This window comes from Canis lupus, chromosome 8 (genome assembly GCF_003254725.2).
Source record: "Canis lupus dingo isolate Sandy chromosome 8, ASM325472v2, whole genome shotgun sequence".
Classification (NCBI taxonomy): Eukaryota; Metazoa; Chordata; class Mammalia; order Carnivora; family Canidae; genus Canis; species Canis lupus.
This window is the reverse complement of record NC_064250.1, coordinates 44,629,483-44,917,840: the sequence shown is the minus strand read 5'-3', so window position 1 is coordinate 44,917,840 and position 288,358 is coordinate 44,629,483. Positions and strand designations below refer to the sequence as shown.

The window sequence follows — 288,358 nt, the reverse complement described above, 5'->3', positions numbered from 1 at the left end:
AACCGACAGCTGCACACAATCAGGCACTGACATGCAGGGAGCCATTTCCCTGTTTGCACAGGAAGCTCTGGCATGCTCCATCTTTCTCTAGAATCACACCACGGAGCCAGACAAGGTCTCAACTCTGGCCCCGACCCATGGCTGGCTTTTACTTTGCTTTCTGAGATCAGCCGACTTCCTGGGTCATGTCTCCCGTAAAGACAACACTGCCACGTGCAGGCCTGAGCTTGCCTTCTTGCCAGCCTTTAGCCAGGCATGCTCAAAGTCCCAGAATGTCCCATGACTGGCAGCGGCACTTGTGGGTTGATTGGTTTCCTCATGTCCCAGTCCTGTCCTTCCATCTCTATTCCACTTTCGAATGTGCTCCCACATGTTCACCCCTTCTTCTCTATTAGTAAACTCCTAAGTGTTTAAACATTTTTTTTTTCCTCTGGGAAGCCCTACTAACCACCCAGAATTCAGTACCCATATCTCTACACCTGGTCCACAGTGTCAGTCCCTGTGGATTGTAGTTAATTGCTTACTTGCCCTTCTCACTTACCAGATAGCAAATCCTTGGGAGGAGATGCCATAGCTTATCAACCCCTGAGCCTTACATAATTTGGGTATAATAAGTATTTTTCCTTATATCATTTGCAAATTTATTTTAAAAGTTATACTCTACAGGGGCATCTGGGAGGCTCAGTCGGTCAAGCATCCAACTCTTGATCTCAGCTCAGGTCTTGATCTCAGGGTTGTGAGTTCAAGCCCCATGTTGGGCTCCACACTGGGCGTGGAGCCTGCTTAATTAAAAAAAGGAAAAAGAGAGAGAGAGAGAGAGAGAGAGAGAGAGAGAAGTAAGCCATAAGTGACTCTTAATGACAGAGAACAAACTGAGAGTTGATGGAGGGATGTGGGTGGGGGATGGGCTAGATGGGTGATGGGCATTAAGAAGGACATTTGTTGTAATGAGCATGGCGTGTTGTATGTGGGTGATGAATCACTGGATTCTACTCCAGAAACCAATATTGCACTGTATGTTAACTAACAAAATTTAAATTGAAAAAGTCATACTGTATAGATGGGAAGCCCAAACTATAGCAATACCTGGTTTTCAAAAGAGATCACAAGCCATCCAAGTAAAAAGTTCTCATAAAGTTGCTTCTGGAAAGATAAATTTATTTTAAAAAATATGATAAAAAATATATAATTATCACTTTAAATAACCATTTTAGAGTATATAGTTTATTACCAGGTTTTTGTTTTGTTGAGATGGCATGTAACAAAGGGCAGGAGGCAAAATGCTCAGGCACTGGTCAGGTGGTGATGGTGCTGGTGATGGTGAAGGGAAGCATGTGGCCAAAGAGTGACAGTGAGGCCAGACCACTGACACGGGGTGAGAATTTTGGAGGAAAGAACAGATGTCCATTGAGGAATTTGATTACATGTCTGTCTCCTTACAAGATCTACAATAAACTCTGTATTGCTCACCAGAGGGTGGTGGAGTGTATTTATAAATGGGATCATCATGAATATACCAGAAGTGGAACATGGTTGCAGAAGAGCAAGACCAAACATTGAAACAGAAAGAGACATGGCTTATGTACTTACAGACATGGACATTTGGAAACTTAGGCTGATATTATGGTTCTTGAGCTTTTTCCTATGTAACTGAATAATCTTCTAGAACATTCTTTCTGGGCACGACTATGAACTAGTCACCAAAAATCCACTTTTTCTTCCTGGGCTCCTTTGCAGTTAGATGTGGCCATGTGACTGAATTTTAGGCAAAGGAGAGTAGAAATTATTTCTAAAATATTTTCTGGACCAAGGCTTTTTAATAAGCAGAGGTACCCCTTTCATCCTCTTTCCCCTTTTGCCAGCTTGATCAGGATGATGACAAAGCCCTAGGAGATGGGGGAGCCAAAAGGTGGAAGGAATCAGGTTTCCTGAAAAAATAGTGGAACCAAGTAGAAGAGAGCCAACTGCTGACCAGGAACCCTTGCTTCAGCTTGTCATGTGAGTAAAAAACACATTTCTATTTATAATGGCATAGCATAGTCTGTCCTACCTCATATACCATCAGTGGATGCAACTTAATTGCCCGATATGCTACTGTTAGATAATTGGAATGGATAGACTGCATTTTGATGTGTAGAAGTATGTTTTAGTTCAACTGCCCAGTCGTTGGGTGTAGTAGATAAAATGCTTTTGGCAGCAAGTAACAGAAAACTGAATGAAAACTCATAAACAAGGAGGAACTTATTGGTTAACTGGGAGCCCAGAGGTACAGTGAATGGCTCTGATGGCTACAAGGACATGAGGACTATTTCTTCCTACCTCCCCTCTCTTTCACACCCATTGTTGGTTGCCTTCTAGGGCTAGCTCCTTGGTGATTGTAGAAGGCCTGGCTGCAATGAGCTCCACATGCTGCCTTACTCCCATGAAACAGGAGATTGTTTTCCACAATCAACCAACAGCAGCTCAAAGCTTTGTGCTGATTGGCCCATCCCTGAACCAAACTCTGTGGCTACCACAATTGGACTGCCAGTGGTCTAGACACTTCAGGGCTACATGCTGGAGCTGACGGTAGGCTTGGGCTCAGCCACACCAAATAGCTGCCACCAATGGGGTTTATTTCTATATAGGGACAGAAAACCTCAATTGCCCAGATACAGAGAAGAAAGTCACCTGATTCTAGCTATCTCTGAAACAGACTAAAGCTCTTTTGGAGACCCTAAATAAAAGTCAGGTAATTTCCCCCTTGTATGCATTGAAATATGTCTTTGAAAAAATTACTTTTCTGCAAAAAAGACAAGAAGATTGAAACCATGAAAGAGGTAGATGATTTAAAGATAAGGACACAAAGTCGACAACCAGGAGAAAATTACATGACTTGGAAACAAAGTCCAGATATCTCAGAAAGAATATTTTATATGAGGCATTTTTATGGTGGGATGGTACAAAGTGGAATAAAAGAGGACACTAGTGTATCCAGTGTCATGTGCAGGATATTTAAGTTCAAACTTGTTTCTCAGTCTCCTCCCTCTCTGTTATTGCAATATTTTGCTCATTTATCATGGAAATTAAACATGACTATTAAGGACATGGTACCTATGCTAAGTTCAAGCTACATATGCCGATCTCAGCTCTTCCTCCATTCAGTATAAATTCATTTTCCTGGACATCATGCCATATTCTAGAAATAAAAGAGAGGTAGTTAGATGAATGCTTTTTGCCCTATGCTGTATTGCTTTTCCTCTAAGACAGGAATTAGAGATGTTTCACTTATTGGTTCAGAGAGGAATGGGGCCAAGTATTTTAATGCACACACAAAAATAATTCCTTTTAACATAGACCTGTTTGATTGACTTAAAACCCTTGCGTGTAAAATCTGAACAAACAAAAGAAATGTAAAGAGATCTGCTCTAATAAGTTCAAAAGGCAAAGCAGGTGTTGGATTTAAAATTAATTGGTAATGACAAAATAGTCTATTTTACCTTCTCAGTTGCTCTATAGAGAGAACAAAAGCAAGAGGGCCTCTCTGTTTTTCTGCTCTGCCTCCTTCCCAGTGCAATCCTTTCCAGTCTTTCCAATACAACCCTCAAAATCCAGCTAAATTTCCACTCCTTCCATGTCTTCCTAGACTACTCCAGCCCTTGTCTTCAGATTTCCTGGAATTCACTGAAATGGTACAAAAAAACAGGGGTTAAAAATCTCAGACTGTGATGTCAGACCTGCAATCAACCTAGATCCTCAGTCTGCTACAGACCTGGTGCTCCACGACTCTGAAAAATGACTGTGAGGATAAAATGAAGTCATGCTTGACTAGAAGCACTCAATAAATGCCAGCTATCGTTAATATTTTATAGAGTCTCCTCCCCCTGGCTTGAAGTAACACAACATTGGGCAGATACCTGCTCAGCCTATCCCTGTTGCATTGGACAGAAGGGAATTGAAAAATGTTTTCCAAAGTGGAGAATGGTTGTGGACCGGGTTGGATAGAAAGGCCAATGGCTATAGGTCAAGGGTCATGCCATACCAGAACGGGCCTGCAGTGAGTACTCCATGAATGTAGCATGAAACATCTACAAACTTCAACTCCAGTGACTGAAAGAAACCCCAGGACCACTGTTATCAGAGAGAGAAGTTAAACAGAGGCTGTGAATGTCAACATACTGTTCAAAAGAGCACAACTAGTCAGAACTTTCTGTTTGATGACTGGCCAAACAGAAATTTGGGTCTTGCTGGAATTTCAAAATGGGCCAAACTCACAAAAATTTTATTTGTTAGATTGTAATGGTTTTGGATAGGAGAGGCAACGCTTAACATTTTTAAGGGAGCAACAGATTTTCAATCACCTAAAAGTCAGTAAATGAGTCACTTACAAAGGATCTTTATGTATTTGTTAATTGAAACAAATCTGTTAGGCCCTGGAGTGAACAATACAAGCTCACCAGCACTTGGACTTGGCATGATGGAAGTTTCTTTCTTTCTCAGGCACAAATGTTGATTGTTTATTCATGGCCAGTGGTAAGAGTCTGAACCAGAAAATGATGTAAACCAGCCTCAAAGCTCTGACTCTGTTTTCTAATAGGCAAAGTCTTAGGAAAATTACATACTCTCTCCAGGTATCAGTTTCCTCATGTGAGAAATGGGAATCATTCTCCTTACCTCGAATGGTTGCCATTAAACAAGCCAATCCATGTAAAGAACTCAGCCCAGTATTTGCCATGTAACAACTGTTCAATAAATGCAAGCAATTAGGCAATAATTATCTCACAATTCAGATTTCTTACTCTATTTCTTCAGTGTTGTCCTTAAGTGCGATTTAACCACACCTTTGCAAGAAACTTGGAGACAGTACTTGGCTGCCTACTTTTAAATAATTTGCATTTTTTTAACCAATAAATCTTCTGAATAGTGCTCTGTGGATATCAAGAATGATAAGGACAAGTGTTGTCGATGACACTGTGTAGGAGACAGAATGAGACCCATAGGTGAGGGAAATTGATATAATTTACAATTACTTATTTGAGATATCAGTTCCTCTTCCAAATTGAGTTGTTTTCCTACCCTCAGCAAAACATACTTCAATTTCTTCTCTGACTTGAGAAAACTTCTATAAATCAAATAACTACCAAATTTTCTATGCCTCTGAACTGAATCTGGGAAACCGTGAGTTATGGTGTTATGCACTGAATACGACAAGAATAAGCTCAAAGTAAGTCTCCTTAGAGAGCTTTACAGAATAGGTGTGTTTTGTATGAATTTTCAGGTGATGTCATTGCCTCACTGTCATTGTGGAGCACCAGGAGCTGTGATAGGGCCCTGAGCAGTGACGGGTTGTGCCTCTCACCTGGATCCTTTGTGAACAAGGACCCTATTGTTAGGCCACTCTCCAGGCATTTTTGCTTGTAAAAGAAAGCACAGACACTTGACCTGCACGAGGACTCAAACCTCCACATCAGCCTTATCATAAGAAGGCTCTAACCCTGAAGGCTGAAAGCCACAGCCCCTGACCGGCCCTAGTGAGCCACTTGAGAATGCAGTGAGCAAGGAAGGCGTAGTGCTCACGGTCCAGTGGGAAGGACAGCAGCTCAATGATTGGGCAAATATAAATTAATTACAATTGTAGTGAGTCCCATGAAGTACAGAGCAGTACCAGATTTTATACTGGGACCTAATGGGAGGAGGGAAGGGAAGATTAAGCATGAAATTGAAAACACTTTTTTTTTTTTTGTATTGAAATAGGCTACATACATAATACATGACATGGAACACAAACTTTGCTTCAGTTTTAAAGATAAAGCTGGGGACAGCTGAGCAATATCACACTTGCCTGGGTGGGACTGGCTGTGTCTCCCCAGGGTTTGGGGATGAGGCTTCAGACAGCTTGGTGTGGCTGAGGGGAAGTTTGAGCGGCCTTGGCTTGGTCTCTGGGGGCAAAGCCCTCTGAAGAAATGAGGAGGATACTTGCAGGCCAGGGGCAGCCCATGGCCAGGAGACATGTGGCCCGGATTGGCAGCCACGAATGGGTTACAGCTTTCTCAAAATGATATGGAGAGAGAGAGAAAGAGAGGAAGAGAGAGGGGAGGGAGAAAGAGAGAGAGAGAGAGAATGGGGGAGGATAGAGGAGAAGAGGAAACACTTCCAGCTCAAGTCCCCTTTCCTTCTGTACTCTGTTTATCTCTCTCTTTGGTCAACTATCAACTCATCTGTTAGTTATCTGTTTTAAGTCCAACCCCCTGAACACAGTGGGCCCAACAACAGTGGCCAGATAATTCAGCCATCATCTGAACACTCCTGTATTCCTCTACCCCAACTCCAGCATCTTCAAAGTTCACTGACTAGATTTGCAGGTGGTATTTGGAGGGGTGGAGAAGGTGCACTCAGATTGCCATGGGATGAACAGTGATCGTTGGGGAGAGAAAGAGATGGAAACACCTGGAGAAGACTCAGAAGGACAGCTGTAGGAGAACCTCCAGGATCCAGAAATCTCACAGCCCAGTAGAACTTGAAGGTTTCCAGGGACTCACCCCAGAGTTATTGAATCCTTAAATTCTTGAACATCATCAGATTTATAAAGGTCCTAAGTAAAATGCATTAAAGGTGAACTGAAGAATTAAAATGACCCCTTAAAGGCCCCAAAAAACATGTGAAAAGCACCCAATGTCAAAAAAAAGGCTTTGAGTCAGATATCAATGATAAGCCACGTGACTGCACATATGCAAATATCTGTGAAAAGCCATATTCATTCGCCAGTTATCAAGGAAGCAACATTTTGTGCAACTGACATGCTGATGTGTTACAGATACTGACATTGTTCTGTGTTTTAGAAAGTCGGTTGGTAGTGATGAATTGATAGGAGAGGAACTGCTATGTTCATCAGTGTCTGGTTTTTAGGAAAATTCCTAATGGTAAATGAGAGATGCTTGTATTCATAACCAGGAGTACAGACATAGGATTAATATCAAGGAAATACACCAAATAGCTCATTCAAATGTAAAGGGAAAAACAACCACTAGAGGACAGGTAAAGAGTGGAAATGGACAATTCACAAAAACAAAAAAAGTGAAATTAGATAATAAATGCAAGTAATACTCAACCTCACTGATAAAGAAGGAGATGCATTAAATACAATAAAACAATGAACTACCACTTTCAAAATTTATCAGATCGGCAAAAGAGAAACAGTTTGATAATATGAAGAATTATTGAGGATTTAAGAAATCAGGTACTTTTACATTGCTGACGGCTGTGTGTGTTGATAAAAGTGTTTTTCAAGGCAAATTGGCAATATCAAAGTTACGCATACTTGCTCTACTTTAAGAATTTATTTCTAGAAAATTGTTACTCAGAAATATATATATGCACAAATACATGTATATGTATGAGGATAATTATCATGGCATTATCTACAATAGCAAATAATTTTGAAAATATCCAAAAGACCATCAACATTGCAAAGACTTTATGGCATGAAATGCTGTACAGTTCTTAGAAAGAGCAAGATAGACTTCTATGTACTGAAATGGAATGGTGTCTGAGACATATTAAGTGAACTGAGAAAGTTGCAGAACAATATGTATAATATTCCATGTTTATGTGTATGCTTCTCTCTATATAAATATAAATAAAGAAATGGAGAGACACACAAATACATAAGAAAAGGGACTGAACTGTTGAGAGCATCTACCTCTGTGAAAGAAGTCATCCTAGGAGGAGGTGGTGGAGATGTGTTTGTATTCACTAAACATTCCAGTGTCTTTCCTTTGTCATACTCCTGTCCGTAGGAGGATGTATTCCCATGCTGTTGACCTCAGGAATGGCTATTGCTTTAGTCAATGACTTGCTTTAGTCAAAGAAGTGATGTTGGTCACTTTTTGGCAGAGTTCTGGAAGTCAGGCCACCATTTTGCCTTGTCTTTTTCTGTCTGTCATAATATTGATAATGCTCTGGATAGTTAGGTTTTTCCATCAGCTTTGGTTCTGGAGCGAAGAGGGCAAAAAACACAGCTGTAGTAGACTCATAAAAAACATGCAGTGTGAACAAGAAATATGCACTTGTGGCTATAGACCACTGAGATTTGGGGGTGCTTGTTACTGTAGTATAGCATGACCTAGTCTGACTAATACAAAAAGAAGAAGACTTCTACATGTTTTTCTCTGTGTATTTCTCTTGTCTGAGCATTTTGCCATGTGTGTGTGTATACTTATGTATTACCTGCATTGTAAACTAATTTAAAAAATTTGACATCTTAGCAAAATGACTTACAAATAACTACGTATCAAGGACCTTCAGGATTGGTGACAAATAAAAATCGCAAAGTTCAATCCTGGGTTCCCAAGGGCAATGTTAAAGTGCCTGCCTGAGACTGGCAGGCCAATACACCATCGCTACAAGCGATAATGCTGTGAAAATGTAGATGTGCTGTTATGCCAGGGACCAAGAAATATGGTGGTTAATTGGACATGTGAGAATTCTTCTTGTGCACAGTAGTAGGGGAACTCAGGGCAGTAAACAGCTACCCACTCAATCACAGGGTTAAAGCATCCCAATAAATAGTGAGACCACAGAAAATGACTTTTTTTTTTTTTTTAAAGATTGATTTACGTGAAAGAGAGAGAGAGTGTGAACATGACTGGAGAGAGGGGCTGGGGGAGAGAGAGAAGCTCAAGCAGACTCTGGGCTGAGCACGGAGACCAATGTAGAGTTCGATCCTAGGAATTTGAGATCACAACCTGAGCCAAAATCAGGAGTTGGACACTTAGTCAACTAAGCCATCCAGGAGGCCCCCAGAGATTGCTTTTATAGCTATTGAAAGACGCTGTTCTTCAGTAGTAAAGAGTTACAATTATTATTGACTCATGGGTGTCTGAATATGTCTGTTTCTTTGGATGTGTCCTGGAACACAAACAATCTGAGAACCACTGGCCCAGAAAATAGAAGAAGTCATTGCATATAGACACTTATTGCCTAGTGGCTGCTGACCCTTGCTCACATTCCAGACTTTCCACACTTAGAGACTGAGCACCTCCTCTCTGGCAGGTACTGTAATTGCAGTCAGCAGCATAGATACCAAATTTGCTCTCAAACTCGCAGCCTAGCTAAGGAGGCAGATCCAGGAAAAATCTGTGCCCAGAGGCAGGGCTAACAGGAACAGTCAGAGTAACTCTTTCTCATGGGGTGGTAGTTTCTAAGCACGGTGCTGGGTATATCATTTCTAATTCTCAAAAGAGATCCTGCAAGCCAAATATAATTACCCCCACTTTCTCAGATGAGAAAATGGAAGTTGAGAGAAATTAAGGAACCCCCTTCAGTTCTGACAGGCAGTCTATTTGTCTACAGCAAGTCACCTCCTCTGCAAAGGGAGGAATAAATAATAGCACCAGAGGGGTGGTGGCTAAGCTTCGAATCAGAGCTTTAACCTTCAGAGTACTGTGCAGAGATCCAGCCTTTTGTTTCTGCCGTCCCCGGACGGTGAAGCAGAGCTCTGGTGAGTGGCCAGCCCAGCAATCTGACTTAGCTTAGTTATGGTTAGCATTTCTCGCATTTCTGCCTGCACCCCCCCTCCTTCTTCTAATGCTGGAAGTAAACATCTTGCTTGCTTGGGGCACAAGGGTGGGGGTGAGGGAAGTCTTCATATTAGGTCTGCTGTTGTGCAAAGGATTCTGGAAGAGGCAGATCTAGGTTGTGGCGACACAGGGGACCCCGAGGTCCAATCCCTCAGGTCCCTTCTGTGACTGAAATTGGGGAATTGGTCACAGCTCTTTGCTCTCAGCTCAGTACCCTGCTTAACATTCCTCCTGGTTAAGCGCTCAACACAGAGAAACGCCTTAAGAAATCTAACTCAGATCTGTTCTCAGTTACTTAAGGAAGTTTAACCTGAATGAGAATGTGGCAAGGCTCCCGGCCCCAAAACTGCTTTCACATGGGGCTCCTTTTCCTACTCAGCAGGAGAGGAGAGAACAGTGGAGAAGGAGAAGGTTTCACCAAAAGAGACTAAAAGACCCCGAACAAGGAGCCATGGGGATGGTCTCCTTTCCTGGGCTCTGCTCTGGGGCTGAGGTCGCTGGGTTCAGTCGGCCTTTGCGTCCAAGATACAACAAGACCTCCCAAGCACCCAGAATAGAGTTAGGAGCTTCTTAGCCAAATGAGAGAAATTTGAGACAACCTATTGGAGGGCAAATCTGATTCCGGTGAGCGGCTCAGCTCTATACGGTGGATGGAAGTAAGGGGAAAAGAGACCTGGCCCTGGGGTCAAACATGGTGCAAAAAAGAGAATAGGAGGTTGAGTATTGAATGAATAAAAGCACAAACAAATGAAGTGTACAGGGAAGGACATACTCATTGGAAAACTCTAGATACTGATGTTTTCAGTCTTTGGAGAGCTTACTTTCTACTGAGATAAATTAATGCAAACTTCAGTATTGCAGTTGTCTTAGTTCAGACTGCTATAAAAAATACCACAGACTGACATTTATTTCTCACAGTTCTGGAGCTAGGAAGTCTAAGGTCAAGGTGTGGGCTAGTCAGTTCCTCGTGAGAGCCCTCTTCCTGGCTTGAAAATGGCCTCCTTCTCCCTATGTCTTCACAGGTGCAGGTAGAGAGCTCTGGCCTCTCCACCTCTTCTTATAAGGAGGCCAGTCCCACTGTGGGAGCCTCACCCTTATGACCTAAAGTAAACCTAATCACCTCCCAAAAGACCTCTCTTCCAAATACCATCACAATTTGGATTAGCAATCCTACTGGGATGTAAACATTCATCCATAATAGTAGTGTATTAAGATTACATGTTTTGGGGCTCTGCTTTTGTACTAAAATTTGATTGCTGAGGTGGACCGAATTCAAAGGTAGCCCCCAAGATTCTTGCCCCTGCAGTGTGCAGGTCCTGTATGATCGCCTTCCTGGAGATGGGTGGGCCTGACCTAATCAGTTGAGCGCCTTAAAAGAGGGTTTAGAGGTCTGAGATGGAAGACGTCAGAGACAATGGGAGCACAAGAGAGATTTTGCTGAGGCCTTGAAAGAACTAACAGCTATGTTGTAAGAGAGCCTGTGTAAGGGGCCACATGGTGAGGAGATGTGGGAAGCTTCCAGTTGCTGAGGGCAGTGCCTAGTGTTAGCCAACCAGAAAATGAGAACCTCAGTCCTACAACCAAAGGCAACTAAATTCTGCCCAAAACTATGTGAACTCAGAAGAGGACCCCATGCTTCTGATGCGGCCCCTCCCAGCCGACACCTTGATTTCAACCTCCTGAGACCACGAGCAGAGAGCACAGCCACACTATGACTCACCTACAGACCCGTGTGATTGTAACTCTGTACTGTCTTAAGCCAATAAAGTATATGGTAATTTGCTACACAGCATAGAAAATGAATGCAATCTCCTTTCTGCAACATATGGGTGCATACCTCTGGGTCCCTTTGTCTTCTTAAAAACAGCTTCTATTTAGTTGTTGATTACACTTCCCCCTTATATGAATAAACCACCTCCTTTCCATTTTCTTTTTCTTTTCTACCGGTTCCTCCGGGAATTTACATAGTAATTAAGATCTGCTGTGCACACGCTGTTATTTTTAACACTATTTAACACAGAAAGCTCTATTACCTTCTTCCCAACCTCTACAAAGCCTTTCCAGGGCACGCATCCCTGTGAGGCTGCTGTTTTCCTCCTTCTCAACCAGTGTCGGGGGCTCCCAAAGCTTAACATTATGTTTATTACATAACAGCAAGACATAAGCCCAAACAACCTGCTGCTGAGCTTTTAAATATAGCAGCAGCAGAAATCTCTTCTGGGCTTGATGAAGAGCCACTTCAAATGTCTCCTAATTTCAGCAATTTTCTGTTCTATAGAATAAAAAATCTAAAAATGGCTCTGAACGTATTGAAGTGCACTCCCAGGAAAGCCACCCCTCTCCTGCCAGCTCCACTGACGCAAGGGGGTGGGCACAGAGAGGGAAACCAAGGGCCCTTGGGGCTGTTGGGATTGGCAGGCAGCCTCTCCAGGACCGCTGTTGCCCATGTGTGAGATGCTGTCAGGGGAGAAAATGGAAAAGGCACAGAAGTGCAACCCTTCCAAGTCAGTACCACGGTGACGTGACTCAGTGGCAGAGTCCAACCCCCTTTTGTTCCCTGTTCTAATTGGCAGGACCATTAGCAGTTGTATTCAGCCAGAGGACTTAGTGGCATTAAGAACTTACTCAATCTGGTTTGAGAGTAGGCAGTTTCTTGGCTTGGGCAATCAATTAAGCAAAGTTTGTGCGGCTTCCTTTGAGCACCCCAGGTTGGTTTCATTCTTAGGCACCAACTCCCCATTCAGTGCCCCTCACCTCCCCATTTCACCCCAAATCTCTGGGCTTAGCCCACGGGAAAAGGATGCCTCTTTTCTCTATACCAGCCACCTACCCTGGGCTGACTGATTGAGCTCCACTTAAATCAAGCCTCTGGCTAGGGAGATGGAACCCACCATTTGGCCAGAACAGGGGCTCAGGTCCACTTCTAGAACAAGGGGGATGAGGTCAGAAGCACCGAGAGTGGGGAAGAATGCATCCTCGGCAGAAAATCACGGTGCTATTACCCAGCGAGAGTGGACTGAATGCAGGGTGGGCAGAAAAACTGATGTCCTCTAGCCATCTGACCTATTCTAAAGTTGGGAACATTTCTGCCTGGAGAGGCAATCAGGAGCAACAGATCTCTCTCTACCTCAATGCTTCTGCTGAGCCACCCAGAATCCTATGTGTTCATCTGTATGTGTATATGCAGCTCAGCAGCTCACCCAGCTTACCAGCCTGCAAGTAGAATCAAGGTATACATTTACAGCACACTTTTTTCTCTACAGTAGGAATTTCTGTGCCCCTGTGCTACAGGCAAAAGAAAAGTACCAGTTTTGCTCAATTTTATTAATATTGGGGTCTATTTAAAAGCCACTTGTGTCTGTATATGTGTGTGTGTATACATACACATATATACAATAGAATATTATTCAGCTCTTAAAAAAGAATGAAATCTTGCCATTAGACACAACATGGATGGATCTAGAGAGTATAATGCTAAGTGAAATAAGCCAGAGAAAGACAAATACCATATGAGCTCACTCATATGTAGAATTTAAGAAACCAAACAAATGGACAAAGAAAAATGATACAAACCAAAAACACTCTTACCTATAGAGAACAGATAGTTATCAGAGGGGAGATGGGAGGGGGGATGGGTGATGGGTGAAACAGGTGAAGGACATTAAGAGTATCCTTATCATGATGAGCTCTGAGTAATAATGTACAGAACTTTTGAATCACTGTACTGTACACCTGAAACTAACATAACTATATATTAACCATGCTGGAAAACTTTTTAAATTAAAATTAAAGAGCAAAAACCCCCAAACTCCACTCTTAATACATAATAGTATACTTTAAGATGTATCCTAGTGGGATTATCTGATTCATGATACTTAAGTCATTAATTTTATATTTAACATAGGAATGTGAATTAATGACTCATTTGTGTATTAAACATGTATTTACTGAATATTGAGTAAGTATTGGGAGCCAAAGGAAACAAAGATATTCAACACTTTTCCTCCAAAAGTTTACAATCTAGTTGATGATGAACACATAGCACAAAAATAGTTAAACACGGTTTTATGTCAGAATCAATGTTTCTTTAAAAAGACAGCTGACTCTATGTTCACCTAACTCCTAGCTTGAGGGGTTTAACTGGAAATTAGGGAAGGTTTGGCACAGGTATCTGGTATAAATAGGGCCACTCAGCAGCTCTGAATTCCAGGATTCTGGAGGTTGTGGAGAGAGCTGTAGTGTTGAAAGGAGCCCTTTTGCTTCAAAATGAAGAACCTTTTGAGCACTCTGAAAGAAGCTGTGTGAAACCCAGTGAAGAAAATGACTAAATCTTTCTTGATCTTTTGGCTTTTAACAAGAGCAAGGCCTAAGTGAAAGAGCAGCACAGCAGATTATCAATGGCACATTAACCATTTGGAGAACCTGTTGGTCAATAGATTGTGCAAGAGAATCCATTAAAGAGCATTCATCATACGAAGTCGGAACGGAGAGTAAAAGTGAGGGAATATATACTGGGCATTGATAGGGTCTGCTGAAGTCACCATGGGTCCTGAGTTTAAACATCTCTAGAAAGGGCCCTGATCAGCCTATCTTTGGTCAGATGACCCCCTTGGACTCATTAATTGGTGCCAAGGGCCAAAGGTTATGTTGTACCCAAGAGTTGGTGAGTCTGTAGAAGCCATGCTTGGGTGGGGAAGGTGACTGTGTAGATGGTACACTATCCGGGGGTGGGGTGGGCTGGGGAGGAGCTGGGCAGACAAAATGATGGGTCTGGCATGCCAAGCTTTAGCTAGAGATATGTCAGTAGCTCGACTTTCATTTCCTGCCACTTAGCACGGAGTGCCCCTTGTTCCTTCTAGGACTCAGATATTAAGCCTCCCTCTAAAAACCAGGCTGTGGGTGAGGTCACAAATCCCCACCTGGACTGCTGTAGCTGGGTAATAATGTTCATAGCCCTGGACCACAGGAGTCCCCACTTTTGTAGCCTGCCCCAGTAACTCAGTTTAGAACTGGACCCCATAGGTACTGGGGTCCTTACCCTGCACCTGGCCTGTGTCCCAAGCTTCACCATGTGCTGGCAGGCTTCCCTGACACTTCCTGGATCATCAGCTGCCATGCTTGTAGCTCCACGGCTGCCCCTTCCTGCTGCGGTTCACAGAGGCCTGATGACTGCTCCACAAAGGCTGCCTTCAAGACAAAGCTCGGTGTGGAGGTTTTGCAGAGCACTGATGGGGGAGTGAAATCAGAGACTGAGGGAGTCACTGTTCCCGGAGGCAGTCAGCACTGAAATTGTCTGGGAGAGCTGGGCGACACCAAAAGACTGTCTGGGTGGGGGTTTTCCTTTTTTTTTTTTTTTTTTCCTGACTGCCTCTTCTCTCCATACTTCTGGCATAGGGAACTTGAGCTGGCTGGAGTGGCTGAGTGTGGTGAAAAAAAATCAAGTCAAGACTCGACAGCCTCAAACATCAGAATAACAAAATCTTAATGTGGATCTAGCTGTAGATATTTGGCTAGTTTATGAAAATGCTTGAAAGCCACATGCAATGTACAAATCGCATGGCAAGTAACAGTCAGCCCTCCAGCACTTCTCCTTTGCTGGATGTGACCCTTCAGAAACCTCCATGGGGGTCTTTGCCATCTCCTGCCCTTCCTAGGGGATTATAGGGCGCAAAGAGGCCATGAGCGATGCCTGCCAGTAGACCAGCAGTGCCAATCACTTCTTAGACCATTGAGCCCCCCCTCCCCCACAACCACCAAAGATGTGAAAAGACAGCCCAGCATCTGCGCAGTTTCCAGAATTCCCAGGGATGACCTCTGAGACAGAGACCACAGCTCATGTGTCAGACCAGAATGCTTAAGTGGGAGTGTCAGAAAGGTTTCTCCTACTCTCTAAGGGGTGGAGAAATGTTCAAAACATCCAGTTTTTTAAACTCCAGGAATATGAGGAGACACTGATCTCCAATACCTGATCTTTAGAAAAAAAAATCACTGGACTTTTTTTTTTCTTTAATGCTCTCAAAAGGAAAGGGTGGTAGAGAGAGTACTAAAGCCTTAGACATCTCTCTGTTCTTTTTGTTCTGAATGTAGACAGTCAACTGCTGAGTTTCGGTGGAGGCAGTATGGCACAGTAGGAAAGAGACAGATCTTGAAGGTAGACAACTGAGAGGGGTCCCAGCTGGGCAGTTTTTTAGCTGTGTGACCTTGGACAGTTTCTATAAACTTTTGAGCCTTACTTTCCTTATCTAGAAAATGGGCATACTAATGGAATCTCCCTGACGTGGAAAATTAAATGGAAGAATGCACATAAAGTCTCAGCTCATTGCTTGGCACACAGGAGAACCTGAGGAAGAGAAATGTTTTGGGAGAGGTAGAGAGTGGAACAGGGTGAAAGCAGGATCTTAGGAATGTATCATGATTGGGCCACACCCATGTCACAGAAAACTCCTTGGGGTTCCGCCTTTGTCCTGCGTCATCCAAGTGTTGGAATCTTCAACACCAAGCATGAGCCTCACGTAGAGTAGGCCCTCAGGAAATGTTTGGTAGCTGGGCCTGGGCCCTGGTCAGGGAGAGGTCTGCAGGAGGGGAGGACAGGCAGGTGGGAAAGGAAAGGATAGAGAAGCAAGACTGAGGCAATGGTGGGGATGAAGGACAATACAGTGACAAAGCCTGAATGGTGGAAAGTGCCCTGTCTTTAGAGCCCCCATAGAATTAATGGACTTGTGATGGAATCGTTTCCAAAGTGCTTTGGAAGCCAGATGGGAAGCTTATGTCATTGTTTTCATTGCAAGCTTAAGTGCAAATAATGAGCCCCATTCCTGCCTGCAGGGAAGGTTCTGGTTCGGCCATCGTCTACCTTTCTCCGTCTTGCCCTGCTGAGGTGGGGCCTTCTAGTCCTCTCTGCAGATGCCCTTGTGACTTGCTACCTGCTCTGTGAGGCTGTCTGGGCAATTGGCGTGGGGAGAGGGAAGTACTTTGAGGTGGAGAGGGGCAGGGAGGGCCCAACCAAACACATCCCCCCTCTCCTAGCAGATGGGTGTGAAACATCAAAAGTGAACCAAATTCTGAGGCTCCGCGGCTGGTGGGGGAGGGGGCCTTAGAAACCTTCCTGAGGAGCTATAGTTATACATGACAGCTGTTGGAGAACCAAACTGCTGCACAACTATGTGAGTTTCTGGTGTGGGGAGAAGAGAAACCACCAGATCCAGAGATATAGCTGGGTCCTCCCACCTGCTTTGCTACTCACCCTCTGTCAGGCCCATTAACCTGTTTGGCTTCCCTGATCCCACCTGTGGTTAAAATGAGCTTTTGCTTCTCTGTATTCCCAAGATCTATAGCCCAGATTTTTACCTGGCATGTATTTCACTTTATCTGGCATGAAATTTCTTTTTATACTTTAGTTAATTGTTTATACAGCTCTTGACACAGCATAGTCATAAGTTGTAAGCTCCTTGAGGGCAGGGATTGGTGGGAAACGTAGTTAATAATTATCCATTCTTTCTTTTTTTTCCTTTCTTTAAACGTTTTATTTATCTGTTCATGAGAGACACAGAGAGAGAGAGGCAGAGACACAGGCCGAGGGAGAAGCAGGCCCATGCAGGGAGCCCGATGCGGGACTTGAACCTGGGACTCTGGGATCACGCCCTGGGCCAAAGGCAGGCGCCAAACAACTGAGCCACTCAGGGATCCCAATAATTATCCATTCTTAATCATTCACTTCACAAGTGTTGGCCAAGCCCCCCTGGGTACTGTGCTCAACTCTAAAAATGGAACAGTGAGCCACTCAGATAAAAATCTCTGCTCTCAGAGTTTTCCTCCTGGTATGGAAGGCAGATAATAATAATAACAAAACATAACCTACCCAAAATAAAGAAAAATAAAGACAGGGCTCCTGCATCACACAACTCCAAGGGGCGCTATTCCTACCGAATACAATGTTAATGGTGCTCCCTGGATTGTGCAAGAGCAGCTGCCCTGGTGATACACTATCCCCAGGGTCTGGCCCAACGCCTGATATGTGGTAAGCATTCTGTCAAGATTTATTAGAGTAAGTAAATGAGCAAGCGAGTGTTCTTTTTCTAGGTAGTAACATCTTTTAATATCTGACTATATCTATTTTTCTCTCTTTTCTGCACATGATTCCTACATGCACCTCCTTGAGGTTAGGCAGGATCACATGACTAATTCTGTTCAGGGATGCAGGAGAAGTTCCAGGATTCACTTCTGGGTGGGTGCTTGACCCTCTCCAGCTTTTTCTTCTGCGGGCGCAGTGCCCAATGTAGGTACAAGATGTGGATTCTCTATCATCTGAGCTCCTGAGTGATTCTGTGGAGCAGAACAGAACTTCATAGGAATCATCTGCAGGCTAAGCCTTTGTTATGTTCTGGTAAGTCACTGAGACTTTGGGGTTGTTTGTTCCCTAGGCCCAGCCTAATCTATTTGGACTAATGCTCCCACCCTCCTGTAAGCTCTTTGAAGGTCAGGCTACTGGGCCATTTATTGGATGCAGTACAGAGGTGATCAGAAAATGCTGAAACAAAACAAAAACAAAAAACCCCTGATAGACAAGAGTAATGCACATTGACGAATAAGTATTATCAGTGCTTTTTCTTCAGCTGGACCCCCTCAGCTCTTTGGTAATGTACTCCAACCTGGCCACCATGGCTGGGTTGTTCATTTCTAACGGATGGGTTTCCTGCCACCCCCAAGGTCCTCTCTGTGGTGGGGGAGGTAATGCTGCCCTTTCCACACAGGGAAAAATGCACCAGCTTATTTCTGTGGGATGCAAACAATCTGGAGGAAGGACATGATTTAGGAAAACTCTAGGCCTTTCCCCCTCTGCCTGAGTTGGAGCAATTGAGGTCTTTGTGTACTCAAGCCCCACAGCGTGGCTCACACAAAACACAGAGACCTTTGCAGCTGTGCTCTGAGTACAGACGGTGGTATGGGCCAAAATGCTCCCTTCCTCACAGGGTCAGAAGAACTGCTGCATCAGATCCATTTCCTTAGACCGGGGGTATCAAACTTGGCATGTATCTGCTTCACCTGGACGGTTTGTGCACACAGATTATCAGCCCTCACCTCCACAGTTTGAGACGCAGTGCATCTGGGACAGGGTCTGAGAATTTAGGTTCCTAATAACTTCCCATGTGATACTGCCGCTGCTGATCCATCCCATAGGCTGATGCTCTGTCTCTCAAAGTCAAGGTTAAATATAATGCCTTGAGAGTCACACTATAACCTGCCATCGTCCATTAATGGTGCAGGATGCATGCATTCTTTCAGGTTTCCCAGATTGGGAAGAGGGAAAGGTGAGTTTCAGGGAGGGGAGGGCCTGGAAAAGAATCCAGAGGGAGGGAGGGCTGCTGCCCAGAGGGGAGGGCAGAGGTTTGTCAGAAAGGAAGGTCATGGGATGAGAGCCAGAAGGAGCCTGGGGCCAACCTGGGTGCAGAGCTGGCCATTGGGTAGTGAAAAGAGCACTGGACTTCGAGTCTGAAAACTTGCAGTTCTCTCCCATAGGGCCTTGAGGCTGCAGGCCACAGCCAAGGTGACCCAGTCCGGAGTCAGCGGGAGCGGACCTCTGACTGTCTCACCCTGGGGGGCGGCCTGGTGCACGCTCCGCAGCAGGCCTGAGACCCGGGGCGCGGGAGGCCCCCAGACAGTGCAAAGCCTTGTGCCGTCTTCTTGCTGACTTCTTATCCGCGCTCCTGGCAGGGTTGTGCTGTGCCAAGGGTTAGCGTGGGTGGCCGTGACTCACCCAGCCTCGTGGGGAAGCAGATGCCGCCAGCGCTGCCACGGAAACAGGCTAAATCAATCCCAGTCCCCGCAGGGGGCAGAGAACAAGCCGCCTGCAGCCCGAGTCGGGGCGCTCTGGTTCTGTTCTGGGTGCAGCCAGCTACCGGGGAGCACAGCCTGCGCTGGCCACGGCCCTGCCCCGGAGGCTGGCACGGGGGCAGCGGCACCAGGAGCTTGTGCGAGGCCTGGAGCACATGACGGGGGCAGACCGGGCGTGTCTGTGCTTATGGGGGGCGTGGGGACTTGCCTCTGCCCTGCACTTTTTGGAGGGGTCTAACTCCTCTGAAGCTGCTCCCCCACTAGGTGATGTGGAGCTGCCTGCCCTCCCTCCCAGCTGGCCAGAAATATATCGTGGCCCTGCACCCCCCCTCCCCAGAGAAGGGGAAACTGAGGCCAGAGGTTGCAGTGACCTAAGCCAAGTCCCACAGCCTTCAGAGGCAGAGTCAGGCTGGGCTCCTGATATCCCGAACACGATCCTCATCGTTTCCACGGGGCACTGCCTCCCTAGGAGACAACTTGCTGGCCTTGGGCAGTTTGCTTTGCCGTGAATATCTGCTCTTCCAGGCAGTGGGTCGTGCCATTAATAACATACTCCGCTTCTCCCAAGAACAGCAGTGAGTCTCCGGCCAGCTTTCCCCACCTTCATCAGCTAAGCCAGGCGAATGAGTTTCCACCCGCCCTCCCAACCGGCCAGTGGAAATCCCGAGTTTCCAGTTTGCCCAATATCCAGGTCATCACAGGGTTAGGATCAGAGCCAGAGCTGGGTGTCCTGGGTTTTCAGACCAGCTTCCCCCATCGCCTACACCGGGCTAGGGAAATGTCTCACCTGGTAACTCTTGGGCCATTTCCCCAAGTGTCCCCTTTCTATTCCCAGCTGAGGCTCATGACTGGGTGTGGTTGGTGGCATCCGCACATCTTGAGGCCGCGACATCCCACCCCAGCCACCTCCCCCACCCCCGACCCATCCCCTCGCTGCAGAGGGGGCTGGGAGCAAACTTCCCCTTCCAGTTGGTGGTGGAACAGAGACCACCTCTGTCCTGTCTGTCCCCTCCCGCATCCCATTCTCAGGAAAGCCCTTTCCCTGCCCTCGCCGTGTCTTTGATCCATCCATTATGTCCTTTCTCCTAACTGCTCAACCTCTGCCTTTCTGTGAGCTCCTCCTCAGTCTATAAACATGTTTCTCTCTCACATGTAAAAACAATGAAATGAAATCTGGTTGCTCTCTGGTTACTCTCCTTCCCTAGGGGAAGAGCTGCTTCTCCAAGTGGCCTGCACCGGTTCTCCTCCCTTTCCTACCTCCTGGGGCTCCCAGCAGCTCCCTGAGAAGCCCAGCTCTTCCTCCTCCAAGCTGGCTGCCCTCCCCTGACCATGCACCCCCCCCAGGTCATATCAACACCTGGGGGCAGTCTGTGATGTCCCCAGCCTGTCTGGATGCTGGGGCCCTTCCCCACCCAACCCCGCATCTTCTCTTGAGCCCAAAGCAGTTCTACTTGTGCTCTGCCTTCCTGACCTGGGCTCTCCACCAGTCTACAGGACCAGCTAAGAAAAGGGATGTCTGATATCCCCTTCATCTCTTCTGGCTTCTTTCCTACCAAAAATATTTTGTCCTCCCCACGTTAACAGAGACAATCTCCCCTGCGTGGTGGGGAGGAGAACAGGGGGTTCCTGCGGGAGCGCTGGTGGCAGGAGCCTGCAGCCAACAGTGCCCTTCTGCCCTTGGTCAATTCTTAGGGAATGGAGCAGAATCCTACCAAAGGGTGATCACCACAGAGGGAGGAGACTCATTCTCAGCCTTGGAGCTGAAAGGTAGGCTGTGAAAGAGGTGAGAGAAAATGTTTCCTTTGATCATCGTCTGAGAACCACTGGGAAGGCAGGGTGGGCTGGGTCAGGTTGCATGTGTGGGGGCAGCACGCCCCCCCCCCCCGGGCTTCCAGGAAAAACCAACACACTTACAGCCTCACAGATTCTTCTTGAAGCCCTGGTCCACAGCCATCAAAATGCAGACTGTCACATTTCAAAGGGGACAGTCCCGCTCGTGCAGGACTGCTGTCAGATTTCCAGCCTGTTGTGCTTGACGAGTTCCCAGAGCAAAGGCTCTTTGGATGATTAGGAGGAATCAGTAGAAGGGACTTTGGTAAATGGAAGTGTCTTCCTGATTTTTTTTAAAGATTTATTTATTATTATTATTATTATTATTATTATTATTATAGAGAGAGTCAGAGACACAGGAGGAAGGAGAAGCAGGCTCCATGCCAGGAGCCTGACATGGGACTCGATCCCAGGACCTAGGATCGTGCCCTGGGCCAAAGGCAGGAGCCAAACTGCTGAGCCACCCAGGGATCGCCGTCTTCCTGATTTTGATCTGAAATCTGCCTCCTTGTAACTTCGACCCAACTGATTCGGCCCTCTGGTCCTTGGAAGAAAATTTCTTGGTCAAGCATCTAATTGGTCTTACGGTAGCTGGAGGAGGCAAGGATGGGTTTGCCGCTTTTACAGAATGACTGGTGTCCAGGGAGGCCAAGGGGGTTGTGGGAAAAGCTACGGGGGAGCTGGAGAGAGAACCCAAGTGTCTCTGCTTCTCAGACCAGTCCTCCCTCCATTCATCTGCCTTTCTTAATCCTTGCCAATATTGCTGAGCACCTACTATGTGCACCCGGAATACTGAAGGCCTGGGACACCTTGCCCCTTCTAGAGTCATCCATTCCAGCTCAGGACACATGCACATGCGCACACACACACACACACACACACACACACACACACGATTCACAGCACACGCTCAGCCAGCAGCCCAGGTGGCTCATCTTCACCCAGGAAGGTCAGCCTGGAAAGCCGGCTTCCTTCCTTCCTTTCAGCTGCTGCGCCCAGCACAGGCCAACAGCCAGGCAAGGGAACCGTGGAGAAGCTGCTCTTCAGCGGAGAAGAGAAGGGTCTGAATTTGAAAGGAAGAAGAAAGGCGTGGAGAAGACTTGGGAAATGACAGCCGTCAGCACTGGGCTTGGAAAGACAGCGAGCTCGTGGGTGTGTGGGTGGGAGGGTGCTCACCGGTGCCAGAGCTGAGTCGTGTGGCAGCAGGGAAGGAGGGGAGCAGGGCCCTGAGCGGTGCCAGAACTGCAAACCAGGCCCTCAAGGCCTGGCCTCCACAAAGGCAGGTCCTAGCAAATTCCAAGCACTTGGAGAATAGGGTGAGCTCCACCCTTGAGATGTGCCCCCCCGCCGCCGCCCCAGTCCTTCTTAAAGGCAGGGCGCTCCAATTCCAGTATCCAGCCGGCAGTGTTAGTGCTCAGTACCCCAGGCTTTACTTTGTCTCCCTTCGGATGGCAATGTTTACTCGACCAAATCATTTTTGCACAGAGAGGCCCAGGCTCTATGTTCTGCAGCCTGTGGATGCAAAAGCTAACATCTTCTGTTATGAACCAGATGTGGCTCCCGCCCACCACCCCCGCCCCTCAAATACATATGTGTAAGCCCTACTCCTCAATGTGGCAGTACTGGAAGGTGGGCCCTTTGGGGGGTAATTAGGTTGAGATGAGGTCTTCAGGATGGAGACCCTATCATGGGATTAGTGTCCAAAGAAGTAGTGAGGCCAGAGCATTGTCTCGCCGAGGAGTGGGGACGAAGCCAGGCAGCCAGTCATCTGGAAGCCAGGAAATGGATCCTCAAGACCAGAAGCCAAATCTGCCAACATCTTGATCTTGGACTTCCCAGCCTCCAGATCTGAGATAAATGGCTGTAGTTTCTAAGACACCTAGTCTATGGCATTCTGTTACAGCAGCCTGAGCTAAGACAGGCTCTCAGATGCTCAGAAGGAGAACCTGCAGAAATTTGGTACCCCAAACAGTGCTACAGGGAAGGCCAGATTTGTCAAGCTTGGTTTCTTACAGTGGAAGGGGCAGGGAAAGAGAACTGTCACCTCTGCAAAGGCTACCTTTGGCTTTGATCTCTAGCCATCATCAAGCTGAAGGGCTAGCGTTGGAATCTAGGGCTCCTGGTAGGGACCTGACAAAAGACTGTTCCAAAAGAGATGAATATTGCTAAGTAATGGTGGGCTGCGGAATTCCAAACAGCTGAGACATGAAAGTCAGATCCAGGTACTAGTCGTGTCTCTGCCACTAATAGCTGTGCAGCCTTGGGAAATCACTGCACCTCTCTGAAGTTGGGTTATTTCATTTCCCACATGAGGCCAAAACCTGATCTGCTCTACCTTCTTCAAGGCTGGCTGTAACCTGACATATATGAAGGTACTCTGAAAAAATGTAAATAGAAGCATGAGTTTTTTTTTAGAGAGAGATCACTCAGCTCTGGAGAAGCCAAGGAAGCCTTCAGGGAGGAGGAACCAAGGAGAAGCCAAGTGGCCTGGACAGATGCCATTCATAGTGACAATTTCATTTAGGCCAAGGCAGAGAGTTGCTACCTGAGATCATGGGAGGAGGCAGGGACACTAGGCTGCTGAGTCAGAGGGGTGGATGAACAGAGGCGCACAGGACCACGGTGCTGCAGGACCACAGCCAGATCCCAAGCCTGGTGGGGCCAGGGTAAGAGGCTCAAGTCAGGGTCCCTGAGCCCAGAGCCCAGACCAGATAAGGGTAAAATCCACTTACAAATAGCTCCAGAGTAACTAAGCCTTCCAGATAAACCTTGGCCCCCTGGCCTAGAGCTTTTGCGTGGTTTCACAGACCATGGGATTTGGGGGCACAGGGGATGAGCCTACTCATCTCTTCACCAGGTGAAGTGCAGACAGTGGGGAGGACTTCAGGACATGGAGATCATGGGTGATGGGCGGGAAGGCAGTGGGCTCAAGTTCCAGCAACAGCATGGTGAGATGACAGGCCCGGGCTGGGAATGTAGAGTCTGGAAATGCTGCCAAGTCTGACGTGGGCGTATTTGGCAAGGGTGGGAGTCAAAATGAAAAGTGGGGATGGGAAGCCAGGTGAGGCCAGGGCTTGATGCCCACCAGGAAATTTAGCCTTTTTTTTTTTTTTTTTTCCAGGCAGTGAAGAACCATTGGCTGGTTTTGAGGGTATCTTGATATGGCTGGTTACCAGCAACAGTGTGGGAAACTCAAGGCAAAAACGACAATTTAGCAAGAGTAACAGAGAGAGTTACTAGAGCAGAGGTTGTAGAGAATAAAGGACAGCAGAGTGATTGGCTCCACAAACAGTGTGAAGTAGTGATACCTCTGAAAGGGCCTTTGCTGTTCTGCGAGTTTCTATCATTTCTGCCCCCTTCCTAACAGCACACAGGCTTCCTTTTGAGACATTAACTCCTCCCTGTTACAGTCTGACAGGGCCCATCCCCTAACTAAGCAGCAGGCCTGTGCCTCTGGCAGGGCCAATCTACAAGCCCTCCCTGGAGCTTAAAACAAAAAACACCAAGAGCAGGATTCCTGCATCCCATGCATTCTGTCCACCAGAAGGCCATTCTTGTCTATCCTGCTTCTTTGGCCTTGGAGTGGCCCGGGTTCCACCTACTTCCAAGCCTGGCTCTTCAGACTTCCATCAATTCTGCAAAAATCTGGTATCCTTCAAATAAATTCTCTCTGGCAAGAAAAACTAGGCTGCTTGCCACCCAGAAATCCTGACCAAGAGACCAGCCTTAGGGATATACTTCTAGTCTCTTTTCCTTCTATAGCCTGACTTCTTACCCCCTGGCACCTGGCCTGAGCAGCCCGAGATGAGAGATGGAAAACCCAAGGTTGAGGTCCTAATTGTGCCCATTGCTTAACAGTCCCTGAGGCGTAGAAGGTAAAATCGGGTACAGGCCAGCAGCCCTCGCTCCTTAGTTTAACAGAGTGGAGGAGGAAGCTCCCAAATATGGGCAGAAAAAGCAGTCCTCAAAGCCAGGCATCCTGTTACGGTGCAGACTGATTCTGTGGGTCTGGGGCTAGGCCTGGAATTCTGCATTTCTAACCTGCTGCCAGTTGAGGTCAATGCTGCTGGTGCCCGGCTCCTTGCATACTTCGCTGGCAGACTCTACATGGTGGACATCAGGTGGCAGGAGAGGCATTTGGGCAAGTTAGAAGATCTCTGGTAATCAAAACGGCTGTTTGAGTAGAGTCACTGGGGTGAAAGCCAGTTTTCTGTGAGCTGGAGGGGGAGGTGACAGAGGGCACGGAGCTCCTGGCCTGTGACGGTACCTGCCCACCCTCAGCATGTCGGAGGGACATGCTTCTCAGAGGAGTGCTCTGGACAAGCATATACCAATGTTCGTCAAGGGAGGGCAGAAACATGGAAGCCTGTCCATCTCCCACTCAGTCTGCCTCTTGTTCTCCCAGCGTCAGCTCTGCTGCACCCAGTGGGTCCCAGGCATGGTGGCCCCTCCTGTGTCCATTCAGTATTCCTGGCCTCTGAGGGGCTCTCCACACTTTTCCTTCCTTCTCCCTATCCTATCATTATTTCTTCTTCTTCATCACCTCTGAGAACACTTTCAGGTAAAATAGAGGATATGGACTGGGTCAGGTCATGCCGTTTTTCTGCTCAAAACCCTCCAGTGGCTCTCATGTAACTCAAGCCCAAATCCTTCCAATGCTTCCAATGCCTCATGTGACTTGGCTGCCCATTTCTCTCAGACCTTATCTCTTTCCATTCTCTGCTTCCCACAGCCCTCCCGGCTCTTCCTCACACACACCACACCGGTTATACCTTAGCACCCCTACATTTTTATGCATGGTTAATCTCCTCATCTCCTTCACATCTTTGCTTAAGTCACCTACTTCACACAAAAACTTGTACATGAATATTCATAGCAGCACTATTCACATTTGCCAAAAGGTGAAACCAATGCCAGCGTCTACCAGCAGATAAATGGATAAACAAAATGTGGGGTATCCATACAATGGAGTGCTCTTTGGCCATAAAGAGGAATGAAGCATTGATACATGGAACAATATGAATGAACCTCAAAAACATTAGGTGACATGAAAGAAGCCAGACACAATGGGTCACACATTGTGTGATTCCATTCATAGAAAATGTTGAGAATGGTCAAACTATACAGACAGAAAAGAGATTGGTTGCCTAGGCCTGGAGGGAGGGAGGAATGGGGAATGACAGCTGATGGGTACAACGTTTGTTTGTTTGTTTGTTTAAATGGGTTTTTTAAGATTTATTTATTGATTGATTTATGATAGACAGAGAATGAGAGAGAGAGAGAGAGGCAGAGACACAGGAGGAGGGAGAAGCAGGCTCCATGCCGGGAGCCCGACGCGGGACTCGATCCCAGGACCCCAAGATCAGGCCCTGGGACAAAGGCAGGCGCTAAACCGCTGAGCCACCCAGGGATCCCAAGGGTACAGCGTTTCTTTTTGGAATGATGAAATGTTCTAAGATTGATTGAAGTGGCTGGGTGCACAAGTCTACATGCAACTAGTTTTCAGTACATGGATTTTTAAATGGGTATATGATATGTGGATTATAGCTCAATAAAGTTGTTACCCAAAAAAATCACCCTCTCAGTGGGCCTGTCCTGTCCACTGGATTGCAAGCCCCTCCTCAACTAGCTTCTTCCATCCCTTGTGTCCTGCTCTACTTTTTTCCAAGGCTTAATACCTTCTATTGAACTATGCAATTTCCTTTTTTTAAAAAAACTAATTTTTTGTTTCTTGTCTGTCTCCATCACTGTAAACTGCATGAGGGAAGGGTTTTTTCTTTTCTCTTTCATTCCCTGATATATTGTGTCTAGAAGAGAGCTGGGACTTCAGTAGATACTCAATAAATACCTGAACAAATGTGAGAGTTCTAGGGCAGAAGCCTAGGGCTGAGGACGTAGCAGGTGCCCGATTCAGGCTTGTTGCTGGATCAGAACACAGAAGTCGGGAGGAAGTCAGAGGGCATGTTTTGGTTCACAGATTTCACACCCACCCTTCTCCCCTCTCTATTGTTTTCCACAGTTGCCGACGGTAGCAGCTCCATGCAGGAGGCCACGGAAGAGCTGTAGCCACGAACTCCCACATGGCTTGGGCCATGGGACAACAGTGAGCAGCTGCCACCTGGAGACCTGCCTGCGCCTGAAATGTGCAGCTCTGCACTTAAAAAAAAAAAAAAAAAAAAAAACTGTGGTAAAATATAGCATAAAATTTACCATTTTAAGCATTTTAAAGTGTAGTGGCATTTGAAGTTCAGTGGCATTAAGTACATTCACTGTTATGTAACCGTCACCACCATCCGCCTCCAGAACATTTTCATCATCCCGGACTAAGACTCTGTACCCGTTAAACATGAACTCCCCACTCCCTTCTCCCCGCCAGCCCCAGGCAACCAGCACTCTACTTTCTGTCTCTAGAAATCTGGCCACTCTACACACCCCATCTAAGTGGAATCCTATACGTGAAAGCAGCCCTTTGTATCTGGCTTATCTTACGGAGCATGATGTCTTCAAGCTTCATCCAGACACAACAGCACATATCAGAATTCCCTTCCTTTTTAAGGCTGAATAATATTCCATCGCGTGTAGACCACACTCGGTTTATCCACTCATCTGCTGATGGGCACCTGGCTTCTTTCACCTCGTGGCTATTTCACCACTGATGCTGCTGTGAACATGGGTCTACAGATATCTGTTCGAGGCCCTGCCTTCAGGCTCTATTCATCCAGGGCGTAGGTATTCTCATCTCTGCCTTACAAGCGAGAGGAGACCGAGGCCCTGGAGGCCGGGGCGCCAGCCCCATTGCGAAGTGAGCAGGGCAGCCGCGCTGGGACTTGAGCATACGTCTCTGACTCCAAGTCCCAGCTGCCACACCAGGGGAGCCTGGTGGCCTCCGTGGCTCTCATCTGGCCCCCGAGTGCATGCATCTGCTCATCAGGCCTTTCCAAAATAACAGTATATTAGCATCTGTGGGAAACGATGTTTTTCCCAATTATTCAGTGCTCCTGCCCACGAGGCGTGCACTCCTTGCTGTGGACCTTGGACCTGTCCTCGTGCTTCACTTTGGCCGGTCCAGGGGGAAGAAGTCACAGACGCTCATCGTCTCAGGCAGGAGGTTCGGTCCCGCTCCTTTCCCTCGCTGGGGGGACGATCTCCCAGGAGCGGCCGCCTCTACAGCCTGGGTCCCAGAGTGGAGCAGTGACGCGGACAGACGCTCCACTAACCGAGCAGGGAGCCAGCTGCCGCGGGTCTGCAGTCCACGTGGGACATGGACCACGCACGAGTGTGTGTTGTTGGGGGTCACTGAGAGTTTGGGGTTCTTCCTTATTCAGCATAAACCAGCAAAAGCTGCTTGGTACGGCTTCTGCTGTTTAGCACTTTGGAAAGTTCACCTGCAATTCCAAATATGTGGCTTCTTTTGAAAAATTAAGATTGCCTCCTCTGGGCTCACAGTGGCCACCAGCGGGCAGACCTGCGGAGTCCCAGCTGCTTTACAGGGAGCCTGTGTCTCCCCACGAGCCGCGGTCCTCAGCAATCTTCCCTGCCCCAGCCAGGATCTCTGGACGAGTCCCCAGGTTCTGCTAAGACGTGTTGGTGCCATTCCCTGGGGCTGACAGGAAGCCACCTGGCACCGGCCTGGGCCCCAGAGATGCAGGCTCTAATCAGTGGCCGTCTGGCTGTGTGATGTGGGACTGTCACTCTCCTCCCTGGGCCTGTTTTTTCATCCATGAATGAGAGGAGATTCAACCAGAAGATCTCAAGGGCACCTCCAAGGTACCACTGTGGCCAGAGAACCCCAGGCTTTCCTGCTGCAGAGACTGTGCTGGCAACTCTGGAGAGAGTGGCTGATGGCGATGTTAGCAGGCTCCCCGCCTCCACCTGGCCTCAGAGAGGGCCCCACGGGGAGCTCTGTGACAGGAACCTGGCCTTGCACTGAAGAATATGCCCTGGACACACGGAATGGGACCCCCAAGCTCCCTTCCCAGACCTAGAGCACCCCTGCTTACTTTCGATCTGACCGCAGGCAGCATGTGGAGCATTTCAGAGATATTCCTTAGGTTTTCAGGTGGGCAAACCTTCCTGCAAGTCACATTCACTCGTTCCTCGATGGAAACCTCCTGAGGCTGAGTACACTGTGCTCGGGCCTCAATCTCACAGGATGGAGGAGATGGAGAGGACTTTCTGAGGCCCTGACCACTGGCTGATGGACTCGCTGGCCCCAGAAGTTCAGCTCCAGGTTCCCAGAGCCATACAAGCCTAAGCTCTATGAAGCATACCCAAGCCAGGGACCCAAGAAGAACGACTGGCTGCTTTAGGAACCCATGAAGGGTTCATGGAGCTTTGTAGCCTTCTGAACCCACTGTCTCCATCCAGAGGAGGATATTAAATGTCCAGAGACATTTAATAAATGTCTCTGAGGGGAGGGAAAGTTTGTGCATCCACAAATCCTATATGTGCAGTCGGTGAATTTTCTCCAAATGAACATACTTCCGTAACTCAAATGGAGAAAGAGAATGCCATCATCACCACCCAAGACAAAACCCTTTCTTCATTCTTTTCCAGCCCACACCCCAAGAACGCCTGAGGCCCTGACTTCTAACAGCATGGGTGAGCCCTGCCTGGCTTTGAACTTTACACAAATGGAATCACATGGCATTACTTCTCTGTGTCTGGCTTCTGTGGATCATCATTGCTGTGTGAGATTTGCCCTCATTGCTCTTCAGTTCTACAGAAATGGGAGCAAGGGGTGAAAGGAAGGGGGAGTGGGTGAACAGAAGTGGGAGTGTGGGGTGGTGATCTAGCAGGGGACCCTCATGCTCCTGTGATTCCAAAGGAGCACTGGACCTTGATTTGGACATGAGCCTGACCCATGGAAGCGTCAGACATTGAGTGAGGGAGTCTCACCAGAATGTGATGGGAATGGAAGGGGGGACACATGGATTCTCTTTCCTAGCTCTACTTTCCAAAGCCTTCCTTTGAACATGTTAGACACTGGAGAAGGGAGGTGTTTGTAGAAGTGGTGAGAGGCTTCCTCGGGGGCCTCATCTGGAATGTTCACCCTGGGCAGCTGGGGGACTGGAGGAGAGGTGCAAGGGCTTCCTCGGGGGCCTCATCTGGAATGTTCACTCTGGGCAGCTGGGGGACTGGAGGAGAGGTGCAAGGGTGACAGGCCACCTGAGCAGTAAGAGCCAATTTAGATGCACCCTTGGCTATAAACAAGAGCTTGTCTGGAAAGAATGCCCATGAGTGGGAGACCCCAGCAGATTGTCCCAGGGAAACCTGGGTTCTAGCCATGAAACTGTGGTAAGTCACTCTACCATCTGGTCCCAAGTGGGCTAGATGATAGCTAAGGCCTTCTACACCTATTTTTTTGTGTTTTAAAAATTATGGTAAATTATACATAACATAAAATTTACCATTTTGACCAACTTTAAGTGTACAATTCAGCAACATTAAGTGCATTCACATTGTTGTGCAACTATCACCACCATCCATCTGCAGAACATTTTCACCTTTCCCAGCTGAAACTCTGTACCCATTAAACAACAACTTCCGGTTTTCTGAAAGCCTCAAGACAAGGAGTAAAAATATCTAATGGTGAAATTTCTGAAAGTTATTTTTGGGCAGAGAGGGCCCAGCATCTAAGACTGGTGTAAATTCTGGCCTTTGTGAAGAGGAAGTAGTCTTAAGTTTATCAGGCTGCTGCCCTGCCACCACCCTAAAGGCTGGGGCTGTGTTTTCCATGTCCTTGTTCCCTCTATTGGCCTTTGGGCTCTGTGTCCCTTTGGTCTTCGACTACCCACAGATAGTTCCTTGAACTATCTTAAACTATCTGGTTTTTAAACCCACCTTGGCTGCTGATTAGCGATCTGTTATCCAGGGCATGGACCAGGGTGGATGTTGGTAGACTAAGTGCCAGCTGATGCGAAACGGATGCTGGGAGAACCCCGCTGTGGCTCTTTCCCACACTCAGATACCAGAGACCTGGCCCTCTCAACCAGCTGAGCTTCTGTCCTTAATGGATAATCGAGAATCCCCGGCACAGGTCGAATGGAAGCCAGGCAAAGCCTGGAAGGAATTAGACGATGGAACATAGGGATCCTCTTGGAAAAGGAAACTTGTCAAAAGTCTACAAACTATATTCTTAGATCCTCCACCTAGAAGGAGATCTAGGACCCTAGAGATTATTTAGGGCTGCGCTGAAATGGTTAGCTCCACCAGACACACTTGCAAAGGCTCAGGTGAGCTCTCCAAGGACATAAAGGCCTGACCATCACATGCTGGAGACGTCTCAGAGGGGCCCTACACTAAACTGGAGCAGCTCTGGGTCCCTAGAGCACTGCTCGCCTCATCAGAGCCTTGTGTTCCCCAGTGGCCCCCCGGGGAGGGGATGGTGTCAGAGCTGAGGCCACCCCCACTTTGGGCAAGGCACAAGGGCAGCTCTCCCGCCCAGGGCACCCGTCTGAAGAGGGAGCCCAGCTTACCCTGGGGCTTGGAGCAGGCAAGGGAACAAGACCCCAGGCTCCCACCCTGCATTCAGACTTTTTAAAGTTAAGTATCTTTTAATGACAGGATCCTTTCTTTTCTATTACGTGAGGCTTTAACTTTTACATTTCAAAAACTTTAAACTTCTGTTTGCTTTATCAAAGAAAGTGCTGCTTGGTGATGAACATAGGCACACACTTTCCTAGGGAGCAAAATGAGCCCTTCTGGGTGTATTTGGGACCAGAGAATGTGTGGTGGGGCAGGGCGGGTGCATTAAGGCCGGCACCCAAGCCCATCCTCTGCTCTGCCGCCTTGCGCCCACTAATGTTTGCACCACTCTCACCTGCCCAGATTGTGAGGCGCTCCTACCTCACTGAATGGATCTTGAGTCTCCTTCCATCCTCAGTACCCCCAGCCAGGTTAAACCTCCCTGTTAGTGACCGGCCATTGCTGTCACACAACATTCGAGACTCACCCAGCTCCAACAACCAGCTACCACCCTGGGCAGGCTTTCTGTTCCCACAGTTCTCATGTTTCCTCACCTTATTCCAACCCCTTCCACCTGGAATGTCTTTCTGGGGCGTCCTCCAGGAAGCCCTTCAGAGCCCTGCAGCTGAAGAGATTTTATGATCCTTTCTGTTCTCGGAAATTCATTGGTGCCTTCCTCACAGCACTTTGCAACATCCTCCTGGCCGGAATCACTCTCATCCATGGGTTCTCCATGAGACTGTGTGTTCCTCAAGAGCAGGACATCCTTCATTCATCTCTGTAATCCCCACACCTGGCACACAGTAGGCACTCAGCAAGAATGCTTCAAGTGTTCTGACTCTGATCCTACTTCTGATCACCAGCCACTGATTCTGGCCACTGATTTCCAATGTGTGTGTGCACACACGTGTGAAGGGTTTTCCCTAAACACCTAAGCAAGACTCCAATACCATTTCGTGTCCTACAACTCAATAAATTCTGACACCATCTACCCAGGGACAGTGGAGGATCCCAGGTGAAGGGTTCAGCCTACAAGACTGCCCACCACTCCTACAAACACCAGTGCAGGTCCAGCCCGTGTTTCTGACCAACCACCTGTAAACTGAGAGTTCCCAGGCCCCCCTCCTGGGTTTCATTACTCTGCTAGAGTGGCTCACAAAACTCAGAGAAACATTTTACCTACTAGATTGCAGGTTTATAAACAGACATAACTCAGGAATAGCCAGACAGAGGAGATGCATGCATGGGGCTTCCATGCTCTCCGGGGCGTGACACTTACCCCAAATCTCCACGTGTTCACCAACGCCCATTCTTTTGGGATTTTGTGGAGGCTTCACCACTGAGGCATGATTGATTAAATCATTGGCTACTGGCGATTGAGTTGGCCTCTGGCCCCTCTCCACCACCCCTCCCCAGGTCCAGGGGGTAGCACTGAAAATTCCAACCTTTCAATCCCAGAAGTTGGTTCTCCACGCAACCAGCCCCCATCCCTGGGTGCAGTCCAAAAGTCACCTCATTAGCATAACAAGAGAAATCTGTATCACTCTCATTACAGGAAATTCCAAGGACTAGAAGCTCTGCCAGAAATGGAGACATAGACCAAATATAATGTTCTTATTGTCAATCACAGTATCACAGAATTAAATAAATGGGCTTCCTGTGTGTTGTCCAAGTCCTCTCCTGCTCGCATTCCACTTTGCAGGAAGGGCCGCTGGGGACCTATTTACTGACTTTGGAGCTAGCTATGACCCACAGTGGTCAGTGGTTCAAGGGAGAATGATTGGTTTGCTAGTGTCCAGGATGTTGCTGGCCAGCCTTAGTGCGGAGCAGTCTCCCCACATGCAGCTGCCCGCCCCTCCAAGGACACAGGTATGAATGGGCTCCCTTTGGCATCTGCCCACGTGACAGGGTGGTGACTGCAGAGGCAGCCTTGGGAGCTGCAGCTCTAAGTCACCCCAGCCCTATCCCAAACCCCAGCTCCCTACCCAGCCTGGAGAGAACAAGAACTTGCCCTCCTTCCCTCCCTCACTCTTTGCTTTCCTGCCTTCCAGTGTTTGGCAAAGCTGAGAGATACTAGTTCTATTTCTATTTCTCTAATAGAAATAGATACGTTACTAAATTTTAAGGAGATGGGGGGTGTCAAGAGGTCCCGCAGAACTCAGTCCACAGCCTCAAGCTGTGGTCAGGTGGCAGAAAGCCACATTTCAGCAGTTGCCCAGGGAAGTCCACCTGCCTCCTCAGGTGGGAGAGTTGCTGGAAGCCCCGCTTCCTTTCCAGACTCCAAATAGAGGGAGTAGGCTTTCCGAGGAGGTGAGGCTAAAAGCTGGAGCCAGAGTCACTTTTCCTTAAGCCTGGGGCTGCAGATGGGCTCTGTAGGGCTGATATATTCTGCCCCTTTGTCTCCCTTCCCAGTAAAGCCACATGATCTCCTTACCATACATAAGTGAGAGAAAGCAAGCAACCTACTTTCTACAATGATTAGCATCTAGTAGGTGCTCAAGAAATGGCAGTTTTATTCCTTTAGGGTTCTTGTGCACCTGCCCTTCGAGAAGAACTCTGATGGGCGTACTAATAACAGAAGACCCAACTCACAGGCTTGCCACACAGGACTCATAGTCTCATAGAACAAGAGCCTGGATATTCACGGTTCTAGGGTTACTTTAGTCACTCAACAACATAATGAAGTTCCCAGCTTTGTTCATTCTTTCCTCTCAATTATCCTTGACATGTGGCTTTTCATCCTCGTGCTGTGACCTAATATTACAGCTCCTGCTCTGATGTCTGTTTTCAAGGCAGGAAAAGTGAAGGAAAGGGTAGGACCAGCCATGTTTTTCCTTTTATCAGAAAAGAAAAAAAAGAAAACACAAAAGCAAAAAGAGAAAGAAAAGCAAAAGCTTTTGCAGAAGCTCCTCAGCAGAGTATCCCTTACGTGACTGTACTAGTTTCCTATTGCTACTGTGACAATTACCACAAACTTCCAGTTCTGCAAGTCAGAAGTCAGAAATGGGTCTCATTAGGAAAAAATCAAGGTGCCAGCAGGACTACCTTCCTTCTGGAGGCTAGGGGAGAGAATCCATTTCCTTGCCTTTTCCAGCTTCTAGAAGCTACCCCCCATTCCTTAGCTTGTAACCCTATCATATCCAAATCCAGCAACACTACTTTCCTAGTTCACATGTAAGGACGCTTCTGATTTCATTAGGTTCACCTGGATAACCCAGGCTACTCTCCCTATTGGTCAGCTGATTAGCAGCCTTAATTTCATCTACAACCTTAATTACCCTTTGCCACGTAACCTATTTCCAGGTTCCAAAAATTAGGATGTGGACAGCTTTGGGAGATCTTTATTCTGTCTACCACAGCGTCCTCGGCCAAACCAGGTCTCACTGGCCATCACCAGTTGCAAGGGGAGATTGATAAATCAACTAGCCTGTAGAAGGGAGTGTAGCCAGTCATGGCTGGCTTAGACTAATCATGCTTCATCATCCGAATCTGTTCACTTTGTTAAACCAAATCAGGGTTGTGTTAGCAGGGAAAGGAGGGGAAGGAGTGGATGTTGGGTTGGCTAACGCCCCACCACAACAAGGTGCAGCTGATTTTGTGCAGATTTCCCTAGTCACACATCATGTTTGCACTCCCTAATGAGATAGGGTGGAAATCATTAATGTGGATGCTCCCAAGGGGTGCCCAACCCTGCACATTCAAGTGGCCTCTACTGTCGGCCAGTTTTCTTTCCCTCTTCTTCTCCTGGCCCCCCACCCCCACCCTCCAAAGAAAGAAACTGCCCAGACAAGATTGTTTTCTCGGGCAAGGAAAACCATGTAACAGGCAAAGAGGAGTGAAATAAAGAGATGGGGAGAGGGAGGGAAAAATTTATTGGGAAAGTGTGTCAATGCACATCATAGAAGTCTGATAGGAGAGGTAAAAAAAAAAAATAGAAGTAGAATTAGGAGGGTCTGGAGGTAGTTGGGGAGTTCCCAAGGCTTTCAAAGAGAGAACATAGAAGCTAGGAGCCATAGTTTCTATTAGGTCAGAAAACTACAAGTAAATGAGTATTTTTAGAATTACATTGGGTTGCACAGTTGACTGTAACTCCATCCTGGAACTTCACCAAATGGTAGATTTAACATAAATTATTACACATTACTGCTCCATCTCATCTCTTTTCGAGATGGGTGCCAACTTGCTGGTTGGTAAGATAGTTACTACTGGCTTCTGAGGCTCATCTGTGAAATAGGTATTCTGACCGGGCATCTCTGAGTCCTCTTCCAACTCTGATAACTGATGATCTTATGATCATTATATGGAGTCCAAGTCAAGCTCCTTTCTGTACCCGCAGCTGCCTGGGGTGTTACTCTCTCACATTCGGAACAATGGGCTCAGAACACAACAAACGTAACTTGGAACACTACCTCTCATGAGACTGTTTCACTTCTCTTAGCTTCTGTTTTCTCAAATGCAATCCCTCAGTCATACCTAACTTGGGGTGTTGATGTGAGGATAAAAGATCACATATGTAAGGTGTATGACACATAGTAGGCACTCAAAGAAATTTTACTCCTAAAGAAAAGAAATATAAAATAAAATGATGGTCTCTGATCAAAGGGAAAAAATAGTTGCCTTTTGGATGCTGACAAAAAGAAAACCAAACAAACATCTTGAAATTTTTAGTTCCTGGTCTTAGGAGTATACTACTTTTTTCTTCCATTCCATACTTTCCACACTCAAACTCACTGGTCACCCCTACATCTGTGTTGGGGAAGGTTGTTGAAAGGACATGACCACCAGTTGACCTGTGGGCTGAACCCAGGCACTTCGAGGCTCCTCATCCCTCCCCATTGTCCATAGAATGCGGGTTCCACATGCCTTCTCTGATCCCAGCAGCTGCTCCAAGGACACGGCCTTGAGATGATGATGCATCGAGAACACCTGCATGGTCTACATGATTGCACCCACTGGCGGCCCCAATATGAACTTTTAAGGCTTGGTATGTGCAGGGATCACCTCACCTTGGTGCAGTCCAAGCCAAGCCTCATTATGTAATTCCTTTTGCTTATTAATACAGCCTTCGACTCACCTGGGGTGACTTTCCTCTTCTTTCCATCTCTCCCCGCCCTCTGAGTACAGGGGTCAGGTTCAGATTCCACCCAGAAAGCTTCTGAGGGGGTTGCAAAGGAACACTCTGATAACCAACAGCATTTACAGAACACCTCACCTATTGGCTGGAGAGGAGAATACTTGTTTGCTTGCCCCCTTTCAAAACACCCTATAAGATTTCCCTGCTCTATAGGACCGGGGTCCTAGAAATGTCACGTAAGATTTGAAGAATTGCTTTTATGCTCCCAAATTTGTGCAATTCTTTATTTTGATCCAAGATCCGCCAGCCTTGCACTCTCTGATACAGGAGCTACTAGCCACTTGGGGCCAATTAAATTTTAATGAATTGAAATTAAGTGAAATGAAAAATTCAGTTTCTCAGTCACCTTGGTCACATTTCAGGTGCTGAACAGCTACACGTGACGAGTGGCTGTCATGCTAAACAGACCAGATTACAGCATCATTACGGAAGTTCTATTGGACAGTGCTGCCCCAGACTGATTCATCTAGATTTTATTTTTTTATTTTTTTTTCATCTAGATTTTAACAAAAATAAATCTTAAAAAAAAAAAAACAAAAACCCAGCCTGACAGTTGAAGTATTAGCCCTGATAAAAATGTTGTCAGCAGCTCTGGCAAGGACCATTTTCCCACGAAGCCACTGTGTGGGAGCAGGGTCAGCCCGGTGACCTACAGGTGGCACAGATTTCATAAAGCTCATCTCCCTGGGCTTCCAAGGGCTTCTCCGGGGTTGCTTTTCAATCCCAGCTGGATGCTGGCAGCTTCATAACTGATTAGCCTAACTAGTCACTGTTCCCAAAGATGGATGTGATGAATCATCACACAGATCCAGGCTGCCAACGGGAGTCAGAGTGTCAAGAGGGCCCCTCAGGACCTTCCACTGGAGCAGTTAGGGTTGCTGGCTTTCCTCATACTCCTCCCAGGACACAGATAAGTGGACAGACATGTCCTTACCATCATTTCTGCCTGTCAAAATCTCTTAGCCGCCCCTGCCTCCACTTTCTCAAATGCCACCTTCTTCCAGGGCCTCCTTGACTCCGCATGACTCCCCTCTTAGCACTCTCTTTACAGATTTCCAAGAGCATCTATGCATTGTGCCTTCCACCACCCTCGGTGTTGGCCACGGCCAAGTCTTTGGAAGGCAAAGCTCGTGCTTCTCACCAAACTCGGTACCTACCTGCCTCCCCATGGGCGTAGGTCTCAGGATGCCAAGACCCCTCTGGACGTGGCCTGGCTCAACACTGGGTGAACTGGTGCCTGGGTACAGGCTGAGGACACTTGATAAATGGTGACTGGTTGGGATTGCTGTTCTTGGAAAAACTAGCTCCCTGGAAGCATGTTGGGCTGATCTCTGAGCAGGGCTTCCAGGGAGCTGGCCACCTCTGCCTTAAATGGTGTTTTCAGGAAGAAGGGGAAGGGTGTTAGGAAGTATAGGCATGAGCCTCTCCTAGGAGTGTGTCATTGGGAATAACAAAACAAAAAGTATAAGCCGATTCTAAAAGTTTTCACTAAAATGATATTTTGGGAAAGGAGTTTGAGACACATCAAAGCAAACCGTCAACAATCAGAAAGCAACAGTTTACAATGTTGGCAAGCTTGCCGTGTCGTGGGTATTTTCTTAATGATGGACTTCCAAAATGTGGAAAGAGAAATCGCGACACGTTATTGATGTCTTAGACATTTAGGTCCTTCATCCTGAGGTCTTTTGCCTTTTTTTTTTTTTTTTGGCAAACGACCCATCATGCTCATATAGGAATGCTTCCCTCATTGCAGCCACTAGAACATTCTATGACTACCAGCCTTACAGGGGCTGCATAGAGGAGAGGCTGAGCCTGAGTTTTATTAACCACTGAGAAGTCTTACCTCTGTACATGCCATGTGCAGCGATGAGCAAACACAAACACAGTCCCCTCTCTTGGCCCTTGTCATCAAATACCATCAAATCATTACGCTAAAGATTTAAAATTTAAAACTGATTATTTCCATGGAGGAGAGGAGTATGGTGCCATCTCTAAAATCATGTGACAACAGGAATGATAAGTTGCAAGCTTTGAGACACCTTCCCTGAGGAGATGACCAACGAGGGCTCCAGACAAGGATTTTTTTATGTCCCCAAATGCTTGTTCACTGGTGTGTTTATGTGTGAGCTTCCCCCTGCTAAGAAGACTCTCACTGGGCTCTGGTTCCACCTGCACTGCTGACTAGCTCTGGGAAGGCAGGTGAGCTGCTCTGTAATGTGAGGATGCTATATACTCAATGCCTCCCCCTAAAGGCCACTCCTACTCTGACATCTGAGGAACCTACATATCCCCCCCACTCCTAACCCACTCCTCATCTAGCTTAGATTTTGTGCCAGTCTCTGTCCCCAAGACACCTCTCACTGTCTCATCTGCATCCAAGTGGCATGCTGATACAGGACACCAGGAAGGTGGCAACTGGCACTACACAGTGCTCGAGAATAGAGCTGCATGGCTCTGTAATCCCCAGCCCCACAGATGCTGTCTTCTGGTGCAACGTAATAGGATGAGAGCTGGGGCGGGAGCAACAGGGACCACCATAGAGGCCAAACTCAAAGATGTGGAGGCCTATTCCAAGCACCCCTGGGAAGCACTCATTTTAGTCAGCCTCATTCCTGTGTAATTTGGAAAGGAAGAAGCATTCGCACCTAACTCTTAGCAAATGTTTGTCGAAGGAAGGCCTTAATGGCCTGCTCAGGCCTTCCTGGAGCCTTAGAAAGGATGGGGAGTGGGCAAAGGTGGGGCCCCGGCTGGATCCCTGTGCTGCTCGTGCCTCCCAGCCTCACACATGCAGGACAGGGTCCTGGGGCAGCCCTGGGTGGGCAGCAGAAACGGCAGCTGAGGAGGCGGCCGCATTTCCAAAGGGGAAGAGATGTGCTGCCAGCCAGAGGGCGGAGGCTGCCAAGCAGAGGGCCTGGCCCCTATCCCCACCCGGGGACATGTCCCTGCAGACCCTGCTGCACCCCACTGTGCCGCTAATTGGAGTTGGAGCCTCTTGCTTGGGGAGTGAGTGAACTACTCAGCATGCGCCTGCAGAGAGAGGCTGCCTCTGCTGCACACCACCAGCCCCTCCATCCCGGCCCTCCCAACTCCCTCCTCTTGCCCAAACTGCACGTGAAAACTAGTCTGACTCCCTTATGTGTGATGCATCCATACTGCTCTTTTTTGGGGTTTCTCCCTCAGTATGAAGGTAAAGATGGTACCGTTCTGCAGACAGTTTGAGGAACAGAGAAAGGACAAAATCCCCTATGGTGCCACCCACCCAATACCCCCTTGTCCACGGTGAGTTTGATCTCAGCAGCCAGGCCGGGGTCCTGGGCTCCAAATGTCTTCACAGGAGCCATCCCTGCCCACCCCACACAGGTCCTCTGCTGTGGTACCAAAAAACCCAGCACCTGTTCTAGGTGAAGAGCCTCAGTGTTCTGGCAATTTCCAATGTTAGTCCCACTTATGTCCCCAGCAGGGGTTTGCTGATGGCAGCCCAGGCCTGATGGCAGGTACGGCTGACCCACTCTTGCTCTGAGGCTGTGGGGACCTGGCAGAGACTCTCCGAGAACCTCCTGACTCAGCACTTGTGTGCGCCTTGGGCCTAGCTGGGGATGAACTAAAGAGGCTGGAAGAGTTCCCGTTTGAGTTGGCTGCTTGCTGCACATGGCATGTACCACACATAGAGACTTTCCTTTGGAAAAAAAAAAAAAAGAAAAAAGAAAAGAAATGAGGCAGCAATAACAGTAACCACAGCCCATCTGGGTGCAATGCTTGACAAGTTACAAGGAGCGGGAATCAGATGACGCCTTCTAATGAAATGAGCAGAGTTAGGAGTAAAGAAGCCACGCGACTCTGGGCAAATTATTTAATTTCTCCAAGCAGCAGCTTCCTTCTCTTGCTGAAAATGATAAAATGTTATCTAATTCATATTTTCCAATAAAAGGAACCAGGGATCCCAGGAGGAATAGTGGATTCTAGGGTTGGGGCAGGAAATACACCTGAAGCCTGGAGCACCTGGTAGTGCCAGGAAGGAAGGAAGTGCTGAAAAAGGCAAAACAGAGAACCAGCCAGCTCACGGTGACAGTGACGGTGACAGTGATGGGGTGGGGCCTGGGGCTGTCATAGGGACACAGGAGAGAACCAAAAGAACTCCCAGTGACCAAAGCTAGAACCATTTGAGCAACAAAATAAATAAGATAATATCAGATTATAACCCAAAGTACAAAATTTCCATTAGTCCATATTGATATAAAGAAATGATTAGATAAATAAATGGGTAAGAAGAGACAAGTTTTCCATGCAGAAGATTTCCAAATAATTTATATAGTTGCTCTGCCCTCAAGGAGGTGTGGGCTATGCATAGTGACTTCCTTCCGAAGAGGACTGTAATGGAAAGAGGGGAAAAGTGTAACTACAGGGGAGAAATCTGATAAGCCCTACCTGAAGCCAGGTGACCAAGAGTAACACCACCAGCAATCCATCATATTAACCCTTGAATACTATGAGAAGAGCACGTTACTTCCGTCTTCCTCCTGAAACACATCAAGGCTGGTCTAATCACAAGAAGAACATCAAATTCCAATGGAGAGACAATCTACAAAATTCCTGAACAGTACTCCTCAAAATTGTCAAGGTCATCAGAAACAAGGAAGCTATCGTAAGAAGCTATCATGGGCAACAGGAACCTAAGTGTAATGTGATACTCTAGACAGGATCCTTAAACAGAAAAAGGGCATTATATGAAAAGTGAGGGGGTGCCAGGATGGCTCAGTTAAGCATCCAATTCTTGGTTTCAGGTCAGGTCGTGATCTCAGGGTCATGAGATTGAGCCCAGAGTCCAGCTCCATGCTCTACAGGGAGTCTGCTTGAGATTCTCTCTGTCTCCCTCTGCCCCTCCTGCTCATGCTCTTTTTCTCTCTAAAATAAATAAATAAATCTTAAAAAAAAAAAACTGAACAAAATCTGAATAAGGTACCAACTTTAGTTACTAGTAAGTATCAATATTGAATTATTCATTGTGACCCATGTAGCATACCAGTGTAAAATGTTAATAATAGTGGACATGGGGCATGGCATAGACAAGAACTCTGAATTTTCTCTGTAATATTTCTGTAAATCTAGAACTGTTCTAAAATTAAAAATTTATTTAAAAAGTATTATCTACCTCAGAGGGTTGTGAAGATGAACTGTGGTAGCGCATGGAAAGTGCTTAGCACAGTGCCTGGCAGATGGCAAGTGCTCAACAAATGGCAGCTCGGTTATTATTAGGTACTAGGGAGGATGGAAACCAGGGGAAGAAACACACCGGAGAGTATATGAATATGTGAATTATGACTCTAATTCCCAGTTCTAGCCACAGCACCTTAGCAGCAACTCTGGAGAGCTGCCGACCTTCCAAAAAGGGCCATCCCGTTTTAGCACATTAGGGCCGCCTAATCTGCATTTCTGTAAAAACCTGTAGCTCAGTGGATGGGTGGGGGTAGCGGTGCCTGCTGATGCACAAATCACAGCCAGGACCAGGCCTGTTGATTTGCACCTAGTCGGAGTGAAGGTGTGAATATCAACACCCCCAGACAGAGGAGATCCCCCTACACCACTTCCAGAGCTGGATGGCACCGGCTCCCCCTGCAGGGTGCACACTGCCTCTTGATTAAAAATGGAGCCTGGGCAGAGGCTCTTGGTCTTGTGCTCTAATTTAATTCCTTACTGAGGATGAGATCCCTTATGCCAGCCCCCTCCCTGTGCCAGAAACCTGCATGCAGAGAGGTTGTCCATACCCGCTAGGTAGCATGGGTCACTCCAGGACATAAATCCCTGCAGTTCTGACTCCATCCTTGCCCCAAAGGGGTGCTATCACCCAGACATAGACCAGAAAGATTGGTGAAGATTCCAGTGGGCAGTCGATTGACACTGCAGAAATCTAGGTCATGGAGCAACAGACCCAGAGGGAAGAAACCCAATAGTCTGTGTGTGACCTTGCAAACTTGGGGTTGCAAGCCATGGAAATCTAACTCAGCTAGGTTAGGGGCACCAGGATAGGATGTGACATTTGGTAGAAAGAAATGAGCTCACACAGTCAGGCCCAGGAAAGCACAATCAGGGCCGCTCCACGGATCACCTGCTGGAACCAGGACTCCAGGGTTGCCGGGAGGCACTTTCCATGGATTTCTTGAATCTGTCACCACCCCTCCATCTCCTGCTTGCTGCCTGTCTTCTCAGGCCTGCTTTCTCCAGCCACAGGGAGCCCCCAGGCCTACCATCACTGCACTTCCCCAGAGAGAGGAGCCAAGCGCCTCTCACCTTCCTCCTCTAGGCTTCAGTTACAAAGATCACAGGGAAGACCGCTGACTAGCCTACCTAGACCAACATGCTGATCTCCAGATGGTAGGAACCAAGGAGGCAGGGCCCTCAGAAGTGTTTGCTCCCATTTAGACCACATGTTGGAATCATGGTGGTCAAGAGACAGAAGCCACAGCTGTCAGAAATGTCTATAAAGAACTTCTACTTCTGTGTAAAGTTGTTCACTGAGTAATTGGAAAGCTAAGAAGAGACTTCACCTGGATCACAGAGTTAGCTACTACCTGAAACAATTACTAACCCTGGGTCTGGAGACAGGGGGAAGACGCTGGAATTATTAAAACTCAGAAGTTTAAAGAAAGGACCCCATGGGTGCAGAGGCCCAGGGTTTTGGGGAAGGAGCACGCCAGCTGGTTGGCATCTCTGAGGGGAATGAAATAAGGTGGGCTGGAAAAGTGTTAACTGGATTTAGCTGCTCCTACCGGCATGCATGCTGATTGGTCAACAGAATGTGGTACGTCCACAGAATGGAGTACTATTTGATAATTAAAAGGGATGAAAGACACTGAATCAATCTTAGCAACATTTCACAGAGTGAAAGAAGCCAGCCACAAGGGGACAGATTGTGTGCTTCTGCTTTTATGAGACATCCAGAAAGGGCAGATATTATAGAAACGGAAAGGAGATTGGTGGTTGCTTTGGGTGGGGGTGGGGATGGGGAGTGACTGCTCTTGGGGTTTCTTTCTGGGCTGACCAACATGTTATAAGAGAAGATTGTAGTGATGGTTGCACGACTGCCAATATGCAACACTTAAGAGGGGGAGTTTTATGGTTTGTGAATTACATCCCAAGAAAAGCAAGTATGATGCAGGTGCTAGCCAACCCTCTGGTGCTCATCACTCTGCAACAATAAGTGTATCAAATCAGTGCAGACCTTAAGTTTATACACTATGTCTGTTGTATCTCAATAAAGCTGAGAGAAGGAGAAAGCAACTACTATAGCCAGAACACCGTAAGCAAGGGCACATTCCTCCACTCACTCCTGCCTCTGAGGGACCCTCCAAAGTCCCCTCTCTGCAGAGCCAAGTAAGGAAGTTTTGCAGGTAGCATAGTAGTGTCCGTGGCGTCCCAGCCCCAGCATCCCAGAGCAGGGGTTGAGCTGGAGGCAGAAAGACAATTAATGAGTGTTCTAGGGAGGTGACTGTTCCCTAAGGAGGGAGGTTTCTGGTTCCAGAAAGGGCTGGAGGCAATGAGAACAACAAATGTCCAGAGTTGAGGGCCCGGAGGCTGGGGAGATAGGACAGGCGCTCAGCTGCAAAAACACGGGGGGAGCTAGAGTAATAGGTGACACCAGGAATAAGGGCAGGCCAGGAGCTCCTGCTATTCCCCCTGCCTGGCGTCCAAGGTCGGTGCTGGCTGCAACGTTTCGGGCTCTGACAACTGGACTCACCAACAGGGAGCATCTCGTTCTAGGAGATGCCACGCCCCGATTCTCCAGGAACCCCGCAGTACCGCTCGGGGTGCGAGCTCCTGAGGGCCTCAGCATCTGAACATCCCCAGTAAGGCCTCATTCCTTTGAGGTCCTCCCCCTTCCTCTTACAAAATACAAATCCCCCAAAAATGGTAGCAAATTTGTTTTCATTCTAAAATACTTACTATATGCCTACTGTGTGTGTTTCTACATCATTCCTTGCCCCTGGCAGGGGAAAACAGCAGCCCAGGAGCCGTGGGAGGGTAACTGGGAGGGCTGGATCAGGAAAGTGCTGGAACTCCCCATTTTCTGGACACTTAGGAAAATAAGCTAGAGAGACAGGAGGTGGATTGGTGGCTGCCGGTGGGGTGGGACCGGGAACGGGGAGTGACTGCAAGGGGGCGCGAGGTTCCTTTTGGGGGTAATGGGAACATTCTGAAATTAGATTGTGGGGACGCGGCACCACTCTGTAAATATACTAACAATCATTGAATGGTGCACTTAAAATGGGTGGATTTTATGGTATGTAAATTATACCACAATAAAGCAGTTTAAAAAAATGAAAGCATCTCAAAGAAAGTGTTTATGGACATTTGAGCAGATAAGGACAAGATGTCCACCGGGGACTGCTGCAGGCACAGAGTCCGCCGTCGTTCATGGTCAGCTGGGCTGGGCTCTTGCGCCCCACACCCTCCGTCTGCGGGCGGGGAGCTCACCGAACCCCAGTCACCATCCTCGCGGCCCCACAGGCTCTGCCTCTGCCCCGGGTGGCCTGGAGGGCCCGCGGCCTACGGGGCAGCCCTGGCGGGCCCTGGCACCCAGCTCTGTCCTCAGCTTCATTGTGCTGGCAGCCTGGCAGCCTGACCCCCAGAGCGAGGAGTGGGGTAAGAGCCCCGGGCTTCAGCCTCCCACCCAGCCTCCACCCCCTCTACAAAGACATTACTGGGTTGTTACAGCTCAGCTATTAATAGAGCGGAGGTATTGATTCCTGCTCTGCACCTGTCACTCATGTGTGTAAAAAACAAGTCTGCATTTGAGCATTTCCGGTCTCTCACTGACCCCCAGTGACCCCTCCTTCGAGCACCCCTGGCTGAATTATCAGGGTGTCCGTTGCAGGTGCTCCGAGCTCAGACCCTGGGCCTGAGCAGTGCGGCTGATCTCGTGCGGAGGAGCCTGGATTAACTAGAGCGTTGCTCCTCTCCCACGCTGTGCATATGCACGGCTCAGGGCATCTCCCTAAATGCAGGTCCCGATGCAGAAGGTGCGGGGCGCGCCCTAGAGCCTGCGGCTCTCATGAGCTCAGGTGCTAGGCACGCTGCAGGCCCCGCACCACGCACCACACGTTGAGTGCCTTGCCCCTAGAGCTTCACTGCCTGAGCTGCAAAGCCCCAGATGCTTCCCCTGGAGCATCCGACAACCGCCAGGGACGGGGAGGCCTTTTCCTAGCAGGAGCTCCCGGGAGCCGCTGGGCTTTCTGGGCATAAGCCGAGGGGCGCTTGCCTCTGCATCAGGTCCGGCTCCACGGCCTGAGTGGGCTGCAGGCTAGGACAACAGCAAAGGCGGCAGCGGCCTCCCTCCTCCCCCAGTGGAGAAAGCGATGAGCTGCTGATGAAGCACGAGGGGACCTGCTGCAGTTATCAGCTGCTTGCCATGGACACCCTTAGTGTGGCAGAGGACAGGCGCCGTGTGTCTCCTGCTCGGCACCTCAGAGGCCGGAATCCTGCAGGTGATCGATGAGCCCTGGAACACTGCCAACAAGAATAAGAAAGAATTTGCTGCCAAAGCCAGAAACAGCCAGCCCTGACCTCACATGGCTATTCTCTGCGTCAGAGAACATTTGTTAGCATCACTAGGTGCAAAGTGCTGCTGCCGAACATCAAGGTGATTGAGACCTGGTCCCGACTCTGGAAGCCCACTACCCGGGCAGTGTAAAATGTGAATGACTTGTGACACACAGCTGGATGAGGGGCCCCAGTACAGAGAAAAGCTGCATGGGAAAGGGGGAATCATTGTGAGCAGGGAGACAAACTCCCCCGCTTGAAGGATGCGGCATCAGAATTGAGTCTCAAAGGCTGGGTAGGGTGAGGGTGAGCATAGAAGAGGGTCTGGCCTTGGGTCGGGGGAAGCCACAGAGAGTAGCTTGGAGCTGAACAAGTGGGGCCTGAGCTCTAAGACCTATGACCACATCTGATGAGGCACAGAGATAGGTGGCTAATTGTGTACATGAAGCATTTACTATGTGGTAGGTCACTGTAGATACTGTAGGGGCTGCAGGAAGCCACACACAAAAAAAGCAAATACTTTTCAAAAGCTAGCATATTTGGGCATTCTAAAATACACTCTGGGGCATTTTAGCAGTGACAGAGAGGGGCCCTGAGGAAAGTCCAGAGCAGTGTAGGGGTTCAGACAAGGAACATACTCATCCACACCCTGTCATCGGACGACTGTGATTGCACAGGACACAGATAGGCAGGCCGACTAGCCAGTTAATCAGGGCCTGATCTTTTGCTCAAAGCTCTGGAGCTTGTTGACAGAATGGGAAAATTTGGCCATTTCTCATTGGCATTCTACGTCCACTTTCAGCAACCTCTCCCTCCCCTGCCTGACAGAGAAGAATCTGTCCAGAGAACCATGGCCACCACGAAGCTGTGCCCTCGACCAGCTGCTTTGGCCATGAAGCTTACCTGACAAGTGTTCAGAAAAGCTATCTAGAGCCTGGAAACGAGGTCAAGAGGGTATCTGCGTGTCCTTTCAATGTCATGCTGAAATATTGCTGAACAGGTTTCCCCAAGGATTACTCACCTTCCCAGAGAATGTGTCCATTTGTTTGACTACACAATTGACTATTGGTTAAGGGCTCAGACTTTGTGAAATTAGCTGTTAGCTCGTAGAGCTGTGTGGATGCAAATGGTTCCTGTCTGGTAGAAAAGACAACCTCAAAGGTTAGGGTTCATTGTCCTGTAGGACACAAAGCACTTTTGTATCTAACCTATGTATCCAATATTCTTTGTTTTATAGGATTATGTAGCCCCCAATGCCGCCATTGCTCTTTGAACCAGCCTGTTTTACTGTTTGCCTCATTAATAGCTGAATTAAATAAAATTTTTGACTTGTGTTCATCCTATATTTGTAAGAAAGTCATGCTCTTGACTTTTGAACATCATTGCCCAGTTGGAAACCAAGGATTCTATGAATTATGAGAGACAAAAGAATGGAAATTGATACCACTAATGGTATTAGAACTTCCTGATAGATTAAGATGCTGCCTCCCCAGGTCCAATGTCAACAAAAGGAACCAGAGACCCCAAGGGGAGATGCCTCAGAAGGAAGAGCTTGCTGGAGAGTTCAGTCTGTGCCTCAGTGAGGTTGGTATTGTTTATCTCGGGAAGTGCAGCTTGGGCTAGAAACCCCCTCAGACTTGTAAACATTGCCATGATAGCCATGCTTAGGATATGGGCCAGATTGTCATTCCAGCGGGGCAGGGGCCAGGTCACATTGGGCCTTATGGGGCTAGTTTTCATTAAGATATCATGTGGTAGCAACAGAGGCAATGAAAATGGAGACCTTGGTACTGCTAGTGACATGCCACCCTGGCTTCTCTCTGCCTGACATTTGGAAGGAGGTGAGCCCTTTGGGCTGAGCCCTTTGTATAAAGGACAATTCAAGGCCTCAAGAGAAGGGTGTTGGACTTTCTGCAAGGAGGCATGTGAGTGATATATATGTATATATCAAATTGTACCACAAACTGGTAAACCAAGTCTCACCAATTATATACACATGAGGATACTTAAGAATTTTTCTTTAAAATAAAAATCCATAGCTGAAAAAGGAAAAATTTGGAAAAGTCTGTTCTGCAGGGAGGAAAGGCAAGCTTCAGAGAGCATGAGAGTGCTCCAGTGGCCTCTTGGATCAGCCTACAGAACAGAACTTGGAGGCCAGGATGGGACTATGTTTCACTTTGCCACATGACAAACTAGTTCACACTCACTGGCATAAAATAACAATCACTCATTATCCTGGATCTGTGGGTTGGCTGGACGCCTCTGGCTATCCAGGCTGAGCTCAGCTGGCATGACTCCACTCCACACTGCAGTTCTGTGGGCCACTCTGCCCCACCCTGTGTTCGGCCTGGGGCCTGGGCTAAAGGGGTGGCAGTTACCTATGCAAGAGGACAAGTAGAGGCATATGAAGCCTCTCAGGCTCAGAACTTCACATCACTAATTCAATCCACCTCCTTGGCCAAAGTCATTGCCAAGGGGCATGCTTTGCCTATGTTAAGGCTATGGCAAGGGTCTGGATGCAGGGGAGGGGTAAAGGATTGGGACTGATCATTAAGTCTGCCTAGGAAAAGGCTAATTGCCTTTGGAAGCCCACCTCCTATGTGTCTGCCTCTTTTTAGCATGCCAAGCAGATACACATCTTATTAGCAGATAAACATCGACCACCTTCATTTTGACTACTGCATAGTATTCCATGGAACAAATGTATTATCCTCTATTTAGTCAGCCTTGTACTTGTAAATGTCATTCAGATTGTTGCTAGGGGGTTTCCCATTATAAAGATGCTGCAGTGAATACCCTTACTCTGTGTGCAAGAGTGTTCTATTGGAGATTGCTCAATGGTCTCTGTTAACCAAAACCCTCTGATATAGAGTCTCTGAATTTTAGTAGACACATGGCTGCCCAGAATAGAGATGACATTTCCCGGCATGCCTGCATTTAGGTATAGACATATGACTAAGTCCTAGTCAACACGATATAGCAGCAGTGATGTGTGCAACTTTGGGATTGTTGCCCTAAAGGAAAAAGATGTGCCCCCTCATCCCTTTCCTGATTGGTCCTAGATGGAATGTGGCTATGGTAGGGAGCTAGCTGTCTTCCACCATGTGGGGAAGAGCAAAGAAACATGGAATCTAGTCCCCCAGTGCCATGGAATCATCCCCCTCAACACACACACACACACCACTCAGCCCTAGATTAATTAATCTGTGCTGTGATGTTCCAGAAAGAAATATATCTCTATTGTGTTCAAACCACTGTTACTTTGGGTACTATAGAAATCAATCCAATATCCTAATTAAAATTAATATATTCACAAGATAAATTCAGAACAGTGGAATTGCTATTTCAAAAATTATATGCATTTAAAAAATTGATCTTTAATGCCAAATCACCTTTCACAGCTATTATACTAATTCATACTCCCACCAACAATATGTGAAGTGCCTGCTTTCTCATACCCTTGCCAACAATGTCCATTATCAAACTTAAAATGTTTGCCCATGAGCTGAAAAATAACTCATAACTTTAAAATTTGCATTAATTTAATGACACTGGGAAGTCACAGTCTTTACCTGTCTTTATTATCCTTTTTTATACATTATCTTCAGTCTTTACCACAATTCTATGGCATGTTATCATTGTCTCCATTCAGTATACCTCTAAAATGTTGAGTCATTTGTCCGCCATGGCACAGCCGGTAAGTGATGGAGCCAACTTTGAATCCAGGTTGGACTCGCTCCAGACCAGGCACCAGAGCGACCCCTTTGACTTTGCCAGGGCTTCTACCTCCCCACTGACCAGCTGGATATTTACTGAACAAGGACCTGGGGCCCATACAGGCTAACTGGCCTCCAAAGCCAGGTCCAATGGGGCCCAAAGGAGAGCCCATAAATTGGTATTATCAGCTTCAACTTCCGATAGCGGGGACTCATGATCTCCTGCATAACACAAAGGTAGCTATGTGGTCTTTTCTTGCCTTTCCCAGGGAGCAGAAAGGTCCCACGCCTGACCATCTCCTAAGCACCTTCAAAAGTTTTTACCTTTGGTTTTGTTTCCTATAACTCATTAGAGTGGAGACTGTCTTTCCAAGCAAAGGCTGGGGAGCATCAAGAGCCTACATTCTAGGCAAAGAGAACAGCATCTTGACCAAAGGGAGAGGCGGCCTTTGAGCTCAATTTCTTTATCATTATTTCAAGAACAATTATAGCTTTTTATCACTGGTGTGTGTGTGTGTGAGAGAGAGAGAGAGAGAGAGAGAGGAGAGAGAAATAATAAATGTAAAGTGCTTTGCATATAGTAGAAACTGCAGAAACTGTACCCAGAGCCCATTATTAGGCTCCGCCCCATTTCATACACCCTAGCAGCTCACACACCTGGGAAGTATGCAGTAATATTCGTCCTCTATTTCCAGTCTCATTTACTTATTCATTCAGAAAATTGTTGCTCAGTTTTGACATCTTTGGGCATGACATGAGGCTAGCACGCTCTGTCCTTTCCTTGTACCGACTGAGTTACAACCAAAGCTCTAAGCCCGGGATCCGCACTGTACAGCCAGGGAGTCTGAATTCAGAGGTTCTAGTGAGCAGCACCCCCTCCACAGAGGTAGGACGCAGTGATGGTGATAATCCTGACAGTCTGGGTGGACCTCTTAGGCTCCTCTAGCCACGGCCGGCTTCTCTCTGTTCTCAGACTGCTCTTCCCAGGTGCTCCTCCCACAGAGAAGTCCCCGTTACCTTCCCTCCCAGGGCTGCTTCCAGCATCCCCTTCTCCTTGCTTCCCTCTGTCCTCCAGCTCTGTCTTCTCCATTCCTGGGTCTGTCTCCAAATTCACTAAGACCTGACAACCCTACCACCTGCGCTGTGAGCTCCCTGAAGGCAGGAATGTGTCTGATTCATCCGGGCATCTGGGCCTTGGTCTAGTCTAGTCGTCTAGTCCAGGACAAACCAAGACTGGGGATAGAAAGGCTGAAACTGGGGTGTGTGGGGGGTGCATAGTGCTCCGTTCATGCTCCCGGCATGAGCCCGCTGCAGAAGGAGCTCACGCTCCCAAGAGTAGGAGAGAGGAAGAAAGGGTTTTCGGGGGCCAGCCTGGGAGTCCATTGCACTGTAGGGTGGGCCTGAAGGTCTCTAGCCCAGGGCTTGGTGGAGCACTGGAGTGCTCAGGGAAGCAGAGGCTGACCCCGTGTGAGGGTGAAGGTGCAGGCAGGGGTGCAGCAGGGGCGATGGGGGCACAAGGGTGCAAGTTTCTCCCTGCTCTGGGAATAGGGTGATGAACTTCCAGGTCAAGAGGGCTAAAGATTTCTGCTATGATGTCTGGATTCTTTAGGTGGTGGCCCCAAAGATGGAACAGAAGGGCTGGTACCATAGCAACCAGGGAGCCGGGAAACCTCCTAGAAACAGGGAGGAGATCTGCCTTTCAGAAGCCTCCTGCATCAGAGGGAAGACCCCACTTTCCATCTGACTGCAAAGGCTGTGGGAGCAACCGCTCCCTGCAGCCCCTGGTGAAGACTGGGTGGAAGAGGAGGAAGGGGAGGAAGCGTGGGCTTGTAGGATGGGAAGAGACAGCATCTGGGCCCACTGTCTGGCCGCAAAACCCCAAAGGCGATAGGCAGCAAACGGATCCCTCAGCTATTTTCTCCAGGCCCAGCTAAGCTACCCCCACCTGCCCCGTTTTGCACTTCGTGTCCGGGGAGATGCTTCCCACAGATCATGTCCTGGGACCGGAGAAGCTGGGAATAGAGTTCCTGGGGCCTCATGACCGCAGGTGGCCCACGCGCCTACCGGGTGTATGTTCAGAACATCAACCAATTCAATACAAAAAAGGAAATGTCCAGGGAATTCCAGTCTGACGAAATCACTAAGTTGTGAGGTTTTTGCCTGATGTGAATCCAGGTAGATTTCCAGGTGGGCCCGGGGAAGAGGACAGGCCCGGAAGGGGAACTTGTTTCTGGGACTTTGGCCTCAACCTCCAGCCAACAGCATTGGACCGGGGATGCTTTGGGGACAGGCATGCAGTAGGACTCTTTTTTTGGATCCCTAGCCTTTTGTGCCATACATGACACACACTGGGCAGTTAATAAGTTTTTACTGAGCCTAGTTCAGAGCGCCTGGTGAGCTCTTAATCATGGGAGCACCGTGACGGCTGATATGACTGCTAACACAAGACACCATTTCGATGGATTTTAATTCCTTCTACTTTCTGTGTTATGTGAGAGATGGAACTTCCGCCCAGTACTGCTCTTGGCTGCTGAGCTCAGGTTCTCTGTCTTTGAGAAGGACAGACACCTGTCTTTGAAGGACAGAGCCCAGCAGGGTGAGTGGCTGGGGACGGCTGCCTCTGGAACGTGGTCAGCCCAGTGCAGCTGGACTGTGGGGCTGCGGACCCTGGAGGGACCTAGCAGGCAGCGAGGTCAGGCTTCAGAGCCCAGGACAATTCTGCCCAAGGACGCTCCGGATTCCCACCCTGCCCGCTCTACATGCACACACACACACACGCACATGACACACCACACCATACACACGTGCACTACACACTATACACACACGACACACACTACCTACACACTCCACACACCACTCCACACCCACCATATACCACACACACACACACTCACACACACACACACACACACACACACACACACACACACGCGCCATTAGACTGGGGCCTAATGGACCCTCTGGATTCCCACCCTGCCCCCTACACACACATCTCACACACATCTCACATACACACACACCTGGGCTGGGGCTCTCCATGAAGGTTCCTGTGGGATAGGTGCTCTCATTAAGCCCATGAGACTCCTTCACATGGTCATCTCCAGGGTCACAGGGTCACAACTCTTCCAGGTTGTCAGCAGCATCTGCCCCCAGCATGGACCCCTTTCTAGGCCTCTGCAGACCTCACTATGTGAAATAGGAGATTCAGGGTCAAATCATTCAGACGGATGGGAATTCAGGACTTTAAAGAATAAGAAAGAGGGAAAACCTCAAGTTACTGCCTTTAATTTCCAGTTAGGGAGGTAAAACAAGTGCAGCAGCAGAGCATTTTGTTGCTGAACGAACTAGGTCGATCTGGTCTGAGGACACCAAGAGGCTAAGTTAGCTGTGCCCAAAGTCATTGAGGGAGTTTGGAGCAGAGGCAGGACCAGAACCCAGGTCTCCTTCATGACTACACTACACTTTTTTTTTTTTTTTTTTAAGGTCTACTTTTTGTCACAATGGGATTATCACACTTTGTTCAGCCAGGAACTTTTAGGTTGGTGCTACTGGCATCTAGTGGGTAGAGATCAAGGATGTTGCTGAATGAGTTGCTGATGCATTATTAGAAGCCCCCACAACAAATATTTGTCATGCCCAAGATGTCAATTTGGTTGGCTGTCAGGGTGTGTAGGCAACAATCTAGGCTAATCACCCAAACCTCCAGGAAAAGTGGAATTGCAAGAGGGGAAAAACATGTAGCAGGAACAGACTGTAGTTTGAGGATTCCGCTATTTGGTGAGAAAACAGTATCTTTTTTTCTGACACCAGATCTGTGGAGTTCTTCCCACACCAACAACCAATTCTCTGACATCAACAGGGTGTGCAAAAATTCGGTTCAATTCTGACACCACCAAGCTGGAGTTAACACAGACACCACCGGTTAAGGGCTAAGTCCCACAGGAAGGAATCCATGAACAAAGGGAAGCGGTGATATCTGCTTAGAAATCTGATATTTGGAAACCTGCAGACCTGAAGAGTCTTCTTATGAAAACCTGATACACAAGTGCTATCCAGACAAAGAGCTGATTCATTAGGTGTGGTGGGCCTTTACTTAAAGCCCCAAATAACGAATGTTTCCCATCTGAATTTTGTAGACTTCATGAGATACATTTTTGTTAAGCGCTGTGTGAAACAATGGGATTTCTGGTTTCTTCTCCACCACACAGTGGTCACATACATCTTTTATAATATGCCTATGCCACGGGAATCAGCTTGCAAAGAAGAATTTATTAATGAGTCTATTTAGGGATTTTCGAATGGAAGACCTTATAAGAATGCAGAGTAGATGTTCTTAGTAGTATACACGGAAGTAGGTGAGCTCCTGTCCTCACCCCCAAACAGGCAACTGACTGAGGATGCTGTGGTTACTGGTGGGGGCAGAACAGAAATAGCGGGGCTTTCCTGTGAAGGACCCATCACTGAAGAAATCTGTCTACCTCCTCATTGGACCCAGGTTCTTCAGGGATAAAATAAGAGTCAAGGTTTGTTTGTTTGTTTAAGATTTTATTTATTCAGGAGAGAGAGAGAGAAAAAGAGAGAGAGAGAGAGAGAGAGGCAGAGACACAGGCAGAGGGAGAAGCAGGCTCCATGCAGGGAGCCCAATGTGGGACTCGATCCCGGGTCTCCAGGACCATGCCCTGGGCCGAAGGCAGATACTTAACTGCTGAGCCATCCAAGGATCCCCAAGAGTCAAGGTTTGATGGGGAAACAAAAAAAGTAATCATTTTCTAATTCCCAACATTTCTCCCCATCTCTCCACATTTTCAATCTGACTCAGCTCCCAGCAAAGCAGTAATGGGTTCTGAGTTGAACAGATGGCAAAGGAGGGGGTTCGCTTTCCTGGTGCCCGCCTGCATGCATTCAGAGGGGCTCCCGGTGGTCAACAGCACAATCCCTGAAACTGACTGCTCGGCTGGAATACCAGTTCTGCCGCTTACTAGCTGTGGGCCTCAGGGTTTGCCTCTCTCAAAGGGTTCTAAGGAGCAGCATTACTCACAAGAGCCAAAAGGTGAAAGCAGCCCCGGGGGCTACCAGTGGGTGCCTGGATAAACAGAATGTGGCATATCCATGCAGTGGGCTATCAGCCTTAAATGGGAAGAACCCCTGACGCATGCTACCACGTGGATGAACCCTGAAGATCTCACACTAAGTGCAAGGGCAAACACTGTATGATCCCATTCGCATGAGGGGCCTAGGGTAGTCACGTTCATAAAGACAAAGCAGAATGGTGGCTGCCAGGGGCTGGGGTCGGGTAATGCAGAGTTGGCCAATGGGTACAGAGGTTCAGTTTTGCAAGATGAAAAGAGTTCTAGACGTGGAAGGGGTGATGGCTGTACAACAGCAGGAATGCACTTCATGCCACTGAACTGTACATTTAAAAATGGGTAAGACAGTAAATTTTATGTTACGTGTATTTCACAATTTTTTTAAATAAAAAAAATATGGGGCCCTGGGTGGCTCCGTGGGTTAAGCGTCCGACTCTTGATTTTGGCTCAGGTCATGGTCTCGGGGTCATGAGATGGACCCCTGAGTCAGACTCTGAGCTGGACATGGAGCCTGCTTAAGATTTTCTTCCTCCCTCTCCCCCTATACCCACCTCTCTAAAAAAGAAAAGGAAAGAAAAAGAAAATATTCAATTAAAAAATAAATCAGGAAGCGTAACAGCCTAGGGTTGTGAGGATTGAATGAGTTATGTAGTGTAAATTAGTGGTTCTCTACCAGGGTGCCCCCCACCCCGATCCCCCAATAGTGATCTGTCAGGCCCAGAATGTCAACCGGTCAAGGAGCCCTGGTAAGAAAGCACCTGGCACAGAACAGCTCTCAGTAAACAGCAGCTGTGATTTTTATTTAGTTTACATGAAAGGACTTTACCATGTCCCTACAATCCAGAGGAGCCAGGTACTGACGCAGAAGCACCCGGGTGGTCCTCTGACAAAAAAAGGGCTTGAGGCTGAGGCCCAAGTGCCCAAGGGCACATGGCAATGTGGGTCATCAGTGCAACCAGAAGGGACTTTCTCTACAAACTCAGGTTGTTTATATTATTTTATTTTTTTGAAATATTTTATTTATTTATTTAAGATAGAGCATGACCGGTGCAGGGGTGGGGGTGGTGGTCAGAGGAAGAGGCTGACTCCCCACTGAGCAGGGAGCTCCAACCCAGGACCACGGGATCATGACCTGAGTTGAAGGCAGTCCCTTAACCGTCTAAGCTACCCAGATGCCCCTATATTGGTTCCTTTAAATCAAGTTGATTTGGACCATAAACCCTCAGCCCTCTGGGAAATTGGGGGCCCCTCCTCCCCCACACCCCCCCAAAGATGGGCACAGGCTCTGGGGTCTTCTATGGGGCCAGACTTCCAGGGAGCTCTGCTGGTCTGCAAGTTGCTGGAGCTAGCCCAGCAGTCCCTGGGAGGCGCAAGCACCACCCAGGAAGCTGTGATGAGGAGTTGCATGGTTGGGGGTTCAGTTCCCTCCTCCTCCTCTTCTCCCCCTCCTCCCCTCTCTCCCAGCATAATTCCTTTTCCAGCTGGGTGGCGACTCCACCCTTCAGCACAGGCCTTCCCTTGAAGCAGCTCAGGGCAGAGCTGCCAGGCCAGGGGCTGGTCTGTCCCCCCTCAGTGCCCAGGCCCCCTTCCATATTGCCCACGTGACCTTCCTCCTTTGGCAGCAGGGTGGACCCAAAGGGCTGAGGGAGCCTGGAAAGGAGCAGGAGGGGAGCCTGTCACACGACTCACCTGTCTGCCCGTTCCCAGCATGGGGGACATGCCCCTCAGGGGTACCTGCAGCTGTGCGCAGGGCCCTCCTCAGAGCTGGAGTCATAGCCCAGCCAGGCCCTTCTCCCCTGCAACTGAGAGCAACTTCTCCTCTCCCCTGAGAGCACTCACCTCTTTCCTTGGCTCCTGGTCCTGGGGCAGGAGCTCCTGCCGGAATCACCAGTACTGTTTCTTGGGGCCCTTTCTGCTCTATTTTCCCTCACCAGCCCCCTCATGGTTAACCCCTCAGATGACAGTCTACCCTGGGCTGCCCAGTGAGGTTTCTAGTGAGGTGGTGTGTGTGGAGGGGTCCCTGCCTGCATGTACTCCCCTCCAGCACCTGTGTAGATAGCACCCAAGTGCTGACTCTGGGGGTGTCATCCGAAAGTGCCCAGCACCAGGATGATGGGTTCAGAAGAATCGCAGACGCTTGGCTTCCTTCACTGCAGTACATTCAACTCAGTCACTGTTTGCGGTTTGTCCTCCAAAGGCTACCACTTGCTTTCTCCTGAGAGCAAAGGCTGGGCCTGCAGACGGTGTTCTCCTGGGTCCTGTGAAAAGCACTGGTGTTAGGCCTCCAAGGCAAGTGTCTTGTGAGGGGCAGTGGAACAGTGGAAGGAGAGGACTTTGCACAACCCCCCGACGGAAGGGGCAGTCAGGCTATTGAGGTTTGTGATGACAGGGCCCACATTAAATGTGGGCCAGAGGAAGGAACTCAAATGGGGCAAATGGAAATAGGTACAGGAGACAAGCAACACCTGGGAATCTTGAGCGGGCGGAAGTAGCGGCACAGCACATGGCCTGGGGAGCTACCAGTGTGTAAATGCCTGATTTAAATAGGTTCCTGCAAGCGCCTGGGTGGCCAGTCGTTTAAGCATCTGCCTTCAGCTCAGGTCATGATCCTGGGGTTCTGGGATTGAGCCCACATTGGTCTTCCTGCTCAGCGGGGAGCCTGCTTCTCCCTCTGCCTCTCCCCCCACTCATGCTTGCTCTCTCTCTTCCTCACTCTACCCCAAATAAATAAATAAATGGGTTCCAAGAGCCTAGTCATTCAGTTTTTTTGTTCCTCACACCTCTTCTGGAACGTGCGTATGTCAGGGGTACCAACTCCATCCCAATACCAACCCCCCGCTCCTGCTCCCTATGGACTGAGCTCCTGCTGCCATCTTGTGGCAGTTTTTATGAGGGACATCAGACAGGCAGAGCTACTGCTCCCCACTGCTATGCTTTTATTTGTAGACTGGGACCTTTCTGGACTCATGAGCAGACTCTTGACACCAATTGCACTTGTGAGGGTCTCACCTCTGATGGAGCACCCTGCTCCTGCCATGGGACTCTCAACAGTCCATAGTCCAGGTCTCCCGTCCTCCTGTGCTGCACAATTCAGTGAGATGGGACACACGTGGGGGGGGGGGGGGAAGGGGTGGCCGTATCCCTGTTGACTGAGCAGGTACCAGCAGGAATGGCACTAATACTAGCTCTGTACCTCAGGGTCCCTTAGGAAGATTTCTCCTTTTGAGTCAGAGATTTGAATGTCTCTTGAGGAAGGGAAAATATGAATCCCAAAGCTAAAAAAAAAGCCTCCACTATATCAAGAATTGTCTTCTCTTCTTAGTCACATCCTGTCCCCACCTCCCTCCACCTGGTTCATGTTGTATACACCTTGTTGCTGACATCTTGGTGCTGTCCTGACTCTTCTGTGGATGTATGGTTTCCAACTGTGAGCTCCTTGAGATCAAGGACTCTGTATTGCCTGTATCTAGCACAAAAAAGGTAGTAAATGTCCTTAAGTGAAAGAACTCTAGGCTATCTGGTCAGCATATCCTGTCAATTCTTCTTCCAGAAGTCATTCTCTTATCTTAGCCTTCTTTTTTCCCAAGGTCAAGGCAATACATGCTGTGTGCCACCCAGATGTCCCTTCATGATGAGACACTCCTTCCCCTTGACCACTCAAAGCTGTCTCTTCCCAGGGGTTACCCTCCTTCAAAAGGAAACTACTAACCCAAGGCCTAAGCCTCCTCTGGGCATACCCCACATCCAGTAACTGGTCAGTGCTGCCAGGAATAGCTCCAGCTATCCCCAAATTGAGATACCTATGAGGGACCACAGAAGCTCTAGAGCTGGGACGGTCTCTAGATGGGCTGAGGCCTTTGTTGTGGCTGCATTGCAGTTCACCATCTCTCCCTGCCCCAGTAGGCTTCCTCCACCCTTACAGGTGGAGGGCTATCAATGCACTGGGTAATGACAGCAACAGGCTGAGGACAATTACCTATTTAAGGCAAAGTGTCAAAGGGGCCAGCTTGGAAGCATAGAAAGAACCTCTCATTGTAATCAGAGGACAGAAGCAGCTGAGGCTTGGGCCGAGACATAATGCTAAGGGAGCAGAGCTCCAGAGAAGACTAAATTCTCAGGCAAGTCCGCCATGCCCAGGGCAGGTCCCCAGTGGGGAAGGACTGAGACTTGAAATGGCAGATCATGGCAGCTCTAGAGCTCTTGGAGAACTGGCCAATGCTTCTGTTATAACTGCACTGCAGTTCAACCCGATGCTTTTGAGAACCTTGGAACCCAGAGCAGATGTGACCCCCCTCCCTGCTGCCTGCAGACCACTTGAAGTCTGCTCATCCTCTTGAGTATGCTCCCACCTCCTCTCCTGGCTGCCTGGTCAATAACAGGTCAAGCCACACCGTCACCTGACCAGGGGAAGTGCTGGATCTGCTGGGAGGAAAGAGGCTTGTGTTGAAGGAGCTGTAAGACCCCATCAGTGCGTACTGGCAGAAGCAAGGAGAATAGATGTGGGACAGGATCTAGAGGATGCTGAGTTGACAGAAACAGAATATAAAGTTAGATAAGAGAGTTTATTGATATGAGGACACTCTGGTAGAAGGTTGACACCCCGGCAAAGACCCTAAAAATTATGCAACTATGCTGCTATGTTGTTTCCTATGAGCTTAGAAAAAGCAACAGTCCATACTAAGTACAACAGAAATGCCAGAATTGCCAAGGTAAGTGGTACAGAAAGGGATCCCAGGGCCAGAGAAGTAGATGTGTTAAAATGGGTATATTACCTACGATCAGAAAACCCACCAACTATGTTCCATGGGAGGGAGGGCCAGGAGGACACTTTGTTTAACAAAACAATAAGAAATGTGTTGGTGAGGGGGCACAAGCACTACTGAAGAAGCTCCCTGGTAGCTGTCCCCTGTGGGTGAGGGCTGAGACTAGGAGATGCTGCTATAGAACTAGCTTCCCTGACTACAATGGGATGATGCTCAAATTAAGAGAGGCTGAGAAGCATATGGCATCAGAAGCAAGGTGGATGTATTTATTGTAATAAGGAGCAAAGTCAGCATGGCAGCCAAGATAGCCTAACCCAGAGAGAACATAGAAATGGTTTGGGGCACCTGGTTGGCTAGTTGGTTAAGTGTATGACTCTTGACTTCAGCTCAGGTCATGGTCTCAGGGTTTTGAAATTGAGCCCTGCATCGAGCTCCATTCTCGGTGGGGAGTCAGCTTGTCCCTCTCCCTCTGCTCCTTCCTCCACTCTCTCTCTCAAATAAATAAACTATTTTTTAAAAAAGAACATAGAAATGGTTAATAGAACATGACATTCTGAAGGGCAAGTTAGACAGATGAGCAGCCAACAAGGGTATCACGCAATCTATACACAATCAAAAGAAATCAAGGAGGCTGAGGGGAAGTATCCTAATTAAAAAAAAATTATAACCTGTTGCCCAGTTTCTACCTAGAACTCAGTGACTTGAAGGTAAAGTTGGGCCCTCAAAAGGAAGTATCCTGCAATTCCACACAACATATATGGGATGGTTACCTTCTCTGTCCTTTTCCAAGAGATATATGGGCCAACGGGAAGATCCAGAGATTCAAAGGAGTAGTTGGACACGGAAACAGGATCTGAGCTGACATTGCTATTGAGCACCCAAAGTGTCATCATGACCTGTGTTAGAAAGTGAGTGGAGATATGTGTAGGTTTGACTTAGAATGGGCCCACTGGGTCCACAGACCTACCCATTGGTTATTTGCCTAGTCCCAGAATGTGTAATCAGAATGCATAGTTAGGTAAACCATCTGCTTAATCACATTGCAGAAGGCCAAGTGGAAATCTACGAAACTACCCTCCTGCCCCTACCAGCAAAGAAAGTAACTCATAAACAATACTATATCCTGTGAGTCCGAGAGGAGCTATCAAGGAGATTAAAAGAGATCTAGTTTTTTTTTTAATATAAAAGAGATACAAAGGTATAAAAGAGATGCAAAGGAAAAGATATAAAGGTGTTAGCCTGCTTATTCCCAACTGATTCACCAGTCAGGTCACTAAAAAACCAGACAGATGTGGTATCTTTGTCAGAAAAATGCTGCTTTAGGCACATGGTGATTCCTCATACATGGCCACCTTGGCAAATGTATCCTTATCCATCTCTACTGAGAGTAAGGGCCAGAAGCAGTTAACATTCACATAAGATTGAGAACACTATACATTCATGGTCTTGCCCCAGGGCTATATATTAATTCTTCTGCTGTCAAAATATAGTCTGAGGAAGCCTGACCTTGTAGACATGTAGGACATTACATTAGTCCAATACATTGATGGCCTTGTGTGAATCAAACTGGATGAGCACAAAGTACACGTATGATGGGAGATAAAGCCTATAAAGATTCAGGAAACTGCTGGGACATCTTCAAAATAAAGGGCTAATTTCTCATCACTATAAAGCGATCATATACTCCATAGGTCTGTATGGATTTTAAGGTTAGCAAAGTCCACTCACGGGAATCCTGCTCTAACCCATTTGCCAAGCCACGTGGAAAGCTTTAAATAGGGCTCAGAGCAGGAATGACTGCAGCCAGTCCAGCATGTGGTGTAAGCAACCTTGCCCCTTGGTCCATAAAACCTGGTAGATCTTATGATATTTAAGGCATATATGATGGGCAAAGATGCTGTATAGAGTATATAGTAAACCTAACTGGAGAATTACAATATATCCCTACTCCATAGGGCTCTGGAGTAAGGCATTTGCCACAAAGAACTATCGGTCATTTGAAGATAGCTCCTGGTTTGCTGCTGGACCTTGTAGAGTGCTTGCAGTGTGACTCAACAGATATTAAGTCATAAATCTGAGTAGTCCCAGCAGCAATCCATTCTAAGGCATGTGGTAGTTAGGGCATTGGATGTGACCAGGTGGCCCAGACTGCCTGCCATGCCATTCACTACTGCTGCACAGGTGCCTCTCCCTCACCTGCTCATACCTATGACCAAGAAGGTGGGCATGTGTCCCATATAACGAACTTATAGAAGAGAGGAAAAAAAGCCAAGTTTGGTTCACAGATAGATTGGTTTGGTATGTAGATGCAAAACAGAAATAAACTGCTGCTGCAAGATAGCTCCACTCAGGTGGCCCTTTAAGACAGTGGTGAAGGGAAATCCTTGCAAGGCAAAAATCAGGCTATCCATACACCCACTTTCTGTAGAAATAGAACAGGCCCGAGCCCAGGGGGAAAAAAAAACATCACAACTTATGAAAGTAGCAAATGGCTTGGCTGGTTGGCCAGGGGCCTAAAAGGAGAAAGTAGGTCACAGATAAGGGTAGAGGCACACGGATGGATGGAAGTGGGCATGGATTAAAAAGATCTTTGAATGTGTGTTAATAGCCACCAGAGGCATCCGCTACGGAAGAAGTACTACATCCAAACAGTCCAAATGATTTGGCTGGTTGATATCCGCCATCTTCTTCATTAGCCACTCCTGTGCTGGCAAAATGGGTGCATGAAAGGAGTGGCCACTGTGGCAGCAATGGAAGATATACAATAGGATTACATTTACTAGGACTGATGTAACTACAGATGCTACCAAACCTTTAACCTGAGTGCTACAGAGATCACTGCTGAGCCCTTGATATAATACCCATCCCTCAAGGAGAACAACCATCCACTTGATGGCAAGCTGTCTTGGGAGGGAAGGACCCTTGGAAGGACCTCTTCCACTCCAGATAGGGCATTTATCTTGACTAGAATTGACACATGTTATAAGTATGGGTCTTGCCTTCCCTGTTTGCAGAGCTTTAGCACTATGATCATATGAGGGCTTAATACTGGACCCATTGACACACTGAATCAGATTAAGGGACTTTATAGCAAAAAGGGTAGAATGGTGGGCATGTGGGGATGGGATCCACTGGTCATATGTACTGTAGAAGCTGCTGGCCTGATCCAACAATTGAATGGGCTTTCAAAGGTGCAGCTGAGGTACTAACTTGGAAATGATATCCTGTAAGGCTGGGGTACCATCTTTTAGGGTGCAGGATATATCTTCAATGGCCATTCTAGTGGTTCTGAGACCCCAATAGGTGGAATACACAAGACTGGGAACCAACAGGTAGAAATGGGAATGGCCCCACTTACCATCTTTATCAGTGACCCACTTGTGGAATTTGCACTTTAGGCTCTGTTTGTCTAAAGAACTTGATTTCCAAAGTGGGGTAACTTCTACCAGGGGCTACAGCAAGAGCCCCATTCAACTTTAGGCTTTGTCTATGACCTTGTCACTTTGGTTTCCTTGTGCTAACAGACCAGTGGGCAAAGAAAGAAGTTACCACCATGATGGAGGTAACTGACCCAGATCATCAGGAGGCAGGGCTGCTGTCACATTATGAGGGCAGGAAACACACCTGCCATCCAGGTGATACACTGTGGTGTCTCCTGGTAATCTCTTGCCCAGTTCAAGTGGAAAATAGTGAAGTACAGTAGTACTTCAGTACTGCTTCAGTAGGGCATGGTGACCAGGGGGTTAGAGTTCTCAAAGATGAGGGAGTCTGGGTCACCCCAACAGGTAAGCCTAGGGGTAATAGCAGGTAGGTGCCTGGACTAGGAGAGGTGCTAGTCAAGAGGAAATCTCAAAAGGGCAGCAGAAGAGGGAGATCTGGGGAAATGTAGTGGATGTTGTTGTGCTCTGCCCAAATTCCACTTCAGGATGGGCACCATCACTCCCCCAAGCTGCTGGGAGCACTGTCCTCCCCAGGAAGTGCCTGCAGCTTCTTGTTTTGATTCAGAGTATCTCAGAAGAGCCACCCAGCTCCAGATCCCCCCCCACAGACTTTGATGAAAACTGTTGCTCTAATTGCATCACAGTTCAATTTCTTCCTCTGCATCAATCAATCCAGCTTCTTGTGCTCCCTCATGCATATTGTTCCTAAGAATATGCATGGGAGAGCACTCCCCAGTCAACTTCTTGTGCAAAAATTTCAGACTCAGAGTCTGCTTCCACTGAAGCTAACTCACTAGAGTCAACAACTTGGTTCAGGCCAACTGCTTCAGGCAATAGTCTTCAATGACCTCCTCCAGGATTCCCTTGCAATTCAAACACCCTGTACGCCGCCAAGAGGAATTTGCCTCCATTTTATCTCCATCAATGTGTATTATCTCAGGTGAATTACTGAACATCAGGTAGAAAAAACTTGTATGTCAATGGAAAACTAGGGATGGTCTATAGCGTACCCTTTTGTCTTAGATTCTGATTCTGTGGGAGCTATTTTATACTTTTGTAGGTTGTAGGGAACTGCTAAAACCTATAAATTCTATCCCCTCTACTAGAGTCTACTAGACTCTCTGAAACAACAAAACATTTATCTTCAATTTACAATTCATTTCAGTATTCCTTTACTCCATGTAACTGTGCTTTTTCAGAAAACTTAAATTTGAACCCATCATAACATGTAGTCAGTCATCTGGATTAATGCATCAAATAAATTTCTGAACATGTGTACATTTTTATGTCTGAGTCATAATTTTACCTTTTCCCGAAAATTTCCTTTTACCCCTTAATTTCCAAATATGTAAGGGAACAGTAAAAACATCTGGCAGGTTTGTTGTACATTTATCCGGCATTACAGATCTTACTGCAGTCAACCCTTTTCGAAGAAAAGCATTACAGCATTCTAGACAGTCCTTTTGCCAGAACCTGCAATGGAAATAGAACCTATTTTCCAGAATCTTTAATCTGGCAAGAGTTACCATATACCAGCCCTTTGCCACAGACACGTCAGACTTTTATTTTCTTTTCACTAATAGATCCATTATCAAATCAGCCTGTCATTGTAACTTATCGTCTGTCCTCGAATATGGAATATTTCCAAGATCAATTTACTTACAACAATCTTTTTCAGGCTAAACAGATAACATGAAGAATGAAATCAAATTTCGGGTGCATCTGTTTTCATAAAGAAATTTACATTAACATCATTTCATAGCTAAAGTTACACGAGGTATATTTTAGTTAAAGGAATAAGATGGCTGGAGAGCTAAAATCAACATGGAGAGAGATTCTAGAAAGGAGTAAGACCATTTTAAATGTTCTTTTTCAAAAGAGACTTTTAACCTCCTAAAAGATCTGCTCTTAATGTTAGGAGAAATTCTTTGAAAAAGTCCCCTTTTCCCCCAAATTGATGGTGTATTTGGAGAAACTAAATTGTTTTTAGTTGGAAATGTAATAAAGCAGGAGGTCTAGTAAATTTATGACCTCTGACCTGTAAGATAAAGAGACTTCCCCAAATTTAAATAGTAAAATTCACACTGGTAGTTAGACCAATCCTCCCCAGTCAAAACAGGAAGGGCAAGGTGTTACAGTGATCCAGTTAAAGTGTCCAGGCAGAAGCAGAAGCTGAATGTGTGGGAAAGCTTGAGCCTAACATAGTTGTATTCACATAGCTGAAGAATGTGGCAATAGGAGAAATGTGGTCTGCTTGGGTGTCTGGAACAAGAAAGCCAAAACCCAAAGTCTGATAGTGTTTACCGCTACAGAATAAAAAAATCTAAAACTGACAGACATAAATATACTGTCACTAGAAAAGGAGAAAAATTATAAAGTACATTTTCCAAGCCAGGAAGAAAAAAAAAAAGGAGCTTCCTTGTGTTCTAACCCCTATGTCCATAAACTAACTAGTTCTGATGGCCAATGTTGCCCATTATTTATCTTCCGATGAGGCAGAGAATACCCTAAACTTGAGAACTGTAAGTTAGTAAACTGGCATTTTGATCAACATATTTATCTTTTATCTTTATTATCACCAGTTGGTTCTGAAGTTAAATTAGGTTCTGAAAAAAAAAAAAACCAAGTTTCTACAAAACTTAGGTTCTCACAAAACCAAGTTTATTAATAACTCTTAATGAGTTACAAAGCCAACCATATTTGGATAGCTAATCTACCCCTCCCTAGAATCTCTCTCCACGTTAATTTTAGCTCTCCTGCCATCTTACTCCTTTAACTAAAACACACCTTGTGTGACTTTAGCTATAAAGTGATGCTAATGAAAATTTCTTTATGAAAACAAATGCATCCTGAATTTGGCTTCATTCTCCATGTTATCCAGAAAGTGGGGGCTGAGGATCTTGTATTTTTTTTAGGCCAAATGTCTAATTTCCATGAGACTTGCTGTACTGGCCATGGGCAGATGAGCCAGTGCATGGCTTGGCGGTTATGCCATACCATCTAATTATTGGAGACACAGAAGCTCTCTGTTTCAGTACTTGTCATTTCTTCGGCCTTCTCACCCATGGCCCAGATCACCTCTGTGTTTTCTCTCTGACCTGCATTCTTGAGGGTGACCTAATTACGTTGAGAAATACAGATATTAACTAGGGACATGTTGGAACTTGTGGAAGTGGAGAGTTTTCTGGTTTCCAGAAAGGAAAAGTTATTATTCAAATGAAGTTACTTTTTACCTCTTGTCCTCTGGCCCCATATGGCCAAAGAAAAAGTAAGTCTAAGGTCACACAAAATGAATCATAAGCCTCTAGACAGAATAGTTTTCAATAATTAAACCACTTTACTCTCCACTCATCCCAGCCAGCTCAGAAAAAAGACAGATAAAGTTCCTTTAATTTTTGCCTGAAGCACATTTCAGTGCTTAGCTTATCACTGGAGATTTTGTTCCATCTAAAATGAATTGAAAAGTTAAACTCAGGGCTGGAAAAGGACTTTGGCTATCCTTTCTCTGTTGTTACTGCCGCTCTATCACCCCGGTGTGTTCTAATACAGGAGAGTCAATAAGGACCTCGGGCCAAGAAAATAATTGAGAACATGGAAAACCCATTGTGTTGTGTCTGAAAACACTGATTTCTAAATAAAAAATAACGTGACCTATAATTTAATCAGTGCCTGCAGATATGCAAGATGTTAATGAAACCCCATGTATTTTTCATTGGTCTGCCTGTTTTATCTAAGGTGTCTGGTCTATCTCTAGGATACACTTTGTACAGGACGGGACACAAACTTCAGAACGGCTGCCACACCCACACTTATTTCTGAGGTCATTGACCCTGTTTTCTCTTAGCTCCTGCCACCTCAGTGGACTTAGTTTATACAATGAGACCCTATGCATTCTGCTCAACACCTCAAACCCTATCATAGGTGAATACATCTGCAACTTAAGACAGGGCTGAACTTAAGGTTAGCTAGTAACTGAAGACATCGCTGAACTTGAAAGAATACCAGGTAAAGTCAAGGTGAAGGCTAGCCAAAGCTTAAGTATTTGGTGCCACATCTGCCAATTTCAAAACAATGGCTGAGAGGCTGAGAAGCTGAACAGAGCTTCTGAACCTTCCCAAGACTGTGATGTCAATAATTATAATTCAGGGAACACCACGGATGAAACCTCAGACTTTGAAGTTTGGATATCTCAGGGCTATGGCATAGGAGTAAAGGTGAACTAGAAATAATAGACTAGTCTTCATGAGACTGAAGTCCATCTTCCAAAAGCTACCTTCCAAAAGCTAACTTCCTACCTTGTCTGCCAACAATAAAAGTAAACCTTCTTGAAAGGAAGATGTGAACATCCAGAGCCTCGATTATCTATATATTCTCATTTACAAGTTCATGTCAGAAGTATGCAAAAAAAAGATATAAACTGAGGAAGTAAAGTAAAAAAGTAAAAGAGGTCCAGGTATTAAAATCACTAGACATGAACTTTAAAATAATGGTAGTTAATATGTTTAATAAATCAAATTACTAGACATAAACTTTAAAATAATGGTAGCTAATATGTTTAATAAATCAAATAAGTGAAAAGATCAAGAGTTAATTGAAAACTATATTAAAAATGGGAATTGTGGAACTGAAAAATAGGATTACTAAAACTGAGAACTCAATAGATCAGTTTAACAGAAGACTAGATATAGCTGAAAGAAGAAATAAATAAACAAGGATATGTAGAGAAAAATATTCAGTTTGAAGCATGGAGAGAACCTTAAGATAGGAAATTCAAAAAAAGTGTAAGAGATAAAAATACAGCAAAAATGTTTAATATATTTTGTAATTGCAGTGTGAAGAGAGAAAGGCAAGATACCAAAAGGAATGTTTGAGGAGATAATGGCCAAGATTCAAAGGACAATAACAAAGCTTTGGCAAGATAAATACAAAGAAAACTATACAGAAGCTAAATATGGAAAATCTAAAATTCACAGGCAAAAATGAAAGTTTAAAAATAACCAAAGAAATAAAAAGGTATTGCCTCTTAAAAGAGAAGTTAAGACTAAAAGAAATCAAGGAAGTCAGAAAACAATGGGGTAATACTTTTCAAGTACAGAAAGAAAATAACTGCCAATTCAGTACTCTGTATCTCCCTCCTCAAAAAAACCTAAGAAACATTTTCATACAAGAAAAATAAAAACAAGGAATTTGTTACTAGTGGACCAAAAAACTGTAAAGGGAGTTCTTTAGGCAGAAGGAATATTATCCTAAAAGAAATCACAAAAATATAGGAAGCAATAAGGAACAATGGAAAGAGTAAATATGTGGATAAATCTAAATTAAGTTATATCAAATAATAATGCCCTCAAAGTTTAAAATACACACAGAGTTAAAAATATATGACAAAAGAGCAAAAAGATGCAAAGGTAGAAATAGAGTCAGTCCGCGAGGTGGTTAGGTACTAAGTAGGTAAGTATTAATTTCAATAACCACTAAAAGAATAATTTAAAAAGATATATAGGTAAAAGCAAAAGGAGGAGTATAATAATGCAAATGACTTATTCTACAATGTGGCAAAGAAGGAGAAAAGATATACGAAAACCAGTAGGCAAAAAGGAAACAAATAGTAAGATGATAAATTTAAGCCAAAAAATCAATAATTATCTTAAATGTAAATGGACTACACATTCCATTTAAAAAACAAAGATTGTACAGGTGCCCGGATGGTTTAGTCAATAGAATGTGTAACTCTTGATTTCAGGGTTGTGAGTTCAAGCCTTATGTTGGGTGTAGAGATTGCTTAAAAACAATTTTTTTTAAAAGACAAAGATTATAAAATTGAATAAAAAAATCTCAACTATATGGTGTTTATAAGTGCACACTCTAAAGAGCTAGAAACGTTGAAAGTGAAAGGATGGATACAAATTTTAGAGATACTAACATCAGATAAAGTAAATTTTAGGGCAACAGGTATCACTAGACATGAAAAGGGCATTTCATAATGATTAAAGTCATCAATTGGTCAACATAAATCTTCCAAATTCATGGCACCTAATAATATAGCCTCAAAATATATAAACCAAAACTGACAGAACTAAAAGAAATAAATCTAAAACCACAGGACCCCTACCCCCCAACAACAACAACAAAAAAAATCAGTAGGAATACACAGGATCTCAGTAACGTAACAACATTGGCTTAATTGGTATATTTAGTATAGAAGGCTCTCATTACTGTAGAATACAGGTTTCTCTCCTGAATGCCCACTGGAACATTTACCAAAATTGACAAAATACAGAGCCACAAAGCAAAGCTAAGCAAATTTCAAAGGATTATTAGAGTTTTTTTGACCACGGTTATTAAGCAATAACTAGAAAATCCCAAATATTTGAAAATTAACCAATATGAGCCTAATTAACCCATGGATAAAAGAAAAAAATCACAATGGAAATTAGAAATTATAATTTAATAATGATTGGTAATGGAAATATGACATGTCAAATCTTGTTGGATGAACTAGAGCCATGCTTAAAGAGAAATGTACAGTTTTAGGGGCACCTGGGTGTCTCAGTTAAGCATCTGACTTTTGGTTTCAGCCCAGGTTATGACATCAGGGCTGTGAGATCAAGCCCTGTGTTGGCAATGGGTATGGAATGGGTATGGAAACTCTCTCTCCCTCTCCTTCTGCACCTCCCTTCCCTACTTGCACGCAAGAGCTCTGTCTTTTAAAAACAATTAAAAAAAACTACAGCCTTAAAGTATATATAGTAAGAGCAAAGGTTTAAAACCAAAAAGCTGAGTGTCAATCTCAACAAGTTAGAAAAAAACCAGAAAACCAGAAGAAAATGGAATATAAATGTGGAAATACAGTTAAAGCAAAAAACAATACAAAGGATGAGCAAATCCCAAAGTTGGTTCTTTGACACAATAATCCCTTATTGAGCCTAAAGGCAAAAATAATCAGTATTATGAATGAGAAAGAGGACAAACATACAGATGTTACAGACATTACAAAGGTGAAAGAATATTATGAATTACTTTATGCCAATAAATTTGAAAATGAAAATGGGATGGACGTATTCCTGCAACAGTGACTCTCACCATTGAGAGTGCCCAAGACTCAGGGAATCTATGAGATCAAAATTATTTTCCTAATACTAAGATATCATCTGCCTTTTTTCACTGTGCTCACATTTATAATAATTGTGCAGAAGATGTGATGAGTCAAACTACAGATACCTTAGAAGGAGTCAAGGCAATGGCACCCAGCTATACTGCTAGCCCTTGTAGTCTTTACCACCATGCATTCACAGAAGGGATTTCAATTTCACCGAAGATGTCCCTGACGAAGCAATAAAAATTATCAATTTATTATATTTTGTTCCTTCAAAATATATCTTTTTAAAAGTCTATGTGGCAAAATGTGAAGTATGCACAAAGCATTTCTTCAGCATACCAAAATATGATTTTCTCAAAGAATAGTCCTTTTGTGTTATGGGCTAAGCTAGTCAATTATTTTTCGTGGAATGCCATTTTTACTTGAAAGAAAGACTGAGAGACAAACTACATTGTTTAGATTTGAGTATTTGAAAGATTTTTCTAAAAAGTGAAGCGAGTCTGTGGCTTTAAAAACTGAGAATATTTGTCACCAACGATAAAATTTGAACTCTTGATAAAAATAATTTTAGAACACTTGTATCTGCTACTATGAGCTTTCTAGCTCCCCAATATAGGTGTATCTGACTGATATTGATATGAAAAAAGGTGATTTTAAAAATAATGCATAATGAAATATGTTAACATTTGGAAGATCTGCATAACTATTACCTTATAAATAAATGGTGTTACAAAATCACACCCAGGTAAAAGATCCATTCCAAGTTAGGTAAGGCAACAGATTTTAAAATAATCCAGACAAATGGGATTCTATATCACAACTGACCTTTAAGAAAGTACCACTTGTCTAATTTTAGTGAAGTATAAAACAGAATATCAACAATTTCCTGAAAAGACTATTAAAATAACTCTTCTCTTCCAAATATATATATATATATATATATATATATATATATATATATATATATAGCGCCAGGTTTTTCTCATATGCTTCAACCAAAATAATATAATGCAATACGCTGTATGTAGAAGCAGGTAAGAGTTCAGATGTTACACATTTAAGTTAGAAGCTTAATTTCAAATAAAAAATGTTAACACGTAATGAGTTTATTAATTCTTTGAGTTTATTCATTTAGAAATAGTATTTTTAAAACAGGTTTTAATTTCTAATGCAACAAATACTGATATAAACCACATAGACAAAAGCTCTTGGGGATCCCTGGGTGGCTCAGCGGTTCGGCGCCTGCCCTTTGGCCCAGGGATGTGACCCTGTAGTCCCAGGATCGAGTCCCACGTCGGGCTCCCGGCGTGGAGCCTGCTTCTCTCTCTGCCTGTGTCTCTGCCTCTTTCTCTGTGTTTCTCATGAATAAATAAATAAAATCTTTAATAATAATAATAAAAAAAAAAGCTCTTTGGGATGGGGTGAGTGCTTGGTAATTTTTTTTCCAAGTATTAAGAGACCCAAAAGTTTGAGAACTGCAGTCCTAGAAAAAACCAACTTGCCCAAACTAACAATACAGAAAAATCTTAATCCATAATTAGAAGCATTTGCCAAAAAATTGTTCCAGGTCCAGTTGGTTTCACAGGGAACTTCCCCCCTCCCCAACACAAAATAATCTAAGGAAGGAAATAATTTACACAGAGAAAAGCAAAATTGACATGAGATGTAAGGCAACCCCTGAGAAAAGGAGAGCAAACATCTGGACCTGTGTCCCCCTAAGTATCTGCTGATTTTCTGCTCTAGATCTGCTACAGATGCATCCTAGAAGAAACACCTAATTTTCAGGTGGTCTGAGTCCCTGTTTCTTAAAAACAATACTTAAATTTTGGAGAACTATATACAAATCTGTTGTGGACATTGTAGTCAATGCTTTTGCATGCACTGTGTAGCAACCACACTGTTTGGGGAACGGACTCCAGCTTTGAGGCTAGCTCTGATTTGTCTGAGCCAATCATGGTAATTCTGTTTTTGTCCATGACTGGTTTAGAAGATCATAAAATAAAATAAAATCTTTACAAAAAAAAAAAAAAAAAAGGTGCAAGAACTATGCTGAGGCTTCTAGGAAATTTTCTCATGTAAGAGAGGTAACTGTTAGTTTTTTTCTTTCTGATGGGTATAGAATGGGGTTCCAGACCTACAGACAGCCAAAATCTGAAAGGAAGCCAGCATACATAGGAGGTAGAGGGAAAAAAAATCACAGATATACAGAGTTGGAGTAACATGAACAAACCAATCCTGAAAGCCCAGTCTACCCTTAATTTTGCAGTGAACCAATTTCCTATATTCAGCAACTTTGAAATGAGTTTTCTTTCTTGCAAGTATAAGCATCCCAAGTAAATTAGTATTTTGAAACTATTTAAATGAATAGTTTTATATTGCAATTGTACAAAAGGAGTCACTCCCAAATTTATAAGCTAGACAAACCTGCTTCTGTCTGAAGAAAGGTACACCCTCCATTTATGCTACACTGTATTGGTAGAAAACCAAGAAGTTGTGGTGGTGTGTGAGAACAAACCGATTAACCATTAAGAGTATAATGAACAGAGGCACTACTTGGTGTCAGCTCAAATTCATCATTGTCCTGGGATGTTTTTATCTGATAAACACATGGTTGGGACGCCTGGGTGGCTCAGTGGTTGGGGTACCTGCCTTTGTTTGGCTCAGGCCACGATCCTGCGATTTGGGATTGGGTCCCACATCGGGCTCCCTGTGTCTCCTTCTGCCTGTGTCTCTGCCTTTATCAGTCCTTGTCTCTCATGAATAAATAAGTAAATCTTAAAAAAAAAAAAGGTCAAGAGTATGTGCTTTAGAATTGGACTGGAGACCTAGAGTATTTTTATGTAGGCCAATTATTATATATTCACACAAGATTCTGGGCAGCAATAGGGAGCCCTGGACCAAAGAAGGACTCTTCCTTTGGGCACAGTTTATACTGCACATTGAAATTGAATGTTTTCTTAAAAGGCTGCCAGACAAGATGGATTCATCTCTAGCCACTTGCTGTTTCTGTGTATCCTAAGAAGTTACAAAGCAATCCAGGTATTCTCTTACACCAAATTACATTTTCCCCAAGTATGAAGTTTAGTTATACTTAATTTCCTTTAATAAGCACATATTAGCACAATAAGGGGGAATGAAACACGTATTTTGTATAATGAATGCAGCCTGAATACCCAAGAAACCACCATTTGGTCATGCCCTTACTTCACAAGGCCGTTTTCACCTTCTCCACAGGAAAATGCATCTAATCTGGTAAGATTCAGTGGCTACCCATCAGCAAAACTTCTGGATCCTTTAGGAGGAAAAATCCAGTAAACTGTACTTTAAGAACGATGAAAAGGTTTTATGGGACTTACATGTCACGTCACTCCCCCCTCCTTGAGTCTCTGGCTCTTAAGGTTGATACAGCTCACATATATGAGTAATTTCTTTCTTTGAAAATGTGTTTCATTTAACTCAGCAGGTTTCCTGTCACTAGAAAAAAGACTAAATACCACATTTCCAGTTGTGCCACTGTGATCCTGGGCGGGAAGACAGCAAACTGTCTGGGACTCTGATATAGATGGCACATAATCTGCAGCCTGGTGGTTTGGGTTGTTACTAATAGCTAAAATGACTCACTAATGGCTTAAGTGATTTGATCACGAGTGTATCTATTCTCATTGTTGGGTCAGCTTGTACTTTCTTTAAGTATTATACAGATAAAAAGTGGGTTAAGAACATGCCTCAGGTTAGCGTTTGCCTGATTTTGATGACCATAATCCAAATGTTCACTTCCTTTTTTATATAGTAACTTAGTGTAATGTGGTGAACACATGTACACTATTATCCTACATGTTCCATCTAATATCATTAATATGACACATTGAGATAAAAGATATAAACTACCACCTTTCTACCAAGTATGAAAAGATATCCTTTTAATATGAAATATGTACATGTCAGCTGATTCATGTTTACAGGCCAAAGCTTCTGATTAAAATGATTTCAGAACCAAGTACATGTTTTAAAATATGCTATGCAGAGCTTAATATGGTATACTTGAATTTTTCTTAATTTGACAAAAATGGACAGAAGGCAAAATGAAAAAAAAATTTATTTCCTCAGTGTTTTTATCCACCGTCAATACTGTATTTTTGATGCAATATATTTGCAAAGAAAAAAACAATCTCAGCTTTTATTTTCCATTTTAAACAACTACAATATTTACAAGCTATTTAGAATAACAAACATCCAGACACACACACACACTCACGGACCCACGCGAGTACATATATTCTTATCTCTGGTTTATACTGAATGCTGGTAAAGGCAATGAATGCTTTCAGAGCCCATGATCAGAAAAGGGAAACCCATTTTCCTTCCTCACACAGATCTTCCTGAACCATTTTTAGCATTCTTCCTTCCATTTCCTCATGCAGAGCTCATTGTAGAAAGGTAAGGTAACCAGTTTTTACAATTTATTTTTACTTAAACTGTAAGCTTTAAAAAGCATAAGCAGACATGATTTCCCCCACATTTCTGTTATTTTGGTTGCAGAATCAAGCTTCAGGTATAAAAAATCTTGTTCAACCACAGTCACACTAAACCCGAGAGTCATCTGGAGCAGCCATCTCATTTTCTACCTACTACTCTGTTCTGAATACCAAGGCATCACATCATCTGTGCAAGTAACACGCAGGTATCCATCCTTACCATCATCTTCCATGACCATTGTTCCTTCTAGCATGGCTCCACTGAATCACAAATTGTCAGGTGCAGAGCTGGGCATAGGAAAAAAGGTCTGACCCTATATAATAGGTATGTCTTACGAAAGCGTTGTCATGTAACCTTGCGATGACAATCGGTTCTGGTTCCCCCAAAGAATGTTGTTGTGTTGCTTCCATAAAATGACAGATAATAAAGTTCAGCTCGTAAATAGAACTTATTTACTCTACTTCAGAAAGAATATGTGGCTGATAGGCAATAAAGAGAAATTCTTATACGTAATTCTTGAGATGACCCTGGTGAGGTGATTCAAAGCAGAAAATATATTTGTTTCAAGCAAAATTAATGCTCCACTCACATACCTACCAGATCTACTTGTATAATAATTAATTCCTTTCCAGTCACAATTCTTACTAAACATTTCACAAGCTAAACATGAGAAGGCCTAGGTGTATACCAACCAGATTTTTTAAATAGAAAAATGAAGAAGAGAGAAGCTGGTTTTTAAATACTTAAAAACCCCTACAGATACCCAATGTAATAGTCAAACTTACACTGCACAAATACATGGTCATATATGACTTTTCTCTTTCTCTAGATCAATAAAACTCAATTTCTACATAAGACTGAAACCAAAAAGTTCCCAGTACCATTTTAGCCTTGATTGACATTATTCTTTCCACTCATTTTAGAATTAAAGAAAAAGCCTTTGGAATAAAAATTGATGTTGGATACCTTATCTGAACAATTTATCATATCAAAGGAAAAACTAGACTGGGTCTAAGTCTAGGCAAAGTAATTTGCATGATTACATTATACACTACAGAAAAGAACAAGAATGAATCCTGAGGGCTTAAACAAAGGGGTGGGGGATTGTCTATATTAATGAAAGAATAAGGAAGATAAACAAAAAGGTAATTAATCTGGACAGCAGTTTATAACTTAATCACTAGTAAACATAAATTCAAGGACTTCTCAAGCAAAATTACTAAGGTATCTTTTTCTCAAGTCATATATTTAGGAGGAAAGATTTTTGAAAGTTAAAGAAGATAATTTTAGACTCTGGGCAAATCATAAGTTTAAAAGACCTCGTTCTGGATGAGTGACTCAGTGCAGCAATCCACCAAATGAAGAATTTCTAAGCAGAGGCAGAAGCAAAGTGGAATTTATTAAGGCTAAGCTACCCTTGCTTAGATTTGAGGCTGTTTTTTATATGCTGATAGAGGATAGAAAAATAAAGCAACACAGGAAGAAAAACACATCTTCCCAATAAGCTTAGTCTCTACATAAAAACTTACATTTTCATTGCCTGATATTTGGTGCACAGAGTGATTTTCCACACCTCACTCAGGATAGAAACATTGTCTACTTCTGTTTCAAGGATTAGTAGAAGTATCTCAGATATACTTGAAATATTTTTAAAACTACTTCAAATCTAATGGAAGCTCATCTTCCAATAATAGAAACCCAAAGAAGGCAGAACATTGATGAAGTTTATTCATTAATTTCCTGAAAGGTAATTAATCTCCTCTTACCTTAAAAAATATACAGTCTCACCACCTACTCTCCCAAGCCCCTTAAATATCAACAGCTTATATTAATCTAGACTCTTGGAAAATTTAGAATTCTCAAGAAAAAAGTGAATATTTAAAGTTTTATCAAGTACTGAAAATGGTGTAAAAAGAGGACTCATACACACGTTACAAGCTGGAAGATTAACCAAAAGTTTAAATTTGAGTTATAAAATAATTTTTGCCAAAAAAAAAAAAAAAAAGATTTTTGCCACTGAATGAGGAAATAAGAAAAACAGCTAGCAATTTATAATTCACTCCAGGACTCTCAAAGGAAGGAAAAACCAAAACCAAATAAGAAAAAGACCAGTAAGCTATCAATGAAACTCTGTTTAAGGGAAATGCATAAAAAGCTAGTATTTTAATTACATATTCTTATTTTCAAATGATGGAACTCTGAAAGTTTTGGCAATTGTGAATGAAAGACACTAGCTTTTGTACACTGATGAAGAAAGTTAATCAGGGAACCTAAACAAACAGCTCACTACTCTCCAAGGTGGGGTGGAGAAGGTAGACTAAGGATGATCATTCTACTTAATGGAAGCACATATGTTTCTATGTAGTGATTTAGGTCCAATTATTAAAAGTGAATCTTTCCTTCAATAATTACTGCTTCCTCCAACATAATTATTAGAGAACTATTTTGACTTTAAAAAGACTATCAGTTTTAGACTTAAAAAATACAAACAAGGATCCTGTTAGGGTTCCTAATTCATAACTTCACTACAGGGCTACTTGATAATAAAATTCAACTTGTTTTGAGAAGAATGTCCATAGTTACCACCCCAAATCAAGACCCAATATATCTATTCTGTATAAAATCTAGTCTTGTGTTTTTAGAGTGTATAATGTATTTAACACATTGGGAGTGGGAGGCTAGAAATAAAAATAATTCTAGCCCTCCTGAAGCTCTGATTTTTCCCCCATGGAGGAAAATGAATTATCCTTCATTTAAGACTGAAAGGGCTCCACTATCTTCCCATTTAGGTAATGACCATGAAAAGATCATATTCACTTTAGAAAGAAAACAAGCAGCAGGAATCACAATTCCTTTGAGAATATTTTAAATAAATGTAGATGGTTAGACAGATCAGATACTGTTTGAGAAGAGAAAAACAAAAGCCTAAACCTTAATGACATACTGTAGATTTGCCAAAATGAGGCAAATACAGAATGTCACAACAGTATCAGGAAAATACTTTTTAACTGGTCAATTTAGAAAGGGTATCCTTTGTGTAAAGGTTCAGTAAATCATTCGACAAATGTTCTTAAACAGTAAATTTTGCAAAGTGTGAAGTATGGAAACCTCTGTGTGTGGCACACTGAGTCCTGAATTACTATAGAAATTTTAAATTAGAAAAGGGCCAAATAGATTTTGGGATAAAAATGCATTTGGGTGGCATATATTAGCTACTGATTTCCTTAATTTCCCTTCCTTCTACTGAAGTGTTACACTATACTGTAGGAGCAGCAGTAGGGAGCAAGGAAGGTGGCAGCTTCTCTCCCCATCACCTGATCAAGACACCTTAAACCTGTTACCATCCAAGACACATGTGGTCAGGCACATGTGGTCAGTGAGTACTGGAAATAGGGCTCGTGCCATGTTTGAATTAGTAACACTTTGGATGCACTGGATAACTAAATTATATGATTTAAGTCAATTTCACCTGCTTCTTTTCACATCACATTTACAGAGGGGTAGAAAGATGGCTGCTCCTAAATGCTCAGAGGAGATACACAGTCGTCTTTGGAGTTTCACACAAAAGGGGAAAGTTCTCTGAAGGGTTTAAAAAATGCCAAGAGTTGAAAATGAAATCTAAACTGCAGTTTCCACCTAACCCAATTGTAAATCTGAATTATATATTTCCCTGAATACACGCATATTTTTTAAAAAACCAATAAAATTTATGAGACAACATATGAAGTCAATTTCACAGTTATAAATATTTCAAATTACACCTACACACTATAAATTACAGGAAAAAAATTCAAGTAATAGAAAAAAGAAGAGAGGAGCAAAACAAAAGGTGAGGTTATTCAAGAGGGATATAACAATAAGAACTGCACCATTTGGATAATCTTGTTTTTGAAAAAATTTTACTTGATTAACTGAACTGCACGTGAGTAACATCAAGAGCTAATAACTCTTAAAAGAAAAGCAACTGATTCTCTCTTTAAATTCTTGGATGTTCATCTTCTTCTTTGAAAAACGAAAATATTTTCTTCCCAGAATCGACCCCAGCAGGGCTTGCCCCAAGTGGAGAGAAGCAGACTGCCTGGGGCACACCTGTTGCTGGAGTTCATCTGACATGTGGACACAGGAGCTGGCAGTGGTGTTCACAGGACCGATGCACTGACTATGGTCTCCAGGAAATGCCAATGGTGAAGTTAAGTATATCTTGAGATTTAGTGTTCATTTTAAAGAAAACACCCAATGTACTGGCATGAAGTGCAGATTACTAACAGAAAAGCAGCAGCACAGTTCTGCTATGTATGTGTAAGGAAAGGGAAGGGGTTAATCCCAAAGGCAATTTAAATAATGGTATTTTATTTTTTTATATATAAATAAATGTTCTGAGAAATCTCAGACTTTAGTGCATTGTTGTAAAAAATTAGTGCAGTTTTCTCATTAAAGTTTTTAGCGCTCAAGGAATAAGATAAATCTATGTTCATAGTCTCTTTCACTGTACATTAAACGTTCATACTGCTAAACGTCGAACTGAAGGTTTTATATACTGGTCTGTTCTTAAAAATCAAGGTAAATGGATTTCATGTTCTGTGACCAAACATGGCAATTATTTTTGGCAAAGAAATTAGAAAAATATGAGATCGTAGTTTAGAAATAAAGAGTTTGTTGATGTAAAGCATAGGCAATACATAGGAAAAAACCTTTTTTAAAGATGTATTGTAACAGAACTTTATCCTTCATGCAAAATGTTTTCTCAGCAGCTAACTTAAAAAAATATTTCAGCTTTATTTGGGGATGGAGACAGTGACAGGAGTCAAGGTGAAGGGCAAAGGAGAGGCGCTTAACCAAGCCTGCTCTCCATCCAAGTCTCTCCCATACAGGAGCAAAGAATACCTGCAGGCATCTTCCACGCTCGCCTCTCTTTTTCCAACATCTTGGAATGGAGAGGGAAAAGAAATGTAGTTATAAAACACTGGCTCACACTTCGGCCCCAAGTTCTAGTACCCCAGTTTCAATGACAGTCACATATTTATCATCAATCTGGACCAGAAGTACTGTCTTGTCAATGTGGGATCTAGTACCTGGATCTCTGCTGCAAGGCACCCATCGGTGAATCACCTAATGATTCAGAATACAATAGATTAGTGGCAAAGACCTTGAAAATATTGACAAAATTCACTTAAAATTAGAGGTAGTATCTTTTGGTAATTTAGCAAAAGGTACATTTAAAAAAGCAAGCACATAAAATTAGCTAAAAACACACAAGTCAGGCTACAAAAAAGTGAGACCATAGGTCAGATTCATAAGAGAACTTACATGGCCTTCCATGCCTTCCTGAGGACTCCAGTCTTTCCAGCTGTTTCTCCCAGCTTTCAACCGAATACCCTCATCAGGCCACTGCAGCTCCTTCCTTTTTGACAGGTTGATTCCATCCAGAATTTGACTGGGATCTACAATCTAAATTGCAAATAAATAGGGGTCATTTCCAATTCAATTTTTTCTTTCTGATGACAATTACATAATCTCAAACAAAATTTCTTTCAGACTCTGTGTCTCAAGCTTTCCACTGCCTATAATTGAACAAAAAGCAATCTAAAGGGCCACCTCCTGAATTCCTTTTAGCCCACTGGCAGACCTTACTTCAATGGCCACACAAAAGCTGAGTGGGAACAAAAATCACCACTGAAGAGCTACTTGCTTTCAGTTCTCACGCTGGCAGAAACTTGTTCAATATTAAAAATGTTCTAATCTTCACATTAAGTAATATGAAGGTGTGTTCTCACCAGAATCCTTCACTTGACAAAAAATAAGGACAAACGAGTGACACATACAGCACAAGAATGGTGTGCTTACTCACCTGGACTCTGTAAATCACTTCCCCCCTTTTGGCGTGTGAGTTATTGGCAGGACTTGAGATGTTGCCTGGCTGGGCATCAGTGGCACTGGCCTGACCTCCCTCTGTCCCAAGAAAGCCCACCAGAGTATGATGTTTGCAGGCTGGGATGCTCTGGCTAGAGCTGCTGGAAGAAGGTAGGCCATGCTGCACACAGGCCAGGCCGCTCTGACCAGAGGGCTCCATCTGGTTCACCATAGAGAGGCGGGACTGGATGGAGGATGGTAAGTTTCGAAGGGATATCTGACTTGTGGAAGAGCGCCGGCAAGGTACAAATCCTGTGGTGGACATTCGGAGAGACGAGTGCCGGCTGCTGTAGCAGTAAGAAGACTGGCTGGCCACTGAGGCTCGAGCAGGGGACTGTCTGACCAGGCTGGACTGTACGGAATGGGAGCTGTGGCTCGTGCCTAGCGAAGGATAAACAACAGTACTCATTCTAACTGGAATCATTCAAACACTTTTTTTTTTTTTGGTAGTTTCTAAGAGTTTTTCCCTTAAGTAATTACTTGGTGAATTCACTGAATTTAACATTTATACCTAAAGCTTTTTTTTTTTTTCTTTTTTTAAAGATTGTATTTATTTATTCCTGAAAGACACAGAGAGAGAGAGGCAGAGACACAGGCAGAGGGAGAAGCAGGCTCCATGCAGGGAGCCTGACATAGGACTCGACCTGGGTCCCCAGGATCACACCCTGGGCTGCAGGCAGCACCAAACCCCTGCGCCACCGGGGCTGTCCATATAGCTATAACTTTAAAAAAAAAATTATTTTTTATTGAGAGAGGGAGAGAGTGTGCATGCACAAGTGGGGGGAGAGGGAAAGAGAGAGAGAGAAAATCTCCAGCAGACTCCCTGCTATGCATAGAACACAATGCGGGGCTTCATCTCACCACTGTAAGATCATGACTTGGGCTAAAACCAAGAATTGGATGCTTAATCGACTGTGCCATCCAAGCACCCCTATACCTAAAACTTTTAATGTTGTCAAAAAGAAACGAATATCTGAGATCTCTTTTCTTATGTGGTTTTGATAATATAATTTGCTAAAGCTTTATAAAATTAAAATTCTGGGACAAAAAAAACCATATAATTTCAGAAGCTATCAGAATTTAACATTGGGATAAATCCTAAAATATATTCCACAGAAATGTTTCAGGATAATAAGAACACCTCTTTCATATTTCAGAAATGAAATATCTCATGGAAATAAGACAAGAAATATTTATTAAGGGTCTACTATGCAGCAAGAGCTGTAACTACTATTTCTCAGAGCATAGAACTAATGTCCTTGCAATCCATTCCAATGACAAACTACACAGTCTACAGAGAGATGGTGATGCCACACTGTGATTTTCATATCCATTAAGGGATTACTACTAAATATGAATCATCAGTGATACTGAATAGTGTGTCCTTTTGTGTTCTTTTTCAAATGGCTTGATATGATTCATCAGGTTCATCTTTTCCTGACTTATAATAGAAATGTGAAGATTAGGAAATAGTTTTTAATTATATTTTAAAAAATGCTTCACATACTTTCTATCTGAAAATAAAGAGCTGATCAAAATGAGAGTATTTAAAGCACACTGAAAGTTTCAGCTTTTCACTCAGAAGTCAAAATAGAAGTTATAAAATGTTGGTAATACACCTATTTAGAGTCTTAATTCCAATGCTATTGGATTTTTTTTTTCTTAATTTAACTAAATGCCTTAAAACTTCATATCATTCATGTGAAGCAGAGCAGAAAAGACAGTTCTGGATCAACCAACCAGCCATATGAAAATAGATGAAATCTGATTCCTATTGCATACCAGGTGGACTGCAGATCTTGTGTAAAAGGTAAATTAGTAAAAAACCAAAGAAACAAAAAAACAAAAAAACAAAAAACAAAAACAAACAAACAAAAACCCAAACCTTCTTGCCTTGGGATAGGAAAAATTTTCTTAAGTAGGATATTAAAAAACACTAATCATAAAGGAAAAGATCAGTAAATTGCTCTACACTAAAATTAAGAACTTCTTGTCAGGGATCCCTGGGTGGCGCAGCGTTTTAGCGCCTGCCTTTGGCCCAGGGTGCGATCCTGGAGACCTGGGATTGAATCCCATGTCGGGCTCCCGGTGCATGGAGCCTGCTTCTCCCTCTGCCTGTGTCTCTGCCTCTCTCTCTCTCTCTGTGACTATCATAAAAAAAAAAAAAAAAAAAAAAAAAAAAAAATTAAGAACTTTTCAAAAGAGGAGGAGAAACCCTTCTCAGGAAGAGAATGGAAAGCCAAGGGATAGAATGGGCAAAGGTATTTGTAATACAGAAAACTGACAAATAATTCAAATACAGTATATACAAACAAGAATAAGATAACCATGGAACTGAATGTATTATGCTAAGTGAAATAAGTGAGTCAGAGAAAAAGAAATATCATGTGATCTCACTCATATATGGAATTTAAGAAACAAAACAGATGAACATAGGAGAAGGGAAGGAAGGATAAAATAAGATGAAAATTGAGAGGGAGGCAAACCATAGGAAGCAACTCTAGGAAACAAACTGAGGGTTGCTATAGGGTAGGTGGGTGGGGAGGTGGGGTAACTGAATGGTGGGCGTTAAGGAGGGCATGTGTAGGGATGAGCATTGGGTGTTGTATGAGACTGATGAAGCACTGAAACCAGTGCTGCACTGTATGTTAACTAACTTGAAATTTTTAAAAAAGGTAATCAAAGAGAAAAATGGGCAAGAGCCTTAATAGGTACTTCAAAAAAAGAAAAAGGGGCCAAACTCATTTTAAAATCTTCCAATATGGGACCCCTGGGTGGCTCAGTGGTTGAGCATCTTGCTTTTGGCTCAGGCTGTGATCCAAGGATTTCTTACGGGGAGCCTGCTTCTCCCTCTGCCTGTGTCTCTGCCTCTCTGTGTGTCTCTCCTGAATAAATAAAATCTTTTAATAAAATAAAATCTTCCAATCTTAGGTATCAGAGCAATGCAAATTAAAACAATGACTTAAAGACTACCCTTCTCCTGTCCCTCTGAGCAAGCAGGGAGCAGAGGTGGGAACTCAGGATGGGCATTCCAATGTATGACTGGACAGAGTACCAATTGGTAAAAAACAAAACAAAAACAAAAACTTGCTAGAAATAGTTTTGGCATTATATGCCATGAATCTTAAATATTCTCATAAACTTTGATATAGTTATTGTATTTTTTTAAAGTCTCTAACCCAAGAAAACAGTGTTAATAAAGTTTATTATAGGGTGCTGGCTGGCTCTGTCATGTTGAATATCTGCCTTCAGCTCATATTATGATTTCATGGTCCTGGGATTGAGCCTCGCATTGGGCTCCCTACTCTGTGGGGAGCCTGCTTCTCCCTCTGCCTCTCTGTCACTCATGAATAAATAAATAAAATCTTTATAAAAAAAGAAAAAAGCTAATTATAACATTCAGAAGAAACCAAATCACTGTCCAATGAAAAAGTTAAATTCATTATACTAAATATTAATTTTAAAAATGATATTTTCAAAGAAATGATATTCCAAATAATATATTTGGAATTATATTATAATTAAATAATATATTTAATTAACATAAATAGGATAATGTCCAACCAAGAATCAATCAAAATGTTATTTTTACATATTTCCAAGTTAGGTAATATAGAATTATTTCTCTCTTTTTTCTTTTTGATAAAGAAGGAGGGAGAGAGAATAAGAGAGAATGTGTGTGTACCCTCAAGTAGTGTATAGAAAGGCATGGGGAGGGGCAGAGGGAGAAGGAGAAAGAGACTCCCAACAGGCTCCATGCCCAGTATGAAGCCCAATTCGGAGCTCAATCCCATCACCCTGAGATCCTGACCTGAGCTGAAATCAAGAGTCTGATGCTTAACTGATTGAGCCACCCTGGAGCCCTGGTAATACATAATTCTCTTTATACACACATACTAAGAAGGTTAGACACATAATTTTGTTTTCACATTACCTAGTGCTGGAGGATAAGACGTGACTGGAGGATGGAGTCCTGCTCCTGACCCTTGCCCTGGATTTCCAGCGCTTCCCTGGGACACACTGCTATGAGGGTCACTGGCACTTGTCGCATTGTTACTAGTGCAGGACATTCCGCCTCCAGTGTCAGAATCTTCAATATTGCCACCGCTGTTACAGCCAGCCCCACACCCTTTCCTTAACCTGGGAACAAACACCAGAGCAAACAGCATTATCCCACCATCACTTCAAGATAGGTGTCTTATTCTATTTATAACTATTCTGACTGTTTAACGCTATTAATGTTCATCTTTGAAAGTCTTTAAAGTGCAATCAATATTAGAAACAAAAAAAGGCAGCTGCATTTTCAAAGCATGGCCTAAAAACTATCCCCCTCTTATACTCATTGCTTCAATTCTTCCTAATCTACCTTCACTTTTACATACTCCATTATCTTTCCTTAACCATAATAAACTGCACATAACAAAATTGTAACATTAAGATGGAAATAGGATTCTTGCCAGTGTGTGTTGGTGCCTCTGAAGTGTGCAGTGCCTGAAAACCTAGTGTGTTGGTGCCTCTGAAGTGTGCAGTGCCTGAAAACCTAATTTCTGCTGTAGCACACTTGGAAGAGAGTTGCTCTAATCATTTTTGCCTTTTTTTTTTTTTTTTTTTAAATTAGGGTGACTGACTATCCTGGATTACCCACAACTGTCTCAGTTTTGCTAGAAAACCTGCTTCCCAGGTGACCTCTGAGTCCTGGGCAAACCAGGAAAGTTGAGCATCCTAATCTCTGTTATCATTTCTCTCGGGAAAAGAGAACTCAATTTCTTTAAGGCAATTCCAGCATAACAGATGATTTTTGAAAAGAAATTTCTTTGAACACCACTCTGGTTTATGTTCTTTCTGTTTGGATAGGGGCTGACATTAAAATGGTGATTTTTTTTTTTAGTATGCCTAACGGAAAATGCCTATTTTAGAGTTTGCCACCCTAACCCCACATTCTGTTTTTCTTAAGTTCTGTTATTTAAAGGATCTAAACAAAAGCTCATAAGAAATTGAAAAGATACTCTGTAATTTTTCTTCACCATCCACCAAACTATGATGTCCCTATATTGAACATCATAATTTACTAGAAAAAGGGCAAAGAAAAAATTCATCTACCTACTTGAAGACACAACAGATTTCAGATCTGAGTGATGACTGGATTGTTAAAATGGCAATAGTATCACCTAACTAGGAGTTTCAGTAAGTACAGTGTGCTCCCCCTACTGCTAGAACGGAATAAAACAGAAGGTAAGCAAAACAAGTTTATGTTTTTCTCTAATTTGCTGTTTGTTGGCCCACACATCCTAATAGTGGCACTGTGCTGCAATAAAGAGCCAAAAAAATTAAAGAAAAGAGAACTATTCAAGATTCTACCAAATGCTGGATCAGTGACTCTTAAGCAGAGTTGTACATGAGATTTATCTAATAAGAGTCTAAAGACATCAGACTAGTTTCTGAAATTCCTGATATAATAGGTTTATATTGTGTTATGGCAATTGCATTTTTTCTATAAGCTTTCCAGGTTGATATTCATGTAAACTGTCTCCATTAAGAGAGTCAGGATACACTACCAATGATATGCAGCTGCATGGCTCACCTGTGCCAGGTTGACACTATGAAGTTTCTAATATTTCCCAAACTGATAGGTCCCCCAAGGATTTCTTTGAGCTGTTCATGGCTGTCAGAGTAAGAAGTTGTCAGCGGTGAGACAAAGATTGGGTAGCCAATAGGTTGATCACAAGATGAGTTTATCATGTTTCTCAGAGCTTGTTTTGCATTTTGGATGCTACCTCTCTCTGGGTTGCGGTTACGTAGAAAAACAAGTTCTTGCTGTTGCCCGGCCCAAAGACCTCGGACACATTCCTTATTAACCTAAAAACCAGAACACATGGGAAGTAGGTTAAGGGCCAAGGATGAAATTCACATCAACAGAAGAGTATAAAGGGAAGGATACAAAAGACATACGAGAACCAACTATGAAAAGCAGTTGTTAACAAATACAAGTAGGTCATATTTGAATAGGAGTTCATCAATTTCCCACTGTTATAGTGGACTGTTAAATAATAAGCACACAAAGAACTCTTTTCTCTGGCCTGTCTGGTAAAAAATATCAAGTTTTCCAAATTGATAATGCATTGAATTTTGTAACTGAGATAATATTTTTGATAGGAATGAGCAGTAACAAATATTCAGAGTTAAAAAGATGTGACTTTGCATGTTGATTAAATCAAGTGGAAAAAAGTGAATCGTTACAAAACTATTAAAATAAAATTTCATAAATTATGTCTCCTGAATCCATGAGATGTTTAAAAAAGCAACAAACAAGGGGAGGTGAGTGGGGAGAAGTGATAATTGGGTGATGGGCATTAAGGAGGGCACTTGATGGGGGTGCCTGTGTGGCTCAGTGCATGATCCCAGGATCCTGGGATTGAGACCCGCATCGGGCTCCCCACAGGGAGCCTGTTTCTCCCTCTGCCTATGTCTCTGCCTCTCTCTGTGTGTCTCTCATGAATAAATAAATAAAATCTAGGAGAAGAAAAAAAGGAGGGCACTTGATGTAATGAGCACTGGGTATTATATGCAACTGATGAATCACTAAATTCTATTAATGAAACTAATAAAAAACAAAAAACCACACAAAAAGTACAAGCTATAATATTATTTTGCAACTTGGAAATCAGATTAGTGCTGATGTTTTAAGAAGAAATGTGGCCCAGAGAGCATATATAAAAGACTGACAAAACAGAAATAAGTAAAAATTTTAAGGCTTTATGGTACATGTAAAAATTTCAGAGGGCAGAATAAATTACAAAATAAATCAAATTGAGTGCTCATAAACAATCAATGCTAACGTGGTATGGTCATTTTTTTTTTCTATAAAAAGAGTTCCAGTCACTTTTTAAAGTTGGGATGAGGTTATGTAAGTTCTATTTTTTCCCCCCAGACATGAATAAATGCCTCAAAAACTTACCTTAATGACTCTGAAGCTCAGGTAACGTCTGTTCAGCATGATGATCTTGTATTCATTGGTGCCGTCATCCATGACATGCCTCAGAGCAAGAAGGGAGGGAGAGTTGGCAAGGACTGCACTCCGCCATGCAGGGTCCCCTTCATGGGCTATTACGAGATTCTTTTCATGAGACACAATGGCTTCATAGAGCACAGTAGGGTCATCATATTCATCTGGAGAGGTGAAATGATCCTAAACAGAGAAATAAAAATATATATTTTATAGGAAAAGAAGGACTTCCAGTGGAATGATCAAAGCTTCTGGAGTTACTAATCAGTTACTAAATGAAAATTCTGAAATACTGGTTTAATATAAATATTTCATATCCACATATTAATGTTAGAGATAAATTAGAGAGTCTTAAATTTAACCAGGTTAGGAGTTAGCTCATTGAAGAATTTTAAAATTCTTCAACCCAATCCTAATTTCTGAGTTTTATATAAATATTTTACCAATTTTTATTTTTTCTTGTTCAACTGGGGTTTTACATGTGTTCATTCATACATAATTTTTTCTGTTAAAGGACTGTCTCACTGGTATCAGTTAAGGAAGACTAAACCACATAAGTTCTCTAAGTTGTGTTTCTTTACAAGGCACTTTTCACATAAAGCCACATCTCTAGAATGATTCCAATACAGCATTTTACCCTGCCTCTCATCTAGTGAAGATAAGATTACAAGTCCTTGTCCTGAAGAAGCTAGTCAAGTCTTCCCTGTGAAATCCCTTGGTCTATGTAACAACCACTCTTGCATTCCACAAGCCATTACTTAATATCTATCATGTGCAGGATCCTGTGGCAGAGAACAAGATGAAAAAGGAATATGTGGAATATATCCGCCCTTCAGAAACCTGCAAATTAACAGGGTATTCAGGACATATACCCACATAACCATAACATAAATCTGAACTTCTGAAATGAAGAATACACAATCTTAGATATTCATAGTAGGGAGGTTGATAGATTTTTACATCCAGGTAAAGAAACTCATCTGTACTCAAGCCAAGTGACCAGATTGTGTGATACTGCAGGGGCAATGGGTGAGAGTAAGAAGGCAAACTCCCCAACGATGCACCTCCATGTCTGGGAACTGGCCTATATAACAATAATGAAAGTATTCTCTGTATACGTAAATGAAGCTTCATAACATAATGTAACACGTTTTTTCATCTCTTAAAACCTTGCCAGGTAGGTTTAGTACATAATACTAGCATTTTGCAAATATCAAATCTGAAGCTCAAAGAGTCTTAGCTGCTTCCTAGGTTTAGAAAGTTAGTAAATGATTAAGCCAGAACTTGAACACATTTTTAAAGAGAATGTATCATTCTGCTTTTAAAAAATTATATGATTATAAGTGTTAATTGAAAAACCTGTCAAGTCTAGTTGATGTGATTTGGGAAAGTTACACAGTGCAGCTGGTTTTGAACTGGATCTTAAAGAATGAAGACAATTTCAGCGGATAGAGAGATAGGCACCGTGCAGGAAAGGGAGAGAGCTCCAGGCAAGACATTCTACAGGGGAGAAGCACAGGTCAGGGAAGAACCTGATAAGGGTGATTATAACCTGAAGTCTCTCTGTGGGAACTGGGTTTCCATGTTGTTGCCAGGCACTGTGCTAGACATTGGGAAAGAGTAGTAAGACAGATACGAGCACTGTTCTCATGGAACTCAGGGTCTAGTTAGAAAATACTAAAAAAAAATTAGAAAACTAGCTTTAAGCCGGATTGTAGAGCACTTTCCTTGTACCTTGTCTAGATTTCTTTTATTGGGCTGGTACACTCACTCCCCTCTCCTCTGCTTTGCACACTGGCCCTTAACAGCTCATAGTTATTGCCTTCTCTTAGAACTGCCTTCAGTTGATGGAGCTGCCTGGGCAGGAAATGCCATCATTGGCATTTGACATCAAGTCATCACCTGACTGTGGGGGAGCTCAAGGTACACCATGTAACTCTTGGTGACACTGACGCTCCAGAACTCACTCTAAATCCAGCAGGAGCTAGAATTCAGCCAAAACAGTTTTGGTTAGCTCCTTCCCTATTCTTTCCTACTTCTCTCCCTTCCTTTCATACTCCCCTAAAGGCACCATGTCAATCTCTTGCACAGGAATCCTGGATTCTCAACTCTGCTTCTAAAGAACGTGGCCTAAGCTAGCACTTACAGTACCTCTGTACATCATACACCAACCATCCTGACTTTTCTTTTAAATACGGAGCTCATTTTCTTATACCAGCAGATAGCTAGATGTCAGATGATGTGCTCTCTTTCAACAAACAGTCCTTTAGGAAAGGAACCATATCTTTGTACAGTAGTGTTGGTGCAACTTTTGAATGGAAAAATCAAAGTGCAGAGATAGGCAATAGTTATACTCTTAATAAATGGACAAAGTCGGAAATTATTAGGCATGCCAAGATGGAATATGTTTAATCTTGTTCAAATATTTCTTTTCATTGGCTTAAGATGGTTGGATGAGTGTTGTTTTAGAGGCAAAGTATTTGAAATAAGCAGAATGTCCATGGATAGGGAAATGGTTGAATATACTACAGTTAAAAATTACATTCTGGAATACTATGGAGCCATTAAAAATATGAGGTGCCTCTATATATGCTGATTTAGAAAGTATCCGTGTTATATTAAACAGGGGTTGGAAAAATCATGTGTTACAGATCGCTCTGTGTAGCACAAAGGAAAATATTTGCATATATAGATGGAAATGTCTATAAACTCAGGGAAATAGAAAAGATGTTCATCAAATTATTAGTAGTGACTGCTTCTTGGAAGGGTTATACAATGGTATGGGGTGATGAGAATACTTACTCTTGGGGGAAGCTCACTTTTTAATGTTTTTCATTATTTTTCAAATACAGAAAAAATGTTCCCAGTTCTGAGAAAAGTTTTCAAAGCCATTTAAAAAATATACTTGAAAAGTTATAAGCCAGTGCACACAGGAAAATAACGAAACTCATTCATTTTTCATTCACTGACCACCAAGCATTGTGCTAAGCAATGGAAAGACAAGGAGTGGTAAAAAATGATCTCGGTCTTCAACCACATATTTTAAGATTTTCATCATATATCACTTATAAGCCAAACTAGACTCTGATTAGTTTATTTTAGTTCTAACAACCATGTAATCTTCAAAGAGACTAATGAAAAAGGTAAAACAGAGAAGGAGGTAAAGTATTTTACAACATGATTAAATAGAGGACAAGAACATGAGAACACATGATAAAGGCAATTTTGCTTCATTTCCCTGAGTTCTGAGTCTTCATTTACAAATTGGACTAAAATAATCTTCTGGATGTATACGAAAGCACTAATATGCTATACAACACTGTACAACTACAAATATCACACAGATTAGAGTAGTTTTTATTTATAAAGTAAAAGCATAATATAATCAATTGGAGAATTTAAAATAAAATAGACTATAAAGGAAAAAGCAAAAATTAAAACACCTATAAAGTGTGCTAAATACACATTGATAATGACTGTCAAGGCAAGAGTTAAATGAAATTTTATATTTCTAGCTTTCTGGGAACAAGATCATTTCAAGTTTGAGGTACAATTTACATACCTCATTTTACTATACCATCTTAAGTGCGCAATTAGACCCATTTTGACAAATATGCACACTCATATAATCACTGCCACAATATAAAACTTTTCCATCACCCCAAAACATTCCTTCTTGTCTTTTGGCATTCAATCTCCACATCCTAAGGAACCACTAACCTGCTTTCTGTGGCTATAGACTAGTTTGGCTTTAGATTTTTTTTTTAAAGGTTTTATTTATTCATTCATATGAGAGAGAGAGAGAGAGGCAGAGACACAGGCAGAGGGAGAAGCAGGCTCCATGTAGGGAGTCCAACGTGGGACTTGATCCTGGGATTCCAGGATCATGCCCTGGGCCAAAGGCAGGCGCTAAACCACTGAGCCACCCAGGCGTCCCTGTTTTAGATTTCGTATAAGTAAAATCAGATAGTATATATATACTCTTTTTATGTCTGGCTTCTCCTATGTGCATAATGTTTGAGATTTATTCATGTTGTGGTATCTAACAGTAGTTTATTTCTTTTTATTGCTAAGTAATATTCTATCATGTAGATAAACCATAATTAGTATGTTCGTCTGTTGATGGACATTTGAGTTGTTTCCGGTTTGGGGCTATTACAACCAAAACAGCTAGGCACACACATGTGTAGACATAGACTTTCATTCTCTTAGGTAATTATCAGGGGGAGAATTGCTGGGTTGTATGGAATGTGTATGTATATCCTTTCTTTTGATATATAAGTCTATTTGTTCACTTTTGTGAACAATATATGAAATATATGAGTATAATATATGAATGTTGGAGATTTCCACAACCCAGCATCTGGCTCAAAATGATGCTCAATAAATATCGTTCTGGCTACTGCATAGGTCAATCTCATCCTCCTCAAAGGTAAATCAGAATTATGGAATTTCTCCAGGTTGTATTTGTGTTCTCTACCTTCCCCCTTCCCACCAGCCTTCTGTGGCTCCTGGGTTCCTGATTCCAACTCCCACCGTTTGCCACCATTGTTGTCAGTCATGGCTACTAAGAGTGAGCTGTGCCCAAGTGTGTTGGGCCAAATATAGGTGAGAAACACTAATAATGCCATACCCAAAGAAACGTGTAAGGAAATGGATCTAGCAGCAACAGGTAAAAACAACTGTAGGGAGAGATAGGGGCAAAGACCTAAGGTATCATAAAATACAGATTCCCTATGCCTCAGCTTCTTCTCTGACAGAGAAAACACCTGTCATACTATTTAGAATTAACTAAAGATGTCTATCTAGAGCTGTTAGATAATCATGCTATATAAAAGAGTATTTATTTTATCTTTTATATACACAGCAGATATATTAATAGTGATTAAGTGCCTTTTGTATCTTTTATATACATAGCAGATATATTAATAGATTAAGTGCCTTTTGAGAAATTCTGAAGTTTTAAAAAAATTTTAATTTAGTCATCTTTTTCTTTTAAACACACTGATTAGGCTCAAAACTATAAAGCTAGTCTGAAGATGGAAACTCTGTTTGTTCCCAAATGTGTATGTTCTCCATGATCCTCAAAATAGTACTCCATTTTCCACAGAGCCTTTCTAATAATATATCCCTTATCAGTAATTTCCTAAATAATATGGGACATTGACTTCATTCCAACAGTTTAGATCACAGTAAAATCACTTGAGGAGTAAATTCACTCTTTATTTGGAGGAAAAGAAATTCAAACATTCGAGGACAGTAGATGCATTTTAGTGAAGTTTATCATGTGGTCTTTGTCATCAGATCTGATGACTACTGTCAAGTGGAATGATTAGAGTAGCAAGTACCAGTACTTAATTTCCTAATATAGTCTTGAAATGATCCAGGGCTTTGGATATGTATTTTGGGTCCACATTTTAATTTTATTACCCTACTAGTTTAACTGAGGCTAAATCTGTCCTAATCCTCTATTATTCTATATAACATGCTACATGAAACTCATAGTTCAGTAACAGCAGCACTAACAACCCTCCTGAGATGCTACTGCACTGCACTGGGAGTTGGTTAACATTCACCTACAGAGTGATATTCACCTACAGAAGAGGTCTGAATTACAATCATGTGAAATGTGAGGTCAAAACAAGAATTATACAAGCCAGAGAGCTTTATTTCCAGTTTGTCACTGCTGACAGCTTTCAAGTTCATGTCCAGATCAGTCACTCTCTGCTATTAATATGCAAATTCACCCTTAGAAACACAGGTTCAGGCTACTAAGATCTAATATCTTGCCCTAAGTCATGTTCTTCTGTGTTTCTTTCTTTCTTTTTTTTTTTTTTTAAGGTTTTATTTATTTAATCAAGAGAGAGAGAGACAGAGGCAGAGGCAGAGACACAGGCAGAGGGAGAAGCAGGCTCCATGCAGGGAGCCTGACGTGGGACTCGATTCCAGGTCTCCAGGATCATGCCCTGGGCTGTAGGTGGCGCTAAACCGCTGAGCCACCCGGGCTGCCCTGTGTTTCAAATCATAGTATTTCTCAAAAAGTTCCTAAGAAATGTAATTTGGAAGTTAAATGAACAAGTGCCATTAAATATCAATAATGCATTATAAGTCTCCTTTTCTTACCTGATGAAGTTTAATGGACATGCGGATTCCTGGGACTACTACTTTCCTTAGCAATTCCATGTCAGCAAAGATCCATTCATCTCGAATTGAAGAGATACGGAAATCTCCCTTAAATAGGGCATGCAATCCATAGAGGAATGACTCTAAATTACTGTTAGGATTGGAGATAAAAGTTTACATATTTTGACAAAGAACTTCCATTACACTGATTCTTACATGTGGTTGTGCATCAGAATCATCTGGGAGTGTTTTGCAAATACAGATTCCAATGATTATACTAATGTCAACACCTCTGAGTCAGAATCACAAGAAAGAGGGGCCCTTTGACCTGACACCCCTGTTTATGAACAACTATAACAGTAAGTTCATGAAAATCAACAATAGAGCACATAAGCCACAAAAATGTATAGTGGGACTAATGGAAAACATGTAGTAATCAAAAAAGAAACTAAAATATGTAATATTTCTTAGTTCTAATTCATTCAGATGTATATGTTAAGAAATTCAGCTTATATTTATACTTTCCAAATATAATGTACTATATTAACTATATTAAAAGCATAAATGCTCTGGACCAAAACAAACTACAAGGAAATATGGAAAAATAAAAAAGAGATAAAACATTAGAAAAATAGATATAAAATGGGAGGAGACCAATCAAACTTTATGGGCAATTAGTTTTAAAAATGTCTTAAATCCATTAAATTCTTATTATTAATAGTTACCCACACATATGTGAATTTTAAAAGCCAGCTATTAACCACTTGGGAGAACTCAATTGTATTCAGCAAAAGATCTATAAAAAACAGTATGAGAAGAGACTTTTGTAATAAACTAGCATAGAATGCTTCCATAAAAACCTATTTCAGATTTTTCAGATTTATGTCATACAGCTTTTCCTACTCTCTTCCTGGAAACAGAAATGCCTTCCTTACCTGGACATATGGTGGGATGCAGTTCCCAAAGCTCTCCGTCCCAGAACACAGAGTCCATAACAAAGAGTCACCAGGGATGAATCTTTGTCTACATCCAGTGGCTTTAAAAAACAAAGAATATTATAGTTATCAGAAAGGCAAAAGGTATTTAACAAATCAGAAGACAGCTAATAAATCAGAGGATGAAGAACTTAACTAGCATATATTTTCTAGGTCTTCAAATAGTTCTAACAAGAAGAAACTTAACAAATCAGTATAAAATGAAGTATGAATGTATATGAGGAGTTTCTTTGAAACCTTTAAAGAAAAATCCAATGCTTAACAATACTGGAACATATTTTTTTTTTTTTTTAAAACCTGACTTCTATAAAATATTAGGATCTTAGCAAAATATCTCAAAGTACTTACTGGCATACTTCATTACTAATAACGTCCTCTGCTGAAAATACAATATTCTAACTATCAATTAGTTGTTTCTGGACATAGTCCAGTAAGCAGGCTATTAGTGAGAACTCTATTAGCCTACGAGTGACTATACTAAAGAAAATCAAATTGATACCTGTGGATTCCTGCTTCTCCTCAACCTCTGAATTTCTTTTTAACAACTAAACGTCCTCAGATGGTCAGAGAAGAAGGTCTGGAAAAACTATCTCATAATAAATGGAGATATTCTTTCCATCTCTGAAAAAACAGACTCAAAGAATTACAAATGAGGGACACCTGGGTGGTCACCAGTTGAGCATCTGCCTTTGGGTCAGGGCATGATCCCAAGACTCCGGGATCAAGTTCCACATCGCGCTTCCTGCATGGAGCCTGCTTCTCCCTCTGCCTATGTCTCTGCCTCTCTCTCTCTCTCTCTCTCTCTCTCTCTCATGAATAAATAAAATATTTTTTTAAAAAAAAGAATTATAAATGAAGTGAACAACCTCTACCTTTGCTCTTCTGGAAGAGCAATACTCTATCCAGTTGAGGTAAATCACACAGAAACTCTCCCTGGATATGCCAGCTAGTCGATGGTCATAGTCCTCATCAATGTTTGGATTAAATGTTGGGTCCACGTCAACATAATTTCGATCTGCACACAGACGTAGTCCTTCCTGCATTGTCTCATTGGCTAGCCACTCCTCTAGTTTAGAAGAAGTTGTAACATAATAAATGATACCCTAATGGGGAAAAGATAAAAAAAAAAAAAAACCCAAGTTAAGTTCAATTACTCATTAAATAAATTCCAATGGTTTATACTGATTGTATAACTAAAAAATATTTTATTCTAGCTTAAAACTCTAAGAATACACTTTAGGAATGCTGTAAAAAATACACCTCAGGCCTTTCTGAATGTCTGAATGAAGAGTTAATTTAATACTTTAAAAGTCCCAACCATAAATTTAGCTAGACAAATTCAAAACAATTCCTTTCCATTGATTTTAGAGCTTTTAAATTTAGGATATTTTAAGAGATAGAAAAACTTTATGTGATGCATTTGATTTTGAGAAATTTCTCCCAGAAAGTTGTTAAATCATCTGATCCTAGGTCAACTTATGAAACAAAATTGATAGTAAAGCAATGGAAATATAACTACTTAGAACCAGAGATAGAAAATGCCATATATACACACACACATGCACAGCATGTAAAAAATGTAAAGCCAATCTATTTAGTGTCCTGAGATTGTGTTTAACCAACCATTAATTATAAGGCTTAACATTTGGGCAGCCCGGGTGGCTTAGCGGTTTAGTGCAACCTTGAGCCCAGGGCGTGATCCTAGAGACCCGGGATCGAGTCCCATGTCAGGCTTCTTGCCTGGAGCCTTCTTCTCCCTCTGCCTGTGTCTCTGCCTCTCTCTTTCCTCTCTGTGTTTCTCATAAATAAATAAATAAAATCTTAAAAGAAAAAAATAGACTTAACATTCATTGCAATCAGCACAAATAAAGTGGTACATAGAGGCAATAGCACAGCTATGGAAAAATCCAGATATGGGTCACTAAAATTTAGCACACATTTACTTCTTTAAAATAGTGGCTTTGCCTGCAAGCTGACAAAGCATAGCTTTGCTGTAATCTTGTAAAATATTTCGCAAAAACAGAACACCTGTAAAGAGCTAACCTTGCCCAAAGAGAGGTTTGGTTTTTGCCCTTGGATCCTGGGAAGTAACTTCTACTCCCTTGGAATGTCTTACCTGATTAAGAGTCTTTGTTCACCTATGAGCTTACAGCCATGCTCTCTAGAGGAGCTGGAAACTAAGGCTGGTCATGTGGGTAGTCAACCACATCTAAGTGACTATGCTCCAATAAAAACTCTACACATCAAGGCTCAGGTGTTTCTTTGGTTGACATCAGTCTATGAGTACTGTCATATGTTGTTGCTGGGAGAAATGGGCATTATTTGCACAACTGCACTGAGAGAAGACAACTGGAAGCTCATGCCTTGGTGTCTCTAGACTCTGCCCTATATGCCTCTTCCCCTGGCTGATTTTAATTTGTATCCTTCCACTGTAAGAAATCCTAAACATGTATGATGAGTTTTAGGAGTCCTTCTGGCAAATTACTGAACCAGAGAGTGGCTCTTGGAGACCCCAAAATTGTAGCTGGTGTTACAAGTGAGGGTGGCATTGGGAATCTCCCAAATCTTGCAACACTTTTATTCAGGTTATTGAAAGCAGTGCAAGGCAGTAGTTAACAGCAAGGGCTCAGGAGTTGGACAAGCCTAGATTTTAAATCCTTAACTCCAATTGATATTAGAGGACATTGGGCAGGTAACTTTTGAGTCTTGTTTATTTGTAAAACGGAGATGTAACATTCCTTCAGAGAACTGGGTCAGATACATATACATATGCATATTCCTTAGCCCAGTGCCTAAAATAACAGTTTCATATGGTAGCTATTATTATTTATGAACAAATGGAATAAGTTCCACTAAAGAAAGAAATAGCAAGGTATACTTTACTGACTTAAAAAAAAAGTTCTCTAGTACCCATTAAGTAGGCTCTACTCTGGGCATGGAGCCCAAAGTCGGGCCTGAAGTCACGACTGTGAGATCAAGACCTGAGCTGAGATCAAGACTAGGACACTCAACCCACTGAGCTGCCCAGGTCCCCCAATACTAGAGAATTTAAATCACCACTACTTAGAAAGCAAAACACAAGTGTGAGGGAAAAAAAAAAAGTCTTTCCCAAGAACCTCCTACTATCAGAAGATCTAACGAGGCTCATACCCTTACCTTGACATAGTAAGTGGTAAGTACTTTCCGAAGATCAAAGACTTGAAGCATAGAGGCAGCACTATTGTCAGTGATACTATAACCCTCCAGAATATATTTAGTGACTATCACTTCCCAAGCTAGCCAGCGCTGGCTAAATGCAGCATTAAATGAAAGCACATGAGGAATATGGCCAGGTTCACAACAGCAAAATCCTTCATCTTCTTCAACGCCTTCAGTAATGGCCTCCACTTCCCTCTGTTGACAGTAAGTACCTTCGAGAGTGAGAGAGAGAGAGAGAGAGACCACTGCATACATAGGAGAGAATAACCACATGAAGTAGAAAAATGAATGCTTCAAAAACACAGAAATTTAGGGGAAAAAAAACATCTTTTATAGTAATTGAAAGTATGTGATTGATTTGCCTTGGCATGTTCATTAGCAGACTGCAAGAAGCTCCAGAAACTAGGCATATTATGTATTCCCTTCCTGCAGAATCACAATATGTATTATCACATGAAAGGTTCTGAACATTTCTGCAGTAACCTTAATTTTCACTTCCTGATCCGAAACTTTGAGTTTACAACTGCATACATATCAAATGAAGGCCGATGAGTAAAGGGACATGTCATGCCTGTCTGAGTTAGTTCAGTGAGGGAAGAATGGAATTAGAAGTAAATCATTGCAGGGCACACAATATAGACAGATATACAGAACTTAAAGGACCGTGAGCTCTATTGATCAGTACCATGTCCATGAGGTAAGCAGGAAAGTTATATACATATGTTTGGATATAGACTGTAATGGTTCATGATAATTTAATCCTAAATCCATCACTGGGCAGCCCCGATGGCCCAGCGGTTTAGCGCTGCCTTCAGCCTGGGGTGTGATCCTGGAGACCCGGGATCGAGTCCCACGTCGGGCTCCCTGCATGGAGCCTGCTTCTCCCTCTGCCTGTGTCTCTGCCTCTCTCTGTGTCTGTCATAAATAAATAAAATCTTAAAAAAAAATTAAATCCATAATTGCTTTTTCTGTTGCCAAGTCCAACAGTAATAAGATAAAAAAATTACACCATTGGCATTTGAACTTCACCTGCTGATAAAGTTTCAATTAGATATGAGCTCTGATTATTCAACACTAGCAAACAATTCTTTGAAGTTACACTCTTTTATACAAGACACCAAACAGGCGTTTCCTGCATAAATGTTACTGAAGTAAAAATACAAAACCAGAATAAATACAGAATCACACCCACAGCAATCTAGCGCCAGCAAAATATCATCTGTCACACTAGTGTTAATTTTTATTTTGCTTAGTGGCCTTGCTTCCACTTAATGAGTAAATTCCTTATATTCTATAAGGACTGTAAGGGGATTACACTTAATTTTATAAAGGCACATATTTAGGTTATAGTAACTTACACAGACTTCACAATAATCTTTTCCTTTAAAGAGAATATGTACATCATTCATGCTTGAAAAACACTGCTTTGAGAGAAAAAAAAAAAGCCATGAAACCTACCTCAGGTGGTGCTGGTATAAAAGACAGGCAGAAGAGGTAAGCAGAGCCGGGCTAACTGAGCTGCATTGTTTGGCGCTCTAAAACTCTCAACAATGCTATCATTTCCTTTTCTGTTTAATTCCATTGCTGAGCACTTCCAGGACAATGTCACACAGTGGTGAAAAGAAAAACCCTGGCTTGAACCTGACATGAACAGGAATGCCTGCTGCAGTTGACTCTCACACAGGGTCATGACTACAGATCTACATCCACAAAAGTTTTTTAGAATAAGGATATGTGTAATTTTATAAAGTATTTTTCAAACCAATAATGGAAATGAAATTCAATCAAATATTTTGGTATATTCTGAGAGGATCATATTTTGTTGTTTTTCTCCTATAACCTATTAAAAGATGAATTCTATTAATTTGCTTTCTAATACTTAATTTCAAAAATGAAATAAAAATGGCTCAAACTAGGGAGAGATATTTAAAAAAGAAGGACTGATTTCTGCTTATTCTAGGTTCTGAGGATTTTTGCATCTAGAGTCACAGTGAGTTAAACTACACTTAGTTTTTAGCCAGTTTAGCCATATTTTGACATCAGAATTACAGTGGCTTTATAAAAAGCCTGGAGAAATGTTCCTTCTTTACCCATGTGCTAGAGTAGGCTAAAGAGGGCATAAGAATGATTTAGTTTCTAAAAGAAACATCCTGGGAATGCCTGGGAGGCTCAGTGGTTGAGCATCTGCCTTTGGCTCAGGGCATGATCCTGGAGTCCCAGGATCGAGTCCCACTTGGCTCCCTGCATGGAGCCTGCTTCTCCCTCTGATGTCTCTGCCTCTTTCTCCCTCTGTGTCTGTCATGAATAAATAAATAAATCATCATGAGATTGGGGTTTTAAAACTGTGGCATGAGGCTGAATCTGTTCCTTAGATTTTATGTGTTATTACTTCATTTTATTCATTCTGTCACCTTTCTGAAAGGTTCACTCAAAGGTTTTTAAGTAAAGGAGATGACATAATAGCTGTATTTTATGCAGATCACTTTGTTAATAGTATATAGAAAAGATATGCAGCAAGAGGGAACTTGGAGATTTTGACATTTACTCAGAAGACAGAATGAGATCTTTGTTTAGAGCACCAGAATAAAGTAAACAGAGTAATTGATGTGGGACATTTTTTACTCTACCATACAAATCCCCAAAAATATTTTCTACTGCCACATGCCCTAGTAATACATTTTTCTTAGGAAGTGAAGTCAACAATAAACTTAGGAATTAATATTACCAACTGAAAAAAAACTCAGACTTGGAAAGGGATTCTAGAATACTTATAAGGAATTATCACTATTTCCTGGATTAGCTCTTTTAGTCACTCCATAGCAAATATTTTGGTAAAACAAAATAAAAACCGGCAGTTATGAAAACTAGACATGTTACAAGTAATTTGAGTAAAAACTAAAAGGAATTCAATTAACATAATACATTATTGATCTATAAATTTTGACCTGGAAAATCGTACTTGGTAGAAGCAATATTTACAAACAGAAAGTTAACACTATAGAAGCTATGTTTAAAAAATTTTGATACACAAAAAATGATTGATAACTCAAATCTATGACATAAAATTTACATGGAAAATAATATTAAGAATATCAGTGAAATAAAAATGGGAATGAAATAAATATAAAGGGATTTAACCAAGACATATAGGAAACTGATCAAGAAATTTGTTTAGTTAAATGTCACATGGCATTTAGCATCCACTACAAGACACAATAAAATCAAGGAATTAAACTGACTTTGGGATGCCTGGGTGGCTCAGCGGTTATCTGTCTGCCTTCAGCCCAGGGCAGGATCCCAGGATCCAGGATCGAGTCCCACACTGGGCTCTTTGTAGGGAGCCTGCTTCTCCCTCTACCTGTGTCTCTGCCTCTTTCTCTCTCTCTCTATGTCTCTCATGAATAAATAAATAAAATCTTAAAAATAAAAACTGGCTTAATGGCAAATACCCCCAGAAAACACATCAAAATGCTCAGGAGATCCAAATATCTGCCTTGCAACATACTGATACTCTTGATTAATATTTTGAGAGGCAGGAGATAGATAGGACAGGGAATAATACCCTGAAGGAAAGAAAATAACCAAAGATCACAAGATCTGAACAAGAATATAATCATATCTCATGAGAATTCTGGAATGCAGAGAAAGGAGAAACAGCTATTTACTTATATCATTTAATCATACTATAAAATTAACTAATCATGTATTACATGCTAACTGATGGAACAGTAACTAGATACATATTAATGAATGAAGCAGGTAGGATTCCTGCCCTTGAAGAACTTAAAGGTTTGCAAAATACACTCTCAGGCCAAATCCAAGCTAAGAATGGTTCTTATATTTTTAAAGCATTGTTAAAAAAAAAAAAATCACAGAAAAATATGCAATAGAAAATGTGCATGCCTCCAAAAGCCTAAACTCTTTACCATCTGGTTCTTTATAGAAAAAGTTTGCCAACCCCTGGGCTAAAGAAAAAATAAGCTTCAAATAAACACAAATAAATATGAAATTATGAAATTATAATTATGCTACGTGCTAAGGAGGTAAAAATGGCAGTATAAGAGATAATCATGTGGGACAGATGGTTAGAGAAGGCTTCTCTGAGAAAGTGATATTTAGGCTAATGCTTAAAGATAATTAAAGAATTAGCCAGATGGAAGACTGGTGGGAAAAGGGGAGATGGCTGGTACTTTCTGGGCAAAGAGAAAGGCAGTAGGAAGTCCTTAGTAAAGAATTTAGCATAGTTAGGACCTGAAGAAAGGCCAGTGTGGCTACAGTAAGGATGAAAGTATATAGTAGAGTTGGAGAAACTGGCAAAGACTATTAGTGTGGTAGGGCATGTTAAGGAGTATGAATTCTATTTTAAAAGCAATGGAAAGCCACGGACAATTTTAAGCATGAAAGGGATATGATCAAATCTGCCTCAAAACACACACACACACACACACACACACACACACACACACACACAAAAGACTATGGCTGAGTGAAGACTTATAGATATAGACTCTTATAGCAAGAGATACCTCTTGCTATCCAAATCCACCACAAGTTCAGATAGTAAGATGTACTATGTTCCCAAATCAGTTTGAGTTTTGTTTGGCAGATAGAGTTTGAGTAGCAAAAAATTTGTCCAAAATTTTCCTGAATCTACTTGGTACCAGAGAGTCAAAGCTGAGAGAGAGTATTTGGATCAGTTTCCAATTTGGAGAATTTCTGACCAATATGGTGAAATGAGCAAATCCTAGAAAGGGCCCTCTTCCAATTCACACAGAAAGAAATGCTAGATAAAACAGCCTCCCTACACAAATTTGTTTAAAAAAAAAAAGTTAAAAAACAAAGATGAAATCTTCAGGTACCAACAATTTAAAAAGAAGTTAAAGTCATGGCAGTAATAGGTGTAGTGGTGAGGAGGTACTAACTTTTGGATGAGTCTAGTTGGTTTAGATTTGAACATTAGGTAAGACTAGTGGGATGGAATTAAGGTCCTGGGCTTTGGGGGAGAGGCAGAAACAAACAGGAATAGGACATTCTGAAAGAGGGAGTGGATGACAAACATCACAAATGAATAACAAACATCAACTTTTACTGCCTTAATTTGAGTGTCATACAAGTACAATCTTATTTCCAGTGAGTAGAGTAATTTGAGAAAAGCACTTGCTCCATTAACAAAGGTATTACGTAAGAAAGGTCCAAACCTTCTGATTCAACATCAGGGTGAAAATAAAGCTATGGGGTATACGTCTTTTTTTTTTTTTTTTTAAGATTTTTATTTATTTATTCATGAGAGACACACAGAGAGAGGCACAGACAGAGGCAGAGGGAGAAGCAGGCTCCAGGCTCCATGCTCCATGCAGGGAGCCTGACGTGGGATTCGATCCTGGGTCTCCAGGATCACGCCCTGGGTTGAAGGCAGCGCTAAACCGCTGAACCACCCGGGCTACCCTATGGGGTATACGTCTGATTTAATCCTCTAGCTAGCCTGTTCTATCAGCCATCTTGGGCCAATCAGATTTGAACTGGTTTCTTGTGACTTCTTTGTTTTGGAGTACTGTTAGGATAGGCCTCTAACTTCCCTGAGAGCTGGCCCTGGCTTCCTCTTTACTGACTTCCAGGCGTCCTGTTAGAACCTAACCAATTGCCTATTCTAACACAGCTGTATAACACTGTGCACTAAATGCCACTGACTTGTTCACTTTAAAACTGTTATTTTGATGTAATGAGAACTTCGTTTTCAAAACCAAAATTTGTTTGGCACACAAAGGCATGGTGTCTACATGAAAGTACTTGGTAAGCCACACATAAAACATAGCATTCTATGCTACCAGCCATGAAACAAATACAGGTAACTTCTCACAAAGAGAATGGCAAGGGAGCAACCACAAAACAACAGAAATTCAGGCGATCCCGGGGTGGCTCAGGGGTTTAGCGCCTGCCTTTGGCCCAGGGCATGATCGAGTTGAGTCCCACATTGGGCTCCCTGCATGGAGCCTGCTCCTCCCTCTATGTCTCTGCCTCTCTCTCTGTCTCTCATGAATAAATAAATAAAATATTAAAAAAAAAAAGAAATTCAACATCACCAGGAAAATAGTGAGTTATAAAAGAATACTACCTTTACATATTTTAGCATACTAGAAAAATGATTCTTCTTTGAATGTGAAATTTGGGGAAAAAAATCTAAGAATTGCTCTTTTAACAACTCTTCTCATTTCACAATTCCAAAGACTAAGGATCTAGTGTCATGATAATTTTTAATTTGAGATGTAAACACATAAAACTCAGATGTCATAGGAATATGTTACAGAAATAGAAGGTGAATATCTTACCTCTGAATTCAAGTCCCCGCAGCTGGAAAGTGACCAGCCCGTTGCCTATCTCTATAAGATGTACTAATGCATTGAGGTAGTCAGAGGCAAGAATGAAACAGTCCCCTGTACTGTAGTTTCCCCATCGTCCTAGGAGCAAATCACCACAAAGACTGTGTTGTAGGGATCTGGTTAGATGTTCATAAAAGATGGAATTCAGATTGTTGTCATCTGATCCTGTAAGAAAAGATTAAATATGTTACGTTTTACCCTAAGTCTTCATTATATCAACAACCAAGATCACTAAAAATATTAAAACTAATTTTCAGTTAAGATTGTATCTATATTTTTTGACAAGAAAACTAATGTTAACACCCATACAATTCCTATATAAAAATGAAACACAGAGTGATGAGAAAATTCCAAAATTTAGAGTTAGAAATCATATAACTTCTCTGGGTCTCTGGCTTCCATCCATAAAATGTGGGAACTAGATTAGATGAAATCTAAGGATTTTCACCTCTTTAATAACCACAATCTCCTCCATCACTATTCAATGAACTCCAATTTACATTAAAACCACACAAGAGAAATGAAGAAGATAAAAGGAATTCAGGACTAGACCAAAAATATGTATTAATAAAGAAAGTGGGTAAAGGAATACAAAATTTGAACAAAGTATCCAAAATGAACAGAAGCTGGTCTAAAAAAAAAACCCCCAAACAACCAAGAACAAAACAAAAACCCATAAAACAAATCCCTGAATATTGAGATGGCTAAAACTAGTTTAATAGAAATAAACTGTATATATATATTATATATATTATATATATAATAAACTATATACATATTTATATATATATAAATAGCAGCAAAGAACCTATAAAACTTATTAGTCATCCTTTAAGAAAAAAATAGGATAAAACTAACCATCTTTATAAGTAACCCATGCAAAGCAGTAATCTGTAAACAGATACCCATAGTATAATAGTGGAGAAAAGCAAAATATACAAAGCTTAATATTTATTTTAAACTCAGCCTAAACAGTAAGACGGTCATATCTAATGCCCTGTCTATTCATTACAGAAGTGTGCATATTCATTCAGGACACGGTCTTTCTGATATGTGAGATGGCATCACTAGCATTGTGAGAATTCTAAGCCCCTTATATACAAGGGCATACTAAGGCTGAGATAGTTGTTTTATCTACCAGAATGTGATAATGACAGGCATTATATCAAGGAACTAGTCCTACTTAAACCAATTTTATAATTCTAAAACTATGTGATTATTGTTAGTTTCTCAAGTACAGCATTTGAAGGAATCAGCATTTGAAGGAATCTGAGAGTCAAATGGATACAAATATTCCAATCTATCTGAGAGTAAGATTTCTTTTAGTAAATTAATACTTTGGAATTCTGATTTCTTATGGTTGGGTTAGTGAGATTCACCTTCTGTGTGTCAGATTACTAACAGGTAGGCAGACAAAAGGATGTTTCCCAAACGACAAAATTAAGGAACCAGACTTTAGATAATGGTATCACCACCAAAATGTCACCCAGTGAAGCTCTATCTTGAGTGGTTATTTGGCTCCCCCCACATGATATCTCTGTATACAATAATCTACACAAAATTAAATGAATATTTACCTAAATATTTTGGGAAGCGGGGGAGGCAAATATATTAATACACCTATTGGGCAGATTGCATTCTCTTTGATACAGTTGGCTAGTTTTACTTTAACTGTTCTACTTTTTAACCTATGTAAGAAAAATCTTTGAATGGCATTTTTTATTCCTGTGAGCATTCTTAAAATGCATTTTATAAAAGATGGGTATATACATTGTAGATACTTGAATTCACGTATCATTTGCTAAAGCAGTACAAAAAACAAAGGATATAGAGTCTTTAAAAAATGAACACCTTGGAACTCATTCAGTATTCCCAAAAAGTTAAGATTAAAATATATAAAACAAATTCCTTAGACTTGCTTCTTTACTCACAAACAGAGCTTTTACCTGGATTTCTATCAAGCTGGGAAGCCAATCTGGTATTTGAATGATCCACTCGTTTTGTGCTGAAGAAGGCAAAACAGAACATTTTTAGTAACCTTTAATTAAAAAGGAAGAAATTATGCAATATAAATAAAATAAATATTATCGCTTCATGAATATCTCTAAAAAAAATCTATGATTGGCATATTGATAAAACTCCTCATTAGTGTACTTTTAGGGGTAAAGTTTTTTACTCTCCCACCTCCATCATACATAAACACAGGAGTTATTTCCTAACTGGTGTTTCAATGAACAGGGTGTAGAAAGACATTAATGAATTGAATGCCAAAAAAAAATTGATCAGGAGGAAACATGCACACTATATGCAATTCTCAGAAATACATAGTGCTTCTGTGCTAGGGGAAGGTCCATCTATTAAGGTCCAGTGGTACAATGTTCCTAGAACAGTGGTTTCCAAAATGTGGTCCACAGAACCCAAAAGCAGGAGACTCAAGACCCTTTTAGGGAGTTTTCCAGATCAAAATGATTTTCATAATACTGAGCTGTTATTCACTTTTTTCACCATGTCGTGGATAGTGCAAAAGTGCAAAAACAGTGGATGAGGCTATTGCACTTTAACATGAATGAAGACTGTGGCACCAAACTGTATTTTTCACTGCCAAACACGAACAAGAAAAAATGAACAGAAATTCAAGTTTTGCTTTAAAATCCCTTTAATAAAGCAATTAAAAAATAATTTTATTAAATCACAATCCACCCCTCAGTACAGGTCTTTTCAATATTGCATGTAGCAAAATATACATAAAGCAGGTCTGCTGCATTTTGAAATAGGATGGCTGTCTCAATGGCAAGCATTCGTGTAGTTGTTTGAAATGCTAGCTGCACTAGCAATTCTTTTTTCATGGAACACCATTTTTACTATGATTATTCAGACTTGCATACTTGACAGATACTTCTCAAAAATGAAGAAAGTGAGTCTTGTCCTATCACCAATAACAAAATTCAAGTTTCTAAGCAACAATTAGAATTTGGGAAAAAATATATATATTTACCATAACAAGCCTGATAGCTTACTAGTATTACTAAGATCTACATTACCCAGTAAACCAATATTTTCTAGATGATCAATAAATGGTGTTATAAGATTATACATGGGTAAAAAAAAATCCATTCAAAGTGTAAGACATATAAGTGGATTTTGATGCAACACAATTCCAAAAGTTCACAGGTCCAAGGGCAGGAAGCCCCTAGATAGGCCACTTTGACATGAACAGTATTTTGAGTTAAAAGTAATCAAAACCTAGCAGATTCAGGAAAAGATCTTTACCATCCTCAAAAGAGCTATTAACAGAGATTCTTCTTCACCTAAGAAACTTATCTACATAATGGGGCAACTTTTGTTTTCCAAACAACCTTTTTACTTTCTTGTTAATGATCTTTCTCCCCTTTGCATGCTAATGATGTGGGAAACAAAGGCAGAAGAAAAATTATTAAATTTCCTTACTACCTACAGCCCACTGACAAGTCCTTGAGACAGGCAGAATGACCTTTCTCTAGGGCCTCAACTGCCTCCATGTTGACACTTGGCTAAGGGCAAAAGGGCAATCCTAGCCAGCCCCCCTCCCCCTTCACCCTGATCCTCTAAGCCTACTTTAACATATAAAAATTTAAAATTCCTTTAGAAATTTCCTTTCTTTAAAAAAAAAAAATTCCTTTCTTTTTAAACCCCTCAAAATACATGTTGGCAATCATCCTCCAAGCATATGACCCACCAATATACATCTGAAGGGTCTCATGACTAAGGGTTAACTAGACAGTAATAAGTGACCTTTTCCCAACAACAGCTAGCCCCCTCAAGGTCTTGGAAACCTTGCTTCCAAAATTCCTTAGAGACTTATGCTCTCCCTACCCCCCCTCGAAACTTGAAAGTATATAACTGGCCACATCTCAAGACTTCAGTGCAGCTCTGTCCCTGGGTGCTGTCCTTCTTCCTGCTTTAATAAATCACCTTTTTGCACCAAAGACGTCTCAAGAATTCTTTCTTGGCTGTTGGCTTCGAACTCCAACATCTTTTCCTAAGACCCTTACCCCTCTCCTGAGTTCACAGAAGCATCATGTTACCTGTCTTTGGAATTTCCATATCTGTGTGGATTTCCCACATGTATACTATTAAATTTGATTTTCTCCTGTTTATCTGTCTCCTGCCAATGTGATTCTTAGTTGAGCTAGAGGGACCTTGAAGGGCAGAGGAAATTCTTCTTCCCCCAAAACAGATACGGTTTTAGACTATATTGCAACTGATCTTTACAAAACTATCACGTGTCGACTTCTAGTGAAAGATCAAAGAAAAATATACACAATTGCCTAAAAAGGCTGTTAAAATACTTTTCTTTTCTAGTTATGTGTCTGTGTGAGGCCAGATTTTCTTCATATACTTCAACTAAAACAACATATTGCAACAACAGATTGGCTGCAGAAGCAGATACGAGAATCCAGCTGTCTTTTACTGAGCCAGACATTAAAGAGATTTATAGAACTACAAAAACAGTGACACTCTTCTCACTGAATTTTTTTTTTGGTGGGATGGAAAATATAGTAATTTTCATTACAAAAATATTACTTATATTAACACATAATAGATTTATTGTTGCTATTTTTAAACGAAATAATAAACATCTGAATTTTTCTGAGTGTTGATTTCTAATACAGTAGCTATCTGTAGATAAAACCTGTACCAACAAAACTCATTGGAGACTTTAATAACTGTAAAAAGAATAAAGGGGTCCTGAGACCAAAACTGCTGCCACAGAGATTATTTTGGATTAAATTTAAGTTAGCTGAGAAAAACAGAATCTAAATAACACTGAAATTCATTTTAAAAGAGCAATGCCATATGTGGTTTTACATTAAAGACCAGAGCAAAAGTTTCATATCCCCAAGCTAGTCCATTGTTAAACAGGTGAGACTACTACTTTAACCAATTATATACACTAATGTGTGAAAGTATAGACAGAAAAGAAGCAGTCATGGAGATGGCCTGTACAATTACAAACTAATATAAGCTCTTACTGAATCATTAGGTTAATACATGTTAAAAGCCTTAAAATGTTTAGGCTTCATGACTCAGTAATTCCCCTTGTGGATAATCTTTCTTAAATTTAAAAAAAAGAAAAAAAGAAATTTGGAGAGATTACATATAAGGATAGTTAGCAGGCATCAGATGAAACAGCTAGCCAAAGGAACTAAATCTATTTGGAGAAAATACTTTATGCACAAAGATGGTCATTAAAAAGTCATCCTTGTGAAAAAACAGAAATAATCTATAGAAACTTTAGCTCTGCAAATAGCTATTTCTAAGAAAGCTATAACTAATAACAACTGCTATAATGAAATAACATCATATGGCATAAAGATTCAGAGTAGTAGCAATACGGAACCAACTCAAATAACATTAAAAAAGAAAAATGAGTATATTATTTAAAAAAATTGGTCTTAAGAAATCTTAGAAAAACTGGCAGAGAAAAATATAGTTATTCTAACTCTTCTAATTTTATATGACTTAAAAACTTTAAGAGTATTTATACAATAGTTTTAGCAAAATATTTCAACACAAAAACTATTAGCCATGAATTACTATAATAATGCTGTTGACAGTTTTTCTTAGTAAAGAGTAGATAAAATTGGCTTTCAAATGTTTTATTGTACTCACTTATAATCTCTCTCCCAGAATTTCACAGGTCGAACATATGAAGTGATGAATATTGCACTTCCCAGAAAGGGATTTAGTGGAGTAGAAAAAAAGGCAGATACAGCAGCCTGAACAAACAACATAGCTGAATCTATGAAAAAACTGGTTAAGGATTTTAACACTCATCTGAGTGAGTGCACGTGTGCACGCACACACACACACACATAAATACATCTCACAAACACACTGCGATTACGGCAATGAGAACAATGAGGTTCAACGGTGGAGTGAAGAAGGGGATGCCATTGGACAATACAAGGGGATACAAGCAGAAACACAGAGCCAGGAAAAGTACAGCTTGGCATAATGCTTTGAGGGGATTCAAATAAATATTTGCTAATATGTATTTGGTAAAAGTCCATATACTAATTCTTGAATAAATACGTTTGGGTTTAATTTTCCAAAAGATCAAACTAAAATTTACGTATGCAAAAAGTCTGCATTTCAACATCTATGTGGTCACTAACCTTTACTTTTATTTAGAAAGTACTTTTAAAGAAATGATGAGAATATAAAATTTTAAACATAGTTCAATTACAATGATTATGAATGTTTATTTTTATTCATTTAAAAATATTTCTAAGAATTTCATATTTATTAAAACTTCCTAGACTTTAATACTGATATATGTAAACATAAAATTTTAAATGAAAAAAAATTTTAAATGAGATTACTTAATTATAAAACCTTAATACTGTCTTCATGTTTAGATGATCTGTAGGTCACCAATGCTGATACAAATTCAAATTAAACAATCAAAATTGGTACAGGTGTGGACTCAAAGGACTGAGAATATCTGATAATCTATCAATTAATAACCTATATTCTATGCCTGTGAAAGGTTATGCCTACAAACCACATTCACAGTAAGGATATGATTGCCCTTTCTTACACAATTTTTATTAGAAGGATACGGGGCACTGCAAAGGGCTGAGCAAAAGCATGAAAAGCAGAACCCCATGTAATTTGCCATGGGGCAATGTAAGTGTATACAAACTGCAATTTATAAAGGAGTTCCCAAAGCTGTAGGAGGAAAAGAAAAACAATCAGTAAAAAAACCTATCATGAGATACTTGAATTAGAAAATGAAAGACCTCTAAAATGTATTTTTTTTCATAATAGGAAAATGGCATTAAAATTATTTTTCTTTGCATAAAATGAACATATCAACTGCCAAAACACTGAACATATATTTAAATTAAGACAGCTAGTTGATTTATGGACTTGTGTTTCATCTGTTTAAAAAATTCAATGCCCTCTTTTGGTTATATTACTACTACTACAAGCAAAACACAGAAAGGTAGGAAATCTAGACGTTTATAAAGCTTAAGTAATTCATACATATTTTTATTCCAAGACACATTTTCATCAAATTTTAGTGCTTTGAAAACGGAGTATGTTTTAACTTCAATGTCAAAAGAAATCTGAAAGCAGCTAGGCAGGAAATAAGTTGTAATATAGTTGTCCATGCTTGTCTGCCTAAGGATTTAGTAGAACATATCAGGGATCTGTTCATACTCTTCAATTATTATTGTCAGTACAAACACAACACACAATTTTATATAAATTAGGGCTTGTTTTGTTGTTGAATATATCTTCAACACTGAAACAGAATTATTGTGTTTGTCCAAAACTGCCTCTGCATGTCAGGCAATACAAGGCCCAACTCAACAAAACAGACGCTGGATCTTGGGGCAAGAGGTTCATACTAATTCGGTGCTGTGATTCAGGCACTAAACACCTCATATTTAAATTGTTCAACTAATTGCAAATGAACCTGTTTAACTTCCAATTTAAAAAAGAAATTACAACGTCAACCAATTAAAAAATGCAGATGAACTTCTGCATTCTTTGCCATGATTCAAAATTATGCTGGTAATCCTTGATTATCAATGTGATCAGGATGACAGGAAGTAAAAGCAGCATGTATATTATCAAGATGTCATTATAACTGCCTAAAAGTAGTAACTCAGAGAACTTCAGATTCTAAATGTGAGTCAGATTGAACTCAAACTTTGACTCTAATGTTAAAGAAAAAATTATATGCAATTACAGACAAGTGGTTAGTAGGTAAAATCACTTTTTATACATTCGTAGTAGTTTTTTCCTGTAAGATTTTTAAATTGCTGGTGCATCTTAACAATGATACCTTAAAAAATATATCTAGAGATCCCTTGAAAATTACTTATTATCACTGTTAAGTTCTGTCAACTAACCTTACATAATACAAAGTCCTTAAGGGCAGAACGCTATTTGTTCACTAATGTAGCCTAAGCATCTAGAACAGTTCTAGAACATTGTATGCTTTCAAGAACAATTTGTTTAGCAAATGAAAGTATTAAGAATATCCGAACTAATGCAAATTAAGTCTATTTCAGAGATTGTTTCTACTTTATTGAAACTTTCACTTTTTTTCCCAACCAGTAAAATAAGATGCCATAAAATTTCCAAGCTAAATATTTAAATTTGTGAGAAACCACATGCTTCTTTATACAAACAATTCTTTCATTAACTTTCTGGCTTCCTCCTTTGGTTAACCATGCTCACTAGAAGAGGAAATAAATGATAAAAATGCATACAAATTAGTGATTGAACAAATACAATACTGCAGTATTTTAGAAGCTACTTAGTACAACGTTTAACACAATATTTTGAAATTGACTATCACTAAAACCTTGTTCAAATTAATGGTTTTCCATGTACTGTTCCCATCCTAGGTTAGACTTCTAACACATCTAAATTACTGTCATAGTCTCTTAAACTGTTCTCCATACCTTTAGGTTCTCTCTTCCCCAATTCATCCCAAATGTGGCTGACCAGGCTAACTTGCCTAAAATTGGGCTTTCATTGTGTTTTGTAGCTGTCATATGCTTCAGCTCTCTGTTACCTATCAAATGGGATAATATATGTCAAAGTCCTTTGTATGTGGTCAGCGTTAACATGAAATCTAAGCTCTATTTAATTTATAAATAATCTGACTCACAATCTGTTTCATTTAGAATGGTGGTAGGGTTCAGCAAAAAAGGTGGTTAGAAAGGGAAGCAGAAGACCCAGGTTTTGTCATCTCATTTGTAAAAGGACTAAAAGTACCTTAGAGGAGTGGATAATAAATTTTAGAAGCATTCTGTAATTTTCAGAGTATTCTGCAAATGTCACCATCAAACTAATTTCTGATTCCTCCCACATGGCCTCCCTGGCCTCAGTACTATCTTCACTTAGCTATCAGGTTATTTCCTCCCTCCATCTATCCAGCAGCCCACAGCCCAGTTCCATTATTACCATGTCTATTTCCAGAATTATTCAAAACCACACCCACTTTTGGAAGATTCTAGATATATAAAAATACATAGCTAATGGTGTTTCTCTAATTTTCTATATAGCTTAATCTTATCTTTCTACCTATAGCAAGAAATATATCTTTCATGGATCATAGTGACTTAGCATTATTTAGGGATTCTAATATGCTCCTAAATAACTGATTGACTGAAAAAAATTACTTAAAAGATAATGAAGCAAATGATATGCAGGCAGAACCCTCCCTAAACAGAGTATTACCTAGGGCGACACTTTTTACAGATAGGGATATTCCTTTCAGTGAGTGATAATTACCTTGTTGAAGAGTATGGACATGAAGAAGAGATCCAACAACATGGTCTCTGAAAACGCTTCATAGTCAATTTTGAAGAAGAGCACAGTAAAGATGACTGTGACATACTGATATGTAGGGCTGCTAAAAGAGGATCGTAGCAACTTCAGACCAGCAATGGTGATCATTAAAGCACCTAATCTATAATATAAAGAAAGCACAACTCATTAATCAATGACTGAAAACTTTAGAAAATATACTAACTTTAGAAAAATCACTATTTCATTTACTATGCTTACAAAATATATATATATCAAATATAAACGTCTAAAAACGATTTATATAGCTAGGCAAATCATATTCTAAAATAAACTATTATAGTATTCCTTTTAACAATATGTAATTGATTCTTATTCTTTTATATAAATAAGAATGTTTTAAAAAAGTAAGTATTGTAATTCTAACATATGGTTCTCCAGTTTCTGAATATTTTTATTTCTTTAATATTAATAGCATTTAGCACATAAAAAAACAGGTATTAAGGCTTACCCAACAATATCTACCTTGTCTACTCAGTGGATAAGCCTATAGAATAATTGCAGAGGCAAATGACCACCTATATTGCTTGACTTACACAGTACACAAAAACATATTTCTCAAACTTACCATCTAATGTTAAAAATTAACTTTATTAATAAATGACTTCTCATAAAATATTAGTTGACAATAAGATGTCCAGAGTAATGATACATAAGAGCAGAAACAGATGTTCAGGAAGGGAAGTTAAAGACACAATTTCACCTGAATTTTTTTTATCTCACAGTGTATTACACCAAAGATACCCTAAATTATTTATTTCTACTTGATCAATGTCTTAAGACATTGCTTATGACAGCCCCTAGCAGTTAAATATAGATGAGAGGAGTATTGTACTTACTCTGTATCCAGTTTTTTTGGACTAGCAATTGTCTCTGCACTGCTACTAAGTTCATTGAGAACAATCAATGGATAAATGATATTCTTCTCCACAAAAAGAAGCCACACATGAAGTTTCTCAAACCACATCATAGTGGCTGCATCTAACAAGGCAATACAAGAAGATCACATCATCTAATGTATAAAATACAGGCGTGCCTCATTTTATTTTGCTGTACTTTATTACACGTTCCAGATACTACCTTTTTTTTTTTTTTAAACAAATTGAAGGTTTATGGCAACCCTGTGTTAAGTCTATCAGCACCATTTTACAACAGCATTTGCTCACTTCATGTTTCTCTGTTACATTTTGGTAATTCTTACAATACTTAAAACTTTTTCACTATAATTCTATTTGTTACAGTTATCTATGATCAGTGATTTTTTTTTCTAAGATCTTATTTATTTATTCATGAGAGACACAGAGAGAGAGAGGCAGAGACATAGGCAGAGAGAGAAGCAGGCTCCATGCAGGGAGCCCGATGCGGGACTCAATCCCAGGTCTCCAGGATCACATCCTGGGCTGAAGGCAGGCACCCAACTGCTGAGCCACCAGGTGTCCCTGATCAGTGATCTTCAATGCTTCTGTTGTATCTTCTTTGGGATAATATGAACTCTATCCACATAAGATGGCAAACTTAACCAGAAATGCATGTGTTCTGACTGCTCTGCTGACTGGCTGTTCTACCATTCTCCTCCCTCCTCTCAGCCTTCCCTATTCCTTGGGATTGAAATTAGGCCAATTAATGACTCTACAATGGCCTCTAAGTGTTCAAGTGAAAGAAAGAATTGAGTATTTCTCATTTTAAATCAAAAGCTGGAAATAATTAAGCTTAATGAGGAAGGCATGTTAAAAGCCAAGCTAGGCCAAAAAGCTAGGGCTCTTGTGCTAAATACTAGTCAAGTTGTGACTGTACAGGAAGTTTTTGAAGGAAATGAAAAGTGCAACTCCAGTGAACACACAAATGATAAAAAAGTGAAACAGTCTTACTGTGGATATGGAGAAAGGTTAGTGGTCTGGAGAGAAGACCAAACCAGCCACAATATTCCCTTAAGCCAAAGCCTAATCCAGGGTACATCCCTAATTCTCTTCAATTCTATGAAGTCTGAGACAGGTGAGGAAGCTGCAGAAAAAAAAGTCTGAAGCTAGCAGAGGCTAGCTAGTTCAATGAAGTTTAAAGAAAGAAGCCATCTCCCCATAACATCAAAGTGTAAGATGAAACAGCAAGTGATGATGGAGAAGCTGCAAGTTATCCACAAGATCCAGCTAAGATCATTAAAGAAACTGGCTACAGATTTTCAGTGTAGACTAAACAGCTTTCTATTGGAAGGAGATGCCATCTGGGACTTTCACAGCTAGAGAGGAGAAGTCAATGCTTGGCTTCAAAGCCTCGAAAGCCACGCTATCTTGCTAGGGGCTAACATAGCTGGTGACTTTCAGTGGAAACCAGGGCTCATGGACCATCCCAAAAATCCTCAGGCCCTTCAGAATGCTAAATCTACTTTGCCCGTGGTACTATAAATGAAACAACAAAGTCTGGATGATAGCACATCTATTTATGACATGGTTTACAGGATTATTTTAAGCCCACTGTTAAGGCCTATTGATCAGAAAAAGAGATTCCTTTCAAAAGGATGCTCTAAGCTTTTACTAAAAGGCCAAGGAAATTTGCTTTGAGAATGAATAGTCAAATTTGGTATAGAAGGCTTTTAAAAGCGTCAGAGTTGGGGATCACTGGGTGGCTCAGCAGTTTAGCGCCTGCCTTCGGCCCACGGTGTGATCCTGGAGTCCTGGAATCGAGTCCCGCATCAGGCTCCCTGCATGGAGCCTGCTTCTCCCTCTGCCTGTGTCTCTGTCTCTATCTCTTATGAATAAATAAATAAAAAATCTTAAAAAAAAAAAGCATCAGAGTTCTCAAAACGAGTTAATTTATCTCCAAATAACTGAGGAATCCTCTATCATAATGCACTAACTGAAGAAAAAGTTTGAGGTCAAACTATTGGCTTGTTTAATCACAGATATATAATAAATGATTACATAGTTATGAACTTTTATTATTTCTCTAAAATGAGGAATTATGGTATATCACAAGTCATAGGGCCAATGAACAAAGACCAACTACTTACAACATGAAAGTCAAGTCAGAGTTTAAAGTAGACTGGCCCTCTTCCTCTTTTGGGGGGCATTTTATACTTTATCCCAAATCTGAACAAGAAAGAACATTACAAGTGTTTTAAACTTCTTTTCATCTGATCAACTCTTTTATACCCTTCTCTAGTGGGACATAGTGTTATCGATAGAAACAGGAACAAAGTTCTCTCTATTCCCCCATGCTTTGAGCTAAAAATATTTCAAAGAAATCTTAAGGAGGACTGGATTGCCTGTATATAGAAAAGAAAACTTAAGGAAAGGATAAGGACTGGAGAGAGAAGCTGTAGACATGCACCGGATTGGTCATTGAGAGGTCTATTAAGAACAATATAGAAAGAAGTCTTATTCTGTGGAAGTCAGTCTTGTGGCACTGACATTTATACTTCAACTGAAATTAAAGCATCCTGCAAAAGGCTTGACTCATTACAGCTTCAAATCTAAGTATAACAGGGATGCCTGAGTGGCTCAGCAATTGAGCATCTGCCTTTGGCTCAGGGTGTGATCCCAGGTCCAGGGATCGAGTCCCGCATCCAGCTCCCTGCGAGGAGCTTGCTTCTCCCTCTGAGTCTCTGCCTCTCTCTGTGTCTCTCATGAATGAATAACTAAAATCTTTAAAAAAACAAAACAAAACAAAAAAAACAAATCTAACAAATACAAGCCAAAGTGTTACTTGATGATACTTATTTGTCATCTACTAAAGTAAAACAAAAACAAAAACAAAAAAAACCAACGACAAAAAGTCCATAATATTAAAAAGAGCAATGTTAACAAAATACTTACTCCGAACTTCGTACTGACTGTACTCTACTGTCTTCAGCAGAGGGTGAGAGAAGCAGTGCCATGGTAGCTGTTTTCTGACTTGAGGCAGTACATAATGGGTTACAAAACCCACAAAGCCGACCAATGCATACAACACATACTTGAGAGCAGGCTAAAAGGAGAATAAAATTGAGAAAATTAAAAGTGTTTTTTGAGATCCATAGAACTTCTAATTTGTCAATTCAATTTTCTACTTATTAACAGAAAATGGCAAAGTCAATTTTCGAATCTAAAAACCAAACATCTGTCAACAAAGATGACAGTTAACACTGTTTTCTTATGTGGTTAAACGTTAAAAACAGTTAACACTGTTTTCTTTTTTTTTCATTTTCTCACATTCCTTTCCCTTTCCCTTTTCCTTTCCTTTCCTTCTTTCTCTCTCTCTCTCTTTTCTTTCTCTCCCTTCCCCTTCCCTTTCCTTTCCTTTCCTATTGGTGTTCAATTTGCCAACATATAGCATAACATCCAGTGCTCATCCCATCAACTGCCCCTCTCAGTGCCCGTCACCCAGTCACCCCCCCCCCCCCGCCCACCTCCCTTTCTACCACCCCTTGTTCGTTTCCCAGAGTTAGGAGTCTCTCATGTTCTGTCTCCCTTTCTGATATTTCCCACTCGTTTTTTCTCCTTTCCCCTTTATTCCCTTTCAGTATTAACACCGTTTTCTTATGTGGTTTTTCTGAAACTTGTACTAAGGTTGCCCCGTAGATCAACACGTACAAAAGAAGTGGTGGTATGCCACACCAGATATCAATTATAAAAGACTGCAGCTTCTGTCGTAGGCTTTCTCACTCTAAGACCACTGGCTCTAGACCACAACTGCCATTTTGTGTGGATACTCAAGCAGCCTATGGTGAGGGTCATATAGAGAAGAACTCAGATCTCAGGCGAATGGTCAGGAAAGAACTAAGGCCTGCTGACAGCCTCGATTGATGCCAGCCCCATATGACTGCAGCATTGTAACACAGCCTGAACTGGGATCATCCAGCTAAGCTACAATCAGAGTCATGACCCAGAGAAACCATAAGAAAATAAATACTTTTAAAACCGAATGAAAAGTCATATATTTCAGCACTATGGATGAATATTACAACCAAATAAAAAATGAGTCTAAACTGTTATCTTCCCCCAATCAAAAGATCAAAATGATTTCTTACCTGCAATACTGTGAACACTGTGCTTACATGAATAGCAAAATACAGCACACCAATTACAATGCATACTACTAGGTCAGACTGTAAACGCTCACTCTGGAACAAAACAGAATCATCCAACAATTACACAAAATTCAAAAATATGTATTTCTTTTATTCCCACAGTCAAAAAAAATAATTTTATTGATCCTATTCTTCTAGATAATTCTTATACATAATAATCAGCTATAAGTTTTTCTTCCTGAATTTCCTGATATTTTGGTTTGACAATGGAAATATCAAGGAAACGAAACTAGTTCTACACACTGTATAACATAACAAAGTCTTTTATTTATTTACTTTTAAATATTTTATTTTTTAAGTAATCTCTACACGCAAAATGGAGCTCAAAGTCATGACCCTGAGATCAAGAGATGCGTGTTCTACCAATTGAGTCAACCATGGGCTCCTCTAACAAAGCCTTTTATTTTTATTTATTTATTTATTTATTTATTTTTATTTATGTTTGGTTTATTTTTTTTTTAATTTATTTTTTATTGGTGTTCAATACAAAGCCTTTTAGAATGAAGATTTCTTTCTCTCAATTGATCTGTATGTTTCATTTTTACACAAAAGGAAATGATGTACTTAAATCACTATATCAGTTATAGGGGGATACTGTTTTGGATAACAAAGTTATGCTTTCCCATTGGTTTTTTAAAATGTTGAAACTACATGTCTTATTTTACTTACTGGATTTTGGTTCTTTTAGTGGTTATAGTAAACCGGAAACTTCTCAATATCTTAACTAGTCATCAACTGACCCACAGGTATATGCTAACCTTAAACTAAATTTAGAAATATGTTACTACGTGTAACATGAAATATGCTTTGCTAACATGGAAATTGAAGTCAGAAAAAATCCTGAGGCAGCTTTATACTTCTCAAGTTTGAAGAACATGTGAACAGCTCAAGTTCATTAAGGCAAATGTCATGACTAATTCAAGACCTATATAAATTCAGTTTTTCACAAGTGGAAATAATCTAAAATAACTAAGAAATATGCTTTGCTTCATAAAACAGATATGCATCTATAAAATTCATTTTTCAAATAATTACTAAAATATAGACATTGAATTTACTAAATTAGAAAATTTTTAAATTATGACATTTTCTTAAGTATAAATAAAATTAGTAGAGATAATTGCTATCTCCTTCTATCTAAAAAATAAACACACATACACTTTTCAGACTGCTGTAGAGGAATAAAACACACTAAGATTAGCAGGTGATTTACAAGGACAGTTTTTATCAACAAGAACAGTAACAAGAAAATCTAATTTATGTTAATATATGGATCTTTCAAATCCTAATTTAAACTGAATAGGATTAAGAATTCTATAAACAATGAAATTACTTCATTTCACCTAATCTTAAAATGAGTATTTAGCATACTCTTTTATACAGTAACAACTTTTGAGAATGAGCATTTCTTAACAGGTTAAAATCTGACATAAAAGCAGTCAACAATATATTATTTGCACACACATTTTCCCCAATTACAAAAGGCTTTCATTATATAACATGACAAACTGTCTAAAATTTACATCTTTAGATGATTGTAAAAAGCTAAAACTTACAACAGAATTTCTAAGTTTTTCAGGCAGTGGATCTTTTACTTCAGACAGAGGATCTTCTGGATTTTTCTCTTCTGTTTTTGGAAAAATCTTGGATTGTACCAAAGAGCTTTAAATTAAAAAAAAAAAAAAAAAAGAAAGAAAGAAAGAAAAGAAAGGAAGAAAGAAGGAAGGAAAAATAATAAAAAATCAATTCATAACGTGAAAACCAGTACTTCAAATGACAAATGAAGTTTATGACAAGTGTTCCGGGGTGCCTGGGTGGTGCAATAGAGTAAGCATATCCAACTCTTGGTTTGGACTCAGGTCCTGACCTCAGGGTGGTGGTACTGAGCTCCATGCTGGGTTCCTACATTCAGCTCTGTCTGCTTGAGATTCTCTCTTTCTCTCCCTCTGCCCCTCCCACTCATGCACACAGGCACACTCACTCTCTAAATAAGTAAATCTTACAAAAAAAAAAAATCAAGCATTCCAAGCATATTTAATCATTAGTAACTGATAATTTCTAAAAAGTTTACAATACTATAAATAAGCATATAAGAATATTTTTATTAAAACATAATTTTTAGAAGAGAAAAAGCTAACGAACAATCCTAGCTAAATTGATTAGAATGATCCAAAGTTAATATATTTGAAACCCAATACAGTTAAGTCAACAGCACTTTGACAAGGTGGTGGGAAAACAGATCTTAAGTTAAATCTGGAAGAAATCCAAACTTATTTAAATTTCTTTAATTCAGTAACAATTGATTGCACTTACAAAAGTACAGATGGATCACTGCTTTGTCGGCTGAGATGATAGGATATTGCCACTAATAAACCACAAAAAATGGAGAAAAGTACTGGAATATGCTGGCCATCCCAAGAATCCTGTTGGAAAAAAATGTTCTGTTTCAGAGAACAATATGCTTTTACTTTATCATCTATTATATTATCCTTTCATGTCAGTATTTTGGAGGAAGATAACTAAATTTAACAAAAAAATTTTAGCCATATTATCAATTGTATTCTTTTCTAGATAAATTTAGATTTATTACTTTCTGATGAACTAGAACTTTACTAGATCATCTTCAGGTTTCTTTTGGTACTAAAGCTCTATTTATACACTAGGAATGAAACATTTGCGTCGGATAGATGTCGCTCTTGATTTCTTTCATATTTCATGTGGTATTAAGCTTACGGTAAACTACATTCTCCCTTTAGAAAAATGAAATAACTTGGTGCACACGTCTGATTATGTATAATAGAGGAGGGAAAAAGCAACACATAGTACAACACATTAGATAAAACAGAATGCTGACATCGCTGTGCTTTTATCCTGATACCTTTGCTCATAATATGCTGCCATTTTATCTTCCAGAAAACTGAGTAGGCATTCAGTGCTCTTGAATAATGAACTCCATATTCCCCAAAATAAATAATGCAAAGGCTAGCTTCTAAAGTCAACCAAACATGTGGATGTAGATACGCATTTCATGTCTGCTCACTGCAAGATTTCTGGAGTCTACTAGCAAGATATCTGGTAAAGAGTAGATAATACTGACAAAAGGAATAGTTAAAAATTCTTAAGTATGGCCAGTGAGGTAAACAGCATACTATTCCTTCTTTCTCTGGGACTCAAGAAGCGGGAATGGTAGGAGTGGGAATCCAAATGGTTGTTTATTATAGTACTTGGGTTTTTTTCCCCATTTAATAATAAAGTCTTGAAAATTGTTACACATCACACAACATACAGATCTTTCTGTAATGGCTACATCAAAACATCATTATCATCATATTGAACACTATATATTAAGCCCCATTCTTAGATCTTTGCTATTTCCTAAACAATTTTTTTTAAGATTTTATTTATTCATGAGAGACACACACACACACACAGAGAGAGAGAGAGAGAGAGAGAGAGAGGCAGAGACACAAGCAGGGGGAGGAGGCTCCATGCAGGGAGCCTGATGTGGGACTCAATCCCAGGACTCTAGAATCATGCCCTAGGCTAAAGGCAGGCCCTCAACCGCTGAGCCTTCCTGGGTTCCCCTTCCTAAACAATTCTTATGACCATCCTTAGAGATATATACCACTGCTCCCCAATTTACAGATGAGAAACTGAGGCACAAAGGGTTCAAGTAATTTGTTAAGTGATAAAGTCAAGAACTGAACCTTCTGATGATTGGATTTACTGAGAAGGAAGTTAAGCAATATAGGAGTTTGAGAATGAAAGGGAGATAAATACATAAGGAAATAAAAGAGAAACTGTGTGTAGGAATAGCATTTGCACAGTGATAATCAGGGAAACATATCAGGTATATGAGACAGGCAAGGAAGACCATGTGTGGTCGAGATGTGCAGTGAGAGGTGAAAGTAAGTTAGCCTACAGCTTCCATAAAGCAGAGTCCATGGATAATGCATAAAACTTGACAATATACACAAAGCGTAAAGTTAGTTACTTAGACATAGGGGGGCAAATACCAAAACAATCAACATAAAGAATTGAAAGTGGCAACTCTAAGGAAGGGATAGAGAGGGGATGGTTATTCCTGGCAATACGTATTGTAGAATTATCTGATTCTTTGAAAGATATACATGTACAATTTTAGTAAACATTAAAACTAATAAAAAAGATTTCCAGTACATCTACTTTAGAAAACTGGCAATTCCATTTCAGGGATTTACCCAAGAAAAATGAAAACATGTGTATGTTCATTGCAGCTTTATTCATAATATTCTTAAACTCTAAACAACTCAGATGTTCACTTCTAAGGCAACAGAGAAGTTGACATATACATATAATGGGAGTAGGGATGATTTAAAACTAAATGGGGTATTTTCCTGCAGGAAAAAGGAACACAATAATTTGGATGAATCTCAAAACATTATATTGAACAAAATATATCAGCTACAAAAGAGGTGTGATTCCATTTGTATGAATTTCAAGAACACCAAGTCTACAGTAAAAGTAGTTGGGGCGGGGGGGGGGGAATTAAAAGGAATATGAGGGAAATTTCTCATGGTGATGGAACTACATCTTGGTAAGGGTGTGTATTATAAAGGTATATGTATTTGTTAAAATTTATCAAACTGTCTAAGATACATGGATTTCTTATATAAAGAAATATATAAATTCTTCCTCAACTAAAGCAAAACAAGTGTTTGGAGAAAACTAAAAATTCCTGCTTTCATCTGACAAATTCTTGACACTACTTTTTTATTGCTCTCAGACAAAAGAAAAGCATACTTAAATTGATCTCAAAATCACTTATTTATATCAAGAATTTAGAATACTCATACATTCAATATAATTCATGAATATTTAAATAGATAGTAACTACAACCTTTATTGAATCACTAACTAGAAAAACAAATAGCAAAACAAACCAAACCACGTGATTTTTCAATGAACTCTGGTTAGAAGTGGGAGAAATTGCAGTAACTATGAAAAAACAAAACAGAAGTTGACCGACTTTGACAGATTAAAAGATGGGTTTGTTCTACCCACTGTAGTGGGTTTGAACATCCAAATTCTAGCAATCTCTTAAAAAATATGAAAGGGATCCCTGAGTGGCGCAGCGGTTTGGCGCCTGCCTTTGGCCCAGGGCGCGATCCTGGAGACCCGGGATCGAATCCCACGTCGGGCTCCCAGTGCATGGAGCCTGCTTCTCCCTCTGCCTATGTCTCTGCCTCTCTCTCTCTTTCTGTGTGACTATCATAAATAAATAAAAATTAAAAAAAAAAAAATGAAAGCATCAGGCAGCCCAGGTGGCTCAACGGTTTAGCGCCACCTTCAGCCCAGGGTGTGATCCTGGGGACCCAGGATCGAGTCCCACATCGGGCTCCCTGCATGGGGCCTGCTTCTCCCCCTGCCTGTGTCTCTGCCTTTCTGTGTGTCTCTTGTGAATAAATAAAATCTTTAAAAAAAATATGAAAGCATCTAGAAAGTATACACACATTATTAGGATGCACTAAAGTTGTTTTAGAAAAAAATTTTTAGCTTTTAATGAGCTAAAAAAGTTCAAGGAAAAATGAAAGAATAAACAAAAGGAAAACAAATCAATCAAATATAACAAATATAAACAGAAATAACAAATATAAAAGTCTGTATAGATAAAAAGAAAATCCATTCCTAAAGGTATGTAATAATGCCTCCCAATGTATCCAACTGCCCAGAAGTAACTATGGTTATAAATTTCTTGTATATTCTTCTATGATTATTCTATGTATATACAAGCCATTGGGTATGTTTAAAAAAAAAAGCACAAAGGAAACATCCATTTGGGGGGGATATTACCTTCCTTTTTATTAAAACACACACATACACACACAAATGTGATATATATAGCACACCCATACAGGAATATTATTCAACCTTAAAAAGGAAGGAAATCTTGTCATTTGCAACAACATGGATGAAACTGGATGGCATTAAGCTAACTGAAATAAGCCAGACAGAGAAGAGAAATACTTCATGGTATTATGTATACGTGAAATTTTTTTTTTCAAAGAAAAAGTCAAATTCATAGAAACAGAATAGAAAATAGCTGCCAGAGACTGGGAGGTTGGGGAAATAGGGAAAGGTTGGTAAAGGAGTATAAACTTTCAGTAAAGGTCTGGCGGGGGGGGGGGGGGGGGTTAGAAATAAGTGAAAGTCAAAAGGTACAAATACTTCTGGTTATAGGATAACTAAGTCATTAAAATGTAATGCAAACCATGGCAACAGTATTTAATAAGACAGCACTGCATATTTGAAAGTTGCTAGGAGAAAGATCTTAAAAGTTCTCATTAGAATGTACACAAAAAAGCTTTGTAACTGTATGAACAATATTTACCTATTGTGATTATTTCATAATACACACAATTAAATTATGTTGTACATCTGAAACTAATCTAATGATACATGTCAATTATATGTCATTAAAAATTAAATAAACTTAAAAATATTTTACAAGGATGAATAAGGTCTGAAGATCTAATGTATAACATAATGACTATGGTTGATAACACTATTGTATAACCGAAATTTGCTAAGAGTAGAACTTAAATGCTCTCACCAAAACAAAACAAAATAAGATAAATATGAGGTAATAAATGTATTAACTTGATGAGGGGAATCCTTTCACAGTGATTCAGATCATCAAATACACTTTTAATGTCTTATTTTATTTGTTGATTATACTTCAATAAATCTTGAAAAAACAAATGGCTTGTCTTGAAAATCATTCCACATTACCATATAAAAATGTTCTAAATCTGCAGATTTACTGTAAGGGTGACATGTAAAACTAAAAGAGTATAATGAAACGTCACCAACAAAGAAGAAAATAATTTATCTTCCTGTGTACCTTTAGGATTCTTTGGCAGTTTTATAATTGCTCTTCTTCTGCTAGATAATTAGAGTTAAATAGCCCATTGTACACTGGTCTAGAAAACTTATTGCACTGTTAACTTCTACGATTCCAACTTCCAAATAATGATTCACTTTCCAAAACATGTCTTAAAGCACAGATCTAAAATCTGTACCGTAGGATGGTTTACAGGCAGTGCACCTTGGAGAAGTTTGCATTTGGATCTTGCTGCCTCCAATTCTTTCCTTGGTTTAGCTCCATCAAGTATTTCCCTCTCTACTGGGTACCCCCCACCTTGAAATGAAATCAAGTCTCAGATCTTTTAAAAAATAAAAACCTGAAAACAACCCCCATTATGTACACATTATCCAACTATATTTTAGAAAGAGTATCTTACATTTCCTTAATATTTACTCAAACCCAATCTTATATTCATCTAGCTTCCTCCGCAAAAACATCAAAGAAGTGGTTTGTTGAAGTCACCAATAACCTGTTAACTGCCAAATTCAATAAAAACTTTTTTCAGACAATTCTGCCTCTGAAGTTTCCTTTGTGAGATTCTGTTCTATCCATCACTTAAATATCAGCATTTTCCAGGGTTCTATCTGCATCCATTTCCTCTTGTCAACCCAGGTTAGCAGTCTTTTACTTACATTTTCACTGAGTTGATGAATCCTAAATCTTTTCATCATTATCTCAAACCTCTCTACATAAACTACCCACTATGCATCTCTCAAATACCCCATAGATGTCATCAAATTAATGTGTCCATCTATAAACAACCACCTTCCTCGCTAAACTCAGAGATCTCCAATCTTAGGCACTAGTATCACTATCTAACCAGCTGTTCAAGCCAGACTCTACCCAGAAGTCATGCTGGACTCTCTTTTGGCTTTTTTCTCTTTATCCATAGAGTCTCCAAATACATTCACTGAATCTAATTTTAGTTTGGTCCCTCATAATTTCAAGATTGCAATACAACTCACCCGATTTCTGATCTTTCTTGATTATATTTCAATCTCCTTTCACACCAGAGACTATAAGTAATCTTTTTGAAACGCAACACTGATCATTTCTTTACCTTACCTAAAATATTCTGATAGTCTCTTAAAAAAAATTATGATGGCCTTCCATCTCCACACCAGTAAGTTCAGGGTAAGATATTTCATAATCCAGCTACTGCTTACGTTTCCAGCCTTACTAAAGGCCATCTTTCCTCATGTACCCAAAAACCTCCAGCAATTTCAAATTATTTGCTGCTTCCTGTACACAACACATTTTCTTGAGAGCTCCATGGCTCTTCATCCCTTATTTCAACTAGCTAATTTCTGTTTGTCAAATATTGGTTAAAAAGCGAACTCCCTTGGAAAATTATCTTTAATTCCTTTTGGCTGAATAAGGTGATAACTTATATGCCTATACCACTCTGTTTTCATAGCCTTCATCATCCTCTACTGAAAGTGTTGACTGACTTATTAATCACATCTAACAGACAAGCAACTTAAAAGCAGGAAATGGTGTTTAGCACAGTAACAGGCACACAGTAAACATTCCCTAAATGCTACTGTATAAATGATGCAAAAAAGGATGCTATGGATCACTTTTCTTAGTCCTTTCAACCCTATCATCCTCTGGTTGTCTTGCATTAAAGATTAAAAAAAAATAAAACTTGAGGTTGAGAATTGTTTACAAGAAATTTAAGATTTTTATGTTTACAACTTGGTGACAATCTTTTTAAAATAGGGCTAATTGGGATGCCTGGGTGGCTCAGTGGTTGAGCATCTGCCTTCAGCTCAGGGCATGATTCCGGGGTCCAGGATCGAGTCCTGCAACAGGCTCCCTGCAAGGAGCCTACTTCTCCCTCTGCCTAAGTCCCTGCCTCTCTCTTTCTGTGTCTCTCATGAATGAATGAATGAATGAATGAATGAATAGATAAATAAATAAATAAAATGAAGCTAATTAAGGCTCATCCAGATCTTTGTAAGTCAATAATGACATTAAATTTCAGTGCATTAATTTTGACTAGAATGTATCTTAACTTGCAGTCCTTGGCACTTGTGCTCAGAAGCTTCAAGAAATCTTGATGTGAATAAGACATATATATATTCTTAAAGATCTAAAATTAATTTCATATTGTTATTATCACCAACCTAGTTTTAATAATCTGTTTCTAATATTAACCTATGATTACTACCTGAAAAAGGATTTACTTTTAATAATCGTTAACCATGAAATTGCTTTCAAATTCAAAGTAAACAAGAATGAAAATAATGCTCAAAATACAAAAATCATGGAAATCAATGCTACAATGGCCCCAGGGAGAAAGAGGGAAGGTGGCTTACATCATTATTAGTCAATTAAAAACAATCTTCACATAGAAAAATAGCCTTAAACATAAAATTGTACTATCATGTATTGCTCACCTTTAAAGCGCCATAACACAATCCATACAGTAAGGCTACTGCCACAATGCTACAGATAAAACTGTAAAGTGCTGCAAGCAAACTTGTAGTGGCTAGACAAGAAAATGAAAAAAATTTAGCATTTTATAAACATTTATGGAAAAAACACATCTTAAAAGGCCACTGAAAAGTATGTAAAATGTTGTAATACTGACTACAATGAAATATCTACTCATTTGATTTTTAAAAATTCAGTCAAATTCAGTTACATTATCCTATCCTTTCAAAAGATTTTAAAGTGACAAAGGTTTACTACCCACAATTTTTGATACAAGACAAATATATCCACCTTATAAGTAATAAATGTTTATACACAGCAGAAAAAAACCGTACCTATATTATGCTTCAAGAATGTATCTTCTTATTTACAAAAGTATGGGGAAATGAAGCTTGTGGAGGCTTAAAACAACTGGCAATGTATTAGGTATTCACCAAAAGATATTAGTCTCTGTAAACAGAACTAGTATTACCCAAAGAAGTACATTTATATTCCCATGTGTTAATTAACTCTCACAAAAAAGTACAGATCTAATTACTAATAACAAAAAGTAGACCCATCTCTTCAGTAAGTGGCTTTGGGAAAACTGGACAGCTACACACCAAAGAATGAAACTAGACCACTTTCTTACACCATACACAAAAATAAGTTCAAAATGGGTAAAAGATCTAAATATAAGACAGGAAACCATAAAACCTCTAAAAGAAAACATAAACAGTAATCTCTTGGACATTGGCCTTAGCAATATTTTCCCAGGATCTGTCTCCTCAAGCAGAGGAAACAAAAGCAAAAATAAACAATTAGACTACATCAAACTGAAAAAGCTTTGCAGAGTGCAGGAATCTAAGAACAAAACAAAAAGGCAGTCTACTGAAGGGAAGAAGATATCTGCAAATGACATGTTCGATAAAGGGTTAATATCCAAAATATATTTTTAAAAAACCTCATACAACTCAACATTGGCAAAACACATAAATAATCCAATTAAAACATACAGAGGACTTGAATAGACATTTTTCCAAGGAAGACACATAGCTGGCCAACAGATACATGGAAAGACATTCAGCATCACTAATCATCAGGGAAATGCAAACCAAAACCACAATCAATGTCAGCTCATACTAGTCATAGTGGCTAGCATCAAAAAGACAAGAAATAGTAAGTGCTGGCGAGAATGTGGAGAAAAAGGAGCCCTCATGCAACTGTTGATGGGAATATAAATTGGTGCAGCCTCTAAGGAAAACAGTATGGAGGTTCTTTAAAAAATTAAAAGTGGAACTACCATATGATCCAGTGACTCCATTTCTGGCTATTTACCCAAGAGAGTGAAAACGCTAATTCAAAAAGATATATGCACCACTATATTTATTGCAGCATTATTTAACAAGAGTCAAGATATGGAAGCAACACAAGTGTCCTTCAACAGATGAATGGATAAAGACTTAGCCACAAACATGAATGAAATACTGCCATTTGTAACAACAACATGGATGGACCTACAGGTCATTATTCTAAGTGAAGTAAGTCAGACAAAAAAAGACAAATACTGTATGATTCACTCACATGTGGAATCTAAAAAACAAAACAAAAAACAAAAACAGAGAGAGACTCAAGAACACGTAACAAATTAGTGGTTGCCAAACTGAGGGGATGGGCAAAATAGGTGAAAGGGATAAAGAGACAAACTTCCAGTTATAAAATAAATAAATCACAGAATGAAAAGTACAGCATAGGGAATACAGTCAATAATACTGTAATAACTGTGTGGAGTGACAGGTGATAACTACACTTACAGTGGTAAGCATTTTTTTAATGTTTATAATTACTGAATCACTATGTCATATACTTGAAACTAATATAATATTGTATGTCAACATCAACTATATTTTAATAAAAAATTTTCTTAAATTCTATTCTGATAAGTGGAAAAAAATAGATTCAGTGGGATTATTAATAATAAGGACTAGGGGATGGCTAAGATAGTTACCCTTTATTTTTAAAATATGGATACAAGATTTTTGTTAATAGTAATTTTATATGGTAATCATAAAAAGATCTACATGAAAAAAATTTTCTTTAGGCAATATTAAAAAACTAACACCTTGCACAAGTTTGTAAATGACAATATGATGAAGCCCACTATTATAAATTACCTACCCGAAGCCCCCTCCATGCCCTAAATACTCAAACAGTCTTCTACCCATTAATCTATGAAGACCAGCTTACTCCTAATTCATACCCCTTCAAAAATTTTTCAAACACTAAAAATGCCCTAGATTCATAGCAACATAGAAAGAGATTAAGATTACTTAAAATTTAAGCTACAATAACATTTTATCAACAGAGATGATTTCAATGCATATGCTTGGAAGATATGGACTACAAATGTGGAGTATGAAGAGAAACAGATCACAAAAGTTATATAGTAATTCTTTCCCTTTCATATTTTTTCTCTAGTTGTACACTCATCTTTCAAGTAAAATTTTAAATGGTTAAGTTATATAACAATGTATTTTAACCACAGTGTCCATAAAATTATTTTCAAGTTCTGCAAACCATTATCCATTTCAGAGTAATACTGGTATGGTCTTTCTCATTTTCAAAGTAAAATATACATGTAAGAGGGGAATAAATTTCTAAGTGTATCAATCCATACCCATATATCTTACTCTAAACACAGAGATACTTCTAAAAATCTTATCTAGTAAAATATTTTACTAAAAGCATCTGGTTTTGGCGTTTCCATTCTAAAGAAATAACAGAGCTCTGAAACCATAATCAGAGACATACCAAATAAACTAGTACAGAATCCAAATATAATGTCATGTGTCAGAAGTCAATTTATTTGGGATAGGCTTTCACAAATATTTCATAAGTTTATACAGATTCCATCTAAACTCACTACAACTTTTAGTTTTAGATAATGGTACTTCATCACTTCTTATAATGTAATTCCATTATTCCTGGATCTTTCAAAAAAGTGGCAGATCTGACTACTTTGTTCTATCTACAAATTAATTCCTGCTCAGTCTTTAATTATTAAATAAATGCCTTTTTCTTTTTAATTTCAATTCTAAAATGAAAATTAGAAAGGTATTTTAATGTTACTTTATTAATAAACTGTAAAACTATAATCTGTAATTTTTAAAAGAAACTACTCACCATTACCACCAAAGATATGAATATCCAATTGCTCACAAAGGTACATTACAAATGTATTCACTTGAGGCAGGAGACCAATGAAAAATACTATTGGGAAACAGAGTGTAAACACTACAGAAGAAAAGAAAAGCATGTTAAAAACATATATAACAATCATCCTTTTGTTCATTTTAAGATCATAAATGATCTTAAGATCATTTAAGATCATAAATGATTAAAAAAATACAAAATGTATATGAATACAAAAATTAAAACAATTTTTTAAAAAACATCATTTTAAATTGTTTCTTTCTACATGACTGCTTGGGTATTAAATAAATTTTTCAATGATAAAGAACAGCTTTTAAAATTATTTCAACCATTTTCATATAATAGTTATCTGAGATGTAGAATCAAAGGAAAACTTTAAGAACATTTGCTTCAAGAACAGAACTTTTTCATTAACTTTTTCCATTGTAATAGCCCTATAGTTTTGTTCCTCATGGAGAGGATTACAATAAACAGCAAAGGAAGCCTATTAAAATCATTTTTAACTATGTAACTGATCTGTTTATCAGGGAACTATTTGTATACAAATAAATTTATGTTAAGATCTGAGATACTTTAAAGACAACTCACCTATAACTAAATCCCTGGCTGATATAAGCACCAGTGGATTAGTGAAAGTTATTCCATATAATTTGAACTTGGTTGTAGTAAGGTTTCTGCTACCATAATCCAAGAGCCAAATAAGACCACAACATAAACAGAAATAAACTGGTCTACTGTAGGCAATGATACGATTATGACCCTGAAAATGATATTTAAAAAAAGAAAGTCATGTTAGTTGATTTTAAGAATTACAACTAGCTATTGAGATCTTTGGTAGCTTATATTCTAAGGATTCAAAATGTATCCACATGGAAGCAAAGTTTCTGACTGTGGCAGAAGGAAATTACAAATACAGGAAGGAAGAATAGAATGAACCCTGTGGTACAGGACTGAAATCAGACGTATCAGTATGAACTTATTATTTTTAATGCACAGATAGCTATAAGATGTGTGTATACATATATGTGTGCACGTGTATATACACAAATATATTTCTTAGCTTTATCCATTCAGAGGGCCCAGAAGCAATGACATTCTAGTAATAAACATTACTAGCATCAAGATTTTAGTTTACAAATAACACATTGACTAAAAAAACTAGGCCTTCACAGAGAAAAGGCTGGTTTTGGGCTAGGGTAGGGAAAGTATAGATTAGCCTGGAACATACTGTGAAAAGGAAGGAAGTACTTAAAGACTGATAAGGATAAATCAAAAGAACAGGAAGGGCAGCGTGTGGGCTTCCAATGGCCAAATCAGGGACAATTTGTCCATCAAAATAAATATAACATTATAGTTCACTGAATAAAACATGAATCCACAGCAATACAAATAAGTAAGCACAGAAAGAAAAATTCTCCCTTATAGTAAAAAGTCAACTGATAAATGTGTAAGGAATGATGGGATTAGAAAATCACTATTTGGCAACCATCAAATGATAAATGATGCAGGCAAGTAATAGCAATAGATTTATTGAAAACAAGTAGGTGGAAGTTTGTGGGGCAAGGAGACATAATATAAAATCTCAAATATTTTGCTATGAGACATTTATTAACTATTGGAAAAAAACAGTTCACATTACAATAATTAGTGGTTCTCAAAGGACTGGGAGGTAATTTTGCCCCCTAGAGGACATTTGGCAATGTCTGAAGACATTCTGGTGGTCTCAACTGGGGAGTGTGTTCCCAGCAGGCATCTAGTGGGTAGAGGTCAGAGGTAATGCTAGACATCCTATAACGTAGAGGACAGCACTCCTCCCTCCCACTGATTTTCAACAAAGAATTATCCAGCCCAAATATTAGTACTGCAGAGTCTGAAAACCCTGCAGATACTACCCTTAGCCAAAAGATGAAAGTTAATATGACTAGTAAAAGGATAAATTAGTATCATGTGCTTCCCAGTATGACACACTGAAAAGAACACAACACTTACATAATTTTCCTTCCAAAAAAGCATGTCCTGTATCTAATCAAAAGGACACATCAGACAAACTCAAATTAAGGGATGGTCTACAAAATTAATGGCAGGTACCCACCGAAAGTGTCAAAAGCATGAAAGACAAATACATACTAAAGAACTCCAGATTAAAGGAAGCTAAAAAGAACAAATGCAAAATCAGGGATTTTCTATTGTCAACTGAGTCAACGGAAATGCCTGAGTAAGATCTGTAGTTTAGAAAACAGTATTCTATCAATGTTCAATGTCCTGATTTTAATAATTATATTGAAACTAATCATGTAAAGGAATGCCTTTGTTTCTAAGAAAATACATGGAAGTCCTGGGGCACTGTGTCTACAATTCACTCTCAGAAAACTGTGTGTGGAGTGAATAGAGATGGGGGAAGTGGTGGAGAGAAACTAATAAAGGAATAGGCAAATATGGTAAATGTTCACACAGGGATCTGGGTAGATGGCATCAAGAATTCTTTGCACAGGAGCACCTGGGTGGCTCAGTCGGTTAAGCGTCTGCCTTTGGCTCAAGTCATGATCCCGGGGTCTGCTTCTCCCTTTGCCCCTCATTCCACTTGCCCATGTGCATGCACATGCTGTCTCTCTCCCCCTCCCTCTCAAATAAATATCTTAAAGAAAAAAAAATTATTCGTATAATCCTTATAACTTTTCCCTAAATTTCAAATTATGTCAAAATTTGAAGTTGAAAACAATGCTGCCATATATCATTACACTTCAAAAGCATTCTTAAAAAATATTAAACAATCACTTGAAAGGAAATCATTTGCTTTCTTGTTCTGTTTTGCTCATCTACACTATTCCAGTGTATGGGTAAAAATAATAATTATGGTCAAGAAAAAAGGCATCATCATAAACTGTTCTTGGGAGTCTGTTTTTGGACTATTTTAAAGAGAATGCCCTTTGGCATTCTTTCTGCTAAATACTTTATGGTCAGTTCTAAAATTGGATCACACTTCACAAAAAATACTGTTTAGTAATTAATATTCTTTTCCAAAGTCACAAAGTGAATAATAAAGTTTTTAATCTCCTCAGTGTCCATAGGTCTAAACACCAGATCAACTTATTACCTCTTTATTGTTGCTCTTAACAATTACCTAAGCAAAATAATATACAGTTCTCCCTACTTCAAAATTCTATTTTTTAATACTTACTGATGATTTATTCTTTAAAATTTATTAAACACAAGTTATTAAATAACTATGAGTTTATATGAACCATGTCTACCTAATTGATAACCTCCTCCTAAAAAAAGGTTGCCAAAAATGAATTATGCTCATTTTCAACTGAGATTTAGAGTCTACAATTACAATGCTATTTCACACTAATAAATCATCTATCTTTCTAGTAGAGCATCAAAAGTTAAATGAGAAAATAATAACATAAATCTTAATTCAATCTGACATACGACGAAAAGAAGGTTTTGATGAATGTTAGGGAATTACAACTTACATGTCTGGGAGAAGAAGAATCTGGTTGAACACTCTAAAAATGAAACAAAAGATAGATTATACTACTGAGATCCTGGTAACTTTATATGCAACCTTCAAAATGCCTGGAATAATTTCAAGTAAAAATTCCACAGCTAAGAAATAACCTATATTAATTTTGTTGAAATATCAACAGAAGATGAAACTCCAAATCACTATGATATCAAAGAGATCTCAAATCTTTCCTGACTCTTAAGCTTATTATTACTAATTAATAATTTGCATCTAGCTTAATATTTCTGAAATGGCATATGGTAGTTAGTCTATCTTACTCCTTGGCTCGTCACTACACATAAGTATAGTTAAGGTAGAAGCTTTCTTATATGATACCACTCCAATTCAGGAAATGCACAAAATATAGGTTAGTTTATAAGAAGAATTTTAGTTCAGCCCACAAATTCCAAGCTTACTAAATAATTCAAAAGTATTTGTTTTTAAAAATTATCTGCATTTTCACACCAAAATCATCAAGTTGTCTCCGTGTAAGAAATTTTATCAACTTTCCATAAAAATGTTCAAAACATATTTGGCAGCTACTTCCCAAATCATGACTTTTCTCCCAAGTTCCAATTCATTTCTAAGAGCATACCAAACAATTTCACTAAAATGATCTATCACCACCCTACAACTCTACAAAAGGCCAAGCTCACTAGGTTTGGCATGTGGTTCTTGGCTGGGTATGAGATCAGGTAAACTAAACTCTTTCGATTCCAACATCTGGCCTCTAAAAGCTTCTGGACCAGTCTTTCTTACTTCTCTTCATATTACTATTCTTCTAGTCAACTAGATTTTTTAAATCTAAAAAAAATTTTAAATTTCAATCATCCTTTATCTTCCTATGTCTAACCAGATTAACCTGAAAACAGTGGACAAAGTTAACAGGACAAGAGACACTGAAGCAAAGGAATGAATTTAAATAGTTTAAGGCAATAAAGAGATGGATTATAATGGTTGAAATAGAAAGAATAGAGGCCAAAAATTTTGACAGAGAATCACCAAATTTAATCAAAGTGACCTGATTACTTGTTATTAGGGATCGAGAAGTAAGGAACAGAGAGGTTTTAGGATTTTGAGTCAGTATACTACTGTCAAAAGCAAAGGAATCGGGAAAGAGAAATATTAATCAGAAGATGATGTGCTATTTTTAAAATGTGCCAAACTGCTTGTTAGATAGATAGGACTAAAGCTTTTGAGAAAGATGAAGACTTTGAGATATAAATCTGGACACATAAAAAAAAATCTGGACATAATTCATACATAGGAGGAACAACAAAAAAGTAATAAAAGAGGGTAACTTCACTGGCAAGGAGTAGCAAGCTGAAAAGAGGGCCAAATAAAACCCTAAAAAATTCTCATAAACTATGGAGTAGTCCAAAGACCAGAGAGGAATCAACAAAGGAAATTACAGTTATCTGAAAAGTAAGATAATCATCAGGGCAGGATAAAGTCACAGATGAACAATGAGGATAATATAAAAATAGAAGATAGTATTCATAGGTACTAAATGATACAGCACTCAAAAAAGGATGAAGAATGAAAAAAGACACAGATTTGGCAATTAGATTATTAGCCCACAAAGACTGCAACTTCAGTACAGCAATGAAGAAAAAAGTGTAGATGAGACTTGAAGAAATGAAGTTGGCACAGGTAGTTTTGCTGGATGTCTATCTATAAAGGACAGTTAACAGTATAAATGGAACTAAACAAATTGTTTTCAGGATGGGGGAGAGTTCTGCATGCTAGCATATACTGGGCAAATAACCAATACAAGCAAGAATTTCTACTAGCTCAGAAAAAAAGCAAATGATCCACATTAACAGTCCACACCGATTTTGCATGGAAAGTGAAAAATTAAGTATTTGATTTTTCCATTTTTAGAAAGCTTAAAATTAATAACATTTGGTATTTTCAAGCTACTGTTTATAAACAGTATACCAATTAAAGGAATACCAATCTTCTGGCTTTCAGTGTCCCAAAAATATATATATACTAGTCTTGACATTATTATACCTAACCACTGATGGATTTGAATAAATTTCATCTTACAGAATGGGGATAGGATAGTTGATGTTGATATTTTTTAAATGAATTTCAAGAATGTTAATTCTCATTTTAAACAAATGCCCAAATATTTTCTTCCAATAGTTCCTAGGAATCTTCATTTACACATCTTTTTTTTTTTTTTTAAAGTTTATATGTCCCTTTTGCTCCCTACCCAATCTACTGTAATCACCCAGGGAAAATAAATCTAAAAATTAACATATTACTATAATGCAATGAATGATACAAAACCTCTGCCTTGTAACACAAATATTATTCCCTAGTCTGAAAAGAAGAGAGATGCTGGTACCTTAAGTAGTGAGTATTGACAGCTGGCTATCACTAGGCAGAACTGGAAGACCCAGATATCTCTGAAGAAGCCTTGTATGAGAAGAATAGATCCCAAAAAAGCCACAAGGATAGCCAGGATGACAGCTAACACATTTTCCAGAATCTCACGATTTCTGTAGACAGAAAAATTTATGAGTAAGTAAGTATATCATCAATATAAGAAATTAAGAGTGAAAAAGTAGAGGACATCATGAAGAAGTTCATACTATGCTTGCTGAGATGATTTTTTGGTACTGGTTCTGAATAAGGTTTTGGAGCATACTGAAAAAGAAACTAGGTAATATGGAAAGTTAACACAAAACCCTAAGTGCAGATTAACCATGTAATTAAAGTAAGTAAGTAAAGTTCTAATTATAAGACATAATAATATTAGTTTCAATTTCTATTTTAAAAGTTTACTCTTCTTTAACATCTGCTTTTCTATAACATCTGTTGTCAAATAACTAAGGAACCTGAATAGTAAATAAAAGGAGATATACAAAGAAAACATTTTTTAAAAACTCAATATGGTTTCTAGAAAATTAAAATGGAAAAGTTATTTTATATGACAAAGTTTGTGACCAAATTTTGATACCAAGTGATTTCATTTTCTGCATTCTGAAATCATCTGAAATAACCTCAAAACTTAATAGATTACTTAAAAATAGACTTACATATATTGAAAATGAAGACAGTAGCAAAAACCATCAATGCTGCCTCTATCAAAGCTGCTGAGATAGTTCTATATTTTATTTAACTGAGACTGCAAAATAATATGATGACCCAGCTATTAAACATAGCAATGAAGATGATTTTTATATGTCGTACTGAAAAATAAGAATCTATCTCATTTTATTCATAAAATATTAAATACTTGTAAAAAGCCGGGTTTTTAAAAAAACATTTACCAACATGGGAACATATTCAATATATCTGCTATACAAAGAAAACGACACAAAACTGTATGTATAGAAAGATACAAGTTGTTATTTAAAAGCATACACATATAGGTTAAAAAAACAACATATCAAAATGATAGTATTAATAATGGTTCTCTCTGGGTAGAAGAATTATAGTTGGCCTTTTCCTATCTTAAAATCTTCATATATATTTAAATTTTCTAGAAAAGATAAAGAATTATTGTTATAATCATAAAATTTTTTATTAACTTGTTTCTTATTAAGTCAATGCCATATTTATAATCATCAATTGACCTAAAAAATTCACAAATATCTCTGTACTAATTCATTTTATAGTTCTCTCAGATGAAAACAAGTTTGATAGTATTTTCAAATCAATAAACACTGGTATTTTCATTTATTTTTACAAAGCAATTATAGAATTGCAGATTTGTCAAATCCAATGACTTTCAGCAGTTCTGCTATATTACATACTGTCTATAGTTCCCATCACTGTAGGTGTGCTCTCCTTCAGCTTTTGCTAGTATTTAATTTTGATGAGTCCAGTTTATCAACTTGTTCATTTATTGTTTTTGGTGTCATCTACAAAAGTTTGCCTAACCCAAGGTCACAAAAATTTTCTCCTACCGTGTTTTGTTTTGTTCCAGGAATTTTAGTGTTTTATATTTTTTAAATTTTATTTACTTATTTGCAAGAGAGAGAGTGTGGGAAAGAGAGAATACAGGAGGAGGGAGGGGTAGAGGGAAAGAGAGAAGCAGACTCCTTGCTGAGTAGGGGCTCTAAAGGACCCTGAGATCATGACCTGAGCTAAAGGCAGACACTTAACCCACTGAGCCACCCAGGCATCTGGAATTTTATCGCTCTAGATTTTACATTTAAACCTATGATTCATTTTGAGTTACTTTTTATAATTTTATAATATGGTGCAATGTAAGTATAAAAGGCGTTTTTCATATCAAAATCCAATGGTCCTAGGATCATTTATTGAAAAGACTATTATTTCTCTACTTAATTGATTTAGGGTATTATTTTGATGTCACTTAGGCCTGGAGTTTTCTTTATAGGCAGGTGTTTAGCCACAATTCCCATTTATTTAATATAGTACCATTAAGGTAATGTATGATGAACTATGATGATTTCTAGCTTTTAAGAAATTTGTCCATTGTCAAATTTATTTATATTTAACTGATCATAATACTTTCATTAATTTAATACCTGTAGAATCTGTGGTGATATCTTATCTCATTCCTGTTAAAGGCAATTTGCATCTTTTCTCTTTTTTTCCCTCTAATTAGACTGGCTAAAGGCTTATCTTTTTTTTTTTTTTTTAAGGTTTATCAATTTAATCAAGCTTTTGGTTTCCTTGATTTTTCTTTGTTTTTCTGTTTCCTCACAGATGTTTGCTTTATCCTTTACTATTTTCTCTCTTCTGCTTACTTGGGCTCACTGTGCTCTTCTTTCTCTAGTTTCTTAAGGTGGAAGGTGAAGCCATTGAACTGACTTTTCTTCTTATTTAGTGCTGTAAGTTCTCCTGAGTAGTATGTTACTGGTATCACCAAAATTATGATATGTTGTGTTCATTTTTATTCAGTTCAAAATACTTTTTAATTTCTCTCTTGATGTTTTTCTTTGATCCATGAGTTATGTAGAAGTATTATTTAGCTTCATTAAATATTTAGAGATTTCCCAAGAGTCTTTTTTAATTTTTTAAAAGATTTTATTTATTTATTCATGAGAGAGAGAGAGAGAGAGAGAGAGAGGCAGAAACACAGGCAGAGGGAGAAGTAGGCTCCATGCAGGGAGCCCGATGTGGGACTCAATCCCAGGACTCTAGGATCACGCCCTGAGCAGGCACTAAACTGCTGAGCCACCCAGGGATCCTGGGTCTTTTTGTTTTTATCTTATAGTTAATTCCACTATGGTTAGAGAACACATTATGTATGACTTGAATCCTTAAAATTTAACTCTGTTATTATGGTCCAGAATATGGTTTATCTTGGTTAATGTTTCAGCTGCACTTAAAAGAATGTGTAGTCTGTTGTTTTGAGTAGTGTTCAGTCAACTTAGGTTGGCTGCCAGGATTGTTCAAATCTGCAATGTCCTTGCTGATCTTCTACATATTTTTTTTTTTTTACATATTTTTTCTAATCAATTATTCAGAGAGGGGTACTGAATTCCACTGTAATTGTGAATTTTTCTATTTTCCTATTTCTGTTAGTTTTTATTTTGAAGCTCTGCTTTAAGTGTAAAAACATTCAGGATAGTTGACTCCTATGAGTTAACTGACCCCTTATCATTACAAAAAGTGACTTTATTTATTCTTGGTAATATTCTTGACTCTAAAATCTATTGTGTTGGGCAGCTCCAGTGGCTCAGCGGTTTAGAGCCACCTTCAGCCCAGGGTGTGGTCCTGGAAACCCAGGATCAAGTCCCACGTCAGGCTCCCTGCATGGAATGGAGCCTGCTTCTCCCTCTGCTTGTGTCTGTACCTCTCTCTCTCTGTGTCTCTCATGAATAAATAAATAAAATATATAAATCAATCAATCAATCTACTGTGTCTGACATTAATACAGCCACTCCAGCATTACTTTGATTAGTATCAGCATGGTATGCCTTTCCCAATCCTTTTACTTTTAACCTATTTCTGCCTTTATATTTGAAGTGCATTTCTTATAGACAACAAAGTCGGGTCTTGCTTTTTTTCCAATTCAATTTTTGACTTTTTCTATCTTGTCATTCATTTTCTATCTGTTGATCTGTTCTTGATCTCTTTTCCCTTGTTTTCTGCCTTCTTTTAGATTAACAGAGTCATTTTTATGAATCCATTTTATCTCCTTTTTTAACATCCTAGTTATAACTCTTTCTTTCATTTTAGTGGTTGGTTTAGGATTATAGTATACATTTTATGACAGTTTACTTCAAGTGATGTTATACCAATTCATACTTAATATAAGAATTTATAGTACTGGAAGCCCCTTGCCAACCTTATGCTACTATCATGAACTTTAATTTGTTATAAATCACCTGATACATTGTTATTCTTTTTTTTTATCTCTTAAAGAGATTTAATTAGCAAGAAAAAAGCCTTATATATTTGTCCATGTAGTTAACTTACCATTTCCAGTGATCTTTGTTCCTTTGGGTAGGTCCATATTTCCACTGTATTATTCTTTCTGCCTGAAAGACATCCCTTTAAAATATTTTGTAGTGAGGATCTGCCTGAGAAAAATTCTCTCAGTTTTTTGTAGTCTGAAAATGTCTTTTTCCATCTTGGTTTTTAAAAGATATTTTTTTCTGGGTACAGAATTCTAAGTTGACAGGTTTTTTACCTCTCCCTTTCAATACTTGCAACATGCTGATCCACTCTCTTCTTACTTGCATTATTTCCAGCAATAAATCTAATGTCTTACTTATCCTTGTTCCTCTGTACAAACTAAGTCTTTTTTTCCTCTTGCAGTTTTTAAGATTTTTACCACCGATTTTGAGCAATTATGTGCCTTGGTGTAGTTATTCTTCATGCTTCTTGTACTTGGGGTTCATGGACATTCTTGACTGTGTAGATTTAGAATTTTCATCAAATTTGAAAAGTTTTCCATTATTTCTTCAAAATTTTTTTCTCTCTTCCTGTCTCTTGAAGTTGTCCCACAGCTTACTTTCATTTGTTTATATATTGTTTTCACCGGGGGATAGGAGTGGGAGAGGATTCTTTTCTCTGTTTCATTTTACATAGTTTCTATTGCTATGGTTTCAAGTTCACTAATATTTTCTTCTGTGATGTCTAATTTACCATTAATTCCATCTGTTGTTTCATCTCAGACATTGCAGTTTTCATCTCTATAAAAGAACTATCTCAGTAAGTGTGACTTGGGTGTTTTAGAATATCTTTCATGTCGGAGTGCCTGGATGGCTCAGTTAGTTAAGCATCCAACTGTTGATTTTGGCTCAGGTCATGATCTCAGAGTCCTAGACTGAGGCCTCATGTCAGGCTCCCTACTCAGATGGCGGTCTGCTTCCCCCCTTTCTCTCTACCCCTCCTCTTACTTGCACACTCTCTGTCTCTCTAATTAATTAAACCATCTTTCATGTTCCTACTTAACTTTCTTTTAACATATGGAGTACAATTGTACTTGTTTTAATGTCTTTGATAGCTAATTCTAACATCTGTGACAATTACAGATTAGTTTCAATTGATTCATTATTTTCCTCATAAATCATGTTTAACTGCTTCTTGGCATTTTTGGCTAGATGTCATCATGAATCCTTTCACTGGATGCCAAGTAACAATTTTGAGATTTCTATAAATCTTCTTGAACTTTGTTAGGCTACTTGGAAACAGTTTGATCATTTTAGGTCTTGCTTTTATAATTTGTTTGGTGGGTCTGGAGCAGTATGCATGTTAGGGCTAATTACTCCCCACTTTTAAGGCAAAACTTTCTTGATTACTCTATACAATGCACCATAAAACATGAATTATGAACTTCTTCAATCAGACAGGTGGGAACAGGCACTATTCCTGTACCTGTGTGTCAGGACATCTGTTTGTCCATTTCTGTCCATCTATTTCTGACCTCAAGTAGTTTCTTTACATACATTTATAGATCAGTATACCCTGCTGAGCAGTTGTGGAGACCCAATGCAGAACTCTGAGGTTCTCTCTGTGAATAGCAGTCCTCTCTCCTATATTCTGTCCTATCTGCTCTGGGTCTCCCTGGACTCATAGCTCCATCTCCTCAACTCAGAAAGTCTGCTGGGCTCCACTTCAGTACCTTCTCCCTGTGTTGGAGCCAACAAGGAAAACTGGGAACTCTCTTACAGTAGTAAGCTGGGGCACTTGTAGGACTCCTATAATGTGTTTCCAATCTCTCAGGAATTAATGCCTTTGTTGTTTATATCCAATGTCCTGAAATGTTTCATGCATTTTTTTTTCTCTTTTTTTCATTGTTTCAGATAGGAGAGTAAATACAATCTTTATTACTCCTCTCAGTAGGAAGCACCAAGTTTTAATGGACTAATATTGTTAACTATTAAGACTAGTACTACAAAATAGGGAAACAGAAGTTTCCTCTAATACCTTTTATATTTAGAGTTATATTACCTATAACCTTATGATTATTAACACTTCATATTCTCTGGCTTTTAAGTACAGTTCCATGATCCTTATCGATGATAAAAAAAAAAAGGATTTTTTTGTATAAACATATTAAAATTGCCACCAAAAAGTTTTAAATGTTTGGGAGCCTTAAATACTTAAATTTTATCTCAAAAGGACCAAAACAGAAAACATTTTCTAACATGTTAACCAAGTAACAACCTCAATGGTTAGAGACATTTCAAGTTAAAAACAAAATCTACGCGTATCTTTAATATCACACTATATTCTCACCTATCAAACAGGGCCAAAAGTGTGAGTCTGTCAAAGTTAATGCCGATCCATAGCTGGGGTAAGATCCAAAAGCGATAATAGTGTTTAACCTTTTGAGCAGCTTCTTCTGTTGGACCATAAGTAGCTGCCAAGTCAGGGCTTAGATCAATGTCTTGTTGCTCCAATAAATCTGTATCGATGGTCAATAGTCTATTCAATCGAATCTGCGGAAGAGAGAGCTAAAAGAAAGTCAGCATGAAAGGCTGAAAATATCTTCCATCAAGTCATGATTCAATCAGCTCACAGATTATCTGAGCTCCCTTAATTCTCTACACTCCTTATAGACATTTTATGATCATAAACTACAAAAGGTGATAATAGGAAGTAAACAAAGCAAATTAATCAATAGTTCTTTTGGAAGAGTTGTATTGGAAAATGTATTTGAAATCTTAACACTGTATGATTGTGAATCCATTAAAATCATTTACTGTGAATCATTAGTGGCTTCTCTTTTCCTGTCACATTTATGGCTTTTCTCATTAAGCTTGAACCTCATTATCATGCTAAGTCTAAGCTCCTGAATTGGATCTAGTGCCTTCAACTCCCATTTCTTCCTATAGTCTCTTATCACAGTTGTTTTCAAGACCCTCTTACACCGCTTTTCTTCTTTTGTTTTGGCAGGCTACTCCTCAGAGGCTACACAGGAAGTTACCACATTACATTTCTTTTAGCTTTAATTCATCCACTCAACAGTTCACCAGTTTCCCCTTCTGCTGAAAGAGTCTAAAGTTTCCCTTATCTAGCACAGCCCTAGCCAGGATTTCACCATTCAACGGTAGAAAACAAAAAAATAATCATTTTCTTATTTTTTGCTTTCCTATGAAGTTTCCAGGAATACACTCCAGTAAAAAAGCAGAGACAATCTTTATTTTTCAAACACATATGTGGGTATAGTAAAGAAAATCTGCTTCCTATAGTCATTTTCTCTCTTAGCATTGATAGGTACCTCCCCAAACAGCTTTTTCCTAATCCTCTATGCCAGGATCTCTCAATCTTGGCACATACATGTTTTCAGCCAGATAGATAATCCTTTGTTTGGGGTTGTACTGTCCACTGTAGGTCATTTTATAGTATCCCTGGCTTCTGTTGATGCACTAGGTAACGGAACATTCCCACTGTGACAGGTAAAAGTGTTTTCAGACATTGCCAAATGTTGAAAAACATTATTCTGTGCCAACTCATGTCTATGGTCTTAAAACCCAGCTCACAACCAATCATCTGCAGGAAGCTACTAACAATCAACCCCTTTGGCACTACATTTATTTATATGTATCTCTTATGTGTTCCATATAAGAATTTCATTTATTTTGTCTGTTCTAAATACAGTATTTACATCTTGAGGACAAAAGCACTGTCATCTTTTTAAAATATTCCCACTATGTCTCACATGGTATATATTTTACACAGTGATATCATCATTAAGCTTCCCATATACACTGCTACATGAGTTACAGCTAACAAATAATATTCAAAGTCATAATTTTCAAAGTGAAGTTTTCAAATGGCACCAGATTATGACACTAGTGAACAAAGGGCTTTTACATATTCTCAAAAGTGTAATTACTGATTCATACACAGCTAATGAAACTTCATGGTGTTTGATGTTTGTTTCCTAACAAAGAACTTACAAGAAGAAGAGATCCACTATGGAAAAGCAAAGGTGATTCTGCCATAGTTTTCAACAAAATTTATTATTTTATAATTTCAACTTTTCTGATTTGTATAGCTAATCAAACACACATCATTTTATAAAAATAAAGGAAAACCTACCACATCATGTGGATAAAATCGAACTGAGGTAGAACTGGATACATGAGAATCCGTGTCACTAAAATAAAATAAAAAAACTTTATGGAATAAATAGCTTGTCGAGAAACAGAAAGAAAAATAAATCTTTTAACAATTAGATGATATTTATACTGTCTTCACTTTTCCATGTACTTCAAAATGCAAAATAGCATTTTCCTACAGATGTAATGAAGAGCATAGCCTTGGGGCCACAGTACCTACATTCAAATCTCTTCATTAGCTAAAAAAGATCTTGGACAAGTTTTCCAACCTTTATACATCTGTGTCCACATGAGTAACATAGGATAATAGTATGCCTTGCCACAAAGTTCTTGAGAGAAGTGCTTAAGAAAGCAATTAACATATTGCCTGGAGCCACAACAAATTTAAGCTGTAATACAACAGCTTAGAATGTGAACATTCCATTTCCACAGTCAAGTTTAGATTCTGAACCTGAGACCTGACCACATTTACGGTGTAAGGAACTCTTCTTACCTTAAATTATATTACACTTAACTGTTTCCATTGCTCCATCTTTCTATCGTTTCCACTGTTAAGAAATCACCTAACACTCCAATTTGGTCATTCTCAACTGGGTCAGTTCTGAAACTGGACTCAAAAAGCTTAGCCAGCATGTTTTATCTTTCCAGCAAGCTAAGTGACTGCAAGATCTTAATGCTTTAAATGGCCCCTAAAAACTTTTTAAAAACTAAGTGAACTGCCCACAGGTGTATAACATATAAATAGATATGTCTCATTATTAAATAGAAGGCCCAAAATAGGAATCAAATAATCTCTGTAAAAGAAGAGAGCTAATCACTTAATAAAGGATTTCAAGGCAACAACTTGATTAGGTGAATAAGATTAAAATTTTAAGTTGTAACTGATTGCACGATCCAGATTTCTATTTCTTACGTGCTTTTCTATCTTATAGTGCCATTTCCTCATAAGGGAAGGAGAGAAAGAAACTAAATGTAACATATGACCCATATTTTAAGAAATTCTTCTTATAGCTATTAAACAGATTTTAAAACAAAATAAGAATGATTATGTAAAAAGATACTTGACCAAAACCTTACATAGAAATAAAACTTTTAAATTACACAAAGAGAACTGATGAGTTTGAACTTAGTTGTATAATTATTTTTCTAATAAGCTTTTCTAAAATAAGCTTTTTTATTGCTCATGCAGTGTGTGTGTGTAGCACGAAATTTACAGTTAAATTTGAAATTGTGGGAAACCACCACCCCCACTATAAAATCTACAGGGAATTTTAAGTTAATTATTTAAAATACAGAACAGCTTTTGTTTTAAGAATAATGCTTTCTTTTTTCCAGAGCAGTAAGTCCTACCCTAAATCTTTGGAGACAAATGTACAGAGACAAATTATTTAAGCCAACATGAACAAATGTTTTCAAAATAACTTTTCCATTTCAAGGCCTAAAAGCCTTAAACATGGCAAATATATGTCTCCTAATATGACTTCACACATACCAGATATTGGATGCTCTTCTTGCAGCTGGTTCAAAATTCACAAGTGACATATCACAGCCACCAGTCTCATAAAGCGTAGAAGAGAACTTACCTAGCAAACAAATGATTTTTTTAAAAAGCCATTAGAATACTCAGAATTCTTCCATCTGGAAACATTACATTTCAAACTTGTTACAATTTAAGAAAATGTACTATAAACTTTCTCCAAAATATTTTTAAGACAATGATCTGCCTGTAATTCAGCATGATGTGAACTGAAAAGGAATGCTGAACAGCAGGACAAAATGTCAACATACATAATCAGGTTTTAACAGTAAGGGATTTAAGTCAGCTTTGCAATCCAGTCTCCTCTTTTCCCCTCCCAGGACATTCTCAGTTGAAGTAATCACATGAATTAATTTAATGTTTAAAGGCACCTGACCACTTTGCAACTGGTGCATGGCCATTTGGAAAGCTATTTAAGTTTTAAGATAGCTCAAACTGCAAGACAACAAATTTCTGAGGTTACCTTCAGAGTTTTGGGGTTTTTTTTGTTGTGTTTTATTTTTTATTTTTGTCTTGTTTAGCTAACACAGTGTAATATTAGTTTCAGGTGCAGAATTTAGTGAGCCATCACTTATATACAACACCTAATGCTCATCAAGTGCCCTCCTTAATAATCATCATGCTTAGTTTTCTAAGAAATAATGAAGTGTCAAAATAGATCTAGGGAAGTTCTATGAATGAAGTATAATAAATTTGGTGATAATTAAATCACAGTATTTAATGAACATTACTAGTTGCATGAGTCTGTAAGAACTTTATGAAAAAAATTTAGGGATATCATTTGCTGTAGCCAAATATCTCTACAGATTTGAAAAAAAAGTTTAGAAATTACATTGGTTGCAAAGGAATATAGACTTTAAAAACTCTTAAAATGAACTCTGTAAGATAAAATGATTTCTGATAGGGAAATTTTAAAAATCTGGAGATTGCAATGAGTTCTTCACTTTAACAACCCATGGGAGATCATCAGTGGTAAGGAGCATAAATAAATGAATATAAGTTTCCAGTAGGGCAATGAGATGAGGTATATAACTGCAACCATCCAGGACTAGTTTAGGCTGCTTTTGATTATTTTTTATTGATGTTATAAACATGATGAATCTTAAAGGCAATTTCAACAGGATGTCAGGGCTAAAAGATCTCCCTTAGATGACTACAATGCAAACACAGTATACAATAAAGACTTATTTAAATGAAATCCTTGAAAAATAACAATAATAGGCCCCATAATATACTAATCCTGTAACTAAGGGATAGCAATACATTTCAATAATAATTTCATTCTTTAAAAGGATTAGAATCAAAAAAAATAAAATAAAATAAAAGGATTAGAATCTATAAAGTACTAAGTAAGATTGAGTACTTTCTATGGGTCAAAATATGCAAATATTTTATTATGATGTTTTCTGTAGTAGCATTTTTTACAAATCAGAATAATATACTCCTGTGACAAATTGAGGAAAAAAGCATTCTATGAAATGTTTTCTTCATTTGCTGTTTTTCAGAGGATTATTCAGCAAGTGGATTATCTAAAACTCTGCTTTTTACCACCCCCATGTGCCGCCCTCATCTTTTTAGTCATGAATCATTCGCTCTTAGCACCTCTAAACACACCAGATTCATGGACTAAAATGAAATAATAATAGCTGTCTGTTTGGCTTCTTCTTAAGTGTATTATTGAGAAACTTTTGAAGTGATAAGGTGATTGCTGAAATTTTTAGTGAAGAAAAATATTAAAAATACTGGCTTGACCAAGATTTCAAAATTATTTTTAAATTGTGATTTTTTTATGCTGTACTCTTTCCTCAGTTACAATGGAAAATGAAAAATAGGCTGTACTACTATAATTAGCTCATATTAATAGAAAACAGAAACATCTGATCAAAATCACAGATTGCATAAATGCAGAATTATAAACCCATGTAAATGGCTAAATCACAGAGTAACAAAGAGCTGGGAGGGCTTGGCTACTATGTGTGAAATCCAGTAAGAACTGAATGGATAAATATAAGTGTTTATATCACCTAATTTGTGTGTATTTTTAGAAATAATACTATATTCAATAGAATTTAAATTATTGAAATATATTAAGTAATTAAACATTGTATCAGATTTTTAATAATAGAAGTCCTGTTTGGGGAATAATGAATATAATAAATATTTATATGCAACTGAAATGGACTAGAGATATTATTCTTTGTAATTTTCAAATGAAACACTAAAAGAACATTAAGTCATTATACAACTATATTATCTTTTATGTATACATATCTCACAGGAAACATAGTTGCATTTTAAATAAATAGAAACATAAAAATAAAGTATGCCCTCCAAAAAGCTTTTTAGACAAAGAAAGCTAGAGAAGCTGAGTAGTTTTATTACTATGTAAATCTAGAACCCGAATGCTTTATAAACCAATGACTAAAAAGTTGTAAATTTTAGAAATTTAAACAAAGCATAAAATATATCTATGAGGGCAGCCTAGGTGGTTCAGCAGTTTAGCGCCACCTTCAGCCCAGGGCCTGATCCTGGAGACCTGGGATCGAGTCCAACGTTGGGCTCCCTGCTGAAGCCTGCTTCTCCCTCTGCCTATGTCTCTGCCTCTCTCTCTGTGTGTCTCTCATGAATAAATAAATAAAATCTTTTTTAAAATAATAAAATTAAATATATATATATATGAAAAAGGCGGCTATAATTTTAACAAATGTGCAATGACTTCAACAGTGCTTTTTTTTTTTTTCTTAAGAAGCTTCTGTCTACTTACAAACTTTAAGAACATGTTTAGGTCAGAATAAGCTAATAAAGGCTTCATGCTATAATATTCCTAATGTAAGTCCACCAAAAGAACAGATTCTCTGTCTCCCCTTATATCTTTGGGCTTGGCAACCAGTACTACTTCAAAAGCAGCAAATTTTATTCAGAGGATCAACAACTCAGGAAAAAATTACACTAAAAAGAGCCTAAGGTTTCAGTGAAAAACTTAGTAATGTTTTAAGGTATAATTATCTACTAAAAGCATCTTAAAAAATGACCAAAACATAAAGAAGCATATATTATTATTGGTTTAAAAAGATTTTTTTTTTTAATTTTTATTTATTTATGATAGTTACAGAGAGAGAGACAGAGGCAGAGACACAGGCAGAGGGAGAAGCAGGCTCCATGCACCGGGAGCCCGATGTGGGATTCGATCCCGGGTCTCCAGGATCGCGCCCTGGGCCAAAGGCAGGCGCCAAACCGCTGCGCCACCCAGGGATCCCGGTTTAAAAAGATTAAGAAAGGATTAAGAATATCCTAAATTAGTACAAATATCCTTAGCATACGTTAACAATTTTATATATATTTCATTTAGGATTAAAACCATAAGGTAGTTATCCTTGAGGTGCAAAGTAAAATGTGGCTTTAATTAATAATCCTATTTTTATTTTACTCCCTATTAAGAAAAAGACTAAGTATTGATTTTTTTCAAAAAATCAATGGGCCATTGTTAACCCCTGTCCTGGACCAAAAACCTTAGGCTTCTAAAACCTCTTTAACTACTGTACTACAAGTAATATAAATTGAGGAGAATATCAATGAAATGTGTCTTTCTCACATGAATTAGGATTTTTAAAATTTTTTTTTTGAATTAGGATTAAAAACTAAGTTATCTCATCATAGTCAACTCCCAGGTCATAATTAATTATATCTGACAGAATGGCTCTGTCATGATTTTAAAAGAAAACAATTACTTTCTGACAAAATAAACAAGACTGGGGGCTGGAATTTCAGGCTTAATGGTATTGGCCACAAGACAGCACCTCTACAGATAAAGAAAAAAAAGTTAAGGTATCTGGTATTTCTTGGTTTTGAATGTTCAATAGATTGCTAATGCCTAAAAAAATTACATTTCATTGCACAAAACCATTTTTTTAGGTAGGAGAATTTCAAACAACCATTAAGTGAATAAATAAGTGATGAACAACAGGAAGATGAGTAAAATTAGATACTGATTTAAAGAAAAGGACACTCGAAACACTTCCCTGAAATCATGAATGGTGCAGCAGACAAACTCAAACACTGGCATTACACTGATAAAAAGCATGAGAAATCAAGGGGATTCTCTAACTCATCCTTTCAATAAAATTCCTTACTACCTGGCACAAACTGTATGAAGATTGCTCACTCAGCTAGGAAACCCCTATTGCACTCTTGATGTTACTTCTCTCATTTATGTCCCTTGGAAAGAGGTAGTGACTAGGACAGATCATCTGCAGGATTTTTCTAATCCTCCCAGTACCAACAACAAAGGAGGCTTCTTACATTTCTTGATTTCTTTCTTTGGACCTTCTTTCTCACCTCTGTTAATTCTGCATCCTCTAAGCCTAATCCTGGTATGCTATTAAACTATCTCTCTTTTTTCTAATAGTAACTCTTAGAAGTTGCTATAAGAGCAAAGCCAGACACAAGGGAGGCAGCTTTATATAGTGCTTTTTAGAAGGCTGTTAGAGGACCACACACATCTACATGACTAACTTAAGTATTCCACAAAAAGTGCTTATTTCTGATGTGAGGTGTATTGTGTTCACAATGCTCTTTCAATGAATATGTTACTATATTTTTAAGAGACAAGACCTTTAAGACTAGTTCCAGTTTCCTGGATAGCACCATCCTTATCTTCATTAATGGTACCTAGGAGTCTCCGAGGAAACATGAGTTTTCATTTTGACAGAAATAGCTCATTTTATTTCTGCTTATAGGTTAATGGACTTGTTCCTCCATAGACCAGGGGTTAGCAAACTTAATCTATAGAAGTCCAGAAAAGAAATACTTTAGGCTTTGTGGGCCAGACGGTCAGATGCAATAATATGACTGCCACTGTAACATGAAAGCAGCCACAGAACACACATAACATTTGTTTATTTTACTTCATTTATAAAAATAAGCATCAAGCTGAATGGATTTACCCCATGGGCCATTGCTAACCCCTGTCCTGGACAGAAAGCTGTAGGCTTCTAAAAACTCTTTAACTACTGTACTACAATGGTAATCAAATCACTATGCTATTTGTAATTAAAAGTTTAAATACTGAGAATCAGTCTTTCTTCCTGGGATGTTCAACACTATGCTAGGTTCTTCAAACAGAAGAATAAGGAAAAGAGCAGGTATGAGAAGAAAGAGGCTAATGGTTTAGAAGAGAGTTTTTGAGGTCTCTATCGCTTGGCAACAGTAAAATAGATTTATATACTGATATGCTTTACTGACATGGCCATTGTCTTCTAATTCTGACTTAACACCACAAGTCTCAGTTCTTTAAGTCTCCATTCTCACTGCCTAACCCCCAGATCAGGTGAACCTTCCAAAAGTGAATGGGTAAGTTCATATTCTGCTATGATTTCATCATCTGCTAACATTTTTTTTTCAAAGGAATATCCTTATCTTGGTAAAATCTACAACACAACAAAAATATTGATGACATTACAAATAATCAGGTAAACAAAAAGGCAAGCTACAGAATGGAAGAAAATATTTGTAACTTGTATCTGACAAATTAGTTACATCTAAAATATCAAAAAACCTGACACTTCAATAATAAAACAACCCAATTTTAAAAGTGAACAAAATATTTGGACACATTTCACAAAGAAGATATATGTATAACCAGTTAACACATCAAAAGATGCCCATCTTCCTTAGTTCTAAGAGAAATGCAAATTTAAACTACAAATAAGATAAAAAATCACTGGGTCCAAAACTTTAAAGGCCAACAATAACAAACGGGGTCAAGAATGGGAACAAGCACAATTCATATACACTGCTGGTGAGAATGTAAAACCACTTCTGAAGACAGTTAAGTTTTATTAACAATGGCCCAAATCTGGAAACAACACAAACGCCTATCAGATGAATGGATATACAATATACATATGCTTATACAATGGAATAATACTCATCCCAAAAAAGAATAAACTAACTCATGCAACATGATGAACTCAAAAGTATCACATCAGGTGCAAAAGGCCATGTTACAACTGCATTTATATGAACTCCTAAAACAGGGAAAACAATAATGACAAAGAATGCAGCGGCTGCCTGTGGCAGGGGTGGAGGAGGGATGGATTACAATGGAGGCAACAAAGAATCTTTTGAAGATGATAGAAATGTATGTCCATTGTAGTATTTCACAGATGTGCACATCTGTTACAACTCATCAATTGTAGATGTTAAATGGATACAATTTATCACACCTAAATTATGTATCAATAAAATTGATTTAAAAACAAAGAAAAAAAGACTGGTCAGGTAAAAGTCTAAGTAGATGGAAGAGTATGAGACAATACATGGAATTCCTACAAAATATAAATCAAGATTTTGGAGAGTGATATTTGTTCTTTTGTTTATGCATTTCATTTCTAAAAATACTGTGTCATCAAAGTAGTATATAAAATGAAAAAAAGTTCCCCACTCCTTAGAGATAACCACTGTGTTCTCATGAATAATTTTTGTGTATGTTTTTCTAAGACAAGTGGATCCCTCTCCTCATATAGACTTTCTAAAATTTACTTTTGTTTATTAACTAGCTTAAAACTTTTCATATCAATAATAAAGATGCATCAAGTTCTAAGTATTATACTATGTTTATGTAATATTTCTTTTAGGAGTTCTCTAATAATAGGCATTTAGATTGCTTAAAGGTTTTCAAAATTACAAGCAATGCTACAATGAATATCCATGTACATATATCTTTGCCAGTTTGTAAAATATGTAGATTAACAGCTGTCAGCATTTTTAGTCTATAGTTCTTCTTTTTTTTTTTTTTTTTAATTTATGATAGTCACAGAGAGAGAGAGAGAGGCGCAGAGACACAGGCAGAGGGAGAAGCAGGCTCCATGCACCGGGAGCCTGATGTGGGATTCGATCCCAGGTCTCCAGGATCACGCCCTGGGCCAAAGGCAGGCGCCAAACCGCTGCGCCACCCAGGGATCCCTTTAGTCTATAGTTCTAAACTGCCCTCCAAAAACATTTAATCTTCAGACCTTTTCCAATAATAGACATACTACACATTCAAAGAAAAAAATATCTCAACCTTGTTTTTAATTTGCAATTTAAAAAATTGAGTAAAGTGAACTATTTCCCTATGATTGCAAACCATTTTATTTTTTAAACTCTCAACTTTTCTAGTTATTAATCTTTATCTTACTGATTTGAAGTGCTTATTGTGGCAAAGACTGATGACTGACCTCCAGTATTCATCCTTTCCTCTTCCTTTTCATATGACCTTCTCCTCACTGAATCTCAGCTGGGCTTATGTCCACCTAGTTAGGGACATTTGCTAGCTAGCCTGTCCTGCAGCTAGAAGTTGCCGTATGACTATGTATAGGCCCACAGGAGGTGGGAGAAAGTGACAGGCACATGTCTCAAGTCACAATGTGAAAGATACAGGCTAACTGTTATTACAGTTTTTAGCAATACCTCCCCTTCCTGTTTTTCAGATAAAGTCAATAACTAGAACAGTTACCATGGACCAGCAGGGAAGCCACATGTGGAAGATAACAGAACCAATCCATCTGCTAGGGATAGCTCCCATTAAACTGTTTGAGAGACATGCAAACTTCTCTTTTATTTCAGTAAGTGACTGGTGAGGGGCTAGGGGGATGGTGTCCTCCACTGAAGAATCCAACCTAGATTTCAGTTAATGCATATATTAATCAGGTTTAACTTAGAATCTTAAAAATGTTCATATTCAAAAGTAGATAATCTAGTCTAGTACTTTAGTTAGTTCTTCACAACATGGACAAGCAAAAAAACAAACTGGATATCTCAACCAGACCCAGTTATCTTCTCTAGTTATCTTCTACAAAATGCCTAAAGCATATATTATGATTAAATAATGTTAATAATAATGATAGCAATGATTATTTATGTAATTGAATTATTATTGCCAGGCACTGTTCTAATTGCTTTGCACATTTTAATAGATATAATCCTCACCATAAACCTCTACTGACCCTTTGATAAATGAGGAAACTGATACACAGGGAGAGAAAATAACTTGAAAAAGGTCACACAGCTAGTAAGCAGCAGAGTGTAGATTGGAATCCATGAAGTCTGACTCTGGAGTCTATTATGCTACACTGCCTTTCATGGAGATTTAAGAGAGAAAATATTTTGCTGTCACAAACAAATTAAAGAACAATTAATAACATGGGTAAATTACACACATGCTAAGTGAAAAAAGCAAGATACAAAACTCATACAGTAGCACAAAAGTCACACATCATGATCCCAAGTACGTTTCAGAAAAGTATATAATTGTATGCATTAAAAAAAGACAGGAAGGAAAAAATTAAAAATTTCAAAGCGAATATCTCTAAGTGATGAAATTACAGATGACTTCACTTTCATTATATTTTCTATTTCTAAACTTATATTCCTAAGAATGGGAAAAGCACATTCTAACTTTATCAAAAGGAAGAATATATCCCCAAACTTATTAACACTTCTTCCTTTTAGCTATAATAAAGGATTTTTACTGCTTCAATAAAAATAAACATTTACCTTCATTTATATATACTTTGTGTTGCACTCTTCCCCCCAAAAAATAAAATAGAATTCAGTATTTTTTTTTGTACTTAAAAATAACAATGAAGAACAATAAAGGACAAGGTCAAGGTTGCTACAAAAAGACTCTTTGTTTAGATAAATGAAAATGATCTGCCATAACACAGGGCATTGAAGTATAGAATCAGATCCCTTATACCCTCATAACTGTATTTATAGTAACAAGGAAAAGTGCCTATAATGTAGCACAAAATGCTAAGACTAGTACATAAATATATATAACCTTTTTTAAATACCAAGACTAACTCTAATAAAAATCACTGAAAGTATCATCTAAGCCTCTGTTTTTTAAAGTAAAAAATTTAAAAGCCTCCAAATCATTTTTCTGCTTAATAATGCATAGCTGTTATAAACCGCTTAATAAAAAGGGCAATAGGGTATAGCCAGATTTAAGACTTTCTCTAGAGCTGACCACATTTTCAAGTTAATAAATTCTGTAGTAAAGCAGATTATCTCAAAGAATACCTTCTTTGTCAATCCTTGCATAGCAATGAAACAAAAGAAAACCTTAGAAAAATCAACTCACACATTACTTTTTAAACCTCTAATGCATTAATGAAATTAAGAAAGTCTTAAATTCATCAAAAGACTATCACCTATGATATTTACATATTTTATATTTTAAATATAGATACAAATTTGTCCTTATTTCTTGTCTATACCAGTTTATTTTTTACATGAGCATTTTATGTAATTTTATATATACTTTTTCAAAGCATATCCTCACCACTGACCACAGCTAATTTCATACACAGGAAAAAGAAAAAACCACATAAATTTTCCTGCTTTACCAGACCTTATCTAGAACATCTCCTCTGAGATGAGCTACATATTAAAGAATTTAATTATCAACAATACAGGCATCATTATATCAATTTATTAGTCTTAATTTATAAGAGGATGCTGAGATTAACATAAAAACTGTGAAGGAATTGTCAAGTTTCATAGGAAAAGCTTATAAGATATAGAACTTTAAGGCTACCTGAATTCAGTCTCCCAAGTGACTTATCTGGGCACTAAGCACAGCTTATTTTATTAAGTGTAACTGCAACTTAATTCAGAATATAGGAGGAAATCAACTGCAAAAAAATGAGTCCACTAAAAGACTACTGAGAAGGAAATTAACCTTTAAGATGTGTTTAAAAAAAAAAGTAACAGGTTACACTGAAGATTTGAGAAATTCTTAGATAGTAATTGCCTTTTTCAAGTGTTAACTTCAAAACTTATCTGTCACTTACATCACTTGAACCTTTTTTATTTTGCACAGAAGTCTATAAATAAGAAAGAAAACCACCCAAATTTTTCCAACTAGGTTCTAAATTATATACTTATAATTCAGTTTTTAACATTAATTATGATTACCAATTATGCCTGCTGAGTTAAGTATGCTGAAAATAGTCTCATCTGCTGAAAAAGCTACTAATAAAATCCATAAAATACTATCTTCAGTGAATTTTTCCACCATGTCTAATGTTACTTGGTAGCCTTGAAGCACTAGTTAAAATTCAAAAGAGAAATAAGGATTCTCAGAGCTTCATATAGGAAATAAATGTGGTTATCTACTATGGCACCACAAAGTAAAGATGTAGAAAACAGTTAAGGAAAACTACCTAGGCTTAGAATTAAACAGTGCCTGACTGCAAGTTTCCTTTAATCCACAAAGCTATGCCTCTGCTTAAACAGCCAATTATTACCTATACATGTGTACAGAGGCAAACACTTATATGCACTAAAACATATATATGTAAAAATGTATATATATATAGTTTGAATGTTTTATATAAACATATTTTGTGTATATATACATTTTCACGTGTAAATATTATACACTTAAATTTTCAACTGAAGCAGCTAAATTTGGAAACAATTATTTCTGAATACTTCATTTTTTTAGGGAATATTAAGACTAACTTTAACATCTGAGTATATAGTATCCAAATTCATTTATCTAAAATTATCTTACTACTGTTAACTATAATGTAGAAATTAAACCTTGCAACAAAAATATTCTAGTGGAATGTATTACAAAAATCAGTGTCTCTACCCAATCCTTTAAGTTCAACTTCAGCCCATTTTCAGGATTTTTTTGGCCAATTTCATTTACTATGGAACAGGTATACACTGTCCAACCGATTGCTTGTTTTGTGCTAATTATCACAATACATTCAATTTGGCAGCATCCAGCTACCACAGGCCAACAATCAGAAAAAAATCCAAATTTCAAGACAACATTCTGAATATTCACCCACAGATGCTAAAGTCACCTTCATCTTCAGAACTGTGTAGAGTTCATGAATGCACATATTCTTAATAACCTGCAAGTGGATTAAGGATGGTATTTTACAACAAAGGCTCTCTTACCAAGTTTTTCGAGTAGGTTAGGTTTCATAGAGGAAAATCATCTACTGCATCATTTTATGCTCCATTTGACAGAAGTAAAAAAAATCCAAAATGGATCAAAATTAAGCTTTTTTTTTTTTTTAGCAAATCTACTACCAGAGACCCAAAGGGCAACAGTGATAGCACTATAATTTTATATGCACAAACTGATAAATCCTCTGTTCCTAAAGACTTTGGGTTAATCTGAGAGAAATAGTGAAAGACATTAATTGAATATATTTGCAACTAAAAAAAGTATCACTATTTCAACACAAGTAAAACTGAGGACCCTAATAAACTCCTTTGCTTTTTCAAATTATAAATGCAAAAGCAAAAGCACTCTAAAATCTCAATGTTTTATTGCCTTCTCTTTTAGTGACCATTTTCAAGTTTCCCTAAGATTTGCTAAAGATAATTATTTTCATCAATATGCATATCTAATACTTGTTAATTCTCTGGAACTAATAAGGATTTTTACAAAATAGGAAGAGTCAATAAAGAGCCCATTACACTGCACATCCTTCCAGCCAAAGTGTCAAGTGGATTATCATCTTTATAAATGAAATGCAGTTCTAAACATGGATAAACAAAATCACGGTGAGCAAATGTAATGCCTTCAACTGTGTGTTTTTTATACCAAAATTTTCTTCATTGTATTGACTTAAATGTTATTAATCTACATTCTGAACACAAGAAAGATGGATTATATAGAGAAACAGAAACCAAAACAGTATAAAATACTGTCTTTAAGGGACAAAATAGGTATTTAAGTGGATATGCATTAATGAGATTTTAAACTATACCACCTCCTCTGAGCATTAACTACTTAATAACTTATATTTATAGATATATTAATAGGAAAAAGAAAAAACTTGATATAGTTATTGATAGTAGTAGAGAGCCATGGCACCCTGAGTACTGCATTTAAGAGTATAGTAAGTCTGTTTCAGGTGACAGACACCGAAGTGAAATATAGAACACCCAAAAGAAAGGTTCTCTAGAAACACACCATTAGAAAGTATTTTTGCCTTTTGCCTTTCCTGCAGCATGTTCAGCGAATTCAAAGAAATTAAGGTTTAAAAAAAATAACTTTTTAAAAAAAAATCAACATTTCCTACATGGTACAAGTGCCAAAGAATAACAGAATTGCCCGACACATTATAAGAGAACACTAATGCATAAACATTTGTTAATCCTTTTAACTACCTATCAGTAATAGACATGCTCAAAAAAAATGTAGAATAAATGTTGAGAGAAACAAAAAAGGGGAAAGCAAGTCAAATTTTCCTCACACACAGGACATATCCTATAACAAGTGCTCTTATGCATAGTTCCAAAGAAACCTATCTCACAAAAGAACAACAATCATTGTTACCCATTATCTGCTGCATTCAAGTTTTTTACCACCAAGATTACAGAAGGCCTGCATACCAAGTTCATCGTGCAAACTGCTGCCGCCTACAGCAGATGCATTGTCATGTGAGGCTTCTAAGTGGACACTCCCATTTCTCACCAGCAAGGAGGCACTAGCACTGAGCACTGCAGCCTGGGAAGGGGGGCGGGGCTGGACTCTGACCTGGGCTGTGGACTGCTGGCCTTGCTGACCATCTTGAAGGCTAGGAAAAAACATGGATTGGGGAGACATTACAGGGAAGAAAAGAAAAAAACAACAGCTAGAATGAAGTCAATATAGAAAACTGATTTCGAAACATAACCTGATTTTTTTTTCAACATAACCTAAGAAAGAGCTAACAAACTTTGTAAAATACACAGATTATACTGGGCCCTTAAATCTTCCAATCCTTAGAAATCTGATTCATAGTGATGAACACAGCAAACATTTAATGTACATGTAAGCTAATCAATCTGTGACTTTTTCCCACAGCAAGCCAACAAAATTCTAGTACGAGGACAAAGAAAGCAGCAAAGAAATACAAGCATGTTAAATATATGTGGGTTGTAGCTGGTCCCTGACAAATAAATCCTCTTTTTCAGTTTAAATATGTACTTTTATTTATAACCTTTATAAGAATTTTAGAATTCTTCTTTCAAATATCCTGGCATCTCGGAGTCACAATAAAACAAAGGTTTTATACACTTGAGAACCAAAGAATCTTTATCAAATGCAACCAAAGTGACAATTTTGAATCAAAGGAAAATCACAAACTAATGCGAGAGAAGCAGAGTAACAAACACCGACTCAACCAAGTGAAATACAAATGATGCTGGGATGCTGGAAGAGTGATGAATTTATTAAATATTTTTTCTGTGAAAAGCCTACATATTTTTTAAAGAAGGCCACAGGCTCTGTATACATGCTACTACCTTCCTCTGATCCATTTCATTGTTTCAATAACAAGAACCCATCATTTTAGAAAATCTTAAAAGTAATTTGAAAACCAGTCATTTCTCAGGGTTTATTACAGTCTTTTTAAAATCTTAGAGTTTTTAAAATACTTAGTATTTTGTTTTGTCATTTATTAAAATTATAAAAATCATCTAAAAATCTATGATTAAGAAACTATTATATTAACTCATTTTATATTTTAGATGTTTATTTTAAAATATTATGAATTTTAATGTTCTTCATATAATACTCAAATTTAAAGTAATGAAACTCATGACTTATTATATGTCATTCTCTACATGAGGTTCAAAGTAACTCTGCATTGTTATTAAATTACACTTTTAGAAAAAAAAAAGAATGCTGCTTAGGAGAGCCTCATTCAATTACTCTATCATTTTCTTGAGTATCAACTTCTAATGTTTTGAATTCAATGCAATGGCTTCTATGATGCCTATAAAACTTATCTGCACAGACTGTGAAAAGAGCTGTAATTTGAAGTAACCATATAATAAAAGACTAAGTAGAAAATATTGCTTATGTTGCTAAAGCCTGTGGTTATGGCAACAGAATATACTCTGGAATTACACTATCTGATACAGTAACCACACGTGACTACCTAAACTTAAATCTTAGTTCCTTTCCTCCACACAAAGTAGCCTGTGGCTGCCATAGCTAAAACCTACCAGAGTGGGCAGGAGCTAGTATCAAGTGTCCACCACACTGGACAGTGTGAATTATACAGATATCCACCACCACAGAAAGTTCTATTAGCCATCACTATCTGGAACATTCACATTTCAGGCTTCTTTTAGAGCCAAAGAAAAGTATATATTCTAGGTAGGGCAGAGGAATATACAGAATCCATGAAAAAAAACGAAATCTAAACAATGCTGACTTGTCGATGCTTACTTGTATTATTTTTTTAAAGCAATTAATGATGAGTGTTTTAACTTCTTTGGAGTAGAATCTTTGTACAATCAACATAAATCAAGAGATGATCTTGGAAACTAATTAAATATGGTTGTATCTTCTATACATACATAATAAGTCTGCTATTCTTCCTCAAAAATCTATCCAAAGTTATCCACAAAACCTTACATAAATGACCAAATTTCGCAAGGGAGAAAATTCTAATGAATAAAACCTTTAAGTAGTTCAAGTACTAGGTCCTTTCTGATTCAGAAGACAGAAGAACTTTATACGATATGTACTCAACAAACAAATTTTCCTATACTTTTTTTTTCACTTAAAGTCAAAGGTGGTATATAACAGTAAAGATGTATTTTACTGTGAGCACATTTGAGAATACAGTAATCCTCAACATATCCAAATATATAAAAAGGTTTTCAAAATAACAGGCAACACATGGAAATCAACTCCAGAATAAAGAAACCAAAGAAACAAGTGAAAATCTGTGTGGCCGTCAAGTTTCTGAACATCAAAAGCTAGGCATAAATGTTACGTCCCTTAAATTCCTGATTTCAAAATCCTTCAACAACAAAAAAGTCTATCATTTTTGCAGAAGTTGGTAGGAACACTACTCCTGGCAGGTTGTACTTTATCTAACCAATAACTTACAGGAACTAATATTCTTTACAGTGCCAATTATATATCAAAACTACCAGTTTGAGAAAAGGTACTATTTTACAACATAGTAAAAGGAAAGGTAGAAATTTAGGTCTAACTATTGCCTATTAATAGCATCACTGACATGCAATCTTAGTAATTAACATCTCCAATTTAAATGGTAGAAAAAATATAGCTGGTCTTGGTCTCCGTCCTCTGTACCACTTATTTAGTATTTGGCACATTCTGCCTTATATATATGTTGGTTGTTTTTGTATGTGTCTCCACAACTAAATAATAAACTCTAAGAATTTGATCACATTATTCTTATGAATAGCCAGATTCCAAAGAATACTCAAGAGTATCTTGAACACAGTTCACAAATATTTGGTGGATTTATTCCTGAGCATCACAAAATGGTCCCTATAAATTTCTAACCATGGATTCTGTTTTTATTACTATGACCTTATTTGACTCCAGATCTTTCAATCCTATAATATTTAAAAAAATAAACCTAGGAATATAGTAAATATTTTTCCCTTCCCCAAAATGCACTACTTTCTTTTCATTCCAGTTCGTTAATTATTCTAAAAGATACCATATTTGGGTTGATAAAAATAGATAAATACAGAACTAACTCAATATTAGTATCATAAAATTTTTAATATTGATCTTTGCTTTTATCTCTAGTAACTGAGACGAACCGTCAAGGTCTATAAAACCTACCTACAAAGCTAACTTAATGAAAAAAAAAACCACATTTATAAATAATTATGGAACAGGATAGTCTAACAACTATAAAAAATATTTGCAAATTCCCTTTGTGAAGCAATTTATGATTCATTCACAATCCTTGGAGACATATATTTTACCAAGTTGCTTTTGACTGTCAATCACACTATTCATTAAAGTTTAAAATAAGTTAGTATATTTTACAGGTATTTACATAAATAATTAAGTTATTATTACTCCTATTCCATTTCCTTTAGACAAACAAGTTTTCAACTCTTCCATGACCCTGCCACCCTATATTTACTTAAAGTTGAGATTACAGAAGTCAAACTGAAAATTAACACCAGTATTCTCTACCTGAATACTTTTGCATTTAAAAAAAGATTTTCTCAAATTGGTGTTTCTTCTAATTTCTCTACATTAAATTTTATCTTACTTCATCCATGATGAAGTCAGCCTATTTAAGATACATGCAACCTTTATACTGGAAAGATCCTGAAACCTTAGTGAAATCTACATGCTGACTACTAGACTTTCTGAAATTTCTAACATTAGCCCTTTACAAATAAGCTTCATACCATATCCTCATTTAAATGGTGATGTATTTAAAACCCTACAAAATTCTACATGACTGGCTAGAGTTCTTTAATATTCCACCAGGCAAAGAAAAAAAAGTAATTTGTCTGCATTTGTTTGGTGAGTAGGATCCAGCAGGCTTATTTGTGGCAAAGAATGAAAGGGTTTGTAAAGACTAAAAGGAGGAAGCTAAAAAAAGGATTAATATCAACATGGAGTAAGAAAGCAAACATATTTAAGGCAAGTATTATTCGAGAGGCAAAATGAAGCGGTTAGAAAAAAATAAAACAAAAAATAAAATGAGATGCTGAGCTCTTTCTGTAGGTTGGGACTCCACCCCCAATCCAGTAGCAGAAGGAAAAATTAGTTCAGGGAGCAAAGGAAAAGAGGAGAAGGCACGTAGAAAAGGAGGGTTCACAAAAAGCAACAGTGCTCAGAAAAGGTTTTTAGACCAAATGTTTTTTGAACTGGTGCCTTCCCATTTTTATATTTTAAGTGTCAGTTTAACTAATCCACACTACTTTTTACAGAATTATGTATTACTGCAGGATTAATTAGGAACATGACCTACAAAAGATGAAGTTCCTGACTGTAATGTAAAATCCAGAAAAATAAGCAAGTCTTAAATCCCAGGGGAATGTAAAAGGAAACATTTTGCTACTCTCAAGAACAAGATTTTACCAAGGGAAGAAGTCTGGCTTTTGGAATCTACCATGCATTAACAGGAGTTATGTCATCAAGTGCTCTTCCTTTTGAATGTCAAACTAAAATGTAGGAAAATAATTTGGTAATGGCGTTTTTCAACACAGAGATGAATAAAAGTATATGACATCATGCACTGCTTAAGCAAGCACAAGTAGAACATTTTTGTCCATATTTGTATTCTTAAAATAGAGCACAAATATTTTGTCTCATAAGACACAATGGAGAATAAAACACTAAAATTTTAATGGAAAACTATTCCCAATATTATAAATAGATGCCTTCTTAATTAGAAATATTGGGAAAAGTAAAAATGTTTTTTCTTCAGTTCTATGCAGAAGTTGAGAAATTCAACACAGATATACACAAATACATACACATATATCCAATTGACCATATTTTACTATAAATGGAATATTTTATTTAGTTCCATGTAATTTACCAGGTCCTAGTGATTATGAAATAAAGGACACCAATTTTTAAGCAATGCAAAATACATATTTTAGTGAAATAAAATAGCTGGTTTATCAAGCTCAGGTCAGTTATCAGTATTCCTCAACAAGCTCACCACTCAGTCCATATTTGTTCTTATTAAACTGTCAAGATGTTGGGGAAAAGATGCTGCATTAATATTAATTTGGAGTAGGAAAAAAATGAAAAGCTGACTTAAGGCCTCTATTTACATTTATATAACCACTCTAAAGTAATTTTGCTATTTAAAATTTGCTACACCAATCTGATCATTTTGTTGAAAAAGTGCAACATAAGGCATGCATAATGCAACAGACTCATAATGACATGCAGAGAAAGCTCCAAGAACTTAAAAACCATAGGAGAGAAACTGGGGAGAAAAGAAAAGCCTTATTTGAATGCTTTCTTCAGACTGACAGAACAGGTTAGAAGGTCTGTTAACATGCATGCTAAGCTTGGTGGAATTTTAAAATACCATACCTTAGGGGTGATCCGATGAGCAATGTAGGAGGGGTAGGGTTACTCCCTGCATTGTGCCGGCGCCGTACTGCCTGGCGCCTAAATGTGCTGCGTTCACGGCGAAAGGATACTGCCTCCTCGCTGGCCTGTGCTGCTGCATCAAGATAGACTTAGGTCAAATAGGAGCCTAGGTCAGAGATGTAAATAGCAGCTGAGCCTGCCTTTCCCCTGACTTCCCACCCTCAAAGGTAAAGAGGAGTTGTCTAATTGAGCCAAACGGTTTTCATACCTATGCTGTTAATCTATCGTATCAAGGAATACACAAAACACACGTCAATTACTTAAGGATCACAGTTTCTTTAAAAATAATGTTTTTGATGCATCTGGCCTCACCATCTTCTCTTCAAACTCAATTTCCTATTTTATTATCTCTGCTGCCTTAAATCTTTCTCTAAAAGCCTCAATTAGTCCCATAATCCTCTATTCCCCCCTTTAATTAAGTCAACCTCAAAAGTACCATTATTTGTTAGTTCCAACTAATAGGAATGGAGCATTATTTCCTGTCAAGAAGACAGTACAAGCAAGCAATGATAGTACTTCATTTTTGATGCTGAGAAGTAAAGCAATAGTCTATCCCACACTGCCCTATGCCACAACTCTGGCAGCTTTTTAAGTGTTTAATTCAAGACAGCATGGATATATCTTAAGGTAAGGTATTTTGCTTCCATCAGATTTTATTCAACTCTATGCCCCAGCACAGGTCCCCTCAACATCAGGAGCAAGTATCACCAAGATGACAAGCACAGACATTTGATTTAATCCAAAAACTATAAAGTACATAAGAAAACCAAATACACAACAATGACAAAATCACTATGGCTTAACAGAATTATGTAAAATTTTATAAAACCATTCTAATAGATTTCAATTTCTTAAACAAAATGTAAGATTATGCTTATCTGAATTTAAAACAATTGCTTCCTGGTGATCTAAACACTGTGATCTAAATATTTTAGGAATGATTTTTTACTTTGACAAAGGATATTTTCATACTAAGTATGAATAAAGACAAAACAACTTAGTACAGAAACATTCTTTCCAAACACATTTTTTTCTATTCAGTATGAAAAGGATTACAAATCCAAGAATGTTGTTGTATTCAGATTTCAGTTCTGTTGCAAGCTTTCTGGACATTTGAAAAGCATAGTTACTGATTCTCAAATTATTCTGCTTAGCAATAGCCATTTCTACCAATGTGAATGTTGATTCTAATAAAGTATGCTTTTTAATGTTTACATTTTGTATCTTTTTCCCTGACTGCACCAGGGAATATTCTTTGTGTAATGAATCTATTATGATTAGGAATGTACACACTACCTCCAGAAGGCACAGTGTTTCTATGTAGGCACTGTTTCCTTTTATTGCGCTAATGACAAGCACACAATTATTTTACCCATTTGGCAAGCTTATGCCAGTAAGAAGTCACAAATTACAAGACAATTGTTTTTTTTTTTCCCCCTTCTGAAGTTAGGCAACTAAATAAGAATAGGCATTGGGGCTTTGGCTCCAAATCAGACTTGACTCCTTGAGCTAATATTTTTTTGTTTTTTTTTCCCTCCAGTTTAACTACGATATAATGAAAATTACTTAAAATGTGAAAAAGGTTACTTGTGATGCAAAAGCTCACGTATGCAAAAATTACATATGGCCTGTGAGAACAAATGATCATTAAACCTGGTCATCTAGACCTGTGCTGTCCAACATGGTAGCTACTAGTCACGTGTGGCTATTTAATTAAAACTTAATTGTAAAACTTAATTAAAATTCAATAAAATTAAAAATTCAGCTTATCAGATTCATGAACTACATTGCGAGTGCTCAATAAAATACATACCTAGTGGTTACCATTATTGGGGCAATACAGAGTATTTCTATCATCATAGGAAGTTCTACTGGACAATGCTGATGTAGAAATTCAAGGACATCTTTCTGTCACTACAATCTACAAAGCATACTGTGTGTTTAGCCTACTCCTAACCATTGTCTCCTCAACAGAAGTAAACTGCAACCAGCACTGTCACAAAGGAGAAAACATACGGGCAGGGCAGTCATTGATTGGATAAAAGATAAAACAAAGCAAACAAGCGACTTGCAGGAAGACAAGCAAAACTTAGATGAGTGACTGGTATTCCTGTTAACGGCTTAGACATCAGCAAGGTTAACTCAGGTTATAGAATTTAAAATTACTCTTAAAACTCAAGACATTTTATGAACCTATATTGAAGATTTCTATTCTAGTGTAAGAAACTACTGCTCAAATTTACAGGTCAATTCATTTCATTAAGAAACTTAAAAAAAAAAAAAAAAGAAACTTATACATTATCTCCAGTTTTAGATATCTAGTTTAGGTACTTTTATTCTTCACCCAGATATAATGTATGGAGAATAATTTAATTCATAAAATGAACTAAAATTACTCTGAAGGATTTGGATACAATATGTATTTGGAAACAATATGTAATCATTGAATATTGAGAATAAAAGGGAAATAGGAACAGTTTTACTATCTTCCTTCTACTGAAGACTTAACGGTGCGAATTTTAAGTAAAAGCCAGTTATTCCATAGTACTAAGATGAAAATACAAACTAAGGTGTCCATTTGTAGTCAAAATGTTCTTTGGCTTCTTCAGAACGTAATTTTTTTTTTTTGTTTTTTTTTTTTTTTGGCTATTATCACACCATTTACATTTTGTCATCTGGAAAAGAACTACATACTACTACTTACTCTCTTAATCCAATAGTTTTGGAAACATTTCAAGATGAAAGTTTATAATAATCTACTGAACAATGTATTAAAATGGAGTTATGATTACTACCTATGTTGTCCTTATAATATTAGGGGTGTAAATATCTAATGCTAAAAGAATTTTGAATGTTTACCAAAGCAACTACTTTAACAGCAGCTAGGATCACACATTCAACTGAAAACACCATGCCATAGTTTATGATCACAACAAACAAGACTAAACCATACCCCTTGAGGAATATACTACTCATACCAAACATCTCTATTTGGAATAGGATCCAGGAGGGGTCCAGTTCTATTAGTGCCAAGGAAAGAAAAGTATCTTTACAGCTTAAAATAAGTTGCTCTAAGCAATTCATAAAAATAATTTGCTGTAAGAAAAGTATCTTTAACACTTAAAATAATTTGCTGTAAACATAGTCACATAAGTTATAGTCTCTTGATGAAAGTTCACTTCTACAACCCAATTACAACAAACTTTTTGAATCCTTTAACTTTGTAAGAGAAAGAAAACAAAGCACACAAAAAAACCTTTGAACTAAAGAACCAGACAGGAGAGAGAAAACACTTTAAAACCTGGTTTTGAAGCTGACATTTTGACATTGCTTAAAACCCAGTATCCTCCTGGCAAAATAATCAAATTAACTAGAATAATAAAAGCATAAAATACAAATAGCGAAAATTTAACACTCTGGGTACAACTAAATTTAAAGCATGTGTAGGTAAAGGAAGAAAAAAATCCACAAACATTTAAATGATTAAAAAACCTAAATAACAAGAAAGATTTAAAAATACTTTCAAGGACATATATTTTTGAAAATTTTGACACTTAATTTTTTTAATTTTTAAATTCATGAATCATTTCTTAGTGTTAGAAAACTTCAAGAGACTAAATTACAAGCACAAGTTTGAGAGAGAACCCTGGATCATTTTTAGCTCTTCACTTTTGAGGAATTAAAACAATCATTCGATTAAGTTTAAACATTTTCTGGGGGCCTAAGGGCAATTCATGCACAAGGCACAGAGATCCTAAGACATTTTAGCTACATGATCTGATCTATTCCTAAAGATCAAATAGAAAACCAAATCCATAATACATACCTCCCACCTCAGAAGGTACTTCCCACTTACCTAAATGAGTTTAGGAAAATTCTCTAAATTCTATACTGAATTGTTTTAGTACAACTCTTTATTTTTATATTGGGGATGCTGAAACCACAGACTATCAGTTCATTTTACTCTGTGAATGAAAACAGGAAGAGTATTAAAGGCAATGAGTACTTTTGGGATGGGGGGAGTATAAAACAGCAAAATGTAGGGAGATAGGAGGTGAGGGTTATCCATATTCTATTTGAAAAATTGGAAAGTTGTAGGTAGGTACAGAAAAAGACACCACTTGAAAACATGTAAATCATACAGCTGACTGTTTAGTACCAGGGTTCAAATATAATAAGTTACTGTCTAGTCACTGTATATAGTCGTGACTGGCCTCTGGTGATAGCTCAGTTGCTATTAAATGAATAAAAATTTAGATGAAACTACTCAAGAAAGGTGTTATTTTCAGTGGGAAGTGTTTATTATAGGAAAAAGTTTGGAACGATTGTGAAAATTAAAAATTGGGTTTTGGTACCTCAAACATATTAGAAGCAAATGCTATTATGAAATGAGACTTTAAAGAGAAATGAAAATACAAACAAGCATATATATATATGAGAAAAGTATCTTTCTACTTATATACACACACACACACACACATATCTCAGAAAAATAAAATATATATGCAGATATCCTGAAATACATGGAAATATTCTTCAAGATAAAAACTATTATATTTAAGAATATAAAGTTACTATATGAAGAAATAAACATTCAAATGATTTTACAAAAAAAATTTTTTTTCAAAGATATAGTTTAAGTTTACGCTTGAAACCCATTTGATCTAAATATCTTTCCCCTTCTTACTTTCCATGTCAGCCAAGGATGATGCTAACACCAGCATGCCAAGATTTTGTTCTAAAATAAAAACAAATACTCATCAGTGTCATTTTCTGGGAGGCCAAAGAACACTGAGAATCTACTGCAACATATCGAAGGATTCGTTCTGAATTAAAACAATTTCAAACTGTGAATACATTTTAAAGGACTACTCTACTTTCTGAGTAAGTCAACAAACAACAGCAACCAATGACAAAGGATTAGCTGTGTCTTGAGTCAGAGAGATTTGCACATCCCACTGATATCTTCCAAAATCCCAAACAAATACAGATGGGTAGACAAAATATTTCAAGAAGTCAAATGATACTCTGGAGTCATGATATACACACAACAGTTCCTAAAAGTTAGTTTCAGGATCACTTACCTGCAGAGGTGTCTCCTAATGTTTTTGATCCTTTGTAAATGGGATGAAAGATACAGACCCCCTCCCAGAAAACTGCATTCAAACTATTTTGCATGTATTTTTAGAGATTCATCTAAGAAGGGGTAATTCATTAGTGAAGAATATATATTTGAAGTGACATCCATCTGAAGAGGGAAATTTCCTTAACAAATCAGTATCTTACTTTTTATAATAAAGTTACAATTTACAGAGTACTTTTACAAATATAACCTCGCTAGAATCTGACAGTTAATGGTGAGACAGACCTAGACAGTCATCATTCCTGTTTTATAACTGAGGAAACTGAGGCCCATATTTAATGACTTCCCAGAGTATCCAGTTAGTAATTAGAGGTGGTATTAAAATGTAACTGATTCCTCATCCAGAACTTTTTTGGTGCTAAGAAAGAGAAATACTATAATGTCTGCTCCTATGACACAAAATCAGGCATGAGCTGGTTTGGGGAATTCTATAATTCCACATCTTAATTGCCACATCAATAAAATATCTTTTCTTCATCGTGCTTTAAGAGAAGATAATTTTTCCAAGTAAATGAAGCATCCAAATCTGTTTACTACACGAATGAGCATCTTTCTCTGTTTTATATGCCTGAGCTTTCTTCTCCATATAAACTAATGTAACCTTTCCCTGAATCAGGGTCAGCTGCATATGCATTTGTTACAGCATTGTACTACAATACAGCATTCAGTTATGATCCCACACTGTCCTTTGAACATTATCAAATTAAAAAGACAATCTGCCCCTGCTTCTAATGACCCACTCTATTTGTGTGGTCATTCTAGCTTCTCCTTTCATGTTAGTGCATTCCTGCTGCTGTCGTTACTTCAGCCTTTCTAAGCACCAATCCCTTTCTACTAATTTGTTGCTTTTAACTTGCCATGTGGACTGACAGATCAGAAAATTAATATATTAGAATTTAGAGTCCCTCTAATTAGTAAAGTACAAAAGCTTTAATTCTTATGTTCTTGCCTATGCAGTGGTATTTCTAAGGTTCAATGATATCTGGGTTCAAATAACTGACCTTCAATTTACACAAATGGCACAAACCCTCATAAATTATTTATTGAGATTTGGTTTTTCTTTGAATAAAGTTAATATTCCCTTAACAAAAGATTACCTTTGGTTCCCAACACAAAAGTAATAATAATAGGATCCTATTACATGCTTATAGAATAGGGACCCAAACATTATATTTAAAATAATTTTCTCGAACAGAAAAACAGAGGTTAAGAAATTAAGAAAAAAATTACAAAGAATAGAGCAAATATAAACCCATCCATTCTGGTTGTTCTTTTTAATCTGTTGACTCATGCAGTAAATTAAGGAAAATGCAAAAGAAAATAGTTTTTTAAAAGTAGTGTAAGCTACAAAACAAGACACTTTTCTACCATATATAACTATCTGTATTTTTTCCTTTAAATATTAGGAAATATTCAAATTATTGAAGTAATGCTTTATAATTATAAAAGAAAAACTAAATGCAAAAGAGATCAACAAGAGAAAATGCCTTAATCTGCACCTGAAACTTTTTTTCCTGTCAAAACAGGAAAACTGATGAAACCTAATTTTAACTGAAGCACTTGATTATTGGTGAAAAGTCCTATGAAAACAATCACTTGTGACTGAATATCAATAGGTAAGTTATACAACATATTGTTGCCAAAATCAGATTAAAATCCACATTACCAGATTAGATGTTAATGTTTTTCTGTTGGTATTATGAAAGAAATTAGGAATACCGATATTCTTACTTTGACTGTTGTCGAGTTTCACAATGGCCTGATTCGAAATCTCTAATATAAGTCTATTTAATCATTTTTTCTTCTATTTTAAGGATAGGATACATTTGAGGAGCATAACAGACTGGTCTATATAATAGAAAGGGTAGCACTATTAAGCATTTCCTACATGCCAGGCACTTTCTAAGCATTTTATATATAGCAATTCCTTCCATCCCCACAATAACCCTGTGAGATGAGGAGGCTGAGGCTTCAAGAAGAGAAGCAGCTTTCCTACAGTGGAGCCCATACATGTGGGCAAGGGTGTCCGAGTTCATGTCATCATGTTAGATCACCTCTTGTTTTAGAGTATTTGATTTTAGTACTTTAAAGTACACTTTCTAGATTTCATCCTGCCACACTGCCAACATTGTTCAGCTTAAAAATAAAACCAAATCGTTGGAAAACTCATCAATACCTCCAAGTTCATGAGAATAAAATCTGTTTACAGTTTATGTATGGCCATATGAATGGTCAAGCAGTATCTTGTTTGGTTGATACATTTTAAGAGTATGGTATGTAAGAACAGCCTAGAAAAATCTCTTCTAAATTTCCAGAAAGGACTGTAGCAATTAATTCTAATATAAACAAATCTTTACCAATTACTTGACAGTTTATGTAATTTTTAAAATGAGAACCAAAACATGTCCCCTCTCACTACCTTCAATCTTCCCCAAAGCCCAAACAAAACCCTAATAAATGATAAAAACCAACTCAGTATAAATTCTCCACACATTTAAGCAATTTAGTTTTCCTCTTATTTCATTCTAAACACAATGAAACTCAAAAACCACCCCTACAATGTTCTTCCTTTGGAAAAAAAAAGTCATGTTTATTCCATCGAAGTATGTGGAAATTTTGAGTTCATTATCTGCTTCTTATTAATATTCAAGGACGTGTTGTTTTTTTTTTAATACAAGAACACAGAAGATGACAAAACCTGGAATATGGAAAAATAAGGGCTTGTATTTAGTCAAAGATCTGCACCAAGAAATGAATAAAACCTTCTATAACTTTTCCTACAAATCAGGACACCTCATATTTCCTGTGGAAAGGAAATGACATTTTAAATACAAAGACATAAGGACTTACTATGGTAAGTACATATTTTTTTTAGTATTTAAATTTCCATAGTATTTGGAACAGCAGTATTTTTCTGCCATAGCATGTTCATTCTTAAAGTTCATTTTAATGACATCCTGAAAAATTAAACTATATTTTAAAACTCCATGGTTTCTTCCATGTCGTGAACATTTGTGGTATGATTTGTGTGAGAAATCACTAAAAGCATTTCAAGACTTTTATAAAAAACAAAATGATAGCTACATCATCAAAGGTTCAAGGGAATCTAATTACTATATTATCACCAAATGGTGATAATCACTTCAGATATAATTACTTATATTTAAGTGTGATAGAACATTTTCTTCTTTAGGTACTAAAGATCATCTTTTTACATTCCAATTACAAATTAATCTTTATTAGAAACAATACCAAAGGAAATAAGAGAATGTTTACAAGATATAAGCTTGAATATAGGGAATGGGGCAGCAGATTAAAAAAAAAGCTTATGATGGCACCAAGAGAAGATGTCAGAACTCTTTCAATCCTCTCAAGAACCAGATTCCATAAGAAGCACAACAGAATAAATTTACTATTCTGGGTAAGAGAAAACAGCAAAAAACAGCTCTGAAATAAATAAAATAGCCAAAACACACTGACAACATAAAATCACCCACTAAATTTCACACAATTTCCCATACATCTCAAATAAATAAACTATTACTTTAAACAAAACATCACTGTTTCATAGGGAGTATCATGTATCCACGGATGGACACTAAATGCCAACATAAACTACAAACATCAATCTAATAAACTTTAAGTGTGAAGCTAAAAGAAAAAAAAAAAGTTAATGCCTGATACTTGAGTAAGCAAGGAAAAAAACCAAAGAGACAGACAAAAAAGAAGCACAAGTTTTCAAAGCGTGTAGTCTGAGATAAAGTAATATTTGGAAAAATCTTATATTACAGATTAAGTGATCTAATTCTGAAGGCTCAGTGGCACATGCCACATACGAGATGACTATAAATGGTTTGTGACCTAATAAATTTCTACATTTTGTTGTCGCATCTGTTGTACAAGGCAAGAAGAGAATGGATTTTTATTATTCCTGGTAAAACATTAGGTGGTGGCAATTGACTTAGGAAAACTCCAGGCCAAGAAAAAATTGATATATTCAAATAATACACCTGAAAAAAAAACTTTTAGTGTGCAGACCAAAACCTTTTCTGAGACTACCATCTCCTTCCACACGGAAGAAAGTTTATTTTCTTAACATCATGGAAGGAGGGGTAGTAGCACAAAGCATATATGAGTAAGTACTACTCTAATCAAGAAGAATGGATTGAAGAGGAAACCTCTTCCTATAATTTACTTACCTCCACTGCCTGCATCTTGTTCTTCACCTTCAGGAAATGCCACCTGGCTTGGCAAGCTATTCCTAGACCGAGTGACTGTCTCTAACTGGGAAGCCCGGCCCAATAAAGATAGCTCATCTAGCACCTCTCCCTCTTTGGCCTCAAGATCTGATTTTGAAGTGGTTAAAGGTTTTATACTTTCGGGCGCCATCAGCCTATTGGAGTCATTCAAACAAGCCACTGTGCCACTGTCCAGGCTCAACACCCGGGCCCGAGTCTTGGCACTATTTGTGCTGGAAGTCCGACGTGTTGTCCGCTTTTTGCCAGTTCCTTCAGGACCCAAATGGGCTTTGTGTACATGCTCAGAGTCAGTGCCCCTTTCTTTAGGGACATGTTTGGTCTTTAGGGCACTGTATCTGCCCTCAGGAGACTGACACGAATGAGAAGTGGTGCTAGAAGAGCTATCACTGCTGAACTGGTGGGCAGACTGAACACTTGATGCTCTACTCAAGTCACTTTGGTCACTAGAGTCCTCATCGTGACAGAATATAGCACTATGTGGCTTTGTACCAGCAACACCTCGAAAGGAAACATAGTCCCTATGCCGGCTTGAATCAAAACTGCTGGCCCGCTTTTTTCCTGTCCGTCTCCGGCCTGACTTATGGGCAGAGGCTGTTCGGTGGATCAAGCTAGAGGATTTAGGTCGTACGTCCCCTTCCTTCTGTTTGCCACCACCCTCTTTCCCAACTTTGGAGTCCACTGAAACAGCTGGCTTATCACTCTGCTCCTCTTTGTTTTCAGCAGTTTTGCCAAGTGGTCTGTCCCCCTGTGAAGTAAACTCATTTGCATGGGGGTTTTTATTAGCTTCTTCAGATGCAGAGGTGCTGAGACGTCTCTGATTGTGCATATCATCAGAGGTACTGGAATCCTTGGCCTCTTGAACTCCACTATTTGTACTCACTTCCAAGGCAGTCTTTTCACTGCTAGTCCTTTTGTCACTGGTACAGTTACTCTTGTCTTCGGGGTCAGCACAGCACTCTTTCTTCCTACCACTTTTCTTTCCTACTCTAGGAGACTCCTCATGCTCTGACAAGATGCTCTCTATGTGAGTCGAGCTGGTCTGCTCACTTTTGTAGCTGCTGACGGTACTGTTGGTGTCGCGGTCCGTTCCACTACAATAGCTCTCTGTTGACCCACTACTCCGTGTACTGAGGCTCCTCAGGCTATCCATGCTTTTGTCTGCTTTCAGAGGTTTGCTCTTCCCACTTTTTGTAGGTGGCTGAGAATTACTGCTTTTAAGCTCACCAATGAGCTGAAATTCCCCAGATAAACAAGAATTTTCCACTAAGGATTCTTTGGATCCAGAATGAGGCTTGGAAGATTCTAACTCACTAACTGGATCTAAGCCTCGTCTTTGCTGATAGAGAGGGAAGTCATTCAGTGAAGTGTCCGGAAAAGCCACAGCAGAGCTAGAAGTCCGTGGTACACCTCGTGGCCGGTGATCTTTCCTGTAAGAGTGTGAGTGTAAAGGGACAAGAGAAGCTACTTCTGTGTCACAGGCATTGGACAGAGACTGATCAATGTGGTGGTGATGGCTGTGACTTGGCAAGCTCACTTTGTCACTGAAGTCCCTTGGTAAGTCCTGTCCACAGGAGGATAAGGAAGGCTGAATGGAGATGAAGGAATCATTGGAGACCAGACGAAAGAGCTTCCGATCAGTTGCCAGATCTGTTTCAAACACACATTTGAAAATGTTAACACACATCTATCATCTGTTTTCCCCACCGTTTAACCATGGAAAGAACTCACAGCATACAATAAATCAAGGAAAAACAACTTCCCAAGTAGCTCACTGAATAAAAGTTGGCCTGTCATTCCAAAGAGCTGGTTTCTATTTCATAGCTGCACAAAGAAAGCATTCTATTGACAGAATGAACTGAACTTCCAAATCCTCGAATGGCCAAAGAAAAGGTTCCATAGACTATCAACAATAAGAGGCAACATAGCATTATATTTAAAATAGCCCTGGATTTTTTCTTTCTTAAAGATTTTATTAGAAGTAATCTCTCTAGGGGGCACCTGGATGGCTCAGTCGATTAAGTGTCGGTCTTTAGCTTGGGTCATGATCCCAGGGTCCTGGGATGGAGCCCTACATTGGGCTCCCTGCTCAGTGGGGAGTCTGCTTCTCCCTCTGGCACCCCTCAACTCCTTGCTTGTGCTCTCATTCATTCTCTCTCTCAAATAAATAAATAAAATCTTTAAAGAAAGACAGACAACTGAACAGTCCCCCAAGAAGACCTGATAAGATCTTGTTATTCACAATGACCAAAAAGATTAAAATAGTTGTGGAGCAAAATACTGCATTTTCTCTTTCATCATTGATGCAACAATTACAAAATGCCTCATGAAAAACTACATTATCCTTATATATCTGTAAGACTATTCCTTTAACTTTCAACTTAAGGCAGTGATTAGTGACTTGAATTACTGTATGTACTATGTATACAGATATAAATAAATCCACCTACCTACCTACATTGGTAATTTATCATGAAATACAGCTTGGCAACTGAACTGCATAATAGCTGACTTTGTATATACTTTTTGACAGACAAGGATGGCTGAATTTGCTATTAGTTCAATAAAAAGAAAAGTTACTATCTTATTTGTTATAACTGCATAGAAATAATACAATGATAGATTCTGTAGTCAAGCAAGACTCTTCCGAGGAGAATCTCAATAATAAAAGTATATCTTTCTCCCGAAGATTAATATACAATAAAAATGAATTATTAAAACTGTGTAACTTTTTAAAAATCTAAATCTGGACTAAATTTAAATAATTAAAAACTGAGAAACAGACTCTAGAATGTACCACATAAATGATTTATAAATGACCTATCAGGCTCTATCTTATGTTTTAAAGTCTTCAATTTTATAAGTAAAATACATGTTCTTTATCATTTGTCCAAAACAGCTGCCACTGTATTTAGTTCTTAGATCTCTAAATACCAAAATTTAAAATTTAGCATTGTATTTACTTTTTGTAGTATTAAATTGTAAAGTTATTTCTAAAAACTCTATAACCCTGATAAGAATTATGAAAAGTGTGATATTCAAATTTCAAAGTCATGAATTTTATAGAACTTAACTGAACAAGTAGCTGAAAACCACTAATTCTAACACACAAGAGAAGACTTTTTAAAAAAAATGCTAATAATCAAAACTGATTCCCTTCTAAGACATTAATAAACCAGAAACTTAAGTTTTTCATTTAAAAAGACATACCCAAAATAACTTTAATATATGTACTTTACTCAATGTTGCTAAATATACCATAAAGATTTAATCATGTCAGGAAGAACCTTAGGTGGTTTTAGGAAATTTTCAAGTAACTATGCTTGCTTAGACATTTTTCTTACTGATAACAATGTCAAAGAGGCTCAAATCAACACAGAGATACTATTTTTTCATCCAATTAAACTTCTTTTTTCAATGACTGCTACCAGTCATTAGGATAAGAAAAGCATGTTCATCATGGTACAAACTGGTGTAACTTCTATAAAGCAATCTAACAATATGGCCACAAGCCTTCCAAAAGTATACTCACTCATGATCAGTAATCTATTTTTAGAAATTGCTGCTAAAGGATAAAATCAGGTATATACATAAGGTTTTAGCAAAAAATTGTTCATTTCAAGTTATTAGAAAACTTCTTAAAACCTAAAGTTTTAAGTATGAGAATGTCCAAAAAAAAGATTGAATAAATTATCTATTAAAATCTCACAAAGGTACTAAAAATGTTTTCAAAGATTACATATGAGAAAATACTTAAGTGAAAATGACAGTACTATATAAGAAGTATGGTTCCAATCTATAAGAGTTAAAAAGAATATTAAGAGTATATTTGCATATGTTTGTAGGAATATTAAAAGTCATATATTTTGCTATAAAAATTAATAAAATCCTGACATGCTACAACACGCTAAGGAAGCCAGACACAAAAAGTCACATATTCTATAATCCCATTTATATGGAATATCCAGAGTAGGCAAATGCATGGAAACAGAAAATAGATCAGTGGTTGCCAGGGGTTGGTGGAAGAAGAAATGGGGAGTGTAATGGGTATGGGTTTCTTGTTGGGGTGATAAAAATCTTCTGGAATTGGACAGTGGTGATGAGTGCACAACTGTGTAAAATTACAAAAAAAAAAAAACCCACTGAGTTGTACACTTTAGAAGAGTGAATTTTACAGTACATGAATTATAGCACAATACAAAAATAATTTTAAAAAGTGATACACCAAAAAAAATCAAGTTATTTCAGTGCCAAAAGTGTGAATTATTTTCCTCAAATTAACCATCTTTTCTAAAATTAACATATGTTCCTTTCATAAACAAAAACAAAAACCACATTTTCCTCCTCTCTTCTGGATCATCTCCATCAATTACAAAAAACAAGCTGTTCTCTTATGCATTCTTACAAAATCCAAATCTCTCCTTTATCCTCACTTTCCCTGCTGATTTTCACACCTTGCATCTCTGATCCTCTTTACACAAATTTACCAAGAATAGTCTGTATTCACTCTCTTCAGCTCGCCTCCTCTAATTCTGATCCCCATCATGAATATGCTCATCAAAGTCACCCACAACCTCTGCCCTGCTAATCCCATGGTCAAGTCGTATCACCTGGTCTATGACCAACGTTTGACAAAGCTGAGCACTGCACTTTCCTTGAAAAACTGGGATATAACACTCTAGGTCTTCTGCGCCCTACCTGGTGTTCCTACTCAGTCTCCTGCACCTATTAAACTGAAGTGGTTCAAAGTTCAATCCTAGCAGCTTCTCATTTTTACATCTACACTCCCTCTTTTCTCTCATCCAGTATTCTGGTCTCATGATAACTAAAATTCAGAAATACTTGTAACTAGGTTCCTCCATCTTCTACCCAGCCCCCACACTCATATGGGAATAGGCTGAAGTACTGATTTTGCATAGGGAAGACATGAGAGCAACTGGAAAAGGAAATGATAGATAATCCCTTCTTAAAAGTAAAAAAGCAGAGCACACATCCCTACATCCTTGGTTCACTTTCAATCACTCTGAATCATGTTGATACAAATATGAGTGCCAACTAATCACTAACTGCTTGCCAATCAAGTAAAATATCACTGTCCAGAAAACCCAAACCAGCTAGAGGACCCCAAGAGCCCTAACTGATAATGAAGCCAGAATGAGCATCTGCCACTAGGTGGTGCCAAATCATAGCCACGACCAACAAATTTGGATCAGGGCAGCCAGGACACCTAACCTAGGCTAACCATGCAGGCTTGCCCACTTAGTTTATGAACTTCATGATAAGCCAACCCACAGCTGACATGACTAGAGACTAGATTTTTTTGGTATTTATACACTGAAAACTCCTAAATTTAATACCTCAACCCAGACTTCTTACCTGAAATCCAGACTTACCTAATTATCTATTAATTATTGCTACTTAGAAGTCCAACAGCATCTCATACTGATGCTCAAAACTGAACTCCCTATCTTACCCTCCTCCCTGCTCTCCCTGCTCCTAAATCTGCTCCTTCTCAGTTTTCCCTCTTCCCATCCTCCCCATCACTTAACCCAAAAACCTTTCAGTAATCCATGAGTACTATTTCTCTCACATAATATATCCAAAGCCATCAACATCAACATAGCCTCTCATTGATTATCTTCTATCCACAGACTACTTCTTCTGCCCTGATCTGTGCCCTGTATTATTGCAATCAACTGCTAACTGAGCTTCCTGCTTCAGCCTTTGCCCCTTTTAATCTCAACATAGAAGCTACAGTGATTCTATAAAACTGTAATTGAGATCATGACACTCTTTCTGCTCAAATCCCTTTAGCAGTTCCTCATCTGACTGGCAATTAAAACTATGATCTTTTTTTTAAAATATATTTATTTATTTATTCATGAGAGACCCACGGGGGGGGGGGGGGCAGAGATGTAGGCAGAGGAAGAAGCAGGCCCCATGCAGGAAGCCCAATGTGGGACTTGATCCCAGGAATCTGGGATTATGCCCTGAGCCAAAGGCAGATGCTCAACCACTGAGCCACCCAGGCATCTCAATGACCTTTCTTTAAAAAAAAAAAAAAAAAAATCTATTTGAGAAAGAGAGGGTGCAAAGGAGAGGCAGAAGCAGGCTCCCAGGATGATGACCTGAGCTGAAAGCAGATGCCCAACCAACTGAGCCACCCAGGCACCCCAAACCACAATCTTTAAAATGGTTTACAAGACTATACGATTTGTCCCCTCACTTACTTCACATCAACCACACTATTTTTCAAATCTGACAGGCATATTATTACATTAAGACTTTTGCCAATAGTATTACTTCTACTTAGAGGCAGCCTCTCTCCTCACCCCCTTGAATATCCTGATAGCTCACTTCTTCACCTCCTTCAGGTCTTCGCTTTCAGCAAGGTTTTCCTCCCTTGACCACTCTATTTAAACTTAAAAACTCCCCAGCCCCCACCATTCCCTATCTTCTGTCCCTTCTATTGCATATATATTTGATTTATACTGGTATGATTCCATACCAGTAGTATGGAAGCCACATAAAGATAGAATTTTTTGTTTGTTCACTGATTTATTTCCGGTACTTAGAATGGTGCTCAGACCACATAATGAGTACTAAATAATATCTGTTAAATGTTATCTATGTTATCTATGTGTTAGATGTTATCATATTAAAATGATAGAAGTTCCTAAACTGTATAAATGTTGTGTAACATAGCAATTAAAAGCATGATTCAAAACTAGATTTCAGGGATGCCTGGGTGGCTCAGCGGTTGAGCATCCACCTTTAGCTCAGGGTGTGATCCCAGAGTCCTGGGATCGAGTCCCACATCGGGCTCCCTGCAGGAAACCTGCTTCTCCCTCTGCCTGTGTCTCTGCCTCTCTCTCCGTGTCTTTCATGAATAAATAAATAAAATCTTAAAAAAAAAAAAAAACTAGATTTCAATTACAGGACTGCCACTTTGTAGCTGTGTGACTTTGGGGAAGTTTCTTATAACTCCTTTCTAAGCCATAATATGTTTATATGTAATGTGAGAATCATATTATTAACAGCAAATGCTTACAGTGACGATTAATGGTGTGAATGCATATAAAATGCTTAAAAGAAGACCTAAACTAGTGGCTGACAAACTAAGACCCATGGAGCCAAATTGGCCCTCTGCCTGCTCTTGAATAAGGTTTTAGTGTAACACAACCACGCTTACCCATTTATGTGCTGTTTATGGTTCCTTGCACTCTACAATGGCAGCTGGGTAGGTGCGAGAGAGACCATATGGCCTACAAAGTTATCTGACCATTTATAGAAAAAGTCTGCTGACCTCTAGCCTAAATAATAGTGTGTGCTCAGTGAGTGTTAGACATCACTATCTATGTCAATATGTATCTGCATGGGAGGTCTGTGTGCATGTAATTCCCAACCCAACGTACTACAAAATTCTTAAGTATAGTACTCTCCAGATACAAAATAAAGAAATATGACCCTAAAAGCAGTGGCACTAGCCCAAGATCATTACCTAATTTTTGAGACATTCTAATGATTACATATCACAGAAAGGGACACTGTAATTCTCAAACTAATCAATTCATCTTAGCCTTTTATAAGAAAATAATTTCTATATTATACAGTATGTTTAGAAGTTTTTTTTAGAGGGAGAGGGAAATGTCAGCAGTAGTTGTCCACAAAAGCAAATAAAGGACAGGATACTGCAATTCTAAAAAGCAGAGTTACAACACAATAAACTTATATTCCAAGTATCAGGAATAAAACATGCTTATAAGAACTGGACCAGGATAAAATATTAAATTAAAAGGAAAATATCATAATTCAGTAATCTATTTGTAACTTCATAAATTTCCTGTACTTTTTTTTTTTTTTTTTTTTAATTTATTTATGATAGTCACACAGAGAGAGAGAGAGAGAGGCGGAGACACAGGCAGAGGGAGAAGCAGGCTCCATGCACCGGGAGCCCGATGTGGGATTCGATCCCGGGTCTCCAGGATCGCGCCCTGGGCCAAAGGCAGGCGCCAAACCGCTGCGCCACCCAGGGATCCCAAATTTCCTGTACTTAATTACAAAATTTATCAGCCTGTCTGCCTTCCAAAAATCACACATCGGCTAATAAACAACAGGTCAGAAATAGGGAAATGGGTTTCTGTCTCACTGATTATGTAACTTGGGATAATCTCCATTTGGAAATGGGATAACATATCCATTCTTTCATGTCTGAAAATTAAAAATGAAACATAAAAATGTGGCAGGTCTTAAAAAAAAAAAAAACTCCATTAAATCCAAAATACTCATTTATAATGGAATTGAATACGTAGGGGGGAAAAAAAACATTTAAAGCCCAAATTTTTATTAAAAATCTGCTAGAAGTAGTACCATGTTGGAGGCAGACATAGTTTCTTTTAAGTCCAAAAGCAACTTATTTCTCTACTAAAATATACTGTTGGGCAAGATATGGAGCAATTGGCATTTAGAGGTCATACTAGATGGAAAATAACAGTTTTACTAGGTTACTAAACTAGGCAAGATGCTCTGACACACTACAGACTAGCAGATAATCTCCTATCTCATACTTACTCCAAGGCACAGACTCATAAAATTTTTCTCTCCATGTCTACTTGGCAGAACATGTGTAATTGAATTCCATTAAGCTAAAAGTACTTATAACATTGTTTTACTATTATCCTTGTTAATTTATTTTAATATTTCTTAAAAATATCATATTGAATTATTATAAACTTCTGCCAAAATGTGAGTGGCATATTCTATGAACTTATCCTGGCCACTACAATATATAACATCAGTGTGAAGTATAATGTTCTTACCTTGTTCTTCACTTCCTTCCTTACAAAGACTAGAGCTCTGACCCAGACTTAAACTGATATCATCAGAAGTCTTAGCGGTGTCTGTATCTCCTACAAAGTTAAGAGAAACACGTAAAAGCATTACATTAAAAGTAAAGGCTGCAGAGTGTGGCATAACAAGAAAGGATAGCAACTGCTCTAGCATACTATATACTATATTACCACATGATGCCTACTAGAGTAGTTTTTGTATACCATGGGTTATAATAATGGATGATGCACTGAACTAATAGGAAGCATCATGGACAATCAGACCACATCTTTATTCTCACAGCACTATAAACCAAATAATAAAGAAAGCTTCATACTGTTAGCTAATAAAACTTTCTTTAAAAAGACATACTTTAAAAAAAAAGACGCACTTTTTAAAAAGAAACAAATTATGTAATAATAACTTGCAGCAATATAAATTTCCTTCCCAGGGAAAATTATAAAAATTCCCCTAAAAAAGTATATGGTAAAAAAATTCATCTGAAATAGATGTATGTAAAAGGCTATATAAGATTTACAAAAAAACCACTTTCCCTCTTTTTTACTATTCATTTGAACTCCAATTTAAAGGTTTCACATTAAATTACTCAGTTATATGCAAACCTCACCAAAACCCATCAAAGTATTTTCCTTCAAGGCAAGAAAGTTTCTTATGAATTAAAACTTATAATTCATGCAATGTAATGCAAATGTTCAAATACATTTGTGAAATCCGGATGATGAAAAGAGAACCCAAATTTAAATCAAGTAACTCTTAGTGTAAGATACATATTACATCTACAAAATAATTTCAAGAATGATTTTTAATTACATGTGAACATATAGTACTCAGTTATCTTTATTACATCCAAAAATGAAATGGAAAGTCACAGGCAACTTTCAACTTAATGTCTACCTTTAATAGTTGCTGCTGTTCCAAGACGAGAGGAACCAGATCCAATCTGAAAATAAGATAACAAGTAAAATAAATTAAAATGCTATGTCATTATCAACATAAACTAGCAAGATTATCAAGCAAAACTATCATATTATCAAAACATGCTATCAGTCACTTGTACCAGTATTAAAAGACACCCGCTGGGCATGTTGTATCAGAGCTGCCTAACCTGTTTGTTGTCGCACATTCTGCATATACATTACGATGTGCATGAATGATGGCACTGAATCCCTCTGCATGCTTAGAATTGATGGGGAGCCCACAGAGCAAGATGCCGCCAACATCAAGCAATACATGCCATACAATTACTATCACTTTTTATATTGTGTTGTGACATGTTCATATTATAAATAAAAGCAGGGACACCTGGGTGGCTCAGTGGTTTTGAGCATCTGCCTTTGGCCCAGGGTGTGATCCTGGAGTCCCAGGATCGAGTCCCACATCAGGCTCCCTTGCATGGAGCCTGCTTCTCTCTCTGCCTGTGTCTCTGCCTCTCTCTGTGCGTCTCTCATGAATAAATACATAAAATCTTAAAAAAAAAAAGCAAAACTAGGTGTTGAGTCTACCTGAAACAAATTTAGACTTATCAGGGCACATAAAAAAAAGGTTTGGGACAAAACATTAACATAAACATATGTTACAAAAAACAACCTAACTCTTGCTGTCAAACCGTTGGTGTATCAATATACACTTTCCTGACTTCTAGACAAAAAGTACTTCTTTGCAGACTACTATAACATATATATAAAAATTTAAAAACTAAAGGATTCACAAAAAATGATTGGCACTAACTATAAAAAGAAAACTAAAATCTGTTGAGTTTTTAATGCTTATATTCCCAGATGATATAACACCTCCCTAAAATCTCAGCCATCATTCGCTATACTACCATAAAAATCATATAAATACCACGATTCCACAAACACATTAAGGAAACCAAACATAACATGATAGTTACTAAATCCACAAATCTTACTAACTTTCTAGAACCTGTTTTCAAGGGATTTAAGAACACAGTCAAGCAAAGTTAATATTTTATAATACAATTAAGAGTACTCATATAATATTTTGTATTTTACCAAATCTTTCCTTCCTTTAAGATTTTATTTTTAAGTTATCTCTACATCCAACTAGGGCTCAAACTCACAACCCCGAGATCAAAGAACTGCATGTTCTACTGACTAAGCCAAGTAGGTACCCCCCCAAATCTTTCCTTTTACTGATTCAACTGATAGAGGAATATAAAGTAAGAAATTTGCTCAAAATATAAGTTAATACTGAGTTTGAAGGGGCATGAGAGACTTTCTTGATCTGGACAGCAATTAAAGGGTGTATATATATGCAAAAACCCACTGTGCTATACACTTAAGTAGTACATACTATGCTATATAATGGTTCTATGTCAGTGAAAAGGTGAGTAAAAAATAAGCATATACAAACAAGCTAGAACTACTACATTTTGATGCAGCCAAAAAAATAATAAGCTTTGCAACATTTTTTGAACTATTAAGCTTGATGATCCTGATTTTTCCTAATTCCTGCTTTCAATTAGCTATAAAAGGCACTGCAACTAGACAGAAAAAAGTCAAAAAGCATTTTACTACAAAATAAAGTTTCATTCTCATCACACCTGCTAAACAAGCTATAGAACATATGTTATTTTTCAGCTAGAATAATATACATAACTTCCTAGACAAAAAAAAAAAAAAAAAAAGTAAGCAAACAAGCAAACAAAAAACCCCTAACTTTATATGCACATCTTTCTGGAAATTTAAGCTTAAGAAACAACTTTTGAATATGGGTATAGTAGTTATCTTGTCTGCCACTGCAAAGTGTTCCCTTTTCTTTCCTTAACAAAGTTCCCACTTTGTTCAGATGTTGGGTTATCTTTTGATCAATGAGAAGTGGCCCAGTCCCCGGTCTAGATATGTGTTCTGGTTCTGGTCAATGAACATGTGTGAAGAGTCTGCTGGAGGGCTCCAGGGAAAGATCTTTGCATGTCTGAGAAGACGACAATCAAGGACAACTCTGCCCACACTGTTGCCTGCTTCTGATCTTTCAACAGGGTCATTCATGACTGAAGCTACTGTGCTCATCCCGCAATCCTTTTTTTCTTTTTCTTTTTTTTTTTTATTGGAGTTCAATTTGCCAACATTCGGCACAACACCCAGTGCTCATCCCGCCAAGTGCCCCCCTCAGAAATCAGTGGCATTTCTATACACTGAGACTGAAGCAAGAGAAATTAAGGAGTCAATCCCATTTACAATTGCACCCAAAAGCATAAGATACCTAGGAATAAACCTAACCAAAGAGGTAAAGGATCTATACCTTAAAAACTACAGAACACTTCTGAAAGAAATTGAGGAAGACACAAAGAGATGGAAAAATATTCCATGTTCATCCTGCAATCCTGAGGGAAAAGCTGATCCAAGCTCTAACATGAATTGAGATGCTGAACAAATGCCACACATCCACCTCCAGAGTTGGAGGACAAACATAAACTCTTATTTCTTTAAGTCACTTAATTATAGTTGAGTTCTATTACTTGCTGACAAAAGCCTTTGTAATGGATACAATGGGTGGTTATATTTTACTTTTCATGCTTTTCTGTATTATTAAATTTATGCCCCTTTCATATAAAGGAGTCGGGACTATTTACATATGAAACAGAAGACTCAGGGCAGCCCTGGTGGCGGTGGCACAGCAGTTTGGCGCCACCTGCAGCCTGGGGTGTGATCCTGGAGACCAGGGATATGGAGTCCCACTTCGGGCTCCCTGCATGGAGCCTGCTTCTCCCTCTCCCTCTGCCTTTGTGTCTATGAATAAATAAATAAAATCTTAAAAAAAAATGAAACAGAGGACTCAGAATACGAACTAGAGTACATCCAAATAGAAGAATGCATTTGCAAAAATGTCACTGCAGAAAAACACCAAGTGACATTAACACTCATGATATATTCAACAAAGAAAATCAAATTCCAAACAGCATGCACACTATAATCCCAACTTTTTTAAAAATGGTTTTTTATTATGACATTATGGATTATTTTTTTTCTTCTGTTTCCTTTCCCTCACTAGCTATTTTTCTAAAAATGAACAGATTTAGAAAAGGAAAATTTTAAGAAAAAAAAAAGTGGTCTGTACAAACCAAAAATGGTTTGGTTGTTTCTTCTCCTTGGTAAGTGCCATAGGAAAGGTCAGAAAGGCTTATAGGTGTCAGAGAAGAAAAATTTCTTCCAACTAAAGAACAATCAGGCAAGGCTACCTCCTCCATGAAGGCTTTGCCCCTCCTCTGGCTGGAAACAATTATTTTCACCTCTAAAATCATTAACCCCTTTTCTGTACAATTCCTATGCCAATGATTACTTTGCATCTTAGATTTATAGTTCCCTGGTAGCATATATCATGTTTATGACTTTGGTCACTTATAGCACATCTACCCTGACATTGTAAACTCTCTGAGGCTAAGACCCACTCCCCATTAAATTGACTTGAAAACTATCGGGCACTGAAATGTTAGAGGGAAGACAAGTGACAAAAAGAAAGAGAGGGAGGTACAGGACAAAAAAAAAACAAGGAAAAAGAAAGGGAAAGGAAATAGAGAGTGGAAGATGGAAGGGAGAAGAGAAAAGGTGGCAAGAAGGAAAGAATGACCACAACGATTAAGACATAGTCACCATGCTCAAGTTCATTATCTAGTATAGAAAACACTTACATAAAAAAAAAAGAAAAAAGAAAACACTTACATAAACAATTATGATACTGTGTAACAAATGCTATATGATAAAATATGGACAGGAAACACAGTATGTCTACTGGTAATATCTCCACCAATATACAGAAAGGCTGACTCTACTTCTTCACTCCAACTACCCTAAAGGGGAACAGTAATTATGTCAATCATTTATTTTGTTATAAACAGGATAAAACTGAAATACCAAAATCCAAGTAGCATAGTAACTTTCAATATTTGCCCATTTTTATCCAAGAGTTAATATTTTAAGGAAAACCAAATTAGGTATGCTGCGCATTTATGTGCAGGCAAGCTTTAATAACACTGAAGATGGGAGTCCCTCCCTAAAACAAGTAGGGCAAGTTCCAAAAGACACAATGCTATGGTCGAGTTATTGAAGATGGCTGGTTACTGCTATACCCTTTCAGCTGTCCTACTGAAAAAAAGGTGGGGGGGGGGGGGCAGGGGGGAGTAGTTTGGCTCTCCAAAAGATTGTGGGAAAAACATAGGCTTAATTCCCTTGGTAATCTGACATTGCCAACATCTGTCAGTATGGACAAAGGCCAGGGTTAATTAAGCATACAAAATATGCAGCCATATCTAAAGATTAAGCCATTTCATTCACTTCATAAAGAGAATGAGAAAGCAAGGCCAACCAAAAGAGTATCAAGGATAATAACACTTCTCTTTAAACTAGTATTGTGAAAATTAAAAATTTAAAGGTATGGATCTAATTAAAATGTCACAACCTTTTGCAATAATGTTTCTTTTTTATTTTATTTATTTTTGAGAGAGAGAGAAAAAATACATACATGAGCACAGGGGAGGGGCACAGGAAAAGGGAGAGAGAATCCAGAGCACTAGGCTTAATCTCACAACCCTGAGATCATGACCTGAGCTGAAATGAAGAGACTGACACTTAACAACTGAGCCACCCAGGTGTCCCATTGCTGTTGTTGCTGTTGTTTTTAACTCCAACATTTCCCATGTTTGTTACGGAAAGAACACAAATTTAAGGACCTATTTAATCTATACCACACTTAATCACAACTGAAACTGCTACCAAAAATTCATCCCCTTGGAAATTTGAATCATGAAACACAATTCAAACAGAGGCAAGTCTTCTATCAAAATATATTAGGAAACAAGACCCTATTCAAGATTTTGATTCACAGAACATGGTGTTTTCCCTAGTACTCTTCTGAGACAGCATAGGGCAAAACAATGTGGAACAGTAGTGCTGTGGGGCAGTCAGGGTAATTAGGTCTGCTTCTTAATCACTGGTTAAATGAAGAGCCAGGTCTGATTCTACCTCTAAAGTTATATTATCTCTATAGATAAAGACAATTAGCACCCATTCACTGAAAGTCAACTATGCACAAGGCAGTCTATTAAGGCCATGGAAGAAAGAGGAAAACTTATTCTGCAGAGGCTTACAGACTGCCACATATGATCACACAAAAACCAAGTACAAAATAAATACATAAGAGATGCCTGGGTGGCTTGGCGGTGTCTGCCTTTGGCTCGGGGTGTGATCCCAGGTCCAGGGAGGAATCCCACATCGGGCTCCCTGCGAAGAGCCTGCTTCTCCCTCTTCATCTCTCTGCCTCTCTCTCTGTGTCTCTCATGAATAAATAAATAATACTTTAAAATAAATATATACATACATACACACATACATACATATGCACTCCATCTGCAACAGAAAAGAGGCAATACCACAGGTCTCTGAAAATCTTGAGAAACAGGATGGTTATAACAAAAGTTAGAGTTAGGCCATAAAATTTTAAAAATGAAGTCTCTGATTCAGAAAGGAGGAAGAATCATTTCAACTCACAAGCAGTGCAGGAGAACAGTAGAAAGACTGCAGTGAAAATCAAGAAGCGGAGGTCTAGACCCTGATAAAAATCAGCGGTTTCCTCTTCTATATAATGTAAGGGCTGACAGAGGAACCCAATACAACCCAAAGTTATCTAAAGTTCCACTATGACAAGAGCTCTCAGCATCTGGCTAGGTTTACTCCCTTAGGCTTCTATAACGTTACTCCAGCTATCAGACTTTGCTGAGAAGGCAAGCAAGCATAAGTGGGACTTTGATTTGTGTGGGAGAGGCTCTGGATGAGAGAAAGAAATGCAGCAGTGAAGGCCCAGCTGGGGTTAGACAGAATGACAGTACAGCAGGTGTCAGCCAAGTTTTGAGAACATATTTTCAGAGTTACTATTTTAAGTTAAAAGTTATAGGGGTGCCTGGGTGGCTCAGTCGGTTAAGCGTCTGCCTTGGGCTTAGGTGACAATCCCAGGGTCCTGGGATGGAGCCTGGCTTCAGGCTCCCTGCTCAGCGGGAGGGTCTGCTTCTTCCTCTTCCTCTCCCTCTTCCCTTCTCCTCACCCAGCTTGTTCTCCCTCTCTAATAAATAACTAAAATCTTAAAAAATAAAAATAAAAAGTTAAAAGTCACAGAACAGAAAGACATTAAAATTGGCAAAAACAGTTCTGTGTTCTATATCTAGCTCTACCATGAACACCTTGAAGAGCATGATTTTGAGGAAGTTTTATGATATATAATTAACATATATTAGTTTCAGGTGTACAATGCACTGACTCAACAATTCTATAAATTACTTAGTGCCCAACCCAATAAGTGTAGATTTTGAAGAAGTTACTTTTTTTTTTGCCATGCTTAAGCTAGGAATAGCCCCAGACACCTACCCCCTCTAACACCAAAAATGTGAAGGTAAATAAGACAGTGAAAGTTAGGACCTAATTTTCCCAAGGGCATTCACCACAACTGTTGTGATCAAAAGTACCCTGGGCAATGAGCACATAATGTGTGCGTAGCAAAAATGTACTTAATGTGAAAATTCAGTTAAAAATAAGAATACCAGGGCAGCCTGGGTGGCTCAGCAGTTTAAACGCCTGCCTTCAGCCAAGGGCATGATCCTGGTGTCCCGGCATCGAGTCCCACATTGGGCTCCCTGCATGGAGCCTGCTTCTCCCTCTGCCTGTGTCTCTGCCTCTCTCTCTCTCTCTCTCTCTCTATCATGAATAAATAAATAAAATATTTGAAAAAAAATAAGAATACTAGCAAAAGATATTATTAATAAACAATCAAAAACTTATTAATCAGCATGATTACCCCAAACACCAACTATTACAGACAGAATTACTTGAGACCACCATCAGGAGGAGGGAAAAAGACAAAACAAAATTACAGGTTCCTACCTGGTTGCTTGGATCTAGGCCAGCATAAGAATTTCTTGAACTGCAACCAACTGGGGGTGTGGCCTCTCGAATGAACTCAGACATTTCAATCCCTCCACCAGGATCACTGTGGAAAAAAATGAGAACAAGAGAGTAATTGTCATTATTCTGCCACCAATGTTTTTTTGTTTATTAATTTTAAATTATAATACCTTTCTCTATAAAACTAAAAGGTTCTAATTTCTATAGAGCAAATAGCAATTAAAAAGATCATTATTCATGTGTAAGTCTTATAATCTATTTTATAACCACATCACTACTTGAAAATATTTAAAAGTCTCCCAAACGCTCTACACTCAATCCAACATTAGAAACTAGCCTTAATTACAATTATAGATGCTAAATATAGCACATCTTTTATGACATGTGCCATAAAACCACTCTAGCAAAGACATGATTTGCCTTTTGTTTCCCAAGAGCAAAGAGAAATTGGCCATGGCAAACACAGAAAGCAATCAGATCTTCCACTGCCAACTCTCCAAGAGCACAGGCTGACCGAGCCGCAGGACACTATGATGGACATTCAGGACAACAGTCCACCTTGTCAAGCTAATTACACCTGTATTTCTTATGTTAATAGCATTTAACTAGGATACTAACTTGTTTTACAAAAATAGAAAGCTAAGATTTTAGATTTGTAATGAGTTAGATAGAAAGGCTTAAGTTTCAAAAACAAAATGATGTAGTAAAACAGGCATTAGAAAGACAAGAGAGAAGTGTACTAAGTTCAAAGAAGTGAGGAAGTCTACAAAGAGTACTTAAAAATAAGAGGATCTACCCCGTGTCCAGGTACCTAGCACAGGTGACCCAGTGAGGAGGTTTAAAGACTCTCTGGGGTTACCCATCAGCCTCGGATCAATGTGGCCCAGCCCATTGGGAGTCCCTTCTCCCCCAGACTCTACTGCCCACCCTCCCACAGCCAGGTTGTCACACCACAGACCTCGAAGCCGTGGAAAGAAAAAAAAAATAAAGATAAGAGGATCCTAAAATTAGAGGAAAATATCACAGACATTTCAAAAAACTTATAGAAAGTTTTATAATAAGCTTCCTTAGGAACATAACTTTTACAACAACCCAGGCCTAAAAGTTACCATTGTCCTATTTTTACCTAAAGATTTTTACTCATTCTACCTGGTTTATAGAGAGAAAGTACTTGGTAACTATTAAGTTACTATTATCAAAGATAAAAGTTCTAGTATACAGGCTAGAATTAGAGCAGATATAAACTATCCTGCCATCCAGCCTCTAGTTCAATCATCTGGTTAACACCACCACTAAAAAGCAATCCAAAATTCTTCTGTTGAGCCACCTCATACTAAACTCCCTTATGGTTTTGGGTAATGTTGACCATATGGTCAGGTTCAGGGGTGAGCACCACTGGCCAAAGCCAATTAGCATGTGCCATTCTTTCCGTCACAAAACTTAGTTCTAGAACAAGCACAAGACCCAACTCAGGCTAGTATGAATCAGGTCAGGAGTGGTCTACTGTTGAAAGGATATTTCTCTGTATCTGCTAGTCTAAATACCGAGAAGATTTAAGGCCTGGTGCTGCTGTAGGCATTTTACAACCATAAGGGGGGACTGTCTAAGAAGTCAACTGAAAACGAAGGAGCCCAGCCTGGTCAAGGGAAGCTGGATCATGAAGTAACTGAAACCGCATGTTGCCAATTTGAAGACATCCCTCACACACAGACTTTTCAGTAGTGTGTGCCATAAATTCCCAAAGCCTATTTCAATAACATATTCTGACAGCTGCAATCAAAAACTATAGGCAGGGGACACCTAGGTTGCTCAGTGGTTGAGCAACCTTGCTCAGGTTGAGCAAGCCAACCTACCTTTGGCCCAGGTTGTGATCCCGGGGTCCTGGGATTGAGTCCCGCATCAGGCTCCTTGCAGGGAGCCTGCTTCTCCCTCTGCCTATGTCTCTGCCTCTCTCTCTGTGTGTCTCTTGTGAATAAATAAAATCTTAAACACACACACACACACACACACACACACACACAAAAAAAAAACAAAACCCTATGGGCAGAAAAGAATTTGCTTACAAATAAACCTTCCATTTAATAAATATTTATCACTACAGCTGTTTGAATTCTAGTGACTTATTATTAATGGTCTCCTATTATGTCCCTATTTAATTCATGGGTTTTAAACTCTAGGCCACTGACTGCAGTTAGCTAATTTATGTTCAATAAAAAAAAATTAGCTTCCTAACTTGCTATCCATTTATACAAATAAAATATACTGCGACTCAGTTACAAATTTGATAGCAATTCAGTGCACAAATATCCATGTGTGAAAAAAGTGAAACATGTTCAAGTGTGTTAGCTGTTTGGTGTTAACTCATACGGATATGTAGGCCAGAATGAGAAATCTTTTTCTAATCTGGCAAAATCTTGAGTATGTATGTATAGACAGCTATCACCACACTGAATGAGTGGTGAGTACTAACCAGCAACATCAGTGTTGTCTCCACTCTTCTCCAGAATGCATTCTCTAAGTCAGAGTCCACGGAAATCAGAAGATGAAGAGCAACGTGAAGGTTAAGGAATAAAATATTCAAGCCCAGAGAAAGGATAAAGAGGCCCCCTCTTCCCTAATTTATATACATCAACTTTATTGGTATATAATTCATGTATTATCCAATTTATCCATTTAAACTTGGCAAATCAACAGTTTTTAATATATTTATAAAGTCATGCAACCCTCACCATAGTTAATTTTAGAAATTTTTATCACCTCCATAACAAACCCCTTTAGCTATTACCCCCTAGCCATCCCATCCACCCTCAGCTGTAAGTAGCCAGAAATCTGTTTTCTGTCTTTATAGATATTCCTGTTTTGCATGTTTCATATAAATGGAATCATAGTATGTGTAGTCTTTGTGAATGGCTTCTTGCACTTAGCCTAATGTTTTCAAGGTTGATACATGTTGTAACAACTATCAGTACTTCATATTTTGTTATAGCCAAATAATACTGTACTGCATGGACAGAACACATTTTGTCTATTCATCAGCTAATAGACAATATTGCCTAGCTATAGACATCACTTCTGATAGCAAGTACAAAGGATTATAATCTGAAGGTAAAGTTATTATAATTAACAAATAAAAGCAAATATTTACTAAGTACTGAATACATTCTAGTCATAGGGGCATGTGCTTTATTTGCATTTTCTCATGAAATATTCTCCTAAAATCTAAGAAATAAATATTATTAACCTCATTTTACAAATGAAAAAGCTGAAACCAAAAGGTGTAAAAATCTAAGGTCTCAAAGGAGTGAACAACATAAACTGGGTCATTGGTAAATGGAGTTCAAGTGGGAAGGAAGGATACAAATATTTACACAGTAGCCTACAATCTGTTATATCTTTTTTCCCCCATACACACATCTTAATGTAGGTACTTATGGCCAGTGAGAACTGAGACAAGATTTGAACACCTTGACTGTACAGCTCTAAAGTACACTCCAAAACACCAATACCTATCTTTCAAAAAAGTTGGCATTCAAGTTTTCTTTCCATTTCAGAACTGAAAATAAATGCCATTGTCTAAAACAGGGTTTCTTATCCTCAGCACTACTGACATTTGGGGCCACTTCATTCCTGACTGTGGGGGACTATCTTGTGCATTGTAGGATGGTTAGCAGCATTTCTGACATGTACCCACTAAATGCCAGCCGCACTTCCCCTGGTTGTGATAAAAATGTCTCCAATTATTGCCAAATGTCTCCTTGTGGGGAAAATCACCCCCAGCTGAGAAACAGTGATCCAGAACTAGAGCCCAGTGGCCAACACTGAGTGGGAAGGAGATATTAGAGCAAAAAAGGATGAATGAAAAAATGGACAGTTCCTTTTATAACAAAATCATCCTCTAGCAAAATTACTATCCCTCTCTTCTCTATGAATTCAGAAGCAGAACTTTTAGCCAGCTGTCACTGCCCTAAATATAGCTAAACACACAAAATGGCTGAGTAAGAGTTTTCTTTATTAGCAAGACTTGCAGATTTTTGGCAATGGCAATTTCAGCACATACCTGGAAAGTATAGTAGTTTACAATTCTCACAGAAGCAAAGTGGTCTACTGCAGTAAGCAATACACCAAATTCAGGGAATCTCTACCTTTATGCCTTAATTTCCCCATCTGTTAAAAAAAAAAAATACCAGGTACACGAAGAGGCAGAAAAGCAGAAGGGGTCTAATCTGAATTATAAAGGACACTTCACAAACTAATTTGTTGATTAGTATCATTAACTGCTCAGGCTTTAATCAGAAACTTCACAGTACCATTACAGTACTAAATTTACAAATCTAATCTAGATCACTATGATGTTCATAAAAGTATAAATAGGTAAAAACAAAGTCTTTAAACAAATCCTCTTCAAAAAATTCAGCCTAAAATTTACCCACATATAGCTTAAATGGGTCTTAATTCACAATATCCCAAGCATTACCGCCATGAGAAACAGAAAATATGGTCTCCAAAATACTTGTATTCAAATTCTAAAATCCAATGTGTTCATTTCCTCTTCTGAAATATTAGAAATGTAACACAGACATAAATGACTTTTACTCTCTCTAAGAAACAGATTTAATAGGGATTTTTGAACTGCTGTACCAGAACCAATGAAAACCATAAGGCTCAAGTAGCTCTAATACAATCATTCATGCAACAAACGGACAACCACATTGTACCAAGTACAGTGACAGGCTCTGAGAATAAGTATTTTCTTGTTCACTTCTCCTCAGAACAGAATGTGAGTCCCAAATGGGAGGGTGGGGGAAAACAGATATCAAGAACAAAAATCTACAACAAAGATTTCATTTAATGGTGAAACTTCAAAACACTTTCATATTAGAAAAAGACAAAGATGTAAGCCAATACTATTTTATTTTAACCATGTGCTAGAAATCATAGCCCATGAAAGTTAAACAAGTATAGAGGCTAAGGAAGAAATAAAACCATCATCATTTATAGAAAATCAAGGAAAAAAATAAATTGTTATATTTAAAGGGGGAAAAAAATCCAAAAGGGTAATTTAAAAAAATTTCTGTAATAGAAAAGCTATAAAATAATTTGGCAAATTTAACAAAAGCTATGCAAGACTTTAATGAAGAAATGATAAATCTTTACTGAAGGATATTAAAGAAGGCTAAATAAATGGGAGAGATTCAATATTATAAAGATCTCATGGGCAGCCCTGGTGGCGCAGCGGTTTGGCGCCGCCTGCAGCCTGGGGTGTGATCCTGGAGACCAAGGATCGAGTCCCACATCAGGCTCCCTTGCATGGAGCCTGCTCTCCCTCTGCCTGTGTCTCTGACTCTCTCTCTGTGTCTATAAACAAACAAACAAACAAACAAACAAACAAATAAATAAAGATCTCAGTTCTCACAGAGGAATCTACATATTCAATGTAATTTCAAGTAAAAATCCTAAGTTCTTGTTACAACAGGCTGTAAGTTTTATATCTAAGAACAAAGAGCCAAGAGTAATAGTCACTCCTGAAAAAGAACAAAGTAGGAGGTCTTCCCACCAGATCCCAAAAGTCATGTATGAAGCTACAGTAACTAGGATAGTATGGTAATGGCCCAGGCACAGACAATCAGATTAACAGAACAGAGAGCCCAGAAACACACCCATTATAGATGGAAATTTACTAATGACAGAATGAGTACTACAGATCACCAAGGAAAAGACAGTCTATTTAATAAATACTGATTAAACCAGTTATTCATAAGAAACTAAAGTCTCAAATCCCTGACACTATAAATTAAAATAATTTGCATTGAAATGAGAAAACTTTTGAAAGAAAATATAAGAGAATATATTTCTGATCTTTGTGTAGGAAATAATTTATTAAATAAGACATAAAAATGCTAATTACCAAAAAATGGTAATTCTTAAATTTAAGAATGTAAGCTAATCATAAAACCCCTTAAGGAAAGCAAAATGGCAAACCACAAACTAGGAGAAAATGTCTGCAATGTATATAACCAATAGAGTAGTAGTATCATGAATATAATTTTAAAATTCCTATTATTCAGTGAGGAAAAAAAAATAAAGAAAAATGAAACAAGACATGAATGGGCACTGGAAAAAAGAGAAAAACTAAATGGACCAAATATGTATGATAAGATTCTCAACCTCATTAGTAATCAGGAAGTTTAACTGAAGTCCCAATGAGACATATTTAACACTTATTTGCATGGCAAAGTTTTAAAGCTTATCAAAATAAAATATTGATGAAGATATGGAACAATAAAGACTTTCACATAATGGTGGGAGTGTAAACTGGTTCAATCATTTGGGCAAATAGGCCGGAATTATCTAATAAAACTGAATGTGAAAATCCCTATGAATCAGTTTATAGTCATTAGATATACACACGTATATCAGGAAACACAGTAATGTTTTCAGAAGACATGGATAAATAAAATTGTAGTCTACTCCTACAGTGGTAGACTATGCAACGTAAATATGAATAAATGATAGCTATAAGCCTATAAAATATAATATTTGGTACAAATAAGCCCCTTGCAGAAAAATACATACAGTATTATTCTCTTCAGGATATCCTATGGCAGATAAAATTAATATACGTTTAGTAATATGAACTAAGACTGTATAACAAGAAAGAAAAGCAAGGGAATTATTAACATAAAATTCAAGATAATGGTCATTCTTGAAGGAAAAAATAGAATGAAATGGGAAAGAAGTGCATAAAGGCTTCTATGATATTTGTATAATATCTCATTTCTTAAGTTTTGTGGTAGGTAATCAAGTAGTCACTTGATTATTATTCTCTAAATTATACTGAATGATTGATAAGCTGTTTTGAAATACATATATTTCACAATAAATTTTTTTTAACTAAAAGAAAATGGAAAAACAATTCAGTAACGAAAGGAATTAAAAGCAATATAATATCCAGAAAAAATAAGAGCTAACAATTACTGAGTGATTACTGTATCAAGAATGGTTTTAGGGGTGTCTGGGTGGCTCAGTTGGTTAAGCATATGACACTTCCTTTTGACTTAGGTCATGATCTCAGGTCTGGGATCAAGCCCTGTCATTGGGCTTTGTGCTCAGCAGGGAGTCTACTTGAGGATTCTCTTTCCCTCTCCCTTTGCCCCTCTGCCCCCGTTAAAAAAAAAAACAGGCAGCCCGGGTGGCTCAGCGGTTTAGTGGTTTAGCGCCGCCTTCGGCCCAGGGCGTGATCCTGGAGACCTGGGATCGAGTCCCACACTGAGCTCCCTGCGTGGAGCCTGCTTCTTCCTCTACCTGTGTCTCTGCCTCTCTCTCTCTCTCCGTGTCTCTCATGAATAAATAAAGTCTTCAAAAAAAATTTTTTTGTAAAAGGGAATGGTCCTAAATGCTTTATAGAAATTATTTCTCATGCTTTGTATTTTATATCATAGGATATAGTACTATTATTTGCCTCATCATTCAGATGAGGCAGCTAAGGCATAAGAAGGCTTAATCTCCCAAGGTCATACAGTCAGGAAGTGATTCAAGGCCTAGCAGATTAAGCAGAGTCTACATTCTGCTTGTTTACCCATAATACAAGGATATGCATTTCCTAATAAAAAATAAACTTAAAAAATACACAGAATCCATTAGAAAAAATATGAAGTTTTATGAGACATAAAAGGCAAGTGAAAAAAATGGATATATACACCATGTTTCTGATGAGACTTCATATTTTAAAGGTCAAGTTCTCTCCATACTGAATACACTTATCAAAGTCTAATGGAATTTTCTAGAGGATGAGCATACAAAGGGGGCATCTCACAAAAAACTATGTACAGTTGACCCTTGAACAACAAGGTTTGAAATAAACAGGTCTACTTATATGTGGATTTTTTTATATTTTACAGGGCTGTACATGTATCTTTTCCTTATGCTTTTCTTAAAAACAATGTCTTTTCTCCAGCTTATTTTAAGAATACAGTACATATATAACACGTATACCATACAAAATACCTGTTAGTTGAGACCTGGGATCGAGTCCCACACTGAGCTCCAGTTCTCAATAAGGCTTCCAGTCAATAGCAGGCTATTAGTAGTTAATTTGGGGGCCAGGGGGAGTTAAAAGTTATACATGGATTTCTTTCTTTCTTTCCTTCTCTTTCCTTCTTTCTCTCTTTCTTTTGATTTTATTTATTTATTTGAGGGTAGCAAGAATGAAGGAACACAAGCAAGGGCAGCAGCAGAGGGAGAGACAGGCTCCTTGAGAGCAGGGAACCCAATGTAGGACTCAATCCCAGGACCCTGGGATCATGACCTGAGTCGAAAGCAGATGTTTAACCCACTGAGCCACCCAGGCACCTCTATACCACAGTTTTCTACCTGCACTGGGAAAAGGGTTTGGTGCCCTTAACCCCCTCGTGGTTCAGGGTCAGTTGTTTACACATGAGAAGAACCAAGATAATACTGAAATAGAAAAATACTGAAAAGGGATTCACAATGCTAAATATTAAGCATATTAGTAAATCATAAAAACAGTATGAAATGAAAAACAAACAAAAAATAACTAAACAAAACACAATATGGTGTAAACAAAAGAGAAAGAGATCAGTGGGGCAGAAAACAAAGCCCAGAAATTGACATAAGTATATATGAGGATGCTACATGTAACCGAAAAGGAAAAGCATTTAAAATTACTGGGGAAAAATGCATTATTCACTGAATAGCATTGGGACTAACCTAAAAACAAAAACAATGTTTTTAGCTTGATTACAATTTAAGAATGAAAAATTACAAAAAATGCTGAAAGTAGACACATGCAAACATTTATTTAATATGAAGGGAATCTTACACAACTTGGTATCAAAGGCAGAACTAATAAACATTCACAAAATAGACCACATAAAAATAAACTGTGGCATATAAATAAATAAAATGCTATAAACTGAGGAAAAGTATTTGACACGAAATATAAAGAATTAATATCCTTCATAAATACCTTCTCCAAATCAATTGCAAAAACCACCTATTTAACTAGTAATCCAAAAACTTAAAAATTAAACAATAAGAGATCAACCACAGTTTTGTCTAAATGCTCAATATTGTCAAAAGTGCAGAAAAAGAAACCCTAAAATTGCTGGTCATGGTAATTAGAAGGTAAAATCTTTGGAACGTGGCAATATATATTGAAAAACTTAAAAATACATGTAGCTTTCTAGTGTTCTGCCTCTGCTAAATTATAATTAAAATTTTGTTTAATTTTATTAAATTAATTAACTGGCTGGCTCAGTTAGTGGAACAAGCAATTCTTGATCATGGGGTTGTGAGTTCAAGTCCCACCACTTGGAATGGTGATTACTTGAATTTTTAAATAAAAAAATTTAAACATCACAGTGATCTAACATATAAATTAAATTTGAAAATAACTGAAGTAAAATCAAGAAAGTTAAATTATGACATACCTACAAAATGGAATACTGCACAGTTATTAAAGATAGTATTGCAGAAAAAAATGCTTTCACTACCTTACATATTTTCTGAATACCTATCAGTGACAGACTCTGTTTTAGATCCTGGGAATAAAATAGTTCATAGGAAAAACAAGACCCCTGCCTTCAAGAAGCTTGTAAATGCAAACAAACAATAAGTAAGACAATTTCAGGTAATGATTAATGCTACAAACAAAATTATTACAGAGGTAAAATATTTGCTCAATGAACAAACATTTGTTTAATGTTAAGGGTGGAGAAAGACATAACTGAAAAGGGATAAACTCGATGCACTGGAAAATAGAAATATTAAGAGATAAGTACCCACTTTTCATATTATACTGAGTGGTTAAAAACATAGGCTCCAGATCAGAGTCCCTGGAATATTTCATCTTTCTCACCCTAGTTTCCACATCTATAAATCAGGAATAAAAACAGCATCCATCTCAAAGAACTGTTGTGAAGACTATTAGACACAACAAGTGTTCATATAGTAACTTTTTTGAAGTTCATATAGTAACTGTTTCTAGTGGCACCTGCCATCTCTATAAAATCACAATAAACTTCTGACTATGAATAAAGTAAATCCTTTGGTCAACAAGAGAAAGGGGATGAAGCCAAGGTAATGAAGGGAAATGTGACTGAGAGGTAGGAAGAATATTCAGCTGAGAGTAAAGAAGGGGACATCTACACCAACTTAAATGCTAAGAGGTAAGTTATGCAAAGATGGAGGGAAGGAACAGCTGTTTCTAAGGTGAGAATATATAATTGAAAAATATTTACATCAGATTAAGTGAAAAATGCAGATTATAAATATCAAGGAAAAATTATCACAATTTGCTTAAGATATAGCCACATTTTACTTATACATATAAATAAAATATAAATGCTAAAATTTATAAGCCATGTCTTATTTCTTTATACTGTTTTTCACCAGTTTTGGTTTTTGGTGTGAACAACTATTCTACAATTATAAATAACTGTTATTGTTATAGCATGTTACTTAGTAATAAGACCAAATGCATTTATTTAATCCCAAATATGCCAGTTAGCTTTGCTGGGGTCTAATGTGACAATCTGTCCTTGTTATCATATCTCTAGTGGTAAGATCTAACACTGTCTTAAAACCATATATCAGAACATAAAAAATCAGAACACAATGAACACATCACTGTACGCACACATGTTCCACATCATTACAAACTGAGCGGCACAGGTTTCCTTACCTGGGTCCATTACTGTCTTTTCTTCTAGTTGAACAGTTGCCTTGCTCAGTTTTGGTTCTCTGATCTGGGAACTCATTTGCATTCCTATCTACAATTTCTCCAGCATCAAGTGCTCTGTGGAGTCGATAGTTGACCATCTTCAGAACAATGAATACAGCAGCTATCACAGGACAATAAACTGCCACTATAATCATTGAAGAAGGAAGGGCCTTTAAGAGAAAGAAAATAAAGACAGACATTTAAAAATATTTTAGATTTAATTCAAGTAGAGAAATCTGTAACTAAAAGGATAGACACATTCACACTCAAAGCAACAATTATGTTACTGGCACTAAAGTGCAAAAGTATAAGACAGCACTGCCCAACACAGTAGCCACTAGCTACATGCAGCTACTGAGTAAGTAAGGTATGGTTACTGTGAACTGAGATGTGCCCTAAGAATAAAGTAACACACACACACACACACAAGAATAAAGTATCACTGGATTTTGAAGAGTCTGTATAAGAAAAAAAAGAATGTAAAATATAATTTTTATAATTTTTATATTGATTACATGTTGAAATAATGTTTAGATTATACTGGGTTAAATAACATACATTATTAAACTGATTTTCACCTGTTTCTTTTTACTTATTTTTAATGTGGCTACTAGAAGATTTTATTTTTTTTATTTTTTATTTTTTTTACTAGAAGATTTTAAATTACATATGTGGCTTGTGTTATGTTTTCACTGGAGAGCACAGTATAAAGTCCATGCCTAAAAGCTTATGATACAATTAAAGAGTTAGATGTCACATTATGTAATACATGAGTAAGACAGGATTGTGGTCCAAATATACATAAGCCCTGTTTATGTGCTCTGTAACTTTCTTCAGGATATAAACATTCTTTGGGTTCTAGAAAGTGGTTCTAGTTAAAACTGTTAAAAGAATAACCTTTGAATTATGACTGAAAATGCAGGGGAGATATGGGAGACATGCGAAATCCAAATATATTTTCTTTTAAAATACTTAAAAATTGTAGCCTGATCAAAAAAAAAAAAAGAATACAGAACAGAATCAAGCAAAAAAAAAAAAAAAAAAAAAAAAAAGGTTAATTGAAGAACCTCAGATGCTTCCTGGGCATGAGGATTGAAGATCCATCATACCTGAGGATCTGCTGATGTGGACCTGAGTCCAGGGGTGACAGGTATGGAGACCAACCAGCCAACTTGGAAGGCATGGCCTCAGAGTCACTGCTGGCAGAAATTATAAAACTGTGGTCAATTTATGCCCACTTTCGTGAGACACAAATCATTCCCGGTGTCTGTAGCTCTAGATTTTGTAAGATTGAACCTCAGTCATCTGATAACATGGCTCCAAATTTGCTTGGAATGGTTACTTCGAATTGCTTGAGATGGTAAAACTTAAAAGATCCTAGTGAACTAAGGGAGTTCAGAATACAAATATGATAAAAGTTAAATAAAAAAAAAAGTTATTTGGTGGGGAGACAGAAGGAAAGAGTGTAGGTTAGAAATGGGGGGGGGAGTAAGTCTATCCCACAGTTTACTACTTTGAGTTGGATATGGGCATAATATGCATACATGTGGTATTTTAAAAACTGGGATTAAGAAATCCTTCTAGTTAGTTTATCTAAAAACATAAACCCTGTGATCCCAATTTAATTGTCACTGAATGACTGATGTGGACTTATGATTTCAAATTGAAAAATGTATTTAAAATTTTAGAAAATCCGGGCAGCCCGGGTGGCTCAGCGGTTTAGCACAGCCTCAAGCTCAGGGCATGATCCTGGAGGCCCGGATAGAGTCCAGCATCGGGCTCCCTGCATGGAGCCTGCTTCTCCCTCGCCTGTGTCTCTGCCTCTTTCTCTCTCTCTCATGAATAAATAAAATAAATAAATAAAATAAAATCTCATGAATAAATAAAATAAATTTATGGAGAAAATCCATAAATATCAGGTTTAGAAAAGTACTTTGAAAGATTCACTAGATAATCTACTTAAAAATGAATACTAAATTTATAAGTGTAATTTAAACTAAAGAGATTTTTAAGTGCAATTTAAAGGGATCTTAAGCTATATTTAAAAAAAAAACAAACCTCTAAATCATAACTGTTAAAAATATGTTCAATGTGAGTTTGAAACTGTTTTAATTTAGAACTTTAATATAATATTTTTGTAAAAAAAAAAAAGCATCCCAAATAACCTTTCCTGAACAGAAAACACACATATACACACACACTTACATTGATAAATATTTCAAAGTAAATACACACATAAATATATATAGAAACATATACTGCTTAGTGTATTTACAGAAGTTCAGCATGATGCTGGTTTCTATACAATATGTTCACATTAGAATTAGAATTCTTGGTAATCATTTAGTTCAACACCTTCATTTTCAGACAGAAAATTAAGACCTATTAACTTTGAATGATTTAGCCAAGATTATCCATCTTAATGATAAAATTAACCAATATTTCTCCTGCCTAAGTCACTGAATGCTTTACTACACACCAATCCCAATTTCATTTTCAAATGTAAAGTGTCAATGAAAAATATGTCAGTTCTATCATTATTCACCATAGTGAATATTAAAATAAAAATTATTGATTATATTAATTAAGCAGATAGGAAGTGAACAACCTCACCATTATTATTCAGAGTGGTAGACAAATTCAATGGAAATGTCAATGGCCCCTCCAAATGGGAAAAGAGAAAAGAGACTACTTGATATTGAATGGTCTACTGTATCTGTCTCTACAAAAAAAGTCAAAGATTATGAATGCTTAAAACAGATTGAAATAAACTCTATTATATTGCTAATATACTACTATTATATTGCTAATAGTACTATTATATTACTAATAGTAGATTATTGAATGCTAAGAAACACACAAAATGTTGGGATCCCTGGGTGGCTCAGCAGTTTAGCGCTGCCTTCGGCCCAGAGCATGTTCCTGGGATCCTGGGATCAAGTCCCACATTGGGCTCCCTATGTGCAGCCTGCTTCTCCCTCTGCCTCTCTCTCTCTCTGTCTCTCATGAATAAATAAAATCTTTTAAAAAATAAAACATACAAAATGTACACAATCTATAAAGTACAGAATTTTTCCTAAAACATTGAACAGTGAAAAGACTGAAAGAGAAATAAAAATTCAAGTGACAAAAAAAAAAATTCAAGTGATCATTTCATACCAGAAACTAGTATCAAATGATGAACCCTTGTATTTTCTACTCAAACTATAGAAGCTATCTACTTATTTTACACCTTGTGGTTTAAATATATAAGCCATGTCAATGGTTACTCTGGAGATTACTAGATGACAGAGGACAGCTGTGCTGTAAGTTTTACATTTCCCAGGAAGGATAAAAATGCATGGACACAAACTGGGCTGTTGTGTGATTTTATTCAAACTTGTTCTCTACTTACGTTAGTTCACTGGGATCGCAGCTGAAATCCAGCACAGCTGAAAATATTAGTATGATCATAAATATATTATAAACCTTCCTATAACTACCTTACTAAGGTTACATGAAAATTTTAAATGGTATCTGCCTTTACATAATTTCAGTGTGGTTTCCCTAAAATCAAACACCAAACAACTAAAGACCAGTTAGGTCACCTATTTTTCAGTTTTTGGATTATATACACAAAGCGCAAACCAAGTAGTATTTACTATTTGCTTTTATATTTTATTAAATTAGATATACTGATACTGTTTTCAAAGAAAGATTTTCAGAAACATTCATAATTCTATTCATCAACAAGCAGCATATTGTGAGAAAGCAGGTTCTTTTTCTGAAGAAAAAACTTGTATAAGATAAAATTGCTTACTTTTCTGGTAAAAATACAACTTTTGTATCCCATTCCACAATCCAACTCTAAAGTAAAATTTTTAGTTTGAAATGTTTTGGCAGGTACCTATTTATATATTTTCTAAATATTTTAGTTTGCTTTTTTTTTTTTTTTTTTTTTTTTTTAGTTTTTTAAGTAGGCTCCACACCCAACATGGGGCTTGAACTCATCACCCTGAGATCAAGAGTGGCTCTACCAACTGAGCCAGCCAGGTGCCCCTGGCAGGTACTTATCAATTTAAGGTTAATTATGTTCCATAACAAACAATACTTTAAAAAAAGTACTAATATTTCCAAAAGTCATGTTTCATCCTAGTTATTATATTTTATCAAAGATATTATCTTAAAGTTAATGCTGATGCAACCAAGCACATTAACTGCTCTCTGATTATAAAAACCAATCTATTTTATCTTCACTCCAAGGTCTATCTACAGGTAAAAATTGCTTATATTGAAAAGTTGATTCTACTTCTTCCCTAAAATACCAACAAACAGTGGACAGCAGCAAATGAAGATGGGGTAGCAGGTGACATACTACTGATGTTGGACAAATAAGGCCCTCATTGAAAACCCAGAAAGGTCACAGCACTGCAAACTCACAATAAAGACCTGCAGAGTCATCACAGATTTCAAGTGTTCTTAACCATCTATGCATCTTACACATGTATCAAAAAGTTATGAAAAGACAAGCTGGGTATCTTTTTAGCTCTATTATTCTATGATCTACTTATTAATATGGGAATTTGCTTATCTATGTAGTCACACTCAAGTATTCAGGTCCGTTTAGTCAGTAATCAGTCATCTATAACTTTGTTATCGGAATGACTATCACCCACAACTGAAGTCAAGGCTGTGAAAAAAAATTAACAAATCTCTTAAAATAGCTATTATTACTGTAAAATACCTTATACGTTTTGGGGTTTTTTCCACTATTGAAACTACCTTATTATTTAAGGCAATGTTTAGCAAACTTTTGGCATCACAGCCTGAAGGGGTATTCAAGCACACATGTGAACTGTGTATTTTACATAAGATTCATCACATTTTTTTTTTTTAGATTCATCACATTTTAATTACATCCTAATTTCTTAAACTGACAGATGGATTAGATACTTTAATGTAAAGAGAAAAACTTTTAAAATTTTAGAAGAATTGTAAAAGAATATCTTTTTGACCTTTAGGATATTTCTTAACCATGGTTTCCAAAGCACACGCTAGAAAGAATTGATGAATTAAAATTAAGTTCTGTTCAAGAGACACTATAAACTGAGTGAAAAAACAAGCTACAAACTAGATCTATTAAAACATGTATTATTATGTAGGTATATGTATACTTATATATGTATATAGATATAATACATAAAGAGTAAATATGTGGGATCCCTGGGTGGCGCAGTGGTTTAGCGCCTGCCTTTGGCCCAGGGCGCGATCCTGGAGACCCGGGATCGAATCCCACGTCGGGCTCCCGGTGCATGGAGCCTGCTTCTCCCTCTGCCTGTGTCTCTGCCTCTCTCTCTCTCTGTGACTATCATAAATAAATAAAAATTTAAAAAAATCTTTAAAAAAAAAAAAAAAGAGTAAATATGTATGAAGAATTTTTTTTTGAAATCAGTAACAAAGAGGCAAACAAACCAATGAAAATAAAGGACAATAAATAGATCTTACACAGAAAAATATATATAAATAGCCAATAAAAACAATATATGAAAACATGTTCAAAAAAAAAAAGAAAACATGTTCAACTTTATCAGTAATAAGCAAAATAGAATTTAAAAGCACAGTATAGGGGCACCTGGCTGGCTCAGTCAGTAGAGAATGTGACTCTTGATCTCAGGGTTGTGAGTTCAAGCCCCCATGTTGGGAGTAGAGCCTACTTAAAAAAAAAAAAAAGAAAAAAGAAAACCACAATATATCATTTAACAGCCATCTGTATAGACAAAAACTAAGTATGGAGAACCAGAACTCTTAAAAAAAAAAAAAAAACTACTGGTAGAAATACAAATTGATAGGTAAATCACCCAAAATCTAGCAATTCCTATTGTAAGTATAAAATTGATATAAACTCTTGTATATATGCAACACTCTAAGACTTTCATACAGAAAATGGAGCAAAAACTCAGCTGAAAATCAATGGGAAAATGGAAAACTGTAGACTAGGGGAGTATGACAGTGAAAACTGCAACCAAATGCAGCCACATTAACTGTACAAATACAGTATGTATTACTTTTTAAACATAAACTTAGGCTTTACTGTATTTTCTTGATTTTTCTTTTTTGGTACTGAGCATGTATTTCTTTTATAATTAGAAGAGCTAAAATTTTAATAGTGATAAAAAGGTTTTCATATTACCTTTCATCTTTTACAGAGATGATCTATATCCATCTCAATAACGCATGACTTGGCAATAGATCAAGAGCCAATCAAGGCAGTTTCTCACCTTACTTCTTTATTTGCAAAAAGTTAAAAAAAAAAAATCTTAACTCTCAATTATATATACATCCCTAAGAATGGTACCAAGTATTAATCTAGACATTCAGATCAAATATAGATGCCCCCTGGGGCACCTGGGTGACTCTGTCAGTTAAGCATCTGCCTTTGGCTCAGGTCATGATCCCAGGTTCCTGGGGTTGAGCCCCAAATCGAGCCTGCTTCTCCTTTCCCCTATATCCCTCCCTTAGTCCCCCACACTCATGCTCATGCTTTCCCTCTCTCTCTCTCCTCTCAAATAAATAAATAAAATCTTTATTTTTTTTTTTAATTTTTATTTATTTATGATAGTCACAGAGAGAGAAAGAGAGGCAGAGACACAGGCAGAGAGAAGCAGGCTCCATGCACCGGGAGCCCGACGTGGGAATCGATCCTGGGTCTCCAGGATCGCGCCCTAGGCCAAAGGCAGGCGCCAAACCGCTGCGCCACCCAGGGATCCCTAAAATCTTTAAAAATATATATAGACCCCAAAACAATGGTAAGTCTCCTTACTGAGATACTGTTAGATACTTTTAATAAGATCATCTCTCTTAAAAGTTGGATGGATAGAAATGCCAATCAAAATTACAATGAACTATTACCACACATCATTAGGATGGCTACTACCAAGAAAAGAAGGGAGGAAAAATGAGAAAATAACAAGTGTTGACAAGGAGGTGGAGAAACGCAGCTTCACTCACTGTTGATAGGAATGTAAAATGGTGTACCCTCTATGAAAACAGTACAGTGGCTCCCCAAAAAATTAAAAGTAGGGGCACCTGGGTGGCTCAGTGGTCTGCCTCTGGCTCAGGTTATGATCCTGGGGTCCCAGGCTTGAGTCCCACATCAGGATCCCCACAGGGAGCTGCTTCTCCCTCTGCCTATGTCTCTGCCTCTCTCTGTGTCTCTCATGAATAAATAAAAATAAAATATAAAATATATAAAAATAGGGATCCCTGGGTGGCGCAGTGGTTTAGCGCCTGCCTTTGGCCCAGGGCGCAATCCTGGAGACCCAGGATCGAATCCCACATCGGGCTTCCGGTGCATGGAGCCTGCTTCTCCCTCTGCCTATGTCTCTGCCTCTCTCTCTCTGTGTGACTATCATAAATAAATAAAAATAAAAATAAAAATAAATTTAAAAAAATTTTAAAAATAATATATATATATAAGTAGAATTACTATGTTTGATCTAGCAATCCTACTTCTGAATATTTATCCAAAAGACTTAAAAGCAGATTCTCAGATATTTGTGTACCTTTTCACAGCAACAATGTGCACAATAACCAAGAGGTGGAAACAATGCAAATGTCCACCAGTGGATGATAAACAAAATGTGGTCTATACATATCACAGAATATTACTCAGCCTTTAAAAGGAATATGCTACAACAGAGATGAACCTTGAGGTAAAATAAGTCAATCACAAAAAGACAAAATACTGGATGATTGAGGTATATGAGGTATCTAAAATAGATTTGTAGAAATAGAAAGCAGAATGGTGGCTACCAGAGGTTGGCAGGAGGAAGAAACAGAGTTAATAGGTATAGACTTTGTTTCATAGTATGAAAAAGTTCTGAAGATCCAATGCACAATGATGTGAATATACTTAACATTACCAAATAATACACTTTAAAAATGTGTTAAAATGGTAAATTTTATGTTGTATACATAGTTTAGTCTCTTAAATTCTGATAGTTTATCCTCAACACTAAAAACAAAAAACAAAAAAAAAAACTTTGATAGGTTCAAGCTATTCAACATGACAAATATATTTCCGATAGGGTTCTTGAGAAAGCCACTTGGAATCACAAAAATAATACTAGTTTTATCACAGTCATGAAATAAATTTATCTTTTTTTTTAATTTTTTTAATTTATTTATGATAGTCACAGAGAGAGAGAGAGAGGCAGAGACATAGGCAGAGGGAGAAGCAGGCTCCATGCACCGGGAGCCCGATGTGGGATTCAATCCTGGGTCTCCAGAATCGCGCCCTGGGCCAAAGGCAGGCGCCAAACCGCTGCGCCACCCAGGGATCCCAATTTATCTTACTTATATTTCATGTCAAAAATTGAGTAATTCTCCCCTATGGCTAGCACACTGCATGGTAAAAAGCAATCTTTTATACTCCTTTTATGTGCGAAAATATAAAAACATATGCTCACTATCTATGCTTTGTGTTAATTTCATATTTTGAATTCAAATTTCACCATTTTGAACACCACTGAATCAAAATGTGGAAGCATACTGTTAACAAATAAGTATTTCCTTAATAAATTTGTAGCTATTCTCAATCAGAAATGATTTCAATGCGTATTTTCTAGTCCTTGTTACAAAGTGATTATCAGCTATCTAATACTTAGTGACAACTAACATCTTATAATTAGATATCAACTGATATCTAATATTTAGTGATTACCATGTACCAGGCACATTTCTAAGTGATAATCACCTTATGAAGTCAGCACTGTGATTCTTCTAGTTTTATAGATAGGGAAACTGAGGTACAAGGAGTTAAATTCCTTGCATAAGGTCTCAGACTGAGGCATTAAGGAAAGAGCAGTTTGACTGCAGAGTCCTCGCTATTAATCATGACACCTAACGGCCTCTAAGTCAAAGGTTGGCAAACTTCCTGTTTAAAGCCAAACAAAAAATATTTCATGCTTTACCGATCACAGGATCTGTCACAACTATTCAACTCTGCTGTCAGCAGTGTAAAAGCAGCCCTAAACAATACACGAACACACAAGCATGGTGTTTTCCCATAAAACTATTTATGGACATTGGAATTTGAATTTCATATAATTTTCACATAGCATGAAATATTACTCTTTTGATTTTTTTCAATCCCTAAAATATGTAAAAAGACAAAAGTGGGGGTGGTGTCTGGGTGGCACAGTTGGTTAAGCAATCCACTCCTGGTTTCAGCTCAGGTCATGAGACTGAACCCCACATTCGGCTCAGTGCTGGGCACAGGGTCTGCTTGGAACTCTCTCTCCCTCTCCCCCTCCCCACCAATGCGCTCTGTCCCTCTCTCTCTCTCTAAAATAAATAATTCTTAAACCAAAAACCCACATAAACAAACAAAAAACACCAGGGGACACACCTCTGCTTACTTACCCTGATGGAAAATCCCTTTCAGTTTATTCACATAAAGAATATAAATGATAAGTTAATTCCTACCATGTGTAGAACAGTTCCCTGTCTATATTACCTTTCATTTCTGGCAAACAGAGAATGCTGGGGGAAAAGAGAGGACTGAGCCACCCAGCCACCCTAAAAAGAAATATTTTTAAATAAAAGATTAATATACACCAAAAATTAGGTTATCAAAAGTTATTTGTATTCTTTTGTTTCACTAAGTCAGTGGAACAAATTGCAAGCTGTATATTCTTTATATAAGATTGTAAATCAGGGGGCGCCTGGGTAACTGTCAGTTAAGTGTCTGAGTCTTGATTTTGGCTTAGGTCAAGATCTCAGGGTTGTGAAGATGGAGTCCCATATGGGGCTCCACACTGGGCATGAAGCCTCTCCTTCCACTCCTTTCCCCCACCACCCCAGACTCACAAGCTCTCAAAAAAAAATAATAATAATAATAATGTAAATCAGTAAGATATATAAATTAAATGCATATTCTCAAGAATATTAACAGAACCCATATATCATTTTGGCTTAAGCTCAATAAATTTGCTTAAAACAGAAAGATGGTATCGCACACTATATTATCCATCTCTAGCTTTAAAAGTAAATGCTAAGGGAGCCTGGGTGGCTCAGTCAGTTAAGCACTGAACTCTTGATTTTAGCCCAGGTCATGATCTCAGGGTCGTGAGATCAAGCTCACCACCCCACCCCCACTTGTATCAGTCTCTGTGCTGGGCATGGAGCCTGCTTAAGATTCTCTCTGTCCCTCTCCCTTTGCCCTCTGCCCCTCCTCCCCCCCACTTTTATATGCACATGTTTTCTCTCTCTTAAAAAAAAGTAAATGCTAAAATCAGGCAAGGTATGATACACACTAGATTTAAGATGAGATAAATATGCCTAACAGAAAAAAATGAATTAATGAATAAATATAGCGTATCTAATACCACCATTTACTCATTTTCCATAAAGGCAACTCTGACACACTTAACTCAGTGAATATGGGCTTTATTCATTGATTCAACATATATTTATACTAATGTCTAAAGAATGATAATATTGCAATAAACAAGATCCTTACTCTTTTTGAGCTTCTTAGAGGAATGACTAATTTAGTGTTCTACCCAGAACCAGGTACTTTAAATGAATTATCTCACAACAATCCTTTGAATAAAATATTTTATAGATAAGAAAACTTGAGGCTATGAAGTCATTTGCCTGCAGCTGGTAAGTGGTAAAAAATAATCTAACTCCAGTGGTTAAGAATCTGAGTTTTGTGGAGTTTTTAAAGTTTATTTATTTAGTAATCTCTACATCCAACATGAGGCCTAAACTCACGACCTCAAGATCAAGAGGTGTGGGCTCTCCTGAGTGAGCCAGTCAAGTGTCCCAAGAATCAATTTTTAAACCACTACACTAGGCAGTCTTCCCTCCAAGGCAGTGTTTCACTATTTTTTTTTTTCATTACCACCCTAAGGAGTCTTTTCAGACATTTTTTTACTAATCATTCCTGTGAAATAATAGAAAATAAATATATTGGTTTTGCACCTGGTTCCTGGCACAGAGCTCCTAAAACCTTTGTAATTCCTAAGTGATAAGAGCCCTAGGAGCATTTTTTGTTCTAATATTGGTCTTTGACTCTGGTTCCTGATATCTAAGTCCATTGGAATCTCCTGGGTGATAGAAATGTCTTTGTTCTAAAGAGGTAGCTGTTGGTGGGTTCCAGGATGGGCGTTGGTCAACAGAAAGACCAAGCCATAATTAGAAACTTGGGATTTCCAGAGAGGGAGAGGGGCTAGAAATGGAGTTAATAATTGATGATGCCTATATGATGAGCCCTCACAAAATCCAAGAGTATGGCATTTGGACAGCTTCCAGATTGGTGAACATGTGGAGATACTGGACAATGGTGCACCCAGAGAAGACATGAAAACTCTGCACCCCTTCCCACATACCCTGCCCTACATATTCTTTCTAGCTGGATGTTCATCTGTATGCTTTATCATATCCTTTTGCAATAAATTGGTAAACAGTAAGTAAACTGTTTTCCTGAGTACTATGAGCCACTCTAGCAAATTAATTGAATCTGAGAATGGGATCATGGGAACCTCCAATTTTATAGACAATGGGTCAGAAGCACAGGTGACATCCTGGCCCTGTTACTGGCATCTGGGTTGGGGGGACTGAGTCCTTAACCTTTGGGATCTGATGCTCTCTCCAGGTGGTGTTAGAATTGAATTTTTTTTAAGATTTCATTTACTTATTCATGAGAGAGAGAGAGAGAGAGAGAAGCAGAGACACAGGCAGAGAAGCAGGCTCCATGCAGGGAGCCCGATGTGGGACTCGATCCCAGGTCTCCAGGATCACGCCCTGGGCTGAAGGCTGTGCTAAACCACTGGGCCACCCAGCTGCCCAGAATTGAATTAAATTGTAGGACACTCAGCTGGTTACTCGGAGAGTCACTTGCTATGGGAAAACCCCCCACATCTGGTATCAGAAATGGTTTAAGTGTGGTAGCAGCATAAGAGTAAAAGAAAAACACATGGAAGTATATAGGATTTCAAAACACTCCCCCTCACATAATTTTATCACCAGATATATCAACTCTGTATGTACTATATGTACATGTATACTTTACACATAAAAAGATCTCTTCACCACCACCACCACCCACACTTCCCTATCAAGTAACTCATTTTCACTCCCTTGAGGGCAACACCATACCCACTGAGAAAGTATGATGTCTAAAGCAAAGTTTCTAAACCTCAGCAATGCTGGCATTTGGGGCCCGGTAATCGTATGTTGTGGGTGCTGCCCTATGCATGAAAAGATGTTTAGCACCATCCCTGGCCTCCACCAACTAGAAATTGAGTGGTAATTATAGCAAAGCTAGGTTAAAATCTTTCAGCCCTAGAAATGTGCAATAGCACTAACTGCTTCTCTTGCTGCCCTTACTTTACACAGTCATAAGAACTATAGTTCCTGATCTTGACCGCAAAAAAAACTGGAATGGATGGGATGCAGGCAGACTGCAAATGCTGTACTTCTGTAGCTGTCATGAAGGAGCACGTGTAATAGCAGCAGCAGCAGCAAGAAAGAAATAGTATTTCATATAAACATAGCAGGGAAAGAACACATTAGACCAGTAAGTGAAAGGACATTAAATTTTAATAAAATCCATTTATAATAAATGCCACAGAATAAAGCTAAGTAACCCCTCCCTCCAAAATGATGAGTGAGACAAATTATCTCACTTTAAGTATAGATGAGAACCATAACGAAATCCCTCAGAGAACACTGTGTTTTATAATAGGCTTCCATTGTAGTCACACAATATGCTGGTCAAGAGGAGCCAAGATGAAGGATATAATTAGATAGTGATGGGAAGGGCAGCTCTGAGAGTTTCATATTCAGAATACATTACAAAAAAAGATCAGGAGACGCTAAATTCATCTCAAATTCATCCATCACAGGTAGGCTTTCGGGAACTGAATCAGGAAAGCATCTTGTGCACTGTGTGGAGGGGGACGGTGAAGAGCAATGTGGTGGTGGTCCTGAGGTCAAAGGGGAAAAGAGGCAGGCGAAGTGCGGGACCCTGAGCCAGTTTCCTCAGCTGTAAGGGGGAATAACATTTACTTCATTTCACAGGGCTATTGAGAGGGTTAATGGGGTAAAATGTGACAGCGGCGGATGCATGGGCATGCATGGGCATGCATGGCATGCATAGCACAATAACTATGAGATGTTTCTAATCATGTTTAAGCAATGTAGTGGTAAAACTAAGCTAAGCAAACAGAAAAACCTCTGAATAGAAATGGTTCAAAGGAACCAAAGATGAGCTACAAAAAAGATGAGCTAGATAAGACCTGTGAGACCACAGAATGCCCAGAGGTAAATATTTTGTCGGACAGTGCACAACCAAAGTCATTAAAAAATAGCAAAAAGTTTCTACAACACAATAAAGAAAAAAGAATCTATACTTCAAACAAAGATATATCATGCTTAATAGTAAAACACTAGCATTCCTATTAAAGTAGGGAACAGGGTAAGGCTGTCTATATTTTCAGCATTACCCAATACAGATATATAAAGTACCATGTATAATTACACAAGAGAAAAAATTATAAATATTGGAAAGAACTTCAAATTATTTTTTTCAAGCATAATTGCATATCTGAAAATCTTTTTTAAAAAAGCAGAAAAATTATTAGAAAAAAATAAGCTAATTCCCAAGTGTCTGGTTGCAAAATCAACACATTAAAATCAATTATTTTAGATGGATCCTGAAACAGAAAAAGGACATAAGGTAAAAACTAAAGAAATCTGAATAAAATATGGACTTTTAAGTTAATAATGATGTATCAAATATTGCTCATTGGTTGTAACAAATGTGCCATTGTAATCCAAGATGTAATCAACAGGAGAAAATGAGTGCAGGATATATGGGATTTCCTGTACCACCTCTGCAACTTTTCTGTAAGTCTACTACTACTCTAAAAGAAGTTTTTGGGTTTTTTTTAAATCAATCGTTTTCTCATATGTAAGCAATGACCAGTTGGAAACAGTGGGGCGAAAATGGTTTCTTTACACAATGTCAGAAATTAAAATTTAAGAATAATAATCCTAAGGGAAAATGTACAAAGTTAACAGAAAAAAAAAACTTAAAAAGAAAATTCTCTTTAGGGACATAAAAGAAAGGAATAGATCACCTTAACTCACTATTATAAACATGTCAAATTTCCATCCCTGAAGTAATCTACAAATTCAATGTCTTACAATCACAAATTCAATAGCATCCCTAGGAAACTGAAATGGATAAACATTCAAGAATAGTAAAAACAAAACAAACCCCCCAAAACTAAGAAGTCTAACAAGACTCCTACTACAAAAGAGAAAAAAGGATTTTATATAGAGAGAGTTACCATAAAATACAGTATTCATGTAAGAGCTAATGAAACAGAAAAATATCCCAATGAGAACTTAGATTATGAAAAAGATGGCATTTAAACTACTAAGAAGAATATGAGATGGTTTAAATAAATTAGGTTGATTGGGACAACTATCAAAAAAAATTTTTTTAACTAGACACTCATATATTGCTTACAGCACAATAAATTCCAAATGGGTTAAAATATAAAACTATTAGATGTTTGCAATTATATTACAAAAGACTGATGTCCTTAATATGTAACTGCTCAGATATCAGTAAGAAACAAGCTAAGAGAAAATGGATAAAGCACATGAACTTTTTACAGAAATTAAAAAAAAAAAGGACTCTTAAACTTATGAAAAGCCGCTCAACCTCACTCCAAGTAGGAGATATGCAAATCAAAACCACTCTAAGATACTATTTCTTACCCATGAAAATAGCAAAACTATGTGAGATTGTGGCACATGTGAACACAGACACCCTCACATATTGCTTCCAAGCATGCCAAGTGAGTAATACAACCCCTCTGAAGGGCAATTTGGCATATCTTTCAAAATTTATCCTCTGAACAAGCAATCTCATTTCTAGGAATTTATCTTAATACTATACCTGGACACATCTGAGATGACATTTGTACAAATTATTTATCCTGGTATGTTTGTGTTAGAAGTTGGCAAACAAATTAAATGTCTATCAGCAGGAGACAGTAAATTATATATCTATTCAATGGAAGTCTATGCAACTATTTAAAAAAAACAACTGAACCCAACAAACAAGAATCCAGGACTAGACAGATTCACTAGTGAATTCTACCAAACATTTAAAGAAGAATACCAATCCTTCTCAAACTCTTCCAAAAAAGAGAAAAGGAAGAAACAGTTCCAAATTCATTTTATGAGGCTAGCATTACCCTGATGCCAAAACCAGACAAGGACACCACAAGAAAATTACAGGCCTATATCCTAGATGGTTATAGATGCAAAAATCCCCAAGAAAATACTAACAAACCAAATTCAATAGTACATTAAAAGACTCCTACAACATGATCAAGTGAGATTTATTCCAGGGATACAAGAATGGCTTAATATCTGTAAATCAATGTGATAGATCACATTAACAAAATGAAGGATAAAAATCATATGATCAGCTCAATAGATGCAGAAAAAGCATTTGATAAAAGTTAACATCCATTTATAAAATTCTCAAGAAAGTGGGTATAGAAGAAACATACCTCAACATAGCAAAGGCCCTATATAACAAGCACACAGTTAATATATTGAACAGTGAAAAGCTGAAAGCTTCTCCTCTTAAAATCAAAAACAAGGCAAGGATGCCTACTCTTCCCACTTTTATTCAACATAGTATTGGAAGTCCTAGCCAGAACAATTAGGTAAGAAAAAGAAGTAACTAAGAGGCATCCAAATTGCAAAGGAAGAAATAAAACTATTTGCAAATGACATATTATATTTAGAAAACCTCAAAGACTGTTTAAGCCAAAATACCAAAAAAAGCTATTAGAACAAACAAATGAATTCAACAAAGTTGAGGATTTAAAATCAGTATGCAAAAATTTGTTTCTTTTTTTAAAGATTTTTTTTTTTTTAAAAGACACAGAGAGAAAGTGCACATACAAAGGGACAGAGGGAGAGAATCCTCAAGCAGACTCCCTGGTGAGCATGGAGCCCAACAGAGGGCTTGACCCCATAAATTGTGAGGTCATGACTGGAGTCAAAACCAAGAGTTGGGCACTCAACCAACTAAGCCACTCAGAAGCCCCTGTAGTTGCTATACAATAATAATAAACTATCAGAGAAATTAAGAGTACAATCCCATTTACAACTGCATCAAAAAGAATAACTACAAATAAATTTAACCAAGGAAGTAAAAGACCTGTACACCGAAAACTATTAAACACTGATTAAAGAAGCTGAAGTTGAACCACAAATAAATAGATATTTTATGCTCATGGGTTAAGACAATTAATATTGCTAAAATGTCTAGGGGCACCTAGGTGGTACAGTCAGTTAAGAGTCTATTGGTTTCAGCACAGGTCATGATTTCAAGGTCCCACGACAGAGCTCCGTGTTAGAGGTCTCTCTCTCCTCCCTCTGCCTCTGCCCCTCCTCCTCTCAAATAAATCTTTTTAAAAAATGATTGCTAAAAATGTCCATACTACCCAAAGCAATTAGATTCAATGCAATCCCTATCAAAATTCCAATAGTCACTTTTCACAGAAATAGAAGAAACAATCCTAAAATTTGTATGGGACCACAAAAGAGCCAAAGCAATCTTGAAAAAGAAGGATAAAGCTGTAGGCATGATGCTCCCTGATTTCAAACTACATTACAAAGCTGAAGTAATTAAAACAATATGGTATTGGTTTAAAAACAGATCAGTGGAACAGAATAAAGAACCCAGAAATACACATACACCTATATGGTCAATTAACTTACAATAAAGGATCCAAAATATACAATGAGAAAGGACAATCTCCTTAGTAAATAGTTTTGGGAAAACTAGACAATCACGTGCAAAAGAATAAAACTGGACCATTAGCTTACACCACAGGAAAAGTAACTCAAAATGGATTAAAGACTTAGAAACCTAAGCCCTGAAACCCTAAAACTGCTAGAAGAAAACACAGGAAGTAAGTTCCTTGACATTAGTCCTGGCAAGGTATTTTGGGGGGTTGACACCTTTAAGCAAAAGAAACAGAAGCAAAATAAACAAGTGGAACTATACCAAACTAAAAAAGTTCTGCACAGCAAAGGAAACCGTCAGCAAAAACAAAAATAGGAGAAAATTTGCAAATCCTATCTATGATAAGGGCCTAATATCTAAAATAGAGAACACCTGGAACTGAATAGCAAATATCAACCAGATTAAAAAAATGGGTGGAGGATCTGAATTCACATTTTTCCAAAGACATAAAGATGGCCAACAGGTACAGGAAAAGGTGTTTAACATTACTACCAGGGAAATGCAAATAAAATCCACAATGAGATATCACCTCACACTTGTTAGAATGGCTATTATCAAAAAAAATTTTTTTAAATAAAAAAATAAAAAATAAAAAAAAGAATGGCTATTATCAAAAAGACAGGAAATAACAAGTATTGGCAAGGATGTAGAGAAAAGGGAACTTTTGTACAGTTGATGGGAATGCAAATTGGTACTATGGAAAACAGTACGGAGGTTCTTCATAAAGTAGGAAATAGAACTGACATATAATGCAGCAATTTTACTTCTGGATATTTATCCAAAGGAAACAAAATACTACCCTGAAGAAATATATGCAACCCTTCATTCGCTGCAGAATTATCTACAATGGCCAAGACACGGAAAAAATCTAAAGGTCCATCAATGGATGAATGGATAAAGAAATGGATAACGAAACAAATGAATGTTATTGAACCATAAAAGAGAAGGAAATCTTGCTATATGCCATAACATGGATTAATCTTGAGGGCAGTATGCTAAGTGAATTAAGTTAAACGGGGGGGGGGGGGGGGGGGGAACCCCACATGATCTCCTGTATACATAAAATCTAAAAACAAAACTGAAACAACTGAGCTCATTGATACAGAGAACAGACTGGTGATTACCAGATTTGGGGGGGGGGGGGAGGTAAAAGACAAAATGGGTGGAGGTCAAAAGGCAAAAACTTCCAGCTGTAAAATAAATAAGTCATGGGGATATAATATAATGTACAGTTAGTAATACTTTGTTGTATATTTGGAAGTTGCTAAGAGAATACATCTTAAAAGATTTCATCATAAAAAATTATAACTATGTATGGTGACAGATGTTAACTAGACTTATTGTGAGCATTTCAAAATATATACAAATACCAAATTATGTTACACACCTGAAAATAACAATCCTACAGGTCAAGTATATCTCAGAAAAAAAAAAAACACTGAAGAAGCACTTTTGGTATTGATGCACATATCGTAAGATAAGTTTAAGTAATTTTAAGATATAGCAAATGTTGGGGGAACAATATATAGAATACTGTAGGTGGGGGAATTTGAATCTGTAGGTTGTGGTGAAATTCAGAGTGGTTTCTTATGGGAGGTAGTGCAGGTGGAGAACTGGGAAGATGGTGGGCAGATATAAAAGGGCAACTTTTTACTACCCTTACAGTAGTGTGTGTGTGTGTGTGTGTGTGTGTGTGTTAATCTAACCATGCAAATTTATTCCCAAATTTAAAAAATTAAATGAAAACATGTTGTTATTGTTGTTTACAGACTTTTAATAGGGAAGGTCTTCATAAGCATGAAGAAAACTAGTAAATGTGGCTACTAAAAATGTTAAATTTTTATTTTCAAAAAACCCAATCATAAAATTAAATGACAATGTAAGGAGAAAATTTAATATATGACCAAATACTGATTTTGATACACAAAAGGGTTCTCAAAAATCACTTAGGGGATGCCTGGATGGCTCAGCGGATGAGCATCTGCCTTCGGCTCAGGGCTTGCTTGATCCCAAGGTCCTGGGATGGGGATCAAGTCCCTGCATCAGGCTCCTCACAGGTGGCCTGCTTCTCTTCCCTGTACCTATGTCTCTGCCTCTCTCTGTGTGTCTCTCATGAATAAATAAAATCTTTAAAAAACCACTTAGCATGACAACATGACTCACCGAAAAAGATAAAGGATATGGAAAGCAATTTTAAAAATATTATTGTCTACTAAGCATATGAAAAGATATTTGAACTTATTAAGGAAACAAATTTTAAGAAGATATCATTTTGCACTATCACACTAAAATAAATCCTAATAACCAACATTGGTAAGAACAAAGGGAAACAGATCCTTTCATACTGGTAAAAATATAAATTGATATAGGGTTTTTTTGAGATGTAATTTGGCAACATCTAGGTGAATTTTAAATATGCATACTTTTTGACTTGGCAATTTCTTTTCTAGAATCATATGCTGCATACTCTCACAAGCAAGATTTTATATACACAAATATGCACCACAGCATTGTTTGTTCTTATTTTGATCTATACTTTTATTATGGACTGTATACACTTCTACAGTCAGTATTATTTTCATGATAAACATCTAATAGAGGTTTTTTACCTGGTAAGTGAAATGCTCAAGGAATATACTATACTGGGTAAAAAGCACTATGTAAGCACTGCTATTATTGATACTATTAAAGTTTCCACTACAACCTGAATTAAAGTCATTCAGTAATATATTCACGCTAAAAAATGTAGATGACCTACACCAACAACCTAACCAGGAAACAATAAGGTATTTTCACACATTCACAAAAAAAGAATAAAACCTCTCAGGCTAGTGACTGTTAACTTGAAGTATCTATCAGAGTCACTTATGGGCTTTTTCTATTGGTATTTTAGGAGTAGCAGTTTTTCAAAATATGCACATCCAGAATCTCTACAGGTACGGATTCGTTGGAATGAAGCAAACTAGAATCTTAGGCAACTAGAATCTTTAGATGGTGGGTTTGGGGTTCTTTTTTTAACCTAAAATCAAGAGTCAGTCTCAACTGACTGAGCTACCCAGGCTCCTCATAAATATGATTTTTAAAAAGATTCATAATTGTTGAATCTAAGCATATGGATGATCATACGTTACTCTTTCAACTTTCTTGTTCATATGAAAATTCTTCATACTAAGAAATTGAAAAAATTACTTTAAACTTATTCTTCAATAGCACATACTGCATATTTTAATATTACTATAGCATAAAGGACTGAAAAAAGATTTTTTGATAATACGATATAATTTTTTTAGATCAACTAAATTTATTCTCACTTTTTGAAAATCTTTAAATTGAGGATTTCCTTACTAAAATGCCCCAAAAGCCCTCTTTACTCCATTGCAAAGTTCACTTGGATTCTGTCTTAAAGGTCTATGACGCTTGTGGAAAGGATGTGCAACGGATACTCTGTGACGTATGTTGTGGCATAAATAAGATAGTGCAAATGATAATCGGTTTTTTGGGTTCTTCTGAACTATTTTTATATCTTTTCCTTTAATCATTCCAGATACTTATTCAGAGACAGTAATATTATGGGCATAAATGATATTGTGAGAAGTTAAAAAAATAATTCACTGAGAAAGACTTAATATGTTGGACATATTACAATAAAATACTCCCTAGCAGAGCAAATCACTACACCTCAGAACATATTTTCTTTTAATAAATAATCTTTTCTCCAGAACAAAGATTCATTTCCCTGGTGGGAAGATTATGGAAAACTCTGCTCCAACTCAAATAACAAATCTCATAAAGGTCCCCCCACCACAAGGCCTACTACAGTGCCCAGCATACAGTAAATGTTTTGAATGTAGAATGATCCTTTGCATAAAGCCTTCTAGGAAATATCTGCATCCTCCTTCCAATTCCTGCACACTGTATGACACATAAGGGATTAGTCATATTCTACCCTGTAATATGGTTGTATATTTGTCTCATGGCGTCTAATTTATAAATTAGGAAGAACAGCATTATACAGGAAGTTAAGATACTGCTGTGCATTTTACTTGAATGATGTCTAAAGTAAGTCATTTTCACCATTAGGATTATTTCATTTCATACAATTTTTCATACATGAAATATCTCAATTTTAAGACAGCACAACACCGGTTAATGGTCAATGCCAGATTCAAAAATCATTCAGAATACACTCCTCTTGTGTTCATCTCAAATGTATCGATCCCAGACCTAAAACCTTTCACTAACTTTTCTTATACAATTTGGTAAGTTGTTATAAACTAAAATTCCTTAAAAAAAAAAATAGAACCCCAGCATGGTAAAGGAAAGCATTAAGAAAACCATATTAATGATGATGATACTAAATGCAATTAAGTATTCCGGATTAGATCCTAAAACAGAAAGGAGACTCTAGTGGGAAAACTAGTGAAATACAAATAAAGTCAATACTTGGCTAACAGTACTGTACCAATGTTAATTTCTTCCTTTTAATAAATGCACCATGGTTATGTAACATTTTAGTATTAGAGGAAGCTGGGGGAAACTATACTATTTTTGTAACTTTTCTGTAAATCTAAAATTATTTCAAAATATAAAATTTTAAAGATAACTTTAGTGGTTAAATCTGTTTAGTTTATGTCTAGACAACACTCAGGGAGTATAGGAAAAGGAAAACACCCAGATACATAATTCAAGCTTCTCAAATCTGTGACTAATCTTCCTGTCTATTCTCAGCACAGTTGGCACTCAGGGTTCTACTTGGTTTGTACAAAGCTCTACAGAATAGGACTTTTTTTCCCCCTAAAAACCTCAAAAGGAAATGGCTTGCCTTTCCCTAGGTTTTTTCTTTCTTATCATAACATAAAGCAACAGAGACTAGCACCAGCAGTGCAAGTTAAAAAAGAAACAACCCCTCAGGTTCTAATGCTAAAAGAAGAAAAGAAAATTCTGAACCATTTTATAATCCTACCAAAGGAAGCATTTAACCAACTTTTTTAGGAAATAAGCAGAGCAATGAGATTCACTAGCTACTAATTTTACTAGGATCTGGTAAAATGCACCTATATATTAAAGAAGGCAACAGTCGGAAAATATGTGCTGTAATCTGCCCTTTTTCACACCATTAGTCAAGGTTATTCTTGTTGCTACTCCCAGGTGTCTCAGGTGTCCTAGCCCACAAAACAACTCTCTGCTCTCCCCAGTTATGCAGACACAGGAAAACTATTTGATTTACCTCAAATTAGATAACAGAGAGAAACAATTTCTTCTCAAAGACACATTTCTGCTTATTTATCAGTTGCCTGCCATGAAAATTACCTGAGTATAGAATATAGAAAAAAAGATTAGATAGAAAGATATTACATGATACACATTAGTGCCATAAACACCCTTAATCTGTACTAAGTTTGAGTTAAAAAGTACTTCCAGGGAGGGTAGCCGGGTGGCTCAGAGGTTTAGCGCCGCCTTCAGCCCAGGGCATGATCCTAAAGACCCGGGATCGAGTCCCACATCAGGCTCCCTGCATGGAGCCTGCTTCTCCCTCTGCCTGTGTCTCTGCCTCTCTCTCTCATAAACAAATAAAATCTTAAAAAAAAATAAAATAAAATAAAATAAAATAAACTACTTCCAGGGAAACTCTATTATCAAAAACAGAGTATTACTGAAATGGTTTTATTTACCGTTCCACTGAATAAGAAATTTACAACAATAACACCCCGTTTGGGGAAGTGTTGAGAGGAGGTGGGAAGTACCCTCAATGCTGTTGATGAAAATTTAAATTAGTACAGCCTTTTGAGAGGGCAACTTGTTTTGTTTTTTTACCATTTTCTTCTTTTCAAAATACTCTCTCTTTCCTTGGCTTCTGTAACCAGTTCTTCTCTTCATTTTCCTCTTGCCTTTCTTGTCTTCTTTGCTGATTCTTAGCAGCTGATTTTTAAGCGTGGAGTTCTCTGTCTGACCCATTTTCTTTTTAATGAATTACACTTTCTCCCCAGATCTTATCTACTTGTGGCTTGGAGTTATCCCCGGTAGGTGACAATTGTACAAAGGTCATAACTTCTGAGTAAATTTTACTCCAAATTCTCAACAATCTGACATCATCTCTTCAACTCAATCTTCACATGTATTCTCAAAATTGCCCAGCAACCTTACCATCCCTTGCTAGTCAGTTCACTTCCCCACTCTCCAAAAATTAGGGCAGCATTTCACCTTCTGGAAATCCTCCTCAAATCTTGAATATCCTCCTCACCTCCCCACTCATTCTCTACAGAATACACTCTGTACTCCAAGGAGACTATCGAAATAAAAATTTAAAAAGACCTCCCTCAACTTTCACCACCAATTGTTCATCCCCTCTTCCACCAGCATTCCTCCTTTCTGAGGATGATGCCTTACTACCTGTGCTCTCTGGACCACAAACCTCTCTTGCCTTCTCAGGAACCTTGCATTATTATCCACCATTCTCTCATTCTTGTTCTCTCTCAATATAACGAAAGATTCTCTCATTGTAAACTGAATGATTATCAAACACAAATAGGCATATCCCTTTAATCCATCAAGTCTACTTATAGGAATTTATACAAAAGACTAGTACAAAGATTTAACAGTGAGAATAATCACCCTAGTATTTTCTAAATAGCTGAAAATTACAACCTATAAAATAACAGAAGATTAGATACACTGTAATACATCTATACTATGACCTACTACAGAGCTATTAAAACTGTTAACTTTTTTCCCCACATGGAAACACAATTTATAGTCAAGCAAAAATAGGCAGCTTCAAAACAGTACAAATTTCAGGAGCCCATTTTTGTAAGAAAGAAACATAATACATATTTATAAGTTCCAAATAACACTCTGGTTACTAAAATGTTAAACAGACTGGGTGAACAGGATTACAAGTGGTTTTTATTTTCTTCTTTTTACTTCTCTATAATTTCAGATTTAGCACACACACACACACAAAAAAAAAAAACCCACAAATACATACACATACACACACACACATATATAATTGAACAAAGACTCTATTGCACTGACAGAAAAATCTAAATACTGAGCAAAGAGAAGTACAGTATTGAGGAGTACAAAAACTGAAATGAGAGGATAAAATATGCAATTATCATTAATTTACTTTAAATTAAAACATTATTTGAGACAAAATGCTTTTGATATTTAATAAACTTTTCGCATTTCTTTTGAGTTGTGATAAAACCTACCCCTGAATCATAAAAAAAATAAAAAATAAAAATAAAAATTGACACCTGGGTGGCTCACCAGTTGAGCATGTCTGCTTCGGCTCAGGGTGTAATCCTGGAGCACTGGAATCGAGTCCTGCATCAGGCTCCCTGCATGGAGCCTGCTTCTCCCTCTGCCTATGTCTCTGCCTCTCTCATGAATAAATAATATCTTTAAAAAAAACAAACAAACCTACCCTGATGTTGGGGGGGCAACTTTCACATAAAGCCAAGAAGTGAAATAAGGTCCTCGTCTACAGGAGACTAGATAAAGATGAACAAACTTTAATATAGTCCTATAAAGGAATACTGTCCATCAGTTAAAAGGAACAAGTTATTGATATATACAATATGGATAGTTCTCAAAAACATGCTGAAGAAAAAGGCTTACACAAAGAAAATGCTACATGACTCCATTTAAATGAAGTTCTAGAACAGGATAAACTAATATACAATGAGGAAAAAAATCAGAATTAAGGGTGAGAGAGTTGACTGGGAAGGGCAAGTAGGAAGTTCTGGGATGACATTAATGTTCAACAACATGATGGGTTTGCACTACACAGGTGCATGCATTTATCAAAATTCAAAACTTATTCAATGGTTCCCTAGGACTTGTGCCTATTAGAATTCTAGGTGATATGCATGCTGAAATGTCTAGGGGTGATCTCTATTGATGTCTGCAACTTACCCCACAAGCATCGATCCCCCTCCCCCCATTAAAAAGGTCTTAATAGAAGCATAGACAGAGAATGCCATGTAACTTTAAAAACTATAGAAGCATTATGGTGGGCATAATTCCCTCAACTTTTCTCTATATCCGAAAATCCTCATAACAAAATGTTGGAAAAATTTAACTCTCCTAGTTTTTCAGTTACCAAATGATTCAACAACTTGGGAGTAATCTCTCAAATAGCAGAAAACATTCCATCTTTCACTAGAAGACACTAGAAGATTTTTAGTAATCAGTTGACATTTTTGTAAGTTCACAAGCACTTCTACAAGTTGACAAATATGGCTGCTTTCTTGGAAACTTCATTTATATGCCATCTTTGCACAATGTATCCTTAATTTATTAAAGGTGACATTATAAAGAGATAAGAGCTATATCTATGTCATAGCCAATTACGGAAACAATTACATATACCTTGATACTAACTATTGAAAATAGTGGTATGAAAAGGCACAGGATATAGGTCAAAACAGCCAAATATTCATCAATTTTTTCCTAAAGGACTCAGAAAATAATAACCATGTTTAATTGCTAATTTATAATACAATAACTTTCCTAACTAAAAACTTCTTAGGGGGGATCCCTGGGTGGCGCAGCGGTTTGGCGCCTGCCTTTGGCCCAGGGCGCGATCCTGGAGACCCGGGATCGAATCCCACATCGGGCTCCCGGTGCATGGAGCCTGCTTGTGTCTCTGCCTCTCTCTCTCTATCATAAATAAAAAATAAAAAATAATTTAAAAAAAATAAAAAAATAAAATAAATAAAAACTTCTTAGGAAACATAACTATGAAAATTGTTTGTCTTCTAATCATAACAAAATCTTGTTTATATTGATCTTTAAAATATTTTTAAATCTTTGCAAAAGAAAATGACATGAGGGCCTCAGAGAAATCCTTACTAATAAAGGGTATATCATTCTATAGATGATAAAGATCAGCTACAGAAAATACAATAAAATAACCTACAAGAAAAAATTGAATACTTCATAAATTTGATATGGGTAAGTTATTTTCTGACTATAATCTTTCCATAGATTTTATATAGTACATATTACTATATATATGTATCGATGTTTATGAAGTTGCATATACAGAAAATCTATATATATATACACTACACTTTAGTGATTTAAGGACTTTTCAAGAGTCATTCTACATTTGATTTTTTAATAATTCTATATTTAATTTTTGTCTTGCACAGACACTGAACCTACCCCCAAGTAAGATGTAACTATACCATATAATACAGTCTACCACAGTAATTCCCTATCCCCAAATATTCTCTATCATTTACATTGAGAAGTCTAAGGAAGGTTCACATATATTGTAAAAAAATTCCTTCAACAAATATTTATCAAAGCTTTTATCAGCCAAGCATGAGAACAGACACTGGACATACAATGCCAAATAAATCACATGATCCCAGCCCTCAGAGAACCTACAAAATATTGGTAGGGGAGGGGTATTAGAGACAGCAAATAAGTAAACAAACAAATATCTAAGTATGTGTTTATGATTAGAACTATGAAAGAAAGTTACAAGATGGAATTGGGGAAAAGAGAGAGAACCCACTTATGGTTATCAGGATAGACCTCTCTGAGGAGAGGATATTTAAGCCCAGCTCTAATGACCAAGCACTAGCCAGCTTTGCAAACAGCAGAGGGAAGAGTATCCCTTCAGAAGTCATAGCACGTAAAAAGGCCCAAAAGGAAGAGAAGTTCAGTTGGTTGAAGTAACCAAAAGTCCAGTGATGTAACTATGGCACAAATTGAAGACAAAGGTAGAATTAGTTTCAGCGAGGCCTTAGTAAGAATGTTGGATTTCATTCTAAGTATAAAAGAAGATCATTGAAGGGTATTAAAAGGGGGGAAGGACTGGCAGCTCCGGTGGCGCAGCGGTTTAGTGCCGCCTGCAGCCCGAGGTGTGATCCTGGACCGGGATCAAGTCCCATGTCAGGCTCCCTGCATAGAGCCTGCTTCTCCCTCTGCCTGTGTCTCTGCCTCTCTCTCTCTCTCTGTGTCTCTATGAATAAATAAAATATTTTTTAAAAAGGGGGGGGAAGGACACAAACAGATGGACACCTTCTACTTTGTGGAGAAAGAGTTGTAAAGGGCAAGAATAGAAGCTAAAGTAGTAATACAGACAAAAGAGAAAAAAAAACAGTGTGAACTAGGAAGTGGAAAGGTCTGAGATATTCTGACAGTAGAATTGGTAAGATTTGCTCATAAGGCAAGGGGGAGGGAGACAGTACAAGCAACTATATACAGGATGGTGCCATTAAGGTGACAAAGAGTAAAACAAGTTTGGTCATGGTGGTATGGGGAAGGTTTAGCAGGGAATCAGGAACAATGTAGATATAGTATCTTTTTTTTTTTTTTTATTGGAGTTCAATTTGCCAACATATAGCATAATACCCAGTGCTCATCCCGCCAAGTGCTCCCCTCAGTGCCCATCACCCAGTCACCCCAACCCCCCCACCCACCTCCCTTTCCACCACCCCTTGTTCGTTTCCCAGAGTTAGGTGTCTCTCAGACATGGTATCTCTGAGATGCTTGTGGGACAGCCAAGAGGATATGATGATTAGGCAGCTAGACTTAGGTTAGGGGATGGGATTTAGGGGCATATCAGTCAAGTTCCTTAAACTGACCTGGATGTCTATAAAATACAAACAATAGAGCCACCATCCAGATATTCTGCATCAGAATGACCATGTGCACATGCACATTTTTAACAATTCAAGTGATTCTGACTTCAAATGGAGTCTGAGAACCACTTATGTAAATAGATTTTAATGTTATATAGTTCATCACCTAGGGGAAAGAACTCTGAAAAAAGCAATAAGCAATAAGAAAATGGTTTGACTAATAAATTGACAGTTATCTAATCTACTCCAGTCATACTGCATTATAGAGGAAACACTGTTCTAATTAGCCATTCTTTCTAATGACATTTACTGAAGACCATTCTGAAGGTGAATAATTTTTAACTTCATAAATATTTGCTTACAAAATATACACGAAATACTCACAAATGAGTAAATCAAGGTTCAGAAAGGTAGTCCTGCCCAAAGAACTTGTAATCAAGAAGAGCCAAAATTCACAAATCAAAAATAACACCAATTCCAATCTGCTTTCCACAACACAAATATACCACAAACCTCATGACTACAAAGCTTACCATCTGTCACATGTCATGTGCAAAAATGATTACAGTTGACCCTTGAACAACACAGGCTTGAAGTACACAGGTCCACTAACAGGCAGATTTTTCTTGATAATACAGCACAGAACGATAAATGTATTTATTCTCTCTTATGTTTTTCTTTTTTTTTTTAAGATGTATTTATTTATTTATTTATGATAGACACAGAGAGAGAGAGAGAGAGAGAGGCAGACACACAGGAGGAGGGAGAAGCAGACTCCATGCTGGGAGCCCGACGTGGGACTCGATCCTGGGACTCCAGGATCGCGCCCTGGGCCAAAGGCAGGCACCAAACCACTGAGACACCCAGGGATCCCTATTCTCTCTTATGATTTTAACACTCTTTTCTCTAGCTCACTTGATGATAACACAGTATACAATACATATTTAAAATGTGTATTACTTGACTGTTTATGTACAGTCAACAGTAGCCTTGTTAGTAGCCAAGTTTTGGGGGGGGAGTCAAAAGTTGCAGGTGGAATTTTCAATTGAGTGAAGGTTGGTGCCCCTAACTGCCATGTTGTTCAAGGGTCAACTGTATAGCAAGAAAAAAATGGGGTGAGTGCCCTACGAGAAACAGAAGGGACAGTGAAAGTAAGAAGGAAAAAATTACTTCACTACTCAAATGTTTTATAATTGCAGAAACTATAAATTCTACCTTTCAAAGTATTCACAAAAGCTACTAATAGCAAAAGCATTTTATTCCTATAGAAAAAGCGCCAAGACTCTACCTAACATACTACCTCTTCACAGGCTGTGTGTCTTTAATTTAAGAACAAACACTACCTATACAGTGGCTACCGGCAATTTCTCTGCCGAAGGTCACAAAACAAGTCATACGTACGGCTGACCTCAGGTGTCCTCAGTAAAATGAGAACACAGCATTTGGAATAAAGAACCTATACACTTCATAGTCACTATCCTTGACAGTTATTATGGGAAGAACATACAAGTAATAATCTATAGGGGCACCTGGGTGGCTCAGCGGTTGAGCATCTACCTTCAACTCATGTCTTGATCCCAGGATCCAGGATCAAGTCCCACATCGGGCTCCTTGTAGGGAGCCTACTTCTCCCTCTGCCTGTGTCTCTGCCTCTCACAATCTGTATCTCTCATGAATAAATAAATAAAATCTTCTAAAAAATAATAATAATCTATAACTGTCAGAGATTTTATTTTTTACATGGAATGTTGGATTTTGCCTCAAGTGTATGCTTCCAACTCTCTGCCTCAATAGTGTACTAGAAGTAGTAATGTTTCTGAAAATGTTGACAAATCAGGGGCGCCTGGGTGGCTTAGTTGGTTAAGCATCTGCCTTCAGCTCAGGTCATGATCCTGGCATCCTGGGATCAAGTCCCATGTAGCTCCCTGCTCAGCAAGAAGTCTGCTTCTCCCTCTGCCACTCCTCGCCCCTGCTCGTGCTCTCTTAGACGAATAAAATCTTTTAAAAATAAATGAAAATGGGGATCCCTGGGTGGCGCAGCGGTTCAGCGCCTGCCTTTGGCCCAGGGCGTGATCCTGGAGACCCGGGATCGAGTCCCACGTCGGGCTCCCGGTGCGTGGAGCCTGCTTCTCCCTCTGCCTGTGTCTCTGCCTCTCTGTGTGTGTGTGTGTGTGTGTGTGTGTGTGTGTGTGAGACTATCGTAGATTTAAAAAAAATAAAATAATAAATGAAAATGTTGACAGATCATCTTTGCTGACTGCCCCTAGACTAGAATCAGTCCTGACTATAAATTCAGGGTCACTCTGTACTTACCTTTTCCTAACAGTTCTAATGCTTATAAATTGTTCCTTACCCCCAAGCTACAGTGGCAAAGTTTTGCCTTTGAAGGCAAAACCTGTGTCTTACACATTTCCAATCAGTCAGTATCTGAGTAGTTACTATGTGCCTGGAACTGATCTAGGTCTTTGCGACAACAGAGCAGTGAACCAAATAAAGTCTCCGCCCTCCTCAGAGCTAATACTCCAATGAGACAGAGATACTAATATATATACATATATATATATATATATATACACACACACACACACACACACACAATTATAGTGATAAGGGATTTAAAAAAAGGAGTGAAGAAGAGCTAGAAAATATTGTAGGAGCTGGAGGGTTGCTATGTTACATAGGGTTATCAGGGAGAGCCTCATATAAAACTAAAATCTGAGTAAATGGAGCAAGTCACATAGATACCTGGGGGTGGAGGGTTGCTGGGGGGTGCGGCAGCAAGTGCCAAAGCCCTGAGGCAGAAACATTAGCTACTATGTGGGAAAGATTCTAAGACAAGGAAGGGGGCATAATAGACACACATGGCAGGGGAGGCTCTGAAAGCAGAAGAGTGCCGTGATCTGACTTGTTTTAATTTATTTTAAAGATTTATTTATTTATTTATTTATGATAGACAGAGAGAGAGAGAGAGAGAGAGAGAGAGGCAGAGACACAGGCAGAGGGAGAAGCAGGCTCCACACTGGGAGCCCGATGCGGGATTCGATCCCAGGACTCCAGGATGGCACCCTGGGCCAAAGGCAGGCGCTAAACCGCTGAGCCACCCAGGGGATCCCTGATCTGACTTGTTTTAAAGAATCACTCAGACTTTGCTAAGAGAAATAGAGAATAAAGAATAAAAGAAGTGAATCTCATTAAAATCCTGCAATAATCCAGGGAAGCCATAATGGTGGGTTGAAACAAACGAGTGATAATGATTAGCTAGATTTTAGTTAGGTTTTGAAAAGAGAAACCACAAGATTTGATGAACTGGATGTGAAAGGAGAGGAAGATGAATCAAGGAGATATTTTAAAGGATTAGGAAGAGCAGACTTGGCATTAACTGAGACAAGAAAAGTCAGAGAGGCAATTTTCCTAGAATCTAGCAAATCGTCCAGTACATAGTAGACCCTCAAATATTTGTGAATTAAATTTAACTGAATGAACTCCCAAAATGAAACAGTAAACTCGATGTATTGCTTTCTATTTGCTCTAATTTCCCTTAGTAATGTTTGCTAATTACACAAGGACTTAGCCAGTAACACAGTTCACGTGCTTGCAAGGAAACCTTACACCACCACACAGCGAGTAATCCTGACATATCAAGTACTAGTTGCGCTTTCAAATTTACAATCCTCCTAGATTTAAGAGAAATCTGCTATGAAAGCTCTGGGACAGCCTGAGGATTCTTACACCCGAAGTAATTAACCTGTTCCTTAATGATGTCATGTTCCTGGAAGGTAGAGCAGTGCAAACAGAACCACCTAAGCCAGAACTAATTGAAAACTTTAACACTTCATGATAAATTTTCAGAATGGGACAAGACTGAACAAGTCCCCTAAAAAAAAAAAAAAAGTCATCAGTCATCAGCATTTTCTTAAATGTCTTTTTTTTTTTTTTTTTTTTTTACCTCCAGCAAGAAGTCCCTTCCAAACAAGTTTAATGAAAAACTAAAATCTGCTTGAGAATGTGAAATTTCGCACATCTTCCCCCAAGCTGGCACTTTTCCTGCCAATCGGTGAAAAGGAGCTGCACACGGGAAAGCACTGGGCATCCTCACGTTGGCACTTGTTAGGCGTACTCCCAGACTTTCTAATCCAGCCCCCTTACTATATAGCTCCATGAAGAACCACCAAGGTAACAGAAACAAATTAGAAGGAATTCTCCTAAAATAAAAAAAGTGATCATCCTTTCCTCCCTTGCGGTTACTTAAAAAACTTAATTGAAGCTTAAAAAAATAAAAAAAATAATTAACCGACGTCTAAGTATCCTCTTTCTTCCACATCCCCGAATGCCCCACCCTAACCTAATGTGTCAAAAAAAAAAAAAAATGTGCGTACAACTTCCACTGAAAATACAGCGTAAAAACGTAGATCATTGGGAGAAGCGGATCGTGCTGGATTCAGCAACAGGCAGGACTTCCTTTTTTCCTATCAGTACACGGCCTTGAACCAATCCAAACAAATCTGAAATGCCAGCCAGATTCCCCGTATCACCACCCCCCCCCCGGCCCCCCAAGCTGGCCTGCAAACACAGCAGCCACTGCCCGCACAGCCCAGCAGAAAAGAACCAGCGGGAAGAAAACAAACAAACAAACAAACAAACAAGAAAACAAACCCCAGTGCGTTTTCGAGGCAGGAGGGTTAGGAGGCAGGATTCGCACCCGCACCCCCGCCCCCGCCCCCGCCAGTCCTCCCGAGGCCGGGCCGAGCCGAGCATGCACGCCCCCCGGGCCCCGGGGCCCCGCACGCGGCGGAGGGCAGGCGAGGTGCGGGGGGCGGGGGGGGGCGGGGGGGCGGGGGGGGGCGGGGGGGCCGGGGGGGCAGGGCAGGGCTGCCCGGGCGCCGCCGGGGACGGGGCGCAGGAGGAGCGCGGCGGGCCTCGGGAGCGGCAGGAGTGCGCGGCGCCTGCCACAACCTGGAGGGCCGGGAGCCGCGCTGGGCTCCGCTCCCCGCTCCCCGCTCCCCGCTCCCCGCTCCCCGGCCGGACGGGCTGGAGGGGCTGCGGGTTCAAGACCCCCCCCCGCCACCACCGCCCCGTAACAGGGTGGGGCCCGCGGGGGCGCCAGGTAGGTGGGGGCTGCTGCGGGCCGTCACCCTCCCGAGGGGAGCGTGGGCAGGGAGCGTGGGAGCGGGTGGGCGGCGGGCCCCGCGGGGGGGGGGGGGGGAGGGGAGGGGAGGCAGCGAGGGCGCGTGCGCGACCCCGGCCCGGACCCCGCAGGCTCGAGCGGCCGCCGGACTCCGGAGCCCCGCGCGGCGCTCCCCGGCCCGCGCCCTCCCCGCCCCCACACTCACCATGTAGAGGGTGAAGGGCAGGCCGAGCAGAAAGAGCCACAGGTAGAGGTGCAGCGCGTTGACGAAGGTGGCCTGGTGCGGGTCGTAGTACCAGCCCCCGCTGAGCGCGGCCCACACCCCCTGCCGGAGGATCTGCAGCGTCTGCGACCCCATCCCCACCCGCCGCCGCCGCCGCCGCCGCCGCGCCCGCCGCCGTCCCCGGCCCCGGCCCCGGCCCCGGCCCCGTCCCCGCCCCGGCCCCAGCTCGGCCTCGCGGAGCGGGAGCCCGCAGCTGCCCCGTCTATCCCCCTCCGGAGCTCCGGCGGTCGCTAGGGCTGCTGCAGGAGGAGGAGGAGGAGGAGGAGGAGGAGACCGAGGAGGCGGCGAGCGGCGGGGCGGAGGACAGCGGAGGAGAGGAGGAGACCAGCCTCCACAGCGCCGCCGCCATCTTGTCTCCTAACACCGGGCGCCGGAGCCAGGGCCCCGCGGCCCGCCGCCGCCGCCGCCGCCGCCGCGACCCCCGCCGGACACCAGCCCGGGGCCCGGAGGACAGGGAAGCCGCGCGCCCGCGACCGAGCCGGAGCAGGCCGCGCCCCCTCCAGCCCCTCCTCCCCAGCCCCTCCCCTCCCCTCCCCCTCCCCCCGCGGGTGCGCGCAGCGCCTCGGCCCCCGCGAGCGCCTCCTGCCGGCGCCCTGGAGAAGCGCGCGCGGACCGCACGGGGCGGCGGGGGGGGGAGGGGGAGGGGGAGGGGGAGGGGAGGGGGCGGGGACGCTCCTTTCTGAGTCGAGTAAACCAGCCTGCCGCGTGCCCTGACCGGCCCCCAACCCCGGGACAGCTCGAACCCTGTCCTGAGAACCTTGATCCGCATCCTCCCTGGCTGACCCCTGATCTTTTGTGAACCTTGATCAGCACATCCTCCCTGGCTGACCTCCCTGGCTGACCTCTGACCTTTTGTGAAACTTGATCCGCATCCTCCCTGGCTGACCTCCCTGGCTGACCCCTGATCTTTTGTGAACCTTGATCAGCACATCCTCCCTGGCTGACCTCCCTGGCTGACCTCTGACCTTTTGTGAAACTTGATCAGCATCCTCCCTGGCTGACCCCTGACCTTTTGTGAACCTTGATCAGCACATCCTCCCTGGCTGACCTCCCTGGCTGACCCCTGACCTTTTGTGAACCTTGATCAGCATCCTCCCTGGCCGACCGTGATCAGCAGCCTCACTGGCTGACCCCTGACCTTTTGTGGGGTTTCACAAAACACCTGGGGACGGCGAGCCTAATATCTGCGATGCTTCTGGAAGGCCCGGGAGAATCCGACACAGCCGGTGACTAACGAAAAGTGACAAGTGTGCCCAATCTGACGGAGAACAAGAACCGTATTGGCTTGGGCCTTGGAGGGAGGGTGAGAAACCTAGCATCGCCAGAATCGCCAGGATCGGAGGGATGTACTGCTCCCAAAGACAGGTAAATGAATGCCAACTTCGAGACATGTAACAGGATGGGGTAGACCGGTTTAGCATTTTACACGGTGATTTTATATCTTAAGGCGCTGTCATGTAGCTGTCTTTATGAATGGACCAATCTAAACAGCCTCGAAAGATTAACTGTGACTCCACCCCAAGTCACAGTTAGTGTCTCGCGGTTCTCTTTTTAATACTGCTGTAAAGACTGGGAATCGTTGCTGGCTCTTTGTCATGTTTATAAGGCATGTCTGATCTCATCGAATGAAATTCCTTTTTTTCTCCTTTTGAAGTTTGAGTTTATTATGTCAATAAAAGTATTCTATCTTCCTGGATGAAAGCTGCTATTAATTAATGGAAAGAAGAAAAAAAAAAGCTATAAAGCCAAAAGAAATTGGTGCTATTTTAAAAAGGGTATTGGAAAACCATGCAGTGCCTCCCAGTGCCATCCCACTTTACAACGCAAACGTTTTCAGACCCTTTTCATTTGACCCACGCACCACTCAGGTAAGGGCAGCATAGAGGCTTTTATCTTATGGCTGAGGAAACCGAAGTGCAGAGGAAGTAAGTGATTGCACACGTTCTCGTAAGTAATAGTGGCTGAGAAGACCTCTGAAACCAACAGTCATTCTAACTGCACTGACTGGAGTTAGTTAATTTCTTAGCATCCTCCCTACCTTACCCATTCAGACAAGAATTTGAACTGATCAACGCGCTGCTCGGCAGCTTTTGGTTACCAGTGCCAGTTTAAACGTTATGACCAGTTGTTCTCAAGGTGTAGTACCAGGAGCAATTGCGTCAACATCACCTGAGAACTTTGTTAGAAATGCAAATTCTCAGGCACCACTCCAGTGCAACTCCAGATGTGGGACCTAGCGATCTGTTTTAACAAGCCCTTCAGAAGATTCCAATGTTCCTTTTTTTTTTTTTTTTTAAGGTTATTTATTCACAAGAGACACTGAGAGAGGCAGACATAGAGGGAGAAGCAGGCTCCCTGTGGGGAACCTGATGCAGGACTCCATCCTAGGCCCCAGGATCATGACCTGAGCTGAAAGCAAATGCTCAACCACTGATCTACCCAGGTGCCCCTCCAATGTACCTTAAAGGTTGAAAATACCATTGTAGAAAACTATCCCCGGCCTTGATTAGTTTATTTCCTTATAACCACAAAGCCATCAGATTCCAAGTACCTTCAAATTGTGAGACACGAATAAACACTGGCCAAAATATACTTAAATATGTGAGTATGTCTAGGGTCCCTGGATGTCTCAGTGGGTAAAGCCTCTGCCTTCAGCTAGGGTCATGATCCCAGGGTCCCGGGTCCTGGATGAGTTCCACATGGGGCTCCCTGCTCAGCAGGGAATCTGCTTCTTCCTCTGCCCTCCTCCTCTGCTCCAATGTGCCTGTGCATGTGCTCTCTCTCTCATAAAAAGTAAATAAAAATCTTAAAAAAAAAAAAAAATATATATATATATATATATATATATATGAGTATGTCTGAAAGCACGATCAAGTTTAAATAATGTAACTTTAAATTTAAAATAGTGGCCTTGGGCAGCTGGGTGGCTCAGCGGTTTAACGCCGCCTTCAGCCCAGGATGTGATCCTGGAGTCCTGGGATCGAGTCCCGTGTCAGGCTCCCTGCATGGAGCCTGCTTCTCCCTCTGCCTGTGTCTCTGCCTCTGTGTGTATGTGTGTATCTCTCATGAATAAATAAACAAAATCTTTAAAAAAAAAACAACTTAAAAAAATAAAATAGTGGCCTTGAGGCTTGGTCTTAAACACAAGGTATTGTCAAGGATTCATTTGTTCCACCTAGAAGAGACAGGAAAGCTCTCTGAGCAGGTTTTGGAAGTGATCCCCAAGCTCTTCCACCCAAACAAAGATGTAAACAAGGATAAAATTCCAATACCACATCAGTTTCCACACCAGCAAATATCTGCTTTAGTTTAATGTAAAAGGATTAACTGTAATAAGGGTGAGGTAGACTGGAAGAAGTGGAGACCAGATCTAGATACCTCATGGAATCGGAGGCAGACCCAGCTGGCGTGATGAGCAAGCAGCCAGAAGACAGTATCTGGAGGGTGTGGAATGGGTAGTAGCCAGGAAGGCAGCCAACACGAGGCTGGTTCAACACAGAGAATGCAAATGTTATAAGCCAGTGGGCAGCTGGAACACAACCTTGGGAAGTCCAGGAGCAGACAAAAATGAGGAAATCATGGCAAGCATTAAGAAAACATGTTGCTTGTAGCAAAGCCTCCGCTTCAGTGCTGTCTTCCAGGTCTGGATTCCTCTCCCTATGGAACTGATGGAAGAATTCAGGTCCTTGAGATAATGTGCTGGGTAAGTTTGCAGGGCAAGGTCTTGGGCTCAGGGCTAAATCACAAGTATCCAAAGGGCAGATCTGATAGACAGAGGGAGACTTAGAAACAAAGCAGGAATTTAATGCCTAGAACTGAGACCCAATTTCACATTGATCACAGTTGCCTTGTTTTGAGGTTCCATAGAGTTAATACAGAACTCTAATTTCCTTCTAATATGGCTGGGACTGATCCAGGAGCCTAGAGATGTGAGTCCAGTGATACCAACCACTGAGTAAAAGGGGGTGAACAGAATAAGCAGGCCCCGAAGGTAGAAAAAGCAGCTATGGACTACGTTTTTTCGGCTCTGGATTGGTAAGTGCATTTTAGAAAAATGCTAATTAAGTTAGCACTTGAAAGAATTCAGCAAAATGGATGACCTTTTTGAAAGACTGACTCAGTCTTTGGACTGGGGACCAAAGGGGAGAACCCTACAATGCTTTTTATCTGTAGCTTTCGAAATGTTTATGAATGCTGCCACAATAAGATTTCTATTTAATAGACAGAAAGCCAAGGCACTGAGAGGTTAAATGGTTTGCCCAAAGATAATATACCTTAAAATAGAAGAACAGGACAAAAACTAAGGAATCTAATTTGCTAAGTGTTAGTCCTCTGAGCCCTGCATAAAAGCTATTAATAATGTTACACTTAGCATGTCAAAGTTAGCAGCAATGACATACTACGAAACCACCGCCTGACATTTGCTCATCTTTCAGCTAATTCTATTAAGATTATACTTCCTCACTACTTCATGGGCCCCTTGAGGACTGGGAATGCTCTAACAGCAGGTATTCCCCTCCTGCCTTAAAGGAACAAAGCTGAGTGTGCAAAGCCACCTTAAAAAAAAAAAAGATTTTATTTATTTGATAGAGAAGAGAGAGAATGAGCAGGGCGAGGGGCAGAGGGAAAGGGAGAAGCAGACTCCCTACTGAGCAGGCAGCCAACCACAGTGCTTGATCCTGGGACTCCAGGATGGTCACCTGAGCCAAAGGTAGACGCTTATCTGACTGAGCTACCCAGGCACCCTTGTGCAAAGCTTTCTAATAACCCCCACCCAAGCCCACCTTGAAGAAGAGGTGAACAAACTGGCAGTTCTGGTCAGTTTATACGGCAATAATTATGTACTTTGGACATTACAGCCCACGTCCTGCCAACAACCTAAATGCAGCAGTTATCCTTGTTTTCTCCCTCAACCCAAACCAGCCCTTTTTATTTATTTCTCTTAGTGAAACCACTATTTTCCAACTAGCTCAGACTTGAAACCTAATATACCTTCCCCCACGGTCTAGTTTCCTGCAGTCTCTCCTGCATAATCCTTCCTTCGCAAAGCCGATCAACCATCGGTGAATACCCTCATCAACTCATACCAAATAGCCTCTATTGCCTCCAGTCTCTCTTCAAAAATCATTCTACATTCCACCAACAAATTAATCCCCCTAATCCACTTTTTCTGTATCCCTCCTCTTCTCAGAAGCTTTCAATTCTTTTCATGTGCCTACAGTACCCAGGGCATACTCCTTAGCCAGGCATTCAAGGTCCCCAACAAGGGAATCATACTGTCTTCTCTAACATAACTCCCACTACTCCCAAGCATAAGCCATTTTACTGGCAAATATCAGCATACCTATTTAATTTTATTTACCAGGCCATCCATTTATTTATTTCTGCCTCTGTGCTCCTACTGACACATTTGCCTTACCTAGAAAAACTTACTCCTCCATCTGCCTACTAAAATCCACTATGACTACTTCAAATCCGTTCATCTATTTTTTGAATAGCCTAAAGCACTCATATGTTCCATTCATTTAGCACTAAAATGGGTGCTATTTTGTATCCCTCCAACCAAACTGTACATTCCTTGAGGGCAAGGCACTTCTCAGCCTGTCCCATAATGCCTAGCAGAAAGCCGTTAAAGTCCATTGACATTCCGTCCATATAAGTTGAAAAAATAAACCACTACAGAAAGCAATGACTTTTTTTTTTAAATGTATTTATTCATGAGAGACAGAGAGAGAGAGAGAGAGAGAGAAGCAGAGACACAGGCAAAGGGAGAAGCAGCCTCCATGCAGGGAGCCCGATGCAGGACTCAATCCGGGGACTCCAGGATCATGCCCTGGGCTGAAGGCGGCGCTAAACTGCTGAGCCACCCAGGGATCCCCCACCCCCACCCACCCCCGCGCCTTTTTTTTTAATACAATGACTTTTTCATTAAAGATCTTGTCTATTTTAGGTTTCATTTGGTAATTCTTCAACATTCAAAAACATTATTGCCATCTCAGAAGGAGTCTGGAATAAAGATGAGGATAATTTGGAAGAGAAGGGAAGAGCCCTTGAATCCTTCCTTGGTTCTCTTTATAGTTATTTGCTATATACCACTTTTTATCACATCAGGAAAGTAAATGTCAAAGCAGGGGAGGGGAACTTCCCAAATCCTCCATTATATAATTATAAAATATAATGAATGTGTAGCTAAATAAGTAAAGTAGCTCATCCTTCTGGGAAATCTCAACTCAATCTACTGGGTTTTTTAAAACTTTTTTTAAAAGTTTTTTTTACTCATTTATTTAAGTAATCTCCATTGCCACCATGGGGCTTGACCTCACCACTCTGAGATCAAGAGTCATGATCTGACTGAGCAAGCCAGGTGCCCCTCTATTGGGATTTTTAAATGCCGATTCCATATGAGGAGTACTTTAGAAAATGTTTTGATTGACAGTAACTAGTTCCTTAATTCTTGCTATGGTTTTGTGTCATCTTGAGGGTATCTTCTGTTATATCTCAAAATCCCAATTCACTTTTCTTTTTTTTTAAGATTTTATTTATTTATTCATGAGAGACACAGAGAGAGAGAGACAGAGGCAAAGACACAACACAGGCGGAGGGAGAAGCAGGCTACATGCAAGGAGCCTGACGTGGGACTCGATCCCGGGTCTCCAGGATCATGCCCTGGGCTGAAGGCTGAGCCACCCGAGCTCCCCCCCCAATTCACTTTTCTTAAGCTCACATACAACACTCTTGAGGCAGGGCAGTGAAAGGAAAGGGGAAGTGTGTAAGATATTGTAAAACTCCTCAAATGCTGGGAATCCCTGAATTAGAAACACATGTATTATTTCCCATCTTTTTTCACCTTAAAGGATTCTTCTATGCCAGCAGATGTCTGATGCATTTAGCTGTACCATATTAAACACCTTGCTTACCTTTCTGTCTCAGCCACGGTAGCATAATTCTGGCAAGACCTATTGGGCCAAGTGATCTAGCTGGGTGATTCTCTGAAGAGCTCACCTGATTAGTAGCTACCAGTGTCATCCAGAGCACCTGCCTGTAGTAATGCAGAAATGAGAGCTTCACTTCTGGAAGCTAGATGTCTGGCCCTTCTGGCATGGAGCACTAAGAACATTTCTTGGTGCAAAGTGGTGTTGTAGTAGAATATCATGAATCAACCTGTGTTTCAATCCAGAGTTTTCTGCTTTCTAAATGTGTCCTAGCCCCAGCTCAAGAAATCCAAGCAGGGATGCCTGGGTGGCTCAGTGGTTGAGTGTCTGTCTTTGGCTCCCGTTGTGATCCCAGGATCCTGGAATCAAGTTCTACATCAGGCTCCCTACAGAGAGCCTGTTTCTCCCTCTGCCTATGTCTCTGCCTCTCTCTTTGTATCTCTCATGAAGAAACAACAAAAGAAGTGAAATCCAAGCAGAATTGAAGAATCCTGGAGAATTCAATGTTGCAAACTCATTGCAGTTAGTTCCGATTGCTTTTTATTTATTATTTTTTAAGGAGGTGCCACGCCCAATGTGGGGCTTGAACTTATGACCCTGAGATCAAAAGTCACATGTTCTACTGACTGAGCCAGCCAGACACCCCTCAGTTACTTTTTCTAATGCAAAAATAAACAATGATGTAATAAAAAGATCCTTCCCTTGGAGATTTTTCACAGCTTTCTTTATGGAAAACTTGACAGCATATGGGAATGTGTTTCTTATGAGTTTTGTTTTTTCCTTTGGTTTGGTTTTTGGTTTTTGTCTTTTATTTTTGTTTTTACTTTGCCTATTGTCACCAGGATTCAGCATCTGTTAATATATATAACCATTTCCTAATTATGCACAAATAGTATATTTGCGCATCACTCCGGGGGAGTGATCTCTTCAGTATAAAATCTCCCAAATAAATCAGTAGAGATCATGATGCAAAGTAAAACTCCCAGTCCATCCAGTTTTCTCACTCTCTTTCTCAGTATTTCCATCTTTTAAACTCATTATGCTCTCACATCCTGTGACAAATATTTTTCAATGTGTAGTGCGTGAATCCCCTCCTCCATCACAATCTATTAAGAACATAGAATTCCAAATTCTGATACATCTATATACAGGGTACTGAAAAACTCCTCCAGGGTTGGGAATCCCTAAAATAGAGAGTTAATATAAGCATCTATTATTTTCCATCTTTTGTTATTAAAAGATGGAATTCCAAGCAGCCAATAGAACATTGAAGGAGCTTTTATTTTTTTTTAATATTTATTTATTTTTGATAGAGAGAGAGAGAGGCAGAGACACAGGAGGAGGGAGAAGCAGGCTCCATGCCAGGAGCCCGATGCAGGACTCAATCCCAGGACTCCAGGATCACGCCCTGGGCCAAAGGCAGGCGCTAAACCGCTGAGCCACCCAGGGATCCCTGAAGGAGCTTTTTAAAGAAATGTTTATTTGGGACACCAGGGTGGCTCAGTGGTTAAGCATCTACCTTCAGCTCAAGTCATGATCCCAGGGTCCTGGGATCAAATCCCACATCGGGCTCCCCTCAGGGAGCCTGCTTCTCCCCTCTGCCTATATCTCTGCCTTTCTCTGTGTCCCTCATAAATGAACAAATAGTCTTTTTTAAAATAGTTTTATTTATTTAAATAATCTCTACACCTGATGTGGGGCTTAAACCCATGATTCCAAGATCAAGAGTTGCATGCTCCACTGAGTGAGCCAGCCAGGCACCCCTACATTGAATGAGCTTTTAATAGAATGGATTGCTCTTTAAGATATATGGCAAAGTGGAAAAAAAGTGTAGGAAGTATTATAATATGCTATCCATATTTTGTATGGACTTATGTATTGACTGTGCCTAACAGAACATCTGAGACAATGGCAGCAGGAGTTGCCACAGGGGTGAGAGAAAGATTTACTTTTTCTTGTGTATCATTTGTACTTTATAAATTTTATGTCATGTTCACGTTACCCATTTTTAAAGAGTAATTAATAAGTTGGAAAATAATCCCAGATCCCTAGGTTATATTCAAGCCTTACTAAATTGAAATCTCTCACTTGGGGCTGAGAGATCTGCATTTTTAAGCACCTTATTCCATAAGCCAGGATAGAGAACCACTGTCCCTAACTTTTCCTTTTTTTTTTTTTTTTTTTAATTCCTTCCTTCTTTTCTTTCTCCTGACCTCTCTACTGCCACCACCTCTCTTGCTCTCACTTCCTTACCTAGCGTAGGTCTCAGGATTTTATAATTCGATGACTCCAAGACCAGTGCTCTTGTCACTCCTTCCCCTCCCTCACTTGCCATTCACTAAAACCACAATCCAGGATGGATCTGCCTTTTCTACCTTCAGCACACAGGCTAAATTCCCAAGTTCTAATCTCAGCTGCTACCTGGATTTTTCCTGACATTCTTTGGTTCTTAGTATCTGTTTCGTCCCTGGTAGTGACTTTTTTTTTTTAAGATTTTATTTTTTCATGAGAGACACAGAGAGAGGCAGAGACACAGGCAGAGACACAGGCAGAGGGAGAAGCAGGCTCCATGCAGGGAACCCGATGTGGAACTCGATCCCAGGACCCTGGGATCACAACCTGAGCCAAAGGCAGATGCTCAACCACTGAGCTACCCAGGTGCCCTGCCTCATCACAATTTTTAAAAGCTCACCAATGGGACATGATCCTGGAGACCCAGGATGGAGTCCCACGTCAGGCTCCCTGCATGGAGCCTGCTTCTCCCTCTGCCTGTGTCTCTGCCTCTGTGTGTGTGTGTGTGTGTGTGTGTGTGTCTCATGAATAAATAAATAAAATCTTTAAAAAATAAAAAAAAATAAAATAAAAGCTCACCAATGTTCTCATATACCCCTCTTGCTCCCATAGCACAAAGAAAATAGAGGATATTAGATTGGCATCTCTCAATTTCTTGCCCTTCTACTTCTTTATTTATCTACACACTCATCCATCTTTCCTTCTCTTTTTTTTTCTTCTCTGAGTGGAACAGGTGTCACTCTGCCTAAGGAATTCTATCTGTACTCTCTAGACCCCTCTCCTACAGTCTCTGAACCATACTCAATCTGTTAACCTTGGCTCCTTGGGCACAAAAAGCATTCTCTCTCTACTGATTCTTTTCTTCAGGCTACAAACAAGCACTCTCCTCTGCAAGCCTTCTGTGTGCTCCAACATCCACCTTCTTTCTCCTCTCCTTTCCAGCCAAGTTTATTAAGAGTGGAACGATGGGGGCGCCTGGGTGGCTCAGTCCCTTAAGCGTTTGACTCTTGATTTCAGCCCAGGTCATGATCTCAGTGTCCTGAGATTGAGCCCAAGTTGAGCCCAGTGTTGAGCCCTGAGTAGGGCTCCATACTCAATGGAGAGTCAGCTTCTCTCCCTGTCCTTCTCCCTCTGCCCCTCCTGCTTGTGAACTCTCTCTCTCAAATTGTTAAATAAATCTTAAAAAAAAAAAAAAAAAGAGTGGAAGGATGCTCTTCACCTGCTTGAATTTGACTCTGCTACGCTTGAGCTCGAGTCACCTGTGATTTCCTAGTTGCGAAGTCCAGCAGGTACTTTTCAGTCCCTACTCTGTTTAAACGTTTTGCTCCTGGGTCATCACTCTCTCTTCCTGGTTTCCTCTCACCTCCTTCCCTGATTATCCTAGACTTGGTCATCTTTATGGAGTCCTCCTCTTCCACTACTCAAAGGTTGTCAGTGGATTAAGAAGGAAAGAAACTTCCTATCATCCACTTCCAGGAGATGCTAACACCTCCCAACCTGAGTCCTGTAGTGACCCTCAGCCAATGTGAAGCACCAGAAAATGAAAACAAAGTCCTGAGGAGGAGTGATTAGAAACACAACACCTCAAAAGTATTTGTGAAAATTAGTGTCTCAAGATGACCTCTGCTGTAAATATTGCAGCTGTGATCTAAATTTGCTTTTGGGGTTTTGTTTGCTTTAAATCCCTTACTCCTGATAGCCTCAGGTTACTAGGAGTTCTTAAACTTCCTAATTTCTAATTTATGAAAAGCTTTTTACAAGCATTTATTTATTTATTTAGCTCTCAGGCTTGTATTTTGAAAACCTGACATTAACAGCCTCTCTACCAATCTGCTTCCAAGCGGCCTTTTTGGCTGCTATTTTAGTTTTTCATCATCTTCAAAAAAAAATTTTTTTTAGCATTTTTTTTTACCAGAGAAAATATAGAAAAAGGAGCTAAAACTTACCCAGTAGACCCCTACCCAGCCACAACCACTGAAAATCTTGGTATCCTACACTGTCTCTTCATTCCATCCCTCCCCCCTCCCCAACTACTTCTGTACCATATTCTAATCGGAGTTCAGAGCCTGATTGGGAAAGTTTTTATGTCAACACATGCCATGTGCCTTGGCAGTTTGCTAAGTCTGAGAAACTTCAGGAGGCATTTTTTCCTTCTGACTTCCCCATGTGTTTCACTTAGATTCTTGGAAACATTCCTCTGTGCGACATGGGTATTAGCCTACAGCCTCAAGTAACAGAAAATTCAATTTGAACTCACGTAAACAATAAGGAAAAGTATTGCTTCATAAAACTATAAGTCCAGGAGGTAGGGTGGCTTCAAGGGCAGTTTAATTTAGTGGCCCTGGATCTCCGTCTCTGCAGTACCCTGAGATGACCTCCTTTCTGGGTTGGCTTTCACCTAAGGCTGCTCCCTTCATGGAGCAACATGGCTGTTAGCAGTTACTGGTTTTACCTAGAAATGCTATCCATCTGTGTGCAGTTTATCTGGGAGCAAGGAAACTTCTTTCCCAAGAGCCTCTAGCATTCTTGAGTCAAGTCCTGTTCTCAGGGCAATGCTAGACACTGACTTTGGCCAGGGTTCCTGAACCAGTTACTGGCCATGAGAATGGAGTTGCTGTTAGACCAGCCAATCCCAGGTGTGGACTGAGACACAAGGCATACACTGAGAGCAGTAGATCCCTAAATAAAAACTGGATTATGTTAAGAATCAGAGGAATGAATGCAGACTAACCAGATGGACAACTACACATGGGTTTAGAAACTTGGCCATTTATTTATTTAATTTATTAATAAAATTAATTGTGTTTAATTAATCAGCAAATTTTGGCTTGTTATTGTTTAGTATTTCATTTTTATTTTTCTTAAGATTTTTTATTCATTCATTCATGAGAGACACAGAGAGAGAGGCAGAGACATAGGCAGAGGGAGAAGCAGGCTCCATCCATGCAGGGAGTCCCATGTGGAACTCTATCCTGAGACTCCAGGATCAAGACCTGAGTTGAAGGCAGATGCTCAACCGTTGAGCCACCCAGGTGTCCCCTAGTATTTCATTTTTTAAAGTTTTATTAGGTGATACCTTCACATAGTTCAATATTTAAGAAAAAACAAAACCAAACAAAAAGTATATACAATAAATATCCTTTCTATTGCTGATCCCCAGCCACATAGAGATATTTTATGTATATACAAGGAAAAAATCAAGAGTATATACATATAAGCTCTCATTGTACACAAAGTATAGCATTCTATAAACACTGTACTGCACCTTTTTATTTTTCTGAGCGATTTATACTGGAGATTACTGTATCAGCACCTAAAGAGCTTTGCCATTCTTCTCTCACTGCATTGTATTATACTGTATGAATATACCACAATTTATTTAATACCCATGCAGGGACATTTAGGTGGCTAATAATGTTTCACCTTTAAAATACAGCTATGATGAATGATATCATATATATTTCATTGTGCATATTTGGGAAATATCTAAAGCATAAATTCCTAAAAGTGGAGTTAATGCCAAATTGCCCTACCTACTACTACACCTATTTATACTGCCACTGGCAAGGCATGAAAGTGCCTGTTTCAGAGCACCCTTACCAAAAGAGCATGTAATCAGACTTTGGGATTTTTGGTAATCTGATCACTGAACATTGTTAATATAATTTTTTTAAAAGATTTTATTTATTTGAGAAAAAGAAAGAGAGCACTATCAGGGGGGAGGGGGGAGGAAGATGGAGACCCAGAAGCAGAGAGCCTGTCCCTGCCTCAATCCCAGGAGCCCAAGATCATGACCTGAACTGAAGGCAGACATTTAACTGAGCCACCCAGGCGCCCCTATTATCTCAGCATAATTTTAATTTGAATCTCTTCTATTATGAGTGAGGCTAAGCCACTCTCATGTGCCTCAGAGCCATTTCTTGCTCTTCCAGGCCTGGCCTGTTCTTATTCTTTGCCCATGTTTGTATTGCACCATTGGTCTTTTGCTTTCTGATTTGTAGGAGCTCCTATGATAAAAGAAATTAGTCTTTGGTCTGCATTAGAGCTGCAAATATTTCCATCCAATTTGCCGTTTGTCTTCTGACTTAGCTCATAGTTTTATCCAGGGAGAAAATTTTATTTTTTTTTAAAGATTTATTTATTTATTTATGATAGAGAGAGAGAGAGAGAGAGAGAGAGAGACAGAGACACAGGAGGAGGGAGAAGCAGGCTCCGCCGGGAGCCCGACGTAGGACTCCATCCCGGGACTCCAGGATCGTGCCCTGGGCCAAAGGCAGGCGCTAAACTGCTGAGCCACCCAGGGATCCCCCCAGGGAGAAAATTTTAATGTTATGAGATTGAACATATCAATCTTTTATAGTTCTGTGTTTAATGTCGTAACTAAAAAGCCCTTCCCCTATTCTTTGGTGAATAACTCTATTTTAGTTTCTTCTAAAACAGAAGATGGTTTCATTTTTATACATTTAAATATATCTGCTTGGAATTTATCCTGGCCAAGTATGAGGAATAAAACCAATTTTGATTTTTTTTCCCACTTGATTGACTTTAATTTTATGCTGTTTCATGATGATACCTCTTCTTGTTTTATGACACTGAAGGTATTGCCAGTATTCTCTGTAAATGTTTTAAAACATCTAAGTTTTCATTGATTTTAATTAGCAAATCAGTAACTCTGAGAGTTTCTATAACTTACCCTAGGCCATGATATAGGCTGGAGGTTGGAGAGACAATGGGATCAAAAGGTCTTGAAATCACACAAGAAATAATGCTTGTTGCATATTCATCATGATCACTATTTGGAAATGTCCTTGCTCAGGACATGCACTCAAAATATAAACAATTGAAAATAACAAAGTAGGGCCCCTGGGTGGCTCAGTTGGTTGAGTGTCTGCCTTCCGCTCAGGTCAAGATCCCAGAGTCCTGGGATCAAGTCAATCGGCTAGCTCCCTGCTGAGCAGGGAACCTACTTCTCCCTCTCCCTCTGCCCATCCCCTTGCACCTGTGCTTTGTCAAATAAATAAATAAAATCTTAAAAACAACAACAAAGTATAGCTTAAGTGATTTAAGTCACTTGAGACTGAATGTAAGTTCTCTTTATTAACTTAGGCTCTTTTTAGACATGGAATGATTAATCTCCCATAGATTACCTGGGCCAGGTAGCTTACTTCTGGGTGCATTCTAAGATGCTGTCCCCAGAGTTTTAATCAAGAGGCAGCACAAGGGGTATGAAGCCCCCCTCCAATGATACCTAGGGAGAGGGGAGCCCAGCCAGGAAAGACAGAATGCAGACATATCTTGGTTTCCTAAGCTATGGAGATTGGTCAAATCCAGATACCCAGGGACACTTACTCATCTCCCTTTTATTGCAAGGAGAATGGAATATGCATTGTGATTCTCTAGTGGAATAAAAACTAACATCTATCCACAGCAATGGAATGTCATGGTCACTGCTGAGTAAAAATCCTTTGACAAGTACAAACAGACTTCTGCTGTAGCACTGTCACATCGCATTATAGTCATTTGTTTACATCTTTATCTTTCCCAGGAGACCGGGAGTTATTTTAAGGGCAGATGCTCTTTGTCTTGTTTGAATCCCTATAGCTTCGTATACACATCCCTCTCTATAGGAATGTGCTTATTGCATACTTTCTCTACTCATAGAGCCCACACTTCAATACTTGCTATTTGCTCAGCAGCTATGTATCAGCCACTGAACTACAGAACTCCCCATGCTTTACCTTTTTCAATTCTTATAACAGTGCTATGAGATAGGTACTATTATTTTTCTCCCTTGTAATAGTGAGGAAACTAAGAGACAGGGAAGTTAAGTAACTTGCTTAAGGTCACACAGATAAAAGATGGTGGAGCCAAGATTCAGATCCCACATGGTCTAACTCCATTAAATCTAATTTGTTTTAATTTTATTTTTGAGTAATATCTACACACAACATAGGGCTCAAACTCACAACCCCAAGATCAAGAGTTGTGTGCTCTACTGACTGAGCCAGCCAGGCGCCCCAACATTTAATCTAATTTTGTTGTTGTTACTGACATATCTATTGTGTGACACATCTCACAGCTGATTGCCACACAGTGGCATAGAACCTCTAATTTACTGGGAAGGATGTGGGAATGGCATTCAAGGAGATTGGGTTCATTTCTGGGTTGCAACTCACTGGTGGTTGCTTAAGAAAGTGCATCCGTTTCCTCACCTGTAGAATACATAATAAAATGACCTCTTTATCTCAGGCTTGTTGAGAGGATTAAATGAGGTTTAAAACAATCTGCTATAAATGGCTAAACAAGTGTCAATCCCTGTCCTTGCCTCCTAGTACTACCAATGCCCCGCACAGTAGCCCTGCAGTGTCCGGCTTTTTTCCTGCTGCAGGTCCAGGAAAAGCCTCCTTAGTTATGCAGTACACATGTTATTTTCTGATGGTGAAAAAAGTAATTTCTCTACTTTGGGTGAGTTGAAATACTTTTCCAATCCAAATGTCAGGTCTGCTTAAGCAGCTGCTAAAGGAAAGGGATTATCCCAGTTCCTACTTGGGGCTGCTCCCACAGAGTAAAACCATAGCTGAGTGCCAAGACTCTGACACCAACTCCTTTCTCAGCATTATAGGCCGGTATCCTGGGATCTGACATGAGCCATTAGGAATTTCTTTAGCAGCAGCCGACTGGGAAACGCAACTGCCAGTGTTAAAGAAACATGTTAAAACTCATTTTTTTTTACAGTAAAAGTCCCAAAGATAGACAAATATGCTGAGTTGACTCATATCCCTCAATATAGAGGAGTCATCTTGATGGTGACACTCATCCTGACGATACTAAGCAGGTGGCCTATTCAGTCAGCCCTGGGATTCAGAGCCAGTGGAACACAGTGTGTCTTATTATGTCATCTATGCAGGGAAAAAGTGGATGGAGGCTCCAAGATCCCCAGGGTTTTAGTTAAAAGGAAAATGTGATTCTACAGTAGTCACTAAACCAATAGAAGGGAAATAAGGAGTGGGCATGATAAGGGCAGGGAGCAGGTGCAAGTCAAGTCTCTGTTAGCTTGGAGTCTGAAATAGACTCTCAGCCCCAGACACAGAATCTGGGAGCTATCTCCACTGTCATTCTGATCATCCTGTCTTGTCAGGCAAACTCCAGTTCCGTTCTCTATGTTCTACTTTCTAAGTGCCCACTGGCTCTTCGCCTTGTGGCTTAGCCATTTCTGCCCGGGTGGGAACAGGATGAGGAAGTATCTCAGGATATTTCTTACCCTCTTCTCTCTACCCCCCATAAACATTTACCCCTCCCCCCCATGCCCAGAATCTGTTCTTCCTTGCTTAAAAAAATTCAAGCCATCCCTGAAAGCTCGCTTCTCCCATGAAAGCTTCTTTGACGTTTCTTTTTTCCTAACACATGCAACTTGTACACCTAGAGCTAATGGGCACACAGACATATTCTTTTCTATCTAATGTGCGCTCACCTTTTATCCCCAAATAGATTAGAAACTCCTGGAGGACAGAACCATATCTTAAACTTCTTGAAATCACATGTCTGATTCTTCTTCTTCTTCTTTTTTTTTTTTTAAGATTTTATTTATTCATGAATGACACAGAGAGAGGCAGAGACACAGGCAGAGGGAGAAGCAGGCTTCATGCAGGGAGCCTGACGTGGGACTCAATCCCGTGTCTCTAGGATCAGGCCCTGGGCTGAAGGTGGCGCTAAACCGCTGAGCCACCCAGGCTGCCCTCCCCCCCTTTTTTAAGATTTTATTTATTTATTCATGAGAGAGACAGAGAGAGAGAGGCAGAGACATAGGCAGAGGGAGAAGCAGGGTCCCTACGGGACCCCGATGTGGGACTCTAGGATCATGCCCTGAGCTGAAGGATGCTCAACCGCTGAGCCACCCAGGCATCCCCTCACATACCGGATTCTATGACCTAGCAGTTAGTGCAGCTGGGTACAGCTGGGGTACTCAGTGTCTCTGCAGCCTGGGGAATTAAGGAGCCCAAAGCTGGTTTCTCAAGAGGATGGCATCAAATCAGCCTTGCTGTTGGGCCTCTACCAACCTTTCTGCTGATTCTAAGAGCCGACTGCATGCTTAGAAATCAAGTCCCTTTCCCGCAACCCATGCTGTATCCTATTTGTTCTGGATTGAGTGTGTGCTCTTCATCTGTCCATCCTCCCCCCACCCTCCCTGCCCAAGAACGCAAATCCCATCTCTGAACCACACATTCTGAGACTCAGTCCCTGCTACCCACTACCCAGAGCAACTAATTAGAATTTCAGACTGCCCAGACCTCTCTACCATGTGGGGTGTGCTCCACCCACCTGTAGCTCATCTCTCACCCTCCCTGGCATTAACCAGCTAGCCCGTCTCTCCATCTGACTCTTTCTGCCAAGACCTTCTGGAAACGCCGGTCTTGCTCCAGGGCTTCTGGCTGGTCTCTGAGTCCTTTCCACTCTGCCCTCAACTGAGCCATCATTCCGAGACTAAAAAAATACCTCAAAGTTTGAACCAAACACACATACACACCCATATTCACAAATTCATTTATCAGTTGAAAAGATTTCCACTACCTTCCTAAATTAATACTCTCCCTCTTCTGACATTTCTCATCACTGCTAAGTCTTCCAACATCCAGCTTGGAATTCTCTTTAAATCAAAGGAGATCATTCACTCCAACCCTCTTATTTTATCCACTGTCTCTATTTTACAACCCTACATTTATGCTTATTTAGAAGCCAGTGGCACAAGATTTTTGCTAATGATGACTTTAGGAAGGAATTCTCTTTGTCTGTTAGTAAATTACTATGGTACTAGAAGACTTTATAGTAGGTCTCAACTTGGTAATCAGTTACCACCAAAATGCATTGATTGCTAAAATGAGATAATTTCCTTCTCGGCCCCTGAAAGGAGACACATACAAATTCTTTCTCCCTCCCTCCCCCTCCCTTTACTCTCTCTCTCTCTCTCTCTCTCTCTCTCTTTCTTCCTCAATGAGATCAGCCAGCTTTCCGTCTGGAACAATCAAAATACCTCCCAGCTGGAATGACAGCATCATTTTATTGACACTGAAATAGGAGAGTGATAAAGCAAGTCGCAGCAGGCACAGCAGAAATGCACTGCTTTTATGATTCACATTTCAGAAATGATGCCATGAGACCCAAAATGCAAATCAGAGTTTGTTATGTGTTGTCAAAAATGTAGTTAAGGGCAGTCACCTCAACTGAACCTTTCACCCTCTGGAGGAAGCAATACCACTCCCGATCCCTGCCTCACTGCAAGTGGACAACAGATTTCCTACAACCATTCCCTCACTATTCTCTCTATGCTGGGATCTGGCTAAGAAAATTGCAGTTTTTCCTAGGTGATCTGGTGACAGCTTTGGAGGTACTAAGGAGAATTGCAGTGGAAGCAGCATCTTTAGGATTAGGTCTCATCCAGCCCCACGCCTTGACAAGGGGTTGCCTTTGTCCACATTCTCCAAACCCAGAATCCATGGGGGTAGGGGGTATTGCAGCTCTCCCTGCTTTCCCCACTGTAGGAAACCCTTATGAATTGCCTCCCCCTGCAGGTTCCTATAGCTTTCCCCCTCACTTCTTCCTTTGATTTGTCTTCTCTTAGACCCATGTAAGGAAAATGATGCTGGGTGAACATTTTATGAGCCCTGTAACTATAGGATAGTGCCATTGGCAGGGAAACAGGATAGACTCACAAAAGATGGGCAGGAGTCCTGGAACCTCAGTGAGATCTTTGCTGTCAGGGTGTTATAAACTCTCCTTAAAAATGTTTTTCAGCTCACGGCATCTACAGAGCAACTTAGACTTCCTTGGTGAGAAGCTGCTGCTTGCATGTAAACATCACCACATCTGAAGTCTTATTCCTGGACATCGGTTATGAGTCAGTGAAAAGCCCCAAATGATCTATGTATCACTTGCTCTCCTGCACTTTCAGTTTATGTCACAAACTAGAAAAAGGACTGAGCTCAATTTGCTGGAATCTCCCTCATGACAGTTCATTTTTATTTTGAAACAAGTGTTGGTAAATGTTAATGCTAGAGAAGAGGCTTACAATAAATAAGTAGAAATGAAAGCAGAAATAAGGCAGTTCACACAAGCTCAATTTCCATGACTCTAAAAATGTTGCTCAATCAACAGCACAGCCCGACCAGGAAAACCAGAACACTTTGTTATGGGCAGAATTCTAACATGGATGCCAAGATGTCTGGCCCCTGGCATGCTCAAGCCTTCTCCGAGCTGGTTGGTCAAACACTAACCTCACTCCTGCTGTGAAGAAATTTTGCAGATGTAATTAAGTTCCCAAATCAGTTGACCTTATGATAGGGAGTTTGGCTGGCTGGTCTTGACCTAATCACATGGCCCTTTATATCTGGATCTAGATGTCAGAGACAGAAAAAGTCCAAGATATTTGAAGTCTGAGAAGGATTCAACAAAAGGGAGACACTCCATTGTTGGCTTTGAAGATGGAAGGGCCAGGGAGCAAGAAGTGCAACAGCCTCTAGGACTGCTGAGAGCACATCCCCCCAGGTGACAGCCAGTCAGGAAACACAGACCTCAGTCCTCTAGCTGCAAGACACTGAATTTCATGACAACACAAATGTACTTGGACAAGAGCCCTGAGTTCAGATGAGAACACAGCCTGGATGACTCCTTGATCCAGCCTTGTGAGAATCTGAATGGAGAATCGTGCTTTTCCCAGACACCTGACCCATGGAATCTGTGAGGCAATACTGTCTGTTGTTTTAAGGTGTTGAATTTGTCATAATATGTTACTCAGTATAGAAAACAAATGCATACTCACAAATGGTTTTAAAGCTTTTTATCCAAGACCAAAATTAAACCTCCCCTGGCGAGAGACCTATCAGCCTGTCAACTACTGTGAATGACATCCATCATGCAAGCCCCTCGCTACTCAAAGTGTGATTCATGGACCAACAGCATACACATGGCCTGGGAGCTGATTACAAATGCAACATCTCAGGCTCCATCCAGATTTTCTGAGTCAATCTTCATTTTAACAAATCCCCTATGAGTCATATGCATTTTAAAGTGTGAGGCACTGGTTAGCATCCTAATTCAGAGCTGAAAACCTGGAATCAGCAAAACTTCGATTCTCCACATGGCCCCATAGTTTTACTGACTGTGGCCTTGAACAAGTTTCTTAACCTCTCTGAGTCTCTATTAATCTATAAAATGGAGCAAACAATAGTACCAACTTCACAGGGTCATGGTGCAGATTAAATGGAACAGTATGTAAAACACATTAGCCCAGTGCCTCCTGCCACACAATAAGGGCTTGATAAATGTTGGTCGTTATAGGATTGAGTGCCAAGAGTGGAGTGAGTTGAGTCTAAAGGGGCAAACCCTTTCAATTAGAAACATGCAGGATCACTGTGACGAACGTCCTCCTCTGAGGAAATATATTGTCACAGACTCCTCAGAGGCTGCAGAAGGTCATGACCTTGCTTTTCTACCTCAGTAAGCATCCCCTGACCCCAGGCAGAATCAGTCATGCCCTCCCATCACAAGCACTGACTCCTGTAACCACCTGTGTCTCCCAGCCTCCCACCCACCCCCCCACCCCTGAGAGGTCTCCCCTACCAGCATTAACCTATTAACCCCATTGGGCTCCACCTCACTTAGCTAATGATATCTGGCCAGAAACCATGGAGACGGGTGTTGGAAACCCCCGAGCAGGTGGTGTCCCTGGATATCAGTGACAGCTCACCCCACAGAAGAGATGAATGGATATGCCAGCAGCAGAGCTGCTGTGGCTGGTTTAAAAGAAATCTAAGGTTCTTTTCCTTTCTGCCGGAGGGAATGGTGACAATGACCTCAGCAGCGAGTATAAGGACAAATGAACATACTGGCAATTACAAATGGCCAGAACAGGAGAGAAGTCATCTGCCCTAGGCTCTGAGAGGTCCGAGAAGTCTGGCTCCTCCTCCTGGTTTCTCTGTTCTTGGCAAACACTCCTCTCCCTTGCTTTATCCTCTGAGCCTGAGCTGAAGAAATCTCTATGGTTCAATATAAATAATGAGGATGGTATTGATAATAATAATAGCCCTCATTTGTTGAGTGCTCCAAGTGCCAAGCACTTCTCATGAATTATTTATACTCCTTATAACAACTCTGTGGAGAAGACATTATTATGTTTCTTTCTAGTCAAGGAAATAGACTCAGAGAGGTTAAGTTGCTTGCCTAAGTTTACATAGCAGGTAAATGCTTGCCCTTGGATTGAAACCTGGGCATGCTTGGCTCAGAAGCCTATGGTCTCTTCACTTTGTCCACAACATAGCTGTTGTCCTGACTCCTTTAATAAGCTCCTGACCTTCTTCCTGAACCCCATCCTTGGATCTTTGATGCTACTGCCAGTAGACTCCTACAGTGCCTTTCTCTTGTCCTTCCCAGGTGTGTACCACCTTTGGATCCTGTCTTCTCTGCCCAGATGCCCACCTGTCTGGCCCCTGGACAAATATAGCATACACCTCTTTCTTGTTGTCCACGTGGTTGTGATCTATGGGGTTCCTCATCTCGCTGTTCATGGGTGTGCTGGCTGGGCCTGCCCAGTAAAGAACTAGATGTACACTCCTAGACTCTGGATAACTGTCCCTCCCCTGGGATCCCACCTCACAAGTAGAGTCTCCTATATCCTCTAGCCTGGCTTATGATTACAGAAGAGTGTTTCCAGGATGTTCCAGGTGTTAAAGTAATTAAATAAGGAGGCCATTAGATTGCGGTGGCTCTAATGCCTTGGCCACCTACATAAGGAAACCAAAATCTAAGCCAAAGCAGATGCACTCAAACCTGAGAAAAAGAAACTTATGAACAACCAATCCCAAACAGCCAACCAGGCTTTCCCAAATAAGGGAACTGCTTAAGCTATAGCTAACCAAATAGTATCCTTGCTTTGCTTCTTTATCCTCTCTATAAAAACCTTTCCCCTATCTTCTGTCAGTGGAGTGGCCCTGACCATCATTGGTTTGGCTCCCAATCGGAGAGGATGTATGCTCAAATAAACCCTTGAAAAAAAATTTTTTTTTTTAAAATTTTTATTTATTTACGATAGTTACAGAGAGAGAGAGAGAGGCAGAGACACAGGCAGAGGGAGAAGCAGGCTCCATGCACCAGGAGCCCGATGTGGGATTCAATCCCGGGTCTCCAGGATCGCGCCCTGGGCCAAAGGCAGGCGCCAAACCGCTGCGCCACCCAGGGATCCCGAAAAAAAATTTTTTAATGTGCCTCAGTTTACCTCTTAATACAGGGAAATCACTCTACTTAGGTTCTGGTTTCTGCTCCTGTTCTACCATGTCTTGAACATTCTTTCTCTCTTTCAAAACCACATTTTACGGTTCAGTTCATACCTGATTCAAAATCCACTCTACAGCTCACAGAATAACACCTTGATCTGGAATCATGTCCCTTCACAATCTGGCCTCAATGACACTTCCAAGTACCAGCCCTATTTTCCAGCCAACTGTTCCCTGTCCATTCTCTGCCATTTAATGCTGAGCCTTTGCTTCTCCACTCTGCCAGGAATGTTCATTTTCTTTGCACCATTTCTGTATTATCCGAGATCTAGCTCAAAATCCATCTTCAGCACAAAAATGGCTCTACTCCCCCCAGCTGGAAATAATCCTTTCCTTTGGGTGATCTGCTGTGGTACTTTATTTGTACTTCTCTGGTGACACAATAATTTTATACATTTCACCATAGGTAAGTATGTACATAATTTTTCTTCTCTTTTAGACTGATTTTTTCCTTTTGGGTAGCATTACAATGCCTAGGAAATGCCTTGATAAGTGCTTGCTATAAATCTATTGATCCATCGGCTGTATAGTAGATGAATGGGTGGATGGATGCATGGAAGGGAGGTTATAAGTATTGAAACTCTGGCTGGGGTTTTTCACCAGGCTGCTATGACAGGAGAAAGGCTGTGTCTGTCAGATAAACAGGCCATCACAATTATGGAAGAGGATGAAAAACTTAACCATGCTGGGGGTAACGTCAGACCGGCATGTTCACTCTTGTTGTTGTTGTTGTTGTTTTAATGTTTACTAGGCTGTATCAGTAGGATAATTTAAAATATGAGTAAAAGAAAACCCAACTCTTCAACCTAGCTTCCATGGCCAATACATTTATTGGAATGAATACAGGAAGTCAGAGATAAGGCGAGGGGTCAGGATTGGTGGCTTCAAAGCCTCTTTCCATTTCTCTACTGTCCTGTCCCCATCGGTAAGGTAAGTTGCCTGGTTTGGGGAAGTCTTCTAGTAGTTATTGGACTAATTGTCTCCCTTTTTATATTATGCTATTTTTTTTTTAGATTTTAAAAATGTATTTAATTGAGAGAGAGTGGGGGTGGGGAGAGAGAACAAGGGGAAGAGGAGCACACTCCTTTCTGAGCAGAGAGCCCAATTTATGGCTTGATCCCAGGACATTGAGATCATGACCTGAGCCTGAGCTGAAGCCAGACACTTAACTGACTGAGCCACCCAAGCACCCCTATATTCTGCTAACTTTCTATGGCTCTTTTTTAAGAATAAGGAAGCATATTCTCTGGAAGTGCCTAGAAAACTTCTCTTTGTGACTCTGGCCCAAATGGGCCTCAGCCAGCCTCATCCAGACCCATTTACTGGTAGTGGGGATAAGGATGGGGCTCAAACCACTGAGGGCCCACCTGGACTGTGGTAGAACCCACATTGGAGAGTCAATGCAAGACTTTTTACACAGCAGACAGTTTTATGGGGGCCACTCCCATTAAGGGTTTGTTCTTATGAACTTATCATTTTTATTTTTTTAGATTTTTAAAAATTTTTATTTATGAGAAACAGGGAGAGAGGCAGAGACACAGGCAGAGGGAGAAGCAAGCTCCATGCAGGGAGCCGGACGTGGGACTCCATCCATGTCCAGGGCTGAAGGTGGCGCTAAACCACTGAGCCACCAGGGCTGCCCTGAACTTACCATTTTAAACAAGCAGTATACAGTGGAAAATGTATCATCCAAAAGATCTCATTGCCCCAGATATTACAATGTATCTGCTGGTCTAAGGGTCCTTCAGTGCTTCCTGTGCAAATACATGATTAGTTAGTAGGGTTAATTGAACACATGCTGTCTGGATAGTATTATTCTAAGCACTGTGCAAAGTTAGAAAAAGGATGGAATGCAATGACTTTTTAAAAAAATAGAATGAAGGTTGAAAAAGTAGTTCTCTTTTAAAGGCAGCATTAATTCTACTCATTTACTTTCCAGAATGTAGAATCTACTTAAGTCTCTTCCTTTCTTTGTTCTCTCTTGTTTAACTGTCCCTTTTCTTTCCCTTTTAAGATTTTATTTATTTATTTGAGACAGAGTGAAAGAGAACAGGAGTGAAGGGGGAGAAGCAGACTCCCCACTGAACAGGGAGCCTGACTCAGGGCTCTATCCCAAGACTCTGGGATCATGACCTAAGCCCAAGGCAAACACTTAACCAACTGAGCCAGGCTTTTCTTGTTACTACTTTTGTTCTTTTATTCTTTGCTCATTTCAGGAAAGCAACATAGTAAAGATTAAGAGTGTAGAATCTGGAGTCAGGCTTCCAGGTTGGGAATTCTGACTTTGAGCCTGAGCTGTGACTTTCTAGCCAATTACATCATTGCTCCAAGCTTCCATGTTTCATTGGTGAATCATACCTAATAATTACACTTCCTTGGATGATGCACATGGAAAGTGGTTAATAAAGGTTAACTATTTTAATTTCCTTCTTCATTCATTCTTTTTTGATTGTGCCTTGTTTTTGTATCCTCTTCTTCCTTGCTATATCCTAGAGTGATAGATGGTTCAGAAATAGAGTCAAGGTTAGAGTCACAGAATCAATTTTCTAGGGAGGAATAGAATGGAATCATTTCATTTCTGTCTCTTCTCTTCATTATAATCAGGGTATTTAAAGAGTGAATATAATTAAGGCAAAGATGAACATGTGCAAAACCAGTTGAAAGGCATACATATGTGCTACATATGCGAGCAGAAGAATGTTCTAGTTCCTACAAGAATCTTCCAGCTGACAATTTCAAATTCAAAAAGTTCAAATTCAAAATCTAGGCCTAGTTTGCTCAACATGGCTTTACTTCCAGAATATGGTGACCTTCCTTTATCTATTTTATAGCTGCACACTGCTCCCCTGACCCTGGCCAGCCATCTGTAAATACATCCATTGTTTAGAAGATGATCAATTGGAAGAGTCCGATTAAAGCAGTACAGATCTATCATCTTGGTAGAAAGCAATAACCACAATTGAAAGCACATGCTATCATGGTGGCAGGTTAGTGTGATGATTGCACATGAAGAGAACACAGACCGTCATCATTGTAGAGGTTACAGAAGACCAATCAGTTTGAAGCTATAGATTCTAAAGCAGTTGAGAGCTCACAGCAAAGACCACTCCTGTGTCCCTTGTCTTCAATGTCCCAGCTCTGCCCAGAAACCATTTGGAGAATGATCATCTATCCCTCGAGACCAGAATGCTGTAGACTATTAACATTTCCTCTCCACAGCAGCCACAAATGCTTCTCCACTGATTGTTTCCACTGCCTAGAATATTCTTCCTCTAGATACCCATAGGGCTAGAACTATCACTTCTTTCAAGGCTTTACTCAAAAGTCACCTTCTCAGGGATGCTATCTAGCCATTCTATCTGAAATTTACCACCCTCCAACATTTAAAGATCCCCTTCCCTACTTTATTCTTTTCTCCTTGGGCTTTACAAGTATCTACTACACAATATAGTTTAGTATATGTGCTGCCGAAGCGAGCACCACAATATAGTTTACATATTTATCTTTTTTTTAAGATTTATTTATTTATTCATGAGAGACAGAGAGAGAGAGAGAGAGAGGCAGAGACACAGGCAGAGGGAGAAGCAGGCTCCATGCAGGGAGCCTGATGTGGGACTCAATCCCGGGTCTCCAGGATCAGGCCCTGGACTGAAGGCAGCGTTAAACCGCTGAGCCCCCCGGGCTGCCCACATATTTATCTTATTTATTTTCTATTTTCCCTAATAGAATATAAATGGCATGAAGGAGGGGTTTGAGTCTCTTTTGTTGATTATATTATCCCCAGTGCCTAGCATAATGCCTGGCACATACTTGGCTCTTAATGAATATTTGTTGAATGAATGATTTAATGAATTTGTGTGACTAATTGATCAGTATATCTGACTTCCCTCCTAGAATGTGAGTTTTGTGAGACCAGAGACCAAGCTTGTTTCTCCCACTGCTATATTCCTAGAGATGATCACAGGGCCTAGCAGGTAGTAGATACTAAGTACAGATTTTTAAAATAAATAATTGAAAAATACCAATAGTGCCAGAATTGACAGAAGGAATGTATTAGAGGGAACATGGTCATGCAGATGTCTTCATAGCTATGAGGCTTCCTAAACAGTCTCCAAATTAACCTGAAAGTAATATTGGGTATTGTCAGGAGTCACTTTCCTTGTATACTTAGGGTCCGACAACTTGAAATAACACACACTAGCATGTGGCTACCACCACTGCTTGGAGTTGGGGTTCTAAAATCATATACTGGAAAAATTACATTAAAAATCTCTTTAATCACTCCTACGGTACAGATTACACTGCTCCATGCATTCTGTGCCATCTCTTAGTAAGTTCCACACAGCCAGTTTTCCCCCAGATTTAGAACAGATGGCCATGGCTGTTTCTTTGGTTAAGCACCAGATGAAGTAGTTGGCGTGGATTTAAGGGCCATATTGTTGGGGAGGAAATGACATATATGTATATATTCATCTGTATTTTTCTTTTATTGAACACATAGTCAACTTTGAACAACTTACATACTTGTGTACTTAACTCCATTGTACTATTTGGTCCTCGATGGTATCAGATGTCTTTATTGTTTATTGCGGAGATAAGTGTGTAAAGGAGGTGGGAAAAAAACCCTTTGGAGGTGTTGCAGTAGTTGGCATGACCAATAGAAGAATATCAACCATCATGATTTTCCAAATTAAAAAGAAAAAAGTCTTTTATCTAAATTGTATACAGAGTCTAAATCCCTACAAAAAATAATAAAGAGCAGGTATGAAGTTCTTCCTATGTGCTGGGTACTAGGTTCTTTATGTATATTGTCTCAATTGACCTGCCTCATAGCAACCCTTTAAAGAAGGTATTATAATCCCTGTGACCCTGCTATGATTCTTCGTAACAGCCAGGCAGGCATGCAGGCTTGGCCCATTCCCAAAAGAACACATTTAACTGTAGCCAGTGATGGAGACACTCTGAGCCCTGGATATGATACAAACAGTTGTATCCTTTTCTCTTGAATTGTCTTTTAGTCCACACCAAGGCTGCCTTATAGGGATGCTTAGATACCTCTTCCCCTACTCCATAAAAGTAACTGGGGTAGGGGCACCTGGGTGGCTCAGTTGGTTAAGCATCTGACTCTTAATTTCATCTCAGGTCTTGATCTCAAGGTTATAAATTCAAGCCCCGAGTCGTGTTCCTTTACTCTCAGTGTGGGAGCTGGGTATGGAGCCTACTTAAAAAAAAAAAAAAAAAAAAGGGAACTGGGATATTATCTATTAAAAAATAATAATAATAAGAGTAAATCACCTTGTTCCAAAAGTCCTGCATTTTGGTGCTCAATTTATTGGTGGGATTAGAAAAAGAAAAAAAAATTCCATTTTGATCAGAACTTATCAGTTACTTCTAAACCAACTCACTTGAGGGGTGGAAAAAAATATGGTCACTTCCTATGTTCCTCTTTTGAACATGTTCTCTACTCAGTGCCCTATTTTATATATTGTATAAATTTATTCTTCAATCTGTGTTCAATGAAAAGACTACTAATATAGCAGCATTGCTTCAGACAGGCATAATTGGAATATTCCACCTTGCTCATTTTTTATCCCTCTTCTTATGTTTTTTCCTTAGCTTCAGTTTCTTCCACATCTCCCCAAAACATTTTCCATATTAATCATCCATATGGTCTATGTTGTCAATATATCTAAAATTTCTATCATTTTCCCTTTCTTTCTTTTCTATCCCCTCTTCCTCAGGAACCTGGCTTCATCCTACCACCAGACATTGTGCTCAAACCAGGGATGAAGAACTCTACTTGGCCACACTAGTGAAGATGGGAAAGGAGCAAGGGGGAGAAGGCAGAGATGTGGCAATGCTGCGTCTCAGATTTATAGAGGATGGCAGTGGTTCCCAGGGACTGTAAGTAGTTTTCCTCATGTTACTCAACTAGTAAGTAGCAGAGCCAAAAATTGAACCTGGGTCAGTAAGGCTTCAACTACCTACTGTTTCCATTATACCACATTACACAACACCTACTGTTTCCATTATACCACAGTTTTTAGAGGCAGCAAAATCCCATTAAATGCAAGTTTTGAGCAACAATGATGGCCAGTCTTTGTGTAAACAGATAGAATCTTATATGATTCACTAAATGGGTTTGGCAGTGTGACCTTGGAAATAGGGACCAGAGAAGTGAAGTCTTTCCTCAAATCATCAACGGCAGGAATGACCAATGTTTACTCTGTACACAGGACCAAGCTAGGTGTTTTGAAGGAGACACAGGGCATCCTATAAGGCTGCACTGAAGAGACAGTCTAGCTCCAAGAAAAAGTTATGCCTTGTAGTAGTCAGGGCACCTCCTGGAAACAGAGAACATATTCAAACTGTACAATTAAGAAGGGTTTAAGGGACTAATATATTTCTTATGGTACAGGTGAGGTTTAGGAAATTGGGGAAGGAACATGCAGTGAGTGCCCTGGGATCAGCAGTGGGATTCTGTTACCTACTCCCCCCCGCCCCCCGCCCCCCACACACACACATGCAAAGACAAGGTGACGGAGCAGAGCATAGCTGTGTGAAGAGGAAAAGCTATTCTCCTATCCCAGGAGCTGTGATCTCCAGGAGGGAGAAGCAGCCAACCTATGGAAATCCATCAGGGAGGGGGCCACATTAATAAATCTCTTCAGTATCCTGATGATGCTTCCCTTAGCCAACCCCCACTAGAGGCTAGAGGGCAGGCATTGATTCTACTCATAAAGACCAGTCGTCCAGGCACAGCAAAGAATGAGAAAAGGTAAACAGTGAATCTGAAAGGAGAAATGAAAGATAATTTCATAAACCGGCATACCATTTAAGTGTCTTAAAGAGGTTGCTAATTACAGAAGTATTACTGTAAATTATTTTGTGAAGTAATATATTCTTTATGCACCTTTATGTGCCATTTTTATATATCCTGTTGTTCTCCTGTTAGGTTAGTTTCAAATAAGAATGGCTCAAGTTAAATATTGAACTTAACTGACTTCCTGGCTCATCCCAAGTGTAAGGCAAGGTGAACCTAAGCCTTCTGAAGGAGCACATTTCAGTTGTGTTGCATGAACAATGTTTTTGCTCCATGCTTTTCCCATTGTACAACTTTCTTTCATTCACTCAGATTTTTCTCCATTATTTTAAAACTTTTTCTTTCCTACATTTTTGCCCTCTCTTTCCTCTAACAAAAAAGGCTGCTTGGCTCACACCTCTATCAACAGATGCTTGGAAATAATGCACCATGCCAGCTTTTCAAGGATTTTCCTCTTTCCTCCCTCCCTAGAGAAAAACAAAAGGGTAAGGATAGCTCGAAGGATTGGATCAGAATGTTGTTTTACTGGAATTTGCAGCTGTTTCTGGATTGCAGAAGTCACTGGAGGGGAACAATGTGCTTGGGGACTGGAGGAAATGCTTTGGCTCCAATCTGTCCCAAGTCTTCTGGGGAGGAGTTTTCTCATTGTTCCAGAGGTTGCTACTTAACGAAGATTTTGCATCTTTCAACAGAGAACTGTGTGGTGAGGGAAAGGAAAGAGTATGACAGGAGCAAAGAAGGCAAAGGCAAAAAAGTAACTGACCTTTGGTCAGTGTACAAACCATTCTCTAGGCTCTGGCTTAAATGTCTGGCTGATGAAAGCGTTGCTATTTCTTCCTTCCTTCTTTCCTTTCTTTCAAGATCTTGTTTATCCATTTGAGAGAGAGAGGGAGGGAGCACATGCATGCAGGATAATGAGGGCAGGGCAGGCGGACAGAATCTTCAAGCAGGTCCCCCCTCCCTGGATGAGTGGGGAGCCCCATACTGGACTCAATCCTGCAACCGGTGAAATCATGACCTGAGCAGAAAGCAAGAGTCCAAAGCTCAACTGACTGAGCCAGTTGAGGCTAACCTGATGGCTAACCTGATGGCTCAGGCACCCCTCACTATTTCTAAGAACTTAAGGGCTAGGGTAAGTCAATGAAATTTCCATTTTCACCCCACAGGAAAAATAAAGATGGAGTTTATATAGGCAGGTGGATCTAGTTGATGAATGAATGAATGAAAATATTCCAGTGGCAGATTTTTGAATATTTACATAAGAGATTCATTGGCTTTTCATTGTGTGTGAAAGGCTAGACTGATATGTGTGTTACTGGTTCTATAGATATATAGGACAAATAAATCCATATATACCTTTGCACTCATATGTATGTATTTCTGGTATTATTTGAGGAAGCCTCTGAAACTGTATTTTCCTCCTGAGTACTATCGCTGCCATAGATCCTGTAATCTCTATGGAAGGAGTCTGTAAAATCTTTTTTAAGTTAGGCAAAGATCAGGCTAGGTGGACAGCAATGGAGACTTACCCCATCATTCATTCCGACTTCTCTTGGTAGATATTTCAGTTTACTTTTGGGTTTGCATATATTCTTCCTTACTGATTTTTTTTTAAAGTTAGTGCTATGTATTGAATGTATCTCCCTAAAAACACACGGAAGTCCTAATCCTCAGTACCTATGAATGTGACCTTATTGGAAATAGGATCTTTGCAAAGGATCATGTTAAGATGAGGTAATCCAATGTGTCTTGTGTCCTCCTTTCTGAAAAGGGCAAATTTGGACAGATAGACAGATTTAAAGGGAAGACAATGTGAAGATTCAGGGAGGAGAAAGCCATCTACAAGCCAAGGAACACCTGTATCTACCAGAAGCTAGAAGAGAGACAAGAGAGATTCTCCCTCAGAACCCCAGCCCTTCCAGCTCCTTGATAAGTCACCCATTTTGTGATGCTTCGTTGCAGCAGCCCGAGGAAATCAATACAGATTAGGTCTGATGAAATCTTCTGGCGCAATCTTTTGATTTCTTCAGATTTTATTTATTTATTCATGAGAGAGAGAGAGAGGCAGAGACACAGGCAGAAGGAGAAGCAGGCAGAGGGAGAAGCAGGCTCCATGCAGGGAGCCCAATGTGGAACTTGATCTGGCGCCCTGGGCCGAAGGCAGGTGCTAAACTGCTGAGCCACCCAGGGATCCCTCTTTTGATTTCTTCAAATAAGAAATTGAAATTTAAAAGGTAAAATGGCTTAGAGTCACAGAGCCAATCAGGGATAGAGCACTAAACTTCCACATCATTCCTCTACCCATTGCTATAACTGGGCTGATTTGTATAAATGACAACAGGCTTCCACTGCTGCTCAAGACAATGGAGAAATGACATCCCTATCTTCTAATATAGATGCTACTAGACTTGAACAGTTGAAACAAGACTTTGGCATCATTAACATGGAGTAGAAATGTTTACTCTGCGACTCTCAGTGTCAGTGGATTTCACTCAATGCTCACTGACTCGTCATTTAAAAAGCTACAGAAGCTTGAAGAGATTGTTAGTGGGCTATATATCCAGATTATGCCTCTATATGAAAAGAGGTAACTAGGGAGGCACTTCTTGGGAAAGTCAAGGACAATTTCACTTACATCTGGTGGCTTGTCTTATAAGAAGCTAAGGCTCTGGGGAAGCTGTTTGAGTTCCTGAGCCAGGCAAAGTTGTAAATGGTGAGACTCAGAGTAGGAAGGAGCACAGCGTGACTGCCCTATTCCCCTTCAGCTTCTCCTGGGCCACCAACATCCTGCCTGGTGCTGCTCTTCCTAGGTGGTGGGGGATGGGAGGCTCCATGAATCTCTCCACACTTGACTCTCTGATCCTTTACTCAGTGCTCTCAGCGCCCCATCCCCAAGTGCCCATCTGACAAGGGGAGTCAATCCTTTTGCTTTTTCACTCTCTGGATGCTGACACAGCATGATGCTATGAGCAAAGTGAGGCCTGCTGAACAAGAATTCACCTGAGGAAATTTGAGCATCTAAGCTGCCTTTATTCAACAATACCTGAACCCGGCAACATCTCATCTAGCAAATAGAGGGAGTTCCCAGCAGCTGTACAAAATGGAAAGATGTTGGGAGGAGGGATGGGTTAAATGGTGATGGGCATGTAGGAGAGCACTTGTGATGAGCATTGGGTGTTGTAGTGATGAATCACTAAATTCAACTCCTGAAACTAATATTACACTATTATGTTCTCTGACTGGAATTTAAATAAAAACTTGGGGGAAAAGGGGGAAAAAATAAAGTGGAAAGATTTTATAGGCGGAAATGGGGCAAGACAAGGAGGTTATTAGCAAGAGAAAAAATTGTTTCAGGTGAGGTCACCTTCCCTCAGAGTGGGGACAAGAGAGGGTCTTATGCCATGACTCAGTGGTGCTGATCAGAAAATTTCAGACTGATTGGTTAAAATTCCATTCCTAAACTGCAGTTAGGTATTTGGTGTTGATGGGACTTAGCAAAAGTGACTCCATTTGGGGCCAGTTGTTTCTTTTTAACAGGATTCCACCGAATTAAGGGTCATTTATTATCTTTTCCTAAGCTTCTGGCTTGAAGAAAGGCCTAATTCAAAGAGCAATTGGGGGAATCCTAGGTGGCTCAGTGGTTTGGTGCCTGCCTTCAGCCCAGGACATGATCCTGGAGTTCTAGGATCGAGTCCCATATTGGGCTCCCTGCATGAAGCCTGCTTCTCCCTCTGCCTGTGTCTCTGCCTCTCTCTGTGTGTCTCTCATGAATAAATAAATAAAATCTTAAAAAAAAAAAAAAGAGCAATTGGGATGTGAGAGAAGGGATAGGGGTAAACCTTAGCCCCAGTGAGCTGGATGGAGCCAAATGAATACGGATACGTCCATGGATGGACAGACCCACTGACGCCAGCCAACAGGAAGATTCCTCTCAAGGTGAAACAATAAGAACTTGTAGAGCTGAGGTTTTGTGTACAGTTATGACATTCGCCAGAAAAAAATAAAGGGAGGGAATAAAGAGAGAGAGGTGGAAGAGAATGAGAGAAGGTCTACAAGAGGCTTGTCAGGATACAGAGAAGACAAGTTTAGATCAGGAATTGGTCTGATTCATACAGATGTTATTTTAATTTTACTGAATGGGTTTGCTAGACAAGCTGACTCTCACATTTGCAATTTTCCTAATCTTTTATATGAGCACTTCCACTGCCTTTCAGGCTCTGATGGAAAATTAGCTTCAGTTACATTTCATTAGATGAACTAGCTTCAGCGAGCTCTGTGAAGTTGGCCTCATAAATCAGCTGCTTCTTTCTTTAATCATGTATCCTGCTCTTTCCTGGATTCTCTCTTGCTTATCTTTTCCGGGCGCAGAGGGAGCCAGGACCCAGCACAGTGTGCTTGAGCACGGCTCCGACTCTTATCACCAGTTCTCCCTCCTATCGTCCTTTCTCCTTGGCCCTTTCTCCTTGGCCCTCCTTTCCAAGGCCCTTGCTCTAGTGGAATGTGTTTGTGTGTCAGATGCTACTTTGTGATCAACTCTGCCCCCAGACAAGACTCCGGGCCAGATCTTATCTAGGTGCTTCTGTGGGTGTCTCTGTCTCTGCCTCCAGACTTGGCGTCTTCAGGCAAGAGTCACAGATGGTGCACTCCTGTGACAAGAAACTCCCACAGCAAGTGTCATGAAATTGGGGTTCTCAGATGATCCGGGGGCTGAAATTCAGTGCTCGCGGTGAGAAGGCTGGTAGGGAGGTCACAAGGCCAAACTCAGACAAAACTGTGAAGCTGGCAGAATTTATCCTCAGCCCTGTCACTCTCCTCACAGCCCTCACCCCCCTCTGCCAAGTTTCCAATGCCACATACTCTTCCTGGACATTCTGGTCTCCTTTCCCAGCCTGCCAACCTGGGCAGCTGGGAAGATTCAGAATTGAATATTCCATGCTTCTGCTTATTTGAATTTGCATTTAATTAGCTCTCAGTGATTAAGAGGGCAAAAGATCTGAAAAGATACTTCACTAAGGAAGATATAAGGGTGGCAAATAAGTACGTGAAAAAGGTGAGCTCCATTATTAGCCATTAGGGAGATACATACTGTATCCACAGTGAGCTACCAGTAGACATTCACCAGAATGGCAAATTAAATTGCCATCAAAAAATTGAATTTTTTAAAATTAAAAAGATTAAACATACTAAGTATTGGCAAGAATGTAGAGCAATTGGAAGTCCCATACGCTGCTGCTGGACATGCAAAATGATATAGCCACTGTGGAAAAGTGTTGACAGTTTCTTAAAAGCATAAATGTACATATTCCATGTGACCCAGATATTCCCCTTTTAGACATTCACCCAAGATAAATGAAAGCAGATGTCCACACAATGATGTACACGAACATTCATAGCAGCTTCATTACAACAGCCCCAAACTATAAACAACCTATATGAGTCTAATCCTATATGAGCTGCCATAACAAGATCCCACAGACTGCACTGCTTTAACAGCAGAAATTCATTTTCTCACAGTTCTGGAGGCTGGAAAGTCCAAGATCAGGGTTCCAGTAGTGTTGAGATTTTGGTAAGGGCTCTCTGTCTGGCCCACAGATGGCCACTCTGTCCTCATGGGGCCTTTCCTCTGAGGGCGCTTGGAAAGATAAAGAGCATAAGCAAGCAAGAGAGTTTGCTAGTATTTCTTCTTATAAGGACACTAATCCTCTCCAATCGGGGCCCCACCCTTCTGACTTCATTTTTCCTTGATTACTTCCTAAAGACCCTATTTCCAAATAGAGTCACATTGGGGGTTAGGGTCTCAACATATTAATTGGGGAAAGGAAGAGTCACATGTCAGTGCATAGCTTAACCCAAATATCCATCAACAGAGGAATGGCTAAACTAGTTATGCTGTGTCCACACAATGTATACTTCAGCAATTCAAAAGAATAAACTATCAATGTACTCAACACTATAGATAAAACTCAAAATAATCATGCAGAGTGAAAGAAGCTAGACAAAAAAGAGAATACATACTAGGTGATCTCATTTATATAAAATCTTAGGCCACTGGGTGGCTCAGTTGGTTAAGCATCTGACTCTTACTTTAGGCTCGGGTCACAATCTCAGGGTCATGAGATTAAGCCCTGCTTTGGGCTTCCCATTGAGTATGGATCCTGCTTAAGATTCTCTCTCTCCCTCTCTTTCTGCCCCTCTCCCTGCTTGGGTACATACTCTCTCTCTTAAAAAAAAAATCTTAGAAATGCAAAGCTATCAATAGCAACAGAAAGCAGAACTGTGATGATCTGGGGATGGGGAAAGGTGAGTGGAACAGGAGGGAGGGATTACAAAGTGGCACAAGAGCATCTGTAGAGTTGTATGTTCATTATCCTGATTGTACTGATGGCTTCATAGATAATGGTGTTATTATCATATTGTCTGCTTGAAACCCATGAAGCTTACCATTTCAGTCATACCTCATACCTTGGAGTTGTAAAACATACCTTGTAAAGCATACCTTGAAGCTGTAAAACAATTTGCATTTTATAAGCTCTCACTTGGGTGGGTTTAATTCATTTGTAGCAATGCTGACCTCTCTTACATACCCTGTACAGAACTATTTCTGGCTCTTCCCTCACTCTTGGCCTCCTTGTCTGAACCAGGATTTTCTTTTCTTTCTTTTCCACCAAATATTGAGAGGTCTGCCTACCTATAGAGACAAACAACAATTAAGGGTAGAAAAGAATTTTCTTCTAAAACATATTTTGAAATCTGAATAAAATTACTAAACACATTTAATATGGCTTTATTTATCACTGTGTATTAACTGGTCATTGGGGAAATGACGGGCCATGCCTGGGGATGCCAGGATATCACCTGAGAAATCACGTGCCCTTTGAATGTATGATGATGTCTGACCTGTGCACCTGTGGGTTGATGCATAGGCGGCAATTACCACTAATGCATCTACATAGTGATTGATAGTCTGCAACTTCATTGATCATTTCAATATATATTTGGAAGAACATCAATATGTTTGGGTATCATCCAAGGGCTAAGATTAAGTCCCCAAGCTCTGAAGCTCCAATGAATCTATCCTCTCCCATGGACAGCAGGGGCTGGTAGATGCTGGCCATGCCCTAGCAGTGACAATAAGAGCTGGGGTGTCTGGAGCAGAAGAAATGAGGCCCAGCTATCTCACAGTATGAAAAACATGGTCACAATACTTTGCAGCTTCTGCCATCAGGCGGTGGAGTCTGTGTGCCTGCTTCTTGACTTTGGGCTGGCCTTGTGACTTGCTTGAACTGATGGGATGTGGCAAAAATCACAATATGCAAGTTTCAGAACCTAGGCCTAAGAGTTCTTACAGCTCCCCAGTGGCCCTCTTGGCACACTCTTGCAGCCATGTAAGCTTGCATTAGGCTACTGAATGACATCAGGGGGACAGGAACGTCTGACAGCATCAAGCTGTCCCAGGCCGTAAGTGAGCTCATCTTAGATCGTTGTGTTCCAGTCAACCCACCAGAAGACTGCAAGCACATGAGTGACCCCATGTGAGCCTGGATAAGCCCAGCCCCAACTGCAGAATAATGAGCAAATAGATAATTGTCATTGTATGGTTAAATTTGGGGGTGGCTTGTTATGTAGTAATAAGATACCTACGATGCTCACCCAAGGGCCAGCCACACGTGAAATCTAAGGCCGTTGCCAGTAAGCTCCTAAGAACCACTTAGTAGTATTTTTTATCATAATAGTGGGCAAGTCACTCACCATCTACACCTCAATTATTTTGCTCTTCAAACAGGAACATCATTATGTATTAGAGAGAGTGTGTTGAAAAAATTTATTCTTGTAGCATGTTTCTGTATGTAGTTGTTGGGGAGTGAAAAGTTTAGCCACATATTTAGAAAGTGGGTCTGTTTTGATAGCTTTGGCTAATAAGACTTCTCTGTTGAGGCTGTCCTTAAATAGAATTAATGTCAGGCTATTCTGGTTTTACTAGCAGATAGTCTTCAGACTACTGATTACTGCCTCTTCCTTCTTATCTACCCACCCCTTCTCCCCACCCCATGTCCTTCTTCATCATCTTTGGGGCAGGAGATCCAGGGTGGATGCTGCAGCCTTTCATCCTTTTCTTTTAGGACAGACTGTATCTTTTTAAGACTTATTTATTTATTTGAGAAAGAGACAGAGTGTGTGATGTGCAAGCATGGGGGGGAGGGGCAGGGGAGAGGGAAAGAGAAGTGCAAGCACACTCTGCACTGAATGTGGAGTCCAACTCAGGGTTGGATTCCAGGACCCTGAGATCATAACCTGAACCAAAACCAAGGGTCGGATGCTTAACTAACAGTGCCACCCAGGTGCTCCTAGGACAGAATGTATCTTATTAGTACCCCTTGCTCCTAGCACAGTGCCCTAAATGTAATGGGCGCTCACTATATTTCGAATGATAACACTGTTAAACTGCCAATGCTTGGGTAGGAAGACCCAAAGAAGGTAAAAACTTCATTATTTTATTATAGAGGGAAGCTGCCTTTTAAAAGAGGCACCTACCAAAACCCATGTTTGGATGGATACAACAAAGGACTTGGGGCAGATCTTGGTATGCAAGAATTGTCTGAGTTGTCTTTTTTAGTTTCCTAAGACAAAGCCAGTGGAAGAAGGAATTGTCCTGGAGGAAGAAAGCAATCAAGATGAGTTTCCCAGCTAGAGCTGTGTCTCATCCCTTGTATGTGGTTGACTTTTGGGGACAGGTTGGAGAAGTAAGCATTGGAGGCCAGGGACCCTCCTTGAATGAAAGGGATCCAATATTCAGACAACATTTCTTTGGGGTTTAATATTATTCAACACTTTTGATGCCTCAGGTGAGTCCAGCTAAGGTCAACAGGCAGAAGGGGACACCAAGGCTCCCCAAAGGGTAACTTAAATCGGTGGTGGTGGGGGAACCTGGAATGGCAATTTGTACTCAGCACCAGCAGAGACTGTCATATTGGAAAGGCCCATGTGGGCAGTGAGGTGTATACACCTGAAAACCTTGCCTGACCTAGTCACCTGGGACTTTGAATAAGCTTCAGAAACAGTAACTACATGTACATGTGAGGCACACAGATGAAACTCTAGGAGCCCGGCCCTTTAGAGGTGTAGCAAGGCCATGATAACACCCAGAGGTTAAAGCTCTGGCCTGGCGGACCAGTGGGAGAAGAGACCTCTATTCCTTATACTCTGACAACTATTTTCTCTCTGATTAAGGGTGTCAGTGTGGGGTGTGGAGCTGAAGTCTCTGGGTTCAAGCCCCAGTCCTACCAATACTGCTTACAGAGTTCTTATAAGGATTAAATGAGAGATGGATGCATTTAACTTGCTTAGAATAATACTTGATGCAGGGTGAAAGGTCAATAAATGTTGGTTATGTGCTTTCATAGGTATAGGCAAAGATTGTATAGGGCTTTGCAAAATGTCTTTTTATCTTTTCTGTTTTTTTTGTGTGTGTGGTTTTTTCTTTGTTTTTGTTTTGTTTTGTTTTGTTTTTTGTTTTTGAGAGGAGGCAGGGGAGGGGAAGAGGCAAAAGGAGAAGGAGAGAAAGAATCTCCACACTGGGTGTGGAGCCCAACCCAGGGCTTGGGGCTCGATCTCATGACCCTGAGATGATGGCCTGTGCCAAAATCAAGAGTCTGGCACTTAACTGACTGAACCACCCAGGCACCCCCAAAATGTCCTTCTTTTAGTAGTGGTCCCACAGGCAGCAATGGCTAGATTCTCTTGCTTCTGTAAGTCACTGGCAGTGAGTGAGGACCAGCGTTCTGTCACAAGACCACCAATGGCTCTTTCTGTTGCCTGTGATGCTGTTTTCAGAGGGATATCATGTCCCAGGTGTGAGTTTGACACCACATCTCTGGCAGCTGATCCTAAAAAAACAGCAACTCGGAGCCCTCTAGGTGTCCTTCAGCCTCAAGGTGGTTCCCTTTGTCCCAACCTCAAGGTGAGCACAGAATGCATAGGATTTAGAGCTATCACCAAAGGTAGCTCGCATGGCAAAACTGGACTCAAGCTGTCTGATTGGACATTAAAGAGTAATGGGACCTTGTTCTGTATAGCTCAACTGCAGTGAAGTGGCTCACCTCCATTACTTTCAAATTCCTTCTCTCACAGTGTCTCTCAAAGTGTGGTCCTGGATGAGCAGCAGCAGTATTACCTGGGTACGGGGTAGAAATGCCAAATGTCAAGCTCCATCCCAGACTTCTTGAATCAAAAACTCTGGGGTGGGGCGCAGCAATTTCTGTTTAAAGAAGCTCTTGGAGAGCAGCCCAGGTGGCTCAGCAATTTAGCGCCGCCTTCAGCCAAGGGCCTGATCCTGGAGACCCGGGATCCAGTTCCACGTCGGGCTCCCCACATGGAGCCTGCTTCTCCTTCTGCCTGTGTCTCTGCCTCTCTCTCTCTCTGCCTCTCTCTCTCTCTTTCTCTGTCTCTCTCTCTCTGTCTCTCATGAATAAATAAATAAAATCTTAAAAAAAAAAAGTTCTTGGGAAGGTTCTGGTGCTTATGAAATTGTTGGAGTGCTCTATCCCTGACAAATGGTTGTTTGCCCAGTCTCTGCTGGACCTCCTGTGATGGAGAACTCACCACCACTGAGAAGTCCCTGTAAACACCTTCTGCCAATCAAACTCCTTGTCATTTTCTTTCCTTAGTTCTAAGTCTACCATGTAATTGAGTCACTTGGAGGAGTTTACATATATACATACATAGGTACCAGGTAACTTACTTTGTATACATTATATTTAATTAAGACTTGAACGTGTTTAAATTGTGTTATTTGGATTCTGTATCCTTACTGTCATAATTCGCATAATTTACAGATCTCAGGTGGTAATGGAAGCAAATTCTCTAGGGTTTCTGTAACCAGATTCTTTGTCAAGTATTTATTGCCCAATGAAACATTTATATAGAGAGATTAATAACATTCTTTTTTTTTTTTTAAGATTAAGAACAGTCTTATCCTTAAAGAAAAGAAAGTGAATTGCACTGTGGAAGAAGACATGAAGTGGTGGAAAAGACTCTGGTGTGGAGCTAATAAAACCTGAGTTCTCTCTGTGATCTGCTACTGTGCTGTTGAGTATGCCACTTACTTTCCCTGCACCCAAGCTTACCAATCTGTAAAATAACAGGGTTGGATTAATGATCTATTATTAGGGATTCTATGAGTCTTATTTTGGGAGACAACTTTATGAGATATGGAATGTATTTTCATAAGGGATCTGTGTTGACTGGAAAGAATACAGAATGTCCATTAAGAACACTTGTGACATGCCTGGTGGGCTTAGTCAGAAGAGCACACAACTCTTGATCTTGGGGTCTTGAGTGTGAACCCCACATTGGGAGTAGAGATTACTAAATAAATAAACTTTAAAAAAAAGGGAGGAGTGGAACCTGGGTGGCTTAGTCAGTTGAGCATCTGACTCTTGATCTCAGCTCAGGTCTTGATCTCAGGGTTGTGAGTCCAGGTCCTGTATTGGGCTCCATACTAGAAGTGCAGCCTACTAAAAAAAGAGCATTTATGACAAAAATCACAGACCTGTCTCTTCAAGTATCACTTGTATCCTACCCTGGAATCTGGGTCCTTATTCTTTGCTTTGGAAATGAGCAATAGGTGGCTTAGCAGAATGGGGAACAGGTGTGGAAGGAGCTAACAGGGACTTTGGAGAAATGACAGACTTGCTTTCCTGAAATAAGTTTGAGCCTTCAGCCAAACGACACGTGTATATTTCCATAAATAAAAAAAAAACTCATGGTAAATATAGATTCATTAAAGAGTCTTAAAAATTGGATCTAGGCTTGGGATATAGGCTTGGGTACAGGACACGATGCAATCGTCCTCTCTCTCCTGACCTTTCCTTGTCTTTTCTTCACTCACCCATGGGCTTTTTGTCCAAAAAGAAGATGTGTCAGGACTCTGGTTATAAATACCTGATCGGCTAATTTAGTTCAAAAGATTCTTATTTTTTGAGTGATGGGTACTGGAGAGGCTACAGCTTTAAAGGGACAACTGAACAATTGAGAGCAGGACACCGGCTGCCCTGAGCTCAGCAGGGTAGCTGGGGATCTTTTCTATGTGGTGCTGCTATGAGATGAGCCTCTGTATTTGTCTCAGCTCTAAATCCAGATTTTCCAGGAAGAGATTCTGATTGCCTAGCTTAGGTCCCATGTCCATCCTGTGATCAGAGGGAAGGATCCTGTGATTAGCAACCTCACCTGCAGAGCATGGGCCAGGATGGAAAAGCCCCCCAAAGGTGTGTGTGTGTGGCGGAGTGGGGTCTGACATGCTACCATAAGGGAGAGTGGGGAGGTGCAGACAAACATCATAGTGTCTAATGCTTCAAAACTTCTCAGGGATAATTGCAAAAACAGCAAGTTCAGTTAACACCAGTGTGTTCCCATGGCACACCTGGGTAATTTCAGGAGCTTTGAGGGCTGGCTGGTCAGAAGGCTGACATCCAGCAGTAGTTTATATCATAGAGGGTACAGCCAACTTTTTTTTTCTTCTTATGAGGCTTGTTATGGTTGACATTCAATAATATTCATTAACTGATTGGCTGAATGAATGAATGACACAACTCTTACATAGGCTAGGGGAGGACTTCTGTTCAACACTAGCCTGAGCTGAATTTGTTTAGAAACTGCTTAATTATGAACCTTTCAGCTGCAAGTGATTGAAGCCCATCAAAGCTATCTTTAATGAAAGATGGTCCTTGCTGGGCTATCATTCCGGTGGGCAGGGACAGATTTGAACCTCGTCCTGAATATCAGGGAGCCTCTGCCTCTTGTCTTCCCTCCTCTCCAAGCCTCTGCTCCACGCTTCCACCCAGATGTGGCAGCTTGGCATTCTTTAACTGTCAAGCTACCTTGTCAGAAGATAGTGGTCCATGCCTCCAGAATTTGTATCTCTTCTTCTCAAAGCCCCAGGTGACTGTGACCAACTGACCTTCAGTCCCATTCCAAACACAGAACAGGGACTCTACATGTCCTACCTGGGGCAAGGGGTCTGCTCCTAATTCAATCAAGTAAAATGGCTGGTGGTGCTTAGAGGAGGTGGGATGGGAAGGGAGCACCATTACATCATGAATTTGGCTCCAGGAGTTCTTGGAAAAGAAAGGATGTGAACAGACGACCCAACTGGTGTCTCCTACAGAAGCCAGATAGTGTAATATTTGCTTATATATGTATGATGCCTTTAGAATACTTGATTCTAGGCCTGTGTGAGGTAAGCACATCAGGTAATAGCCTTTCTTTCATATCTTACTTTATTTCACTCTGCTGTAGTGTCTGTTTTTCTTTTATTCTTTTTTTTTTTTTTTTTTTTAGTATGGAATGCTTCACGAATTTGCGTGTCATCCTTGTGCAGGGGCCATGCTAATCTTCTCTGTATCGTTCCAATTTTAGTATATGTGCTGCTGAAGTGAGCACTGTGTTGTCTTTTTTTCAATTCTTGTCTTTCCCACTTGACTTTACATTTACTGAGGACAGAGACCATACCCTATGTATCCTTGCATCTCTATCCCCAGTACCTAGCTCTGGGCTCTGTACATGGTGGCATCTAAGTGATGCTTGTTCAGTTGAATTCCTATTTTTACAGGTGAGAAAACTGAGTTGCACAGTATTTCAATATAGACAAGCCCTCAAGAGCCCCCAGTTAGGCTGTGGCCTATACCAGGTTGCCGGCTGAGCAAGAGGGTCTGCGACACAGCTCATAAAGATCATACTTTAAGACAGAGGGCCCAGGCCCTGACATTAGATGCCTCCAGAAAGGGTCTTTGCCAGAGGAGGTAGACAAGCAAGTAAAGAAGGCAGGATATTACCACTTTCATTCCCTTGGGACTTGACTCAGCAGCTATCTTCATTGTCTGACACTTGAACTTGATGGGAAAGAAAGGAGAAAGAAGCTGAGGGGGACATTACTATTTTGGGAAGCTTTCTACTACATGACAAGAAGCAGTCAGGGACACCTACAAGGGTTTTATGGTTCCTGAACTGATCTAGATCTTCTAGCTCTGCCTCTCACCAAATGACCGGGGCAAGTCACTTCACCTCTTTGTGTCATCCTCCCAGGGCTGTGTGAGGGCTCAACAAGAATATGTAGGGGAAAGCCCTTTATAGATGGAAGGTCACTATATAAGTACTATTATGTCTCTCCATTCAAGGAGGACATACAGAAATTGCGCCCCACAAAGGTAAAGAGGCCAAGTCTTTCTGATGGTCCAGGATGGGCAGCAGATGGCAGTGCAAAGCACTGGGGGCTCCAAATGTGGGTCCGTCCTACGGGACCCAGAGAGAAAGCCTCCTGTGTCTTCAGGATATCTAGGAAAGGGTTCCTAGTGTGTGAAGCTTTGTGCTAGGTGTTAAAGGAATTTGCTAGGCAGAGGAAGTGATGTCTGCGGGAGGTGGTAGGATTATAGCAGGGTGATTACCTGGGATGGAATTACCAAAGGGCTCGAGGCTGATATTACTACTGTCAGACACTGTTAGGATCTCACATTTCTTCTGCAGATGCCACACTTGGCAATCTGCTTTCATGGGTACCAACCAAGAAGGCTCTTGGACACCACAGGCTCTTGATTCCTCTTGCCCAGCTTGCTGGTAGCTTCCACTCCTCTGTTCAGTTTTGTTTCATCAGAACTGGGAGAGATCTTGAGAAACAATCTGGTGTCATCCTCTGCACCAAGGCAGGTGTAGATTGCTATCCTCGTTTTTTGGAAGAGGCAGCTGTGGGCAAGAGGGGGCTCTAGTTGGTAACTAGGGACACAGAACTCAGGACAGTTTGTCCTAGAGTTCTTGGTCTCCTCTATCAAGATGCTTCTTTTCTTTGGTGACTTTCAAGTTTCAAACCCCCATTTTCAGGTAATATTTGCGGTATTCCTTATTTACATGTAATATTTCGACTCCTTTCTTGGCCACAGGTTATAAAAAGGAGAAGCTGATGGGAGGGAGCAAACTGAATGGGGCACTGGAAATCTCATAGACAAAAGCTAGCAATCCTACCCAGTGGAAAGGCTCCTTATCCAAACCTCTGACCTCGGGAGTGCTAAGAACCAGGACCACTATTTTCATAGCCAAGGACAGCAAGCCAAGGATAGCCCAGTGCTATAATTTTAAGGGTTTCAAGGTTTATCAGAATGAAGTGCTATTATTTTATTTTCCTCTTTCCTTTCCTTCTCACCTAGCCACATTAGTGACTTGGTGTCCTGGCGCCAGAAGAGAGGAAGGGAGACAAAGTGGACGGCATGCACAGGCTCAGCCACGGCTCACGAGGTACACGGATGGCTCAGCCTGTGCTTGCAGAGCTGCAGAGGGAGGCAGTGGAGAGAGGAGGGCACGGTTGCAGTAATTGGAGGAACAGGAGACAAGTGTGCTGACTGCGGGTTATTAATAGGCACCAAGACCTATATTTACAACTAGTGGCTTAAATTAGGAGCAGAACAGTCACACCTAGCCAAATCCATGCCCCACACCAAAGACACCTGAATTGTGCAAAGTGACCATTCTGAACCCAGCTCACCCAGTTTAGTAAGCAGGCGGCCTCAGGTCGGAGTAGCCAGATCTCTGAGATCTCTAGTGCTCACTTAGGATGTCTGTCGCAATTCTGCCCATGGGGAGCAGGCCGCAGAGCACAGAGCACCATTCTCTTTAAAGGCAGGGAGGGAGGAAGGGCAAAAAACAGGTAGGACGGAGGGAGGGAGGAAGGGAGGAATGTAGGCAGGTAGGAAGGAAGGGAGGATTAAGAGAGAGAGGAAAAACAAGATGCCAGGTTGCTCAAGTCAAAACCTAAGCTCAGGCCAAGCCCCTGGGAGGTTTTCTGTTCCTCCACATCCAGCCCACTTCTCAATGGGGAAATTGTTCCATTTCACCCCCGGAGAGAGCTTCTACTCACGACGTGCCAGAGGCTCAGAAGCGGAGCATGGGAATTTAAATGTCTAGAGGCCAAGGATAACCCCCAGTGCTGGCGCAGAAAGGTGCCTCCCAAGGCTGCTAGTTCTCAGGCAGGTATGGGACTGAGTTGAAACCCGACTGTCTCTGCACTCTCCCTGGGGCCCAAACAGACGACCCCAGTCAGTCCTCCAGCTGGGTGAGAACCTCTGGACTAGGGATCCTCTGAGGTGGAGACTATGCTGCATCTCCAGTGGTGGCAGGGGTTCAGCCTGGCCCTGGGCTTGGACGCCTGGGCTCAGCCTCTGAGTTTGGGAAGAAGAAAGGGAAGGGGAGGGTGAAGGGTGAGTGGGCTGCCCCATGTGTCAACCCCTAAGGAATTAGATTTCTAGTGGGAAAGCTTGGGAATCCTCACGACTGGGTCTAGTGCTTGTGCTATGTCCTGCTGTATTACCACACGGAATAGCCTATCTGAGCCTCAGTTTCCTTATTAGTAAAGTTGGCTAAAAAGAATATCCACCTTATAGGATTTTTTTTTGAGGGCCCCAGGAGGTAATATCACTTCTGCCTTGATTAAGGGTTCCCTATGTCCCAGGCATTGATTTTAGTGCTGCCCATGTATCATCTCAATCCTTAAAATCACTTTAGACCTCAGAGGATTACAGACCTACATGATCATCAAATCGTACCTATCAAACATATCCAGTTCTTCATACATTAATTATACCTCAATGAAGCTCTTAAAACACTTTAGGGGTTACGATTTTTTTTATCCTGATTTTTTTTGCAGTCGAAACTGAGGCTTAACACATAGTTTAATTGTCTTAGACCAACAGCAAGTCATAGCAGAAGGGGGATTCGAACCCAAACAGTCTGGCTTCAGAGTCTATACTTTTAATCAGCGCACCAGTGCTCTTATGCAAAAGTGCCTTTGGAACTGTAAACCATTGTTTGAAGGTCAGTTGTTACAATCAGTGTCATAGTTGGTAGGTCGGTGGCATTGTCTTTGTATACTGGTTGAGGGCATATGGATCAGTTCCTAAACTCCGTAAGTGCTCAGTCACTCTGCCCTCCCTTGTCCTTGTCCCCAAGAGAGGACATGATGCAAAAGAAGGAATGTCAGTTTCATCATGTACAGAGCTATTGTGCAGGATGGCAAGTGCAGGTAATAAAATAATAAAGAGACCACACAGCTGCAAGCAATTGCACCTGACCTGGGTATCAATAAAATCCAAGGAGGCAAAGAAGAGAAAGCCTCAGGTTGGATCTCCTCTCCCTTTAGTAAGACAGAAAGCTTAGGATAGTTTCCCTGATGTTCTGCAGGCCTGGCAGGCTGCCCTCTGACCTCACACAGGCTCCATTCCATAACCTAGGAAACACTCATCCATCCTCCAAAAGGCCTAACCAGTGTCAGGAGACTCAAGTCTCATGTCTGTGAGCAAAAGGTTAATAGCTTCCTGTATGCAAGGCAGAGCTAATTTCAAAGGTTTCTTTGGGTAGAAGTTGGGAAAGCCCAATGCTAAAACAGGAAGTATTTATCATTTGGGCCTGGATGTTTTCTAGTCATTATGGTGCCCTTAGTCACCTTATGGAGGTGATGTTTTCACTGACTGTTACAACTTAATGGTCCTTGGCTGAACTCCAGACCTACATAATCAACCGCGGGCCTGACACCGTGGTGTGGGCTGGCAATCTCACACTTAGCGGGTCTAATAGTAAGCTGCTGAGGGGCTCCCTCCAATCTCCAGGAATGGTAACACTACGCTTCTAGTTGCTCAGGTCAAAAACCTCGGTGTCACCCCTGTCTCCTCTCTTTCATACTCCTGATCCATCAGCAAAGCTTCTTGCTCTACTGTGAAATATATTTTAAAATTGGGGCCACATTTTACCATATCCATTGTCACCTCCCTTGCCCGACCTACTGTTAGCTCTTACCACAGTCACCAGAGAGCCTCCTTGTCTGTCTCTACCCTTGTGTTCTGCAGCTCATTGTGAGCCTGGCAGCCCAAGAGTTTCCATCCTAAAGTCCAACCACACCACTCGCCTGATGAAAACTCCCAAGTGACTTCCATGTCACTCAAAGTAAAAGCCCAAATCCTTCTTTGACCCGAAAGCCCCACATGGTCTGTTCCCCCCCCACTCCATGACCTCTCCTACCTCCTTCTTGCCTGGAACTCTCATTCCAGCTAGGTTGTCTCCTCTACCCGAATGTCCTCCCCCCATATCTGTAGGGCTGGTTTCCTCAATTCCTTCAGATCTTTATTCCAAAAGTCATCTTGGGAAAGAGCCCTGCTCTGGCCACTCTGAAATGTGACCTCTTCCAGTAGTTCACCTCTCTCTCCCCCTAAACAGCATTCTGCCTTTTTCTCATGTTAGCATTGAGCCCTTTTAAATATTATATTATGCATTTTATTTGCTTATCTTGTCTGTCTCCCTTGGTAGAGGATGTATGAAGGGATTTTTGTCTACTTTGCTCACTATTGTGTCTTCAGTGTCTTGAACAGAGCCTGACATATAGTAGACACATGTCTAAATATTTGGTGAGTAAATGAATGGAGGGACACAATATGAGCTGTGTGGATCCTCCAGCAAATCATTTAGCCCCTCTAAGTTTCGGTTTCCTTGGATGTAAAACCGAGTTTTTGCACGAAGCTTCCCCACAGCTGACAGGCAGACATCCCTGCGTTAATACCTAGAACTGGAAGCAGCTGTGAGGCAAGAAAGGGTCTGAAGAGGGCCTGAAGATTTGGATTCAAGCCCGGGTTGATGGGAACCCTTGTCTGGGTCTCAGTTTCCACAACAAATAGAAAGAGCCCCACCCAGTGGCCACTAAAGTTACTTTCGGCACTTACAGTGTAAAACTAGGAAAGTCATAAAAAAAAAAAAAAAGAAAAGAAAAGAAAAGAAAAAGAAAGAAATGTGCCTCCATACCATACCCCTCGATACCACACGGTGGCGCAGTTGCCTACCAGTGTCTCTAAGAGGGCGTTGCCGAGTCTAGTCTGTGATCCAAACAGCAGCCTATTGTAAAAATCTATTTTTCGTGGACACCTGTGAGAGCTGCTCATTCATCACATCTCTCTGGTTTGTTGCAAAAACAAATAACAAAAATCATTACGTTGATTTTTTTTTCAGATAAAAAGGCATAAATCTCAAAAGCAAAAACACTGAGTGGAAATTTCAGCTACATCTTTGTCACCAGCATGATTTAAAGACCAAGATGAAAAGCTGAAAAACAAAAAAGTCAGTGCCAGTGCTAGGTGAGACCCCAGCTATATACTACATTAGTTCTAAAGGTAAGTAGCCATATGTCTACTGGAATCTAGCCATATGTCTGTCTGCACGTAACCAAGAATGTTCCCTCCAGGAGGCAGGAAGGCTAGGGAAGAACTGGACTGTTTATCCTAGGTAGGACCTCTTAGTTTTTACTTGAAACAGCCATTAGAGGATCCCGCGGTGGCTCAGTGGTTTAGCACCTGCCTTTGGCCCAGGGCATGATCCTGGGAAACCAGGATCAAGTCCCACCTTGGGCTCCTGGCATGGAGCCTGCTTTTCCCTCTGCCTGTGTCTCTGCCCCTCTCTCTGTGTGTGTCTCTCATGAATAAATAAATAAAGTGTTTTTTTAAAAAAGCTGTTAAAGACTTTGACAAATAAAACAGATTGTGAACAGCGCATGACACATAGTCCTACATTCATAGTAGCCGTTGTCATTAATATCATTACATTCTAGTTTTTCCCCTCCTCTACCACCTCTCCAACTAACAATAATGCTTTTGGCTTGAAATTTACTTTTGGTGACAACAAATATGAATGATTTTGTGGTTCTTTATTCTAATTACAAATTACCCATGTTCCACCACTCAGCTCAGAAATAACTAAGGTTTTGATACTACCCAAGTGCACACGCACACACACATTTGTGATCATGTTGTGTTGTTAAAAAACACAATTCAACTGAGTAAATTTTAAAGATTTACTGGCTTTATCCAACAATTCCTGAACTGGGCAGCATCCCACCTAGCAGGTAGAAAAGAGCTCGAGGAGCTGTACAAAATGAAAGACTCTTATAGGCAGAAGGAGCAGAAACAGGAAGTTAATTGGGCAACAAGTGGATTGGTTATGGCAAAATCACTTTCCTTTAGGGCATGGCAGGGGTCTAACGGGCAGATGAACCTCACTAGCACTGACTAGGTGATTCCTGATTGACCATATTGAGACTCCATTTCTGGGAGAGGCCAAAACTGTAAATAAATCTCAATTTGGTGACATGGGGCTTAGCATAAGTGACACCATTTGGGGTTTGTTATCTTGTTTTTTTCAATATTTTATTTATTTATTCATGAGAGACACAGAGAGAGAGAGAGAGAGAAGCAGAGACACAGGCAGAGGGAGAAGCAGGCTCCATGCAGGGAGCCCAATGCGGGACTCCATCCCAGGACTCTAGGATCACTCCCTGAGCCAAAGGCAGATGCTCAACTGCTGAGCCACCCAGGTGTCCCTGTTATCTTGTTTTTAACAGTATAAAGGGTTTTTTTTTTCCACTAATTTTCATTTATCATTATACTAAGCACATTTCCACATCATTAAGATTTTTCATCATCATCATCAATAATAACACACTTCTTTGATTAGCAAATGAGTACATTTTAATGGTAGAAAATACCGAATACAGGACAAAGATTAAAAAAATCATTCCTAATCACATCATCCAGACTAGAGATAATTGTTCACATTTTGATGTATTTCTTTCAATAATTATGCAAATATATTTTCCATAAAATCGGGAATATATTATGTATATGATTCTTCCTCTTGATGAATTAATTTTAAAATTACTTCAAGATTACAACAGTTTTCTTTCTTTTTTTTTTAACTTTATGTGATCATTTTCCCTGTCATCACATGTTCTTCAAAAACCCCAGTCATAGGGATGATTTTTCTCTTTAATTTTTCTCTTGTTTTGATTACTTGGGGCACTTGACTGAAATGCTTAAGTGGAGGGCACCTGAGTGGCTCAGTCAGTTAAGCATCTGCCTTTGGCTCAGGTCATGATCTCAGGTTCCTGGGATGGAGCCCACATAGGCTCCCTGCTCAGTGAGGAATCTGCTTCTCCCTCTGCACACCCCTCTCCCCATGCTTGCTCTCTCTCTCTCTCTAAAATAAAATAAAATAAAATAAAATAAAATAAAATAAAATAAAATAAAGAATACTTGAGTGGAATTCTTGCAGAGCCACAGCATAGTCGTGAGAGGTGTGATTTCACAGAGGGCTGTCCCACTAGGCTGAATGAAGCAGAATTCTGTTTGACCTTCATTCGTTGAGTCAAGGCTCTGATCATTGTTACACTACAACTCGCTCTCCAGAGGCGTGATGTTTTAAACAGCTGCCTTATTTAATAGAGTTGTCTTCTGAATCAAGATTTCATAGGAGAAAGGAGGATAATTTCTTACCATTTTCAAGTTTCAAGCCCCATTAACTCTCATCACAAGACAAGAATTATAATACTATTGACTGAGATAAAAACATTCACAATTTACTGAGTGTGCATTAGGTCCTGCTAGGAGTTGTTCTTCCTTCATTGGATCCTCACTTCCTACTCATTTTATATAACAAGGAATGAAACAGAGACTGAGAAATAAAACGCCTTGTCTGAAGTCACTGGTTGATCCCGGATAGGAACCTGAGTGTTGCTTTGAAATGTTTGTCCCAGCAGCCCCAGCACACACCTTTCCCAAAACACTGAAAATCATATCTAATGCAAATGGAGTTTAGGAGGCAGGAACTAGGGTTCCTCTCCTTGAATGGCAAGAAGTGAGGGGGGTAGGCTGACTCAGAAAAGCTCCATGTCTACCTGACGGATTTTAGCACTGAAGTACTGATATTAATATAAGAGTCCCTCCCTGGGCAGCCTGGGTGGCTCAGTGGTTTAGCATCGCCTTTGGCCTTGGGTGTGATCCTGGAGACCTGGGATCGAGTCCTGTGTTGGGCTCCCTGCATGGAGCCTGCTTCTCCCTCTGCCTGTGTCTCTGCCTCTCTCTGTGTGTGTGTGTCTCTCATGAATAAATAAAATTTTAAAATCTTAAAAAAAAATTAAAAAATAAAAAATAAATTAAAATAAATTAAAAACAAAACAAGAGTCCCTCCCTTTGTCTGCTGGGATATGCTACAGGATGCCATGGATGCCTGTATATACTATTTTTTTTCTATATGTACATACCTGTGATAAAGTTCAATGTATAAATTAGGCACAGTAAGATGTACAATAAGTAATAATAAAATAGAACCATTATAACAAGATACTGTAATAGAAGTTACATGAATACGCTCTCTCACTTTTTCAAAACATCTCATTTTACTGCACTCACCCTTCTGCTTCTTGCAATGACATGAGGTGATGAAACAGCCTCCTTGGTGAGACGAAGTGAGGTGACGGATGTCAGCGTTGTGATGGAGAATTTCGCTACTATTGACCTCCTAATGATACACCAGGAGGAGGATCACCTGCTCCTGTTGGCTATGGGTGGCTAAAACTGCAGAAGGTGAAATGCAGGATAAGGGGGGGATGGGACTACTGTATTTTCCAGAACTGGTGAAAGCAGGACATTCATTTACCAAATCACATTTTAGGCTCAAGTAATAATAATGATAACTACTCTTCAGTAGACTCTGTGCTGAGCCCGTAATAGACATTGTGTCATGTAATCATTCCAGGAGCCCAGTAAGATAAGTACTATTATCCTCAGTTTCCTAAGGAGGGATCTGGAACACTGGGGGAGGGGAGGTTGCCTTGCCTAACTGCAAACAGCAAGAATGGATTCCACGTCTGAGATTCCAAGGTCCCAGATTCGACCATCATTCTTTTTCTTTGTCCTTCTCTTTGCTTCCTCCTTGCCTCCATGCTAACTCCCTTCTTTTCTCCCTTGCTTCTTTCCTTTCCCTCCTTTCTCTTTTCTAGAGGGAAAACCATAGTTAACCCCCTGGTGAGGAAGCCTCTGCAGCTTTCTAGGGCTTGATGAAGGGTGTTTCTGACAGTGAGGAGCAGTGGAGAGAGGCAATATGTTGACTATTTAGTGGGTGCTATGCATCATGCTAAGAGCTTCTGGATGACTTATCTCATTGAACCTATAAAACTCTGGAAAAAGGAGTTTCTATTGCTATACCTATTCAACAGTGAGGAAACTGAGGTTCAGACAGGCACTTTGCCCAGAGTTGCACAGTTGAGTTGGTTTGGTTTTTTTTTTTTAGATTTATTAAAATTTTTAATATTTATTTATTTATTTATTTATTATTTATTTACTTATCAGAGACACAGAGAGAGAGGCAGAGACACAGGCAGAGGGTGAAGCAGGCTCCATGGAGAGAGCCCGACGCGGGACTCGATTCCGGGTGTCCAGGATCACGCCCCGGGCCAAAGGCAGGCGCTAAACCGCTGAGCTACCCGGGCTGCCCTAGATTTATTAATTTTAGAGAAAGAACACAAACGGGAGAGGCAGAGGGAGAAAGAGAGAGAGTCTTTTTTTTTTTTTTTAAGATTTTTATCTATTTATTCATGAGACACACAGAGAGAGGCAGAGACAGGCAGAGGGAGAGGCAGGCTTCTTGCTGGGAGCCTGCCGCAGGACTTGATCCCAGGACTCCAGGATCATGCCCTGGGCCGAAGGCAGATGCTCAATCGCTGAGCCACCCAGGTGTCCCAAGGAGAGAGTCTTAAGCAGACTCTGTGCTGAGTGAGGAGCCCAATATGGAGCTCAACTCACGACCCAGAGATCCTGACCTGAGCTGAAACCAGGAGTCAGACACTCAAACGGCTACATCACCCAGGCGCCCCCAAAGTTGCAGAGATTTTATTTTATTTTATTTTTTAAAGATTTTATTTATTCATGAGAGACACAGAAAGGCAGAGACACAGGCAGAGGGGGAAGCAGGCTCCCTGTGGGGAGCACCATGTGGGACGCAATCCCAGGACCCCAGGATCATGACCTGAGCCAAAGGAAGATGCTCAACCACTGAGCTACCCAGGTGCCCTGCAGAGTTTTGAATGAATGAGCCAGGATAAATCATGATCTGGCACAAGTCTACTGCCAAGTGCACCACTGATGCTATACTCTTCAGTGTGGAGAACATGGTCATTTTTAGGGTGATATTTGTCAACCTCTGCTGGAAAATTTAATAGCAGTAAAATCTTGGTAATTCCATCAGCCTTTCAAAGTCTTTTTGCAATCTGGCCTTCTTTTATTTAGTCAATTTCATTTTCCACGACCCCCTTTCTGTACTCTCCTCTTTGCAGGCTGGTATTTCTGTCACTGCTGTCTATCATGTCAGTTTCCACATACACATTTTCTAGTCTCCACTCAGCAAGGGACCTACATCCTT

At 39.6% G+C, this 288,358-nt stretch overlaps 1 protein-coding gene, 1 long non-coding RNA gene and 1 other non-coding gene across 18 annotated transcripts; all 3 read right to left on the bottom strand.

Annotated features, from left to right (window-relative positions):
• Window positions 1-71,559: 71,559 nt before the first annotated feature.
• PCNX1 (pecanex 1) lies at window positions 71,560-234,814 on the bottom strand. 16 transcript variants are annotated; one of them, XM_035719475.2, is made up of 38 exons: window positions 234,645-234,814; window positions 201,841-202,049; window positions 191,118-191,223; window positions 184,123-184,168; window positions 183,198-183,287; window positions 174,322-176,028; window positions 169,667-169,717; window positions 164,920-165,052; window positions 159,477-159,661; window positions 147,024-147,114; window positions 145,512-145,569; window positions 143,703-143,920; window positions 137,380-137,533; window positions 134,992-135,024; window positions 132,104-132,275; window positions 131,486-131,596; window positions 128,287-128,378; window positions 121,291-121,400; window positions 120,534-120,639; window positions 118,918-119,010; window positions 117,725-117,875; window positions 114,755-114,896; window positions 113,841-114,018; window positions 111,146-111,254; window positions 110,193-110,322; window positions 106,487-106,545; window positions 104,490-104,705; window positions 98,122-98,375; window positions 95,838-96,068; window positions 94,906-95,006; window positions 93,971-94,121; window positions 87,800-88,030; window positions 86,426-86,700; window positions 84,779-84,984; window positions 80,783-81,225; window positions 80,242-80,382; window positions 80,007-80,043; window positions 71,560-71,816 (listed from the first exon to the last, which is right to left on the bottom strand). In XM_035719475.2, the coding sequence occupies exons 1-38, from the start codon at window positions 234,795-234,797 to the stop codon at window positions 71,686-71,688; spliced, it is 7,104 nt and encodes a 2,367-aa protein (XP_035575368.2). In that variant the 5' UTR covers window positions 234,798-234,814; the 3' UTR covers window positions 71,560-71,685. The 16 variants fall into 16 exon arrangements, with proteins under 16 accessions (XP_035575368.2, XP_035575374.2, XP_048969278.1 ...); XM_035719481.2 differs by having other exon boundaries at window positions 71,560-71,808; XM_049113321.1 differs by having other exon boundaries at window positions 71,560-71,808; window positions 143,703-143,905.
• Window positions 234,815-270,600: 35,786 nt separating this feature from the next.
• LOC118355406 (uncharacterized) lies at window positions 270,601-281,313 on the bottom strand. Its single transcript, XR_007412437.1, has 5 exons — window positions 281,200-281,313; window positions 278,530-278,824; window positions 275,495-275,604; window positions 274,189-274,262; window positions 270,601-270,779 (listed from the first exon to the last, which is right to left on the bottom strand). It is a non-coding gene; the product is annotated as an uncharacterized LOC118355406 (long non-coding RNA).
• LOC112658087 (U6 spliceosomal RNA) lies at window positions 277,422-277,528 on the bottom strand. Its single transcript, XR_003135492.1, has one exon. It is a non-coding gene; the product is annotated as a U6 spliceosomal RNA (small nuclear RNA).
• Window positions 281,314-288,358: the final 7,045 nt, after the last annotated feature.

Excerpts from the sequence above, each read along its gene's own strand:
- PCNX1 (XM_035719481.2), bottom strand. The coding sequence starts at position 234,797 with ATGGGGTCGCAGACGCTGCAGATCCTCCGGCAGGGGGTGTGGGCCGCG. Across the intron at positions 120,640-121,290 it reads AGTGATCCATCTGTACTTTT|CTCTTTGGTACAATCCAAGA; the intron begins GTAAGTGCAATC and ends TTTAATTTAAAG. Across the intron at positions 84,985-86,425 it reads ATAGTGTCAACCTGGCACAG|GTTAAGGAAAGGGTGTGGGG; the intron begins GTGAGCCATGCA and ends GTTTGTTCCCAG.